General features: G+C 36.1%; 2 long non-coding RNA genes across 2 annotated transcripts; both read left to right on the forward strand.

Annotated features, from left to right (window-relative positions):
- The first annotated feature begins 1993 nt into the window (after positions 1–1993).
- LOC116183450 (uncharacterized) lies at positions 1994–232097 on the forward strand. The gene is made up of 3 exons (XR_014953551.1): positions 1994–14184; positions 28239–28331; positions 231931–232097. It is a non-coding gene; the product is annotated as an uncharacterized LOC116183450 (long non-coding RNA).
- LOC146767786 (uncharacterized) lies at positions 144414–163820 on the forward strand. Its single transcript, XR_014953550.1, has 3 exons — positions 144414–157407; positions 157932–158010; positions 158712–163820. It is a non-coding gene; the product is annotated as an uncharacterized LOC146767786 (long non-coding RNA).
- Positions 232098–288358: the final 56261 nt, after the last annotated feature.

The following is a 288358-nucleotide window of genomic DNA, read 5'->3' on the forward strand; positions in this document are numbered from 1 at the left end:
ACAATTTTCCAATTTTCCTATCTCTTTCTAAACTAGGGTTCAGTTTTGCCAATTTTACCCATACAAAGAAGATCTAACTATAGCAGGAACACCACTGACATCACTGGACTTGTTGGATAGAGAGAGAAATCTTCACTTGATTTTTGATTCTACATTTGAATGCATAAAATATTTAGGTTTATATAGAAAACAGGTTGTCTTCACTTTGACACAAAACAGTGCATACCTATTTTAATATTTTTAATCTTAAACATGAGAAGAACTAATGCTGTTAAGAATAATCATGTTCTTGAAGGGTCTTAGTAGATTATGTATTCATGTATATCTGTTAAAATTTTCAAGCAAAATTTTGATTTGGGGCTTATGCTACTAGATAAAATGATAATTTCCCACTTTTTTTCTCTTTTTTTTCCTTCACCCAGTAAGGCTAGATTCACCCAATAAAGCAAACTGGATGCATTTATTCCAAGATTCTAAAAGAAATATCTAATTTAATTCTGGTTTGCCATTCATGACATCTTCATATTTTTTGCATAGAAACACATCTTTCTGTGCTTGCAGTATATGGTCCCAGAGATGACTGATCTAGGTGGGGGGCTGAGAACTATGTAGTCTCTACGAAGCAGAACTAATTAGCACAGATGTAAAATTGTACTGAGGCTTTCAGGACCCAAAAGGGCAGCTTTGTTAAGCTGCTGCCTGGTGCCATGAAGTCATTCATGTTCAAGAAGTCTTTACCATGGTGCAACATCACACTAGATAAACATGTGTTCTGCTGATTTTCAGTTTTCAAAAGATATTTTATGTTTTTATGCTCATCTCAATGTTAGCATGGTACAGAAAAATAATGTTCAGGCTGCAGGTAAATGATTGTGTTTCTGACTTTGTTGTGGCTATACGGAAGAAGTAAAATTATTTGGGAGTGATGTGAGTGGAGAAAAGCAGATGTGGGAAGTGAAAAAATTGCTCAAGGAATGGAAAAAGTAAAAATCAGGTTTGAGATGAAAGTGTTTAATACTTCCTGAAGGTGGTGCTGGGCAGCCCTGCCCCTAAACACTGTGGGACAATAAAGCAAACTTGTACTGCACAAGTCAAATATACTTTACTGGCCACAAATGGGAAAGGGGATGGCTTTTCCTGGATGGCTGGAAAATGCTGATGGAAATATCCAATCACCAAATTATCTGCGTGTATAAAATATCTACATAAGGCCCAATAGTCCCAATGTAGGTTGTGGTACAGCAGTAAGATTCTTGACAGCAAATGTGGTTGTCAAGTTTACAAAATTTAGGGATGAAATAAGCTTAACATAGGTATGTCTGAAGTTTCAACCCCACCTCCATCTTCTTCCTCTCTCTCATGTATCTGACATCGTATTCTCAGTATGTCTTATTTTCCCTGTGTAGATCAGTTCTGTAGACCTTTTTCATGCTCTCTTGCATCCCAGCCTGGTTTCTGCTGTGGAATTAACTAATCATATTTCCCTTTTGCTAAGGGTGAGGGTTTGTCCTCTATGACTGCAATCTTGTAATTAAAGGAAGCTTACAATGCCAGTGTCAATCACACTGCTCTGAAAGTGGATAGCAATAACCTCAGATATGTTCCATTATACAGCACCTTTCAGACTACGATCAGGAAAGTAATGCTTTGGGGACATGGATTCGACTCAGCCTGTAACTGAAGGTTTAAATGGTGCTCAGACTTCTGCTCCTGACCCATTCTTTTCTGTGCTTTACAAGAGAATATCCACGTATGAAGAATGTATGAAAGACTACGCTTTTCTATTTTTGCTCAAAATATGCTGTGCTAAAAATGCCCCTGTAGGACCTAAATGGAAAGGAATCATAGAATTGTTTGGGCTGGAAATGATCTTTAAAGGTCATCTAGTTCAAACCACTTGCAATGAGCAGGAACACCTTCAACAACATCAGGCTGCTCAGAGCTCCATCCAGACTGACCTTGAATATTTCAAGGGATGGGACATCCACCACATCTCTGAGCAATCTGTTCCACCATAATAATAAGAAAAAAATTCTTATATATATAGTTTTATATCTACTTTAAATCTATCCCCTTTCAGTTTATAAACATTACCCCTTTTCCTATTGCATCAAGGTCTACTAAAAAGTTTGTCCCTATCTTTCTTATAAGTATTGAAGGGTTGCAAAAAGGCTCCCCAGAGCCTTTTCTTCTCCAGCCCCAGCTCCCTCAGCCTGATTCCATAGGAGAGGTGCTCCAGCCCTGTGACCATTTTCATGACCCTTCTCTGGAGTCTTTCTAGCAGGTCCACATTATTCTTGTGTGGGGATACCAGGAGTGGATACAGTTCTGCACCTGGGGTCTCATGAATGCAGAGAAGGGGAGAACTGCATGCCTCAATCTGCCGGCCACACTTCTTTTGATGCAGCCCAGGACAAATTTGGCTTTCTGGAGTGTGATTGCACATGATCAGGTCATGTCTAGCTTTTCCTCCACCAGCACTCCTAAGTCCTTCTCTGCAGGGCTGGTCTCAATCTGCTCATCTCCACAGTGCAACGAATGAAAAAAATCATGCTATATGTTGCAGTTATGGTCTTCATCCCTGTGATTTAGATTACTAAGGTCAAAATAGTAATTCTACAGAGTCTCCTGGAAAAACTAAAACAAAAATACAAATCAAATAATATTAGAAAGTATTTTAACCTACCCTTTCTCCTTTCCCATTATTGATTAAAAAAAGTGCAAGAAGACATAATTTTCTTGTGGCATCTTTCAATATAACAGGTATTTCTCACTCACCTCAAGCGAATATTATCCTCAGAAATGTTCATTTTGACTCCCAAATGATAAAAGTTATGGTTAAGAAAATACTATTTATTAATACATCCTTCCACTACTATACTTCTAGCACACATATACAGTGTGATTTAAGCATGGTGTCAAGACAACTAAGGTAGTTGGATTCCAAGTTGGAAAATCTGCATTAAAGGGTGGGAATTTGTTAGGTTGGGAATGAGAACCATCTAGATGCATTAGTGTGATGCATATGTAAAGCCTTTATTTGTGTTTTTTGTGTTCTGTTTCTGGGCTCTCTCTGGTGATACAGGCTCCAGCATTGATGTGATATAGAGTCTCCCTGAGAGTCTTAAATCCTTTCTCCATAACATACACTACTTGAAAAGATTGCTTGTAAACACTTTTTTTTTTCTGAAATGTATCAATTTCTTACAAGCTACCTTCATTGTGTAGTTTGATCTATCACTTCAGTTCTCTCCAAACACAATACAAGTGTAAGTGGAGACATGATTTTCTAAAGGAAGAGACATGAAATTAGTTTCCTTTTTTGAAAATCATATAAAGATAGGATCCAAATGCTTAACATCGGTCTAACCTCTTTTAGAGGCCTTTAGAGCTACTTATCGTCCCCATTTACTACATTGGAAGCCAGAGTATTTGTTTTAGTAATAAAAGGTATATTACTCTCCTATTACCCATAGAGAATACAATCCATGAACCTTTGGACTTTTCTATTTGGGTATAAAACATTACCTGGGTCACACGTTAGATTTTTGACCGTATTGTAAATATGATATCCAAGTTTTCTCTTAGTATATGCTGCATCTTTAGATTTTCAGATGATTACAATAGCTTCTAGGTTAAATCAATAAAATATGCTTTAATCTTCTTAAAATCATTGAATTCCAAACAATCCAGGGGACCATTTGGCAGAAGTAGAAATTTCAATACTATGGCATAAGATATCAACACAAGAAAATCAAAGTCTAACTGAAATACTTCTATATATAACCACTGCTTGAAGCAATATGCTAAATTTTTTTGGTAAATATCAACTAATTATGTAATGAAATCATTATATTTATGATTTTTTTTAATGTTAAAGTAGGAATGGTTTAAGCTAGGTGGAGCAGAGGATTCAAATTTAAAATGATGTCAATATACTGGAAGATGGATAGATTCAAAGTTGTCAAAATATTATTCAACAAAAAGCTTATGTTCAATACCTTATGAAATCAATTACACACATAGAAAATAAAGACTAGCCAATTAGGCAACACCACTGCAAAAATCAGTGGAGCTAAAGTGTACAGAAAACTGGACACAACATCAACAAGTTGTTGATAAAATGGCAAATCACCTTTGGAAATATAGGAAAAGTAATGCTCAAGAAAGACAACCAGGTAATTATTGCTCACTGTTCCCTGTGAAGGGAATAAGCATCTAGGGTATTATCCCCATTTCAAGAAGATGAAGTTCAATTGGACAGAATCCAAAAGAGGCATACATGGATGATTAGAGGCTGGAAAACATCACCTCTGAGGAAATGTTCTAAATAATTAGAATTGCTTATTCTAGAAGAGAGAGAATGGGGTTAAGAGAAAGGGAAGAAGTCTCCAAGAGGGGCATGTGGGAGCTGTGGTAAAATATGCAAAAGGTTGAAGTGATCTGTTGTTCTCAGAGTCTACAGTGATGTGAAAACTAATTTCCTTAATTCTTGAGGGAGTGAGATAGAAACCCCCATCTTTTTGTTGGTTATTAGGAATTTATTTTTATCAATTTTAATACTTTTAATTTTTAAAATTACTCATGTAAATATTTCTTCATTTTTTATAATTTTAATAATTTTTGTTGTCTTTTCTTTTATTTTCTTATTTTCTTTTGCCCAGTCTTTGGAAAGCAACAGCAAATAATTACTCCTTCAGTAAAGAGGAAAGAGAAAACCTTTTTTTTTTTTTGGTGAAGTTCTGTTTGCCCTTTCCCACTTTGAAACTGTGTTGAAAGTTTCAAAAACTTGAAAAGTATAGAGGTGACCTACATGAGGTATTGATGGCAATACTGAAACACAGAACCAGAGCAGGTGTGGCAGGGACATCTGGAGGTCAGGAGGTCCAACCTCTCTGCTCAAGAAGGGCCACCTGGAGACAGAAGCCCAGGACCATGTCTACATGGCTTTTGGATACCTCCAAGGACCAAAAGCTCCAAAAGCTCTTCAGGTACCCTATGCTACTTCTTCATAACCCCCACAGGATGAAAATATTTCCTGCTGTTCAGAGGGAATCTTCTGTGTTTAAATTTGTGCTCATTGTCCTCCTGTCAATTAGCACCACTGAAAAGAGCAGGGCTCAACCTCTTAACACCTGCCTTTCAGGGATTTACATGCTTTGGTAAAGTACTTTTAAGCCTTCTTCCTTCAAAGTTCAACAATCCCAGTTCTCTTAATCTGTCGTCATAGAAATGATAATCTAATTCCCAGCCATTTTCAATCCACATCTGTTTTCAATCCTCATGGAATAGAAAATAGAGTAGAATGGAGTAGATATAATATATATATATAAATATATTTATATATAGATATATATATAAATACATAAAAACTATAGTTAGCCACCTTCCTATTTGGAAGTTATTTGAGTAAATGCATTAGAATTTCCAATTAAACTTGCTGATGGAAATATGTCTATGATTCAGCTTGATTATTAGACTGATAAAACCCGTGACCTTCCTCATCTGCTTTGAATGGAAATCTTTCTTTTTTTCCATGAAAGTGGGCTTTTCTTCTAAGAATCCAGCAGCAAAGGTGGGAGATGGGGAGTTATGGACTCTAAAGCCAAAGTCAGGTCATTTTTGAATACAAGGACTTTCAGATTTTATTATTTCCTGCCAAGGCTTAAAGCAAAGAGAGATCTGTATCTGAACTGAGAGCTTCATAATTTGGGCTCTTAGATACAATTCATTTTTAGTTTTTTAGTTAGTTTAAATAATGTATTTGAAACATTTAGAAATATTTGCATAGTTTCTCTATAAAGAGAACAGGTAGTGAAGGGGGGAGGCAAAATCAGCACATGAATAGCCTGGGTACATCAAATATTATTACTTTTATGCTCATAAATTAGTCTATACAGAAATGTTCTGACTACTTGGGCTAGAACATTCTTCTGCATCACTGGGAATGTTAAATACTTCTAGTTTTAGAAAGCATTAATGTGCATATTTAATTTCATCCATTCAGCATTTGCTTAGAAAATGGACTACTCATTAGCAGGTATTCCTGTTTGGCTCATGGAGCATGCTGAAATCTTGCCTGTGCACTCAGATGTCTACCACATCAGAGAGAGGTCTCAGAGAGGTCAAAGCCAATGTTCCTCTAGCTCTAAGCACTCAGACATTCCTACCTTGCTTTGTTTGACTTATTGTCTCATCATGGAGAAATATCTTCCATTTTAAGTCTGACTAATCCTGCTACAACAAAGATCAAGAGCACCCTGTGGAAAAAGCCAAATGTTGTAAGAGGTTGATATTTCCAAAATATAGGAAAAGTGAAATTATAAAAATGTTTAGATCAGTACCAAATCAAATGATCTATCAATTATCAGCTCTTACTACATTGTAATGAAAAGTATGTTTTTAATTGTTGATCAGATGCATAAGTGGCCTTTCTGGTCCCCAGTCAGCCTCACCTGGGGCTTTCCCAGGCCCTCCTGGGAAATGGTCCAAAGGCTCCATTTCAGCTCAGCCCTGGTTTCCTTATACTCCAGCCTTGGCTTCCTGGATGGATTCACTGGGATGGATACCCCACTTATGATATCTTGCCAAAGTTTTATCACATGCACATTTTTTTGTGATAGATACTGGCATAGGATGTAAAACAGAAATATTAAATTTTAGCTTTTTACTTCATAAATTCTATGCCAGAATTTTTTCCCTGAAAAGATAATGCAAAAGAAAGACATACAAATTTTAAAAAAGGAAAAAATATATAGTTTTTCTGAGTGGTTATTAGACTTCTCTGTGTAGAAAATTACCTCCTCCCAGGATCGTCAATTATCTTTTCCCTGGTCTTTAGCCAGGCTAGCTTCATTTGTGAGCAAAATTTTCCTGGTGAGCCTCACAGAGCAACAGCCCTACTAGCAAACAATTTTTTTTGTGTGTACAATGAAATGTGCAGCTTATTCAAGAAGTCTTCCAGACATGCACAATTTCAGAGCACCCTTCACTTCTACATAATAATTGCAAATCACTTGGGCTGCTACCAATATTCAACTGCAAAATGCCAGTTTTACCATCAGCCATTGTCAGAAGTCACCCTCACTGTTCAACTGAAATAATGATAATTGCCAGAATCAACTAAAAACCTTTGAGATTAGGAATATAAATCCCACAACACAGCTGAAGAATATCCTTGACTGGTGTTTTTGCAAGTCAATTATTTGCAGGAAAGGCACCAACTAGGGAGTTAAGGGTACTGGAGAAGGCCTTTTACAATAGTTATGTCTATTTAAACTCTCTTCCATACATCCTCTTAAACATAATGATTTATTCAGGATAGCAAATAAATTATTTTCCAATGGCCTGAAGAGAATGTCGGTGGAGCAAGGCTATAAGGGCACCTGTTTATTCCTTTGTGAATAGTTTTGAACCATTAATAATATAGTCATGATAAAAAAAGCATAAAAACCCCATAGACATTTTTGCTGACTATGTGCTGCATGGTTCAGATAAGAAATAAATTGTGTTACTTAATTCATTCAAGCTGCTATTATCATGTATGTCTTGCATCATACAATCCTGATCCGCATATTCTCACTAAAAATACTCTTTTGGTGCCTCAGGTGAACAGGCTCCTGCTTCATAAGAAGCTCAATTTTTGAGTTATTTTGAACTGTATATATCTGAAGTGTAGTATCTGTAGTTTATTGATACAGAGCAAAAGAAATTTAGAACTTGATCGGAAAACAAAAAAGCAAAACCAAAGAAATATAAAATAATTTTAATGGACTACTAATTTTGAACATTCTCTTTGAGAAATAAGTAGCTGTAATAATGAGTCAGAGTTATTTAGCAACATGCTTTGATTCCTGTATTTGCCCTGAAAGAAAGTAATTCAGTCCATTTTACCCAATCTAATGACTTCTGCTGTGTGTGAAGACCAATCCAAAAATTAATGCCTGAATTTCGATTTGTTGCAGCTGCTTTTATATAGCTAAGATATAAAATAGATGTCTATGTCTATGCAAGTTTGTTTGTGTCTCCTGTGATCAATAGAGCAACATAAATATTTTTAGGGCACAATTCATTTGACCAAATGGAGACATCTCCTTTAGGATGAAATTAATTTTACCTTGGTAATTCTTAATCGTCTGTATTGATTATTAGAAGAAGGTAGTATGACTAATTTAGAGAGAGTTATCTACACTTGGTCAGGCAAGTCACACTTAGCATTATAGAGGGACAGAAAAACTTTATATAATCCTAGAAAAACTGAGATTTCAATACTTTTGTCTTTGCTGAATGGGTTAAAATTTTTCAGGGTTTCAGAAAATGTGCACACTTAAGGGAAAATAAACCAATTTTCCCGTTAATGACTTGGGTATTGCCCTTCTGGTTTTCCCCCTTTTTAATACTACACAGTAATATGAATTTTATATTAAAGATATTATGACCTTGCTCTATAAATAAAATAGTAAAACACTAGAAAACATGAGAAGTTAAACATTCTGGATATTAGTAATTTCTAATATTAAAGTAATTTTTCTTTTGGTGGCAACTTCATAGGTTGTGCTTCTAGAGTTGAGGTTAATATTAAATTCAGTTTCAATCTGAACAAGCTCAGTTTATTCAAAAGCACTGTGCTAGAATTACTCTGAGAAGTATATTGACATGAAAACCCAATAAATATTTTCTGTAATAACAAAATTTCCAGTCATATTTTCACATTGAAACCACAGCCCTACCAGCTTGACAAATAAAAATTCAAATATCCAGAAACAATATGCAGAGTTATAGATGCATAATCTTTAGAGGTAAGCTATTACCACACAGTGCCGCCTCAAATTTGGGCAATGATGAAGCATGACTTCCATTCAGTCACTGAGCAGAAAACCTGGAGTTTGCTTTTCAGAGGTACTTACCTCTGGAAACTACCCCACTGTGGAGAAAATCCCAGCTGATGTGGCCTCGCTCCTGCCCTCCCTGAGCAGTCCTAGCACTCTCCAGAGGACACCAGTCCTATCTGTATGTCACACGACCATCAGTATTGGTGCCCTTCAGAGCATTTTGGTTTTCTTGTGTCTCTGACACATACTCATTATTTTCTGGGGTCTGCTTATCTTTTTATTTCAGTTCAAAGGAACAAAAAGAATGAAAAGGTTATGTCAGAGCTCATCAGAGCAGTGCTTTTCCAGCATTATATTTTGTGTCTTGTGCTCTTACAAGGGTGAAGAGAACAAGGCTGGCTTAGAGGCTGTTAGAACAATATCACTGCCAGAGAAAAACAATGATGTGGTACCCATGTACCTGATTTGGAGTGAGTGTCATAGTGATCTTGTCATTGTGTCTTGGTTTCCTCTTGGAGTTATCTGTTTAAGAAGGAAACTGAAATCTGAACAGCACACAAACTGGGAATTTAAGAGAAAAGAGCTTTGAAGTGAAAGCAGGGGCAAGCCAAAGTGACTAAGTTGTTTGTTAGCACCAAGTGATGTTGCAGAGATGTTGGAAGCTCTTCTGGTCTGGGGTAGTTCCACTGCGCTTGGAGCCTTGCCTGGTTGCTCTCTCTAGCCACACCTCACCTGTCTCCCTGCAAGCCCACAAGAGGACAGAGATGAAGACAGCAGAGTGTGATGTAGTTGGAGTGGTCACACAGAATGATTCAGACAGCTACATGAATCAACAAGAGCAAGGAAAACAGAGCAACCACAAGAGAAAGTCTCAAAACAGAAGCCTTTTGGGGCTGTTCTAGTGGATGTATCACTACAGTCTGCTCAGCCTTTCTGGCAGCTCTAGAGGCTGTTGGAACTGGAACACAGGATAATCGAGAATATTTCCACTTGGGTGCTCCTTTTGCACAGTATTTCCTTTACCTTTCTCTATTCAGCACCACCTCGAGAAAAAACAGAGATGAGAAAATTAAGGAATGATATAGCTAAACCTCTCAGGACCAAAACACTAGAAATGGGGAAGTCAGAAAGCAAATTACAGAAAAATAGTTTTTACTACAGAAGAACTCCAATATTCATATCAGAGGAGTTGTGGATGCCCCATCCCTGAAAGTTTTAAATGGCAGGTCTGGTGTAGCTCTGAGATACCTGATCTAGTGAAAGGTGTCTCTGGCCACAGCAGGGGGCTTGGAACTAGATGGTCTTTAAGGTCCCTTCCAACTCAGGACATTGTATAATTCTATGATTAAAAAAATCAAGTGAATGTACAAAAAATATGACAACAAATATGCACCATAAAAACAAATAAAATAACATCCATATGGTAACTTTATTTCTGAAAATAGCCTAGTGTGGAGTAGTCCCATTTTTGAGTAATTTTCAGTTTAGTCATGCATAGGTGACTAGCTGTGGAACTAATTATATAAGTTTTAAAAATATTTATACTTTTCTGAAAATGAAATATGAGTGATGATGGCAGAGTGGACAAAAAGGCTGAGGTGATCTTTTGACTTTTCTGAGTCTGGAAAAAGCAGCCTCATCATTTTATCAGGGATACATTTAATAGGCTTGAAAAAAGGTCAGAGATAAGACATTTTAGACAAAGTATACACAAAGATGAGCCTGTTCTAGAACAGGCTCTTGACACAGCAATTGATATTTGCCCAGAAAAATGTGCTACCACTGACTCCATGTTGGACAGACAAGACTCTAGCAGTGCTAACGTTCTGCCAGGGAAACCAAAATATTGCAGAAAAAAGAAAATTAAATCAGAGAGAGAAAATAGTGAAAAATCATGCAGAGTTTGAAGTCAGAATCCTCACTAAATCATACAGAGATGCAAGACACCTAAGATTTTGAAAAGATGCAAGACCTGCAAAAGATTAGGCTGCTTTATAAAAGTTTGCAAGTGGAAGGCAGAGTTTGTACAGCATGGACAAGGTCAATGCCAGCAGCATTATTAGTTTGGATGTTTTTTTTCTTCAAAACAAGAGTGGATAAAACTGCAAAAAAAGTAAATATTTAGTAATTCTAAGTTGAACAAGGAGCACAGATTTTCACCCTGTGCACGGTGAGGCTGAGGGCAGCTGTGTTCTTTGCAGACTTTCTCCTATCCTATGTTTACAAAGATATGTGTTACACTGGGCAGTGATATTGGAAAGCAATCATTTTTCCTTCCCCCAAAGCAGTAGACCTCTGGATACACAAGCAGAGCCAAAATGTTATTAGAAACAGTGCTTTTGGCACTGAGCAAAAAGCCATGAGTCTTATGATTAAAACTTAGTACTTTAGGGAACTTACTCCCCAAAGGGAAGATGAAAACTAAATATATGGGTAAATAATGAACTGGAAAAGTTACAAGTTACACTTTCACTCTATGTGCATATGTGTGTATATATACTCATTTTCAAGTGGAAACAAGTTAAGCCTCTGGTCTCATCAGGGAATGAACTGACTGGGAATTCAGGGGATCAAAGCAATTGAAGATGAGTTAATTTATAAAAAATAAAAAACTCTCAGTAGGATCAGGAAGAAAACTGGAAGAACTTAAATGTCCTGGAGTTAATGAGTTTAAGAACTGACAGCATGTGTGTACTTAATAGCAGGAAAAAAAGCGATCCTGCCTTTCATGTTCTGTGTGTACACTCAATATAACAACATGAATTTGCACAGCTCACAGTTAAACTTCCCTTCGGGAGACATTGACTCTGCCTGTTCTATTACATCAGCTGTAGCTCTTCCTCAAACTTGATTTCACCTACTACATGAGCAGTTCAAAAGTAAATTTGCCATCAGGGAGGATTAAGCTCTTAGGGAGCTACTGATTCCTCTCCTTAGCTGGCACACGGGCAGGTTTTCCTCCACCAGATAAGTTTGAATCGGGCACAGGGATGGCAGGACCAAGAGCATCCTAGCTCCTAAGCAGCCATTTAAAACCTCTGCTTTTCCAAGAGGTGAGGTTTACAGTTTTTGAATTCAAGGTTTATGGAGCTTGATGTGTTTAGGCATTCTCTATAGCTTTCTCTTCAGCTCATGGCATAGGCTTGTTCACTTCTTCTTCACACAGAAATTTGGGTTGTATTAAGAACCTGAAATGTTTCACAGGAAGAGGAAATTAGTTTTGACGGTAAGTTGTGGCTGTGTAGATGATGTTTCAAAGAAAACATGACTAATGGCTTTGAGGTCTCTATGACTGAGGTGGTGCTGTTCTGGTGTAAAGCAACCAAGATTGTAAATCCTTGAGGGACAGGACTAATGTGGCTGAGAGCAAAATGAAAAAATGGTATAGAGGTGTAACAAGACAGTATCTGGGCATTAATATGGCAGACACAATCCAATAAATATAAGTTTTAAAAGTCATGCACATCAGAAAAATAATTCAATCTTTACATGTGGAATGAGAGACTCTCAGCTCATTGTTACCACTCAGGAATGAAATCTTCATATTATAACTTTCATATTATAGGGTTTCTTTTGGAAATATCATCTCTACTCTTCTTAATGATCAAAATTCAGCACTAGTAATTATTAAGAATAGAATAAAGATCAAAAAAAGAACATGTGATGATAATGAATACTGACTCTAAATAATGCTGTGTCCTTGTATAAATCTGGCTTGTGATTTTATACTCTAGAATCATACAGCAAGACTCTACACAGTTCATAGAATTGTAACAGAGATGTTAAAAAGCATTGAACAGCTGACTAATGAAAATGGAAGATAATTAATTTGATCTTCAGCCCAGAAAAAGTGGTAGTTAAGGGAGTTAAGAGAAATCTGGGATTTAGGTCAGCAAAGTTGCAAACAGCACAGAGTAGATCAGTTAGTCACTGTCTGCTCCAGGACAATGCTGGAGAGAGTTGGACATTAGTGGGAGACTCAAGGTGGTCTTCAAGTGAAGGCAGAGATGTAGTGGAAATTCCTATAAAAGGATACTAAACATTTATGTACATTGAAGGCACAGCTGGATAAATTCATTGCAGAGAAATTCCTCGGGATACTTCAATTCAAATAAATCACCCACGGTTTAGAAGGTCTTTGAGTTGAAAATTTCTGAACTCCAGCAGAATGCTTTGGGGGTATATCATATGCACTTACTTTTATAATTTTTTTCTTGGACATATGATTCTGATCCCTACTGAAAACAAGTTCTGGGCTGGCTGGACCTTTGGTTTGATACCAAATGGATGATCTGTGCTTTTAAATATCTGTAGATGGGTGCAAGTAAGACTGAGGCCATAACAACTTGATTTCATTACCATGCAATGAAAGAACACCAGGCCGAGGAAGGAAGGGGAGTGGAAAACACCCACTGAATTTTATTCTTCCTATATCCAGTGAAGAGCTAGTCAATAGAGTCTATGGAGCTTGAGCTGTGATTCATCTGGTCAAAAATCATTGGCTGTTTTTAGAGAAAATGTGTTCCAAGTTTGACGGATTGACTGGCTCTAAGCTGATGTAGGATGAGAGTGATATGTTCAGACAGAGGAACTTATATTGTAGATGACTCAGTCAGTCAATTGAACTTTGAGACCTCCTAGACTGGCAAATTGAAAAGAACTGCGTGCCTAACATAACTGAGATAACTTGGTAGCATGACTATGTAACAACGTTCAAAAAAATAGTGAATGCAATTTTGCTCAAGAGAACAAAAAGTATAATTGCACAGATGTCTGTCTTCTCTCCCAGACACCCAAAGCTCTGACAGTAAGAATAGAATCTAGTTAAACTTAACACTTCGAAAGCACAGAATTTTAGCTTATACTTGGTACTATGATATGAGGTAGCTTGAGTTTTAATAGTTAGAACACTTGGAGAGGATGGAAGGAGGGGTAATAATAAAAGAAATCAAGGCCACTTGAACAAAGAAGGGAACTTTGGCTTTGTTGTGCCTGTAACTTTAGGAAGATAATGTTAGTGTTGATGAAAAGCACTTACTGTGTTTGAAACAGGGGCCTGGTAATTGTTTCCCTTCCTGATGTTCAGGGATACAAAGACTAAGTGGCAGCTGTCTGAAAAATGTGTGAAATTCCACTGTTAAGGATTTTTCTCCCAGCAGACAGATGGATTTGACTACACAGTTTGGCAGAGCCTTACTTTATATATAGTCGATCAGACTGGATGGAGACGCTGAATGCAGCATTTTCTTTTCATCATCTGCAGCAAAACGGAGCAGCACCTTCAAGTCTGTGGAGCAACACATTCCCCAAGGCCCTTTTCCTTAGGAAACATGCAAATTTCACCTACATATGGGTAGGTAGATATAGTTAATATTACCTATTTTATGCAAATTCAAGTTTAAATCAAAGTAGAAAATTTTTCTAGGTAATAGCAGGCATCTTTTGGGAAAATAAAAGTGGACTGATGTTAGCTTTGATGATAGGAAACTTAGTCTAAAAAGAGGAGTGTCCAAACCAAAATAATGCATTTTTTTTAAACTGGATTTAAACTTCATGACTCAAAATGATTTGAGCATTGTGTAAAATGAGGAGTACTAGATTTGCACAGGTTTATTTGCAAAGGAAAATTAAAGCTGTGTTGCAAATTACTTTTTTTAAAAAGGATAATATTATTCAACACTGTTTTTCTTTAAAAATACATTGCAACAGAGATGAAAATATTTTTTCAATATTTTCTTTGTAGGTATTCTGTGTGTGTTCAGATTAAGAGCTTTTGATTAGAACAGTCTCCAAACTAGAGCTGAAAACCCAGGAGAGAGCTGTTCTATTTGCTTGCCTATGTGATAATGTGTCTAAATCTAGATGGCCTTATTATCATAAGGGACTGTATTAGGTCACCAGGTACCCTGTGTAATTAGTGAATCAAGTAAATGATTACAAAACAATTTGCATAATTTCCACAATAATAAAATTTAGCCCATTGTTTTAGCAATCGAATAGAGGTTGAAAACAAGATGATGCATGAAATTTTCTGTCTTCTCCATAATAAAGATCATTTAAACTGCTGTTGATCTCCCATAATTTTCTTCTAGTCTTTTTCTCCTAAAGACAACATTCTAAATTCCAGCTAAACTCTGTTCTTTGTTTTAGTTTCTTGTCCCTTAGAGTCACTGCTGGTTTTCTGAATCCAGAACTTTTCACTCTATAGCTTTTGCTAACCTTGCAGCAGCTTTCAACGCTGTATTTGCTCACAAATCTGTGATTTGGAGCTCTTATCTTGTTGGATATGTGACACCCCCATTTGTTTTGTGCTTTAATCTATATATGTGAGGATACTTAATGCAACAAGAGTACCATGTTGTCTCCAGGAGCATTGCATTGGTTGCACTCATAGTAAAGGTATGCAATATCTGTTGTATTTAGTTAAAAACTCCTTGATGTAACTTTCCATGAGAATATAGTCCTACTGGGTATTGATGCTGCTGTGAAGCACTCAAAATATTTTTAATATTATGCACAAGCATAACCTCCCACCACCACTGCCTCCATTGCCCTTACATAACTCTGTAAAGGGACCATTAAAAATCCATTAAGCTTGTTCTTTTGCAGAGCTTTCGGGGAATCTTGCTGCAAGTTTTGCTATTTCAACACTTACAGGCTTCTATTAAACATAACAATCTTTAAGCTGTAAGGGTTTACTGGAATGGCCCATTAAGTGAGAGTTTTCTAGGGGGGATTATGTCTGGGAGAAGGAGAGGAGATCAGAGTAGTAATTATACAAATGTATTTTACTTTCTGCATTTTGTTTTTAAAGGAAAAGTGATTTCTGTTATCTCAAGAAGCCCAAAAGCAAAACGTTAAAGAGTAAATGGATGGTGTCATGATTAAAGTATTTATAAGGGATTCAGGAAACAAGTTTCAAGTATTTGACTTCAGATATCAGAGAAAAAAATCACTTAAGAACTGGTCTGGAAGTGCTGAATATCTAAAAAGTTATGTCTATTAAAACTGGAGCTGTAGCTGTCAGGATCTCTTAGAATCAGGCATTTTTTACTTCTGTAGTACAGAGTTAATAATACTTTCTTTTTATCCTCCTGTCTATTTGGGTATTAATCTTTTTAGGGTAAGGTCACTCTCATTTATGACCTCTAATTTCTCATATGGTTCTAAAAAAGTATTAATAAGTTAAAATATGCCTCTCTTGAGGATCTTTTCACTTACTTAATTGGTATTCACATAGGAGGCTGTCCTAAAGAATCTCTGGATTCTCATTTCAAGAGTGTATGCAGCTATGCTTGCTCCCTCTGACCAGTTAGTCTTGCATTTTTACATGAGCTCTCTCACTGGCAATCACAGCCCTTGCACTGCGAAGGGAGAGTCATAAAGACTCATTGTAAACTATTGTGAGGATAGATTGGTCCCCCACATGAGGTCTAACTTTTGAATTGTTTGTTATTTCTGGGAAGGCATCAAGTTCTTGAAATACCATTGAGCTGCTTATGGAAATATGTGTTACTTGACAAGAAAAGTAAGGTTTCACATACTTTTTGGTTGGAAAGTCATATCTATCTCTGACTTTAGTATGCATAAAAATTTGGATGATGTTTTCCAACTTTTAAAATAAACACAATTGTTTGTATTTGATGTTTTCAGACAGCTGAATGCTTTTCCCTTTTGTAAAAGAAATTTGAATTTTGGTGTGAATATAGTCTTGGGGTCAGGGAGATGCCTTTTTCTCACTTCATATCTCCAATCCATTCAGGTTTGGCTCAATTGTTAGCTGCCAAAAATCACTATTCTCCATCTGTGCTTTCCTCACTAGTGCTTGCTAGAGGCTGTCTGCAAAAATCCATCAACATCCTATCAGTCCTGCCCCTGCACCAACCTAGCATCTTGTTTAAGTATGCCACAAGGATGAAGCTCCAGATGGGATCATGAAAAACTGGTTCCTTTCCAGCTGCTCTTTCCTCATTTAAACAATACTGTGGGTTCATATGGAAGGGAGACTGGGCTGATAATGACAAGAGCATAAGTTCAAGTTTTGCTTTTTTTCATTAAGTTGCTTCAGTTAACTGTGTGCCTCTCTCAGTTCTTAATATGCCTCTTCTAAAAGCTGCACAATCTGGAAAGTGATCTCTAATGTGGAGCAACCAGGATGAAGCAATGCTGTTCTGTCAAAAGGATTCATCAAGTCTTAACATAATTCTAGAACTCTTTACTGTGTTGTCTACGTGGTGAGACAGCTCGTGCTTATATAACCTCAAGTGCAAATTTCAAACCTTCAGGTTTGATCATCTTATTAAAGGGTACTTTTATTTTTCCTAAGGCACCAAAGACAGACAGTGATTTATTATCTTTTCACATGCAATTTCTTGTAGGCAATTCAGAGGCCTGAAGAACACTTAAGGGAGAACAGATTTGTGCATGCAACTTTAATTTTCACATGTACTGACTGTAGAATGCTTGATGTTGAAAATGTGGTGGCACTGATTTGAAGTCTAAATTAAAATGTAATATATTCCAGGTTTGCCTATGCTTGCCACTGGTTTTGAATAATGTACTCCTGGATGGTGTCCTCTACAAGGCAAGTGTGCATAGGTTGTCAACTGACAATAATGTTATAGCAGCACAGCTAACCATCAGACCAGGTTTGTTTAGCTGTAGTGAAGCTGAATAACCTTGAGGCAGGAAGGAGCAGAGGAAAATATTTATAAGTTCAAAAGAATGCACACAATGACTCAGGAGTCAGGTCCATCCTTCTGCCTTTACAATTCCGTGAGTATAATTCCTGCTTGTGTGTGACCTTGCATGTTGTTTTACACATTATTCAGTAAAAAAAGAGGAAGATACATTTTTTGTGGGAATGCTTACATTTCCCATAGCATTCTGTACTGCACTGCACTGTGCTGGGAAATGATGGAGCTCGGAAACTGCAGTAATGGGAGCTGACAGCGATGGATAGTGGGAGAACTAAGAACCTCAGGACTGATCAGAAGAGGGTGCTGTTATTCTGGGATGGTCTTGTATCACCCGTGCCAGAACACAGACAATGCCTCTGTGAGATTCTGGAGAATGCTGCTTTTCATCACAGATGTAATATTAAGGACTTGGCTATCATTGGTAGTAATTAAGAGACAATAGCACTTTTCACAGTGAGACAAAGATTTCCTGAAAAAAACTACATTTGGCCACTTCTGGGGATAGAAGCTCCCCTACCAAATCAAATTATGGAATTCCTCTCCTTCCTATCCTGCAGCAAACTATTGTGTATTGCTGCTCAACACTATTGAACAGCTGTTCTTGTTCATCCTACAGGCAATTGCATGTGAAAAGATAATAAATCACTGCTTTCCTAATCTTGAAAATACATATACATGTTTTAGCTGTAGAAACCATGTTGGGTGAATCCATGCTGCTAAATAAAAGACCACAAGGGAGCAAAGACAGTCTTTTCCCCTTGGAGATTTATATCACTTGTTCTAAGTCTCACCAAGTAGCAAAGATGTTTTTGACTGCAGACTCCAGAGACTGCTCCTCCCAGGCAATGAGGATGAAATTGCATTGGGTTTGGTGTGCCCAACAGCTTCCTCCAATACTATCCCCACAACCTTGGCACCTTCAAATAGTCACTGTCATGCAGTTTCCTAGAGGTCATCTGCTCTGCAATAAAAATATTATGCTGCTGTGCTGAAACAGACATTGTGCTGCTTCTGACATTCTGAACTGAAAAGCACATTAAATAATAATTATGTGTTAGGGTTCTGCACGGGCCCAGTGTTTGCCCAGTGACAAGGAGTGTGTAGTTTAGTGCCAGTCTGCTCCATAGGAAGGCAGTGAGTCAGTTTGGCACTGCCCTGTGGAAGTGGAGCTGCACCTACCCATCAGCTACTCCCACAACAGCCAGCAAAAAACCCAATGATCATTCTGACTGAAAGAGTAAAGCGTAACTCTCATCCATGTGGATACTTATCCTCACCCAACAATTGCCCAACAGATTTAGGAAGCAAAGACTGTGTTAGAGTCCCCTTACAACAGTACTGGCAATCTGACTATGCAGATAATTGTGGGGTAATCCCTGGAACTGGGCACTTTCTGTGATTTTGTTAAATAGATGTAGGCACAAGACCCAGTGTTGTGTCAAGACAGGGACTGTTCATATTCATAGAATTATGTCAGCAATGGATTTTTCAATTCTGGGAGTAATATATTTAAGAAAAATTAAGGCTGAGATTTGCTAAAGAAAAAAAGGACTCAGTGTAATTCATACACGTATAATCTTTAATCAATAAAATGTGCAAGGCAATATTTTCTGGCACTGAAGCTTAGTGACACAGCCCAAATTGACCTGCACAATAAAATACCCTTATCCTCCCAACAAACACTGCTGGAATAGTCCCACCTGTGCCAGACCTGTATCTTGGCCCAATGTTTAATGTGAGTCTGGTTGTTCATCCTGTGCAAAGTTGGGCCAGGGTGATTATCTGTTTAGCAGGGTGAACAGTCAGGTCCTGTTGTATGGGCCATGGGCCCTGGCCCTGTTTATTTTGCTAGTATAGGTATAATTTCACAAGTTTAATGATCTCAACACAGGTCTTTAATTCTAATTATTAAAAAAAATCTTTAGAAATGTTAACAAAAACTTTATTTTTTAATGTTAATATTACATTAATATTTGAAGAGAAATACAAAATTATTTCATTAATGTGAATGTGGTATAATGCGTGGACTCATGCTTATCCTCTTTCCTGTAGCATAATCAGCAGAGGCTGGCACCTCAGGTATTTCAGAATAAACAGTGAAAAGCCTTCCAGTAAAATGCTACCAGATCTTGGATGGGGTGAATTTGTCTGAAGTCTAGTTTTACAAGTATTTTGTCAGTTCTGAAAATATTATACTATTTTTCGTTGCTGCTCATTGATGGAACCAATATTTGCTATTACACTGCTACTTCTGTTACTTGTACATATTTATAATTTATCTTTTAATTTAGCAAGATTCTTAGCCTGGCAGCCAGTTGTACTTAATCCAGATCAAAACCTGGTTAGTTTGCTTTGGGTTTTGGGGTTTTTTTGTTTGTTTGTTTGGTTGGTTTTTGTTTTGTTTTGTTTTGTTTTGTTTTTATTTTTCTTTAATGTGAAGCATGGTCACCTGCTAAAATTATCTCTAAAAACTTCCACAGGAACATGTGGAAAAGTTCACATGAGCACACTAGAAGTTTAGTTTCAAATTATATTAAGTACCTATATGAATAATTGAAATCAGCTCTGAGTCACTTTGTTTACATTATTTTTCTGACTGCCCCTCATTAAAAAAATCTCTGTATTAAAAATTTTCCATGCCACACTCCACTGAATGACTGTTGTTTGTGTTTTGCCCACTATCACTGGATTTAAGGTGAAAACGCTTTGATTAGTTAATACCTACTTATTATCTCTATAAGGGGATCCATGCTGGAGCAATGATGTCAAATGGCTTAGGTTTGAATTTGCTTCACAGTAACTTCTTGAGGAAGGCCAAATCTTCACTGGCACCTGGCAAAGTTTTGGATAATTCTAAAGGTAACTACTTAGCACAGTACTGAACAGCAGCCAAGCTGGAGGATACAAAGGATATCCCCAGACAGTGAGACCAGAAGTCATAATTTAAACTTTTCTAGATGGAATATCTACCCTACCATTTTAATTTGGATCAGGAGTGCTGGTTCTCAGAAAGGAAGTCTGAAATAAGATTACACTTGGGCTAAATGAGACAGAAGAATACCTGTCCACAAGCAAACTACAGTGAGGCCAAATCAGCTCCCTGAATATCCCATCCCATATGGTGTGGACAGAGGTCCTCAGCACCAGCTGCCTCATTTGACAAAACAATTCTGGTTTGTGCTGCATTGATATTGTAGGCAATAGCCAATAATGGAGTGATTAATGCTGATTGGAAAATATCTGGGGAAAAAGAAAAAAAAAAGGGTTTACTTGGGATGTAATGAAAAAGTCTACAGAAAGTTAAATTTAATAGCAGTTATTTTAGACACCAAGTATTAGGAACTTGCCTGACAGGCATCTTCCAAAGATCCTTGCTTTATTGAGAACTCATATATGTAGCTATTGGTTGTTTTACTGAAGAGACCAGACTATGAAACTTCATGTCACTGAGGCAGCCAAGCAGGGAGATTGCCTCTAATCCAGAAATCCCGGGGCTTTCAGAAACTGCAGCCGAGGTTCAGTCTCTCAGAGTGGATTTTCTTTGTATTAAGAACCCTTGAACTATTCCTGTCACTGAGAATTTTTGGGATTTGTTCTGAATTAAAACTAAACTAAGTTTTGAATATCCGAACCTGATGATATAATTAAATCCTCTGTGAAGCAGAACTGCCTTTCCCCTAGTAATTCTGATTTAAAAAGTGTTAATAGGAATAGTGATTTTAATTCAGGTCAGAGGCAGTTGTATTAGCAGGGCTGTGGAAAGAATAATATCCCATCTACAGCAAGTTTTGCTTGTGTTTCAGTTTGACAAGCATGATATTCACATACTGTATTTGAAAGATTCCCACTCCTCTAAAAGAATATAAAAATATCTGATAGTCACTTTAAGCTATTCTTTTCACATCTCCTCACAAACATGAGCTCTGCAAAGCCTTTTGTCTCAGCTGGAAGATGCTTCTGTTTGTTCTACCTCACGTTGAAGCTGATTACCTCTCCAAGGTGTCTGATCTCCGTAGATTAGAAAAAAGAATAGATTTGAAAGATGCTTACAATTCATTTAATTTCAATTCTCTTATTTTCTTTCATCCAATATTCTTGATAAACAAATAAATTAGGTAATCATTTCAGTGACTGTATCATTTTCATTTTCTATTTAGTATGCACAAAAGCCAAAGTAATTTTATTTCAACACCACCTTTTTTTTTTTTTAGTCACAAACTGTAAAGCAAGAAGATTTATTCATGTCTTTTTTATGATCTGCATTTATTCCAGAAAACCTGAGTGCCTTAAAAGACATCATGATAGTATATTACTTTCTAAATATAACTTAAAAAATTTAACGGACAAAATTAATTCCAGGCTTTGGAATATTCAGCTTTAGGGCCAGGGGCCAGGACAGTTTTCTGGTTTTTTTTCTGTACATTTTCTGTCAATGAAATATAGGATTTGATTCAACCATGTCCAATCAAATGTTGGATTTTGATCAACACAGATTTCTGGGAGAGCTTTAGGTTCCACCTAACATCCATAATGGTTCAGGGTCCTTTCCAACAACTTTTGTGAGGCCAGAAAAAACAACCAAAGAAAAATGAGAAGGCTGACTGGATGACTCTAATACCATGTTACAATATTGATGCTGTCTGTGTCACAAAATGTTTCAGGCACTCCAATCATTAGCACAGATCCATTATGGGAGGGATTTAAGCAAGCAGAAGGAAAGAAACAATACCTGCTTCAGAGAGCTGATAAATCTTCCTGTCTTCTTCCCACACAGGCACTCTGATGTGGATTAAAATATGTGTTTATCTGACTCTTAATGATAGTAATGATCAATGACTGTAAATAACAGGTGCATTGTTTGTCACACACTTTAGATTTCTAAAATCTGAATTAAGTCTCCTCTTTTTTCCCCCAGAATTATCAATCAGAGAACAGAAAACACCCTCAAGCAATCCTTCTCCATTTTCTCTTATTTAGAATTTAGTTAGATTTAGGGAGTTAAATCTATTCAGCTTTAAAAGAAGGAGAAAACAGAAGATTTGATTGTTCATGACATTTTGTTCAGAATCAATCATTGTCAGCTCAGGTTAGACTGATTTACTATGAGCCTGCCATAGAAAAGATTTGCCACAAATGGCAAGGCTCTGAGCTGTTTCCACCGCACTGAACATAATGATGGATTTATCATTGCAATCAAGATGGTAAAACAGCATGGTCCCCAGAGTGGTGCACCAGGCAAATTGATCACAACAGCCCTAAGTTATATAAGGGCTTTGTTTATCTGGTCTCAGTCTGCAAGAGTAGTAATCCAACTTAAGATGAGACACTCTGATCCTTACACAAGCTTGGACAGGTTTTATCTCCTAAACTAGTATGTAGTAGAATTGTCTCTGCTGAGGAGTAAAAGAACTATCCATTAAATACACATATGTCTTTGTTTTGAAAAACAAAAAGTAGCTCAACATAAGCAGAAATAATGAATACTACTATTATTAATATCATAATTTAACAGTAGTTTCTTATCTGTAAGTGAATGAATTTGCCATCATATTTTAGTGAGAAAATGAAAAATATGGGAAGACGAACATTGCTTCTAATGTGTTACCTTTTCATTGCAGGCATTCTTTCTTAATTTTCTGAAGAAGTGGCAATACCAAGCTTTCAGATCCAAATAAATTAAGGCTAAAGGGAAATATTAACCTCTCTACAATAGCACACTGGCAGACCAGGCTTTTGTCTATGCAGAAAAATTAAGTCAGTTTGTAGCTTGCACTTCTGAACCCATGTTTGAAAGGAAAGAAAATATTATTACTTGTCTTTGCTGGAAAGTGAACTTTGGTGAGAGGAAAGCAGGAAAAGAGATGAACCTCTGGAGTCTCTTGATGGGATATCATTTAGGAAGGCTCTAGCCTGTGGCCCAGCTCTTCAGACTACTGCTCATTTCCCTGAAATTCATACATGTATATCTATAGATAGATAGATAGATAGATAGATATACATCCTGAATAAGAACCCGAGAAAAGGATCTGCCCAATGGGATGATGATATGTTTTTTCCTAAAGACCAGATAATTTGGTGGAGTCCCACAGGAATATCAAGTCTTCCAGAGATTTTTTTGTTTTTCCAAGTGGTGACAGACACTTAAAAGTTTTCTTCAGAGAGGTGTCAGAGATGTGGAAAAACCTGCAATTTCATCCTTCATTTGGACAAGGAACACAAGTGGATTTTTATTTCCACATGAAACATGGCTGGGTGTCCTTTGGCACTGGCCTGGACACAAAAATTGAATGAAATCATAATTTAGCATTTTTGTAAAATAATAAAGAATTTGGGGACATTCTATGGATTTAAAAGGCAGAATAAGGCTAGACTCAGTTTTTGGAAACAGCTATGGAGGGCTGTGATATTCTCCCACACTGAAAATTCCTTAAATCATATTCCAAATTCTCAGGAGAAGGAATCTATTTTTCTATTTATTTTACAGTATGTATATTGATAGAAGTGAATGAACACAGATTAGTATCTCTATCTTAATTTGGAATTTAATTTAAGTTGATTAAATAGTTTTATATTTTGAGGCAAGAATATATTTTTATAATATTTGATTGCATAACTGGCAAAAATATCTGTTGCAAATTATTGATTCACTTTGGATACAAATATAATATAAGCCATAAATCATGGGAAATAATGGTTATAAAATTGTTATTTGGATTTACAAATGCAGCAGCACATCACCTATAAAATAAAAAGCTTAATTCAGAGACCTATTTTGTTCTTCAGGGCTTCATGAGCACTGAGAGAAGCTTCTCTCTCTTTTCACCTAAATATTCTCTTCAGAGCACTCTCACACAGGCATTGGCAGCACTGTTTGACACAAAATGCATTAAGGCAAATTTACTGTCAACTTAGCCTTCAGGGTGTGCAGATAGATCTATAGTAAGAATATATAAAGTGGAAATAAAGTAGACTTGTTTTTCTACTATTTTGATAAACTTTTTCTTGCTCAAAAACAATGACTTAAAAAAGAAAAACAAAAATGTAAAAAAAAAAAAAAATTTACCCCAAATTACCATTAGTAGGATAAAATAGAATATAACAAGTAAATTTCTACATTAGATTATTTTCACTTGTAAATTATTCTCTTGCTTTAGCAAAATTATAAAAACATGTGTGTTCAACTTAAAATCTTGAAACTTTTCAGATAGCTGAATTTTACCACTTTCCCAGGAACCTAACAAAGAAAATATGCTCCTTTTTTGATTTACAGAAAGTATAATAGATAAAGTCTTTCATAATTTTATTTATTGGACATATATTTGTGGAATCAATAATGTGTGGTCCTTGTAACTCTAAAAGTTTGCCACAGATTATTTCAGAATTTATATAGAATCATGGAAACATAGAATGGTTTGAGCTGAAAGGAATCTCAAAAATAATCCAGCTTTAACTCCCTTTCACTATCCCAGGTTGCTCCAAGCCCCATCCAACCCAGCCTTGAACACTTCCAGGAATGGGGCATCCTCATCTTCTCTGGCCAACCTCTGCCAGTGCCTCACCACTCTCACAGAACCTCAGTTTTCCTGTGACAAACTTGGCTGGCACAGTGTTATTAACTGTGCATGTTAAGAAAGAAAAGGAATAAAAAGTGAAAAACAAACAAACAAAAGCATTCTGGATGAATGCCATGTCCTTCATCTGCCACCAGACTTGACTCAAATAATCTAGTAATTTTTTTTCCTCCTCCTGCAAAATCACATGATATTTGATATTTTGAATTAAGATATAAGTATCTGGGGAAAAAATAAAAAAAACCCATCATGTTCCTGAGATCCCTCATACAAATCAGTTTCTTTTCCAAACTATCTTGCTCTTTTTTAATGTAGTGAAATTACTGCTACGGATCCTCTTCTGGATCATTTGTCTCAGTGGTTTTGGCAAGCCTTGTTTTGTGCAAAGGGGAGAACAAAGCTGACTCCTGGCATGGAAAAGAATGTGGTCACTAGGAGGGTAATTCCTAAAGTTTGCTGGGACTGCTAAATATGAATGGTTTTACAACCCTTTGTCCCCACATTGCTGTCATGGATGAGCAGATCAAGTATATAGCCATTATACCATATTTCTGGTATTTTCTTTATCAAACACAGCAGTTACTTTGAAGCTTCTTTTGTCCTCAATTTCTCTTTCCTTTTCTTGTCTCTCCTTTTTTGGAGGTTAATAGGATGTAGCTCATCCGTGATCTTGGGTCAAACTGTTTGGTCATCCCTATCCAGAAGGCATCAAATGAGTGAACTAGCTCTTGATATGGGCAAACATAGGTCAATATGATTTTGTATTAACTTGAAGAAGGTCAAGTGATCTCTAAATTTGATAAATATCTCATTTATTGAACTTCTGATGGAGAACATAGACAAGGTAAAAACCAGTACAATTTTGGACTTGTACTGCCACACGAATAGGTACTACAGCTTAATTTGCACAGGACATAACTTAAACTCAGCTTGTTCTCCAGCAACTAATTCCTGTATATCCCAATGAAGTTAAAACAAATAACATTAAAGAGCATATTTGATATACTTAGCCTCTCTTAGTACAAAAACTATCCCTGAACAGCTTGATACTTGTAAGCTGCATTTCCATTTTACTTTTTCTCAGAGATTATTATCTCAAATTTTGAATTATTCTTTTTTTCCTTCTTTTTCCTTGATGGATTAATCATTAAAAAAAAAAAAAAAAAGGAAATCAGAGAAAAGTTGTTTGAATCTAACAAGGTAGAAAAATTTCATTACAGGTTTATCTCTGTGAGACTGGTTGAGCACACAAACATTTCTGGCATGAATATACAAATATGAAGTTTTTCTGCTTGTGTTTGTCTGACCTGTTTTATATATCTATAGATTAGAGAAAGGACTAAGATATGCTATAGGTGTAGCAGAATCAAAAATAACAAAATCACTGAGAAGTCTAGAGAAAAACTAAGTCTGTGAATTGTCAAGCACTTAGGAGAACACTGACAGAGGAAAAGGAAACCCAAAACAAGAAAGGATAAAGAATAAAGACTGTGACAGTAGAGCATCCTGAGGTTGGGATCCTCAACTGAAAAGTGGGAAGTTGTGAGTTCTTGTGTTTTATGGTTAGATTCATCCCACTAAAGGTGTGATAGCTCCCTAAGTGTCAACTGAATCTCTTAAAGTCTTCTTGTGAAGTTTTCTACAGCACTTTTTTTTTTTCTGCAAATGTGCTGCTAGTACAATGATGCACCATAGAGGCTGGGCTAAAGCAACCAGAAAGCTTTGAATTCAGCAACATGAAATATGTTTAGCATCTGGAGGGATGTTTTAAAATAACTCTGTTTTAATTCACATACACGCGCACACACACACACACACACACACACACACACACACACACACACACACACACATATATATACACACCTTTGGGTTGTAAAAATAACCCTTATAATATGTTAGGTAATCCTAGTTTATTGGGGCTTTTTTCCACAGCTGATGAATATGAGAGAAATAATTCTGGTTTTTCTCAAAGTTTTATAACTCAGAGATAATGTCAGTGAAGTGCCTGAAGGTTGCTGTCAGGACAGAACCTTTCATATAAACATTAAAGCTCCTTGGGAAATGAAAATACCAGGTTGTGAGACATGAAGTTTCATCTGCCAAAGATAAGAGAATGTCAGAAATATTTTGAGGGTATATTGGTAACATGTAAGATTATTTATTATGAATATTGATAATATTCACTACTAATCTCTCTTTCATTAGTTCATTCTTAATTTGGATATTTTCAATGATCTGCATTTAAAATGAATGATAACATTTTCTTTTTAATGTAATATTCATGCATATACAAAGGCCACTTATAGTGAGATTTAATCTCTGTGGGGTAATTCCAAACCCTCAGCTGCAGAATTTCAGCTACTGATAACAGTAGGCTTTGAAAAGTATGAAACTGGATGAAATCAAAAACATGATCATTGTTACTGATTATTACTATCATCTATGTATGCCCTGTGGCATACGAATACATATTACTATCACAGGAGTTGTAGAAAACAGAAATGTTGTGATTATGTCAAAGTTTTGATGAGAAAGGGACTTACTGATTCATGTCTGTATTTTGTGTGTTTTATTTTTTAATTGAAAGGTGAATTTACATGAAGTGGTGAAGTATGTGATTTCCATCAAAACACCATTTCATATGCCGATGCTTCTATTTCATAGAGAAGGTATCTCCTGGCAGTAGTTCTGGATTTCAATATCCCACATTACATGCTTCCACCAGCAGGATGGGGAGACTTATGAGAAATTCTGAGGGGGACATAGGTCATAATGGATGAGATACCTTACAAGGAAGTCTAAAGGACTCTGGTAGAAAATGAGAACAGAACAGATACATCAGTAGATCATCTCCCATGAAAAAAACACAGTAGTGCCAAAATAGTTCATAATGTGTGTGGAATAGAACTTTTTTCCAGTCGTTCATATGAAAACCAATATATTTGATCAAATGATCTTGCTATAAAAAAAAAAAAAATAAGTATCTTTCTGTATATATATTTAAAACACCAAAACCAAAACATTTTGCATCTGATTATATTCCTCACATTGACTCACATGATTTTGGGTGAAAGTGAACACATGAACACTCCAGTTCTCTGTTTATCTGAGCTTTTCCTTTTTTTTTTTTGCAGTGGAACTGAATTCTCATGAGTCTCTCAGTGGTGTCTCTAGGTGGTTGCTTGAAGGATTTAACTGAAAAATTCCAGCTGAACAATACATTTCAGGTAACAAGAAAGCTGAATATTTTCAGGAACACAGACATTTTGACAGTTTTTGAACAGATTGTCTAGTCCATAGAACTTATTTTTTTTGTATGGGTATTAAATACAGCAGGAAAAAAGAATTGTCTATCACTCTGGAAAGGCTAAAACATTACTTGCATGATTTTGAAATTCTCCGTTCATTTCATAGCAAGCAAATCTGGGTAAGTTTGAGCTGACTTGAGACTCACCTTGGAACTCACAAGCTAGAACCCTATTTTGAGCACAGTTAAACCTAGTGTAACAGGTTTACATGGACAGCAAAAGCTCAAAAGTGACTCAGAGAGAAAGATAAACACAGGAGAGCACTGCTTCATGGGCAGTTCTTTCACTTTTGAGGGTTTCTCTATGACCTGTTTTAAAAAACAAAAGAAAAACTCAGGCAGACTGGATGAGAAAAGATAAAAAACCCCAGACTTGTTCAACAGCAACTGTAAGAACACTCAGCAATAAATAATACTCAGCTTTTTTGATATTGAGTTTTTTCCAGTTGACCAAATGTATCATACATTTTCAGAATCACAGAATTACAGAATGGGTAAGTTTAAAAGAGCTTGTGATCCTTCTGCTTCCAGCCCCAGGTTCCTCCTGCTGAAACTACACTTCCCTCATGACACAAGTGGCATGGAATCAAAAAGTGCTAGAAGCTCCACCTTTTTTCTCTGTAATCATGACGTCATCATAGAGTGCATTGTACAGGAGTTTGACCAGACAGTTCTTGAATATCTCCAGTGAGGGAGTCTCAACACCCTCCTGGGCAATCTGCTCGAGTGTGTGGTCGTGCGAACAATAAAGTTATTCTTCATATTCAGGTGGAACTTCCTGTTTATCAGGTTTTGCCCATTGCTTCTCTTCCTACTGCTAGGCACCACCAAGAAGAGCCTGGATCAATCCTCTTGACACTCTCCCTTCAGGGACTTTCACATTATACTGAGGTGCCTCTAAGCCATCTCTTCTTCAGTTCACAGGCCCAACTCTCTTTGCCTTTCCTTGTAAGAGAAAGCTCCAGACCTTTCATCACTTTCTTAGCCCTCCACTGGACCCACTCCAAGAGCTCCATGGCTCTCTTGTGCTGAGGAGCCCAGAATTGAACACAGCACTCCTGGTGTGCCCCACCAGGGCTGAGTAGAGGGGCAGGATCAGCTCCCCAAAGCTTCTGGCAAGGCTTTTCCGAATGCATGCCAGGATAACTTTGGCTTTCCTGATCCTGGCTGGGTCACAGACAACTTGCTGTTCACCAGGACACCCATATTCTTCACCACAGAGAAGAATTCACCCATATTCTTCTCCTCAGAGCTGTTTTCCAGCAGGTTGAGCCCCAGCCTTTGCTGCTGCATTTTGGGTTATTCTATTCCAGGTGCAGGATCCTGCATTTGCCCTTGCTGGACTGCAGACAAAAATTCTTCTCTGCACATCCCTCCAACAAATCAAAGTCTTTCTGATGGGCTGCACAGCTCTCTGGGCTATGGGCCACTTCTCCCAGTTTTGCGTCATCCGTGAACGTGCTGAGCAGGTGAATCACATCATGTCATGGTAACCATTGTGACCTTGCCCTATGATACCTGCATGTGCAGTGCACACTTGTACATGCTACCTGATATTGTGCACTAAGTACAAAAGTTAATTTTTGTAAGTGTTTTAATGAATTGCTGTTGTGGGAATTAGCAACATGATATAAGTACATGTTTAAATCTACTCGTGTTAATCAAAGCACTTAACTCTACATACACCTGTACCTCAAGAAAATTTTAAGCAAATTAAGCAGGATTTATGCAAATTAATATCACCAGGGTCCAGAACTACCAATCAAGCCCCTGTGGTGAAGCAGTGTAATACCCCAGATGGGACCTAGACCTAACATGACTATGTATCTCCTGACACCTGAGATACCTTGTTTAGTGGTAACTCTGATATATTTCCATAAACCATCTTTGTATCAAGAAAATGTATACTATATCCTTCACTTGTTCTGTTTCTTAAATACAACTGGAATCACATTAAGACTTTCTGAAACTATTCATTCCCAGGTCAAACCTAGTACCTAGTTTCTTTATATTTACTCACCTGAATTTGGTAAATCAAGGTATAGGGTGCAATTATTGTATCAGATTCAGTTATTTTGCAGAGGCTAAAAACAGTGTATAGCTAAATTAAAGTCTTATATATTATTAATTTAGACTCCTAGAAGGTAATAGGAGGGGAGCATGTTTGCTTTTGGTTGCAAGTGTTTTACGTTGTGCTGCAATGTAGACAACACATTGTCTACATTGCAAAACAAAGCAGGCAGCTTTGTGAATGCTTTTTTGTTGGGACTACCAGTGGTATGTTGAGTTAGTCTGCTAATTATTACTCTGCAGTGTATCTCTAAGATAAATTATTTTAATCATTAAAATAACACATCTCACCACTAGTCTGAGCTTTGCTGAATTCCACCTTCTGTTCTTGCTTTGTCTGCTCTATTAAAGGCCTTGCAATACTGATGCTTTACCCATTTCTCAAATTTTTATGAGCTAAGACTCAAAAGAAGACATCTGGACCAATAATAGTTTTACAAAGTCATACAGCTAGACCTTGGTAATGTATGCAAAGTCAGGAACCTCATCAACAATCACACTATAGATGGTAATAACCTTTTTAGGCATTGACTTAACAATCTAATAGTATGAATCAACATGTTGAGTTTTTGTCAATCAACAACATGTGCACTGAATAGGAGATGCCAGGTAAGTCTAGTGATGCTGGCTTTATATATGTCACAGTTTGCTCAGGACCTTACTCTCCCTGTTGTGGTTCTATTTCCCACTCTTTGTTTATAAAGAGCAACATGCTCCCTCCTGGAAGGGAATAAAGCAGTAGTTTCACCAAATTCTCATGACCTCATCAGCTCACAGAATGGATACAAAGACTTCAATGGATTTTTGATTACAGCTTATTTGGAGTAGGTGCGAATGCCTGTGCTGAATGGTTGATACAGAGTCTAAGACACGTTTTGTTCTTTTCTGTTATGGTTTAAACCATTGCAGGGTAAGGTGAGATGTGTTTTATGAAATGATTAGGGTTTGGCTTTGCAGCAGTGTTTACAACTCTTTTATCTGGGCCTATGAGAGACCAAAGCACCAAATTTCCCTTGTCAAGGGGGCAACATTTACAAGGCAACATTTATATTACAGCACACCAACATTTTAACATTTTAAGAATTTTTTCAGTAGAGTCGTCCATTACTCTGCTACAATATAAAAATTATGTTCATTCCCTGAAGTGAACAAAACAAAACAAAATGGACAATAAATTAAAATCATCCAGTTATAACTGTGTTCTCTCTTTCAGTCTAGTTTTACAGACAGTCTTGTAAAATGTTCTGCTACATGACTTAGCAAATAAATCTAAACAGTAGTTTGTAATTTTCGGAACCCTTAATGTGAAGCCACACTTAAATTACCTGTCACTTGAAATTTCAAGCAGCAGTAATGGGTTTATTCAAGATGCAGAGGGAGAGGAGAAAGTAGCTAGAGTTGCAGTGATATAGACATCTGATTAATATTACTTTTTAATGCCTGCTGCAATCACTCACCTCCATGGAGAGAGTGATGTGAGGGACTATATTCTGAAACAACTTGTTAGATATTACAGAACTTATTTAGTAGCAGATCTGCTCTTGAAAATCTATGAAGGACAAATTTTAATTCATATACGTAAGGTTTTTAATACTCTGTTTTATCCTATTTATATCTGATGACATGGAAGTTATTTAGGTAATATTCATAGAAATTACACAAACTTTTAGAATTGTATAAAATACATGTTGAGTAGTTCTGAGGAGATCTCATAGAAAAATAAAAAATTCTCATTTTAAGTCATTCATTAATTTGCTACACTTAAAAAAATTGAATTACTACATATAACTTGAGAACAAAACTGAAAACATGCTGGGTTTTTTAAGACTAACTTATTTTCACATTTTCTTTTCAAATAGATGTTTTTACCTACTAGAATTCAGAATGGGACATATTTTAGCCTTAAAATGAGCTTTAGAGAAAACAGTCATAAAGATTTGGTTTAAAATAACAGTAACAAGGACCTAACATCCAGACTACTTAAGAGCCTTCCCAGTAAAGCCAGCCTATGCAAACCTGTTGGGACCACCCACACATTGTGAATGAACCAACGTCCGGGCAAACTGCAGCTCCTCTCAGACAGAGAAGCTGGATTTGGATTCCGGCTATTGATAAAGGACACCAGTTTAATTTCTATGCATCCTTTTATTGTAATTCCTTAATGCTAACAGGAATTTCTTGGAGTCCCGTAAAGGAGAAATGGCAAGTCCTGCAGCTCAGAATCACAGAATCATCCAGGTTGGAAAAGACCTCCAAGGTCATCAAGTCCAACCCTTGACTGATCACCAACTTGTTAACTAGACCATGGCACTCAGTGCAGTATCCAGTCATTCTGGATCTCCTCCAGGGATGGTGACTCTATCAACTCCCTGGGGTGCCCATTCCAATGTTTGATAACATTTGCTGTAAAAAATTTTCTCCTCATGTCCAACCTGAACCTTCCCAAAAGCATCTTGTGACCATGTCCTCTCATCTTGTCACTAGTCACCAGGGAGGAGACACCAACTCCATCTAGCTACAAGCTCCTTTTAGGGAATTGTAGGGAGTAATAGAGACACCTCAGAGCCTCCTTTCTTCCAGGCTGAGCAGCCCCAGCTCCCTCAGCTGCTCCACATATGACATGATCTCTAGATCCTCCTCTGTTGTCCTCCTTCAAACACCCTCCAGCACCTCAATTTCTTTCTTGTGATGAGGGGCCCAGAACTGGACTCAGGACTGGAGGTGTGGCTGCACCTGAGCTGAATACAGAGGCATCTGTGGATGAACATTTGTATACACCAAGAAAGACTGGAAAAGTGTCTTTGTAGGTAGATAGCTTTGCAGGAAAGACCTGGGAGATTACAGGGTCCTGGGAGATAACAAACTGACTCAGAGCCAGAAGTGTGCTCCTGTGGCCAACGTGGCCAGCAGTGTAATGGTCTGTTTTAGGGGAGCATCACTAGCATGTCAGAGGAGGTGATTCTTATTCTGTGCTGAGCACTGGGGAGGCAGCATCTTGTACTCCCTGATGGACCTATTGGAACAAGTGCAGAGCAGGACCATGAAAATGATTTAGGGAGTGGAACACCTCAGGTGCAAGGAGAGCTGAGAGGCATGAGGCTGTAGACCTGGAACAGAAAAATCCAAGGGGTCTTATCAATGATCTTATTAATGTGCATAAATACCTGATGAACAGAGTAAAGAAGGTGGAGCCAGACTTTTCTTAGTGGTGCCTAAATAAAAGATAAGAGACAATGGGGCACAAAATTCAATACAGAATACTTGTTTAAGCATAAGAAAAGAAATAATTTCTATTGTGCAGGTGGTTGAGCATGCAAAAGTTTTCTCAGAGATGCTGTGGAGTCTTCATCCTTGAAGACCTTAGAAATGACCACTGACCACATCTTCAGTATGTGTATCTGCCTACTAAGAGAGCAAACTCTTCTACTCAGCATGGGAGCTGGGAAGAATAGCAGTCACATCTGCCAGAAAAGGAAAGGAAGAACCTGTTATGTCCCATTATAAAAGATCTGGCTGTTCTTAAAAGAAGATTCAGTCATAGTGAAAAGTGAATCTGTTGGACTGAATGAGACCATGCTTGAAGGAAGAGGAGGAAAACAGAAGAGTCTGAGTTTAGTATTCATCTAGTGAAGGAATAGCATATGACACCAGAGTTAAGAGATAAATAGTGTTTTGGAGAAATGAGAATGACTCATACCTAGAAAGCAATGGCACAGAAAATATTTTGCAATCAGAGTGTAGGCTAGAAGACCCTTGCTTAAAAGATTTACTTGGAGCAACAATGGCATTTTTAAAAATCAAAGCCTTCTTATAAGTAATTCAAAAACAGAAAGAGAAGCTAAATTTTTCAAATAAATTGTTTGCTGCAAATAGTTCTCCCAGTTCTTTCATCTGTACTTAATTGGCTATCAATAATGCATGGAAATGCTGAGACACTAAAGAATCATGTAACAGGCATTCCATTATGTAATTAAGGATCATTAACTATATTAATGAATTTTCTAATTCTTATATTGTTAACCAATGAGTAATGCTTTATGTCACGAATATACTTTCAAACTTCTCTGCACCAGTGAAAAAGATACATCTTGCTTATCAAACTTCTGCAGGTAATTCACACAAGAGATTTAGTTTGAATAAATCTTGAGGAAGCTCAAACAAAAAGCAGATGACTAGATCACACTGCACTAGAGGATTAAGAAAAATAAAGTTTGGCAAACCTAATATTTCTAGATAGTGACTAGAAAGCTTTTAGTGGCTCAAGGGGAAAAAATGTAGCTATATATGTGTATGTGTAGAATACATATGAGATGATAAACCTGCTGCAGAAGAGCTGTAGAACTGCCAATATGAAAATTGCAGATTTTAGCATCTGCCATGTGAAAGTGCTGGTCACATGAGTTAAATCTGTCAAAGACTCACAAAACTTGTGTTGTTTGCTATACATATTCCATAAAGAACATCTAGGGAACTTATGATGCCTGATCCCTGTAAATGCTTGGGGCCTGGTTGGATGGGGCTTTGAGCAACCTGGTCTTGTGTGAGACGTCCCTGGCCATGGCAGGGGGGTTGGAACAAAGTGACCTGTAAGGTCTCTCTCAACCTGTTAACTTTAGAATTTTTTCTGAGGAGGACTTGGCCTTGAGAAGCACAGACACCTGAATTCTTGGGAATCCAAAGGTTCAATCATTTGGCTCTGCTAAGAAGAAATTCCTTAACACAGAAATGGGTAACCATAATGAATATTTGCTTAATAAGAAGAATTTTTAATCTATTCATGCTCAACTTATTTACAAAGGATGATAAATATTTCTTTTTTCTAGCTGGAAATGCAGATACCAGTGAGCTGAAATGTTTTGTCAATGGTCAGTAGGGTGGACATAAAAAAAAAAATCACAAAAAAACCACATAACCCAGTACCAAATTTGCAGCTTTGAAATTAATTTTGCTTAATATACTTTTCATGTACACTTAAACAAATAAATAACTAGGTAATATTACAACAACACTTTTGCAATGTGCTTATCAAGCATATTTTTAGTATTTTTTCCTTAATGATTACCTTATAGAAAGAATGGTGAGCTTAGTATTTTATATTTTTTTAAATAAAAAAAGATAATTTTATCATCTCCTTCAGCCATTGTCCTGTGTTATTTGTTTTTCAGGTCTTATATTTTCTTAGTGACTGAACTTACAAGCCTTTTGTCTGAGACAAGAGGTTTCACTAAACATGAGTTCTGCTAGTATAGAAGTTTTTTGGATCTGGGTTGGTTTTTTCAGCTTTCAAACAGTGTCCCAAAGAAATATCACTGTTACAGAATTACTTTTCATTGTTTACAGCTCATGTATAATTCATTTCTAACAAATGAATCACCCAGAGTTAGATGTTAGTTCTGTGAGTTTCTTCTTTATTTTTTGAAGAAATTGCTCAGATACTACAAATTTTAATTAAACTTAAGATTGTGGCAGTGAGCAAATCACGCAAAGATGAGGTCATATTTCAGAAAAGTGCTTAAATATGTGCTTAGTATTATGAACATGCATTGATTCCCTTGGCTGTATCTGTACATGTGTCTGTGTTAACACATATTTCATTATCTTTCTTTAACAGTGGCATTTTCATGGGAGACCTTGCTGCTTATTTTTAAATGTGAATCAAATATCTAACTCCTATGGTCCATCTGAAAAGAAACTCTCCAGTCTATACATTGCCAATACAATGTTTTTTGAGTTTTATTGAAAAATATTCATCATAAAGTGAGTTAAATAGTCCTGTTAAAAAAATATTTCTGAATTTACAGTCGTGGACCTTTCAAATCAAGCCCAAGGAGTATTTTGAATATCAAATACTGCTGTGACTCTCTGAACTCTTGTTGGTGTTGTTGTTGGTGGTGTTTTCTAGATGTGGAGAGCAGTGATGTGTGAATTTCCTACCATCAGGAACCTGCTTATACTTCTCTTCAACATTAAAAATATTTTCTCCCCTGATTGAAGTAAATAGTTGTGATCACAAAAATAGATGCTTTCTATGTATTACAATCGAAAACCATATTACAGAGGTGCTTCTCTGATTTTCACTAATCATTTACTGTAGGTTTCTCTGACCCATGGAAAAGTGAATCTGTCTTAAAACATGTTTGTACTGGAACAATCTGCATTGTGGCTTTCAGATTGTTTTCTTTAACATTCTTTTTAGCTGAACAACATTTTTAAGACCTCTGACAGCAATTTCATCTTGTGTGTATCACCCAGATAAACTGTGTCTGAATAAGTTAATAATATTCTAACATCAGTATGAGTATCCACCTGAGGGGTGTGAGAAAAGGTGGGGTTCATTTGGACAACATTATTCTGGATAAGGAATTCAAAGATACTGCCAGTAAAGGAGTAACTTTAATTCTGCATTATAATGAAACAATATAGAGGTAGGACACAAAAAAAAAAAAAAAAAAAAAGGTAGCTGTTTTGTTTACCATTTCCTTGAAAACAAGACTCAAAACACAGCTTTTGTTGCCACTAACACTTTGAACATGAAAAGCTTGAACAATGAGACAACTTTTAACATCGCTCTTTTCAAATAGACTTGACTGAGTTTATTTCCAATATAGCTGGAGTGGATCATTCTTTCACTGGCTACTTTAATAAAAGACAAGACATTTTATACTGGCATGATCTGATTTTTCCTGAGTTTCATTACCACCAAATCTTTGATACCAGAAAGCAAGTAACCCTTCAGAAAGAGGTGGAAAGATATAGAGTTGTAGATATAGGGTCCTCTTAAAGCAGAGGCCAAAGATCAGAAATATCTTGCGGGCTTGGGAAGTAAGTTCTCGTAAAGAGCCACAGCTGCTTTTGATGAAATTACTAAAAGTTGGTGCACAGATGAACAAGAAAACAGATTTTCCATTAATGATGTCCCTAGATTCTTAAGTTAAGTCGAGCAGGTAGCAAGATTCTTTCTTAGTTTCAAAAGATATCTCACATCCAAGTGCTGAAACACATTTTTTAAAGCCCTGGAAACAGGAGTTTAAAAATTCAGTATGAAAAAAGCACCTGTAAATCCTCCATAGACATCTCATTCTCAAATATAGCACAAGAGCATTCGCCTAATGCAGAACCTAGCTTTTCATGTGTAGCTCAGAGTGCTTGTAAGTGTGTTACAACCTGGAAGCAGTCATATAAGATCTCAAAGGTCTAACATCTACATCAGCTGGATACTTTTTGACTTGGAAAGTAGGTAAGATGGCAAGGATTCCTAAAGAAAACAGCTATGCTTGAAGAGGTACATAGAAAAATGCATACTGATTTCTTTCAAAAATGGCAGCTGGTTGACTTGCTGAGAAAGACCCTGAGGACTAACTATATTTTATTTATATTTTAGTAGTCCTTATTGACAGAATTTTTTCTAATGTAATTCTTCAATTGCAGTTTAAGGAAAGCAGAAAAAAATTGTTGTAATATTCTTGCTACAGGAATGTAAAGCGGACAGAGCTGAGCCTGTCCATTTCCTTTGGCTTAAAATCTAAGTAAAAAAGAATAGGATTCCTTTACCTAAACTGCTTAAATTATATCTAGGGTAATTTTAGAGTCTCTCAAGTACTCAGTTTGACCTTCAAAAGGATGTAGGTTTATCTACAGTGGTGTGTCATATCTGCCATTACAGGGTACATATATAGGACAACTTAAGGTACCTCAAATGTATTTGGGAAAATTGCTCCATCCTTCTCCTGAAAGATAGTCAGCTAACTTTGTCAAAGTTTGTTTAATATTTTGATATGCTGAACAAATTTTTTTTGCACAGCCATATGCAACAAATGTTTTTCTGAAGCACTGACCTTATCAGGTCTGTGTTGGTGCAATTCCTTCACAGCCATGCTATAAATCTGGTGGATTGCACAATATTCAAAGCATTGTGTGTAAACTGCCCAGCTGGCACATTCATGCCCAGTTGGTTTTGCATTCCTTGAAGGGATTTACCTCAGTGTTCAAAAGTTATATACTACATATGCTTGTATGTCTGTCCGGAGATTTTGGGCCTGGGAGACCAAAAGATGGATCTTTCTGGTAATAGCTGAAGCAAGAAAGACTCTCAATGTCTTGGCTTTATCCAAGACCTTGGCCAATCAGTATGTCCTTTACTTCACTGAGTAGCAGGGATCCTTGTACTCACATTCTCCTTAGTTTTATTTTGCTGATGACATAATTGTAGAAACTCTTTTTCATGCTCCTGAAATCCCTATCTGGATTAATTTCCAGCTGAACTTTAGCTCTTCTAACTCCATCCATGCATGCTTGAGAAATGCCTCTGTACTTCTGGGCAGCCTGTTCCTGCTTCTGTACAACACCACCACAGGTGTTTACTTCAGGTCAGAGTTGCCTGTTCATCTAAACAGCCTTCTCTTTTGACCTGGCCTTTCTAACATGCAAACCTTATCTCACAGAGTCTCAGAATGGGTCAGGATGGAAGGGAACACAGTAGGTCATCTGGTCCAACCTCTCTGCTCAAGCAGGGTCAACCCAGAGCACAGGGCAGAGGTTTGTGTTCTGTGAGGGAGACTCCACAACCTCATCATGATCTGTTCCAGGGCCTGGTCGCCCACACAGAAAGGAAGTGAAAAATGTAACCTATTCTGCCTAATCATTAACTAGATTTATCAAAAATATAACACATGAAGCCAGTACAGACTGGTTGCGTATATTTATAGTCAAATAATCAAGAATCAACATATTTATTTAATACTTATAATTCTTCTATTCACATAGTAATATTAATGCTATAAAATTTCTGTCAAAATAGAGCCACTTTTAGAATTTTTAGTCTAAAACAATCTTTTTCTACAACAAGAAAGGGTATTTTTGTTAAAGGGACTGCAATGGAATAATTAGTGCCTCCTTACCTCATGTATTGCTCTCTCTATGCAGGAGTTGCACACAATTTAAAACATCAATAAGAAGTAAATTGTTGCAAATTACTATTCTTTCCTCAGTATCCAATAATTTGCTAGAACCAATAACAATGGTGTCAGAATGTAACCTTGGATCAGTCCTGTTCTGTAGTGAACCATTAATTGTTCTCACAATACTAATCCTTTAAGAATACTCAACAAGCCCATGCTAACTCCTTGAGCTTTTTTCTTACCTCTGTTTATAGACCTGAGTGTTCTATTTCTCTTGGTGTAAATGCTTCTGAACATCCAGCAAAAGAAAAAGAAAAGAAAAGCAAATGTAGCCAACTAGTAGCTTGAGCTAAGTGGGCTATTAACACTGACTTGATATAAAATTGACTATTCTGCATACCAAACTTGGATGGCTCTCTGTGAAAGAGCATTCTGGAGTCTGAACTTCATGAAAAAGTTCAAGTGCTCTTAATAGGCAAATCAGTCCTGTTGACTACCTCTATGACAAACAATTTCTTGCACATCTGGTTTCCGCAAGATTTTCAATAAGCTGTCTTCCTTCCACTTGCTATTCTGGAAGTGCAAGACAACAGTATGATATTACCTACAAGGCAGAGGGATTTCAGGGCAAAACAGATTGGTTTTCAGAAATAAATGCTCCAGAAGCACCATGTTTACTAGGTTTCTGCTTTTCGTTACAGTCTCAGGGATTCTCAGGGATCAGGGTCCCCACCTTCAGAGATGCCATCAGGGAAGATGTTGCTATCTATTTAATTGCACTGAAAAGGAAGTTTGGGTTTGGTTTTGTTTGTTTCGTTGCCTTTTTTTTTAAATATATGGAATGCTTATGAAGTTGGACATGAAATCTGTTCTTTTCCAAAGCTGTGCCTTCATTTAATTTGTAAGTCAACCTCCTCAATAACTGTAGTCTTCCAATGTCTTATCTTAGCAGTGAGGTCTGGATGAGTTTGAGGAAAGAGTTTATTGAAATATGTACTAAATTACTACTACTTTCATTACTTCTTATCTCACCACGCCCCAAGCAAAACTGACTCTTTAGCAATGAAATTGAAGCACAGGAATTGGTTTGTAAGTGTCAATGTTTTACCATTATGCCTTAGAGCTGTCAAGAGAGGCAGGCACAAGACTCTCAAAAATAAGCTAGGCATGGCTGCATATTTCCCTCATTTTTAATAGGAATAGCATATTCACCATCTAAAAGTGTTCCTTTTTTGACACAATTTATTTATTTTTAAATGATTATGGCTTTTTCTCTGTGGAAGCTTACAATTATCACATTACTAATGAGACAGTGCTAACAGTTTTCAAAAGTGAAGGTTGGTAACAGAAACAGAGACTCTGTAGAATACCACTAAAATTTCATCAAAACTATTGATTCTGCTCAGAGCAGGGCTGAGCTGTCTTAGTTTCACAATTCCAACATAGAGTCCCAACTATGAGTTCCTGACACCACTTCCCTTTATGTCACATATTGTTTCATACCAGGCAGCCTTGAACCTTTGTCAGAGATGATACTTTCATGACTGTGAAGTCCAGAAAACTAAGATCTTATTCAGGATTTTGAAACTGGAGTTTTTCAACCATTGAAATTTTGTGAACATTGGCTTCTTTCAGAAAATATCTGTCAGGAAGAATGAGTAAAACTAAAAGCAAAATCAAAAAAAAAAAACCAGCAACTTTTCTGAACAAAAGTTTTGATTGTATCAACCCAAACAGCTATTTTCTAATTCAGTTCTCTACATTTCCACTCTGCAAATACTGGAGAGTTTGCATAGAGAATGAGTAAATTTGGTTGGAGACTTGCAAGACCTGAATGGACAAAGTCCTAGACAGCATAACCTTTTTCTGTTGTCAACCCTTATTGAAGTGTAGTTTGGACCAAACACAATGTCCTTGGACTACAGACACAGTGATTTCCCAAGGAACTGATTCTGTAAACCCTCTTTGGATTATCAGGATCTACAGTAATATTATGAGTAATACTCTTTTGCAGGATGATGTCAAAAGTGAAATCAACTTCTTGGCATTGTTACCACTTACTTAGGAACAAAAACACTTCTGAGACTGCCTTAAACCAATTATTAATGTTTACCATTAAAAAAAAGTATTAAAAACATGATCTGAGTTTTCAATTCAGGCTTGTAATATATTTTTTAAAGAAAAAAGGAAAACAACAACAACAAAAAAGGAATAATTTACACTAATGCATTGTGAAACATCCCATGTTGGCCCTTTTGTAGTATCCCTTAAACCAGTTATTAATGTTTACCATTTAAAAAAGTATTAAAAACATGATCTGAGTTTTCAATTTAGGCTTGTAATATATTTTTTAAAGAAAAAAGGAAAACAACAACAACAACAAAAGGAATAATTTACCCTAATGCATTGTGAAACATCCCATGTTGGCCCTTTTGTAGAATTACTTCATAAAGGATTCCATCATTTACTGAAAGGGGTAACAATATGCTGAAGGGGTGACATGTTTGCTGTAAATTGACTTGGAAATACAGTGACAGCAAAGGTTATGTAATCAAAGAGCCTCTATCCTCATCTACCTGTGAATCAAATCCTTGTATATTAACTATGTGGTTTAATAAAAGCAATTTACATTGTTAGGTTAGTTTATTTTCTTCATATTTATTTTCAGTAATATACTTGACTTCTATGTTAATCCTTCCAAGTGAAGGTAATTTTTGCCATAAAAGCTATCTATGCCTTTTCTTTAATATATATTTTCTCTTTTAATTAAAGTAAAACAGAAATACCTAGCTAAACACTCTATTTATTTCTATCCAGTAGACCAAGACAGAAAACAGCTTTTCTTTTTTCCCCTATTTTTTTCAACAAAGTTAATGCTAGATAACCCATTTTACACAATTTTTACATTTAGCCTCAATAACTGTCATATTTTTCCAAAAACTATCCTATGAATAAGCCTTTCCCAAAATCTTGTTTGTCAAGAAGTGCAGTGAGACTTCTTTAAATGTGGAATGGGTGAACCTAAACAAACATGAATTTTTCCAGCAGGAGAGCTGAAAAAAACAAAACTTGGTAAAGTATATATATATATATATATATATATATGCGTGACTGTGTGTGTATGTATGACAGAATTTTTTATATTTCATCACCTCAGATACTGGGAATTTGACATTGTGCTTCATGCTCCAGAACTGAGACTATCATACTTTACATATTAAGAGTAAATATTGTATATAGAGCACCTATGAAAAAGGCAGTTCATAGTGTTTGCTTGTGCTTTCTTTATAAAGCTACAGAAATTGCTTCACAGTAAAATTAGAAGAGCAATACTAATGTTAATAGCAAAGAAATAAATGATATGGTTTTTCACCTTTAAAATCACTCTTCAAAAAGAGACAGACTATTGCTCAGTTAGGTTTTCTGTGCACTAAGAATTTTGTGCTGTCCAAATTTTGCCTAGATATTTTGTTCCGCATTAACTTTTGGATTATTTTTCATTTGCTAGATTCCCACTTTCCTGGATTAAGATAAAACTGCATAGCAGGCATAAGAGATTTTCCTCACAGCTTGACTTGAAGTACTGAGGATAAAAAAAGAGACAAAACAGAAAAACCCTCACTCTTAAATAGAAGAGAGCATTTCATATTTAACATCTTAGCACGTGCTATGTGTTCTAAAATGATAAGGAGGCATTACTATTATGAAAAAAATAAATTATTTTGCCTGTTGTATGCTTAGGTGTACTTTACCAGGAGTACGACTGCAGGAATTGCTTGTAAATTCACAAAAGGCTTTCCTCTGGAGTTGTAAAAAAAGTTATGGAACTCAGATGTCAGGGCTCAGGTGTGTATAATTGTATTATATGGAACATAAAGTTGTGAACCAGAATTACTGTGAGCTCAATAAAATAATGAACTAAACAGTGGGTATTTTTACATGGTCATGCTTTAGAACTGAAATTTGTTTTCATTCCTGAAATAATATTACTCTCATGATTTTATTTCACTCTAACAAAAATACTTTGGAATGATTTCTGCTACCTTTAGCTACTATACATTTCCAGTTATAATTATCTATTTTTTTGGATGGGAATTTTAGTATTGTTTTAGAAACAATGATTAATTGCAAAAGGAGAACAAATCTATTCCAAACATTCCCTTCAAACTTGAAATTTAATATGGGTGTAGATCTACCCAACTGGAGCTCTGCTGGAGTCAATGGAGCTGGTATAATTGTAACTCATTTAGAAATATTAGCATTGACAATGATGATGGTATACAAGGGATAAAATTACATCACATTAACTCACGCATGGATAGAATTACATCATATTAACTCATGGCAGGGCTCTACCCTGTCTGTACAGTAATTTCCTTGATTTCTCTTGTCTATCATCCATTCAATTCAAAAACTTGAATAGTTTGAATAAATATGCTGATTCAAATATAGCTTTTCCAAATACAAGTTTAATTACTTTGGAGCAAAATCACATTTTAAAAAGAGACTCAAGACATTTAAACATACCTAAAAGGCACATATATATATATATATATATATATATATATATATATATATATATGGGATTCTAGGAGAAGAAAATGTAAAAAATTAGGCAATTTTTTAAGCAATAAGGAATCATGTTTCCTAATAACTTGAAAAATCTACTGTAAAGACACATGTGAAAGTCCTATTATAGCAATGCTTATGATTTCCACATGTCTGAATAAATACATGTGTATATACCTACATACACCTAAATCAATACAGATAGATTTACAAACATATGTTATGTACACATAAGCTCATATGATGTGTACATGTGTAGGGCTTAATTATTTAAAGTGTGGTTGATAATGACACAAATAAGAAAATCCTTAAGTCAGCACAACCTTCAAGAAGAAGCAGGAACTCGGTTTTAAAATTTCGTATTCAGATTTCTGGAACAATTATCACCTCACCTGGGTATTCTAACAAGTTAATCAGTAGCTGAATTGAAATACTCATCAACACACTATGTAATTTCATTGAGAGTATCTGCTAACTCAGATCAACTCAATTAATCTCTAGTGGAATGAAACAAAGAAGCAGATGGTAATGTGTTTTAGTCAACACCAACTTTTATTCTGCATACATTTTTAAGTACACTATTCCTAGGCATTACTCCTAAGGCATAGAGAAATTGCCTTACTTTTAGTCTCAGGTTTTAAATAGACATCAATAAAATACTCTTATATTCCATTTTGCCAGTAATGATTACAGTTTTCTCAAATAAAACATTCCCTTAATCTCACTTCTGCATGATACTTATCCTGACACACCCACTGATTTCCTGGAAGAACAGGACAGACTTGGAGATGTTGGCAGACAGTTTTAAATGTGGTCACATTGGGGAATTAATTAATTCCAGGCTTCCACCTCCATGTTATAGGTTTTGCCTAACAGAATTTATAAAAACATACAAATCAAACAGATCCAAAAGCTGGACAAAACCCTCCTCCCATTGGAAAAAAAAATGTCTTTTGGAGTAAATTACTGTAGCTTTGTTCTTTGAGATAAATTTCCATGTATACTGGGTTTGATTTCAAAATGGCTGGCTAGCAGTTTGGATCCATCATGTGAGATAAACAGATTAAAGATTTTTTGAATCCTGTCTTCTGTAAAGTCTTGAATAATTTTTTGTCCTGGACAAGGCGAGAAACAAAATCCATGTATATAAAGAAACAAGGCATATAATTGAAATAGCAAATGCTTTGCAAATTAAACCATCTTCAAAGTGAGGTGGCAGCTTAGAATGGGCTATCTTATGCCAAAATGTTGGTTCCATAGTTTATCTATTTATGTCGACCTTTACAGGCCTTATGGTCTTACTGGCATCCTTACTATGTTTTAGCCACTCTTCATCACTTGCAGAGATCCAAAGAAATCAATAATATTTTTAGTTCTAGAAAGCAGAAGAGCCATTTCTTGTTTTAAATTTATGTATCTCTTGTTCTGTATCCATATTTTGTCTATTGCTCTAACTTTACCAACTCTCTTTTTTCTCTATCCTTTTCCCTGATAGCCCATCCTTTCTTCTATCAGCATTCTATGCACTCTTTGCTTGTCTGCCATCCCCTTTCCATTTCTTTTGTTTTGCATCTATTCATTTTTCTTTACTGTCAGTTGGCTTGTGAAGAAATATATTATGGGAAGTAGCTACATACAGGATATTTCTCTGAAAACACAACTACATTTACAGTAACAGAAGACAACACATCGACCTGCAATATCAAATTGTGGATGAATTTAATTTGATGCAAGCTAAACCATGCTTTTAGGGTACCATATGTATGCCAGATCTTTAAAAACATGAAAGACAGAGTATATGCACTAAAAATATTACAACTGAGCATTCTCCGTTTTATAGAATCTATTTCAGTTTGTGCTAGATAACATATTTTACAAGTATAGATAAAGTTGGTGAACAGATCAGAGAAGTCTCATAAAGAAAGTACTTTTAATCAAGGACTTGAAGGAGAAAAGAGATCGGTTCATCTAGGTCATGATTTTGAAGTATCAACTCCATGTTATAATAGTGGCACATCTGCACAGTCCAATACTGTTTCATGTTCCTCTGCTTACATTATATATGCATTTAATTCACACATCCATATAATATACATAGACTTACAATATTTTTGTAAATTTTTGCCCAAAGACCTATCCACAGAGGATGATCTCATCAAATTTGCAGTTACTGGATCTTCTTTCATGGTTATTCACATCTCATCTTTATGCCAAATAGAATTTATTTTGTCTTTCATATACTCACATAATGCCATGAAATAACATTATACCTACAGTGCCTTTAAAACATAGACTATTTAAAAAATATTTCTGGATTTTTTTTATTTTTTTATTCTGACTCAGTACTAGAAAGACATCTGAGTTTTATTGTGAAGGCAAGAATGGAAGATATTTATAATAGTTAATAGCCTGAACATTGGAACAGTCTTCTAAGATGGAAAAGGCAAATCTTCAAGTCCCTTATTTGTCTTATGTGAATTTCGGTCTTCCAAAGACTGTGTTAGTTGGCTAGGAAAAATAAAAACACTTTTTTTAAAAAAAATTTTTTTTAATTAACAGACATTTATTGCCTTTTCTGAAAACAAAATGAGTTCCAATTAGAAAGTTGTAATGAATTGAAAATTCCTAATGTTTCTAGAGATTATTGTTATTTTGGGAGCTAAAACTCATAAGCCTTGTTGTCTGCTCACATATTCTGCCAGGGTTATTAACATTGTAGGTCTTCTCAGAGTTTTCTTCTAATTAAAAATTTTGATATTTCAACAGGTTCCTTTTTCAAATAAATAAGAAAACAATAAAATACTAAAGCACATTGCCTCACAAAAACCTGAAAGTGTGGAAATGAAAAAGAAAAAGAGCATGTCTAACTAAACAAATTTAGTGCATAATTTATTTGTTTTTCATCAATGCTCACTTTTTTCTGAAAAATGGACTTGAAAAAATATTTTTCTTTACTCCACATCTTAATTATGGAATTTATTTTTCAATCAATAATTTGATTCATTTATGAGAGCTCTCGAATGCAGGAAAATAAAAGAAGGAATTATTGTGAAAGATTCCTACCTATATTTCTGTTTCTTTTCCCAGCATGGTTTCCTTAAATTTTCTCTCCCTCTTGTTGGATTCATTCATGTCACCCATTCTCTTTGCCATGTCATTGGTTCACTCTGCACTTGAAATTGTCAGTCCATGGATGAAGCCCCAAAGGGCACAAATACCTATCAGTGTAGACACTGACACTCCTTTTCCTACTTCATAGAGTGAAAGAGGTTAATGGAAAAATATGTTGTGAGTTACTCTTTATTGACAGAGACAATAAAAAATAAAATTTTGATAGAGAAACCAATGATGACTGTGTTTAAAATTAATGAAATAGAACTGTGAGAGTCAAGATTGGCCTGTTCATAAAACCAGAATATTATTCAGCTTAAAAGGAATTCTTTATTTTATGACCAGAGCAAACTCAGATGAGCTGTCTCCTGCACAGGTGAAGTTTTTCTTTTCTCAATTAGATTGCTCTTGACAATCTTCCATTTCATATCTATTAAGGTATTTTTCCTTTAATCAGTGTAAGTGACCTGACAGGCTGGCTGGTTCAATTAGATATATACCATATTTTTATGCATTAATTTAGTTTACATTTTAAAAAATGTTAAATCAAAAGCTTTGGAAGCATTAGGACACAAAATCACAGCACAACTCAAAGCTTTCTGGAATGGAGCAATATCAGAGTTCAGTGACCAAATATCAATATTCTATATTTATTTAGTTTAATTGTAGGAATTTCCACATTGAATCAGATTGGATAAAAATCCATCCATCCATTTTATCATCTTATTCTTAACATTGGTCAGGACCAAATGCTTCAAAGAAACATAAAAAACCACCTGGAATAAGTTTTCCTAAAGAAAGGAAGTCTCTTAAACCCCATCATTTAGAAATTGGCTTAACCACTAAGTAACAATGCTTCTATTTCCTCTGAAAGTTTTATTTAGTGTATATGAACAACTATAGAGCAAATTATATAAGAAAATATAGTTCTTTATATTAGTTATTTTTATTATACAAATTGCCTCTTTTTGCTGCCTGAAAAATACAATTTTCTTCTTTTTGCTGCTGACAGTAGTTTTTAGTACAAAGTCCTGTGTCTAGGTCTGGTAATGTCAGTATCTGTTGGGTATCTTTGACAATTGAAGGCTGGATTCAGACCATTATTTAATCAAACATCTCTCCAGGTGAACATAAACCGCTTCTGATTTTTGCTCAGTGATTGTATAACTATCCTGTTTATCTGGACCAGTGACTAAGATTTGTTAGCCCATGGGGGATTACTCTTGAATGTTGCTGGAAAAAAACAATCAAAGTACTTTGATTAAATTCTGTCTCATTCTGGAATCTTCCTGTGCAGCTTTGTATCATTCTTGTAATGAAGAACAAGTGCTGTTTTGTAGGGGAGGGAGAAATAATGCTGCCCATCCCCTTAAAGAAATATTTTCCCCATGTGTAACAACCGTGGAATGATATACAGCTTTTTAATAGACTTTTAAAAGCTATCTGGAGACTTAGTAAAAAGCTTCCATGCCCAGTAGATAACAAAATGTTATAGTAATTTTAGTGCCAGACCTTAATTAAAAAGAAAACCATAAAATGTATAAATGGGTACTATAGAGAATGACACAGCTTTGCAGAACTATTTAAGTCTCTTCATCACAAAGATTGCAGAAATTAATAAGAGGACATAATTTGTGTAACAGTGTACTGGACACAGGGTAGTCAATATATTTTTACCCTTTGAACAAGTAGTTGTTGCTTGGAGTGCACAGTTTCATCTTCCCAGGTAAACTCTTCCATAAGGGATAGTCCCCAACAAGCAAACCTGTTAAGGCTGTGTCTGCAAATGAATTGTCTATAAACAAACTCAGCATCTGGCAGACATTCCAAGGTGAAAGCCAAACAGATGGCTAATTTAATATAATCTAAGTGACTTTGGATCAGATAAAGCAATTGAATTAACAGCACTTTAAATGAACATATACCACACATTCTCACTATGCCATTATAATGGGCACCTTTTTATATCTTGAAAATCATTGCTAATTGAAGTTTCATATGGTGAATGCTTATATCTGTAAGACGTACTGCTAAACAGTCTAAAAAAATTTGCCATTTTACATAAAAGCAATCAGTATTATAACCTTTATGATAACTCAAATACAATTATTTTCTTCAGAACTCCTCCATGCAATTTTTGAATCAAGATATATAGACTAAATACCATATGAACTTGTAGTGCTTGTGTACAGGACTAATTTGTTATGCCTATGTACAGGTATATACATTCCATACATACCTTAACTCTGCATATAAATGCATATAGATTTTTATATATATATATATACATATACACACATGTACATATAAAACATATATATGCTGTAAGTTTGGAAGTTTTAAAGTATTTATTTATTAAATACAATACCCCTCAAACAACAAAATAAAACAACTTTTGAATTATAAAGGGGGCTTAATTATTATTAGCAGTTGTTATTTGTGACATGTTCTGAAGTGATATACTCTTTGATCTATAGTAAAGAAAACAAGAAAAACATTTTCTCTTTGTTACTTTGTATACCTCAGCTGTTTTAAGAGGGTGAAACACTTCCTGAATACTGAGCTGTATTGTTTGTACACAGCCAAAGTCAAATGATTAAAATTCCTTTTTATTTGTTTTTATATATACATGCAAGTTAGTTCTTTGTGCATTTTCTGATCCCCCTTCCAACAAAACTCTTTGTTACATTTGTGCGTAATAGGTAAAAAGGAGATGTAAAGGAGTTTGTGCTGTACAAAAGAGGATGCTTGAGAAAGATCTTCAGCTTCTTTCCATTTCTTTCTCACTTGCACAGAACTCTGAAATCCCTGCCAAGCCCACAATTACATTAAGCTCCAGAGTTAGACATATGATCTATTGGAGATGGATTAAATACTGGCCTGCTGTGCTGCATGATGTAAGGAAATCTCCTTCCTGGTACTCAGGAGCTCTGAGAGAGCGACCTCAGGTCCCTGGGCAAAGGGCCATCCAGCAGTGTCTGCCAACCAATGGGAAGTTAAAATAATGGGAAAATTCATGAACACAGTTAAAAAACCCGGGTGCTGGCAATTGCAAAGGACTGATTTGATTACCCCGTTAATCTTTCCTTTTTCTGGTTTTGTTTTCCTATACACTGAAACATCAAAAAAAACCTAAAAAACTTTTCTGGCATTCTGGCATAGGATATGCCTTGCTGCTATTTATATTCTAACAAAAGAAATCGGATAAACTCATGAACTTTTTCAAGTGCCTAACTTTCTCTTTTTTTTTTTTTTTCTCATGTATGTCACAACATCATTGTAAGAAGCATGGAGTAAGAAGTAGAGGAGTTGAAGGCAGGTGGAATTTTAATAATCAGTGAAGGAAGTCAAGAAGATTTGGCTCTTCTCTGTTACAATTGCTATCATGTCCCTCTCATCTGATATTGTTGAATATTCTTGGATTTTTCCAATTATTGTATTACATGTCTTATCTTGTAGGCAAATTTTCCTTCAAATTATACTATAATAATTATACAAACTAAATACTTACATAATGGGCATATCATGAATATATAAACACAAATACTTCTGTTTTTTGAGATATAAACAAATACATGAATAAGCGCCTGGGTCTGCTGTTAATCCATACTATATAATGCCATTTCCTCTTCAACAAAATCAACTCTTGCCAAAATCTGAGACTTCAAGCTGCCTGTGGGAGAATATCAGCTCCTAGCTATGAATCTAGTCAAAAAAACCAAAACAGATAACTTAAAAGAAAAAAAATTAGAAAAATAAGCCATTTTTCTCACTCCAGACATGCCCAAATCAGGAAATTTAGATATGATACTAGATCAAGATTTCCAACCATGCTTTAATGGAACGTAAGACACTATCTTGACCCAGCCATTTTAAATGCAATTCATAATTCTACAACTGTGAGGAAAATGTTCTATTTAATGTACAGCAAACTGAACTACAGGTTAGGATTTTCCTTTTCTTTTTTTCTTTAGTAAAGGTAATTGCTGCAGTCTAAATCTCATTATGGGCAAAAGAGAACACCCTTTTACACAAAGCAAAACATTTTCTGTAGATTAGCAGTCTACTAAAGCCACAACAAATAGTTTTTATTAGTCCAGCTGTGATGATAGAAGCACTGCTAGTCAAATTGAAATTGTTACAGAAAAACCTCACTATTAATACACATATACGTGTATCTCTCTATATGCATATATGTATACATGTATATATGTATATGTCTATATATATAAAGTATATAGATATATAAAGAATATATCTTTTTAAAAATGTGTGTACATACACATATTTATATTTATGTGGGTGTGGGTGTGGCCTTCCCATATATCTGAGCTCCCTCTTCCCTGATGCTCTTTGCCCTTTTCCTCCACCTGTAGTTAATGAGACATAAATTGTGTGAGCTTCAGGAGCAAAGGAATAAAAACTGGGTCACAGTGAACTGGCAGGGTCCTCATTGGGCAGAAGATGATGGTTGTGGTAGTTTCCTCCTCTTCAGTCTGGGGTTCCCTCAGCATTGTTTTTATAAATTTTCTGACAGTTACTTGCTTGCTTTTATCCTGCTATTTCCCATTTCCATGTGTCCTCTTTCTTACCCTAAAAGTTGGGTTTGCTTGACTCACCAGGTGATGTTTTTTCCATGTGAAAAATGCTCTGGGATTTCTGATGTCATCTGATAGCCCTACTCTTTTATAATATATTATAATCCTACAATCAAAGACAGTTCATTTAATCTATAATAACTGCTTGGTTTTACTCTCTATTAATTAGCAATAGGTGTTATGCCACACAGTGGTACAGAGATAAATTCAAACTAAAAGAAATTTGGCAATAGTCACCTCATAAGTAAAAACTGCAACCTCAGCTAAAATAAGTTAATTTAACCTCCAGCCAGTACAAGGCCAGACAATTCTGAAGTCCCTGTTCTCTCAAAGTCTGTCACCTTTTACTAGAAACGTTATAATTTAAAAGTCATATTTGTTGAGCTGTGCAGTATTTGGTCTTCTTTATACATGTAAATCATTGCAGCTAATAGGATGGTTTAATGAAAATTAGTTGTAGAAGAAATATGTACATTGGTTGAACTACCTCTGAAGTAAAAATTGCTTTATAAAGGAGTTTAAAGGTTATTAATAGATGACTGCCATTAAAACTTTTTAATTTTATATATTTATTAATATTATGGCTTGATTACTACCTAGTCATCTTAAACGCAACATATCCATATTACACAGGTTAGGAATATATAAATTTGGAGAATACGAGACTATAGTACACATCACAGGATTTTGCAACACATGGAAGGAGCAAGATAAATGTTAAATTATTAACGAAGAGCATTTATAATTACTTATCCTAATATATTCCCAACATATAAGCTCATATTTCTGTATATGGGCAGTATGGAAAAAAAGGAGGAATTTATTTGCTCTAACAAGAACTTTTTGGAAGTCAATTTTTCATTTAAAAGGAGAAGTTTCCTGCTCTACTGAATGAAAAGAAAGATATAATTTTCAGGAGACAATTAGCAATTAAAGGCAGATGAGATGAACAACCACCTTATGGTTTCTGCTTCTGTGTGGCAACAGCCATCCATAAACAGAATTTATTCACCTCTCTTGACAGCACTGGAAAATAATCCTTAAACTAACATAATTGTATATAAGGTGACAAAACATGTTTTACTGTTTCCCAAAGCCATGCAGGAACTGAACTCTTTGAAATATCTCCCACAACACTGATCTAGGAAAGAGGGCACTTTAGGTTAGCTGGCAAAGACATCCTTTTGGAAGCTTTACCTGCATCTTTGCAGGTAAACTCAATGCAACCACCCCAACTGACTCAGCATGACCCACAAGACTGGTTCTAATATTTATGCCAGAAATTATAACTTGTGTTTGACTGCTGTAGGCCAAACTGGGAATTTTACATATGAATATCTGGGCTCCATGGTTTTTTTTCACCACCTTTTCACGTCTTTTCCTCATGACTAAAATTTGCAGATTAATCTAGTTATTGGTTGCTTTTAATGAGCATAAGAATTAAAGATTGATCTTCAAAACAATATTCCAGGGGGAAGGAAGAGAAAGGCTCATAAATCTTGTACTACCTTCATCACATATATGATCTCTCTTCCTTTTATCCAACAGTGGGACCTCTGTGTGGAAAGAGATATAGTATTAACAAATATTTTAGTTTATTTAAACAAGTGCAAGTTGAGTAGTCTGAAAAAGCTTTCAAAATTGTGGCTGAAGTTGGAAGAAACTTCCCAGTGGAGAAAAAACCCCAAAGAACAACAATACACTGAAGTTTTTACTCATCACATATGATATTTCAATAAAGCTGAATGGCTCTTGTTATCCCATTTTTCTGGCTGGGTCAAATTTGCCAGCTGACACTTATCTGCACTTCCTTCATCTTCATCTGTAGTCCTGTGTTAAAGCCAGTGAGCACAGCTGTCAGGAACTCTTCCCCTGAGCACATGGATTGCTTCCTCTGCAATGTGCCAGTGCTGCCTTTGGATCTAAAAGACTTCAATTTGTATTCACTCAACTCCAGTGAATTTTGTTAAGAAAATAAGTTTTAAGTGACCTTTTCTTCTTGTTTAGGAGGTAGACAGAAATAAAGAGCTGTTAAATCAGCTCCCATTTAGCTTGTGAGCTCTGCCAAGCTTTGTCTAAAGCACAGAAGGAAGGAGAAGCAAAGAGGAGCATTTTTTTTCCCTGCTGGGCTGATTTTCTCAAGGTCTAAACACTTCAGTTTAAAAGCAATAAAAATTCAATTATATGTTCAAAATTATAGAATTTTTTTCCGGTAGCTCCTTCTGTGATTAATTACTATAATGGTGTAGAAATAGCTGTTATTGCAAAACCATGTTATGTTCCAAAGCTTATAGATCCCTGCTCACTGTGAGAATGAACTCACAAAAATACAACCATTTTCTAAAAAGTGAGGAAGGAAGGAAAATCAAGGTGGTTATTTTTATCTGCTACAGGGAGGTGCGATTATGTGAGTCGACTCATTGCTACCTGAAGGGAGTCACATCAAAATTAAGACTTTCTACTAAAGCACACAATTGAAGTTCATTGCAAGTGTGGAAGGCAAGCTGGTATTTGCTGAACAAAGGATGTGCTACAAACAGATGCACCACTGGAAACAGAGACACAAAATTTCTTCCCTAGGATGATTCTGCTTTATTAAATCTGACAACTTCCACTTGAGTTCAGTGTCCTGATCTAAAAAAGAGTTTCTCATTTGCTTTCAGCAATTGCTATATAACATGCCAATTGGAAGAAAGGTGGCTTGTAATTTTACTCACTGTCCAAGGGGAAAAAAAAAAAAAGGCATTTCTTAAAAATTCCACACTATTCTTGATGCTGACCAAAAAAAAACCAAAACCAAAATCAAAAACGAAAACAAAAACCTTTTCATTGCTTTCTGCCTTTGTGGAGAGAATAGTATTAAAAACTGCGTTACAAATCTCTTTATTAGTAGAAGTAAAATCTCCCACAGTGGGAGAAAATATTCAAGCTCAAATTCTGCTAATCAATATGCTAGCTCTGAAGTCTTAAAGGATATACAGTAAGTTATATGAGTTAGCATGAAATTAATTTTTCATTAAATATCTAGTTGTATTGTACAACATCAATCAGAAACATAATCCATTCTAAAACATACTCTATGTCTTTGCTTTCATGACATGACTAACTTTACATGTAATTTACCTAAAGTAAAGTTATATCTGTGCTCTCAATTCACACACAAGCGCTTACTCCTGCTGCCTGAAGCCATGCATAAGAACAGAAAAAGCACCATCCCCCCATTGTTAATGTTGTTAATGTCATTCACACAGAAAAGGAAGACTAGGAAACCTGAAAGTGGGTACAGAAAGAAATGCATATCCAAATTTGTTGGTTTTAAGTTCATAAGACTCATTTAAAGGACAGTTTAGGGGGAAGTAAGTAGTAGACACACCTGCTTCACCTATAGGTTTAGGTGAGGATGCAAAACAAACTTTTTCTGAACATATAGTAGTGGAACAAGTTAATTAATTATTTTGGTTACTATAGCACCTGGAGACCTATTGTGCATGACACTGCACAAATGCATGGTGAAAGTCAGTCCCTGTCTGGAAGGGTGTATAATCCAAACAGACAGGAGAGGTGATTCGAATTTCAGGAACACAGTAGTGGAAAAACAAGAAATTATTCAGAATTGGGACTGTAAACCCAAAAACCTATCCATTTCAACACATTATATTTCCAGTGAATTTTCAGTCTCTTCTACATCTATTCAGGTGTCACATATATGATAAGAGAGCAAGCAGTGCTCATAACATTGTAGCCAAACTCCTTTCCCCCTCAAAGCTACAAAAATAGTATGATATATAATTATTCCTTCCAAACTAAGAATGATTAGCATCTTGGCTTCTTCCAAAATACAAGTCCTTCTACACAAGAAACTCATTGAAGGAAGAATAACCAAATCTTAATATTTCAGTTTCATATTGATTGCTGGAATTAAAAATAACACCTCATCTTTAGGTTTTCAATTGTGTACTGATTTGATTTGGCTGTTAAATTTCTAATTACAAGAAAAACTGTTCTTCTCTTCCTTTCACTGCTTTTGGGCAAGGATTTATTCCATTCCCACTCATCACTGAGGTCAGTGATCAGTTCATGTGGGTTGAGTCCTGTCTTTTATTCAGTACCTGCTAGCCCATAGTCAGAAATGTTCTTCCTCTGGACAATCTTCAAGCCTGTTTTCACATTTCATTAGGATCTTCCTCTTCTGGGAGCCTGTCTGGCCAAGTTCAACACAATGAGTGAAAAAATCATGGAAAGAGGCAGAGGAAATTCAGATTTCAGTGAACTGAGTGACTCTGGGCTTTTGGGTTTTTGTTATATTTTTTATTCCATTTGGGAAAAGTGGGGCTGTGCCCCTTCCTTATCCTCCCTAGGAGTACACATAGTAAAGTAAGATAATCTCGACCTTTTTCTGCCTCTGAGCTGGCACAGTGAGACTTTTAATTGCACATGAATCTTAAATAGCCAGCAAATTATTGTCTTTCCTTTGTTACTTTATCACATTTGCACCAGAGTGCAAATGAGTGTTTCCTATGACAATTGTATCTGAATTACACCATCTCTTTTTCTATTGAGCTATGGAGGCCATTTCTAGATAGCAAGTAGGGAGGAATTCCTGGACTGGAGTAGGGAGAAGTTGGCAAAGGAAACACCTGAGTAAGGCATAAAGGCAAAAAAAAGCAAGTAGTGAATCATAATAAACCCCCTATTTTTCTGTCTTTTTGGCCTTTATGTTTTATTCTGTGCTTCATTGCACCCTTATTGCTGATTAATGCAATTCCTCAGACCTGATGTTGCAGTTTTTTTCTTTGAAAGCATATCTGTCCTAGTTTAAAGATATCAGCTCTTAGCTACCACAATACTGAGCAGTTACTCAGATATATTTCAGGGGGAAACTTTCTTACCTCTTGATGTTTGTTCTTTGCATGACAGTAATATGCCACTTTTTTACATATCCCACCTCAATGCTGCAATAATTTGTCACTTTCCCCCATCCTTTTATTTTGTCTTCAGTTTTTCTCGGCCAGCTGCCAAACATTCCTATAATCAAGAGCCCCTATAATGGTATAAACCTGAAAACATTAAATTTTACCTTCCTGTGAGTAAAAAAAAGTTGTTTCTGATTGATTGCAAGTTCAGGACAAGACAGGTAAAATTCCAGAGAGAGGACTTGAGCTCCTGTATCGACTCTGACTCGCTTTTAGTAGACCTTGTGCAATCTTTGACAGATCAAACAAACATCAATACCTCAGGTGCACTGGATGTTTTTCTAACTTAGTTCTATCTTCTAGGTCTGATGGCAACTTTTGAACACTCTACTTTCGTTAAGTTTAATAGGAATATCATTGAGGTTGGAGGAGTAGCTAAAAATGCTTTTTATAAGAAGGAAGTAGAAGAGAATAGGAAAAGGAAGAGACTCTTTAATGAGCTTTGGTGATCTCAAAATTTAGTTTATTTCTTGGAAACTTAGAAATATCATTAGTATTTTGCAAAATATTTAGGGAATGTATTGTCTATCAAAATACTACATTCTAATATTTGAAGTAATGATGAAAAGGGACCTTTATTGAAACAAAATAAGATACTAAGCATGACCACTTCAGAAAAATAAATTGTATATAATTTTTTTTTATCCTCAGTATATTTTTTTCTCTTGCTTTCATTCCAAACAAATGTCAGAGTAAGTAAGTATATTCCTCCTCATTCACTTGGCAGAGAATGGAGAAGGCAACTTCATTAACATTTCCTATTTTAACTTTGGCCTACACTCAATACTACTACTACTACTACTTCTAGTAACTGCTTCTACTTCTACTGCTACTACTATTACTATTAAGTGTACGTATTTTTCTGACCTTTTCTTGCATATTTAGAGAGAACTTTTAATCTGTTTAATAATTCTTGAAAGTTAATGTGAAAGTTGTAGAGCATACTAAAAAATCTGTCTTGAAAAGCAGACAAAAGGGCTTGAGACATGCAGACCACTCTACTTCAGTTTAGCCCTAGGATAAAACAAACAAAATAAAAAATCCAACCATGAGTGCCTAGACAATAATAACGTGACACTGAATTTAAAAAAAATGAAATTTTTTAAAAAGAGTCATTAAGTTAAATTAATTTCCTCTTATACCATGACAATTAGCTTAGTGTGTTGCTGAAGAGTAGACTGCAAAAGCTTTAACTTAGAGAAACTTCTCATATTGTGTGTAATGACTTTTCCATATACAGGCCAGAGAGAGCTCAAATACCATGACAACAGTACTAAACTGGTAGAACCACTGCCCTCAAATTTACACAATTATTTCTAATCTTTCATTTGAAAAACTGCTTTGATAAAGAGAATAAAGAGAGCCTGGCACAGGTCCAGGGATGTTATTTAATATTTTCATTAATGATTTAAATGATAGAATAGAAACAACACTTGGTTACATTTGTAGACAGTAAAATTGAATAGATTGTACACATATTGGAATGTGGAAGGACCTTCAGCCCAGCATGATGCTGCAGAGAAGGTAATGGAGAGAAATATTTGCACAGGAAAGTGCACTGACTTTGGGTGAATGGGAAAAGAGAAGACAGTTGTTTGGATCAGAATCTAAATCCAGCTGCATATTTTGTTTCCTCAAACATTTAATGAACTTTTCCAAGTGTGAATGAAACCTGAAGTGTTTTGAAACCTAGGTTTGAATCTGAATTTTTCAGTTTAGTCTTTTACCTGCTCTGAAGGGATGCGCTCTGATATACTGAAGTGGGAGCTAGCTCCTTGACATGCTGTAATGAAAAACACAAATGTTTAGAAATCAGATTTAAAACATATGGTTAAAAATACACCTTTGTCACTAGAAAACTGAAGTGATCTTAAATCACAGACTATGCAGGATATTATGTTCACTTAATCACTGTAGTACTAAAGAGTTTAACATGATGATGTCTCCCTGTGGGAAGAAACATTATCTCTGTAATATTTAGAAATTGTCTGTCATTGTTGAGGATCTTCAGAACTGAAATAGTGACTGTTAAGGTAAGATTGGAATAGTCTGTTCAGAAACTATTCATTTTACAGGAAAGGGGACAGACTGGCATAGCCTTGACCTAGTGAAGATTTAATTTGAAGTGTCTGTTCTTGAAAACATTTGTAAAACGAGCTACATCCAGGTCACCTCATGCTATCTCAGTGTGTCACATTGTCACATATCACGTGTCTTCTTTTAACAATGTTGCAATATATTAATTTTTTATGACTATCTGAGTTTATATATACAATATTTATTTTTCATAAAATTCTGTACCACATGACAGAAATCATGTATAACTCCATGGAACAGCATGAAGCTTGCAATATAGCAAAAGGCTGGAGAAATATGATTGTATCAGTGTCTGTCATTGCAACTTTTAGACTATTTCTTCAACATCCATCTGCAAGTTCAAAGCATTTAAAACCTCAGAGGGAAAATCTGTTTGAAGTAGCAGACATTTCCTTGTGTTTTTTGGTTACAATTCTTAGAAGCTAGATAATATTTCAATCTTTCACATAAACCCATAAAGGTTCATACACAAAATTAATTTCAAAGGCATAATATAGTCATGTCCCTTATGCAGTACAGCATATGCTGTTCTCTTAGAAATACAACAAATGAAAAAACTGCACAACACAGAGCAAAGTTTTATATGCCTTTGCAGATAGATAATTATCTAACTCTCCAACTAATTAATTGAAATGACATTAAAATGTTTAAAGTTACAATAAAAGTGGGAGGAGTTTTGGAATATCCTTCATATCCTTCATATCCTTCATATCCTTCATATAACATGACACTGTGAAAATTATAATTTTTATCTACATTATGCATTTAAGAACTTTGTTTTGGACACATAAAACCCCAGTAAGAGGCAGAGATAGGGAAAAGAATATGAGTAAGATAGATGTTCCTCTGTACCTTTAATACAAGAAAAGGGAACAGGCAGTAATTTTGAAGGTTATTTCCAAAAAGGTCCCAAGGATTCTTGCTGTATAGAAAAGACTAAAGAAATTTGGTTAATATGAGACCTGATGTTTTGAGTTTGAAGACACAGATTATCAACTCATAAAGTACAATCACCAGGGTGTGATTATTCCCTTAAATGGATGCATTGCATTTTCTTTTTGCAGTATTTGATACTGGTATGTAACAGATGATCTCACAATGTTTACTTCTAAAGAGTTATGTTACTTAGGCATTCACTTCACAGCTCTTCAACCAAAGGGGTACAAACAAAAGCAACAAGGTTTACAAAAGAAAGTTTACCAGACATGCATGACTTTATACAAAAAAATTCATGTAGGCTTTGTTAACATCCTTGTGATTTATCCTGAACTGCACTAGGAATATTGTAGTACCAGAACAGGTTTTAAGATCTGAGTATATTTAACACTTCAAAGAGGAAATATAAAGATGTGATTTTCGCACTACAGCCTCCTAATTCTAGACCACTTGTATTTAAACTTCCTTCCACGTAAATCAAAGAAATCCCCAGGGGCTCCAACTTGTAACAATCAGTCTAAGGAAAAGGATGGTATTATTCCTCCCTGGAGAAGTATCTAGCATGGATGAACCCTAAAAATATCACAGTCAATCATTGCTGTTCAAATGTGACAAAGAATATTGTTCTGCAATGTCTCCTGAGAGATGCAAATAAAAGATTTTGGCAGAAAATAGTGTTTCCAAATGTGTGGGTGTTCCTCAGAGTGCAAAGTTGATATAATTGATTATCACAGCAACAGAGTAACTTACTTTGCCTATTCACCTACTCCCAGCTCTTAAGCATCTTTATTATCTGAGATGCCAAACACTACCATCCTGCAGGAGCCAAATTTGCCCCCAAGTGCATAGGGATAATTAAGTGTAAGAAAGGCTATGTGGATGAATGGGTCAATGTTAATTTGGGCAGCTTTAAGACAAACACAATATGTATGTTCACACTGAAAGTGTGATGCACTTCACAACAGCATATTGCAGTGTGACATGTGTATCCAGATGTGAACAATAAAAATAGACTGAACCCTTTCTTATTTTTTAGTTGATGTTCTGAAAGCTATGATTAAAGAAATACAGTTGTCAGAAGCAAGAAGCTCTAATAATAATAATGCCAAGGAGAAAGAGTAGTTTAGAAAATTTACCAGGAAAAGCCAGCTCTGCAAAATAGCTTTTCTGTGTGTAGCAAAACAGAGTGGTTTTGGGGGTTTTTTTGTTTTTTTTTTTTTTTTTTTTTTTTTTTTTTTTTTGTGGTGCACAAATTTTGAGCCAGTAAAGTTTTATTTGCACTGTAATTGCAACAGAAAGAGTACTAAAATGCTGGGCACCCCGGCATTTTAGACTGATGCACATAAACCTGTTACTCCACCATCATTTTTGTATACTAGTTTTAGTACTACTTTGTTGTTTTAAGATCCTGTTTTGTTTATTCTTATCATAGAGGCTGGGCTGTACTTACATAACTTTTAGCATCACTTATGGTTAGCCATCTTTATTAGTCGGATGTACTGACTGAAAGGTATCTAGACAAAAAATAGGTCTGGAAAAATGAAGTTTAATGAAATTAGCTGACTATTTTTAAATGGCCAAGTGCCACTCACATTCCATTAGTTTTATCTAGAGTAGTTGACCAGGCTCGGGTGGGAGTGGTGCAGATGCTCAGGGCAGGTGTGTACATGGGAGCACGCGCAAGCACACCCGTGCTTGTGTTGACAGTCCTGGACATCTGCCTCTCTTTATCAATCATCCAATTCCTGCCATTAGATGCTTTAATAAATCCTCATTCTCTGTCTGGTCTCTATTACTACTTCTCATAAACAGATTTTTAATTTTTACTTTTGAACCATGACTATAACAGAGAATGAATGCAAAACATTTCTCAGTCATGGATAGCAAAAAAAATCTCAATAAGATGTTTAATTGTCTGTAACAAACTTAAGATATAACTGGTAACATAAGAGCTCATTTGCATGGTGGCATTTTCCTCCCAATAAGCATTGATGTCAAGGGAGTCTGATTCTACTCTGAGCCTCCAGGGTAGAGCATAAGCAAGACCAACAATATCTTCAGTTTTAGTCCTTTAGGCTGGAGTATATTGGAAGTGATGCTGCATTATGAATGTTAATCAAAAATTAGGCTTTTCTGAGTTCCTTGCCAGGCTCATCAATTTTTCACCTTACATTTATGCCACCAGCAGTCTGGATTGGGATTTTTTTTTTCACTAAAATGTCTGCTGTCTAAGTTATGGAAATAAATTTATACACTCTTATCTGTCTATGATAAAATATGATTACATTAGGAATATAATTTAAATATTATCTGAATATATGGGAACTAAGAACTATTGAAAGATAAGGCGAGATGATTTACTAGATGCTGCTTGGGATATGTTCTAGCTAAGGTGATGGAGAGCTGAAACCTTTGTTGGTATTTGAGGTGAATAGAGAGACTATCTGAGGGAATTTACAAAAACCTAAATTGGGATTATGATGTTCTGGGAAGCTTGAAAATATTGCTTTTTGCACTGCAATAAAATATCGATATTTTCTTACAGTGAGAAAAAGATTTCTGTGTGGTTGCTTCACTAGATAATCTTAAAAATTGTATGAATGTAAAATAATATTTCATTTTATGAAACAATGAGTAATGATCTTAAGTTAGCTGCTTAATATTCTAAGTACAATGTGAATGTTGACTATTTCTGATTAATTTTGCATTCTCTCTGAAACTACCAAATTAGTTTTAATATAAATTGCACCACAAATGTTTGTGCCCTGACAGACCTGTAAAAACTCTGCTGGAGTTACGCAAAGTAAGGCCACTTTGGGTATCAGCAGGGACTGTTTATATTTGGTCATCTGTAGACTCACATATATGACTTTTAACAGTTTTCAAGAGCTAACAGTCTAAGTTAGTTTTTGTCATTTGGATCACAAAAGATATAGACAGATATATTAACACTCTCAGATGTGGAGATGGCTGACTCCTTCAACTTAAGTTTAATAATTAAGTTTTTTTGAAGTAGTAATTAGAATTTCATCTTATTGAAGTCTATACACCTGGAATAAAGTTCAAAGGATTTCTCAGAAGCATTCTTTCTTAAACAATGGGCAGGTGAACGTTTTTAGCCTGAAAAATCCAGGAGCTCAGATAAACTCTCCTAAATGTTACCTTCCTACTGAAAAAATCTATGGACTAATAATGGGACTGAAAGTGTACTAAACTTCTGCCAACAGATCTGAGCTCTACATTGGTAGTGGAAAACATTTACAGCTTCCACATGTAGCTACCAAATGTAGCTCACTTATGGTTACATGTGAATATCTTACAATATTCATATTTGGAATTTCCTTCATCCAAAGATCTAAAGTAATTTCATAGATATACAACATTGTGAGACAAAACTAAATAACTAGTATTAACATCCTTCTTATATAGATTAACTTTGTGGGGGGTTTTCTTCAAGGTTTCTCTTGAGATCTTTCCAAAATTTGTTAAATAGAATTCAGTCTTTATCTTTCTTATTAACTCTGTGTACCATGATAACCATCGTGTTATAGTTAAAACTCTTTAAGCTTAAATTTCTGGACTTAATTTTAAAATAAAATACTTTGCAACAGCAAAATAGAATTTACTTTCCTTAGAAAAAAAATAATTGCAGCTAGAAGATAGCAATGTCATGTCTTCAAGGAAGACAAGTCAAACTTTAGAATATGACCTAATTTTAAACATAGAAAATGGCTTGTTGCATTCATCCCACAGAGAATATCAGCTGAAGTCAATTGCACACCAGACAGATAAGATGGCATAACTAAACCTTTTTACTGCTTTCCATAAAATTCTAGGCCAACTCACATTATTAACCATTCATTGATAAAGGCAACCAGTTTTAAGCTGATAACATCTTCTAATGATGGGCCTAAATGCTGGAATTTAACACAAGTAATGACATTTTGTTGTATCCTGTAAAGCATCCAATTCAACTAAAGCTGAGGAGCAATTTAAAAAAATGGTATTAATAAACACATCTTAATTTAAAAAATTATAAACCTAAAGATGTCTCCAGAGACAGAGCATAGCACATATACATCAGAAATTTAAAAAAAAAAAAAAAAAAAAAGTGAGAACAAAACCCAGTACTGGTATCTTCAATAAAGGTGGAGTCATAGTATAGTTGGACAAGGTCACCATATTTGTCAAGTATGATTTTCCCTTCATGTAGCCAGGTTGGATGTCACCAATCCACCTCATTTTCCATGTTCCTTAGCGTAGTTTCCAGGATGATTGAGGTTAATTGCCATATCATTAAGTGAATTGTTGATGTCAACTTATATTTATATTTTACTCATGAATTTTCTAGAATAACAAGACATTGTCATGCTTTTAGCATTAACTATACAAACATGGAAGTCAAATGTGATCCCTGTGATACCAGAGTTCTGTTATAATCCCAAGGGATCATAACGTGAGGCCTCCAAGTGTACTTAAGATTCAGCCTAAGAGCACTTTCCTTTCATTAAGTAGGCCTACTTGGGTAACTAAGCAAAAACTTATTCTTTCCTACTTCAGGAGCCAAGGCAGTGCTCAATATTCATAAAGCTGACACAGCCTGGCTTAGTGACAAGCATTTACTCCTAGCTTGGTCTTTTGGGAATTAACTACATTAAAATAATTTTTTCAGGCATCACTTATACTCTATTGATTTGTAATGAAATGTCCATCTGTTTTCATAAACAGAACATGATCCATACCCTGTGCACCTTTCTTCAGGAATCTCCAATATCTCCTATGTATGGGTATTTCAGTGACAGTTAAATCTAATTGAATGATAATTTGCCATAGCATTACAAATTGTGGTTTAACTAGAATTATGTGGAACTTTATATAAAACCCAATCAGACAGTAAAACAGATTTTTAGCCTTAAACCAGAGGTCATATTTCCACTGAATTTTAATGAGATGTTCTGAATCCCTCAGAGGATTGAAATGCCTTTAACCCTTGCATTGGAAACAGGGACTTGCATATGGCAGCACTTCAAAATTCCCTAATAAAATTATATCATGGTGACATCACAAACCAATGCGATCTGATACCAATTAACCCAATTTATCATAATGAACAAGAAAACAACAACTTTCCAATGACCTTTCATAGAAAGAAAATAAGAGGATCTTTTCATTCTGCCATCAGGACAGAAAAAGCATGTAATATTGATTAAGAAAATCCCAAATCTGGGTGTCACTGCCTCTAGAGGGTTGTGGCAAGGAAGTTATATGAACACTCAGCTGTGTCACTGAGCAACAACCCTGGACTTTAGGCTTTATTCTTAGGGCTTTATTTTTCCTGTAAACTTGATGAAAGGTGTGCATCTGAGTTAACAGTTATGGAATGCATCTGAGATGAAACTAAATCACCTGCATGTAAATTATGTTTATTTACAAGGATAAGCTTATTTGTGGATTTGTAGTTAGTTCTGTAAGACTTTAAGGGCCAACATTTCTGTGTGAGGACCAACTTACCCTGAAGGCCAGAGTATGTTCCAATCTGTGTTCATTGCACTTGGTCTTGTCACAAGCACAACAGAAGAGAGTCTGGATGTATATCTGCCCACTCCCTTCATGGGTTTATATACATTGATGTGATTCCCCCAAGCCTCCTCTTCTCCAGGTTAAGTCCAAGCCCTCTCAGCCTTTCCTCACACTGGAAGATATTTCTGATCTTTGATCATCTCAGTGGGCCTTCACCAGATGCTCTCCAGTATATCTGTGTTTTTCCCATACTGAGGAGCCCAGAACTGGACACAGTTCTCCAGGTGTGGCCTCATCAGTGCTGAGTTCAGGGGAAGGATCACCCTGCCCCTGCTGGCAGCAGCTCCAATGCAGCACATGTTACCATCAGCCTCCTCTGCCACAAGGACACACCTAAGGCTGTGTGGCATGAGGCAACAGGGGGATTGCAATTGTTGCTCTGTTTAGCATAAATAACCTCCTCAAATGTTAAACTCACGACAAAAATATCTAGTTTGAATCTTAGGCCTACTGAAAATGGAGCATAGAGAGGCAAAGCATTGCCTAGTAGAGCTATGAATAATAACAAGCATCCACACCATGCCTGCTTTAAATTTATTCAAATCAGCTTTTAAGGTCCTGGGCTGGGTTGTATTTGGTTTTGTCAGAATCATTAGTAGACAAATGCAGACCATTACAGGAAAAGGACTCTATTCTGTCTGTGTGCTCTGCATGTCAGGGCCGTGGAATGCTTTTCTCTTTTTTAGCCTGCAGACCTTTCTTGTGTTTGAGTAGATAAATGTAAATTGGAGATTGAGCAAATAGTGTTAGATATTTTAATGCAGGCAGATACGGTTGCTGCCGGATAAGAACTTCTGCTTCTATTATGTTCTAAATTTGAATAACTTGGTACAGCAAAATTCCTTTAGAGTTCTTAGCAAAAATAAAATCAGAAGGAAGGTTGAGCAGCTCGGAGCTTATGACCAACAATTTATCATGAAATTCAGATTAAGCCCACAGAGAATTTCTTTTATTTTATATCATTTTTTGAAACATGAAAATTTATTAATATGCCCTTTTGGTCTCCTGACTAGTGGAACAAAGACCCGTCCAGTGGCAGCCCACGCACTGCAAAGATTTATGTACCTTCTGAACTTTAAGTGTATAAAAACACCCTCCTACATGCTTGAAGATAAACAAACAAATGATAGATCATACTCAGGTAGATGAGCTAGACCTCTGCAATGCATCTCAGGTGCATACACTGGTGCCAAGCACACTGGGAAGCTCATAATGAGCTAATTTATCTGATTTCCTATCCCAGCTAAGCTCAGCACTCCTTAAACTAAATTACTTTTGTTGCTTAAAGCCAGCTCAAGTATGGTTGGCTCAGGTATCTTTTTGACACACTAGTGTATGGTATAGATATGGTATTTTAGCAGCTTTTGGAGATATTTAATTGAAAATTCATCCTTAGATGAGGTTTTGATTAGGTAGCTGTTTCATGAACCCTCCTGTAAGATGTTTGCAGTGGCAGCAGTGCTTCCCAGGGTTGATCAGCTGGCAGTGGGATACTGCACAGAACAGTATTATACTGACTCCCTGATCCCCAGGAAGTGCCTGATTCCTGGGGCTGGAATGTTCCTGCTCCATGTGCTCCCATCCCCTGCCCCTCACTGGGGTGATAGCACCAGCCCTGGCCATGGGGTCCAGCTCTGACCTCTTGGTGGGAAGCCCCATTGTCCCCAGCTTCTGCTCCACAAGGATGTCACTGTGCCACGGCAGTTTTAAAAATTGTGACTTTAAATTACACTTGGCAAGGTTTGCAGAACTGGTAGGTTTAGCAAAAGACCCAGCCTCTCAAGTTTCAATGTTTCAAAATGGTTCTCGCCAGAGTATAAATATTGTCTTTACATAACACTGCTTTTTGGGGTATAAATTTAATGTCCCTTATGAATTTTTTTCAGGAATTTTTAGTCCTCTTTATTTGTATTTATTTATAAGAATTCATTTTATCTGTGCTGCCCAGAGAAAATCTGAAATATAATAAACTGATTGACAAAATGAATTGAAGATTATGTATATGCTCCCATGAGCAAAAATGTTACTTTTCTGAGCACAGAGTCAAAATCTATTTTGAAGATTCAAAGAAATGTTCTGGAAAAGTACAAGAGCAGCAGAATGATTTATATAATGTAGAAAACTCTGGACAGACCCTAAAAATAACAGAAAAAGGAATATAGACACCTTGCTCTTAATCACTGACTGCTCAAAGCAAATTGTCTAAAAATTAGTTTACAGTTAACAGTCTGTATAAAGATATTTTAATGAGGTAAGGCAAAAAAAATCTCAGGTTATGTTTCTTTGTTGATAAGAACAAAAGCCGGATTGCCATAGTACACAGGCTTTTTGTGTTTTTTTAATTATAAATTCTGGCCTACAGCCTAATTTGTTTTATTCCATAGCTATATGTAGAGACACTGATTCTATGTATGGATATTTCTATTACTTTTATTCTTTTAAAATCTATTTAATTGCAGAAAATACATGCATATACTGAGAAAGATATTCTTTTTAGAGACAGGGGTTCAAAAGTATGTAAATCCCTCAACCTGCACTTACTTAATCAAACACTTGGTTTACTGTAGTGAAAATAAGAGGGGAATCGACTCAATTTATCCAATGAATTACAGTGCTATAATAACATAATACTACTTAGTGTATGTGCTGAAGAACACCATTTATTTACAACCTGCTATCAGAGATATTTTTGGTCCCTTTTACTGTACATATGAGAGACAGTCCTTAGACTCTTCTTGCTTTGTATTTATTGTAATGCATATAAAACTTTACTAAATTTTTATGAGCACACTTTACCAAGTTTTTTATGGGTATTTTAATGAATACCAAACAAGTAGAAACAAGCCAGAATTACGGACTTTGTGGGAATTAAGACACTAAACCTACCTTTCACAAATATCCTGTGGGTAGAATTTCTAAAAGCAGTTCTTAGAATAAGGTACCCAGCTGCTATTGATTTTTCATTAGACACGTAATGGATGCAGTGCTATAGAATGTTGTTTCTGTCTTTTATTAAAAAATAAATCTGAGTACAACCTGAGTACAATGCACTGACTTTCCCAACTTAGGTCCATGCAAAAGTAATGGTTAAAAAGAAGTCACAGCAAATGTTTATCCAAAAAAATAAAAAAAGTGCACCATTTGCATCCCTACATTTCACATAGTGTTTTTAGTTAATGGCTTAAATACACATTATGTTCTTCAGTGGTCAAAACTAAGAAATATTTAGGAACTTTTGTCATGGTGAAAAGTATATTTAGGAACCCTTGGCAGGGTGACAAGTGCATGAAGAATTTACAAATTTCCAGGTTGATTTCAGTTTTTCGAGAAAAAATACTGTCATAGAGTTAAGTTTGTTCTTAGTGTCACTTTTCAACTTCTATATTTCACAGGATTCTTTAATTTAAGCAGCACATATATGTCTGCTCAGAAAAAAAAGCACAAAAACTCAAAAAACCCCATGCAAAAAAACACTCAAAACAAAGCAAAACCCTCTAACAGTGTATCATGGGACTAATCTAAAATATGACATCTTGCAAACTCTCCAGGACTGCAGCTAAGACAGAAAATCACTTGTGAAGATATATTAGAACCAGTTTGCATTTTTGAGCATACCTTCTGTAACATGGACATTCAAGTTGATACAGACGATCGGTACAAGTGCGTTGGAAGCTCTCTGTGCACTCTCTGGTGACAGATGTCCTGCCAGCATCTCTCAAGCAAGAGGACTGAGAGCGAGCTCAGGAACATTCTGCATGCAGGAGCTGTGCCAGCCCCTCTAAGATGCTCTCCCTGGCTTTTCTTACCCACAGACTCAGTGACCTACGAGCCCAAGTTTTTATGTAGACCCAAATCATTAACTATCATGTTGTGTAGCTGTTTTGCACTACAGAAAGATCGAAAGGCTCAGACAAAGAAGAGGCATTTAATCCACATAATAACCTTTGTAATTCTCCCAGTGTGGTTTCTGCACAACATTATAAATTATTTCTGAGGACAAATTTGCCCTGAATGTTTATACAAGGGTAAACCTTATGTGTTTGCCATTTCCACATCTCCTCATTCCTAAACCAGTTTTTAATTTAAACCATAGAAGAAGAAATTGCATGTCATATTATGATCAGGCTTACCTATACCAACCACCTGTGTCCAAATAAGTCAGAAGCTATCACAGGCAAAGGCATGATAAGGGTTAAAATCAACAACCAAGCAAATATCAGCTCCTCTGCTTAGCTAGAGCTCCTGTCCTGATCATGGCAGCACAAGGAGCATGGCAGGTTTAATTGCTGTACTTTAAATTTTCACTTTAGCATGCTGTGCACAAATAAACATGTCAAGGTTCCTGAGGTGTGTGACGTTCTAGTGTTCTTTATGTTTTCCATGTAGAAACATGGAGATGGAGAGGTCACAGTGCTGTGTGCTGCTTCTGCCAGGAAGAGGATCCCCCTCCTCCAAGTGACTCAGCTCCTCAGATGCAACTTGAGCAGAGGTTCCTCCCATTTCACACCCCCACTGTGCCCTTGTTGTGCTACAGTGTGCTCCTACTGAGACAAAAACAGATATTTGAAAGATTTTCCCAATTTCTGAAGTTACATAAGCCATAAATTTCAAATAAACCTAGGAGCCTGGTAGCATTCATTTGGAGAATGCTTTCCACACTCAGGCCAAGGGTGAATCCCTGTTCTGCTTGTCTTTTCAGACTGGAAGCAAAGAACACTGCTGCCTTTCTGCAGATTTGAAGTCAATTTGTCAGTTCTCACTGCTGTTTTCCAGCTCCACATGAGGAATGGAGACACTGAGAGAAATCAAGCCAGATTTATGAGTAAAACTTACAGATATCATTTAGGGGTGAAATTTTGAATAACATCTCTATGCTAGCAAAAAGCCTTCCCAAGGAAAAAAAAAACGGAATGAAAACCTTTTACTTTTCTTTTCCACAATAGAACTGCATCCATAATAGAGTGGTTGCCAGTATTAGCTGTACTGAGAGATATATCTGTTCCAGTAAACCTTTTACCAGTGTAGGCTAGACATCAATTTAACTCTGCTGAAGCTCAGGAAATCAATGACCACCTGCAAAGACAGGCACTGGAAATAATCACTGAGAATTATGTTAAATCCTCCTGGAGTTATGAGATTATGGAAGAAGCTCAGTCTACATTAAAATATGCATATACTCCAGCTCTTGTGGTTGCAGAAAGATGGCAAAAATTACGTGGTTAGCAAAAGGAAAAGAGCAGAACTTAAAATGTTATGAAAAAGCAAGACTGAAGAGTTCCGTGTTCAATTCTTTCTGCTACCCTAGGGAGAGACTGATATAATGTTTCAAACAAGAGGTTATGAGGCTGGGATATAACCATGACCCTGACTCTGTTCCTAAACCTCATCTGGTGTGCAAATATCACTGAACTCAACCATTGCCAGCTCCCTCTTTTGCCTCTTCAAAACTGACATTCTTGCAGAGAGAAAAAGTATCATTACATACAAATGATACATATATGTCTGTATAAGTGTGCCTGTGAGTCTGTCTGAGACAGGTGAGCGTGCTGCCGCTCCAGGTGAGTTGCTGCTGCAACTGGGAGTTAGACTCAAGATCCATTCCCAGCCCATACATGCACACAAAGCAAGCCATACATTCCATACATAAATATATACAAATATCTTCATGCAGATAGATAGATGTAATAAAACCATCTGCATGTCTTCATGCAGATAAATAGATGTAATCATAAAATCATAGAATTGTTTAGACTGGGAAAGACCTTTAAGATCATTGAGTCCAAATGTTAATCCATCACTGCAAAGTCTACTATTAAACCCTATCCTGAAATGCCACATCCACATGTCTTTTAAATCCCTCCAGATATGGAGACTTCTCCAATGCCCTGTGTAGCCTGTTCCAATGTTTGACAAAACTTTTGGTGAAAAAAAACAATATTCCCAATATCCAATGTAATCCTCTGTCCAGTTTCCACAGCTGCTGGCACAGAAGGACCCAAGGCTGTGCCCCCTCTCCAGTTGCTGACATAGACAGAACCACCCAGGACTTCTCAGCTCCCTCAGCTGACACTGGTGTGCTCTCACCCCCGGAGATACACAGGCACTCTCACACCCTGCACAGTCCCATTCAGGCTCACTCAAGCCCCCAGGCTACTCTGGGACTGGTGAACCTTGATCTTCACTAGATGCTTCCATTTCCTGGCACTACAGGCATACAGGATGTCCATCTCATGGTCTGGCTCTAGCTGCTGCAGCTGAGACCCTCAAGCACACAGAGCAGGGAGCTGTCACTTGTGGAGGAGGTTGAAGGGAATGCAACAAGGCAGCTCCTTTCCCTGACAGAACACTGCCAGACATGCACACTGACCAGGAAATTAATTTACATATGTCTGATCTTTTTTATCCCCTTACTCCTCTTTTTCAACTTTCAAACCTCCCAAAATCACCAAAAACCCTTTCTTTTTCCTAAATCTCACATAATAGAAATGACCCAGAACCTGATTTTTCCTACATCCTACAGAAAGTTCCACCCCTAGGCAGTAAGCCACATAATCCAAAAGTGACTTGTGGTGATGGTTTTTGTGCTTTGGCACAGGAGTGGATACCTCTGCTGGGACGACCCTGGGTAGAGTCTAGACAGGATGGTTGTTCCTTGGGAGTTTCTAATTTGGGTTCCTGACTACCATTGTGCCTTTTGTGCTCCTCTGGGCTTGTGCAGATGGGTATTTGAGGGGCTAATGGTCCCTAGGATAGGTCTGGAAGTATCCTGGCAGAGCACTGTTGAGATCCCTCTCCTGCCATTATCTCTCTGAAGTCATTTGTGGGTGTGTATATGGGCTTTTTCACATAACAGGAGGAGGCATATAGCACATAAGAATACATTGTATTTAGATCGGAAGAGCAATGGTCAAAAGAGACCTTGATTGCAATTGTATTATTTCTTGTCACACATGGCCTCCCATGCTGCTGTTCAAAACCCCATGATTTTAATACTTTGTGATACTTTTGTGCACTTCGATTTGGCATATTTTGAAAGAAAGATTATTTAGAGATAATTTAAAGTATCTAGAGAGTGCAAAAATAGCCAGTAATGACAGTAATGAGTACAACAGAAGGTAATGAGGAGTTCTGAGACACTGGTGCAGGGCACAGGGCCTGATCTTTGCCCTTCTTATAAGTGTGAGAGAAAGTTGGGGCACCTGAGCCTCAGAGACAGCTTCAATACTGAGCCAGTTTGGAGGATTTTAGCATGAATTTCATTACAAGATTGCAACACTAATGAGTCACCAAAATAGTACCATCACCCTCTGCCCAGTGAATATTTAAGAAATTTTCTGACAAATTACAAATTCTAGTCATGGTATGAACAAACAAAATTGTGACATATTTGAAGGTTCTTCCAGACTGTGCATGCAGTCTGTTTACAGCATATTATCTTTTTCTCATGAACTTGATACAATAGCAAAGATTGAGCTTCGTGACATGTTAAATTACCCTTACTGGACAATAATTATACTACTGGGACTTTTGAAGAAAAAGGGAACCAATTCTCTTTTAACTTTTTGTAGGTGACTAGTATTGGTAGAATGGAAAATTACTAGGCACAAAAGAAGGATGCTAAGGGTTTGAAGATGGAGACAGGGTATAAACTAGGGAAATTTCACAAAGACATACAAGTGTTGTGTAGGAGTGAAAAAAAATTATGAACAGACTTTATATGCAAGAAGACATCCACAGAAGTTTTGATTCCTGCCCCAAAAGGTGGATGAATCTCTAGAAGGAAATTATATGCAGGGTTTATCATTGTTTGTGTTTATATGCTTCTTGAAATAATGGCAGTGATCTCAAAATCTGAGGAGAATTGTTGGTTAAGAAAGGGTAATTTTTGTTACCACATCCTAAATATGCTGATTTTTTTTTTTTTTTCATGGTAAGGTGAATAATCACCCCCTAAAGGAAAACTGATCCCAGCTTTCAGTGCAAATAGAACATGCATGCTTTGGCAAGAATAATAGGTAATTTAAAGCACACCAAGTCTGGTTGGTAAGGATGTAGGGCAAATATAAAAATAAATATGTTCACAGTGCAATAGCATCCCCCACCTTGTGGTTTTTATGTTTCTATTGCTTTCCTTCTCTGGGCAAGAGATAAAAGGTGTGAATTTCCTGAAGCATCCTTACCTTTTTGCTGAGGAAACTCTGAGCTGGTGTGCCTGCAGGTCTCCCATGTCCCTGCTCCCCTGGTCTGGCATGGGCCCTGGTAATGTCATTGACACCAACCCAGCCCTGCTCAGGCACTGACTGGTCAGGGACCAAGCTGCCTCTGCTGTGGTGCTCTCAGCTCTCAGCTCTGACTCCTTCCTGAGGCACACCTGCTTTTTTGCTTCCCAAGAACAAGCTCTTTCCTGCCACATGTACATAAGAGAGCTAAATAGGACCAGGAAACACAATGAACACTGTCACTGAGCTGTCCATGGTGTTCAATTCTTAGCCTTGTCCACCTCACAGTTTCACTGACTCCAGTTGCTGTGTGATTACAGACACCATTTGGTCATGTGCATGAACCATGGATCGTTTCCATCAGCCTATTTGGAGGGGTTTATTTTGGGAAGTAAGAGGGTGCTAGCCATGCATGTAATCCATGCAGCACCTATTGTCCCTGGGGACAGAGAGGGCTTCCTAGCTTGGCTTTTTTCAAATATATTTACCTAGTTTCTATTGCCCATTAAGATCTTAGGAAGAGATGGGTTTCAGTGGCAACAATGAGATCCTTAAAGGAAAACTTAGATATGGCATTAAGAAAATTTCTTTTAGGGCAACACCTATCAGGCAGCAGGTGACCTAAGAGGTTTGGGGAAGCTGTGTTAGTGGTGGATTTAGGAAGCAAGTTTGTGAGAAGTTGTCATGATTTGACACTGGCACTATGCCAGGGAGCCATGAAAGTCACTTTCTCACCCTTCCCTGCCACAGATGGGTAGAGGAGAGGAAAAAAAAAAAAACAAATGAAGGCTTCATGAGTGACATAAAGACTGGGAGAAAACAGCAAAGAGCAAAACTGGTTCAACTTAAGATTGCAAAATGAATTTATTGCTAATAGAGTCAGAGAAGGATAACAAGAAGTAAAATAAGCCCTTAAAACCTCTTTTCCCCCCAACCCCTCCCTCCTTCCCACCAACAGTGCAGAGAGGCAGGGCATGGGGGTTTTCATCAGTTCATCACTGAGATGTTCTTCTGCTTCTCCAGGAGAAGAGTCCTTCCCCTGTGAGGCCATGGGGTCCCTCCCACGGGAGTCAGTTCTCTGTGAACTTGTTCAGCATCCACTCTCTTGAGCAGCAGCCCTATAGCGCCTGCTACAGTGTGAGCCCCTCCCACGGGCAGACAGACCTCCCAAAACTGCTGTGGCTTGGGTCTCTCCTTCCATGGGGTGCAGTCCTCCAAGGAAAGGCTTCTCCAGCCCAGAAGCAGGGCCCTCTCTCTCCACTGGGTCTCCCACTGGATCACAGCCTCCTCCAGGCCTCTACCTGCCCTGGCGTGGGCACCTCCCTCATGGGCCATGAGTGGGTCTCTGTATCCCCTGTGGGTCCCCACAGGCTGCGGGTGGATCTCTGCATTCCTCATAAACCCACGGGCTGCAGGGCACAGCTGCTTCACCATGATCTCACCATGGCCTGCAGAGGAATCTCACCTCTGGCACCTGGAGCCCCTCCTGCCCCTCCTTCTCCACTGACCTTGGTGTCTCCATGTTGTTTCCTTCACATATTCTCACCTCCTCCTCTTCTCTGACTAGAAGCAAAACTGTGTGACTTTGTTTTGATTTCCTTTTTAAATATGTCATCATGGCAGCATTACCAGCCTCTCTTATCGGCCCAGTTTTGGCCAGCAGCATGTCCATCTTCAGAGCCATCAAGAATTGGCTCTGCTGGACATGGTGGAAAATTCCAGGAGATTCTCACAGCAGCCACCTCTGTGGCCCCCCTGCTGACAAAAACCAGGCTGTCCAATACAGAAGTACTGGAGTATCTATCCTACCTCAGCAAGATTCAGTATACTGGTAGAAGCTGTCCAGAGAAGTTGTGGCTGCCCCATCCCTGGAGATGCTCAAGGCAAGAATGGAAGATGTCCCTGCCCATAGCAGAGGGGTCAGAACTACATGATCTTTAAGGCCTCTTCCAAACGAAACCATTCTATGTTTTGGGTTTTTTTTTCATTATATAAGAGTTTAAAAACTTATCTTTTAAAGGGTTATAGCTTTTGTTTTGATACCCCTGTGAATAGGTAGATGACATAGAGTACAGAAAGAAAAATGAGGGAAGAAAGAGGAGGAAACATATAGAAAACAAAAAATACACTTGTGAGTGAAGGGAAGAAGAAAGGCATCTTTGAGAAATTAAGCAGTCGGAGCTCAAGATATAAATCACCATAGTCTTATTAAGAGAGGGAAACCCAGAATGTGGGATGACAGGGATATTTGTGTGGAGAGATCTAGGGATGGAAAACTGCTAACTTTAATGTATAAATTCATGCCAATAGCTGAGCATGGTCTGTTTACTAAGGGTTAATGAAGAGCATTTTGCAAGCAGTATTGCAGTAATTCTATTTAAAGCACTCACTTTTTCTTCTGTCTGTTCTGTCGCCTACTGAAAATTGCACAACTCTGTTCTCCAACACAATTATGAAAAAAGCAATCAACTCAATTGTCTGGAGTGTAATGATGCTGACTACCTCCTTCCAGCATTCACAGAGAGTGAGCGAGAGAGAGAGAGAGGGAGAGAGAGAGAGAGAATAAGATAAATAACCTGAGACAAAAACACAAATCATTAGAATTTTTAATAAGCCTTCACCAACAGAAGGCTGAATATTGTTAGTTATATCTGCCAACTACTGCTCATGGTCCAGTGGACAACACATTGAACAGAGATCCAAGAGATTTCTGCTCTTCTTCCAACTCTGTGGTCTTCCTTCATGAGAGCTTAAACAGGCCACGTGAGTTTCAGCTTCGAGTTGTACAATGGAGATCATTAAGTAACATATAAATAGTGCTGGAGGTGCAGTATTCTGGGAAAAAAATTACTCCAAAACTGAGAGCAAACTTTCTCTGTTCTTGTTCAGATAGGAATGGTGACCTTCCCAAATGAAGTGTTGTGACCTCATGTAAGACATGGGGTCATGAGCCTGAGGGAAATTCAATTGCAGATGTGGGGTTGTAAGTCTAGAAATAGAAGCAGACAAGTATTTCTGGCAAGAGATTGCAGGAAACTGCACTAGAAGTTATTACCATCACAACTGCAACTAGAACTTTCAATGTACACAAAGGCACTGAGAAAAATCTCCAGGCAACCATAGTTTAAAAGTCTTTTAATGACTCTTTTTCTGGTCCATTCTTAGTTTCAGTTCTCTGGTCTCTCCAATTAGATTTTTTCTAGTTTTGTTTTTTTTTTTTCTTTTTCTCTAGGCAAACCAGAGCCAGTACTCTTTATGCTGTGCTGGAAATATATATATAAAAAAAGACTTCAATCTGCCACAGACAAACTATGAAAGATTTCTTGGATACTAGGAAAAATATCAAATGGAAAAGGTAGAAAAATTGCCACAACCTAAATCAAAGGCATGAGCAGACCTGGAGTAATGTATAAACATAAGCCTTGCACTACACAAAGAATTTAAACCCATGCTACTGTAACTATACTATTTTTAAAGACATCCTTTTAATGTTTGACTAGATGATACACACACTTCAATACATGTCATCCTACTTTCTACTTATGGGCTTTACAGCATAAAACACATGCTGAATTCATGATCAGTCTGTCTTGTAGGTGTAGACAACAGAAAAGTCTAAATGGCCTTCCTCTTATTTTCTTATTTCTCCTTTCACAGAATAATTCTCAGTAGTCAGTTTTTTGATATTATAGCTGGTTTTAGGTCTATTGGGAAGAAAAAAATCTTGATAATTTGCTGCATCAAGAGAACATGGGAACAGAGAAACCTGTCTGGGTCAGGTCAGTGCTGTGCCTCTGTCTCCAGCAGTGGCAAAAGGAGGAAGAACACATGTACTTGGCTTCTGTTTGCATCCATTCCCTTTGTACTCACTGACTGAACTCACATTCATTTGTTTTTCACTTGTTCCTGTTTGGAAAACACACAGTGTTTTTCACAGTGTCCTGTTTGGACATTGATATTGTCCACTACCACTATTTCCCTCTGGCAGTGAGTTCTAAAAGTTTACAGCCCTGCAGTGTGTAGGGTTTCACTTTTTGACCTTGAAATATTGAACTGCAGATTTCTGTATATGGATTAAAGTCATGACCTGTTTTATTACTATCCAATGCCTCTGTGGCCTCTTATCCATGGTCAGACTTAAAAATGTTTTTCTGTACAGACATATTGTCTGTCTTTGTTTTTTGGATGAGGTTATGGCATGCAGCTCCAACTCTTTGTGGGAGCACTAATTAAAGGGTAAAGGACAGTGTTAAAGAAAACTATAAGCTCTATCTTTCCCATAAGAAAACAGAGCACAGAAACAGCACATCTACTTAACTGGGACAATTTCACATGACTGATTCAGAGCAATTCATTTCAATTACTCTGATCATCAGATAAATAGCACATCTGGTAGTGTCTGCAAACTAATCATTAACAGGTGTGAATTGGTGTCTGCAAGCATATATTTCCTACTGTGTGGCCCTTTGTTCACTTTAGGACACTTCTTAATTAGAGACAAGCCTGAACCACAAGCCTTTAGATGTAGATCTGTTCTTTGAACACCCCCAAAATCAGCACTTTCTACATCAGGTTGTTATTTAGAGAAAAGATCTTTGGGGAAAAAAAAAGTCAGTTGTATGCTTCTTAGCAAGTATTCATTGCACAGGTCTGGTTCATTGGCATTTGTCTTGGATTTTAACTTCTGTTTACAACAATAATGGCACATATGATTTATATGATATTATTTGTTATTGTTATTATTATTGTTATTGTCATTATTGTTATTAATTATTGTTATTATTGTTATGTAATGGGTTTCAAGTCTTTCTTATTGGAATGTTCTGGACATAGACCAGAACATAGCCAACCCATGACACTTATAATCTAAATAACATCCATTTTTATTGTCAAGGGCATGTAAGTAAAAGTTTCCACTACAAATGTAGAAACTTCTACTTTTATTGTTGCTGGATGGTGGTTATCATCGTAGGTGTTTAGAAAATCCCAATAGGCTTAAGAGAAGTCTATCTAAAATGGGGGAAAAAAGAGAAAACAGAATTGGGATGTAATAACATGTGACCTGATAAAAGGAGCTACCATGCCAGGAAATTTAAATATAGGACAAAGAGTCATAGAATTTTTCCAGTTGAAAAAGATCTTTAAGATCATAAAGTCCAACCTTTAAGCTAAAGATGGAGGATATTTTTCCATGTCTGTCCCAAACTTTATCTGACCTACAGTTAAATTCTACATCTTTTTAGATTTTAGAGTTGCGTCTCAAGAACATATAGTCATGCACCTGAGTGTAGCCATATACCAAAGCTGTGTGGCTAACTTGGCTAATCTGCTTGGAACATGATTATATACTTTCTTTTTAATTAGACCACTTAAATAAATCTTAAAGTAAATGCAAACCACTTGAATATGCAGGCTTCTGAGCTTCTCTTTATGAAGATTCAAGTTTTAATAGGACCTGAAAATATAGTTTGCATTAGAACATGTGAACTAAGAGGGTCAAGAGGCCAAAAAGATTTATATAAATATTATACTTATATCCCTGATTACAAGGCTTACATTGCAAAGTACCACCTCTGCCTGAAGTGCAAGATGATGGTACCACTCACCCCTGTCCTTCTGGCAAGAGACAGATGGTTGAGAATCAATTTATGTTACAAATAATTTCAGCACAACCAGCAAGGATTTCACCTTATTCTATTATTTATTTTGTAATTCCTTTCAGACAAAGTGAAGCAAGCTTGGAATTTGAAATTTAGTAAATGTTAATTGATTATTGCTGTTTCTAGTGGTGGGTGGTTTTTTTTTTTTTTTTTTTTTTTTTTACTAGAAAAATGCACACAGAAAACCTAAAATGTGCAAGAAAATATAATGGGTCAATATTTAGGGATGGGACTAAACTGTACAAATAAAATCAAGCATGGAAGGAAACAATTTTGCTTGTGGAGCAGGTTAAGTAACAGACTTTTAAAGCCTGAGAGGAATATCCTAAGATCACCCAGTAGCTAAACATGTAGCATGTGTAACCCTTTGTAGGATTTTTCTGATCAATTAGTCATACATTAAGTCAAGAAACTATAAGGTAAAAATACAAACAAGAAATCAAGAGATCACACAACTCTAAATATTAAAGCAGTGAAATTAATGTATGAAACCAAAGACTGAAAAGCAACTGAAACTTAGTAGAGGTCATTTTTTATCCAATAGAAACAATATTATCTTATTAACAGGGGTAGCTGTTCTCTAGTCAAACTACTTAAAAACTCAGTTTACTTATAAAAAATACCAGAAAACATGCCAGACCTTTGGATCTGGTTCTCCCTACTGTTAAGTTTTTAGTATAATGTCTGGCCAACTAGAATCTTCTCCAAAATTTTCAGGCATGGTTCAGGAGTTAGCACAGACAAAGGATATTTCTCAGGAAGTGGTTTGAATAGGTCAACTCTGTTTTAGAAAGTTTGAATGTATACAGAGCTGTCTGAACACAGGGCCAGAAAATAAGTGCTTGCATGTTTTTTTCATGACATAGATGTTGCCACAAGCTACTTAAACTTCATGCTGATAATAAGGCAGAGAGTGCTGCTGATGCAAGCCGGAATGCTGGCAGAGTTGTGGGCCATCAAACAATCATGATCATATTTGCTCAACCAGGCAAAATGAGTACAAAACTGCTATTTTTATTTGGGGCATTTTACACTCACTTTACACTGCTGTAAGCGTCTGTTCAATTTCCAGGAAAATTGGAATGGTGTCTTATGATCCAACGATGTTCAGCAAAGACAAAATGAGAATAGAAGAATGCTAAATAAAATATTTATTATTATTATTACTATTATTATTGTTGTTATTATTATTATAATTATTATTATGATTGTTGTTGTTATTATTGTTGTTATTGTTATTATTGTTATTATTGTTATGTAATGGGTTTCAAGTCTTTCTTATTGGAATGTTCTGGACATAGACCCAAGTGCACTTGTTGAACTAAAGGAGCTGAAAGCTATTGTGCTACAATAGAAGATCACAGAAGCTTCATTATTGCACATATGTGAAGCCCCAGGAAGTCAGTAGCAGTACAAAAAATTATAAATTTGTATGAAATTCAGAGCAAGGAAGACCAAAACTTGGTTTTCAGTGAAGTTAAAAGAGGTTAGAAGTTATTAATACTAATAAATAGACGTGTATCAATTTAATGATAGAACACACACACATACACAAAAAAAATATTTTTCCTTCTGATTTTAAGCATAGCCAGCTTGTGTTTTGCAGAGTTAACAGAGTGATGAATTCACAGCACAGTGATAGAAATTTCTTCTTCCCAAGGAGAAAACCTACTTAAAGAATACCAGAATAACACAGAAAACAGAGCTCTGTGCAATAAATTGAAGAATACTCTGGCATGCAAAGACTAAAGATGCAATTTCTGTGCAGTGAAAAAGTCTTTTCCTGAGGTTCTAAATTCTGCCCTTGATTATCTGCAGAATGAAATAGAATGTGTGTATGAGGCAGAGCACATCATGCACTAGAAGGAGAAGAGTTAGTAATGGGTGGGAAACTACATGATCTAATCTGCAGACTGCACATTTTCAAATGCCACAGTCTCAATTATGTTGAATTCAAAGCAAAATTGAAATTGTCCCTGGTCCTGCAAATCCCATCCTATCAGCCTCTATCTGGATTTGCTTGAGGGACCTTCTAAATAAATAATAATAATAAATAAAAGAGTTGGGTTAAGTTATATATATATTTTTAAAACAGCTATCGTTATTTTGAAGTGAAATGGGGGCTTATGGCACAGACACTCTTTTGTTAAAGTTAATGTACCTTGAAATCTTTCGACTCAGCACAGCAGACTGTCAAGGGTGCTTAAAAAAATAGTCCAATATTCTGCAAAGCTCTTTCTGCAAGAGGGGTCTTGTGTGAAATGATAACAGTCACAACCCAAATATTGTTTACTGAAATACAGCTTTTCACTGCAGACGCATCACAATGAAACTTGAGAGGAAAAGGAATATAAAATGAGACACAGAATTTAGTTTGTGATTTTTGGAAGGTAATAAACCTTCAAAATTTAGTCTGCATATTACACTATTTCCCGAGTTCATTCAAATAGAGGTCATAGCATTATGAGTTCATTTTAAAGGCACCTTCTTCCTGTATGAAAAGAATGGGACTTTCACAATACGGACATAGATCCTGTCCCTGCGATTTTGTGCTCCCAGATGTAGGGCTGCCCACCTTCAAATCTCTTGTCCTTTTTTGTTTCCTTGAGCTACCCTCAGTAGCTCAGGAGTGTACTTCTGGAAAGCAGGGTATTCATATTTGGGCACCCTTATGTAGATCCTGGATTGTTATGCAGTGCTGCAGGTCTTGCCCATTACAACTCCTTGGTCAATGTTGTGGTGTGGGAACAACAAATACACTTGTGCTGTTTGCTTTTCAAGCATTAAAATAGAAGTATAGCAAACTGCTTGGGGAACCCTGGAGGTGGAAGTAAACTTAATGTACATGAGTTTCTTAATGTGTCTCTCAATGAATTCCACATTGTGTCTGTGGTTAGTGCCTGGTTCTTTAGTCCAGGGAGTGAGTGTGTAAACATCTATAGATTTCTGTGGTCCAAAATAAAGATACTGACAGAACATTAAGTACTGTAAAATTGGTTTATAACTTTGCTTTCCATAAACATTTGCTTACATTCTACCTATGTGTTGTCCAAAGCTGGAAAACAGATGCTCTGAATATTATCCTTCATCTCTTTATGCTTCAATTTGCTCTACAGTAGTTTTGATAAAAACAGTATTGGGAAGAAAAGCATATAAAACCTTCTAGCTACTGAACTGCTGTGAAAATGAAGCTCACAGTACAGATCTGTGCATGTATTAAAAAAAAAAAAATTAAATATGAGGAACCTTAGGTTTTTAATCTTACTGCAATTATGTTCATATTAAAGTATGATCCAGAAACAAAAAGACTGAATTCAATTTATGAAGTGGTCTGCAAACACCATTGGAAAGTATGCTACGTAATATACTACATAGTATGCTACACATGTACTGTTTGCAGGAGACAACCACACAAAGATAAACAAAAGCTCAGGAAGAAAAGGAAACAAAGAAATACGAATAGACAACAATCTTAGTATTATTTTCAGCTTATTTACACCAAGTATTTTTATAAGCATAATGTCAAAAGACAGATTTGGAGATGGGACTTGAAGGAAAGCAAGGATGTTACTTTGGAGTGTTTCTTCCAAGCATGAACAACATGAAAGTAACTGCTTGAGAATGAATCAAGTGGGTGATGAAGGGTATTATCAGTAGCTGATTAGAAGCAGGAGACAATCTCTTGTTTCTGAAGGAGAGATAAAGTGGGATTAGGTTATGAACATAAAACAAATAGCATAAATTTGATAGTGAAGAGAAGTCACAAGCAAACTGTAAAGAGAGCAGCACATGATCAAAGGATAGGGAAATGCACATACATAGCAACATTTCATAGAAGAGCAGGGATTTTTTGTTGTTTACTCAGTAAGCTGGATGCTCTGCAAGCAGGACCAGGGCTTTTTCTGTATAGATAGGCAGGTAAAGATTAATATTGCAGGCAGAATGAATGGGAGAAAATTAGACTATCTTGGATTTAGGAAACCAAACAGGAAAAAATTGTAAATTCAAGTGATTGTGAGAATGGCAGTTCTGTCCACAGATTTGAAAATTAATATTAGTGACATGTCTTCAGCTAAGGAATTATTTTAATCACACTTAGCTTGAACTAAGTGTGTGGTATCATGGGTTTGGCATCAAGAGAGACTAGATAATAGTACTGAGATAGGTGTGCCACCCAGACAGACTGTTTCTTAGGAATATATTGCAGATGTTGAAGTTTGGAGGGTGAAGGGAGGGTGGAATAAGCAGGAACAATTCTTGAAGGTTATAAAAGTTCTCAGAGGAAGTTAAGCAGAAGATAAGGGATTTTCCTAAAGAGCAAGCTGAAAGAACTGCTGGAGACATAAAAAAACTGGAAGACTGGGTGATCATATAAGGCAGAGAAAGGCAACACCTCAGCATAAGGAGCATGAACAACAGGGTTGAAACAGGCAGCCACATAGGTTTTCTCATGAGGCAGCACACTGATCTGAAGTCTTGTCTAGAGGAGAAACTGGTGACTGGTGCTGGTGCATCTACCACCAATATTGATATTGTATGAATACAATATGGTCAGCATACACAAATTCTATCCAGGATGAATATAGTGTGGTTGCTTTCTAACAGCTCCATAGAAATTCTGTCAGTAAGAATGTACTATGATATACCAAATAGAATTGAAACTTTGCTTCACTTGCTGTAATTATAAATACCACACATGTTCTATGTTGACTTAAACATACGTAATTATAATATCAATTAGTTTAACAAGTTACTGACCTGGATTTCTGCCCTGTGTCCATGGAAAGACTGGTTGGTCAGAAGGTGAAACAATATCTGAACAATGGCGATTTATATACTTACAGCCTGACAACTTAATTAAATCTACAGTGATTTAATTTTACATTTTACAGTGCAGAAGTTGTTTTATTATCAGTTTTTCTATAGCTGCTCTAGGGATGGCAACTTTTTGGAAGACAGGTTGGGTGGATGAAACAAAACAGAGCAATTGGTAGGACTTCACTCCGGACCTGAAGTGCAGCAGACCCAGGTCTGACTTTAAGGTAACATTTGTTGAATGTCCTGAAATTATAGATCCAGTTACAGTGAACTGCAGAAAAGGGAATACAAGTAAGCATGTAAGAACTGAGTTAATGCTTTGCCAAGTCCAGTCACTCAACTTCAGCAGTGTCTGTAATAGATGTCCAGGGAAACATAGGCTGTGTGTAATACTTGTGAGCACTCGCTCACTCTGACTGTTTTCTGCTTAGTGGATGACCTGAGCCCACTGTAGTTCATACATTTGGCAACGACAGTAGATCTTTTTGCCTGGGTGTTTATTACTTCTGCCCTGGATTACCTATGAATTTTTACAAGCACAGCATCCTGCGATGAGGAATTCCACAGGTCTGTCATCTGTGTGGAGAACAAACTCCTGCTTGCTGTAAAACTGCCTCATTCTGGGCCTATATGACTGCACCTCATTAGACAGTGGAAATCAACATTTTCACTCACTCCAACCCACTCATGTTTTTATAGTCCACTATAATAGTCCTCTGTAGTCAACATGACATCAGCCACTATGGGCCTCTGGCATTTTATAACCAGTTGCTAACTTTAATATGACATCTCTGAAATGGTAGACTTAGAGTAATTAGAATGACGGTTTCTTCTTTTTTTTTTTTCCTGATACAGATTTAAACCATCAAAAAGATAATTAAAAACCCACCTATATTTCTTCTAATATCTTGAACTCTATTTTTATTGGACATGAAACAAAAACTGGAAATTTTTTTCATTATGAGTCCCAGCCTCTGTTTTGGTCCATGGATTAGCTTCAGATAGCAGCCATCAGAGACTACACTAATGTTTCAGTACAAGTAGAGTGAATTTTTAATATTAAGGGGAAAATATCTTTTCCCTAACAGTTACATAGCAGTTCACTGGAAAATCATGAGTTTAATAACACTAAATTTTAATTTTTATTTTGCTCAAAGGCTTTTCTATACTACCTTTGTTCAAGTACAGTTGTCCAATTGTCTCTTAACTCAGCTATTGAACTAGTTTTTGTGCCACAAGAAAATCTCTACTGAAGGCTTCAAACCCTAGGAGAAGAGTATTCCAAACAAATACTAATTAGTTAAACATCCAATATTGTTCTTACCCAATAGTAGGATATATTGCAACACACACAGTGGATGTTTGAGCTGATGAACTCTTTCTCCCACCCAGGAACTGGTAACGATTTCACATTAGCAAGGCTAATTGACATCATGTTTACTTGCTGCAAACACTGACAGATGAACAAACACATTTCAATTCCTAAAAAAGCCTCCCGTACTTAAAATAGTATTAAGAGTTCAGAAGCATTTTTTTTTTTTTTTTCAGGTAGCAGAAATGAGATTTTTAATTTTACAGGTATTATTCACAGTTGAACCCAAAGGAAATTTGAATCTGCAAGAAATTCCAGACAGGGATTCTCATCCTTGGAGCTTTCCTGAGACCTTGTTATGTTCTGGTTCTTAGAACTTTATCTCAAGCTTGAGCTTTACTGTTATTTACTCTTCCTCTGTAGCTGAGGATTGTTTCATTTATATCCCTTAACAGAAAATGAACTGAGTTCTTGATTCTCTGTATTACATATTCAATATTTTGCACACATGATTCACTGTGAAAAGAGTTTAGTATTGTTCAGAATTTTCAGCCTTGCTGTCTGGGTTTTAGGACAGAAATTATTACAGACATAATGAAAACTCGGAATCATCTCTTTTTGCTTCTATCCACTTACAGAGTTTATGTAGATACATTTTGGCATTTTAATTAAGACAACAGCTTTCTCAGTCTATTGTCATCCCTTTAGATATTCTTCCTTGTTATTGTTTCTAATATTGTGTCCAGCTCATACAGACAATTCACTGTACTTTGTCCTTCTCATCTGATATTAGATTTTTAGATTTATGAGAACCATTCCAAACTTACAGATTTTCTGTTTTCCTTCCAAGGGCATTGTTCAGTTTGTAGTGTTTTCTTTCACCCTTCGTTACTTACACAATTGATGCTTTTTCTTACCTCGTTTAAATGTCTCTTAGTTCTTTTTATATGTGATGAATTTCTCTATATTTGTGTCTGGTTTCCTGTCTGTTCCATCACATATTTCTTCTAGTGTTCTTGCTTAGCCTTTTTGCACTTTTTCTGTTATATTTATATCTGTAATATATTTAAACTACCACACCCTTTTATTGCAATGTAATATAATAATACATAATGTGTTTCTCTTGCTGCAAGGAAACTTGACTACACAGGCTGAGCTTCATTCATCAGCACAGAGTTCCAGTAAAATGTCACTCCCTCTCTCCAGCACAAGAGAGACTTTGAAATGCACTAATGGTAAATGCTTGCCTCATGTTTCTTTTTTGGTTATTGCTTGCCTGTTTTCAAGTCACCTCATCCTCCATCCCTCACTGCTTTACACGAGCCTGTTTTCTCTTCCAGTATAACCAGTATAAACAAGACAAATTATTTGTATTGTGGTGGCATTCAGACTGGTTCATGACACCAGCCTCTTTTGTTCTAGATGTTGTTGCAGTGCCTAGCATAGGAAGATTTCTCTTTAGAAGCAGACTGCGGTGAATATTATGTGTATATATCCAACCTTATCACTGGTTGGATATATACACATAAACTTTTTCTTGCTTTCTGGAGCAAAATGAAATCAGTGATATCCCCTAAAAGTCAAATACATCTTGATACTTGACTGAACTGGGACATTAATTATTTACTTATTGTGAGATTTACATTAGTTACAGGTGGATGTCTAAAATCAGGGATAATTTTCTACATTTCTTTTAAGAGGAAAGGAGATATAGTCAACAGGATTAATGGAATACAGGGTGTAATTCATCTCAGCAGGTGTAAATAAATGTCTGTTTCAGCATGAGATGAATTGTTCCCAAGGCTTCATTGACACTATTTAGTAAATCCCTATGGATTATAATGAAAGTTTAGTCAAATAGACCAGGTGTAGTGACCTTTGTTTAGCCAGAATATCTGTGGAAGAGAAGGAATTGAATGTCTATCATGAGATTTTAGCCTATATCTCCTAAGTAAATACATTATGGTTTATTTTCTGCATACTGGCCTGATTCTTTGAAAACTGTATGTGAACTTTCAGGTTAATGCAATTGAAAAAATGGAGTAGAATCTCTTTGCCTGTATCTGCTCAACAGGATAACAATAAAATTCCCATCACTGATTTTAAATGATGCCATAGAACACTCCAGGCATCCACAGATCCAGTATAAGACAAAAGCTGTCAGACTTTTGCTTCCATTTTTTTATTGTTACTTTTATTATTTCCAAGGCTGTCATACACTCAAAAGTTACATTACAATCAGTTAATGATTTAATGGAAATAAGTAAAACAATTCCCTTAGAGCTGGTAAAGCCCCAGGATTAGACAGATTTCTGTCAGGTTATAATAAACCTTCCTAACACCTACTGGGCCCAGTTTCATATCTCTTCAAAGAATCAGTTAAAATACCACAAATAAAAGGGAAAATTGAAAGAGCTTTTTAATCACTTTGTTTGTCCTTAAAATCATACAAAATACTTTCACAATGACACCAGCTCAGGGAAAAACAACACAAAGGAAAATCTTTCTATCATCTTTATTTAAGGGCATTTTAAACAGTGCACAAAGAACCAGAATTACTGTACAGGTGTTTCTCATTTACTTCAAAGTGACAAATTTTTTCCACACATCCCAATTTACACCCATTAGGGTGTGAATAACTTGATGAAGTGCCACTGAAGCAAGTTATTTTCCCTTTCTGATGTGCTTGTCACTTGAGCAGTGAAGAAGGCCTGTGGCTGCACAGGTGACACAGTAAAGGTTTTCAAACCTGATGATGCCCAGCCTTTTGTTCCTGGCCCCTTTATAAGGGGCTCAGGGTCTGTTAGAGCTTCACTTTCTCTTTTTGAAGAGCAAGATTGCAGCAATGGCAAATGAAATTTATAGAAGAATGACATGAGAGGTTCCTCACACAAATGATTGCTTCTTTTTTCTGTTGCTTTCCTCTCCTTCTACTCCATGATATTTATTCTGTCAAAATACAGTAGATCAACTTCTGGAGGCTGAGTGCTGAACTGCAACCCAGTGCAGATCAATGTAAAATATGACTCTGATTGGTAATTAGTGGTTAGATCTGAGTACTCCACTTGGATTTTCATTGCAGCAGTAATAATAGGAAAGAGTGAAGATTTTTTTCTTTACATTCATTTAACATCTTGCAAAATGCAGCAGAATCCACAGTACAGTTACTGCTTTAAGATTTGCTAACTATGAAATCAACACATAATGTATTTCTTTGTAAAACTCCCTTAAGTATTGGCTTATTTTAGATGAAGTTTACCAAATCAGTCTCATGCTGTGATCTCTGAAACACTGAATAGATGTCTTGTGTATCCTCTCCACTGAACTTCTTTAAAACATGAATTTTAATTAATTTTGGAGCTACAAATGCCACCTGTGCTGAATGATGATGCTGAGGGAGTTCCATTAGTATTCTAGAATTTCTTTGAAAGCCATCTTCCATGTGACAGATGGCAAAAGATGGTGCATGAACCAAGTTAAATAAGTAATGCAAATAAGCATGGATATGTGCTTTGTGGATGTCCCTTTTTTTCTGACCATATTATTATAAGAAAAGATCTATGTGTCAATACCATTAAAAATCCCCCTTTAACTATTTTTACATGTTTCTAGTTATTCTGAAATAATGAACTTCAGGTACCCACTACAAATGAGGTTGATTTTATTCTTGTAAGAACAAGCATGAACTTTATGCCACTGTTTAGCAGTGAAATATTTCCCAGAGACTACCATGAACATGATAGCATTATTCTGCCAAGAAGGAGAAAGAAAATGCCTGTTAGTATTGCAAAGCCTAACCTGCTTTACTATGTCTCAATTCAGGAAGGAAGAAAATAAGAAATCAGACAAGGAAAGAATCATGTGGTAGATTGTTTGTTTCATGGCTCTAATGCTACACTGATCTTCTTCATATTGTCTATTATTCCGAAATAAAAGTTGGTACTGCAGTTATTGTAACAGTATGTTTCCAGTCATGCAGCACTATCCAGGTATTAGCAATTTATTGGGAAGGCAGTATCATTTACGCATCCGCTGTTCCATTTCTAATTGCCTGACACTTATTTAGTATTGAATGGAAGGACATAGCAGAGATCATTGGAGCAAAACTCCTTTTCTACTCTGCCCCATGAGCTTGCCTGGCTTTCTAAGATATCTGCAAGACAGTCACTCACTTTACTGCTGCTACTGTGAGAATTGAGAAACTCAGGATCCGGAAAGGCACCAATTACTGTATTTTATGGGAATATATGTTGTTCATTTTTAAGGTGATAGAGGGCAAAGAAAGTCTTTTCCTTTTCGTATACTTCAGTGCCTCTCTCTTATTAATCAGAAAACTTTTTGGCTCAGGCACAGCTTTGAATATATATTTTTAAGTTGCCTTATCCTTATTGATTCTTTGTGACTTGGAGCCTTTGAGTCCATTACCATAAGAGCCAGCACTGCACTCTCATGCACCTAAGCCTGTGCTTCATCATCTTTCTTGAATCTCATTCAGAATGTGGGACTGACATGGACTAAGATCCATGTGGTTAGTATTGTATAGACCTTCCATTATAGACTGGATTTCATGGCTAATGTCTGCCTTGAACATCAAGATCAATTTTAATATAATTATTTCTAGTATCTGCCAGGGAGAAGAAGGCTGAGCAGGGAAATCAATAAACCCTACAAAAATAAGAAAAATAAAATATATATAATTAATATATTCAAAAGCTTTGTGTATCTGGCAGATGCTTATTAAATCCTTTGAGTTCAGAACTGCTGGTATGAACCTTTTTTGGTGAAAATAATCAACAACTCTAACCAACTAATAGTGAATTGTTCCTTGTATATGATTGGCCCTGCCACGTGCTACTTGGTGTGTCCTGAGCAATCCAACTTAATCTGAGCCTTTTCTGCAGCTCTGCCATGACAATTTCCCCTAATTAACTGGAACAGTGCCTAACAATGAGGATGGAAAGGATGAGAGATGTTTGCAACTGTGTAAATAGAAAAGATTTTGCGTTGAAAGCATAGCAAGAATGAAAGGTAAAACTATATTTAAACTTGAAATATGCTTTTTACTGCATGGGTTTTCATTCTGATTCAGTCTTTTAGTCTATTTTGCTTTATCTGAATTCACTAATGTCTTTATAAATTGTGTATTTTAGAATTTCAAACTACTTTTTTCTTGGCCCTGCCTCATTCACAAGCTCAAGCCTTGAAAAGCCTATGAGTCAGATGTCTTGGATTTAGTTGTATTAAGAGAGGAAGACATAGGCTGCATCTTATTCACTAAAAATATGTATACAAAGGTACTGTATTCTGCTATATCAAAATTTAAATTCTTTTATCTCTCAAAATATCATGCATTAAATGGTACTCAGTGACAAATTATCAGTAAATTCAAGCAGTGGAAATGCATTCACTTAGTCTTCTAGCATCCCAGAACATTACATGCCATTTGTTTAGATTGCAAAATAAACTTTATCTTTTTTGTGATAAGTGAAAGAATTTGGGCTTTTAGGGCAGACTTTTAGACTCCAGACCACTGCCTAAAAATGTAAACTCAAAGCTGTGCACACTGTCTTTCCTTCAATGGACAGGAGGGACAGTGTCTGGGAACATGCTCTTGGTTCTACCCAAATTGTGACCTTGTATTTGCAACAGCGTCAGTCCTGCTTTGTCCTCTGTTACTGAGCTGTCTTACAATGTGACTAAACACTGGTGTGATTTTCTGCTGACCAGTCACTTCCTGTGATTGCTGCCACATCCACTGCTTTGCTTCTACACGGCTGGGTGTGGGAGAAGACATAAGGTGCCCTTTTAGCTCTGAATTATTTGTCCACATTAAACCAATATAACAGAGAAGTTGCTGAGAGACCAAGACAAAGAATTGTTTCATTTTATAGATTATTAATCTATTAAAGATCTTCAGAACAGATTTCCTCTTTGTCACTTTCAGTCTATTTGGCCTTCCAGAAGAAAGAAAGAAAGAAAGAAAGAAAGAAAGAAAGAAAGAAAGAAAGAAAGGCCACCAAAAATATATGATAATTTGTCCTTCTGACTGGTTTAATTTTACTTTCTCTGCAAAAGGTACTTTCACCTTGAAGTGAACCTTTGATCCTCCTCAGCACAGTTTTCTTTTATAAAGGGATGCGTAGTGTGAGTGAGACATGACAAATCACAATGAGTAGCATTTTATAAATTGGTAACTGTGTAAATGTCAATCTGTAAATGTTTGTTTTTATCGCTGAAACAGTCTCACTTGATTTCGCCCCATCAAATACAAGTACTTGAAAATTCCACAGAGAAAGCAAAGACATTGCTTATAGCTCATTTCTTCCTTTAAATGTGCTCTACATATTCAAGCTTTGAAAGTGTCTTTGTTCTTGCATTTTTGTAGAAACAGTTTTCCTGAGGGATATGCCAATAGTAATCACTGGTGTATCCACACCATAAATTGAAAATGCACATTATTGATTCTGTCAGAGTTGTTGATGATAATGCAAAATATTAAGTAAAAAAAATTGTTTCAGTCTTTTTCTAAAATTAGTTAATCTCCAATTGCATCAGGAGATGGATTAGGATCTGAATCTAACAATCAGAGGAGGCTGTATCAAACAGCATATAAGGATGGAGTGCTGGTCCTGTGATTGTAGCCTTGGAACGAAGGGGAATGGATCTGGTTTGTGTCTGTATCACATGTCACCTGTGTGATCCTAGTCAGGTGTGTCTCTGCTTCATTCTCCCATCCCTTTGTAGGTAAACACAATAACAGAAAGATGCACAATTGATGTTAACTACATCCTAACTCAAAAATAAAAGACATCTTGATTAATAAAACTATCAGCTTCCAAATTTAAGATGAAAAGAAAAATGATTTTTGGCTTCTGATAGTACCTAAAACTGTCAAAGAATACAGCTTGGAGAGAATGACTAAATGTTTGAGCTCTCTAAGGCATGTCTGACATGAAAAATGAGACAGACATGAAAAATATGGTTCTTGTTATACAGTAGTATGCTTGTTCTCTGTGTGTGTGTTTTGACTGTTTCTTCTGAGATTGTATTTAATTCTATTTTATTTGAAGCTTTATCTTTGCCTATATAATTTATAAACTAACTTTTTTTTATTTATTAAATATTTTCCTCTGACAAGCAAAATGGCTCCAAGTCTATTTTTAATTAAGTTTGTGTAGGGGACTCAAAAGTTATGTTTGATGAAAGAGAGCTGATACACAATAGAAGAAAGTTTAGATTTCCTGAAAGCTATGCTTAGTTAGAATTGACATTTTAAGAAAAGGTATTGAAATGCACTGATAAAAAACAATGCACTAAATTTGTTGGTTCAAGAGACATTTTGCTGTCGACAATTAACACAATGAATTGCAGCAATAGGATTTGCCTTAGGTTAAATAAAAGCCTAATAATTTAAATCTGTATTTAGAATTTTGTTGCCTTTCTCTGACATTGCTGGTGTGTGCTAGAGAATGATGTCACACTTTTCACCATGTATGTTCTTAACGGTGAGTGTTTGATACAAACATAGCAAAGTATGAATAAGAGAGAAGTTGCTGACCCTGAAATAATTCAAAATGTAATTCCTCTGAAAAGCAGATTATCCTATATCATGGTAAAAAACTAACATGCCTACAAACGTTATAGGGGAATGATACATTCCAGATCATCTGGAATAAATACATGACTGAAGATATGCTTCACACTGCTCTGCCACAGATATCTCTCTACCATCTCTTGGATACACTTGTCTGTTCCAATCAAGGAAAAAGAGTGATTTGTTTGTCTGGCCATCTACTATTTTTTTCCTATTGCTATTACTTGCAATTTTTCATTTATTGTGGGGATAACTTCCCTACCTATTAGAGTAGAAAGAAGAAAATGTATTATCAGGGAATAAGGGGATATCCAACAGACAAAAAATAAAAAGTAAATCCACTTGAACTCAAAATCAAGGATCCATTAAACAGGAATAGATTTAATGGAGGTGGAGTCAATGAAGTCAGTTTCAGGATTTTCACAGGACATCTGTTGGAAGTAGCAAGGAGAATTTAGGATTTTGGTGGTAGACCCTCTTAAAGATGACCAAATCAGAAGTGGACGATTTAGTTAATGAATTCAGAGAGTGACTCCCTCTTTTGTGATCCTTTAACCAGTTGATAAGTATACATTCAGTTCTGATGAATAAGTTTCAGCTACCTATTGCTTCTGAAAAAGCTTGTAAAAAAGTAATTATGCAAAAAGAATATAACCAAGACACTATATGAGTCATTTGCCTTAGAAGACGCATCACTTACCCTTACTTTAAACATGCAGCTCAGATTATGACACCTTACAATTTACAAAGAAGGAACTCGGCCAACAGTTCCTCTGTCAGTGCTTGAGCTTTAACTGTAGTGGATTTTTAGAAGATTACCTTGAGTAGATTTTTTTGCTACTTCCACAATGGAAAATCAGGGAAAGTGGGATCAGGGGCTTCTGTTCAAGGTCGACAACATAGCAAGATAAAGATGACAAATGTCAGAGGTCCTTTACCCATTTAATATTAAGAAATTCCAACTACACTGGATCAGATCACAGATATACCCAGGCCTGTTTCTGACCTCTAACAGCTCCAAGCGATAGTGGCAGCAATTTTGAGATTTGAGGGTATGCTCACTAGCAATGTTGTCTTCTCATCAACAGGGAAAATGACCCACCTCAAGATATGAACCTGCTCAATGGACTAGCTTCACTTCATCCGCTATAAACCACTGCTGAATCCCATATTTGCAAAATGTTCATAATATTAATTTAACTGCAAAAATGTTGATGGAAAATGTATTCTTTATGACAGTTTCTTATAGAAGAATAAATGCCTCATTAATCTTAGACATTTCATGCTAAGAATATTATTGAAGTTAGACAGAATGATGAGTAACATTGTAGGGGGCACAGATTGCTACATGCAGGAATGCTTTTGCCCATTAGGCTCCCTCCATACTGTACAAGTCACTTCTTTTGTTCCTCAGGCTGCAGGCTGCAGCATGCTGCTTTTCTCCTGCTCCAGAGCTCCTGATTTAATTAAAAGGAGACAGATGGAATGGAGTGCACTAATATATGTTTACCTGAGTTCCTTTGGTCATCTCAGGAAAAAAAAACTGAAGGAAGAAAGGGAGAGAGTCTTGAATCTGACTTCAACATATTATTGACAAAAGTCTAACCACAGTACCTGTGGGTATTCCCCAGCACACTCTGTGTTTCACCTTCTAATTCAATGCTAACGTGACAAAGCTGAGGAAGTAAAGGATGTATTTTGAAAGTTTACACTGCTTTGCTGTGAAGATAATTTGATCTAAAAGGGAAGAAAATATCAGAATACCCTATTGTGCCAAGATGTTTAAAGCTGTGTGAATGCTATGAGTGTAACTGATATTTTTGGCATTAAGAATGAGAAGGAAAACTTGGCCACAAGTTCTCCATGGGTGAACTAAGGAAGGCTGCTGTGACAGTCCGTTCTTCTATTGTACATTGAATGTTTTCTACATTTTTGGAGATTTGTCTAAAACAAGCCTTTATGTATTTGATCAGCAGTTTTACTGTGAGGAAAGAGAATCAGAGACTTTCACAGTGGGGTTTATACTCTCACTGTTTCAATAATGTTGTGCCTGGTAGTGTGACTATGAATGGCAGATCCTTGTCTAGCTCAGAAAAAATAGAAGGTTTCTTTAAGCTTCATTCTCAAATAGTGATTTTAATCATGTGGTTATAAGACTCAGGGAATTATCTGTTAATCAGGTTCAAAATGTAACTTCTCAAAAATCTTTCTACTGCACTTTGGAAGTTCACTAAACTTCTTGGCCTGCCAAATGAACAGACATAAACATGATGTGAGACTGCTGAAACATTTGAAGGAAGAAGGAAATTGGGGGTTCAAGAACAAATTAACAAGAGCTGTCTGCCACACTCGAGCCTGTCGCCTTTTGATATTCCAGAAGCTTGGATCCATCCTATCCAATGGACATTGAGACTGTACCTGGACTTGACTTTTCAATCACAAATTTAGAAGCCAGAGTGTTTGGAATGTAAAACTCTTGTTTAGAAAAGTGCTTGTGACATTAAAAAGGAAGGACTATTCAGAGGTGAAAACACTTTATTGGTAGCATTTCAGAATAGGCAAGTCTTAAAGTGTCCATTTCTACAGATCTCATAAGGAAAATGAGATCAACTTGATGAAAGATACATTTTTCCCTTTTTTCAGTATCTACTGCATCCCAAAACAGATCTTTTCTTTATGAATATTGAAACAATGTGTTTGTAAACTAATTAGAGTTTAAAAATTATTTTTTCTCAGCTAGACGCATATAAGTCCATCCAGTTAAAATTTTCTCCTGTAAACAATACAAATTGATATCTTTTTACTTAATTGGGAAGTTTGTCCAGAGATTTATATAGAGCTGCTAAGAATATCAGAAAAACAAAAAAATAATGGAGTGAATGTAGAAGTGGTACACTTGATATTTGTAGTGTGAGAATAATTAGCTCAATCTTTCCACAATATCTCGATAGCAAACTTTCATAAGGTATTCTATCTGCAACTTTAAACTATCAGACTAAATCCTTTTCTCACTGTATATTGCAATGGAATAATATTATCATTTCCATTAATTTTTATCACTGCCCCAAATTAATTTCTGGATTGGTAAAAAAATACTGACTTTTATGAGTAAACATTCTCAGTTCACATAGGGTTTGATTGTTGACTAAGGGTTTATTTGTAATTGCAAACAGCTGTATACAGATAGGTCCTGAACCAGCAATATCTAATATCAAAAAGTAAATAAAATATACACTGTAAGAAGAGACAAAACCAAGGTGATACACTCATCATTCCTATTACTCATAAACTCTTTTGAGATTATACTATTTTTCATGACTTTTTATTTTCAAGTGTTATTTAATAGACTTGACCACAGAGTTCTAGTTCTGGATGGGAAGACACTGAGCACAAAAGCAACAAAAATAGGTTATAAAACCATACATTCTGTCATGCTGCCACATTTCTGGTTTTCTTGAGAAAAATTCTGGTTTCCTAAATTTGCATCCCATAGATACACATCCATTAAGGATTCATGCTTCAGATCAAGCACTTTAATTAAGATATTTATGGATAGGCATGTTTAAAGTTCCATAAGCATGAATAAATAGAAATTAATCTGTATAACCTGGTGTAGTTTCTATCAATCTGTTTCTAAAATTCAAGACTATCCTAAAAAATACTGCTCAAAAAAGAAAAATACTGTGCTTTAGGCTCCATGAGAAAACATACAGTTTTAAAATATTTATTTGCAGAGAGTATTATTTCAGGTTAGGCTCATTTGTAGAGAAATAGTCTCTTTGCCTCTTTTAGTTGGTGTTATAAAATGTTTTTACCCAAAATGTCTGCTCTGTGACTTGTGATATACACATTAAGTGCTGAAGCTATAACTCATGGAGCACTTTATCTTTCCCTGCCCTGCTCCTGGCACCATTTTCTTAAGTATTTCACATACTGACCAAAGTTAATCATGTTCAATGTCAAATTGTTAAACACCTTGTGATAGTTTCTTTTCTTTCTTCCTATATAAATTATGAGACTTTAATGATGAGATATGAAGATCATATGACTTCTATTCAAATCAAGAAATTAATAAAAAAGAATATGTCTTATTAGGTGGTCATTAAAACATTTTCCTGCAATTCACAGCTAGACTAATCCGACTTTTACCTGTGGTAAAACAATGAAGGGATCCAAACTAGACAAAACTAAGAAACAAGAAAAAGTCTAATTATTGTTTTCAGAAGTACAATTGCCCTCTTTAATTGCCTATTTTCAATGATTTACACAAACTCTAGGAATCCTCAGGGAGATAAACATTAGGTATTTGTGAAACTAAGTGAATATAAGAAGAGACTAAATACAAACATTCAATGGATATTTTTCCTAAAATGTATACAAAGCAAACAATTATCACCTTCTTCAAATCAATAAAAAGTAAATCCATAAATTCACAGGTGTGTTTAGTCAGAGTTTTGTAGTGAAATCTGTCCATCAGAGTATGTATCTCTCATCTTAATCTTCTCATTTTCACTTTCTCCTCATACTCTTTCAGAACAAAACTTCTCAGCAGATAGATGCTTCCTGGTGTCTTTGTCTACCACTCCTTGAGGTTCAGTGCAGAACTTTGTCAGTCCTAGATGGTGAGAAATATCATAATCTCTTGCTATTTTACCAGAAACTAATGTTTCAGACCTATTCGTATATGATATATCTAAAGGGTATTGTAAATAGGATGTACAGATTCCTTGCTGGACATATGTGACACATTCATAAAGTGGGTTTGCTGATCTTTCTTTGGCAGGTGCATCTTCCCATATTTCCCTGATATGTTCCATCATCTACAGTCTTGCAACCAACAGATATTTTCTGCTATTGTAGCTTCATGAGGGGAGTTCTTCATGAGGCTAATTCCCTCACTAGCTCATTTTCAGGCACAAGTATAACAAGTACCCTTTTCTATGTACCAAGTCTAACATTTTGAATCAAATTCAGTTCTATTCTTTATTGGCTTTTCATGAACTTTGAAAGTACTGGATATAATTTGTCCTGTATCCCAAATCATTTCATCATTCTTTGACAGCCAGTTTAATTAACCCACAGGCATTTGGGTCTTGCACCGTAATGTGTGTCAACTTTGGGTTAGGTTTTGGGTTGGGATATTCATCAAACTTATTGTAATATAGTAATTTTCCCCCCTTCATTTCAGATAATACATAATTTAATGGATTGCAGGGCCAGAAAGAACCATTGTTATCACCTCATGTAACCTCTCACACAAATCAGGACAATGGATGTCAACCAGACTTTTACCCACCTATCCATTTATTTTAAGTGTACCTTGGTATAAGTGCTCTGAAATAAATGGCTCACATTTTTTCTCCTATCACCTCTATGCTTTCAGGATAATACTCTGCCAGATTTTAACTTTTTGTCTCCTCTTCAGGAATGATTTTCTCTTTTTGTCCAACCCAATTGTTCTCCCGTTTTAGGTTAAGAGTAGTCAATCTGTAACCATTGCACAGTCATATAGCTAAACAATATAGTTTTTATATTTCATTTTAATAGTTGTGTTTATTTTCTTACAAAAGCACTGAAAAGCAAGTATTCTTTTTAGTTTGTGTTGTCTCAGTTGAGCTCACACTGAAATCTGTAGATGTGAATAAGTTTAAGTGTATAAAATTTTCAAGTAATAGATTCATATGGCAATGAAAGTGTTAAAGCTAAAAGGTTTTTAAAATATGTGTACTCTGATGAGTAGGGAACATGCTGAATCACTTACAATGATGAATATTTAAAAATAGGGCACAGATGTCTAATTTAAATAGAGAAATTTTCTTGGCATCTTACTAGTTGTTACTACATTTTTTTAACATGTATTTTATTCACACATTCAAATTTACTTGCTCTGATTTGCTTTGTCAACTGCAGGAGGCTGACTGATAATCCACACTTCGAAAGCTGCCAATGCCTCTCAAACAAATGTGAAATATAAGTTTGCAGTGGGGACTTCAAAATTGTTCAAAACTTTTAGTTGCTTTGTCATTAACTTTGGTGGGTGAAAGTGCTTTTCTGATGGATGAAAAAGAAGAGTTAGAGGGTGAAATCCTGGCGCCTTTGATATTATGACAGACCTCCCATTGACTGTAATGGGGCCAGAAGTTCACCTGCTGTTATCTGCTTAGCTATCTGTCTGTACATTTTTAATGTACTCAGGGAAGTGGAATCTGAACACTGGTTTAAAGCTGGGATATGGAAATACCTCTTCTTCCTAAGTGACTCAATTGATTCTGCAGTCTGTAAGATGTTAGGAGCTGCTAATCCTTTTCAAAGCAGCTTCAAATAATGCAATATGAAGAGCAATTTAGTATTCAAGTAGCCTGTTTGTAGTGTGCTTAATTTTTCTCTTCAGCTTGATTTTAAATGATTTATATCCTTTAAGAAATAAGGTAAAATTATTTTTAAAGGATTTAATTTTTGAGAAAACAAATGTTTTCTTGTACAAGATTTTTATTCTAGCTAACATTTTTCATGAAAGAAAAGCAAATTATCTTCATCTGTGTTTGGCTAATTTTGTTCAGCATTTTTTTTTTTTTATATTTTTAACAAAACAGCTTACACCTTATCTGCTTAAACAAGAACTGAGAATCAGCTTTTAGATTAGCTCTTCTCTCAAAACCTCATATTCCTACATGGAATTCAAATTTCTCAGCAGATAAAAATGCAACAAAACAAAACACAAACAGTAAAAAAAAAAGTCTGGGGCTTTTTACCTAGCACTACAATTTGGTTTACTTATTATCTAGTCATTCATACGCATTTAAAAAACAAAACAGTGAGACTGTTCTTTTAATGAGATGCTATGATCAAAATGACAAAATTTATTTTAAAGAGTCTATCAATTCCTTTTTTCATCATCATCCAAATATTAAATACAGCATTTAGCGGGTTCATTAAGGTAATGCATGTGAAGCCTCTTTCTATTCCTGGTGTACTCCACTATTATTATATTAATTTCTTTAGCAGATTAAACGACATTGTATTTAGCTCATGCACACAATGCAGGAATCATAATGGGAAATTCTGTGCCATGGATGATACAAGTAAGAACAGATGGCTATCACATTTGGGTTTAGAAACAAAATCTATGAATCTTCATTTATTCAGTGCCTTCTGACCAATGGAAATACATAGGTTTGTTTGCTCTAAAATATGCATGTATCCTTTCATTAAACATCACTGGCAGATATACAAGTATTATAAAATAGTTTTGTGAATGCCTTAGAGAATTGCTTGAGGGGGAAAAAACCAAAAAAATTACAGTGGAAGGTATTTGAAACAACATCAAATATGTTCCTGACCCATCAGCAGCAGCAGGCTCAGTTAAATGCATGGGTGTTCTAAGCCTCCTGCATGAAGGTTAATTTGACTCTAATGGCTTCTGGTTTTTTGTTACATAATATGGACCACAAGTAAAGACATTTGCTTTTTTGTTGTCCATATTTCACCATCTTCTTAATCTTTAATATAGTCTCAAAAATATGATGACTCAGCTTGGCTGAGCACATGATGCACACAAATACATTTTGGCCTTGCTGACAGTTGCTTTCTTTCTATGATATTCACAACTTCCCTCCTAGCTTTTTGGAAGCTGTATTACTAGAGAAACTTTTTTGGATAGTTCCAGCTCTAGTGTTTATTATTTCTCTGTTTTCACTCCTGAATCAACTGCATTATCTTAATGCACATGCTATGAAGGCTACAAAGATAAGTCTTTATTTATTTAACTGATAATTCCTGTAAAATTACTCCCCTGGTTGCCTATCCAGTGATAGTCATTAATATGAGTAATGCATGTAGAACATATAATGTGCACTCAAAGCTATACACTATTTAATTAAATATCAGCATATAAAACAGAGAGTGAACTATTAATTTTTTTTGCCATTATGAGCTTTGCAGTGGATATTGCAAACAAAATGCTACAACACATCTTCCAACAGGGAAACAAGGAACATTACTTCTGTTTATGAATTTTATCTACTTAATTTGTGCAACAGAATTACTTAAAAAAAAAAAGTGATTGCAAAAATTAATAAAGTAGACATATTTTTTATTGAAAAGTATATGACCATAGACATCTGGTAACATATTGTGTAATATTTAATATCTGATAGCTAATAAGATGTAGAGAGGGAAAGAGAGAGAAAAATGATATCCATTCAATTTTAATAGTAATAAAATATCAGAGGTATAAAACTATGTCTTTGAATAGGAACTTTAAGAAATTGGGCTAAAACCTGTGCTATGTAACATAATTTTGACCTGTTGATGAGGTAAGAGGTTGCCACTTAAAATTCTTATGGAGATACTTGTGATTTAAAAGTCCTTCAATGCATATATAAAGTATATGTTTGTCTTGTCTACCAGCAACCTGTTTCCTTAGGGTATTAGTATAATACATAGGGATATTTATATAGCATATAGGTAAATATATTTTTCTTTATTACAGATTTTTATAGAATACTATTAATTGACTGAGACAAAATCCATTAACAAAACTCATTATTTTTTAAGTTTTAATTTATTTACACTTAGAATACCTCCCCCTCAGATGATTAGCTGCACTATTAGTAATAAAAATTCTTCTTTGCTTTTCCTTTATTAAGACAGCTAATTCAATTTTGTATGGGGCTGAACACTATCATAGTGTCTGAAAAAATAGATGAAGTATGTGATAATGAAACAATACTGGGGGATACATCTGGAATCAATTCTACTGTGTTTCATATTAGATGTGATATAAAATGTGCATTATTATTCATATGTTATTAAGTAAGGTGTTGACTTTACAAAGTGGAGATAAAAAGTAGACAGAAAATACATTTGAATTCTGTTGCCAAATTCTGTAAAGTCCAGCATTTAATTAATGTGTACAGATTTCTGTCTTTTCCATACTTCTCAAAATAAGAGAATTATAATATTGAAATGTAATGAAGGAAACAATTTAAATTTCTTTTGCTCTGAGTCTTTGAATTGTTTAATACTGTGCTGTTCAGTTAATGCTGTCACAGGATACCCAAGAGCAACTGCAGTAAACACCAGTTATGTTATGTGTTTTTACATAGAAATTGCATGTTACTCATTGCAAAATAATTTTTCCATTCACATTTGAAGTGATTTACTTATACTTGATTTCTTTAAGAAATCTGCTTTGGGTTGAGTATGACATAGGCTTTCTACATGGGATAACAGACACACAGGAAATGTGAAGCTTTCTTGACTCAAAAAATCTGTCACAGTCATCTATCTGTAATGTTATTCTGTATGGATTTCTTCATGAATTATATATAGGTTAAAAGAGTTTGCCATAAATAGCGAGTTCACAGAAAGGACAGGATGAACATTTGAACTCATAGGTAAAAGGGGGAAGCCATTCTTACTCCTCTCAACTTGCAGTCACCCATCTAATGCAGCCAGCTACAAATGTAACATTAGTTCGACATTAAAATTCAATAAATCTCTTTCGTAGTTTCCCCAACAGGTCTCAGATATTGCACAAACAGGCACTACAAGGCTGCCACCACAGCTCTTTCCAGGCACTGTGAGGAAGTGGAAAACACCATGGCTTTGCTTGACTTACATAAGTCAGGTAAAAATTGTAGAATCGATGTTTAACCCTGTGAGAATCATTTAACCCTGTGAGGGCTTTTTCCTTCCTTTTCCTTGACTGTTTGGGTTTTTTATTTATTAGTTTGATGGGGTTTTTTCTTGTGCTTTTTTTTTTCTTTCTTTCTTTTTTTTTTTTTTTGTTTGAGGTCTTTTTTATCCTTTATGCATTTTTGTTTTGTTTGAGAAACAAAGTGCTTTTGAGAATGTTGAAAAGAGAAATACAATAATATCAATTGTTCCCAGTGCTATGAAGAATGTCCACAGATACAAGTGTGAAACAGTAATTAATCATTCAGTTAGTGGATAAGCACTCTGTGTGAAAGTAAAAAAAGGGAGTTAATTCTGGGTTTATTTCCAGTTCCTTCCAATATCAAGAAAGGCATCATTATAGTTTGAGTCATATGAGTAAAAAGGAGTGTTAGGTTTATATATATTTGCTTATAAAACTTTTTCTATGAGGACATTGTACTGGCATAGTTATTAAATGTGCATGTATTATGTAAGAGAGGACTGAGAAAAAAAAAACACTTTAACCTATCAGACAAATTAAACAAAACTACTCTACCCCAAACCTGCCAGAAATGATGATGCAATATACAGTACCCAGGCAAATAGAGCTAGTTTTACTGCTGATCAATGCCATTATAGTGAGAAAAAAATAGAAACAATAGGTTTCTATTGTGGATGCCAATAAAAGTAAATTCAAGCTTCTTAGTCAATCAGTTATTTAAAGAATCCAAAGTGGGTTAAAAATATAAAATAAAATTAATGTGCTGAAAAGAAAATATTTCTTAGATCCCCTGGCTTAAGCTCTCAGAAGAAAAAGGAGTTTTCAGGGATGATTAGTTGCATTTTTGAAGGGAATAGACATCATTTTCTTACAATATTTTGTTAGTAATGGACACTAAAGTATCTGAAATGAAATGTGACAAGACAAAGAGTGATTGCATTCTTCTCCCATAGTTTTGTAAATATCACCTTTGAGGACTCTGCTTTTGCACTATCTCTCTAAATTATGTTTCTTTCTGTCAATCTAAAATGCCAAGCTTATTTTGTTAATTCCAGAAATCCTAAATTCATTGTTTATTCAGAGCCATTCACAACACTTCTGCATACCATGATGTCTCAGTCATGGCAATTTTAAGTAGCTAGTTGCTTGTCTCAGGTTTCAGAAAACAGTGAAATACTGTTTTGCTTCAGAATATCATTAAGGCTTGACTCTGTAAGCACTTTTTTGTGTACTTGACTGCTCAATTGGATAGCAGACTTCAGAGAAGTTGTCCTTATGACTTATTGTACTGATGTGATTCTGTTTTGTCTTTGTCTGTCTGCACAGAACACTTATTAGTCAAAAAACCCTACATATTTCAGAATATGTGGAATTAGACTTGGTTCAAGTATATAGAAAAAGAAAATATTTTTGTTTCCAGAATGGTTTACTAAACTGCAAATAACGAATAAATAACTGAAACATTGTCATTTTTGGAATGTTCATCTGAAAGCTTTAAGATGTTCTGAAGTGGCTTTTTTTTTTTGGTGAAAATATTAAACTCATTATAGCATTTAGCTGAAATAGTTTTTTATTACTTTACTGGCCTATAAGGCCAATGATTAATCTGTTCAGTGAAAGCAAAGCATTTTGACCAACTCTGTATATAATTTCCCAAAAAAAATGAAAAAGAACAAACATGTAGCCAAATATTCTTCCTATTTTTAATTTTTTTTCTTGTTGCTATAAGAATTTTAGATCTCTGATAATATAGTTAGTTTTATAATGTACTGATGAGGTATTAATTTCATATTAACAGGATACTGAATAATTAATATATAGCACTAGGGAATAAGTAAATATTGTTACATTTACAAGAAAATTTGCACAGAAGAAATATTTTGTATATTATTGAATATAATAAGTTAATTCAATTTTTTAGAATTTTTGTAGAGTTAAAGACATGTCAAAATGACTTGTATAGATATTTAATTAATTTAACCTAATTATTGGTGTTTCAATCAATTTCTGCAACACTTTTGCAAATCTAAATTTAATTTAATAAGATGTAGCTTAGCCCTTAGTTTTTAGAGCCATTTAATGTGCAAACTGTGATGAAAATGCCAACATACATTGATTTATTATCAAATATAGCTCCTAGCAAAATTTTGAGTTTCATATTAAATTTTTTTCATTTATTTTGCATTTTTTCTGGGGAAATTATCTTGTCATATTCTATCTGGCACTAGCTGAAAGCACAGAGGACTCTAGAGCTGCAGGAAAAATACAACTGTGTACTTTTTTTCCCCGTCTTTCTGCCTTTTCCCCCCTAATTCTAATGCACCAAGTTTATTTTTCATTAATTTGAGACCATTTATGAAGCATGAAGAAAGTTTTTTGTATGCAAAAAATATTAAAAGCTTTGTAGTAAGTCAGTAGGTTTATGCTCTTATGTTTAAATGACAACATATAATTCACAGGAAAATAGCATGGTGTGTCAAGCAACTCTTGGCAAAAGAGTTTTGCAACACTTTTTTCTCTGCAAGAAACTTGTCAAAGCCCTGAGACTCCTAAATTATATTTTCTCTAATCTACAGGACTAGCTGCTGTTGTTCTTGTTTTTTTTAAATAGAGTTTACTTGCCACGTAGGTTTATAAATATCCCATGTCTCAATCAGCTGTAGGCGAAAATGATGGCAAGAAAGAGCTCAGTGATCCAGCAGGCCAAGAATCCTTCCTGCTTGCTGATCTCACTACAGCTGCATCCTGACCCCCTCATGCCACACTGAATATACCAGCAGTGAACTGAATATATTGACCCAACCCATACTGATTGTGTTGACAACAGACATTTCAGGAACAGAATAGCTCATTATTTATTGCTTTACAGAAACTATGGCAATAAAAGAGGAATAGAAGTAACAAAAAGAAAATTTCAAAAAAGCAGTTTAATATTCAAAGAGAACCCCTGCTAAGGTGTGTGTTCTACAGACTGACTCTGTGGAAGCATTCCTTTGCTCCTAATTCCAACACAGAGGGCACAGATCACTGGCTTATCCTCTTTTCCAAACCTACAGAGCAATGATACCTTCTAAACACTAACTGATTGTCCTGCAAGTAATGACCAGGAATTTGGATTCTAAAACTGTTGCTGGGGCCCTAATGAATACCATGAGGAACATGAGAAAGGATCCTTTTAGCAGATTAGGAAGCCACGAGTTTTAATGCACTCTTAGGAGTTCTTAACAGCTATTATAAGCAGTAATTCATCTCACTAAATTTTCACCATAGAGAAGAATAAATAGAAGTAATCTACTTAAACTAATAATCTAAGTCTTTTTAGGATATGGTGAGACTGTCTCCTTAAAAGGCTAAATCCTAGTTTTGGTCCCACACATTAAGATGGCAATGGTTTCCTAAGGGTTCACATAAGAAACCCAGACACTTAATTTAAATACAGTAATCTAGGAAGTATTCCTCTCCAAGCACACCAGAAATCCCGGTTCTCTCTTAGTTTTATTTAGCCAAGCATTGGTAGGAATATTATTCTACTTTTGGTTTTTTTTCATTGCTTTTGTAAAAATTTTTTGCCTTGAAGCATAAAGTCTGACATGGAGTTTATTAGAAATTTGCTCATGCTTAAGATTTGAAACTTTTATTTCCCTTTTGTGATAGTCTTATATGGTTTAATTCTATATTCAAAATACTGGTGACATTGCAATTTATAATAAAACATCCTACATTTTTGCTTTCTGTTTCAGAGCAGTAGTCTGTAAAGTTTTTTGGAAATATCAGTCTAACAGTTATGACCTCATGGTGCAGAAAAAGGGTCAAATGAGATTCTCTATGACTTGACTGAAAAAGCCTATAGAATTCCAAAGAGATAGGATAGTTTGTGAGGGCAGAAGACAAAATGCAGATAGCGTGGAGAGGTAAGGGTTAAAAAAAGGAGGTGTATCTCTGCACCTCAAAAAAATGTGAGAAGTTAAAAAGAAATTTCAGAAACTATTTGAAAGGATATAATACCAGGGGATTTGGAAAAGCTTTGCTTGACCAAAGACAACTAGTATTGGAAAGGACTGCTGTGCTTCACTGCCTTATAATTCTCTGTGACTGCTGTGGGTGAAGAGGGCCATGGGATGGTTTATAAAGTGTTCAGATTATCAGGAAATACCTGACAATGCCATTAACCTTTATGCCTGTACTGCTGAACCATGACACAAATGACTGACTCATCTGATTACAAAACTGGTTAAAATAAGGAACAGGAAACACAAAACAGGCAACAAATAGAGACATTAGGAATAAGGAAATTACACATTCTGGCTTCTGTCTTTGCTTTATGTGAGAGACACAGGGGATGATGATACCTGGTGGGAGCAATCTCTTCAAGCCACCGAGTTTCTTAATGCTCAGAAAGAGAACAATGTGAGACAGGACCACCAGCTTCAACAACAATAAAAATTCACTGCAGATGAATAAAGAACCATATGCCACAGTGCAGTGGGTGTGAAAGAGGCCAATTTCCAGGGCTGAGCATTACATAGTGGGTCTGATTTCCATACATATGATCCCACTGTAAGATGGATAAATGGTAATCCTGAGAAGGAATTTCCATGTTCTCCTATTCAAATCTCTTTTTGATGTCCATGGTCTTTCCCACAATGAATTTTGTTACATGATTTTTTTTTTCTTCTATTGTGGTCAGAATATGTAACCTAAAGGATTTTTAACCCAAATAGCAAAATTCTAAATATAGTAAAGAACTAGTTATGCATTTCATGAAACATATTTAAAAATAAGTATTTTCATTCTAATAAATAAATAAAAGCAAACAAATACATTAAAAAATCTTAATAGAAGTTCAAGTTGATGGACTATAGATAAAACAGATATAAATATTTTTTAAATATTTGCACAGATTTTTATCTTTTCTCTATATAAGTAGTTGCATGCTGATTGATGACCTTCAAAATAGAGCTTTAAAAGTACCAAAACATGAATGACTTATAAAGCAAATAAGAATCTTTAAAAGAGCAATTGCCTGTGCTATTCTTGATAATTTTTTCTAGCTCTTCTTTCTGGTGTGTTTTTCTCCCCTCTAAAACTGACTGGACAAGACTGGCATTTCACAGCCATGCCTAGGTTTCAAAGATGTCTATTTGTTTGAAATGCTATCATAAGAAAAAGAATAATCAGAGTGATAAACACTCTGCTTTTGTTGCCATTGCTGTTGACTTTGTGTTTTGTTGGGGATTTTTTACCACATAGAACATTGAGATTCTGGCTTTGCAATGAGTATATTTGGTCATTCAACATCACACAGAAATAGCATGACTACACAGCAGAAAACTGCTCTCTGGAAATGTAATGTCTGAATGTTACATTTGCTCTTTAACTCTATTCACTTTTTTTAGACTCTGTTAATTTAGAGAGACACAATATTCATGAAAATTATACAGATATTTTTAAATTACTGTGGAGTTTTTATGAAGTACAAAGCTTTTCTCCAACTCGAGTGCTGTAATGAAAAAACAGCAACCAAAACAGCTAACCAAAGGAAAAAATGGTATTACTGTTATGTTAAATGTTCACAGCAATGTAAAACAATCTCTCTGAAAAATTATTTGGTACCAGCTCCTATAAGCTATTAACTGTGCAGCTTTAACAAAACAATATTAAACTTGACAAGAACTCATCTGAGAGTGCTGGCAAAAGAGAGCAGTCTGTCTGAACTGTCCTCCCATTGAACTTAGAGAGCTTAAGCAAACAAAAAATATAATTATCTTGCAGCTATGAGTGTGCCAATTTATTGTCAGAGGAAATACTTTGAGATTCCTGACACTTTCTTAGAGTATTAAAAAACTTGATAATCCCAAATTATGTTCTCACATGCATTTTTATATCTGTTTTCTGGAAAAAGGTGTAATTCTAAGTATTCCCTATTCTGATAGTCAGAAGGATCTGTTTGAGTTAAATCTTATTTCTTTTATTTCACTGCTCCCTGATTTCTCTGGAAAAGAGTTGGATGTATCTTAAAACTAACTGCTGTGGTTTTAGTATAAACATTTTTATGTACATGGGATTATTTGGATTGATAATGAAACTGATATGTTGGCATCTGTGAGATACTTAGCTGAAAGTTTCCCCTGAATAAGAGTTTATAGAACTTTTCAGCACTTTCGGCAGAGAATTGAATGCTGACCAGCATGACAGCAATGATGAAAACTGAACCTGAGGCTTGAAAATGATTGCTCTTCTCCAACTCTTTTAAGATCATCAGAGGTGTGTTGCTGAAGTTTCTTGCCACCCCATTCAGATAAACTGAGTTCGTCTTCGCTGAGCAAGGTGTGGGTTAGGTGCTGAAATTCCCTGGGATGAATCCTGATAAAGGATACCTAAGCTGAAGGATACTGAACCTGCACACCAGCTTGGTCCAACCCTTAAATGAGCTGATAAGACACAGTGAATTCCACCCCATCCAGTGGGAAGCTTTATGTGTTAGCAACACCACTTCAGCTTGGTGGAGGTGGATTGTCTTTCCTCACCGGGTTTTGGCAGTGATTCTAAACCATGTCCATGTCCTTTCCAGCCCTGAGCCAATAATGAATGTCCCAGTGCCAGACTGCATTCCAAACTGGGGTTTCATATTTGCCTTTAGCTCTTGTACTTACCACCAGACCTGCTCACAAAATATGTTATAAAGGAAGCAAAAAAAACCAAAAACCAAATGATAATTAGACTATTTGATTCTGGAATAGAAATGTAGTAATTTTTGAAGATGCAAATACAGTCCAGACATTATTTTAATGAACTAGTCCATTAGTGAGCCTCCTAATTAGCAAAAATAGCCTTGCTTATGTGAATAGTCAGTGTGCTCTAAATGCATGTTTTGGCTTTCTGGGCCACTTGAGGCACTTGGCATATAACACTTTAAGTATGTTATTTTGGACCAGTGACAATTCCTTCTACAGACCAAAAGAAAGATGCACTTAGATGAACTGTTGGCAAAGGACCAAGTCCCACAAAGAAATGGCAATTTCTTGTCAAAGACACAGCACAGCTCTATTCTCATTTCCTGGTAAATGAAAGTGTTGCTGTGACCTGTAAACATATCACACACTCTTCCTCAATTTTGTTAGTTGCAAGACTGACCCTTGCTTGATAAAACTGCTTGATTATGGCAGTGTGACAGGAGCATGGCAGTGGTCCTCACGTTCCCATTGCCCCCAAACATGTGCAGATGCCAAAAAGAGTAACTAGTCTGGGATTTATTCTATAGCAACAGATATTTTCCCCTTTCTGTTTTTCCAAAGGCTTTCTTTTTCTTGTCTTACTTTTTAATAAAATTTCTGTGTTTTCTCACTGTGTCATGCAATGTGTTTTGCCTCTAGACAAGAATAAAGTGTGAAGGGAAGCAGAAAAAGTAGATGAAGTAGATGCTTCATGGTATTGCATGGTCTGTGTACACTGGTCTTGTTTACAAACCTCTGTCAAGTGATCCTCCTGTGCCCCAGAGGTAGAGAGGGAAACACTTCCCATGTATCTTTGTGAATGCCAGCCATAAAGTTTCATTATTTTTGACTCTCTACCTCTGAGTGTTGTTATAAGTGTCTTCAAAGGAATTCTTTTGACCGTTACCTTTCCCATTCATCTTTGGATAATTTCTGGTTGGTCTGGATTAGGCTATTTTTTGGGTGCAGTACTGATCCACCATCTCACCCCAGTGAAGAATAAGCCCATCACTATGAGGACACTTGCTTTAATTTAAATACATTTTGCTCTATAGTATTTCCTGGTTTATCTTACATATTCAAAATGAATATAATTCTCACACACAAAAACCTTTCATGTAATATAGGTGGTGTCAGATTAATTTATGCTTTCCTGAAAGCTTTATTTCCACTGTGACAATGAAGCAAAAAAGGTGAAAACAAACATCAGAGTAATTGTAGTGCAGCACAACCCTGATGAATAAATGTGTTTTCTTAGTGAACTGGTCACAGATACACCATCAAGAACACCTTTTTCTGAGGTGACATTCAGAAGCCTACTGAATATAGAGAAGGATCATACATTAATATGCTGATTCCACTCAAATTTAGGTGCCTAAATTTATCTCATATCTGAGTTGCATGGAAATAGGAAGAAGAATATGAGAAGTCATCCCAAAGGAAATAAATATAGCCTATAAAACAGCCAGGGGGTTTTCAGAGCAATGCAAGAAAAGGTCTGTTGGTGAAGGTCCAGCATAAGACAAGGCCTGTAGGTGAAGGTCTGTGCTTTGTTGAAGAAGTTGTTTATTTTATATTATTTTTTAACAAACAAATTTATGAAGCAATGAGGAGTTCTATGACCATTTAAATGTGTATATGCTGGCAACCTTCTGTAAAGAGAAATTAAGTAATTAAATTAGAGCGCATCTTAACAAGATGCAAAATATAAGAGCCAATCTTATTAAATAAAAGAGAATGTTCTCTTGCTTCTCTAAATCATTACATTTTTGTAAATCCTTAAAGGTTTTGCAAACTGGGACAGTGTAAGTTGTCCTGGTTTTATAGGCCTTTGTTTTTTGTTTGTAGGGTATTTTTCTGTTTTTTTGTCTTTTCTTTTTTTGGCAGCATATCACAGCAAGTCAAAATAAGGGCTGGAAATCAAACACAGATTTTTTAACTAGAGCCAGATGTTATAGCTACAGCACTATGCAATTTATAAGAAAACATTAAACTGTTCTAAACTTTAATGTTCTTAGTTCCTGAAACAGGAAATATTATCTAAACCCATGATCTTTTATGGAAATATAATTTGATAGGAATACCTGTATCATAATCCAAAATAGCAGTAGCTTGTTTCTGAGCTTGTGTTTCATTGGAAATGTTCTTTTAAGCATTCAGCTATTTAGACCTGGACTTGTGTTATGCCTTAAACAGACTTCACTCTCAAGAGCAGTCTTTGCTCTCGAGAGGAGTAGCCAGTGCATCTCCAGAAAAGGATTTGTAGCGTCTCCACATTATCTGCAATCCAGGGTTTGTCTGTGATGGGAAACTTTGTTGGTCCTCAGCTTTTGCATAAGAACTAGAAGAATGTCAATGACTAAAAATGCACCAGCAATAGCGTGTTCCAAACTCAATAAAGTCTTATCTAAAAAATTACAGAATGTGCTGGAAAGGAAAATACACATAATTGGAAAAGGCATCTGATTCAAGAGGTAGTACTTTAATTTTCTGCTTTCCAAGCATATCTTGTGAGAATATAAATTTCTTCCAACCACATGAGTAAAATTTTGGGAAAGCATTGAGGATTCCCAGCACATCTACAGATTCAATGATTCTCTGATTCTTTTTAAATTTTTTATTCATGTATGGAGAAGTAAACTTAGAGGCCATAATGATGTGAGCCTTTTATTTAAAAAAAAAAAAATAAAAAAAGTGTTAAGTGTCGATATAAGGAGTGTCATTCTTCCTATTTTTTTCTGAATTTTAAGGCACTTATTAAAAATATTCAATATTAAAAATATTCAAAAATATTCAAAGATATTTTAAAAAATCCTATGCCTTGGCATTTTCATACAGACTCCCACAGAATTCAGCAGCAAGCATTTTGTAAGGAGGAATACTTTCAAATTAACTGTTTGTGTGCTATATACCCCAGTAGGTGTGAACAGAAATTGTCTCTTCCTAAAGGGCTGTATTATGAAGTATTGCTGGCTGGTGAGTCCAAGGAAGAGCCTAAAGACCTAAGCTTAGTTATACCTAAACTGAAACCTTTTTCAGAGTTGTTCTGAGTTGTCAGCCTGGTATCTCACACTGCTGTAGAGGCTGATAGTGATAAAAGCACCATGCCTAAATTTTGACCCAAAAACTCTGGTGATATGTATTTTATGTGCCATATTATTTATTGCTTTTTCTCTCTTTGGTGTGAAAAAGCAAATAAATTAGATTTTCAGGAGTCTGCTTAATCAATCTAATTTGGAACAAAACCAGATTCTGTTTCCTGCAGATACTGTGGACCCAGAAAAGCCTTCAAAATTTTCAGGACAACTCAACTCAGGTTTGATTTTTTCATTTGCTTGTTCTTCCTTTAAATTCTATTTGTGAGAGAAAACAGCAAAATACAGCTTTAATGCAAACTCCACTTCCCCAGTGGTGGAGCAACTGTCTGTGCTTCTTAGCATTAGAACAATGAGATGGCATTCAGGATGACAATCTTAAGACATATGTGCAGGCATTTTGTTTTTCTGCCTGTAGCCCAGCTCTGAAAATCTATAGCATGTGCTGTCAGGCCTGGTGATTAAACATGTCTGACATCCCTGCTCTTAACCAAATTCATCACAATAGCAGTACTTAATGAAGTCAATTGGCTGAACATATTTCAATGTTTAATGTTTTTTCATTTAAGAAAACTGTGTCTAAAATGAAAGCTTTTACGTGTGCACATGCATGTCCATGTATGTATGAGAAAAAGAGCAAGAAGGTAAGATACAGTGCAACTATTTTGTATGGAGTAAATCCATTGTTAATGCATATCACATACCCTCCCTTTAAATTGCAAATCCTAGAATCAGAAATCTGGGTGGGATTAAGCTGAAAAAAAGAACAGATGGGACTGTTGATGTGACTGCCAGAGGCTTGGGCAGAAGGCAATGAAAAATAATTCTATTTTTCCCCTAAATTGAGAAAGCTAAACTGGTGATCAGTAGTAGATTTTGGGCAGATGGGATGACTTGGAGAAAATGGTTGGCAGACTTAGTCACAAGATAATGAGAGTAAGATAAGGAGTTTTAGGATGCATCAGGGGGTCTTGAACTTCAGACCATGCACATAGGAGAACCCTTACCTACAATATGTGATAATCATTCCAGTTCTGTTTATCACACAACACATGTAATGCCCTGGGTACACTGCAGTAAATAATTATGTTGGCATCCAGAATTGGAAATGTTTTTGTATATATGTCAGTCTGAATAGTTCTGCTACTATTATCAGTATAATAATCTAATTTTTTTTTCATTTTCTTAACTCCATGCTGCCCTTAAACCTTTTTCCAGCCCTGTGCTGAAAAAGCATTTTCATTTTACCCGGGTGCTAACTCTCTCAATTTCTTTGCTATGAAATATCTTCTGTTGATTTGTAAATATTCAGATAGGACTAATATCTCATTGTGTTGGGAAAGAATCACAAAGGCGGAGTCAAAATGCTTCTTCTCAAAATGACAAACAAAAAGTACTAACATTTAGTACAATAATGATAGCAAATGTTATCATATATCTTGAAAAATATATCAATAACTTGTGTGGTGTGCTAAAATGAATCCTAAAAAATTCTACTGATTATTTTTCCAGAACTTTCCATCCTTTCTATGTCAGATGCTCAGATTAAAGATCACTGAGGAGTAATTTATTTTGCTTTATTTTAGTATCCCTTATTGGATGGAATATATATTTTATAAACAAGGAAAAGGGGCTCAATTTATAGCACATATGGAAGGATTATTTAAATATGAAAGACTGAAAGGATGATTAAATCTCAGCTATTCAAATTTCATTATTTGTTTTGCAGGGAATCTGTTTCATGTTGAAAAATGATAGCAACAAAAGCGTTGGAGTTGTAATATAACTCATGGTACAATCAGTACAGTTTGTCGTGTTTTAATGTCACCATACCTTTAAATATTGGCAAAAGACCTCAGTAGATAGACTACAGTGCCAATGAAAAGTGATTTTTTTCCCCACTGGTTTCTCCACAGTCTGTAGCAATTCTACCAGTCAAATCTAATCAACTTTTACACAGAATTCTTAGTATTCCTGAAAGAATACCTTTCAGACTTGCTCTGCAGCATTTGAAGGACAAGCTGACTTCTTTTAACCAATGACTGGAATAGCCTTTCATATAAGTAATGCTAAAATTTTAGAGTATTGGTTGAAAAAGGTAATTGGGTTTCCAGATTGTTTCACCTATAAATTTGAGCTCATTAAGAATATCTGTAGGATCAGAGCAGGTTTGAATCTCACTCTCTGAATGTTCCAAGGTATGTAGGGCAAGAGGAGACTCAGAAGCTTCTGGAGTGGGACCTGGGCAATCTTTTGTTGAGAAATGGTGCTGCTCAGGTAATTTGGTATATGCTGCTGCATGTGCTGGTACATACACACTTCTGCAGAGACAATTTCTTTTATCCATTAGGCCATTCTGCTGGTCTTTTAATTTCAGGTTTCCTTCCAAAGTCAGTCCACGAATTTGGGTCTGCTCATCAACCCAGAAACAGTCACAGACTGAGCTGTAACCTCATGGTCCTGCATTTACTACTCAAGCCCAAAAAGACTTAAATAAGTGCAAGGCTGCACAAGCTGGACATGATGTGGATTTCAGCATGCATCTTCTGTTTTAACTCTAGGAATGCAAGGAAATGACCAGCATGGAAACCCAGTCTTCATCAAAATAGCATCTGATTTCCCTGTCAGTTTAAGATTGTGAAAATTATACGTAGCTGGCTACCAGCAGACATACTTGAGTAGCCAGCTGAGACAGCATCTACTATGTTTCAGGTACTGTACAAATGTTTACACCAGAGAAGGTCACAGGGGCTCATTTAATACTAGCTCTGCTGGAGTTCAATGACAAAACTTGGTCAGCTGGTGTGACAGTTTAATGAAGATAAAGAGGACTTTAAAAGCTTATGCTACAAAAGAACCTCCTATTTGGGGAAAATAATGAATGGATACCTTGCTTGGCTAGGAAACAGAGAAAAGATTAATCACTTCTCACTGTTGCAGCATGTCATAATGGCATTTTGGCCAAACTCTCTTTGAAGGATGTCCTCATGAAACAAACTCTTTAGTCTGATATTCAGAGCAACAGGAAACATCTGGAACAGCAATAAGAAGCTTGAAATTTGTATTCTTCAGATAGGATATTTAAATACAAGAGAAAGCATCTAAGTAGTAAGCAACTTGATTATTTTGATTTTTCAGAATAATTAATTACCAAAGATTCTTATTTAGCAAACTTTTTGGGGAAGAGGGCAAAAGGTAACCAAGCAAACAAACTATATACTTATACTTAGCCAATGAGAAAAGAGTAAAGGTAAAAACTGATATTCTTTTCCAGAAGTGATGCAGGTACTTATCATTCAGTTTCACACAGCCTGAGCCATCTAAGCTGTTCATTCATGTCATACCATATGTGAGGTGCAGACTTTCTCTCTGAAACTTCATTTCTTGTGTTTTTTTTTTTTTCTTCACTTTCTTACAGAAGTAACCTGGAAAACATTCTATACCTTTTTAATCAACCAACACTTCTCATCAGTTCACTCTCTGACAGAGTCCTGGGTGTTATCTTCACACTGGGCTTTTGCACAGTTCTCACTTTTGTCTCATGTTATTGACAGATATTGTGTTTCACCACTGAGCTCAGGCACTTCTTACATGGATCTGCACTGCACCAGCCACTCATGTTTGAGCTGGCATCCTGCAAGTGAGTTTGTAAGAGTTCTGTAAGAGCTGAAAGAAGTATGTATGGTTTGGATTAGCTGATTGCCTATGATGCTAACATTCATTCATCATTCTGGGTGATTAATGCTGGTTTTTTGGAAGTCTTGAGAACTCTATACATGTCAATGAGAAATAGTGAAACCTTGGATTCCAAATCTTTTTCCCACTATAACTCTGGGTAAAATAATAATTTCCTTCCTTGAACCATAAGAACCATTTTTGGAAGCCACACAGATGAGCTAAGCTTATTACAAGACCTCATGAACAAGTAAAATTTGTCTTCACATTATTTTTCAGATAAATATTTATGTGCTTTACAGAGGTATGTCCTCAAATTCCTGTTACATTCCCTATGAAAAACTCACCTGGAAAACAATGACAGAATCACCTATGGTGGGGTTTCCTGAAAATCGTACTTCTGTTTGGAAAGGCACATTGCTGCTGGGCCTTGGAGGCTTTTAACAATGCTGTTCTTTGGTCAAATGGAATTGAGTTCTTTGCATTTCACTTGCTATGAAAGTATTCATAGAACATGCAAGAATTTTCTTCTGCAGTAATAAAGTGCTTATATTAATGTGTATATTTTTTATTAAACATTATGTTTATTTAGACTTTCTGAAAGAGTTATAAGTAGTACCCAATAACAGAAATTAATGAGAGAGTTCCCAAACCAAATCTATGTCTTCAGCATCTTCAATGCTGTCAATATTGCACCATTTATATATATATATATCATAGAATTCTTGAATGTCCTGATTTGGAAGAGACCCACAAGGAACATTGAGTCCAACTCTTGGTCCTTCACAGGACCATCCCCAAGAACTCCATGTACCTGAGAGAGTTGCCCAAACACTCCTTGAACTCTGTCATTCTTGGAGATGTGACCACTTCCCCAGACAGCATGTTCCAGTAACCAATAACCTTCTGGTGAAGAACCTTTTCCCTGATATCTAACCTAAACTGTCCCTGACACAACTTCAGACTGTTCCCCTGGGTCCTGTCACTGTCACCACAGAGCAGAGATCAGTGCCTGCCCCTCTTTGTCCCTCACAAGGAGCTGTACCTGCAGTCAGGTCTGCCCTCAGGGTTCTCCAGGCTGAACAGACCAAGTGACCTCAGTCACTCCTCACACGGGTTCCCCTCAAGGCCCTTCACTCTCCTTGTAGCCTCCTTTGAAGGCTCTCTAATGGCTGAAAGCCTTTTTTTATCTTGTGGCACCCAAAACTGCCCCAGCACTGGAGGTGAGGTTGCCCCAGTGCAGAGCAGAGCAGGACAATCCCTCCCTTGCCCGGCTGGTGATGCTGTCCCTGATGTCCCCAGGACAGGGATGGCCCTTCTGGCTGCCCGGGCACTGCTGGCCCATGTTCAGCTTGCAACAAAAGGATCCCCAGGTGCTTTTCCATGTTGCTGATCTCCAGCCTCACATTCCCCAAAAAGTTTGGAGAATGAAGGCATGTATCCTGCTAAGTGAGCACTCTACCATTTGAGATAATTCCCCTTCCTATGTGGAGCAATTTCACATGAAAATATAAATCATATTATTGCTATAACTGAGTCTTCATCTATTATGCAAGTCTCAGAGAAATTAATAGCACAAGTTTCCCATTCATCAGAAACAGATTAATATTTTGTTCACAAAATAATGATACATAGTAAAAAGATATGTAATGGTAGCTACTGCAAAACCAGTTTACTGAACAAAGCTATTATCACATCTGTAGCTACATTACTTTTCAGCTATATTCTTCATAAAAACTCTTGATTCTCAACCCAAAATTTACTTATTATAATGGAGCATCGTCAGCTTATGGATAGAATTTCACATTCAATATTTTAGCTGCACTAAGCTACCTAGCTCTCAGTAAACATCACCTTCTTTATGCTTTCATTATGATGCTATGATGCTGCAAAGAAGAGTTTCAGAAATATTGTACATTTTGCCTCTTGTTCTTATCAGCTTTTCATTAGAAAAATGATGCTAATATGTTGCTAATGATCATTTCTAATTTCAGCTTTTCAATCCCTCCTTTGGGGGATTCACACGGCTCTGGTGGAATGTCTTCTCAGCTTTGTTTCTATGAGCTACAGTGAAGAAAAGTACAGTTTGCATTACACTTGTACTTTGTGAATGGGATTAGCATTTTCCCTTATAATATTGCTAAACTAGAATTGACATGAGCTTTAAGAGAGATCACAGAGATCTTGTCGCACTTCATGCAAAAAAAAAGGAAAACTAGATTTTTTTTCTGTTCCTTTATATGTTTTTTACTCTTCATATCAGTTTGGATTGTGCCACATTGTCCCAGTCACATGTAAATACAGTTTTATGTTCAGCTTTCTATAAAAGCACAGCAGAGACTTGCAGTCCAGTCTGTTTCCAGTCTAATCTTGATACATTGATACCTTCATTGATACATTCTCTGACATGTCTATGCTCATGTAGCCCTTAGTCCATTAGCTGGAGCCATTAAACTATTTTAGGAAGGAAATTTCTGATTTTCCTGCAATGCTTATTTTTATTTTTAATACACGTGACTCTCAGAGGGACTGAGGAGTGAAAAGGGAGAGTGGCAGATCTGCTACTTTCATTTAATTCCACTTGGAATTTATGCTCAGTCCTCTGATAATTGCTTCCACGGTCCCATCTTTCCAGGTAAATTGACAAACTCTCTGCAAGGTTTCATGCTTGTTTTTTGGTTATTTTCTTTTTTTAGCTGTACAAATATTACCATTAAAAGAACTCACAAGCTGGATTCACATCACCTAACTTTTGCCAGATTCAAGTCTTGCACATATTAGTACTTTACCTGGCTCCCTCACTAACCAGTTAATGAAAATAGGTAACTTTGGGACATGAATCCTTGTATTCTAAACTGGATTTCTGAAGTTACTTTTCTCTTTATTGCATGACTATTTTTGATTAACATTTATACTGGACACTATTTTTTACCTGTCTGAGTGGGAGTAGAATAAATACCACCTTGTGAGCTAATTTGAAGTTTAAGGAGATGAAATCTCTGAAGTATATCTTAAATAGCATTGCTTATGTATTGTTTATCTGTATTATGCAACCCTGACCTCAAGCAATGACAGAATGCTGACTTGTCCTCTTGATACTAAAATGAGTTACAGATTAATATGTTAGCTTGTATTTCTGAGAAACTGCTTCATAGAGTACTTGTACCAATATTACTAAGTTTTGAAGACAAAATCTGGGCTGAGCCTTACAGTTCTGTTTCACAAATTCAAACTTCTCTGTCTTAAAACATCAATTTAAAAATCACTGAGTTCTCAATACTGCTAAATTAATCAGAACATAAAATTGAATAAATATTGGCTAATGGAGAAACAGATGTTAGTTTGCCAGATAATGTCCTTCATGAAGAGATGAATTAATGCATGTTTCTTCCTTCCAAAATTATACTGATGCTCTTTATCTTTTGTACAGGTACCATTAATTTTAATTAAGGGAATTGTAAGAGCAAAAAGTAAGATGAAGGCCACAATGCTAATATGCTGTCATTGTCATAAAAGCCAATATATAGACCCAGCTATGACTGTTGGCCAAAAGAAATATCAATTCTGGTCAGATATATTTTTTATTTGCAGAGAAAAATAATTTAGAATATACTGACAGGTAATGGAATGTGGCTGGTCTAAAGCCAGCCCTCACATTTTAGCAGGAACTACCATTCAGAAGCTTGAAACAGAACAGATTTATCAAAGTCCACACCCAATGACAAGGCAGAATTTGGATTCATAATCTCTGTCTCAATCTGCTCAGTGATTGTCAAAGATATGCCAGACAGTGGAGAATGACTGGGAATCATTAACTGGTTTTCTGTTCCAAAAGTATAAAATAGATTATTCTGTAGTTATTACTGATTTTGAAAATCTTGCTGGAATTGAACAGCATGCTTAAAAAAGACCAAACACAGCACATTCTGAGGAAGAACCTCTTAGCATAAAATGAGAAACTCAACCAAAAAAAAAAAAGTTTGCAAAGAAATGGATGTATTTTACAGCCTAGCTCAGATCCTCAGCTCCAAAGCACTCTGAAGTCAGCAGAACTGTATCTATTTGTCCCAGTTTGTACATCTGATCCAATCTTCCCTTGGAGAGCATGGGGGTAGCACAGACACTGTTGTTGAGATCAGCAGCACTTTTGTACATCTAAGCAGCAGGTCGGCAGAGCCTCCCGGAAAGTTGCATGAGCACAATTAACAGATTAGGCTGGAAAATCACACTGTTTGTGTGATAAGTGCCCCTTCGCAGGGTGCAAGCTGTTCCACATCTCCAAACTGTTTTGCTGCTTTTTCCTTTGCACAGGGAGAATCCTCCACAGTGTGTGGCTTAGTGGCAAACTGCCACTGCCAAATGCACGCAGCTATTTAATGTCTTGCTGCTGAGATTTGGGATTTCTTGATGTTCATCTCAAATGTAAAATATATCTGAATCATAATCTCTGTAAGGTTAAAGATTCCAGCAGGGGAAAAAAAAAGATATTTTGTCATCCTGTCATCTGAAATTGTTTTATATTTCACACTACAAAGTAAAAATATAAAGGGATCATCACCTAGGTGATAAACTGCCAGTTTCCAGACAAACATTTTAACTGATTTACACCTGTTTTCCTCTAGGAAAGACTACATTTTATGTGATGCATTTCTTTCTCAACTGATAAATGACAATGGTGCAAGTATCTTCATCTTGGTGTGAATTGACCCAGATTGTAGTAGAACAAGTTTTTACATTGTGACCAATCAACTTCTAGAAACATAAAAACTGCTGAGAGTCTAGTTTTGAAACTTTTACAACATTCAGATGGTGGCAAAGTAATGTCCTTAATTATATATTTTATAGAGATGAAACTTGAGGACAAGATAAAAACCATTTTCATTGGAGCATATGAATATTTGATTTAATGTCAAATAAGAGTCAGAAAACATAACTCAGTCTTCTTTTTTGCTTTTCATAGTCTTATCATTCCTGTGAATATCTCCAGGAGTGTTCCGAAATATGAAACTAAAATAAAAGGATTTAAAACCAGTCTGCACATGGAATTTCAATAAATTCCTTTAATTTATACAGCTTTAAAAATACATATAATGATGAATTATATACTTAATGAAGTGTGATGCTTCTGGAAATTACTAAATTATTATTTTTACACAGTGTCAGGACACTTACAGGGAAATGAAGAATCAAAAGTAAAACATTCAGAGACACACAGCACTGTACTCCCTGTAACTCTCTTAAAGCTCTCTTTTCCATGATGAGTATCAAACCCATTGGGAATGCTTAAATTGCCAATGTATTCTTCTTTATTGCATCATGGTTTGTGTGTGCTCTCCCTTTTCATGCATTTTTTTTTTAATTTTGGTGGAAATATCTTATTAAACAGATGGTCCAGAACAAGACTACTGAGTGTTATGATAATCCATATAAATAACCACGATGATGACCCATTTTATGATCACATATATGTTTTAAGACATTTTATGTAAATTATAAAAAAAGGTCTTCATCTACTAAGCATTTAGCATCACTAAGTATACAAATGCAGAATAATTAAGATAGTGTACTGCAGGTTGAGATGTCCAGGGAATCCACCTAATATGTTACGGTACATGAAATCCACACAATGTGTTTTTCTTTTCCCTTTCCTTTTCCCTCTCCTCTCCTCTCCTCTCCTCTCCTCTCCTCTCCTCTCCTCTCCTCTCCTCTCCTCTCCTCTCCTCTCCTCTCCTCTCCTCTCCTCTCCTCTCCTCTCCTCTCCTCTCCTCTCCTCTCCTCTCCTCTCCTCTCCTCTCCTCTCCTCTCCTCTCCTCTCCTCTCCTCTCCTCTCCTCTCCTCTCCTCTCCTCTCCTCTCCTCTCCTCTCCTCTCCTCTCCTCTCCTCTCCTCTCCTCTCCTCTCCTCTCCTCTCCTCTCCTCTCCTCTCCTCTCCTCTCCTCTCCTCTCCTCTCCTCTCCTCTCCTCTCCTCTCCTCTCCTCTCCTCTCCTCTCCTCTCCTCTCCTCTCCTCTCCTCTCCTCTCCTCTCCTCTCCTCTCCTCCAGGAGGATACATTACTCATTCACAACATAGTTTAACTAGAATTACTTCAATGATTATCAGTGTTGGGAATATCCCATTAGTGTAACTGGGGAAATTCACAGGGAAATCTTAGTAGAACTGCATTGCATAGTCAGAGAAAAATCAGGTCAGGATTCAGAGTGGGAGAAAAAAAAATTACTAGCTCAGTTCCAGGGATAAAGAACCAGAGATCTGTTGCTTGCTTATGGGGTATCCTCAGGTTGCTGACTCTCAGGGATGTGTTTTCATAATGAAATTCAGCAAAGAAATGTCTCAATGCTTGCTACTATTCAGTATTCTTCAGGGTCCAGAATTTGGCAGCTGAGGGTGGTTAATGAAACTCTACATATATTTAGGTTTTGTTTTTAGTAGCATATGACTTGTCCCACTATGCAGTTAAGCATAGTGGAAAATGCAGGTCCTCTGAAATAAAAGCTTACAAAGTTAGGACCAGCTTCTTAATGGCAAACATATTTGCCTTTTTCTCTTTAGCCTGTAGATAATAATATTAATATTATAATTATCAATAATATCAATTACTATTACTTTAGGATCTAGCTCAAAATGACATGACTTTTATGATATTACTAAAGAAATATGCTTTTTATAGTCTCTTACTGCTGGAAGGGGAGTAAAATTTAGAAGATAAGAGTTTTCAATGACTTTTTCCTTTCTGAACAACAAAATAAATCCTTATTTCATCTTTACATTGTATGACAAAATGAATTTATAACTGTAAAATTAATATATAAAAATTACGAGAACCATAAGAAAGGCTTTGAAAACGACAGAAAAATTTTGCAGATTAAAGGTCTTCTTTTGAGGCACAGCTCCACAAAACATTTACTTTTTGTCTCAGAGAAATGAAAGCATAAAGCATTTGGACATTATTCTCAGGCACATGGTGTGATTATTGGGACTGTCCTGTGGAGGGCCAAGAGATGGAATAGACAATACTTGTGGGTCACTTCTAAGGAGATTCTGTGATTATATGAAACGTTTTGGCTATGTGGTCCTTGCTAGAAGGTCCTTAAGGTTGCATGTCTCAAGGGCATCTGTTTTATGAGATGACATGTAAAGGCCTCCTCCTGAAACAGCCCCTCAGTTGCTGTCACCTTTCACCCTGGTCACAACACTGGGAATCTGCTTCCTGATTCACTCCTATATGGGGACAGTATGGAAATGCACATTTTATAGCACATGGTCATGATGCCTTTGTCAAGGAATTTCCCCATTTGAGCACTCAGGAGCCACTGTGGCAGTCACACTGCCAACACCAGAGACATCAGCTGCTGGGACCAAAGCCCTTTTGCAGTGGGTGTCTCCAGTGATCCAATGGTGCCCTGTTTGATCCCCTGTACACCCCACTCTCACGTAGTCAGACCATCTGTTCTTACCAGCTCAACTCTAAGTTTCCCATAGCAGGGTCTCAATTGTCTCCTTCCATAAAGTCATTTATTCATGGCCTAGCAACATGGAAGAAGATCCAGCTGCTTCCCAGGAGGGAGTCCAAACAAAAGAATTCCTAGGCTTTTAAACAAAGGTCTTGATCTTCCTCCTTAGTCCTTGGCCTCTTGTTGAATAAAATATGGTAGGGTGGTCTCTGATAGACTAAGGACCAGGGCGGGCAAGGAGATATTGGTTAGTAATTTCAACTGGTCATTTGTGGGTTTTGTGGATTGTTTCTTCATGATCAATGCTTGATGTTGGAACTCAAAATGTCCCTCAGACATTTTTGGAGGTTCCAGGCCTTGGTCAGAAGCATTTTAGACCCTGGCAGGCAACTGGAAACAGCTGTGATTTTGAGTTTGAGCCATGGAATGAGTTACCAACTTTAAAGGTGGAACAAGCAGTCACAAAGGGTTAGATAGTATAGTAGAAGTAGTTACAAAATATAGGGGAAAATTGTTTAGTGTTGTACGGGGGAGTTTTAGCACCTGTACAGGGGTGTTTTTACTTTGTTCACGGGGGTCAAAAGTTCTAAGATGGAGGAAAGTGGGCTGATCCTGTTCTTCCTCCTTCTTCTTCCTTACCTCCATGTTCTTGGTGATGCTGGCACATATGGATTCATTTAGAGTAGAAAAGCATCTTGTAACATAGGTAGTAGGTATTGGGGAAAAACTGTAAACATGGAACACGTAATTTATCATATAAAAAATAGCAGCAGCCCTGGGCAGGGTGGAGAAGAAGAAGAAGACAGCAGATAGAGAGGATGTGTGTGTGTGTGCCTCTACCCAGGCCGCTGACCAAGCAGCATCAGCCTGAGAAGACAATCTTATGGATAACTAACAATAAACTGCCTTGAGAGTGAACAGCAAGAGCCTGAGGAGTTTTTCTTTGGAAGCACGGGTTGGAGGAGAGACTTTACCACCACACGGGACCCCTCAACCAGGCCAGGCGTTCCCACAGCTTTCCTCATCAGAGGCTTCTGTCAAATATAGAGAAGATTTATTATACCAATAATTATTATACCAGTAATCAATGCCCCTTAATGTTAAGGAGGGAATACATCTTTAAACTCTTTGAAGTTGCAAAGAATAAAACTCTAAATTTGTCTCCTCAAATGTAGATCTCTTGTTCAACAACAGTATTACAAGTAGCTGCTGATCAGGAATGTGAAGAAACTACCCAGTTACACATCAATGTACAAATATAAATAAAATTATTGTGTTATAAGATTAAAATAAGAATGCTTCATCCTTGAAGGAGATGCATAATTCCTTTGTTTGTACAGTTTCATGCAAAGTGCAGAGTAGGAAGCTATATTGTCTGTAGAGTGTATCTGTGTTAATCTTATGAATCTTCAAACCTCATTTCTTTTTATGCACTTGGAAAAGCTGACTATGAGTGATCTCACATAGAACTTAAAAACATGTTAACAAAGAGGAAAATCTTGGTTCATTCATGTCTGTATTCTTTAAAAAATATTTTAAATGCTCTTTTATTCCTAACTTCATCCAGGAAAACAGAAGGAAAATATATGTAACTTATATTTTAATCTTCATTATTTCCTTAACTCTTGGTGTTTTTTTTTTCTCAAACAATTGCTTTCACACAATCCAGAAGTTCTCCAGAAAGATGAAACTTATTAACATATACTCTTTAAACTAAAAATGGGCTGATCTCTTAAGGTTTTTCTACATGTATTGTACTCTTAGATGAACAAGAAAGTTTCCTATTCATGCGTTCTTCTGAAAGCGATCCCTCTCTTTCATTGTGATCTAGATTTTGGGATTTGAGATGCCTCTTGTGGGTTTTGCCATAATAATAGAGAAATGTTATTTTACATCTTGTGAATACAGTTGGGCAGTGATCAACTGCATCTGATCAGTACTACAGTTCCATTTGCTTCTTCACAAAGACACTAAATATGCAATCTGTATAAAAAAATTCTACAGAATGTCAAATTGTTTTAATCATACTGTGAACCCTATTCAAGTTGTCTCAAAGATCAAATCTTAGTTAAAAGGCAAAGACAGTACAAAAGTACTATATCTATCTTCAACTGCTCAAAGCATGTATCACTCTTTTGACTCTGATGATTTTTAATACATTTCACTGTCAAGAAACTGAGAAAAAAATCAGTTTTATGTATAAACTGGTTCATCTAATTATACTGAATTTTTTTGAGAAAGTACAAATTAGTTACAAGTAAATATAAGAGCTTGGCTAAACTGTTTTATGATGTGATTTTCTTTCCTAAGTTTATGTTCAACTAAGCTGGTTTTCAGACTTTTACATCATCTTCTGACTAATTTTACCCTGACTATTCATGGCCTTGGCTTTGGCCAGTGATGGGTTTCTATTGGAGCTGCCTGGCATTGGCTGTGTGAGATGAGGGAAAGCTTCCAGCAGCTTCTCACCAAGGTCACCCCTGTAGTCAAAACCTTGCCACACAAACCCAGCATAACTCATAACTCAGAGTGAAATTCACAATTGTGCTTTAAGACAACTACAAACCAAATCATGGTAAACAACTCCTGATGTTTCTATATAGATCCAATATGGTTGTCTCACATAAGCATTAACATGAAAATAATGAAATGTCTTCATGTATCCCTGAACTACAGATAAAATCAAGGTAAAATATGGATATTTTATGCAGCTCTCAATTTTTTCAAGAAATGTTGATAAAAGTGTTTAGGTATTTTGGTTTCAAGTAGGAATTTTTAAGAAAATTATAAACATTCTAGATTGATGCTGTTTTTCATCAAAAGTTTTACTTTAAAAAACAAAGGAAAGAAGAACAAACAGGAGCTTCACACAGAAAAATACATTTTTCTTCCCTGAGTTCTTCAGCCAACATTTTTCCCATCCAGGAGAAAAAGGAAAAGGTAAGGAAAGAGCTCAGAAGAATTCTTTTCCCCCCTTGTTTTGCAGTTAATTTCAGGATAGGTGATTTTTTTAAACTGGGTCATATTCACCTGTAGCTATCTGAAAACTTGGGTGCCTGACCTAGGGACAGGTTATGACCTATGCTGAAGCAGAAAACTGTGAGGAGTTCTCCCCCTGAGGAGGAAGGAGCAGCAGAGACAACATGAGATGAACCAACCACAGACCCCATTTCCCACCCCCTCTCCCTGCTGGGTGGAGGAGAGAGAGAAATTCGGGAATGAAATTGAGCCCAGGAAGGGAGGCAGAAGGTATTTTTAAGATTTGTTTTGATTTCTCCATTATACTACTCTTGTTTGAATGGCTATACATTAAGCTAGCTTCTCTAAGATGAGTCTGTTTTGCTCATGGTGGTCACTGGTGAGTGATCTCTCCCTGCTTTTACCTCAATCCACAAGATTTTCTTATTATTCTCTCTCTATCTGGTTTATGGAAAGGGATAAATAGAGTATGTTTGATAGGTACCTGGCATCCAGCCAGGGTCAACCCACTGCACAAGCTAAGACAATATTGATTGTTGATCTACAGATCGACATGGATATATACAGTAAATCAATATTTAAAAATTAGAAATATTATTTCTCTTATTTTTAGCAAAGAATTATTTTCATCTAATAATACATACATTAAAAAGATGAATTAATAGAATTTTTTGTTCTTTAGCTTTCTCCAAAAAATATGTGGACCAGTAACTTTCATTAGAATTATTTTGATTTATAAAACATATCAAACATTTACCAATAAAAATAGAAGGTCTACTATTGCCAATTTTATGACTAACAGTTTCTTCTTTACACTTATTAATCTTACTATATATGTCTCTACCACATGTAGTCATGCATTGCTCTTGCATTTTTAAAGGAACTTCAGAATATGTTAAACTTTATAATTGCTTGGGATTTTAATTTTATGTTACAGAAAAATGTGTATAAATGGCAAAGCACTGACACTCCAATACTTTAAACCAGGAAAGTGCTGAAACATTTTGTAACAGCAGATTGAAGTTAAATCAGCTATTGAAGTGGAGATAAAATGCTGTCAAAAGGCAGCAAATATTTTTTGCTGACATCCACTGCACTTATTTAAGAACTGATTATTTTCTAGTATCTCAAACTTTGAAATTAAGTGTCTGACTTTTCCAAAGAATCAATTTCTTGGTTCATGCATTAATATGACACTAGATTAAGCATTTGCAACACAATTTTAGAAGAAGAAATGAATTTCATGTGGGGACATGTGTATTCAAGTATTTCCCACCTTTGCCTATTGTTCCTGTTAAAGGTCTCATTGCAGAGTTGGAGCTACTTGGAAGAATTTTGTCAGTACTTATTTTGTATTATATTGGGTCTCTTGCCCAGAGATGGAAAACTCATGTTTCAAGTCCACATCTTGTACTGACGCTGTGTCTGCTAACTTGCATGAAGCGTTGCTGTTCCAGCCGGAGGGCTGGAAGGCAGAATAAATCTTGTGATAAGAGCCAATATGTTTCACTAGAGGTTGTTGAGATCAACTGATGGATTGTTTCAGGATCTGACTGAATAATTCTCCCAGGGCCAGTCTGCAGCAGACTGAGCTGTGTTGCTGTGCTCACGATGAACTCCTCCCAGGGTAGGATGAGGAAGGGAAGGCACCTCTGTCTTAGCACGAACTCTGCTCAGCACGAGGTTGCTAATCATTTCACCAAAATTTAAGGGAGGGCTTTCTTCTCCTCCTAAGACAGACACTTTCATTTGTTCGGCTGGATTAATCTCTATTGCTTATAATGTGAGTGCGGCACAAGAACTTTAAATGTCCAAAGTAAGATAAAATCAATCACACTCTAGATATCTCTGCTGTAGACATCTACAGCAGGGCTAGTTTCTAAGTGTTCCTTTATAGCCATTGAAAAGGATAGACACTTTTATGTGCAATTCATTTGATCTATTTTAGACATGTACTTTAGGATGAGATGAATTGTACACTAGAAACTCTCATTTCTCTCTATTGAATTTAGAGGGAATCTAGGGTGACTAGTTCAGGTGCAGACATCTGCATTTGCTTTTAATTAATTGAAACCCTCCACAGTATCTCTGATGCTTCTAAGAAATATTGGGTGGACTTAAACATATGCTTGTAGGATTTTTGTAACCAGGAACATTAGAATTACTCTGTATTGTATGCAGACAATCTGTTTATCCATCAGCCAAGAGCTTCTTGCAACTGCTATTTTTACTCTATTTGTTTAATGGAGAATTCACACATATTTCTGTGCAGTAACCCAGAAAGTAGAAATATGGCACTTTGAAGCTTAAAGTTAATTACATATTTATTCCCTATACATCTTGAGTTATTCTCCAACTGATACTAAATTGCTGTGGACTTCATCAGCAACATGAACTTCCTTCCAGGGCTGCATGGGGTGAACATTGCTGGTCAGCTGTTGGTGGAAAAGAAAGGAAAATTGTTAGAAAGTATAATTTTGCTTGTTCCTCCTCTTTCCTCTGCTCTTTGAGTGCAGTAATATTCCCATCTAGCTACTATAAATTAAATAATATAATTTGCACTATGTTGCAACCAGAGAAATCTGATTTCAAAATTGTCCAACACATCTCAGTGGCCATTGACTTACTTCCTTGGCTTACTGGAAGCAGTGAATCTGTAGTTGCGTGGTTTTCTCTCTTGGCCTTTTCTGCCAATGCAAAGCTAAAAGTACCTGCTGTACATGCTGCAGGGAAGCTCACACTGGGAAAAGTGAATTGCTCGTGTGTGCTTACTATACACCTACATTCAGCATATTCAGATATTTAAATGGAAGCTATTTTGTTTTATTTTTGGAGCTCAAAGCTTTCAAATGGTGCAAATATCTGTAAGTTTGGCTGACAATTAAGACTGAAGTACCAAAGTAAAAGTCAGAAAGGGGAACATGAATCACCTCAGGAACATCTTCCATAGACTCAGATCTTTGAAATAAGTGCTTGTTCAGAAAGAAAAAAGAAGATACTTGTGGAAAAGAAAGAAGGAAACTGTCCTGGAAAGTAAAGAAAACATAAGGATTTTCTCACTATAAAACTGACAATTCAGAAAAGAAATAAGTGTTATTCCTGAAAAATCTTAATATTTCATGAGTTTTGTTGGTTTTCTTTTTTGCTTCTGTGGCTACTGTGTCCCCAGACCCAAAATGTAGACTGGTAGAACTGAATAATACATTTTCTCGTAACTAATGAATATTTGTTAGCAGTATTTTTTTTTTCAACAGCTGCTAGACCTTTGATTAGAGATCTGTTTTTAACTAGTTTTATGGTTTCAGCTAACATTTGACAAGTGTATCTTTTACAAAGATTTTTCTTTAAAACTTATATCAATATAAAAACATTATGTTTGAGGCATTTCAGACCAACCAGCTTTGACAATGCAATTGCTTTAGGCTTTCATGGCTATGATAATAGCATTCCTTTGGACTATAGCAGATTGAGTCCCCTGAGCTGGATCAACACCATCTCAGCCTAATAATGAGCGTAACTTTTATGTCTCTAGTCCTTGATCAGTATTTTCATTCACTTTCCTGAGTTCATTGTTCTTTTCACAATTAGTCCATATAGTCTTAAATTTTCTTTATATTTTATATACTATCTATATTCTTAATTCTATTTTAATCGTACTGTATATATTTGTTCTTGCATTTCTGTCTCAGAAATATTGTATTACTTGATTCCCTGGAAATAATCCTCAACAAAGAGCATCTCAGTGTTTCTCTTTGTGTTAAAACCAGCAAACAAAAAACTCCAAACTTTTTTTTTTTTTTTAAAAAAAAGAGCTCCCACCCACCAAAAAACCCATTAGAAACAACAGAAATGGACAAAAAAAAAAAAAAAAAAAAAAAAAAACTAAAAATGGGCACTGATTACTAATTTCCCTTTCTGATCCATTACTCTTCTGGCTTGTTTCACTATCATCTTTGCATGTCTTGCTGATTTTAGTTCCCAATGAACCCAAGGGGGAATTTAGCACACCTCTTTAATCATCACTTTCTGAACCTGGGGCAATGATTCTGAGAAGCTGTTTGCACTGCAATATAAAAAGGAAAGGAATTATAGAAAATGTGTCCCTCTAATCAGCACTTGTGGTAAAATATATGTTAATAAAAAAAGTATTCCCATTCCATTCATAATTTATAGAGCAGATAGATCAGAACTCACACACTATCTAGTGTGTGGGAAGCAGACATGTGGCTCTAACATTTTGATTGCAACAGCACAGCTTTATTGAGACCACTGGAGCTCCTGCTGATTTACAGCAGTCCAAACTGGATGCAAATCAAGTCACTCATAATTTAAAGAAAGCCATGATGTGTTTCAAAGAGTGTTTTAAAAGAGCCATCCTCCTTTCTTAGCTTTAGTATTTTGCAACATGAATCTCTTCTTTGTTAACAAGGGTTCTATACTGCTTCTACCTGAACAGAGCCAATAGTCACAACAAGGTGAAAGTGTCATAGGAGACCAGGATATCACTGAAATAAGATGATCTGTTTGTAATGAAGAAGGTGGGGACACCTGTAGCTGGAAAGATTTACTTGTGTTTCCAAAGATCTGTCTCTAATATTTTTCTTAAAATTTGATCTTGACAAGACACAAGAAAGTTTTGGTCAAGACACATCACAAAACAGGATGAAATTGTACTGAGATTAAAAAGAAAGCATATTTGTTGCCACTTTTCCTCACTCTATCACTTTGATGTCACCAAATGCAACAGAAGCATCGTGGTTAAGCACAAGCAGCAGTAAGAGATCAGCTTGTATCAGTAGCATTAAGGGAGCACCATGTAAATGTTTTGGGAGGAGATAGTCTTGTACAAGCATGCAATGTTATTGTCAAAAACAAATAGAAGAGATATTTTATTTATGAATAGGAGACCATCTCCTTGAGGCTGGATTCTCATCTTAATAATTCTGTTATTGGAGAAATGGTGCTGCCTCACACTCAGCAATAACTCACCTCCCACGTTGTCTCTAGACTTCATAGTCTTATTTATCCTACAGCATTAGTATTTTTACTGATAGGGAAGCAGACAGCTGTATTCAGGCCACCTACTGCAGGGGAAATGAGTGATTCAGATGGTACTTTATGAGCTGACAGTCTCTGGCTCCATATTCAGCTAATGAGAAGGAGTCATGATTTCTAAGTCAGACAGAGTGCTTGCCATTGCTGCTTCACCCAAACATTGTGATTAGTTCTCTTCAGTTTCAAACAAATTCAGAGCACACATGTCTTCAGTCATTCAATCCCCCTTTGGATTTATATGCCACAGGAGTTGTATAAGTGCATCTTTGGCTCTCTACTAGGCAATCTGACTATGGGCCAGTGAGACTAACAACATCCTGGTGTTTAGAACAGTTTCTGTGGCTGTTGGAATCCACTGCACAGACTAATATACTGATAGCTCATTCATCCTCCTTAGTGTTTGTGAGCCAGATGTACAAAAATGTGGCACTGATGTGAGGTTGAAATTAGGACTTTACCTAAAAAAGAAAAGCTTTTAGCTGTACAAAGTCTCTGCAGATGTCTGCTTTTAATATACTATTGAATATTCTGCCAGAATAAGCTTCATGAAACTGATAAAAATAGATTATTATATATAGATTATGCTGTGATTCAAACCTGTGATTCGGGATAATGTAGCTGGGGAAGCCATTGTGACAGCTGGGAAACCATCCTCATCGTGAAAGTGTCACCTCCTTGAAATAAGGCAGAAATAATCACTGCTTTGTACCAGATCTCATTAAATATATTTAAATGTTTTAACATTTTTCATACCTTTGGCTTTAAATGGTTACAAACTACAGTAGTAATGCAAGCATTATTAGATGGGGATAGAACTTAAAAATGAAATTGCAAAAAAAAAAAAAAAAAAAAAAACGAACAGCAGGGCAAGGTGTCATTACAATGAGCTGTAGGAATATATGATTCTTAATCTCATTCTTCTGTACAGACAAATGCACCGTCTGTCTATATGGCATTAATGAATGACAGTTTCTCACCATTTGGTGTATGCATGTGTCATCATTTGTCTAGATGACATCTTGATTTATAGACATCATTGAAAAACATTAGAAAACCTTTCTACAAGTTTGATGGGAATTCTGAATATGTGAAAGTAGGGAATTTTTTTTCTAAACAGTTCATTGGGGTGTACTATTTCAGGCAATCAGAAAGACCATATGGTCCAGTGGTTAGGTTTCACTTGGAAGATGGGTGCCTTGGACCCAGTTTCCTGCTGGACGTGAAGCTCCTTTCTGATCTTGGGCAAATCATCTACTTTCTCACACTCACTTATCTCAGCTGTAAACAAAAAAAAAGTGATATTTCTTCCTTTTGGAGGGGTAAATTCTCATGGAACATGTTGGGAGGTTTAGAGACTGCACTAATTAAATTACACACTCAGGATTTATGTATTAAACTAGATTTCAAAAGCAAATTTCTCTTACAATTATATGAGGAAAACATGAGGGGATTTATAAGAAATAACTTGCATAAAATACTTTAAATCTTTCCATCATGTGCATTGAATATATGGAAGAGAAAGAAAATTTCATTCCACTCCAGAAATGTAGTTCTAGCATAGGAAAAATAATTGAAATTGTTGGAGTGTCATCACTAAGGATCGACACATGGTGTATATGTGTCTATATGTGTACAATAACATACACAGCTTCTCCCAGGCTGCCTGTACACAGAAATTTGTGCAGTTCAAATTAACAATGTAGCACATTTTCCAAAGACTGAGCATTCATTTGCAAAACTGAGAAAGACTGAGAAAATACCAAACAGATATTTATTATTCTCCTTTAACAGAGAATAAGTATTTTCTCATGGAGATTTTTATTAATTATTCTGGCTCTACTTGTCATTTTAACATGTTTTTTGTCATTTTCCCAACACACACCAGCCCTCTGTTGTCTTTATATCACAGCAGCCTGCAGCAGACAGAATTCACAGCACACCACTGGGTGAGCGGGGCTGGATGTCAGCCAGCTTCCATACAGCCACATAGGCACACTGAGGAGCATTTCCTGGCATCATGTGAACCACCTGAGAGGTGTAATACTGTTAAAATATTAGCTTTGGAGTGTAGCAAGGCAGAAAATGTTTCAGAATGCATTACTCTTATCTCCTGTAGGGTCCGCTGACCTGTTAAAAAAAGAAATAGGCCACAGAGAAAAGACATTTCAGCTGGGCCAGGATAATTCCAAAAAACAATGCTTTTCCTTGATTTCTAAATTAAAAAAAAAAAACAAAAACAAAAACAAAAAACCTCCAGAAGTTTTTTTTTCATTACAAATTCTGATTTTCATTTTTTCTGACTCTCTATCAAGACACAATCCTGAAAATTTACTTTGTCCTGAACTAGAAATGTAGAACTGAAAACAAATCTCCTTCCCAGCTTCAGCTCCAGCATCAACTTCTCTGACCACTCAGGATGAACTGTTTTTACATCATCCAGTCGTTCTCATGTGACCCTCCCCTGAAATAAAACCAAATTTGATTAAACTGCTGGAGGAATTTTTAGGAAGGCCAGGACTGATACCTTTCTGTTCCTTTCCAAGTAGTTTGGGATGAATAGGTACATCCTAGCCCAGAGTGACTACCTCTGGGATAAGGCTATTCAGAACAAAGCATCTCATCAAGAACTGCCTCCAGGCTGTTTGGGTTGTCTGAACTGTGCTTTGGAGGAGAGATGCAAAGCTTCGACTTGCTGTAAGAATTTCTACATTCCCAGGACTGGCCAGGCTTGACCCCATTTAGCTACAGAGATCAATTTAGGTCAGGAAGGGAGGTCAGCTTCAGTATGCTGCTCTTGGAGAGTTTAAAAATGACTACATGGAGGCAGTCAGCCATTACACTTGTCTCAGATCAGCTCTCACCCCTTTCTGCCAGGGTAAGAGAAGTCATATGTAAGAGTGCTTTGAAGTGATGGATGATACTGTTGAACTTTTAGTGGACAGTCTGTTAGATGGGATGAAAAACACAACAATAACGTATAATAAAGGGCACAAGGTTACACACAGTAACTTCAGCAATGGTCCCTGAATCAGATGCTCTTGTCTCTGTGCTTCTGAGGTGAAGCTGACCTAGAATATTGGAAAGGACTCATGAATATGAATACAAATTACATGTCACAGCTGATTAGTGAATGATGATAAAGCACTGTAGCACTCTTTTTCTGGAATTAAAGGCTAACACTGAGAAAAGTACAGGCTGCAAAACTTTTTCCAGCATCTAGAAAGGCTCTTCACAGAATCACAGGATGGTTTAGGTTGGAAGGGACCTTAAAGATGATCTTGTTCAACCCCTTTGCCATGGGCAGGGACACCTTCCACTAGACCAGATTGCTCATCCTGGCCTTGAACACCTCTAGGGATGGGGCACCCACAGCTTCTCTGGGCAATCTGTGCCAGTTCCTCACCACCCTCACAATCAATATTTTCTTTCTTGTATTTCATCTAAACCTGTTCTCTTTCACATTAAATACATTACCCATTGTCCTGTCACTACAGGCCCTTGTAAAATGTCCCTTTTTACCTCTCTTGTAGCTCCTTTAGGTACTGGGAGGTGCTGAGATCTCCCTGGATCTCTACTCAAGGCTTAACAGCTCCAACACTCTCAGCCTGTCTTAATAGAAGACTCTTCTTATATTTCTTTAGATCTTTATTTTACATAGGATACATTTCTTTGTCCACACACACTTATTTCTTCTTACAATTTTGTTGTGGTTTGGTTTGGTTTTTTTCAGATTCTTTTTTACATGTGGTCTTTTTTCTTCCTACTTTTTTTTTTTTTAATTTGCCCTTATAAATTAAAGTAATTGAGGAAAAAAATCCCTCTTAGAACACTATTAAAATTATTTCAACAGACGTCATTGAGGGAGATAATATATAGGTTGTAGGAATGATGGGGGAGGAAGACAGAAGAAAGAGATTGTTTATGCTGCACCTCTACAGTTTCTAACACCTACAGATACAGCTGCAAATAAATAATCAGCAACAGGCATAGAAAATATTGAATTAAATTACTCAAAGAGCCAGAAAAATAGAAACAGTGAAGATCCATAACTGGAGTTAGTTTATTTGGCATCTGTTTGTTGCCTTCAAAAGTAGATCCATTTGAAGATCATGCATCAGACTACAGGTGTTTGAAATGTACAAACTTCTCTACATTAGGAAATGCAAGGGGTGACTTTGCATCTTCATAAATGACAGCGAGGAATTCCTGATTTCTAGTTGAGGTGATGCTTGGGCAAACAAATGGATATTTGCAGGTAAACACAGCATGTTAACTTGACAGCTGCAAGCAATGCCTTTGGCTTCAAACATTTGTGCCTAAATATCGAACTGAACTATGGTTATATTAGGATTTTAAAATTAAAACCAAAAGTGTCTCATTAGTTCCTATTTTCTTTTATCTGCAATAATCTGACAAATTAAATATGAAGATTTGCAGAAATCTAAAATCAAGGCTAGAAATGCTGATCTAATAGCCAGCTGGTTGACACAGGACTATGATTAGTTGTTGGCTGCTTTGCCAAAAGTGCAGCTTGTTTAATAAGTACAATTTTTCCTCTTATTCATTTAAGAGGGAAAAAAAAAAAAAGAATGAAAGTCCTGTCAGATGAGGATTAACTTTTATGAAGGAGAGGATTCAGCAATACTTTTTAACCATCTCCCTACACCCTCACTCCTTCTTTCCACTTCCCAAAACTCCATCTCCATGCTTAATAAGTGATAATGAAAGGATTTTTTAAATTATATATTTCCTGAAAGTTATTCTTCTGTTAAAACCAGTTGCAGAATTTCAAATAGTACAGTGTATGATGCTCTTACTCTGCAAACTGAAGAGATTCAATTATGGCTATACACGTGATTTTAGAATAAATCACAAACATGGACAACTCTCTAGGATTCAGGGTAAAGAGTAATTTTCTACAGTTTATGCTAGTGACCAGCAAACCTTTGGAAGTCTTGTGTACAAGAAATTTATACAGCTTATCCCCAGTGTTATCAGAGTTCCAGAAATGGGAAACTTAGCCTCTGTGGTATCATACACTCTACTTTGAAGAAGCTAGTTGGGTAGCAACTAATATTTACACTTGGTAACAACGTGTGCTAAAAACCTTAGGACAAATTTGCTTTTGGCATAAATTGCCATTTTCAGTTGAAGCCAATGATCTGTTACTGTTTGCACCAAATATGTATTTGACCCTTCTCAGATCATGAGCTGTAACAAAGCTGGAGATGCAAACAGGTTACAGGTAAAGATAGTTTATGTTTTGGGTAGATACCATATAAGGAAAAGGTACATGTGCAAAAATTTAAAGTTGCATATAATAACATGACCTCAGGAATTTTTCATACATATTTCAATCTTTTGAATAGGAAATTTTTAAGTGTTTAAAATTCACCAGTATGCCAAGGAGTTTTATTTTTCAGTTATCTTGGTCCTATAATAGTTTTGAACATGTGCTGAAATATCTACATGTTCAAATATTACTGTTTCTTGCTGACTGATAAGCTTTGTACATAGGACTAACTAAAGCAAAGATTATTTTCTTTCAAAATTTTTGTATTTGATTTTGTGGCAAATATATTAAAGAAAAAGTTCTGCATAGTTCTGTATCTAAAATAGAATATGACATTGCAAACAGATTGCTCTAAATATTTGTGGTATCATCAAAAGAAATGGTAGCATCTTTAAAAAATAACTACAATGTAAACTACCTGTTTATATTTGTCTATTTAACTTCAATACAATCACAAATTTTCACACATAATTTTTTAAAAAACTTCTTGCATATTAAGATTTTACTATTAAACAAAATTGATTCGCTTTTCAGCAGTATAGATGTATACGTGGTATGCATTTTATCTTTGATTTAGAAATCTTTTTCTGCATGTAATTAAAATAGAAAATACTAACATCAAATAAGTTAATCATGTTGCAATTAAACCAATATGTTCTCCTTCTTTCCTTACTCCAGCCCACACCCCATATTTGAGTGCATTATAAAGGTCTCATACTCCCATACAGATATCTGCATTATCAAATAATCTTTACAGATACAAATGTAATTCTCATGTGTTGCTGTCTGCAGTTTGTGGATCTATTTCCAATCAATTCAAGGCCAACTCTCATTAGTGCAATGAGAGCTTTCATGAATAAATCCCTCATATTTTGATGATAGAATTGATTCTTCGTTATTGGATTGCATGCACTCAAGTGGGATCTATCTGCATCTAAAGAAAGAAATTCATGATTTTTTAAATAATAATGAATGCCCCAGTATACTTATTATAATTTTGTTTCTTTATAACTGCACCTAATTTCCTGAGTATCTTTGATAAACATTGGCTTTTTGTGCCTTCTTGGTTAATGAAAACCCAGGAATTATTTCTAAAACTTATTAGTTAGGGGTGTCTGTGTATTTTCTAAGCTACCATAAAGAGTAAATTATATTCACTGATATGAAATACCCCATCAGTCCAAGAAAAGATATAGGGGTCATCATTAACAAAATGGCAAAAAAAACTCTGTGAGGGTTGTTGGCAGGTTATCTACCTAGTGCGTGGTAGACACAGTACAAATATATGTGGGTTATATTGAAACTTCTTTTTCTTACTTCCAAATAATGTGGGAGCTGTTCATAATTTACTAAAGCATTGATATAGAAAGAAAAATTATAAAATTGCTATGATTTGTACAGTATATGGAGTTTCAATTCTTCAATTCTAAATTAAATAATGCAATCTTATCTCAAATATTGGATATATATATATATATATATATATATATATATATATATATATAGCATATTCCTACTCTGTTTATTTAGGAGATAAAGTATACTTTTGTTGATGATACTGTGATTCTTCAATTTTTAAAAAAAAATTTAGCATTTAGTGCCTTTTAAACACTAAAAAAATTAAGGAGAATTTTAAATGCTGTTTATTATTTTTTATTGTTAGAGGGATTTAAAAGGTAAAAAAATTGATTTGTGTCCCACTTAGGACAGATGAAAGACTTCTTATGAATGAGATTCAGAAGTGTTGTGGTCACTGAGAGGTCACTGAAGCCTTCTAGGTCTTTTTTCTGTTTCAGTCTTCAGTTCTTCTAAGGCTGCCCTTCAAAGGGTGATAATGCAACATGAAGTATTGAGCCATTTTCACACAATAGGAAGAGGACTGTGAAATATCTTTCCTAAATAAAGAGGCTGAATAAATACTTGCCAGGTATTAAGTGTTTTGGATCCTGCCTTAAAACACATCAGTGGGCGGATTGGCTCTGAAATGTCTTGCAGCACTGTTCCTAGGCTTTTCACTGGTGTTTGATAATTAGTCTCAAGATGAAAAGGTATTCCCATCTGGAATGATCTCCTATTTAATTGCATCTAAACCAAAAGCATTTCTGTTTGCAGCCATACCTGGCTCCTTTAAAAGGCAAGGAAGGCTGGGCTGAATCACCTCTTGATACCCTAACATGGGAAAAGGACCTGGCTCTTCTCTAAAGCATTAATAAACTAGTGACTATATCATTAACAGAAATTTCACACTTGAATCCACAGCCTTTTGAGTTAAGAATTCAGCTTCTTGTATTCAGCAAAATTTTCATTGCATGTAATGATAGATAATATCTCCTTAGATACTTAAAATCCAGTTTTATTTCACCTTAGACTTTTGGAAAAAGGTGGTCTAGACAGCTCAGTTGCAACCCAAAGTTAAATCCCCTCTTTTCTTAGATATCAGTTATGTTTAAATAAAAATGGCATCCCTGACAAATGAACTATACTGTAATCAGTGCAGTTTGTACTGCTTTAGCAATGCAAATGATCAAAATTTAGTTATAAAGTCTTTATTATATTTTTAATAATACTTCAAGTCTATGTGAGTTGCACATGTCCCAGAAGAGAAAAAGTCAATAAATTGTATTTTTGGCAGAAAATATGAAATGATCAAACAGAACTGACTCACATCCAGAAAGAGCACCAATGCATTGTGATCACAGTGACTCATGGTCATAGACTGCTTTCTTGTTGGACCAGGCTCACAGCTTGAAGAAAGTGGCTCCTAAAGAAGACAAATTGGATTTTTTTCTAAGCTATTAGCAGAAGAGTGCAGGAATCCCTTTTCCGTGATGTAGAAAAAAATCATTACTTATGAATTAGTGGACAAATGTGTTTCCTTTGATCCACAGAAAATACCTTAGTGCTTTTAGCTGCAACATTACACTACTTCCTAAGTCCCTGAACTTTTTCAGCTGTAGAGGTTTCTGTGATAATTCCCTTTCATATGTAAAAATATATAAGGTCAAATCAAATAAAAAGGATATTTGGAACAACCTAAGCAGACCAAAGAATTCAGACGTTGCAGTGGCATTGGGGGATGGTGAGGGCCTGATTCTGCAGGCAATAATAGAATATGCAGATAAACTGCAACGCTGAGCATTATAAATTTAAATTACTTTATACATCTGCAATAGTTTGCACCTTTTCTATTGAAGACCATTTCTCTACACCATGGCTTGCATTATAAAAGATGTAGTATTAGCCTAGAGTGTTCTGATTTTAGTAGTTGCTCCAGTAGATTACACGGCTCAATATTTTGTGACATGCCTTTTTCTTGAGTGTAGTAGACTTCTCATTTAGGTCAACTCTATCCATTTATTTATCTGCTATGCTTTAAAATTGATTGCTAGATTTATTTATGAATTTCTGTTGTAGTTTAATCCCAAACATCAACCAAGCCCCACACAGATTCTTGATCACTCCCCCACCAGTGGGATCAGGGAGAAGAATGGAAGGGTAAAAGCTAGGAAACTTTTGGGTTGAGATAAACACAGTTTAATATTGAAGGGAAAAAATCTTGCAGGAAGGTGTTCATCTGTCTCCAGGAGAGCAGGGCTCCATCACATTTGATGGTTACTTGGGAATACAAATGCCATCAATCCAAAAGTCCAACTGTTTTGAAAGCAGTAGATATTCAACAATTTTTAATTTTACTATTGGATTTGTCAATTTATTAAGAATATCCTCACATTGAAATAAACTTTGCCCTTAATTTTTAACACTATTTCCCAGTGTTTTCTGTTTTTAAAAAATGCATGGAATGTGTAGCCACAGAGAAGATTTAAAAAATGGAGTAAGTGATTAGGGATCTGTACTTAGAAGCAAAAGGGAATGATAATTTCTGTTGCTATGTGTCTGAATATGTTACCTGCACTGGATTTAAAATAAATATGGTATTTCCATGATGCAAATACTCTTTGTTAATAATAGCAATAAATAAAAATGTCTGTAACATCAATTTTCAGACAAAGTGATGTCTTATCTTATGGAGATAACTATTGGTTTTATTTTGTTGGCTTCAGCGTTCTGTTTTTTTTTTTTTTTAATTTAGCTTTCTGTAGGGATTTCTTTATCTGTGATAAATATATGCCTTGGAAACTACATATCAGCAGAGTAAGGAAATTTTGTAGCAAGATATTGCAGATTTAGGGATTTTTTTTCTTCATTTGGAAGAGCAAAGTCAAGGACAACTCTATGTGTTCTGCAAAGTTCAGCAGTAATATTATTATTCACACAAGTTGTCTCAGCTGTGAAGTCAGTACATTTGTTCTGGATGTCTCTTTATTATTAATGGCCCTTTCACCTGACTTTCTACATTTGTTTGAGCCAGCACAGCTCCTGCCTGCTGGCCAGTTCACTTAGATTGTTTTCATCCTCTGGTTGCCTTAAAGGTGAAGCTTTGTTCCAAATGTCTTCTGAAAGGTTAGTCTAACTACTCTAAGGATATAGGATTGAAACAGAAAATACTCTGGAAACAGCAAATGGGATTGCGAAGCCTCTCCTCTTATTTCTGAGACATCTGTCATTTTATCCAAAATGTTCCCCCCAGCATAGAATAAAATTCATCATGGACCCAGAGTGCATATAGCACAAAGATCCACCCGAGTCTGACAACACACCGTATCTGCCTTATGCAGATGTTTAAATGGAAATTAAGTGGTGTGTTGCCTGTTAATGGCTCTTTAGAAGCAGGTGATTTCCACCCAAAGAGATTAAGCAAAAGATATAATCAATTTATTAAAAGTTCTGAGTGGGGAAAAAAATATAAAAGAGATAATTAGTTAGGAAAATATTACTTCCTTCTTGGAAAAATTCTATTTAGGAAAATTATAATCATTTTTTTGTGTGTGTGTGTGTGTTTGGTTTTTTTTGTTTTTGTTTTTGTTTTTTTGGGTTTTTTTTGTGTGGTTTTTATTTTTTTTTTCTAATGGGAATATTAAACTTGGTAATACCATTCCTAAACCACAACAAGAAGTCTGGTTTTCCATTGGCCACTTCCAAGGGTTTCATAATCTGAGACTTATTTGTAGTTTCATTTTCACTGAAATCTTAAAATACTTAACAGTATTGTTGATGGAGAACTACTTATACTATCAAAGATGTTTATATAAAGCAGAAGTAACACTGCTAAAGATTTAATTAGCACGAGCAGTGGAGGTCACTGGAATGCGAAGTACAGGGCTCTTACTGCACAATCAAGAGCTGAGGAGAATGAGATATTGGCTTAGCTTCAGTAGATAATATTAAAAAACTCTGTATCAAATGGCTACAATTTCAGCTGCTTGTCTTTCCTCATTTATAGAGCACCTTTAGGAAGTCATTCCAGTCTTTCAAGAGGATTTGTAGGGTGACTCAGTACCCAAAAAACCATACATCAAAATCTCGGTAAAATACTAAGTTACAGAAAGACATTTTAAGCTCAATACAAAGTAACATTAATATAATTTTGGTGTACAGGAATATATGTGTGCATACTAGGGTAATATGAAATACAGAGCACCAAGGTGATAATATGTCACATTAGGACAATTCATTTTAAACATCTTAAAATAGAAATGTCTAAGGAATGAGAGATGGAGGTCAGAAAAAATTCATGAATTCTTCCACCTTATTTTCATAAATCAATGCCTTAGGCCCCACTGAGGCAGCTAAAAATACATTTCTCTTTCAGATGAAGGAGATTAGGAAGTGGGAGGGAGGGCTTGTTGCCTTGCAAACGTAGAAGATGTCAGAATTGTCATGAAATTTATGAACATTTTGTGTATAGGTGTTACTGCATGAGGGATGCACTTTCCCTTTTAGTGACATAGATAATAGCATTCTTTTATAATTCACTATATAGAAATTGAAATTTCACCTTTTCAACCTATTATGTTTGTGGCACAGCCCATAAAGAGCTCATGGGACAGAAAGGGTGAGGTTGAACATATTGAACGTGTTCTCTTAACAGCTGTGCAGAAATTGTGGATTTCAGGCAAGAAACTGATGATGAGCTGGTACATGGCAAATGCATCACATTTTGTTTCTAGGAACTATTGACTTTCCTTGGTATTCTATTTAGAGAAGAAAAAATAACCAAGGTGAGGGCATTTCACTCCTGATGTCAAAGTACAAGTCAGAATGATTGCATTTATTTAGGAACCATCCTTTTCCCAGTGAGGGAAGCAAATCCCTGAGACTGCAGCCATTTTAAAGGTAGAAAATTTAAGCTGAAGTCAGGTAAATCCAGTTCAAACTTCTTCAAAACACAGCTATTAATCTGTTGCTTAAGTTAACTGAAATGTGAATATAGACTGTGCTGGAGAGGTGAGAGCACCTCCTGACATATTCATCATGGAGAAGCAGAGTCTGAACTCTAACGAGTGGACCTTCACAGCACAAAAATTAAGAAGACAAATAATGATATGGGTGTCTGTTAATTGGAACAGCTCAGTGGGTAGCCAGTTAAATGGCTGTCTTGATGAGGAGGAAAAAACCTACAAAAATAGCTTTCAAAATAACTAAATTGATATAAAACTGCACAGAAACTAAAAATTGTAAAGACAAACTTTTATATGCTCCTTGTTTATGGAATCTGCCTCCTCTAACATATCCTTTGCAAGAGAGAGGTCAGCATCTGTTGCATCCTGAAGACACTGTATCTCTGATACAGATTATACTGTGAATATAGGGGCAGAAAAGGTAAAGATGGTTGCATTCATTAGACAGATCTTCATTTTTCTTCAGCAGATGAAAAGAAACTTTGGAGCTCCTAAGAGCAAATGTTTCTTTTTCTCTCTTGTTTGTTTCATATAACTCTTCAAGAGTTGCCTGACAACTCCTGCATCAAAACATCAATTTCTGTAATGAGATACAAATGTTTTCTGTGCACAGATCATGCAAATACTTCCACACCCACCAAACTTGACCTACCCATGTTCTAGTGAATAGCACTACCAACCATTTCAATGAAAGATTCCTGTTTTCATATATTGCTGAATATCCTGTTTATGTCTTTCACATAGCAGCTCGAGGTGGGTAGTATCATTTAAGGGCTGTATATTTCTCCCATCCTTTAACAGACACACACAGTTGCCCACTTGAGGTGACCACTAGAAGAACAGCTCTGCTCAAACCTGCTCCATACTCTGTGACTAAATGAATTTTGTAAAACTGTCTGGTGTTTTACTCTGATTCTTTCCTAATGCTGCTGTGGTGAGGGAGCATTTTCTCTGCTGTGATGGAACTGCAGAGTTCCACACATCCATGAGTCTCAAGAAATGATTGTCATGATTTCTTATTCTCACAGTGTTTCATCATTGTTTTTTACAATTTCTCACTTGCTTTTTCACTCCCTGTGATGAATCTCCTGTCACCAAAAGTTTTTCAGTACAGTTGTGTGCTTTGCCCTAGACATTTTCACACAGAGCTTCTGCAGCTTACCCTGTAGTCATGCACTTGAACACAGGAGACAAGTCTCTAGTGGACTGGATTTTTGTGTTTGTATAGGGCTTACGTGGCACGGTTTTGGTAGGGGGTTGTTGTGGGGGAGATTGGTGCAGGAATGGCTCCTGTGAAAAGAAAACAGAAAATTCTCCCATGTCAGAGAGCTCCTAGTCCTGCCAGATCCAAGATGGACCATAGTTCAGGCTGTCCCCTTTCACCTGAACTCTGATCTATTTCTTGGAGAAAAAAGAGATTTTGGCATCTCATTATGGCATGTAGAATGGAACAACCAAGTAAATACATTCAAGTGCTTTGGGCTGAGCAAGAAGAATCCTGCACAGTCTTTCTAATTTTCCTATAGGACTTCAAACCCGTATCCTAGGACTGCCTGTTTGGAAGGGTATAAATATATCTTTGAAGAAACTAAATGCTATGGTGTTTTTGGATTGTTTCACAGATTGTTGTGCAGATCCATGTCACTGAACTTGAGACATCTAAATTGTAAATATCAGAGGTAGTACTTCTTGTACCTCTTATAGTCAATAAATAGAAGTAGACTAATTGCTCCAAAAAGAGCATGGCTTTTTGGGATGATGTAAAGTGCATTGTAAATTGTGTATATCTTACCAGAAAAAAGCAGGAATGGGCTTTAATGCATCTAACTTTGGATGGCTACAGTGTAGTGACTTCATATACACCCCCTACTTTTCATCAGTACAAAAAAACAGTGGGCTGTGACTCATCAGATTTAAAAGTGGGATGAGTTATTGAAATGCAGGTGACATTTTTGATGCTGTGGTTACCCTGCCTTGTACTGCTTTGAAAAATCTCTTTCAAACCCAGTGTCTTATTCACCTATTTCAGGTTCCTTAGGTCATCTCAAATTCTTCCAGATGTCAACGCTTATGCAATTTAGTACTGCTTAGTACCTCCTTTATAGTGAATTTAGTTGTTCTTCAGGTTTCACTGACAGAGTACTTTTCAACTGCCTGATCAGAAGCCTCTGAAGTTCTTTGAGCTGACCTAGGGTATTTCAGACATGCATGGGACTCGCAGATGTGACACGGGATAATTGAAATATCCCTAATCCTTAGGAAAGGTAAACTGAGATCAGTGGAGGTAGTTCTGGGCATTTGAGATGGCACTAGAACTCCTATATTTTGGTAGCTTAATTAAATCTTAAATTTCCATTGACAATACAGAGGCTGGAATGGTTATTATTTGAGGCCTAAATGTAGAATTTGCTATTGTAAAAAGATGACAAATTACTGGGAGGTAAATGTAAAATTAATTCTTTGCTAAGCAATCCTGGGACAAATTCCATCTTTTGTATATAATCCAGTGATCTCTCTTCCTAGTGATATCCTACAAAATTACCTACATATCATTACATCTCTTTATAGATAAAATGGAGATAGTATACCTCCATTTACATGAAGATTTCACTACATACTATGGCAGAAATGTAAAAATAAGTGTTCTTTTTCTAGTCAAGATTTTTTTTTTTGTGTGTCCCCAAAAAATAGTGAATAATATACCATCATTCCTAGTCAATATCTTCATGGTAATAGGAAACATTTTTGCATATCCCAGTATGGTCAAAGGAAAGTCACCACATGGGAAGACTTTATTTTGTTTTGTGTCATAAGACAACAGTGATGCTATGTGAACCTCACAGTATTTTACTGGGAATTACAATTTTTTTTTTAAATATGCTCTATTCACAGTAAAGAATTTTTTTCTAAATATATAATTTAAACCTATTCAGTGTCAGTTTGAATCCCCTCCCATTCTCTTCCTACACACCCTTGTAAATATTCCCTCGGCATCTTTCTTTTTGTCTCACTTCAGATACTGTAAGGCCACAATTAGGTCACCTCAAAGCCTTCTCTTTTTCAGGCTGAACAATCCCAGTAATCCCAGCTTTTCCTCATAGGAGAGGTGCTCCATCTTTCCAAACAACTCAGTGACCTCCTCTGGACACTCCAACAGGTCCGTGTCCTTCTGTGCTGGGACCCCAGAGCTGGATGCAGCACTGCAGTGTGGAGCTCTAGGGTGAAACTCGCTCAGGTCTGAAGAAAATTAGCTTGTGCTGGCATGGTGCTGCAATGGGTTTAAATCACTTCTGAATCTCAAAACTAATTCAGCCTGGTGTCTCTATACTGTGCTGCATAGCTAGAAAATGTTCCAGAGGATGAAAATGCAAGGATTTGAGCATTCGATAAAACAACAATGTACAGAAGTAGTGTGTGAAGCTATTCAGATTTACAATGCCTAGAAGCTGGAACAGAATGGACATCTGACAGTCCTGACCCACAGATGTGAAACAGAGAGTTGTCTTAATTTATCCTGGTCTTTTTTAGATGGGAATCTTTCTAAAATATTTTATTTATCAAATTGCTGTATGGGTGTATTTTTATAATGCAGTTTCTGAAAACTCATGTATCCTGATAGGTTGGGATTATTATTAATTATACAAAGTGCTGTGAATTATTTTATATGCACCAAGATTTTCATCATCAGAGACTCACTTTACAAATTTAATGTCTCATTCTCAAATAAATGTCTCTTTTCTGATTTGCTGCTGCTGTCAGCATTCTTCATCTCTATGTCATTACCAGTCCTGGGAACTTGTTTATCTTCTGACCCTGCTTCTCATCCCAAATCCAAAGATTTTATCTGCCTCAGGCAGAAATAAACACATCTTAACAGCCGTGAATCCCCATGGGAAGTGCAGATCAAAGGATGATAAATCCTATAAAATTTAATTTAGGTGATTATTGGTAGGCAGTGAAGAGGAGTAAATGCACTCTTGTTTTTGACAAAGAGAATTTCAGAGCAGTTTATGTCTGCAATTATGCCTGGTGAGAATTTTTGCTTAGCTATCTCACTTTTTCCTCCTTGTTGCTCATCACCTCCCCTTTACCAAAGGCTGTTTGTTCCCCATCTTCCCCCACCTAAGCTGTTGAAGTTCCCTTTACTACCTTTCAATCAAAATATCTGAAATTAAAACAACTTCCACTTAAGCAGTTGTGCTAGCTTGTCTCTTTTCTATGGAGAATTTATGAAGAATTCCCTTGTGGGCAGCAAATGCCTCAGTTCTAATGAAGAGCCATAGGAAGCAGCAACCTCAGCTTCCCACTTTTCAGATTTTGCACCTGAAGATGATGGAAAAAGGAGTACAAGTCCTGGAAATCTGGAAGTATGATGTTGGGAAGGGCATGTATAAACATGGAACAGACAGTTTCACTTTTATATGTTCAAGGAACTGGAGCCAATCAGACCAGAGTATAGACATGGAGAGAGCTGCTGTGTCTGGGTATGCTCTATAACACCTACCAGTAATAACAAGTGTCTCATTTAGCATTACAAAGTTCAGTTCAGAGCTGCCCTAATAAAGAGCTCTGCAGTTCATCTATGTTACTCTTCCTTTTATTTTTTTCTTTCTTTAGGGATTCTTGAAGACATTCCATAGGAGTGGATATGCAAAAGTGTGAGGTCAGCAGTAAAACAGCAAACAGGCTGGCCTAGGTAGCTATAGTGTGGTTAGTTTGAAACTGGGACTAGGCAAAAAAAATAGAAAGATTGATGAAAGAAACAATCAGCTGATAATTGTAGAATAGAAATATGCTCAGTGATAATGGTTTCCTGCAAGAAAAAAAATAGTGCAAAAAAGCTGTGATCACTCTGAAAAAGACTGTCAGTGTATTTTCTATGGCCAGCTATAATAGCAACACAATCTAAAACTGGCAATGAATTTGGTAGTAACACAGTGCTGGGAGCCAGAAGTACCCATCTATTTCAGGTGATCATAGTGTTGTGGTAAAATATGGGACTACTGAATATTATTTTTCTGAGATTTCCTGCAGGAGAAAATACTTACTTTGGTATGAATGATACTAGATCCTGAGCTGTTATTTTTTTTAGCGCAAGAAGTTGCAGCTACCTTTGGTTTAAAGTCAGGTTTAAAGTCAGGTGCTCAATGAAGTTCATACACAGTAACAAATAGAGTTATCAGGCTCCTAATGATCTATTCTCCCATTGATACTCCTGGGACGTTGCATAAAGCTCTCATTAATGCAAACGGAAAAGTGGAAAGTACATGCCGAAATCAACAACTCCCCCTATTGTTGTAACGGGTGAATGGTTCCCTTAGGCAAAAAACATTACTGACTTTATTTTTTCCTTGACTACCTCCTTCTCCTTATGAAACAAATCATGTCAAAAAGTGTGGGGTTTTTTATTTGTTTGTTTTTTAAGTGAATGTCAACGGAGAAAGTCAGTGAGGAGGATTTATCAAAAACAACATTCTTGTTACAACCCAGTTCTGACCCAGTGTAGCCAAATCATCAATCACAGTGACAATGGGCCATATTTATCCCTGGTGCAGCTGCACTGTAATTGACAGAATTACATTTAGAAGAGATTTGCCTTATTGCTGTTTAGTTAGAAGTCTGGGGTGATGATTAGTCGAAGGTTTGACTTTCTCTGCAGCTTGGATTAATGCATACATTATGTGTATTCAGTTTGCTGCAGATGTTGTAGTCAAGAATTCAAGGATGTTTGCACTTTGTTGCTCCAAATTCCATTATAACAGAATGTAAAGATAACAGGGCCACAATCTAGTTATGCACTTCAAAGGTTGACAGAATTATTTGATTATATTCTGCTTTTTTATCATAATCTGCAGGTATACTTTGTGGCTGGTAATAAATGCTAGGCATGGGACAGCTAAAATGTGTAGCACTAATGATGTCCTTCAGCAAAGAAATATTGTTTCAAGATTTTTGTATTACTACATATCCCAAAAAATCACACATAAAGTGAGTGCTTATTTATATAGTTGCAATGAAAGAACAAAAATATTTGTCAGTTTCTAAGTTGTCTGGTCATTTTTTGTATTCTATTTGTGCCGTTTAGTCCATTGGAGTAAGCAGAACCATACATTTCATTCTATGAAAGGAAATACTTCAAATCCTTTGATACTGTTAACAAACTGGATCTGTTAAAGCTAGATGGTGCTACCCCATGTTAAATAAGTGGTGTATTTCAATTTTTTATTTCCTAAGCAAGTAATTATCCTTATATAGTAGCCATATTCATCTGCTTACTGCATGAAATTGTTTTTAACTTAAATAAAGGGAAGGACTAACACTGACTTCACTGGAGCTATGATTTTTTGGTTTTTGCATTAATGAAATATAATGTGCCTCAGTAACATAGCTCAAAATATTTATTGATCAATTAACGAAAAGCAAAGATTGATGATAAATGCAAGTGTTGTCTGAAACATGGAAAGTAAGAATAGAAAAAGCCCTGGTTTATTGCAGTGCCCGGTGATACATATTTCAGAGCTCTGTTAGATCTGTATATGAATGTGGTTAGTATCACTTTCTAGAATTGAAAGTAGTTATGATTCTGCTATTTAATAAATGGGCCGCATATGTGAGGAAGTGATTTCCTAGAAGTAATGCTACAGTCTCGTAAATAACTGTTGTCTTACTCAGTAGTAGGTAGTTGGGTATTTCATACACCTCTATAATTCTACCACATATTGATTAAAATTAATTTGATCTACAAGTAATCCTAAAACACTGTTTAGGCACAAAAAGTTCCTGGATCTTTTTTGAAGGACATATTTAGAACAAGACTGGATTGACCAATATTTTTTGCAATTTTACTGGAAATCTTTCTGAGAAATACAGTTAGTGTGATATGAAGAAATATGATGAGTTTGTACTGAAATTCCATGTGGGGTTGTGTTATCAATCAATGCATCCTAGGGATTTACAGAGAAATCTGCTAATGGAATACAGTTAACATAAAACTATGCAATCAGTAAGTGTCACTTGTACTATTGGGAGACATTAGCTACCACAGCAGTGGCTGGGAAAATGCAGAGTACAGTACATGTAGTTCATAAACGGTTGTGAATTACATGGCAGCTCTTCCTGACTTTCTTTTGTCTACACAGTCCTAAGGATTTTAATAGCACTCTTCACTGTTACTCTAGAACAAAAGACAGATCAATTAGGAAAAGAAATCAATATAAACTCTCTTTTCAATAAAATAAGTGCTGAAGGTCTTGAAAACTTCCAACTACACGTACAGCTTAGGCTCTGTGTCAGTATTTCTCATTCAGTGGGTTATAATCCGAAAGTCATCCAAAAATTTCACCAGAGGGCTAAAAGAGAGTGAAAATTTTATGACAATTTAAGGTAAAGTATATCTAAGTTTCCTGTACTTCACAAATGCTTATCTTTTAAGGCTCAGCAACTCTTGAAACACACATTGTGGCAATTACTTTTCTCACGGTTAGATTTGTAGCATATGAAAGGAGTTCATAATTTTTTCTAATATCTATTAAATATCACCTGTGAAAATGCTTATAAATCATACTTTCATTAAAATTTACTGAGCTTGTGATACATGATACTAGCTAGAATTTTATAGCTAATGTACATTACTATCCTTGTGAGGTCTATGTAAATTTTAACACATTAACTGACAGGATTTACTGCAACTGGCATTGACCACATAGTTTATAGTAAAAGTAGAGCAGGGCGTCAGAACAGTAATTAGTATGTGCTAGCCATAGGAGTTTAAATTAACTTTTTTATCTAATCAAAACTGTGTCAAACACTAATTTTCTTTGGATGCAGAAGTTGACAAAATGTGTCAAAATCTTACTATATTTTTTTTCAGAGCTACTTAAACTAGAAGCACTTGGATATTATGGCCATATATGGAATTTACACTGTGTTTACCCCAACATTTAACACAGATGCAATAGCTTTCTGTGTTACCAGCATTTGTATTTTCTTAGAAAGATTGAGGTGATGTGAGCTTTACAGAACTGAAGCAATGACAGCTAAGAAAATGAGCTCTGAGATGCCATCCACCATTGTCCCTTTGGGAAGTTCCTCTTTCATTCTTCTCCAGCTACCCCTTACCTGCTGTTTCACTGGTTGCTGCAGCCACTCATTTACCCAGTCAAAGGAGATGCCTAACTTTAGTGAGCTTGATAGTAAATCTTTGCTCACCTGGGTTGTGGGCTCATGAGTGATCATCTCTGTGATGGCCAATCGGAAAATCTCTACTTTAAAGATGATGGCAAAGAATAAAAACAAATTTGACAGAAAGTAATCTAGTTTCCTCCATCATGCATATGCATACCTATGTATTTAGGGTGTGTCCCATCCCTGGAAGTGTTCAAGGCCAGGTTGGAAGGGGGTTTGAGCAATCAGGTTTAATGGAAACTGTTTCTGTGCAGGGCAGGGGGATTGCAACTACATTATCTTCAAGGTCCCATCCAAAGAAAATCATCCAACAGGACAAGAGGAAATGGCCTCAAGCTGAGCCAGAGGAGGTTCTGGTTGGGGATTAGGAAGAATTTCTTCATTAAAAGTGTGGTCAGGCACTAGAGTGGAGTGCCCAGGAGATGCTGGAGTCATTGTTCCTGGGAGTGTCTAAGAAATTACTGAATGTGGTGCTTGTTGCTAATTGGTCTCATTGACAAGGTGGTGTTTGATCAAAAGCTGAACTTGATGATCTCAGACGTTTTTTCCAACCTCAATGAATCTATGATTCTATTATTATGACTTAATTTATTTTGCATGTGTGCCTGCATGTAAGTTATGTGTACCTGTATGTAAGTTATACTTTATTTAATGGAAAAAAAAAAAGGTTAAAAGAAAAAAATATTAAAGATAAAACAATAGAATGTATTATATAGAGTATATACCTCACCCAGGAAGTAATCACATTGCAGAAAAGACCACTGGCAGGCAAAGAAACTTGCAGTAACAAGAAACTGTAATTTTATGGTTATTTGGGTCAAAATTTATTCAGACTAAAACCAGAAAAGTTTTCTTTCCTTTCTCTGTCATTGTGCTTTTCTCTGCTGGTAAAGCATCTTGTATTGTAATCTAGTTTGGGGAACTGATCTTGCTGAAAAATAACCACCAAAGGACAAAATAAAGATCCTTTTTGTTTAGACTTATCAGTTCTAGTTCATGACTGAGAGATTTTTTGTCAGGTCTGTGGAAGTCATGGCAGTGTGCAGAAGGAATTACCAAGTCTTCAGTGCAGCTCAAACAATGCCTGAGACTTGATATAGGAAGATAGGGAGGATCCATATGAATATTGAAGAAACAGCTGTGTCCAGTTAAAGAGGAAAATAAAGCAGTGATGCACTCTACTAAAAAAAAAAAAAAAAAAAAAAAAAAAAAGTGAGAAATGAGAAAGAAGAGAAAACTGCACAGTTGTCCTGGGCATTGAGCAGACTTTATAATGTTTCTGATGGAATATATTTTCCCTGTTTACAGATAACCTGAGTCTTGTTCTGCTGTTACCCATCTCTTTCTATTGCCATGAATGTACATGATGGGACAATAGAGGATCCTGGCAACATACTGGAGAAAGTCTAAAAACAGCCAATAAGAAGAGCATAGCCTCTAGATTCCTCACGGGGAGAGGGAACTAGCCAGAATTTTTGCTGTCCTGTGGGATGCAATTATGTTGTCCAGAACCAAAGTGTGACCTGTCTTGCCTGTCCTGTTTATTGAATGCAAACTTGATGTCTGGTTTCATTGCAAGTTCCCTGCCTAAGATGGATATCCTAAGGCCAAATTCAATCGGCAGTCAACCTCTATACCTGTCCAGAGCCAGTATTTTCAAAAGAATGCATTTCAGTAAATTATGATGTCTGTTTCAGTTAAAATCAACATTTCTTTCCTAGCTCACTTAAAATCAAATACAATGCAGTCCAAGAGATGTATTTCTTATTTCCTACACAATTTATAGCACTATGGTTCTGGTATGTGATTTTGACACTCAGAAGAATTTGGGTTAAATTTTCAGATTTTTTTGTGATGTTGGATATTTAACTTTGAATACCAAAAGAGGAAGCTTCAGGATTAATACCTGGCTATGTCTTCTCAGGGAATAAAAGCAGCAACCCTAAACTGCCAACTGAAATATCTGAAATAGAGCAAGTATTAGAGCTATGGCTCTTTCAAGGAGGCCCTTAGACTAATTTGGAGAAGAATCTTTCAAATCTTTATGTGACTTTTTCCTGTGAAGATTTAAAGGATGTGATTCCAGCAAAGGAAAGCCACAATGATTTCCCTGTTTTTTTGTAACCTCTTTGTGATGAAATTTCATTAAATATACACGAGTGAAGTGCAGAGAAATTTTAGTTTTGAATTTTGAGGAGTTTAGTGTATATACAAAGACAATGGGTTTATCACACTGCTCATCTTTGTCAGACTAACAAGGTCTCCTAGACACCATGTCCCAGATTCATACGATTCTCTCTGTTTTTGTTGGGAGGCTATCTGCATATATTTCTTTAGTGGAGAGCTATAGGTTTCCCCAGAGAACAATTCAGAACACCTCATATCATCATTGCCTTCTTACCAGAATTTAATGTTGCAGTATGCTACAATAAAGTAATAGCATCAGGTAAACTAGCTCAGACAGCTAAAGTAGTAATTTAGGTGTTTTGTTTAGCTACCTAAGATCAGATGAAACAATCCAGGCTGATGGCATTGCAGAAATGCTCATAATGATATGAAAATCTGTAATAACAATAGAGCAATATTGTTGAATATTATAGAAAACCGGCATATTTCATTATTCATATAATACAATATGGGTCACTTTCTATCAAGTCACTAAGAAACTTAGTGAAGCGATGAAAGACAAAATAATGCCATACAGAATCAATCTGCTTTGTTATTGTGTTGTTTTTTTTGGACAGACCCTAATGAATAGTCTGTAGGATCCTGATAATTTGAGTGAATAAGCACAGACTATTATATGTGAGTAGGCAGTTGGAAGATAAGGGAACCTGTATCTATTCCAGAGGAGACAAGTGTCAAAAAAATACAGGAAAAACCAAAAATCCTTATGAATTTGAATCCATATATATATTATAGGAGTATTGAAAAAGAATATTACATATTAACTTAAAACAATATTGTGTCATCATTGAAAGATGTGCATGCTGTTGTTGGAATATGACCTCTTTGGGATCCAAAAGATTGATAGTTGACAAAATTGGAACATAGTGCAGAAAGATGAAGAGGGGTAAATGCTCTTTATATGAGACTGCAGTGAGAATGCATGGATCTGTACATTGGGATGAATGATGAGGCAACTGAAAATTTAAGCATTGGCTTTAGACAGCAAACCAACATTGACAACATCATATATGAATGTCTATTTCTTATCACTCAGCCAGGAAAAAAAATATAAAAAGACCTTCTCTAGAAAATAGGAAGAACCTCACCTTAACAGAACCCTGTCCTCCAGATTTTAGCCTCTTCAAGAGCTATAGCAAGGACAGCAGAACAAAGCACATGGATCCAGGAGTTTTCTGAAGACCACTGATGATTACTGTTTACACAAGGAACCAGTGAGCCAATGGCAGCAGGTGCTCTGCTGGCAGGGATGTGAAGGCATGAGCAACCTCTGCTGTATGAGATGGAGTTCAGGATCCTGAGCAGAGGGAGAAATGCAAAATACAACATCACAACCCTTGGCTTTAGGAAAGCAAATGAAAGCTAGTTCAGGCACCTTCCTGAAAGGAATATTGGTAGTAAAGTGGAGAATATGTAAAATATGATCTTGTCCTGAATGGCACAGGAAAACCAGTAACGTGATATAGAGAACGCCAAACTTGTCAATGACTTCAGTCATTGCTGTTAACATTTTCCTTTAGGAACCTGAGGCCCTTGAAGACCCTGAAAGCAATTGTACTACTGGAGCATCTTTCATATAAACAGACTGAGAGAGCAGAGAACTCAGGGCAATTAATGTGTACAAAGACCTGATAGTATGAGGTTAAAAGATGGCTCATTTCAGAGATTTCTATGAACAGGATAGGGTGCAATGGGCACAAATCCAAATAAAAAAAATTCTACTTAAAATAAGGGAAAAAAAATCTATTTTAAGGAGGGTCAGACACTAGAAGAACCTGCCCAGGGACATTGTGCACTGTCTATCCTTAGAGACATTAAAAATCAATCTGGATGATGCCCTGAGCTGTGGCTGACCCTGATTTGAACTGGAGGTTTGAACTAGATGATCTCCAGAGGTATCTTCCAGCCTCAGCTGTTCTCTGACTCTTTGCAACTCTGTGATATATGTTTCATTGTGTTAAATTGGAAGCAAGCAGTGGTAGCAGAAATTAATTAAGCTGTAGTACATACACAAATTCATGAAATCATGGAGTTATAGCCATTAATATTTCCTCCTTTATTTATAAGTGATTGAAGTCTGTATCACGCCATTGCCCATCTTTTTCTATGTCTGCACTGAATGATAGGAGTAGAAGGCTTGAGGCAAGATTTTTAGAGAAAAGAGAAAAGCTAAGTCAATTGAAAGCAATTTCTGAAGGGAATAACATCAAAAACAAGGAGGAGAAATATTTGAAAAAGAGGAAAAGGATTGAAGGATATTGAAGATATTATGTTTGTATGGCATTCTGGCACTTCTGAATGTCCTAAAAAGAATTACACCAACAGTAAGTTAGTGGATAAAGCAAAAATTTTGAGACAAGGCACAAAGGAAAACCAATAGAATATCAAGAGCATTTGAACTGCTAGAAGGCATTTTCCTTGTGGAAAATGTCTGAAAATCTTTAAGAGAGCTCATGAAGATTCATTTAAATAGCTGAGCAGCTCATTTAAACAGTCAGACAAAAGCCTCAGTTCAGCTTTACAAAATCAGGCTGCTGCTATGAGCTGGTGGCACAAAAGACAAAAGCAAAAATGTGTCATGTGTCCTGACACTGCACTTCATCAGAAGTTGCTCACAATTGGCTTAAACTATGCACTGAAGTAAACTCCACAAAAAACCTCATGTGCACTACGTGCTAGAGGTTAAAGAACAGATAAAGCCTAGGCACAGTATTTAAAAATAATAAAATAAACATTCCTTGGGAATATACTTTTGTTCTCAAACAACAAAGCAAGACAGAAAACTAGAACTTCTGTTGATTCTAAAAACTGCAGAAGCCAAGTGTACCAGGCACTGATTGCTCACAGAACATCTGACAGCAACAGAGGAAGAAAAAATATATTGATGCGATATGCAATATATTGCAATAACATAAAAGCATTTTACATTCTTTTCAAGATTTGGCAGGCATATCAGGATAACTGGAGATTTCCATTAAGAAGTCAAATTCTCTACTTGATATTTTGAAGATAATTTCCATGTTTCAGTGATAATTTGAAATCCTAGAATCTGATTAATCCCCCTTTCTGGACATATGGAATGGTTTAAAAACTCAAGAATAGTAGAAGCAGTGAGGATACTGGTGAATAGAAAAGCACCAAGGTTCCTATTCTAGCAGCTGTGACTGGAGGAAGACCTGAGAGAAAAGCTTGAGTCGAAGGCCTATTGCCTGTGTAGCATTGATCTGGGAGCTACCACAGGCAGCAGTGGTTCTAGGATAAAATCTTGGGAATAAATGAGTGCTTCCAGTTTTCCTTAAACATGTTCAAATAAGGAAGATAAAAGACAGAGACTTAAGTGGAAGAAAATGAAAGGTTTCAATGCAAAGTCATGGTAGCAAGTGATAAAATCAAAGTTTCTGAAAATTTGTGTTTTAGGGAAGAGATACTGTAACTAAAAAGTGCACAACCAGCAAAACTGACATAATAAATAGTTCACATAACCCTTTCTTATGGAACTTTCACCAGAATACAAGCTCAAAATGAACCTTTGTTTTTCTTCTTTGTCTTTCTTTTGTTTTTCTAGTCTTCAAAATGAAATTACATGCGCCATGACCTTCATAGGTGTTGATTATCACACAGTACATACTGTGAGAGGATGGACTGTAAGAGAACAGAGATTGTGCTGAAGGCATCTTGCCCCTGAGGAGTTTCAGCTGTGCTAATTACCAAAGAGGAGCAACATCCCTGCCTTTAATAGGTCACAGCTGTGTCCAGTAAGGATGGGTGCTATAAAAGAGTGGGTTAGTTAATTAAGAGGGAAGTTAAGTCAGTTGGCTGGGCTGTGAGGAGCAGGGCTCAGGTAGTTGTGGTGTCAGGGACAGTAAAGGTTCCTATGTGCTGTGAGGGGCAGGAAGGAGTCAGGTGGCCGTGTGGAAGGAAAAAGATTCTGTGCTGTGAGGAGCTTCCCGTGAGAAGTCACAGAGAGAAGGTATGAAAGTTTTACAGTAGGATGATAAACTGATGGTGGCAGTCATTTCCCATCCACCATTGACTGGTGCCAGGTACTGATGCTGACAACATACAGTAAAAATCACAGTATGAGAATTGAAAGTAGATATTGGTCTCAATGGCCTAAATATCCTTTATGCCTCCTGCTTACTGCCTCTAAACAAATAATACTGGCTTATAGATATGAATGTGTAATATTGTCTTTGCCATTACATAAAATAATGAAATGGAGCGCAGCAGCACTGTAAGCATGTGTACCAAGTAAAATATGTAATATAATAATAATATTATATAATAGAAACAATTACTTTAGGGAAAGTTTTTGTATTATTTTCATTCACTTTTTGAATTATAGTTTGTTATTCTTTCACATTATGTTGAATTTTTCCCACACATTTTGAGATAGGAGGTGAGTGAGGGATCTGTCAAAAAGAGAAGCTTGTGTCTGACCCTTGTAATTCCACCAAGAATTGATAGTACTTAAGTGAAAAATATCTGTTACAGGGTTTGGAAACTTCAATTTTCTTTCTTCCTAAACCAAGTCATGACAGGCAATAAAACATACTCTATGTGGATGCTTGATGTAAGTAATGAACCACTGAAGAAACTTCTTATGCTTGGTCAGCAGTAGAAATGGACAATACTCAAGAAGAATGAGAAATATTTGGTTCATAAAAAGCCTCAAACAGTACCTGTCTGTATTAAATGATTAAAACTTTAGTATAAATATTCAATAGATGCTTCTTTATATCTGTTGTTCTTATAGAAGTGAAAAATGTGTGAATGAGTTTTAGGAATTAGAAGTATGAAATAAATTTTATTTTTTCTAAAATAAGATTTTAAACTACTAAAATATTATTCTGATGAGCAAAATAGAAGAAGGAGGGTCTGCAGGGATGGGTACTATAAGAAGACCATGATATAGACATGGAGAGAACTGCAGTGGGTGTCGGGGACATTAAATAACCCTTACCCCAATGACATCATAGCTTTGCAAAGTTCAGAGCAGTTCTAAGGAAGAGGTTCTGAAGTGCAATTAGGCAATTATGTTACTTTTTTTTTTTGTTTCCTTCCCTAGCCAAAATAGTAGTGTGTCATTTTGGGATTGATCCAAATTCAGTTTAGTTACTTTAGCAAAAGTATACTGTGTTTGTGTTCTGTCTTACCTTGAATTTTGCTGGATATAATCAACTTTACTAGATACTAACAGCCTTTTTATTCTGTGTAACAGGAGTTGACTGTGCTGTTTGCATGGGCAAAATTGTTATTTGTTTTTTATACTAGGGATTTAATAGAAAAATATTCACAGGAGAAAAATATTGAACATCTTGGGGCACAGAACTCAGCAAAGTAAAAGGAAGATCAGCTGCCTCCAAAGGTTTTGTAGATATCTAGGTCCAAAGGAGCAAAAATTAATAAAAAAAAAAAAAAAAGAAACAAAATACTATAAAGAAAAGTGTCAAACTGCAGAACCAAGGAAAGAAGAAAAGTAAGGCTGATATACACCTGACCTGACTCTTGACTTCAGCTATCTACAAAGGAAGCATGTATATCTTAGCTGGTCTCCACAGGTTTACTTTCAAGTTGGAGGCTTACAAAGGTCCACATGTAGGCACTTGGTTTAGTATTAAATTAATTCCCCCACTGATTATATTGCCTAGAGATATGCTAAATACAAAGGGAATCCTAGATAGCTACCCTACATTTCTACTTTGTCAGAATCTGTGGGTAATGGAATGAATTCTATTTTAACTTTACAGAGAGAAAAAAGATCATCTGAAGAAATGTTCTGGATGCCTTAGAGAATTCTAACCAAAGAAAGGTTTACTGTGCTTAGGAGGCTGAAAAATCAGTATTTGCAGTTAGGGTTCATAGCTTGTTAAAGCTGCATAGTTTGGGGTTTTCTGAAGATGCCCGTGAAGGTTTTCAGCAATGCTTAAAGGACTTGTAGTATCTTTTGTCCTTGAAGGAAGCTGCAAGTGCGAAGCACTGCATGGGCAAAGCTCTGCAAAAGGATCTGGGCTCTGGGCAGGCTGTGACATGAAAACAGAGAAAACTTTCTGTGAAATGGACCAGATGTGTCCAGTGAAAGTCTGTGCTGCAGAATATAAAGTCAAAAAAAGTGTAGCAGAACACTTCTCACTGGGAAACAGGTAGAGCAGCCCAGTGAGCTTCCAAGGAGAATTATTAGAAGGAAAAGCATTTCAGAGGCATATTAAAATTGAGAGTTCCCATTAAAAGCATAACGCTGGCTCCTCTATACACTCAGTGTTGCTCACAAAAGTTTTGACTGTGGCACCACATGTAGTTCATCTGAACAAAGAAAAATCCCTGTTCATCATCCAAAGTGAAACCCAGATCATCCTACACTAGCCACTTGCTGTATAAGCAGCTATCCATTTGTTTCCTGATGAAATTTTATGTTCCAAGATGAAACAAACCTCTTGGTTGGTGTAATTCACTTTATTGAATGCAATATCTGAAAAAGCCAGAGCTGACATGGATGCCTAGTTTCTGTTCAACTGCCAAGGAGCAATGGGATAACTAAAGGCAATCTGCATCCTTTAGCAGAGAGACAGTAAAATTAAGGCCATGCATTTGACTTTTCAGATAGGAAATGTATATTAATTCAGGCACATGAGAAGTCTTAACTTTTGCTAGGATCTATAGTTAGAGGTAAAAAGAGTGCATTCTTCTATCTACATTTCTTACAGATTAGGTTTGCCAGGATGCAGTATAAAAAAAGACAGGTATTAAAGGAAAGTGACTTGGTCTCACTAATTTTTTTTCCTCCATTAAGCAGTTAACTAAGAAGTTTCTGTTTGCCTCAAAGTGATCATTGTTCAGAAGATTGCTAAGATGATTCTTTAATAGGCAGCTGGATGGCTGTAGGTCTTTTGAATGGGCTGTGCTCACTGAAAGATGACCAACCAACTTTATTATTCTTGCTAATTGAGTTGCTGCCTGCCTCCAAGAACATTTTAGGTGGTAAAGTCAGTTATTTCATTTAGGAAACAGGAAATGAATATAAATTAACTGAGAAAGTATCACCTTTCATACACTGGCAACAGAAACCTGACTGCAATAAAATGTATATTGGAAAATATTTTGAGTGCTTAGGAAAATAAGTTTCTGTACTTGCAGATGGCAGTCTATTTCAAAACTTCAAGCCTTCCAATATTGCAATTAATATTTCATGAAAATATTATATTGCTTAATAGCCAAAATAATCTAATATTTTTGATTAAAAATAAGAGCAATTAAAATATACAAATTTTAGAGCTTTTATTAGACTCACTTTTATTTTTATAATCCTCTTTTTCTGAGTTTATTCTTCATAAATTTGTAAGTGATCTTATTTTGTTGATGATAAGTACACACTGGAGGAGGATTCCAAAGTCATATCTGTGAATATATGTGCTGGAAATACTATCATCTATACTTCACTATCACCAGAAAAGAGCAATAAAATAGTGTGAATTATATCATTACTCACTACCAAGAAATGCATCTGAAGCACCAGAAGTTAAGAAAATTCTTGATTCTCACAGAATTTTAAAAATAAAGAAACTATAAAAAAAAATTTAGCGTGGGGACCTGATTGAAAGAGGGTAGGATTTATTCATTAAAATATTACATATAAGGTAATCAGGTGATTTAAATGGCTATTTCTGTGGGATTTTTTTGTTTGTTTTTCTTATCAATAAGTGGTTGCAACAGTCATAATTATTTCCATTTTATAAAGCCTCAGCCCTTTCATACTAGTGGTGATAATGAAATCTCATTGGTTGACAATATAATTTCTAAATGTGTTGTTTTCCTTATTCATCAAAGCAGGAGATAAAAGCAAATGTGTGACTGGAGAGCCCAGTCTGCCATAACACCCATCCCTACACATGGCACCCTGAGAAAAGCACAAACATCCCTTGACCTGAATAAAACACATCAATTTAAAAATCTGCCTTCTACCATCCTTCCTTCATTTTCAGGTTGTCTTGTGGATAGACAGCTAAAGGGGCCAGCTGAAAGGATTCTCACCTCAGTTTCTGACAGGTTTCAGAACAAAAGTGATTAACAGGCTTGATCTGCACAACAGATGCTCAGAGCCATCACAGAGCAGTGCACCAAGAGACACACAGAAACTGCTTTTATGAGAGATTATACCATAACACCGCTTTGCATGGAGTTTTTTCATTTGGACTGATCACTCTCCTTTGCAATGGAGGCTCCTGGCTCCACACAACTAAAACTGCTCTGAAATGGCCCTGTCCCTCTACCACAGCCCCTTAAAAGTCCATCTGTCAGGAACCATTCCCTCAGAAGATGGTGATATTTTTCTTCACATTTCCAACACTGAACCTCTGCAGAATGCAGATAAAAAGATGTCTAAAAGTCCTAGGAATATCCAGATTTCTTATGGACATCCACATGCTATGACAGAGAAAGGGAGAATTTCCTGAGCTACAGCTTCAACTTCCCTTATTTCACAGAGTCAAGCTCCTACAACTTAATATATGAAGACAAGTACTGAGTCATAAGTTAATTTCTGAAGATTAGAAATTAAATTACTCATCATTACAGGGCTCTATGAATCCTCTTATTTTTCCTTTCCACTATTTAAATATTTAAAATAAGCATTTTAAGCTTAAAAGTATTTTAAACTGTCTTCATTCAGGTTAGACTTGATACTTTGCAGATAATTTTGCACATCTCTGAATAACAGGAAAGTTAAATTTCACTATTGCTTATATGGACTAATCAAAAAAGGGTGAATCCACTAAGTAGTAATTTCCCATCTTACCTGATAGAGATTTCTTGCTCTAGCAGCCCTTGTAGAATTGATGTATTTGGAGAAATTGTCTTCCAGAAAATATAATCTCAGTGTAAGTATAATATGGAAGACAAAGGACACATTTTTTTACCTCTACATTTAGGGCAAGGGATTTCCTTCCCCTTAAAAATATTTTATTATCAGACTTACTACGTTCCATCTTCAACTATTATTGAAGTGACTGGAAATAAGTAGTCACAATAAAATTTTAAACTGTCTATTTTGCCTATTTAGATTTAGGTGTTTGGGGGTTTTTTGATTCAAAATAAATTGAGCTATGAAGCTTAAAAAAAATTATTTTTTAAATTACCTTAGTCATAATATTTTCCCATCTACTTGAGGCCTCATTTTTCATTTTCAATGAATATGATTTTCAATTTTCATTTTATTAAAATAATGCATTGAATAACCTCCAGTTTTTATCCAACAACTCTTTTTCTCCTTCCTTCCCTTTTTATTTTTATTTCTGCTTAGCCAAACTTCTGCAGAGATAACATTTCAGAAAAGTAAAGTTGCAGCATATCATACTTCTTTTTGCTATGTTGGATTTTTTTCTGATATATAAGGCATTTTAAAACTTCTGTAACTGATCAAGAGAAATTAACTAGTACAGAAATATGATAACCGGTATCAAAAAACATAACATAAAAAACTCAGCTTAAAACTAAAAAATGTGAAAACAGAATGTGGATATGGTACTTAAAAATTAATCTTTAATTTAAAACATAACAGGAAGAACATAATTTTCCTACTTAAATTATTTGATATTTGACTGGTGGGATCTTGTTTTTTCTGATTTTCTCAGTTTTGGGGGTTTTTTGGGGTTTTTTTTGGGTTTTGTTTGGGTTTTTTTTCCTCGGTGTTTTGTTGGTTGGTTGGTTTATAAAAAATTTTGGACATCTTATTTGTTCTAAAATACTTAAATTTTTACCAGCACAATTTTCACCCGGATTTTGAAAATAGTCAATGAATTACTGAGAATGTAGAAATTAAAAGAGTATTCCAGTTGTTAGTACTCCTCTCAGTGACTCAAAAGCAATCCCAAGTGACACACAGTGACTTTGAGTGCACCTTGGCAAAGCTGGGTGGTGCAGGTGCAGCTGATTTGCTTGAGGGACAGGATCTCACCCACAGGGACCTTGCTGGGCTCCAGGAATGTGCCCACCTGGAACTTGTGAAGTTCAGGAATGTCAAGGACAAGGTCTGATGCAACTGGATCAGGGCAATCCCCTGTATCAGTGAAGACTGTGGGACTGAGAGCAGCCCTAAAGGGAAGGAGGACTTGGGGACACTGGTAAATGAAAAATTCAACATGAATCTGGAGTCTTAAACAGGCTTGTGTTGTACCAGATGTTGTTCTGTGTGTATACACTTATGAATTCCCATTTACAGTCTTTCACATCTGTTTTTAGATGTCTCAAACAGCTACTAGAAAACCAGCAAAGGGCTGAAATTTGTTATAAATACTACCAGTATCTGTGATGCCGTGCAGAATTAGTTTTTGGAGATTTTCCTTCAGCAGAACTGGAAATTGATGTTCAGCTTTCAGTATTTTAGTTTAAATCATTCTTCCTTTTCAAAAAAAGTATTTCCAGGACTTGGTAATTCCTCCAGACAATGTAAGCAAAGTATCATGAAGGCTCTATAATTAGGAGGTGGACTAAGGGAGAAGTAACACAGCACAATCTCTCCTTCATGTACAATATATTGCTAATCACAATTAGTGTACAAGTTTGATATAAAAGATTTGTATCTTATTCTCTCTTTCTGTTCTTAAGTGCCTTTGCCTCTTTTCTTGTCTTTCACCTGCACTGTCATTTCTTGCTGTAGATGTTTGATTTGCAGCAGCAAACACCGGTCTTTGCTGTTAAGGAGTATTAGAAAGAGGCTAAGTGTGAAAAGTTTACTATTTTGAAAATACGCCTGTGGTAAGTACTTGTAAGATGCATGTGATAGGAGTGAAAATGCAGTGAAGACATGCCCTGAGCCATGTGTCAAAAGGACAAGTTTATCTAGGCCTGCCAGGATTTTTTAAAAAGAGAAAATAGTAATGAAAACATGCTTTTTCATCACATCTGTTTGATAAAAAAGCCTGCTGGGAAAGAAAAAAAAATGAGGGTTGAAAGTGAATGTTCCTGCCTATTTCCAAAGAAAAATAATGTAGTTTAAATAAATGAAATTGTAGAATTTAAAACCATTATGTATGATTCCAAAAGGCAAATGCATTAAATAAGCATTGAATAAACCCTGTCGCTGATGAGACACAGCCCCACAGTCTGCCAGAAAAGTGGAGAGACCAGGTCTGGTCACCAGGGTTAGAGCAGCCCAGGGATCAGCAGACAAATCTGCTCTCGTGAGGGAGGGTCCTGGTGAGACCAGGAGCCCACGTCAGCAGCACAGGCTGGACAAATGAGGCACCTGGGGAGCAGCAGAGCTGCCCTGGCCTGGAGCTGTGCCTGCCTGAGCCCGAGTGCGAAGCCAGGCTGGCTGCACTGTGGAAATGCCAACAAACCAGCAGCTCTGTGAAACCCTCTACCTGCAGTGGACAAAATGGAAATGGAGCCCAAAGACCGCATCAGTCAGAAGCCTGTTTCAAAGCCAGCTACACAGCAATGATTTCAGTCTCTTCCTAATGACTCTTAGCTCTGGTGATCTTTGCTGTACATCCAAACAGCACCAAAAACCTTAGCGTATTTCAGTTCTTAATGCCTTTGTGACATTTTGAGATTGTTGTAAATATTAAGAAGAGCAGTTATGGATTGTTAGACTTTCTCCATTGTAGAAGGAATCAAAGGTTCTGAAAAACATGCTGGCTGTGTCTGAACTGATAAATAAAAGGGGCCAGCCACTACTGTCACAACAGTGCCGCTATTGTCAAATGACAAATAATGCTACTATTTGTCTTATCAAGTGACATGCCTTTGAGTTGTGTTCATATGAGTACATTACTTAAACACAGCCAACAAACATTCCTCAGACTGCACACAGGAACTTATTCCTAAGACACTTTGTCCTAAGAGCTGTGGCAAAACTATTCAGGTTTGTTCCAAAATAGTCCAAAACCGTGCTCTGTTCAAAACTGAGCTAACAATTACACTGTAAAATGGAATGTCTAGTAGTGCATAATCTCAAATACTGGCCCTTGTTTTTGCTGATATAAACATATCAGCATTACACATTCCCAAATGAAGAATTGGAAAATTAAACTAAAGTTTTAAACATAGTGGGATGTGCTTGGGTAACAGATATTGAGATTATTAACTCACAATAGGGCCATGAAATCCTCCCACAACTACAAATTTTCTCTAAATTTAGGTGTACAAAACAAAGAGGCGCAATTACTAATCCAGGCCAACACCCCATATTTTAATGCAGATGTCTTCTTAAGACTCTCTGGAAATGAATTTTTCCACTTCTTTTTTTCAGAAAGGAGAATAAAGCACAGATCATTAAAGAAGTAAAAAATGCCATATTCATATTGTTTCAATCTAAATGAAATAAGAAATAATCACTTAAATACCCTGGGGGTCAGGATCTAGGTCTTTTACCTGCTGTCACATAAAAAGTCTCTCAGAATACACTTGAGTTGAATTTTCTTTAGCTCTTAATGAACTGTCTTGATTAGAATAAAGGATCGCCTTTCAGAAAGTAGGGAATGTCAAGCAAAGTCATTTTGGTATTTTTATTGAGCATACGAACACCTAGATGTTCTTTACATTTTAATTGTTTATATGATTTTTGTGAGCACAGTATCAGTAGTTTTTAAGGTATTAAGGGAATAGTTAGAGTTACAATAAATGGGCACTTCAAAAGCCAATTACATTTTGAATAATTGCTCCAATCCATCTCAGCAAGATTAATTTATTACATGCTCTGGAAAATGTCTAGCTGTTCAGTTACTGTTTCACACTTCTAAGTTTGAAAATACTGGCCCAAGGATGTAGCCCTGAGTTTTCCAGGAGAAAAATTGGCCCTTATTCACAGGCCCAACTACTTAATATCATATGTAAGCGTATTTTAATAGGTGCCTGAAATTATGGGAAATGCTTATCCAGAAGCTATGGAATCCATTATTGATCTTCCTTCCATTTGCTGTTAAAAACACAATTTCTTTGAACCCTTGTAGTCCTTCTGGTTTAGGATTTTTTGTTTCATTTTGGTTTTAATTATCTTCATATTTTTAGCTCAGCTTTGTTCTACCCATGCAGCCAGATGGGGCTTCCCAATTAAATTATATTGATATTCTTCCACTCCTGCAAAAAACGTCTATTTACCTTGGCAGAGAAAAATAAGTTCTTTTGCTTTAAAAATTATTTTACTATACATTTTTTTGTATGTATATATATTTATATATAAATGTATATAAATAAAAGATATATTTTTATATGCATATTTTTGTGTTATACTCACATGTATAAAATGTAGATACATACTACAGTACTTTTATATGTAATGCTTATACATATACAACTATACAGTTATCCAATGCATGTGCATATATACCTTTCTTTTCATGTGTATTAGGAATGAAAATTACAAGGATTAGCATCCTTGCAAACTTTCAGTATTACATTTATACATTTGTCCTTTGATATTTATGCCATGCTGTTACTGAGTATCTAAAAAAAGCGAAAATGTTTGTTCAAAGTCCTTTGTTTTCATTTTAGAAAGAGAAAAGTCCTGGAGCTAGACCATTACAAGTGCTTAGGTGCTCACTACATGCACTGAGGGATGTTTTAACCTTTACCCTAATGCCATGAATTGTATCTTATTCTGGCCTGGAATATTTCTATGGTTTCTTGAGGTTGTTAGCTGGAAGACATATTCAAACATTAGACAGGCACTTATATCTTGTCAGTGATATGTTATAGCAAAACAAAGAGATGAAGTCTGCCAGCAGGTCCCACTCTTATCAGGTGATAAAACATTTAGGTACGTGTGCAATGAGGTGTTGCTGGCATTTCAAGTATCATGTGATGTTTCAAGTCCAGTTGGGCAAAAATCACTGGGCCAACTTAATCTGTTCCTCCCCTCTCACACAGGTCAGATAGCTGTGCTTTGTGGTTTACTATGTCGGAGTGTAATATAAACATAAATTAATCATATCTGTTACCTCTCATCTGTACTGGAGAGTCATAAAGTGCCTGAGGGGAGTGGCATTGCCCTGACTTCATTCTATATCCAATGGTCAAGGGCAGTGGTTTCTGGGCAGTGACACAGAATATTTGTGTCCTGGATCAGTGAAATGAGGTCTGTCCAGACCTGACTATGACTGTGCTAAATCTGTGAGAGTAATGTGAATTTCCATGTACTTGAGGAGAAAGAACTACAACTTGTAAGTCAGTGCCTGAGGCTAATAGTCACTTCTTGTGACTTCATTCCTTCCGTCAAAATTCTAGCTCACACACAGGCACTTTGTTTTCTTTTCATTTTGTGAGAAATTATGGTGGAAGTGCTATTTTACAGCAGATTATCGGTGTTAGTATTTTGGCTGTAATTGGACAAATCTACAATTTCTCCTGGGTATTTTAAAATAATTACCAAAGGTAGGAACTGGAAATTTGTAGAGCACAGTAAGCAGTAGTGGATTCACTTTTAAGGTCTCTTGTGACTTCATGTCTTTAAAAAGCATATTACAGATGCTAAGTTTTTATTAATGATTCCAGGCTTGGAACATTTGAAATAAGTGTAGAAAACCAAAATGTTTTATAAGAAATATTCTGTGACCTACTTTCTCAGTCCTCTCTGGTTATGAGCTAGTGAAAATAGGAAATGAAAAAAAATTACAAAAAAAGACTTGGTGATTTAGATTACCCAGCTAAACAAAGTTAAATATTGTTCCTTTTGTTCTACCCGAATGAATGCTGCATATTGTGTTTGAAATAGTGTCTGAACATTTATCACTCCTTAGTAGGCTGAGTTACACTTAAGGAGAGTCTTTTGTGTCTGGTTCATTGAAGAGGACTCTTGGCACGTGCAAACTTTTCTCAGAGAGGTGCTCTACCCCTGTGGCTTGGACACTGGAATTCAGCTTGTGCCGCTTGCCTGCATCCTTGCCTGTGCCAGAGCTCTTCTGCATGTTCATGCTGAGTTGATATTTGAGAAATCCATTCGACAAGGCTTTTAGAAGGCCAAGACCTTCCTTGCATCCTAAGATAGCCAGCACAAATACTTTCATAATTTATGTTTTACTTATAGAAGAATGGTTATCAGCAGAATATATTTATGAAATAGCGACGAAAGCAGATTTTGGTTCAAGAAAGGGTTCACTGTAAGAGCAAATACTCAAATGAAATATGACAAAATTAGGTCTCATAAAATCAGTGGCATTGTACCACAGTGTATTTGAAAACAGTGGTGTAAATAAATATATGTGTTTGAACTCCACAAGTGTAAATATATATATTTGCATTTAGAAAGATATTTTTATGGCACAATATTAACAGGAGTGATCAGTGTACAAGAGAGAGGAGTAAGTCAATGATTTCTTTGATTGAAAACATATATACATATAAATGGCACATATATATTTTTAATAGAAATGCATTAGCTCAAAATTCCTCATTAAATTTCAGTATTTCTGAGTGGTTCATGCACTACTGGATTAGTTTTGGCTGAAGGTCTGTTTAAACTGACGAATGAAAGAAGTGTCACAATGGTGAAGCAGGAGTCATCAGGCAGAAGTCCCTCATTCCCAAGTCAAGAAAATTTATATTTCTATTTAGTGCACTTTCTGCCATGCAAGGTCTCTGGGGAATTTCTAGATCCCACAGATACAACTGTTTTTCATTATCTTTTTTTACTACATTGACATATTATTTAGATAACCCCCATCACCACCTCCTGGTATAGCTCTTACAAAATAGTTTGGAACAGAAATATTGCTCAGACATTTGGTGTCAGATGCACTCAAAACTGTGTTTTTAGAAGTTGTCTTCATACTACTTCTTCCCTTTTGGTCTGTGCAGAAGGAAAATAATAAGATGAAACCTGGAAAATTCAATGACTCTTTTCTTTTTCCTGTCCACTGCTGTGCAGGAAAAACCAATATAATTCTTCCTTTCTTAATCTCTTGATGGTTTTATTACAAATCCATTTTAACTGAGTTTTGGTTTTTTGGTTGGGTTTTTTTTTTTGTTGTTCTTTTTTTTTTTTAATTATGAAATTATATTGGTGAAATTTAAGAAATTGAAGGGATCAAGAAGTCAATCAGAGCTGTGAGCCAGGGAACAAAATCCTGGATTCCATTTCTGTGTCTTTGCCTTCCTAACAGATCTCAGAGGTGGTTCTGCATCTAACTAATCCCACTGAACATGAATAGTAAATACACGAACCTTAGGAAAACAATCAAATTAAGTGGCAAATTAGGAGCCTAAATGTGGTTAGTATAATAATATGACATCCTTTGCTGAAAGCTGAAGAGGATGAAAGTATTGTTATAAGATGTACTTGTGGGCTGGAAAAAGCATTTTTCAGAAGCTCAATTTCTAAATAAACATCTGTTTCTCAATTAACTCAGACTCTTGAGTTCCTGATATACAAAATGGGGATATCCAAAAGTGTTTGGACTATGAAAACCTTCTCTGGGTTAAAGTGCTAGCAGAAGTGTGTGGTAACCTGATGCCAGGGAAAGTCTGCTAGGCAAAAAAGTAGAAACTTGTAAATGATTAACCACTGAAGCCATGTCCTGAGAGAGAAACTGAATTAGCCATGGTATTCATAAAGAGTACAAGATGTTTTCCAGGTAGATGAATCTTAACAGAGACAAGTTAATGGATCCAAAGGTAATGAGAAGAAATATAATTACTTTTTATAAGCAGGAGATAACACAAAGTCATCTAATTAGTTTATTTATTCATATTTCACCTACTCCTAATTCTGCAACAAGGGATGTAGATGATACAAGGGAGACGAGCAAAAATGAAAGTTTGAAAATGTTAGACTACATTGCAGATTGTTTTTCTTGAAGAGAAAGAAAATTCTTAACATTTACCAATAAACTTCCAAGAAGGATCAAAATAGGCATGAAAATTTTCAAAGGCAGTCTATATCTGTCATTGGAACAACAATTAATAAATACAACATATTCAATATTTTTCTTTAAATCCATTATGATAAATACAATCACTGAGGCATTTTTTATTTAAAAAAATTACCCTTTTCTAAAAATACTCATTGAGGCATTGCTCTCAGTTTATTTAGATCTGACTAATCCAAACTTCTCCTACAACCCCATTAATAATAAGGCTATTTTTTTTTCTTTCTTTAGAGGTTTATAAAGATATATATATATATATATAGCTATATAAAGAAAACAACCAAGAGCTATCTTTGACTCAGCTGTGCTGTGCTGTGCTGTTCATACATCTTTTCTTCTGCTTGTTTTAGAGTAGTCATAGGAAATCAATAGGAATTTAGGGTTTTAAATAGAAGCTAAAAGCCCAGATAATTTCTTGAATCTTGGCCAAAAAGGTTAAATGGCTTGTCAAAGATTGGCAGGAGATTCAGGTTCTAGATCCAGAATTTCTGATACCTTTCACTTTACTGCACATATAAAGCCATCAGTTTCCAGATGTTTTTTACTGTGATGCTTGTCACGCCTAACAAAACAAAGCTGTGTTTCAGTCCTTTACTGCACTTCACACAGAGGTGAGCTGTGTGCATTTTAGAGTAGCATTTGCTCTGGCACTAGTAGCAGCCTCACTTATTTATGATTGCTGTCAAAACAACTTACTCCTATTAATTGCTTGATCATCCTTAGGAAAAGGCTAACATAACCTCTCAACTGCACATCTCTCAGAAGTGTATGAAAGTAATTTAAATAAATCAAAAGCCCTCTGATAGGGTAAACTTAGGAAAAGGTTACAGAGTGAGAGGCAGCTCAGTCCCCAGAGATGTTTTTTTCAGATAATTTCATGACAGTGGACAACAGTGAGATGCCTGCCAAGGTGAATCAGCTGCAATATTTGAACAATGTCATATTAAAAAAAAAAAGTGACTTTCACTAAGGCCACATCACAGCTGGATGCCAAAGGTACTGAATTTGGCAGGATGTTTTCCATGCGATAGCACATAATTCTGTCACAATTTATTAATTTTAATTTCTGTAGCAGGTGGGTCTTTAGATACCCATGTAATGACAGTCCTTGACTGAAAAGCTTAAAATACAGGTAGGGAAAAGAGTCAAGGTTGAAGGAAAAGTGTCAAGTTTTAGGCTCTGTCTCTGCTTCCTCTCACGCCTCTTGCAATGTTCCTGGTCCACATCTCTGAGTTCACCTCTGCAAGGCTTCACTAGCTCTGTCAGGAAGCCCATAGCCCAGCTGGGGTCTGAAATGTACTTCACAATTTTTGTCCTGTTTTATTGTTTGCCTAAAGCACTTGTGACCAACAGAACACCAAATGTAGGGAATTATAGCCCCAAGCAGTTAAAAGATATGTGTGACATTAAAGGAAGTGAAACCAGGCCTATCTGGACACTTAACTCCCAAGACTCTGGGTATTCAAAATGCCCCTCCACACACACAGCCACTGGTTTTGAGTTGACAGGAAAGAAGGGACAAGCTGGTGCATTTTTGATTGCTCACAGTAATTCACAGGTCTATAGATTTTTTGCCAAAAGAATTGAAGGCATGTTTTTTTAGCCAAGGCAGTATCTATGAAAGATTTGTTTTGATTGTTGTCATTTAGTTATTTATGCACTGCAGAGTCATACTCTCAAGTCTCAGAATTTTAGTTTTAAGCTCTGATTAGACTACTGAAACTTGTAATAAAGAGGGATAATGTATAAATAATGCATATAATCCTACCTGGTATGAGATCACAGATAAATACTGTTTTGTCCTGAAATAAAAGAAAGTTTTGGTCTTCAGACACTTCTTCACAAATGTTTATCATTAGTCAAATACTCTTGTACAACCCTGGCTCCCAAGTTTCAGGTATATGCTCATAAAGCAGCTCATTTTATTCTAATAGATTCCTCTTTTGCCTAACCTCTAATATTCCTACTACTAGGGACAAGAAGCGATTGAGGAAATCTCAAGATGTGAATTGAAACTAACAGTAGGAGATTGGATTATGTTTAAATTTGAAGCTGGAATTCTCAAGATATTCATTATCAGCTAGTCTCAGGGATTTATTTTCAGCATGTTTACATTCATCACATGTACAGCTTTAAAGTGTTCATGTTCGTGTTTGTACTGTCTGACAAAGGACATATTACATGGATGTGGAGGAACATGTGTTATCTGTCTCATATCAGATAGTTTTTTTTTTTGTTCTTACTCCTAACTTTATCCTTAATAAATGCTTGTAGTTTAAAAAAATAAAAATATTGAGAAGCGAGACATGCTGGTGTTGTCTATATATAAATGAGTTTCTGATTTGACCATGAAAAACAGCATAATTTCACATTTTTTGTTATAAACTATTTAAGGATTTTTCTCCGGATGTAAAAATTTTTACTCTGTGCAGAAACTAAAACAAGCTGCTCAGTAATGCTGACAGCTTAATCATAGTTGTTAACCCACCTGTCTGGTTTAAGAAATGGGAGTAGAATTTATTTATTCAGCCTTCACTAGAGTAAGTACAGTGAAATAGGTGATCAAACCAAAGGGAAAAAAATTGTAATAATAATAATAATAAAACTAACTTTTTAAATTATATGATTACTCTCCATTGAAAAGGCAACATTTGAAGTAGAGTCTTTTTCTGAAAACACTTCTAGTATGTAGTTTCTTAGGTGCACTGCTTTAAAAACAAATGAGCTGATATTCAGAGTTGTCTTTGTGTCAGTGTGAAATGTTCTTTCATCCTCTGAAGTGCTGTAATTGTCAACTGTGTTACTTAGTAGATCCCACATGTTGAATTTCCATTTATCTTAGTATATTAGAAATACATTTTCCTTTTCACTTGCTTATTGTCCATTTTGGCCTCTGTTCAGTGAAATATTCAAGCTCATGGCATTCCACTGGGACCCACACCTGAACTTAAGTACTTCACTGCATCATGGTTCTTTCCAGAATTAGTGTCTTTCTGCTCTGCCAATAAAATACCTTAAGGTAATGCACAGTGGATTGGAGAAAGAACAGGCAGAAGGGAAGGGAAAGTGATCTCTCTGCCTGTACAAGCATGTCCAACATGGGAATGGTCATGGGGAGAAAGGCAATACAAAAGTGTTGTGCTGTGAGTCAATGGGAAGCCTAAGTGAAAAACCTGGACAACAGCAGACCAAGATTTCTGGTTACTTGTGTGTCTGAAAAGACTATGATTAGGATAGATAAAAAGAAAATATTTGGTTTTAATTATAGGAAAAGGAAAAAGCAAAATCTGTGTTTTCATCCTCTGTGAGCAGCTTCTTATTTGACAGACCCAGAAATCAATTTTTCTAAGTCATCGCAGTCCATCAGAAAACTCAGAGCTCATTTTATGTAAAAATGGTAATTGAAACAAAATTATTGTAAGACAGATGTCTGCAGAAAAGGTTTTCATCAGAAATAGCTATGTGGAGAAAATACCATTAAATTTTTTTTCACATGTACAGAAAGAAGTGTTTTTCTTTCAAATGTTCCCTGAGTTTTTTGACCTTTTCTGACTGAAGGTTTTCGCCAATAAAAGGAAAAAAAGGAAGAAAAAGGGTCCTCCAGGTTCAAATTGATCTATATAGAAAGATCCTATTTTTTTCCATAAAATGGCTCAGAAATATCCTAACATTTATTTCAAACTAATGAGAAAAATAGCTAGGATTTAAATCCTGCAGAATTTCCAAAAATTAAAAAAAAGTTTTAATCCACCTAAAATCTGCAATAAATAAAAATAGAATATTTCAAGGTAACATGAAAATTTCATTAAAATTGCATAGAATATGAGGAAATATATAATTTTTACAATATCAAAATTGCTTGTTATTTTTTCTTGGATGTATGAAAATTGACATGTATTGTGGTATTTTAATGTGTTTCATACAGTAAATTTATTATCTTAATAGAAAAAAAGATAAAGAACAGCAAATCTTACATTCCTTGAATCTTTTTCTTAATTTTACTTTTTAATTTGACAAGAAATTTTAAATTTTAAATTTTAAAACCACAATAAATAAGTGGTTTAGATTTTGCCAAAATCAATAATTTTCTCTTATAAATAAGTTCTTTAGAGGATTAAGCAGAGGCTGTGATAATATACCAGTTTTAATCTCTCATATTTTTATTACTCTTTCAGAGTGTACCAGAAGTACCTTCCAGTGCATGGAACAGGCTGCTGCAAAATTTGCATTTAGTAAGTTTTGTGAGCCAAGATTTGCATAAATCTTAGAGAAGTCACATTTGTTTCCAAATGACACAGTGCCCCTGGACTTTCAAAAACTCATCTGCATTTTTTGAACTGAGGAACAAAGATGAATCTAAAACTGAAAGGAAAGCTGAAGAGTTAATTAATTGTAAAAAAAAAATTGTTTAACAGGTTTTATGAAGCTTATGTGAATGGAAATTGCTAAAATTTAGTTCCTGGTTCCATGTGCTTATCTGCAGAGCTCATTGCCCCCAGAATGTTCAAGGAAGTGTAACTCCATGACTAAATAGTTGTTTAGTAAAGGAGTTTAATAAGAAGCAACAGCAGATCCATTTCTTGAGGAAGAAATACATGGTAATTTATGGGACGGTTTAATAACTTTTCAAGTTCACTTTCAATGTTATTTTCAGTGCTGTTATTTCCTTCTGCTTTGGTTTCAGATCTGTTTTTACAAGTGTACTGGACTCTGAAGCCAGCCCTATTTGAAGCTTTCAACTTTGTTTACTGATTAACAGTGCCAGAAGCTGCAGCTGAAATTTTACTCATTTTAATTAGCTTTCTTCACCCACTGCACAAATGAAGTATGAGTTTATTTAATGCGACAGTGTGTGTACAGAGCCAGAGATTTGACTTGTGCTCTTTAATACATTCCTTGAAGTTGCTGCATTGGTGATTAATTTACATCAGTAAGTGAAAAGTCATCAATCTCATCTTCATTAGAAAGTCTTGCCATACTTGCTAATGATATGCATGATTGGTCATCACAATAGAAATGTACCATAATTAAAGATAAATAAATAAATTACATTCTGTGAATTAATCAATATAAGGTGCAATGATAGCATTTTAAAACAAGCCCATTTAATCTATTGCAATTTGTTCCCACTGGTGGTAAGATGGGAAGTTTTTCCTAAATTCTAAGAATAAGAAGGCTTGCTGTTATTTGTTTTAATACCATTACATAGGATGATAGTGAAACACTTTATTAGTCTTTAATTAACCTTGAACCTTATTCTCTCTACTAAGGGTCACCATTTGACAGTAGTAGTTTTAGGTTCCTTCCATATATGGTATTCCAGTACACTAAAAATATTCAAAATATAATAAATAATAATAAAAATAAAAAATCAAGATTGGTTAAACATTTAGTACTTTATTTGTTTTATAAGTGAGTAAACTGAAGGTCATAGGAGTTAAAAGATGTAGCCAGTTATAGGAACATAACCACCTAGCCTTGGTTCCAGTTGCTTAAAAATACCAATGCTGCATCGTATACCTAAAGAAAAGTCATGATAGTGACTCAAGTTGCAAACTACCTAATTATTACCTACCTCAAAGTTCAGTACAGGCAATAGTTTGTTACAAATATGACATTAACAAAAGAAAGGAAGGATACTCGGCTTCATTGGTTGATTTTGCATGAGCAACAGAGACATGAAGAACTGTGCATGGAAACTGCAAAGATAGATCCAGCAGAGTGAAATGGCTTGCTGCCTTTAACAAAATTGACCAAGAAATTCAATGTTGAATATTTTATGTATCAGTTTTACTCCTATGCCACAGGAAGAAGTAAGGCAAGGAGAAAGGCCAATTCTCATTTACCCTGGGACAAAATTTACTTCTGATGAGCCAAAATTTGCACCCAGTGAGCCTGAGTGCTCATGCCTTTGTTCATGTCAAAAGCAGAGATTCTCCATTTGGTTTGGAACAAAAGACTGCCCAAGCAGTGACTTTGTATCATAGAACAGTTTGGGTTGAGAGGAACCTTTAAAGATTATTTAGTTGCAACTCCCTTGCTATGGGCAGGAACACCTTCCAGTAGAGTAGGTTGCTCAAAGCCTAATTCAACATGTGTGTCACACACAGCTCTTCTGGGAAACAAGTTCCAGTGCTTCACCATCCTCACTGTAAAAAATGTATTCATTATATCCAGTTTAAGTCTACCCTTTTTAAGTTTTAGGCTCTTGTCACTTGCCTTGCCACTACAGTCCCTGGCAAATGGTCTTTACCTTTCTTATAAATTCTATTTAAATACTGAAAGCCTGAAATAATGTGTTCCAGGAGCCTCCTGTTCTTCAGGCTGAACAGTCCCAGCTCTCTCAACCTTTCTTCACAGGAGAGGTGTTCCAGCCCTCTGATACCATTCACGATCCTGCTCCTGGACTGCCTCCTACAGGTCCATGCCTTTCTTGTACTGAGGACCTTGGAGCTGGAGGCAGAATTCCAGGTGGGATCTCAAAAGAACAGAGCAGTGTGAAAGAACTCCTTCCCTCAGCCTGCTGGCCATGTTTCTATTCATGTTTGCATCCATGCAGACGCATAGCTAAGGTAGACATTTGCTTTGTGCACCAGATGCTTTGCAAAATTTTTTGCAAATGACAGATGCAGCAAAAATTTTTGAACTGGAAAAAGAGATTGGAGGGGAAACCACACTTTAAATCAGTGTAGACTGCGCACTTTTTTTTCTCCCCCAAATGAATCTGAGATTTCACTCTTTCAAAAATTGTTGTATTGCAGCTTTTGGAGATGAAAACCTCCAAAACCCAGGGTTTTAGAGGGTTTATTTAGGGAAAAGGTACAGGCAGATTCACTTAAAACTCTTGACAATTGTGGGTCTGTCACATGATACTTGAGAGAGAGTGTATTCACTGATGAATGACCTTGTGGCTGTCCTCAGCCAGCTGGAACCATGCTTTCCCATCCGTGGCATGTATTAGTGTGCACCACAGCTGTTCTCCATCAGAAGCTAAGTGCAATCCTTTCAGAAAGCTGTTGGCAATTAATTGTGTCCCTTTCTGAATTTGTCTCTATTTATGGGTTTTATAGAGAAAAGGCTGCAGCAGAGAGCTAGAAGTAGAGAATCTGGGGAATTTTGTGGATGTTCATAGGCTGCAGCTGGATAAACACCTCTAAAAGCAGAGAGAAATAAAGAAATGCAGGACCAAGGTCAAGTCATACCCTAGCATTTAATAGAATTTCTAGGCCAGGCTGGCATATTTTCTAAAACAATAATTCAGCTGGGTGTTGTCAATTGTCAAAGTGAGTCCTCAGTGTAAATATAGTGAGGTGTAGAGATATATACAGGAGTTTTTCTTACCATTCAGTACACTTTGCAGACTCAGAAAGCACTTAGCAGAGTCAGAAAAGTTGCCTTCAGTTTTTAGGTATTGTCTGTATTCTGCTACTTGTACCTATTCTTCCTTAAAGTCATGCCATTATCACAAATCTGTAATTCCTATCGCTGTTTTGTTTATGGAATGTAAGAATTTATACTTCATTTCCTTTATAATGTAATAAAGAGGCAATGGTGTTTGCCCAGTGATTAGGGCATGCATAGAATCTATGGGAAATTGTCCTTCAGGTTCAGAAATTTCTTCTCAGCTGGACTGAGTTATTTCCTCCCCTAGGAATATTACTGGACCATTCACTCTGGCAAGCTCTGTCTGTTTAAACTTCTCTGCTCAGGCTGGTTTATGTTATGAAAGTAATGAGGTATGTACCAAACAGAAGTTGGAAACTTACTTTTCCCATATTAACCAATGCCTTAAATACTGAGAAATTAAATTTTTGCTGTTTATTTCTCTCCATTCAGAGAGTGTCCAACTACTCAGTACAGAGTGGGACAGGTTCATTACAAGTGTTGAGTCCAAGCAGCCCATGGGTAGTTTGCATAAAAGTTGTTTAAGCCAAAGTTAAAACCTCTAAACTGAGGATGAACAGGCATCTGAACTCAGCTTACACAGCCCCAGATAAGCCATTTATAAGATCTAAACCTTGTGTGTTCTTCACATCTGCTACTTTTCAGAGACAGCATGATTAGTTTAGGTGGCATGACAAGTTCAATGACTGTAAATACAAGTGGAGAGAGGTTCCTGAAGATTTCCTCTCACTCAGAGAGGATTTAGATACTTTATTTGAAGCTCCATATCTGGAAATGGCAGAGTGCTTAAATACAACTCATTACAATTCTGATCCTGGGTTCTCTTGTTCATCAAGAACTAAGAACTCCTGCTGAAACTAATTTTAATACAACTCTTTTTTTTGTGGTCCAAAGAGGACATCCAAAGAGGGCTCACTTACTCTTTCATACTCTGAGAAACAGAACAAAAGCTCTCACAGACTCCAGCTACAGCTCTTTCAGCCCTTGGATAGAACTCTACCTTGGATAGAACTAAAGTTGACCAATTACAAAGCTTGCACAACACAGATATATTTTAATATGAAATATTTTTTAAATATTGTTACTAATAAACTTAAGATATATAACTAAAATATAGCCATGACAGCATTAAAATTATTATATGAATAAAGGTTTGTCCTTACATGTTAGAGTAGTTCTGGATTCATTATCTCAGAGCTGCATGCTTTACCTGGAAAAGATACAGATGGTAATTAACAAAAATAATTAGCTTAGATGGGGTTCTTAACAGTGAAAAAAAAAAAAAAGAAAATTCCTTTTATTCTTTCCAAGGTAAGGACCCCATCTAAATTTATTATTTTCAAATTATTTTTTAAATATTTTATTATTTTAATTATTTTTTATTTTTTTATTTTATAAATTATTTTATTAATTTTACTAATTATTTATTTTATTTATTATTACTAATTATTTTAAAAACTGATGCTTTTTTCATTTGAATAAGAGATAAATTTTGATTTTACAGTGCCATAAGAGACACAGAAAAGTTAAATTCAGTGCATCTGTTTACTCTGACCTTGTTTTCCAAGACCACAGGGATGTATAAGGAGCCTGAATGATAAAATTTTAGAATTTAAAGAGAGTTCTTTTCACCAGAAAAAAAAAACAACCCTAGGGCAATTCATAGCTGCATAATACCAGAAAGACTAAAAATAAAACAAATAATCAATAAAAGATTATAAAAAAATTATATATCATATCAAAGTTATGACAAATATGCAAAAATGGAAAGTAAAGCAAATGAACAGTGGTGGTCTTTTGTAATGGTGATTTTAAAAAATGAAGGATACTAGTAACTTCTATCCACAGTATGGGAATTTCTTTTTGCTTTTCTGAAGATTGTTTGGCCATGCAGTCTACCTGACCATTTCAGCTATGTTAACATAAACTACCTCACTGAGCATTTAACTGGTACCTGCTTAGGAAAGAAACAGGAAATCATTATGCTGCTGTGGATTTCCTGCTATATTCCTCTAATCCCCCATAACTGTAGCTATTGTATACAGCAATGGACAAATACAGATCAACATCCTGCAATGCTTCAATATGGAACTATCATGTCATTCCAGCTTGCAATATCAAGGAGGGAGGAAGGTCTCCCCAAAAGCCCTAAAGCCTTCTTTCCAAATCCTCCTTGGGTGAATTTAGTCTATGCAATGTTCCACAGCTACTGATGAACAAAGGTTTCTTTTCCATTGAAATGCAGAGCTAGAAAGAGCCTAAAGACACATTTAATCTTTTCATCCCCTTCTTCTAACCCTGGCAATGAGACAATGTCCTCTATACGTACACCACCATGCTTATCTGTTCTTAAAAACCTCCAGTGGCACATTCAAAAAGGATCACTGGCTTACTAGTTCCAATATTTAACTGTCTTTACAGTAAAAAGGATTTTCTTAATATTTGATCTGTATCTTAGCTACAAATTAAGCTGATTACTCCATCAATACCAACAGCAAGCAACAACTATCCTGTTTTACTGTAGTCTTTTACATATAGGCTGACCTGAGCAGGAATTAATTGAGAGAAGTCCCTTGGCCTGGTTTATAAAGAAAACTGATCAGATTATCACAACAGTCCCTACTGGATTTATAAGTGTGTAAATCAAATATCTCTCCTGAGCAAAAATATAAAGTACTTTTTCTTTCTTTTTGGAGTCAAATACTGCAGTGTTTCATTTAACAGAAATATCCCATTCTTTTCTTCACTCATGCATTCTTGGAACATTCCCATTATATTTGCAGAAAATTGCAAATTTGTTTTCAGTATGAATGACAAGTAATAAAATTAAACTATATTGTACTGTACTAGGTCACACATGGAAGCTGGAGTTTGTTTATTACCAGTTCCTCTGTTTTTCTCTTTCTTAGCAGATAGCTCATTATTTCCTACAAGATCGGTTATTTGAAATCTATAGAGTTGGCTGTAAGTGTGTGCTGTTTACCATTCCACACACCAGTCCCTTTCCTCCCTTCCCAAATATATAATTACATTTTTTATAGATGCTTTGGTACATTTTAAAAGGCACGTCGGTTTCTTTTTTAGGGACTCTTAGAAGCAAAGTGGGACACGTTGATGTTCATTTGCACGCCATACCCAGAATTACTAAAAAGTTTTGTTGTAGAGGGGTTTTGATTTGTTTTTTTTCTCCTCTTTTCTCAGCTCTGGAAACAAATGGGAAGATTGGAGACTGTACATTTCTGCAATTAAATATTTTCTGGGGGACTCATGAAAATTGAAAAATCCAGGGGAGCATAGAGGGACCTTATCCCCTTGTCTATTTTTGTTCTCTGGATAATCTAGATATTGTCTTAAATCAGGAATAATGCAACCACCAGGACAGCTTGGAGTATCTGTAAGCGTGAGAGAAACACACAGCTTCCTCTCTGAGACACACAGACTTATCAGAGTCCCACAAGGACTGATGCAGAGGTTGTGCTCAGAATAATCTGCTGCTTTTTCTTGGATGTCAGCAGGTTGGTGGTGAAATACTTACATTTTCCAGGTGAACACCACAAATAGTCCTGGTCAGGACTCAGATCATTCACTGGTTTGCAATGGGTCATCCGGCACAAACTGGGAGTTATCCTAATACAGCACTCTCAATTTAAGCTTTTTATCCTCCATATTCTCTCCTAAAACAAAATTTAAGATTTTCTTACATTATACATTTGTAATGACAATAGGTAGTTACTATTAAATTTATATTTTTTGTTTTCTATGCAAATACAGACATTATTTTAAATATTCTAAAAGTATCACTGTGACTTCTCTAACTATGAGATAAACCTGTCCTTATTTATATGTCAAAATAGAAAATATTTCCCTTCAAATTTCTTTTTTTGCTCTTCAGAGAGTTTTTATTTTTTTAAATTTATTTCCTCACTCTGCTTTTCTTTATGCCCAAGGACTTTCCTGTGATAGGGATAGCTTTAGGGAAATGCTGAAAAGGAAATAGGATAAAACTATCTTGGATTGATTCTGTAGTTTTGGACTCCCTTTAGAGAAAATAAGATACACATTTCAGTTGCTGGTGTTAAACAGCAGTGTTATAAACTCTAATGAAGTTGAAGTGAATTATGTTCTCAATGGTCTAAGAGGGAAACTTGAATTCCCATATCTATAGAAACAATAAAATGTCAGGAAAATAGACCAACAAAGTATCTGTTCCATCTTTATTGTTTTTGTATTACATGTTTCATAAAGCATAGCTATGGAGAAAATTAAGAAAATCAAATAAACCAGTAATTTACAGTACATGATGAGCTACTGTCCTTTTCTCCTTCCAAAATGCAATTTAAAATCCTTGTCTGAATGAAAGAAAAATATGGCAAGGATTACTTATATTTTCATGGATACTGCTGAATATTTGATTTTTTTCTTGCCATCCTTCACTATTTCCTATTGTTGCTGAATGTTTCAAATGGTAAGGAGGTAAATTATTATTGCAGGAGTTGCAAGTGCCTCCAATTTGATTGAAAACACATGTACTTCAAAAACAGACAGAGTACGTTGTTCCTCTAGAGTTATTGTAGAAACCAGAACATTTTTCCCCTTCAAGGAAAAATAATTATGAGCTACAAAAAATGGTTAATTATATTTTATCATAACTTTACCTTGAGGTGAATTTTTAGGCTTCTACAGCAATACAGCTTTCAATAAATAAATTTGGCTGGCAGCCATAGAAATGAGGTTATTTGGGCTACCAGTAAACAGTATTGTTTCTAAGCTCAATGAGTTTCCTATTACTTATTAAGAGCCATTGATGCAAACTCCTTGTGGGGGAAATGCATAATACAGTATATTAAAGATAAAACCTTTTATAAGGTAACAGAGTCTTTAGTTTTTTGGGTTTATTTTGTTCATATTCCAGGTAATTTTTATTTTTACATACAATATAGAGCCAGAGAAATTACTGAAGGATTTTCTGTGCATGAGTCTAAAAAAACAGTCTTGATTTTGTCTAACAAAATTTAAATCCATTCACTTTATGCTCTGTTTCAGTCTCTTTTCAAGATTTTACTGATTATTAACCGTTCCATTATTTCTAACTTTTATAGAGTAGTCCTCTAATAACAATGTCATGTAGTGTCTCAATCCCCATGGACAGTCTAGATCTAGGTATTTTTTAAACATGGATCTCCAAGAATAGACAGGATGGTATTGTGTTGGAAGAAGTCCATACTTCTTTTCAAGCCTTAGTTCTCTATTTTGAATATTGCTTTCTAGGAATTCCTAAATTTCTCCTGCAGAATCTGAGAAATATTCCTTGTTTTGAACTCCCAAAATATGAATAAAGTAATTTTTGATGCTAAAAAGGTGCACAAAGAGGTATGTACAGTACATTAAAAGGTGACATGATACTTTCCTACAAAATAATTCCAAGCAAAAATTATTTTTTAGCTATGAGTGAATATTTCAGTGTCAGCTCCCTGAAAAACTGGATCATGGGATCTTTATCATCAGAAATCCTATGAAACAAAGTTATTTAAATTTTTAAAGAGAAAATATGGTGGGCGGGAGCGCGGCAATATGGTATGACAGCTAGGTCTATAGATCACTGGCCTTCCTGTGTGTGGATAATATTTCAATATAACCTCTAATTTCTCACGAGATTTGATGCTTTAGAACAATTTGAAGGACTTTGATGATATGTTAGGAGCAAGTGAAAAGACTACAACTGTACTCCAACAGTTCTTACATCTCAACTAAAAGAAAATCTGGTACCTTCCAGTTTGGAGCAGCTGAGACCCATCAAAAAACTGAAAATAATTTGTTCAGAGCTGCAGCTGTCATTGTCTATTAAAGTAAAAAACAAATGAAGTGCTGCTTCTGATTTCACCTCACCACTTCATATGAGCTCTCTCCCATTCCACTAGGCAGTTGTGGACACTGAAATAATACAAAACATAACCCAATCAGCAGACTGTGAAGAATATAAAAGCTAAAGACAGATGTTCAAGAGCTATCATCACTTTTCAGCTTTAATTATATTGACATGGAACACACAAGTGATAAATCAACTATTTTATAGCATAATAAGCCTTATTCTACCTGTTAACCTAATGCCTCTTTGGGTGGCACCTCCCAGGTACACAGAAGACCATGGAGTGTTTTGCGTATAAGCAGTCACAGAAACTTATTGTGTACTGAAATAATACTGAGATTCTCCTGGTTTTCACAATCATCACATTCCAAAGGGCTTTTTTGAGTTTTCTTCCTACACAGCTATCTCTCATAACTTTGAAGCCCTTCTTATGTCATTCATTCAAAGTCCTGCAGAAAAAAAAAAAAAAAAATTCTGTATTATTTCTTTTAGGTTTTTAGGTTTCAGTTTTATTGGCAATGATTGCCAGTTATTCAACATGTTTTATGACAATCCATTATTCTCTGTGCCAGCTCATAAAGATGAAAGATAAGGTGCCGTATTACTATACAGTGTAGGACTTGGATGCCAGAATTTTTTTAAAGAAACTTGTTGATATATCTTGAAATCAAGAATCTATTGTATCTGTAATGTTGAAAAAGGCTCTTCGACACTCATGAAATCCAGTTCCATAATTTCACTGTGATTTATAAAGGCAATTTTTTTCCATGATATCCAGTTCATAACTGAAGGATTCACAGCAGAAATACAGAAGTATTTTTCTTTGAAAATTGCTTTTCAGCTACATCTGATGATCTGATTTAAAGTCCAATGAAAAGAGGAGTGGCATTTCAAGGGCGTTGTTGATTTCCAAGTTCCTCCAAATGAAACTTCCAGGGAATCATAAGAAAATAAGCATGCTAAGTGCTGAAGAATAATTTTAATGGTCCTCATTAGCTCAGTGAAAAAAATTCTCTGCTGATCCAACCTGCCCGTTGAATTAAACTTCACTGTGAAAAGCAGGCTCCAAATCAAGGTTTGTCCCTGTGTTCATTGCTGCCCATTCTGTACTTGGTGCTTATAGGCTTTGTTCTCCACTGCCTCAGAGAGTGAAGATGGGTAACAAATAACATTTTTTTTCCTCTGTCCCCAAAAAGCCAACCTAGAAAGCCACAGTATAAATGAACTAAAACTGTTTCAGACTGACAGATTACTTTGATTTCACAAAATTTCTGTTTGCAGTTTCTGTTCCTAGTATCCCATTACTCAAGTAGAGGGGATGTCCCAGTGTGGGAGATAAAGGTCAGAAAGTTGGATCTGATGATCTTGGAAGTCTTTTCCAACTTTAATGATTATATGAATGGTCACAGCAATCCCTTCCATGTTTATTCCATTTGTTCACAGCCTTTGGCATGCACTGTGGTCAGACCAAGACAGACTAATTTCAGAGTTTTATGTTTGCTCTATTAGTAGCTTACTATGAAATGTAAGCAATGGAGAGATGAACATAGATGGCAGATTTACACTAACTTTTAATGTTTGTAGACTTAGATGACTTTTATGATAATGCTTCTCTGTTTGGTTTGGGGGCTTTTGTGTATTGAATATTTAATGATGTTTTAATTGTTGTTGATTGTTCTGATTAGAGTTAATCCATGTGGCACCTATAGTGTGCTGGCAGGGGGCGCTTCATAAATGAAAATGGTCATTATTTCTTACTGTAAAATACCGAATCACTTACATTTAGGGAAATGGACTGAAATTTTACAAATTAGTTGCTTGATGAGTTCAGAAGAAAGAAATAACACATTTAGCTTGTTCGGCAATACTGCAAAATAAGTCTCCTTAATCACATGTCTTTTTTCCCAATTGAATAGACTCCATCTGGAGAAATTACAGTTTATGGAGACAGAAGACAGTTATAAAGGTACTATTTGTCCTCCTCTAAGTGAAGTCAGAGGTAATTTTCTGCCATATCTTTATAACTCCCTGATCATGGGGACAGAATAATGTTGTTCTTACTTTGTGATCTTTGGCTGCCACACAAAACCCATAGGAATTGCTGCTAACTTTCAGACCACCTTCAGCATCTTCAAACCTGTGTATGAAGAGCATGGCATAGATGGTATAGATGTGTTGAATCTACTGTGTCATGTCTAGGTCTCTCTGACTTCACAGATTTTCCCATCTGTCTCTCAACTTAAATATATTCCCTAAGATCAGATTTTTTATTGCTTTGGTTTACAAAGGTTTGGCCTCCTATAGAGATAATTGTATTTCAGAGTGATTATATGACAGTGCACATATCTGCTTATCTGGTTTCATTGTTTAGTAATATGACAAGAGCACTCAAGACTCAGGCAAATGCCTCTCCCTAACTTCAATTTCTGATCCAATGTTAAATTTCATGTTCCTAATAAACATTTTCCTCTACAAGAAGAAAATCTGTGCTGAAAACCATCTTCTCAGAGTGCACTTACTGCAACTTTGAAATGCTAGACTTAAAAAATTGTAAATCAACAGGTTGTCCTTAGCTGTTAGAGGAATTAGTCAACACACAGTATTTTAATTTGTCCTACTCTTGTGCCTTGAGACTGACCTTCAGCAAGCGCAGCCTATAAGGAGCAGGATTTGATAAATTCCTAGTGATCTGAAATTCTATGCCTCGGAACTAAATGGGCTGAGAATGTCACTATCTGGCCAGCATACAGCCACCCCTGATGTGAAAGGAAGACATATGCGTGAAAATCTTAGAGATTAAGAGATCATCATCTTTTGGATTATAAAAGATTGTCTGAAGTTGAACTTTCTGATTTACCTCATCAATTGACAGTTTAATCAAGAAGACACAGGAAAATTTGTTAAAATACTCAGTGTCCTCAGAGCTGGGTCACTCTTTCAGAATGTTTTGGGGATTCATTCTGAAGCCCTTGCTACAAATAAACCACATTGATGAGATTCTTAATTCATTTAGACTTGGTCTTGCAATAAATGTCTTACATTTTAGGTTAACCAGCCTCCATTTGCAAGGAGTTATTGCCAAATTTGTGTCTGAAATGGTCTAAAATCTTGAAAGTTGCTATAAATATGAGATTTCCCATCCACTGTCTGGAAGACTCAAATCCATACTTAGTATAAAATGTCATGGTGACATTGAATTCTACTCTATCTTCAAAAGCTCAGTCATAATTTAAAAAAACTATTCCTAATATACAACAACAACTTTCTTTTTTTTCCTTTCTCCTTCTACCCTCTCTTTTTCTCCTTTAATATGAGTTATTAGATCCACACACTAATCCAAGTCTGCTCTCTTTATATGTAGCAAAACAAAGAATACGGCAGATTTTTGCATTTCTACATTTGTAACCAGAAGTGTGTGAAATAGGCAGATCATAAAGCTGGCTTTACATTGTTCTGGTATGGTAATTTGCATTGAACTAAAATAATTTTTGTTTCATTAGTCTCTATGGTCAAAATGAAAACAATAATTTAGCTAGGTAGATTTTTAGTTTGTTTTTATTTTGGATAAAACTTAAATATATTCCCCAAGATATTTTTAAAAGGTAGGAGAAGAGAAATCATAAAAAATAAAAATGCTATTAAATAAGTTGTAAAATTCAATGTGATACATAAATGCCATAACTCAACTGGAGAGCTGGAGAAAAAAATAGTTTTATAGTACTGACAATGCAAAGGCTAAAAAATTCAACCAAGAGAGTTTAAGAATCTCAAAAACTGTAACATATCTGCTGAAGTACAGTTGAATTTTTGAGATGAAGGTATAGAAGGCTAACAATCATCAGGAGTTGAAGGAAATCAAAACTTCTTCAATTGTTTAATTGTTCTGTTTTTTTATGTCTTCCAAAGGAGTTTTTTCTTTAATTATATGGAGCATTTATTTTTGTATCAAAAATTCCTTTGAACAGGAATTTGTCAACCTTGTCTTTATAAACTGAAGCTGTTAATGTCTGGCTCTTGCTATTTACTTCAGAGATAAATGCAGCAGATGTAAATGTAATGGTACAAAACCTTTGAAAGTAATTAAATCACATAGCAAGATTAGTTCAGCCCTTAAGATAAAAGGGTTGAGGCTGCTTTCATGACCAAGAGCTATGCATTTATAAAACCATAAAATCACTTGTTTAAATCATTAGTGTATTTAGCTGTTTTAGTGATAGATATTGGAATACACACATTAGGCACCTCTTAGGACAGCATATACAACATCTGCTCTGTTCTCCTATTCCAACAATTTCAGTTTCAAAGCAAAAATCCTAAAGATCTGTGAACAAAGAATAATTTTCTTTCTGTGCTATTTTTGCTCCTTTATGGTAGTGCTTGATAAGGTTGTAGGGTTTAGTATTTTTGTCAGTCAATCTCTTTTATTATTCATTTTTCATACAAAAAGATTCAAAACTTAAATATACTTCAGTCTAATATTTGTGACTATTCATCATCTGATAGTTGGGAGCAGTTTGGAAGAGTCATGAGAAAAATAGATCTATGTTTCTAGTCCCTCAAGTAATACAGAATTGTGATTATGATTGCTATTAAAATAAAGAAGACTGGTTGTTCACAAGCTTTGGCATTGTTAGAATGAAGGATGACAAAGAAAGCACGTGAGAAAAAATTGTCTAAAGATTCCTAGAACATGTGAATAGTATAATCTCATTTGCAGAGAAAGAACATTATATTAAAATTGACTGTGTATATTTAAATTTCAAACAGTTGGGCTCTTTCTCAGAGAGAGGGAGAGAAAAAAAGACTGTGTAAGTGAATTGAGGAGAGAGAATCTGGATTTATTTCCCTTTTATCTTTTATAGGAAGTAGTTAAATACAAGTGCATTGCCCATTTGCACCATCTAGGATTTGATAGGCAAGCTGACATGGGAGAAGGAGAAAAAGAAGAAAGAAAAAAAAAAAAGATATATGAAGTTTCCTTTGAAGTAAGGGAGCCCAAGACAGAGGACTAGATTCTAATTTAGTCCAATGTCTATAAAATTCAGGTCTGGAAACTAGCATACTTAGTCTTAATGTAGACAAAACATCTGGATGCCTTTGTAACCCTTAGTCACTGCTGGGAAAACAATAGCCTCAGACTTTCCCAAATAGGCCAGTCCTCAGATGTGTCAAGGCATCAATAGATACAATATATTTTAAAGAAGCCAAGATATGGCCATCAAATCACTCTATATAAACAATGTGATTTTCTTTCTTTCTTTACAATAGGTCTCCACTGGACACTAAATAACTTTGAGTTCAATATTTGTCCTACTATAAAGGTTTATCTGAAATTTGTGACAGGAGTAGGGGGAACTATTAAGTTATTTTCTTAAATTCCATCTCATTGAGTGGTAGAAAAAACCTGACTCCATCAAAAAGAAAAATATTCCCCAGAACAACTCCAGCCTGAGTGTGTCCCAAATACTGCATTTAAAATTGTTTCTTTCATGCAAAGGTACAAAACCAACACTTTAAATATTTATTAAAACATAAACACTTAGCATCATAGCCTCACAGAATGTTTTGGATTGGAAAAGACCTTAAAGATCATCCAGTTCCAGCCCCCCAGTCATGGGCAGAGAAATCTCCCACAAGAACCAGTTGCTCCCAGCTCTGTCCAACTTGAATACAGACAGGCATGGGATCCTCTGAGCAACCTGTTCCAGTGTCTCACCACCTTCACTGTAAAAACTTCTTCCATATATCCAATCTGATTTTCCCTTCTTTCAGTCTGAACCCATACTTCTTGTCCTATCACTACAGTTCCTGACGACGTGTTCTACTCCATCTTCCCTGTAGCCCCTTTCAGATTTTGGAAGGCTGCTATGAGGCCTGAACACAACCTTCTCTTCTCTGGGCTGACCAAACCAAACTCTCTCACCCTGTCTTCACAGGGGAGGTGCTCTACCACATTGCTCCATCCATGCCTGTGAGGACAGGCAGTGATTGTGAGGGGCTGGCAGGGAAAAATGGTGGGTGATGGGACTTAGGTGGAAAATCCAAGGGTCCTTTATTTTTCTTGCCACAGTAATAGGAATGCTCCCAAATACAGTCAGATGCTACGAGGTCTAACAAAGGGTGATCCCAACTTATATAGGATAACAGGGAACATTCTAGAAACATTCCAGAAGCATTCTAACCAATCACAATGGGGAATGTAAGATACATTAACATAGTAACTCCCAAGATCCCCTTTGAACAAACTTTAACTCTCCCTAACTCAAAACAGTGTCCCTGCACCTAAAGTGTAATTTTCCATGGCCTTGTGTTGGTCTTGGCTATGGCTGGCTTGCTGGCCAGGCCACTGGACCTCCACAATATTCCAGTCCCCTCACCAACTTCATGGCATCCTCTGGACTTGCTCCAACAGTTCTGTGTCTTTCTAGTGGGACCCAGATCTGAATCCACCTCTCCAGGTGAGGTCTTATGAGAGAAGAGGGGGAGAATCACTGTAAAAATTTGAGTGGGAAAGGAGGGACAAGGAGCTAACAGTGAGACTCAAGACATTGGGGCTGAGATGCCTTTAAGCCACCCTTTCACCTTTCAGGTCCTTGCTTAGTTGTAGTAGCTTGTCGTCAGGAAGGAACAATTCTGCAGAGCACAATTTCCTTTGAACTTAGCCCCTGTCGAAATGACACGCTGAACATTTGCACATTATCCTGTGAAATTATAACAGCCTGATGTCCAAGCAGCACCTTGTTCTGGCATAGCCTGACTCCAGACAACATCCTAAGCTCTGGTCAGTGTTCTGGCTTGGGCGTAGAACACAAGTTCAGTCCCACATCTGTCTGTGGTTTACTGTGTGACTTTGGGTATATCTCCCCTAGGTCTGTTTCCTCACACCTGAAATATATTTGGAGACACCACGAGTTCCCTGGGGAAAACTGTTCTGCCACAACGAGCTGAGATCACTTGTGCCAATGTTCAGACTGTAAGTACACTGCTGACCTTGCTAAGGGAATTTCTTTCCTTCAGAAAAAACCAAGCCTGTATCTAATCCGTACCAGGCAGAAGTAGTAGGGCTCTTATAGACCAAGAAGGCAGCAGGGATAGAATAAAGCAGTTGGCCACATTAGAAAGGTGGCAGTATAGAACTTTCTGCAATGCAGTTGCAGCAGTTTCTGCTAGTGTTAGCACCTGTCTCAGCAAGAGATTTTTCTGTGAATGCTTTTCATGGGGTTTTTATGCATTCAGGCAGTAAGGATCAAGACTTCCACCACTCTGTTAGTCTGAGCTAGTCTTGGACTTCTTATATTCTTATTCCAGTAAGGAATTATAAACTGAAATTGTTCATAATGAAGAAAAGAACTTTTAAAAAAGGACACAACATTAATAAATTCATTTTTCCTCCAAATTCCTTCTCTATTTTGAGAGAATTTGGGGTTTGAAATCCCAGAGGTATTTAAAATACTAGGAGACGTTGACAAAATTGAATAAAAGAAAAGTAGACTCAGGCTTGAATAAGACTTCCTCTCATCTCAGCATACTATTGATATTCCCTGAATCTTATCACCCACCTGCCTTTGAAGATTGCCCCTTGCTATATTAATATAAAATAAGAACACTGAGATCTCCTGCTAGTATTTCTCACAAAACCCAGGCTCTTCTTGGGGGCTGGATAAATAATAGAGCCTGATTATTCTAATAAGAATCAAATGAGGTATTTAGGATAAAGACTTAGAATTAATTCACCTTTTAAGACAAATGCAGAACTTCTGTTAAAGCCAGCCAGGGTTGCATTTATTAGCAAGAAGTATACATTCAACTGTATTCACTGATATTGGTCATTCCCAAACTTGAGAGGTACAGGAATTATAGAATATATTTTCTATTTACATTCGTCATGTCCAAAGAGATAAGTGCAAAAAAGTAGAGGCAGCACAGTTGTTACTACACAATGCCAGCCTTTCTGAAATCATCTCTTGAAGAGACTGAGAAAACTTGCCAGAGTGCTACAGAAGTTTTGATGAAGGGAGGCACTTGGATAAGGACATTAAATCCGTGCTGATACCAGCATATGGAAGTTGAAGTCTTTTCTCATTATCTTGGCTGATTTTCTGCCAGGAGACACATCTGCTGGACTTGTGCAGGCGCCCTGTGGGAATATAAACCTAGGCAGTCAGACCAGCCTGCTAAGTCATATTCATGTAACATTGTTAGGTAATTTCTCACATCAAGGGGTGCACTGGTGCAGAAACACACTTGGGGCTCATGGAGGGTGGGGAAAAATCATGTGGGAGGCATCTTTGCCATCTGATGGGAAACTACATGGACACCAGTGGAGAATTCTCCTTGAAAAAATGATAAGTGAATATTCCTCAGGATTACTTAGCAAGTTGCTCACATTACATATTTAGAATAATAATTTCCCTGAACTGTCAAAATCCCAGATTTAAGACATATGATTGAACTGCTGTTAGCAGCAATAATGGTTATGGTAAACTAATGGCAGTTTCATGCAAATTCTTTAAACTTTAAATATTGTAAAGTTTTAAAAGCTTAGGGCTTTTGTCATTTCAAACCAACATTTTCACATTATTATCATCTTTTTGGACTTAAAATTCTTTTTCTTCAGAGTTTGAATACCCCTAGAGGGTTTTCTCTTTATACAGAACATAGTATGAAGACACAATGAATTATAGCCTCGTGTCTTACCTATTCACCCAGTTTCAGATATTTGGCTTGTTAAATTCCTGCTTTCCACTCACATGTGCAGAACTCTCCAGGGCAACACCTCTAATATGTCTTGATGCATTGCATACGTCAAGGTGGGCTTTGTGTGTTTTTCTAAAGATTGATCCTGATTTTAATGAAAAATGAAGAAGAAGATTGTGCTGCAAAAAGTTTGCCTTATGTTAGCATTTCAGTTATCTTCATCATAGTTGAGAAAGAGAAATATGACTTCAGCTAAGTCCATTTTATCACAGGGACAAAATTCTCTTGGGGGAGTATGCATTTCACGAAGAGCTGCATTCTGATGACTTCTCCAATTTTCTACTGAAAATTTAAAACAGAATAAAATATAACCACCACACCCCAAGAAATGCCATTTTAAAGAGCTCAGGATTTGTCCAGTTGCTGTAATGACCAAACAAACAAAGGAACAAACAATCTGACAAAACCCCAAAACTTCCATGTAATTGTCATCTGTAATAGTTTAGTTATGTTATGAAGTTATGAAGTTTCTGTAAATTATTAATTAGCAGTTTACTCTCATCTGAAACTAGGGGCTGAATAACAATATCTCCTGGAGGAATATTCAACTGTTCTCACGGAGTTTTATATCTGGAGTTTCCCTCTAAAGTCCACATCTAATAAATGACCATTAACCACTGCTACTGAATCCCAGATAGATTTTTATGTCATGTCAATAAAACCCAGGCACAGTTTGGTGTGTATCAAAATGTTTTGATGGATCAAATGAGAGAAATAATTAATCTTCTTTTCTGATAAAAATCCAAATACTGAATGATTAGCAGCTTCCTACCAATAATGCATAGCAAAATGTAAGAACAGGAATTGTCATGCAGTAATTTGACATTTCTGAAACAAATGAATGCTTTGAATATACAGTTACTCCTTCAAGTTTCTCTTAAGGAACCACCTCATACATCTTGAAAATTTATATGCCTGTGTCCATTTTGTGAACAGTTAATTGCTACATCCTTCACAGTATAGAGTTTTTTTTTTCTCTACTCTTTTTTCCTTTGCATATATATACACATGATATCTCATTACTAAGTATGTTGGGAGCACTTATCTGCATGGAGGAAAAAGGTAGTGAATTTTTCCAAGTTGTAATGATAAGCTAAAAGTAAGCCTTACAAGGTAAAATCTATTTAAAATGTGGCAATTGGGGAAAATATGTCCCCCAAGCATAGCAAACACACTATCAAAGTGAGTTAGCTACCAATTAACTCCTACATTTTGTACAAAGGGCATTAAATTCTAGGATAAAATAAAGCCAAATGATGTATGCCTGTTCTCTGTGAACAATAGATCATGCAAAATGAGCTCCAGATGAGGTGGTTTTTGTTGTGTTTTCAGCATTCAATTGCCTTTCTGGAAAATATTTGCTTTTCTTTTAAAAACACAATATTTTTCTATGTAAACTCCTATCACTAGGCATATGGCAAAAGATAAACTATAGGTCTAGTGCAGTAAATTAAAATGTGAGCTCTTAAGCAGTTTCAGACACTATGATCCAGGAGCCAGTTTTGACCAAACTAATCAATGGATAATTTCCCCATAAATTTAGATGTGCCTAAAGTCTTCCTTCTGGAAACAGTTAGAGAAGCAAAGCATCCTACCAGGGAGAAGAAACTTAATTCTCAATTCCTGTGGCCTGCATAATGTCATCTCCACATGGGAAGATATTTTAGCTAGTCTCTGTATTTCACCTCACAGACACCAAGAGCATGTATTTCAGAAAAAACCCAAAAAAACAAAAAGCCAAACCAAACCAAACAAAACAAAAAAACCAAAAGAAAAACAAAAACAAAAAGCAAAAAGAACCAATCAACCAAAACCAAAATATAAAAAGCCACATATGAAAAAAATAACAAAGCAAAATGACAAAGAAACACACCAACACATATGGAGTTCACAAAAGAACACTTTGGCAGAATTATGTCCTTGGAGAATGTTATATCTTAAATCCAAAAATGAAGTTGCTGACTTCTCACAATATCTAATGTGTTACCTTATATAAACTGCTTTATTTTGCATAGCATAAATTTCTCTGGGTTGATAAGCATCTAAACTTGTTTCAACTCTATAGAATTATTTTCTTTGAAATGAGTGACTGCACAGAAACACAACATGAGGTAATAAATGAGGCTGGAAGGGACCACTGAAGGTCCTCGAGTCCCTCCTCAAGCATGGTCTGCTCAAGAGCACATTGCTCAGGATTGTGTCCAGACAACTTTTGAATATCTCCAGGGAAGGAGATGCCACAACCTCTCTCGAGTTCCCGAACTATCTGCATTACTTCAAACACCTGCTTTATCAATTGCAAATGTGTTTGACTTCACTAGCATTTTGTTCCTGCTTTTCTGAGATTATCAGAAGATATTGTGAGGACCCTCCATTAGAGCATCACTGCATGGTTCTCAGCCCTTCAAGAGGTAGGTCTTGTACCCTGCTCTTTAAAACTGAATACTTCTAACTTTTTTTGGGTATTTTCTCATTTCATTCTCTTTTCCAATGTTTGTGTCAACTTCATACCTTAGCTTTCAAAGTTATATTTGAGAAAGGCTTCCAAGTATTGCGTTTTGCCTCCTGAAGATATCGAAGTATCCAATGGTGTAGAATTAGACTTTAATTATCAATAAAAATTAGTTTTATACCTATATAAGATACCTGCATAGTGACACTTGTATTCAAAATTTTTGGGATTACACCCAATTTCTGCTTCATATGTCATCACCACTAACACACTGTTCTGCACATGTATTATTATATATATACACACACACAGAGCAAAGCAGCAGAAAATCAGGAAGAAAAAAGGATTGAAAATATAGTTGCAAATATGTTGGGGAAGGTCAATACTGCCTCTTCACCTTGGTATTTTTATGACTTTTAGGAACCACAATAATAATCTCATCCCATGGCTTCAGTGACAGTCTTTTCTCACCCTGGGTTACTCCCACCAGGTGACACATCATAAGACTATATCCTATTTCAGAAGAAATATGAACAGTCTGTGTGAGTGTTCCAAGGAGGAAGAATCTTGAGGAAAAATCTAAGGATTAAATCAATGTAGACCAATTCCTGGAATGCAACTACATAAATATTCCAAGGTGCACTTAAACATGCATGTAACCCTGAGGTATACAGCTAATTTCACCCATAAAGAAAGGAGTATTTGGAAGAATATTTATCTAAGTGCTTCACCTGAAGGCTATGTTTCAGTTCTGCTGACTTCCACAGGGATGAGATTACTGCAGACTTGAATGTGCTTTTGTTTTGAAAACCTGCATAAAAGCAAGTTTTGAAAACATGCTTTTGAGACTGCAGCAAGGACCCAGCTGAAGAGTCCAATGAGCTTAAAAAGACCTCCAGACTTCATGGTATGATCAGACATTATGAAATAGAAGATTTAGACACATTTCAATGCATTTTCTAAATCCATCCAACATACATTTTATCTGTTAGAGTCTAATTTTGGATATTTTTGCTATGGTAATTTATATAATACACTTGAAGGAATTGACTGTCGCTCCTCAGGGGCCAGTACAGAGGCCCACATTGTTTAAAACACAGCATTTTCAGCAGCACAGGCACCCTCAGCAAGTCTACTAGTGGCGCCCAGCTGTGTGGTGTGGCCAACATGCTAGAGAGAAAGAATTCCATCCAGAGGGAACTTGAAAGAATCAAATATGTTGCATAAAATGTTAAAACCTTGACAGAAATACAGAAGAGAAAGATTAGTTGTGAAAGAGGGAAGAGAGATGAGGAATTTATGAGCATAAGCCATATGAATTTATACATCTAAATCCTGACCAATGAATCTTAAGTCTAAACAGACACATTTGTGCTTAGGCAAAAGCAGAATGTGTGTTTCAAAGCTGCACTTAGTAGTAATTTCTCTAAAGGATTGTGGAGTTCTTGATTTTTATGCAGTTCATTGTGGCCATACAAAATCCTCATTACTGTGATTGTACACAGAGGTCACAGTGTTTGTTTCTGTTGCTTGAAATTAAATGTAGCTTTTGTCAGTCTATTTCTAGAGAAAATATTTTCACTTATCAGTTCAGTCATTTCCATGACTGTTTAAAAATGTAAGTTAGCATTTACAGTTTATGTTCTACTTAATATACTTGTTCAAGTAAATAATTGTTTGAAGCAAACATGAAGGGACATGGTAAAATAACCATTTTTTATTTTGACATTGGAAAAAACATTAAAAAAAAATGCAATGTCCCTGCTTTGGCCTATTTAAAAAACATTAGCTTGACATTTATTTAAAAGCAGCAACTCAGGATCTGTCACATTGAGTCAGAAAAACAAACTCTGCTAATTCCTACTCATTCATGTTTCAGAAAAATGTAGAAATTTGTGGATGACTGAGTAAAAGTGTTCATGTACATTTTCTTATTGATTCTTAGTTAGTTATTGTATCTGTTTTCTGACTCTGAGACCTAATATATTCTCCACATTTTTCCTTTTCATGATCTGTTCTTTCTAAACTGGTAAATACATGCAGAAATTGGACAAAAGTAATGTTTAACTAGCTTCTTTTGGAGGCAAGAAGATATAAGGTTGTAATGGAATATAATGATGTAAGGTTTTTTTCTGTTTTGCTGAGACATTCAGTAGGAGTGATGGCATGACAGTATTGCTTCTTGATTGCACTGAAGTGTAAACATAGAAGTACTTTTCCTCAATTGAGTTATTTTGGATTTTTACAGGAGTGCTCATGTAATTATATTCTCATCAGGGAGACACTTACTATTTTGGGCTATTTTGTTGGATACTATAATGTATCTATCATTAATTTCATAGCAAAATAAAAACATGAAGGTTAACAAAGGCAGTGATTACAATAAATTCATCTTTACAAGTCTCCTGATCAAGGAGCTCACGACTTTGCTACATCATGCCTATAATTTGCCAAGTCCCAGTTCTTTATGTTTAAACTTCTTCTGAGGAGCCACATTTGCATGATAAATCATGTGTATCTGCTTGAGAGATGGATTTAGATCAAACTCAATTACCCTTGTATTTTAAGGTGGAATGGTCACACCAATGACTTTTAAGCTGCAGTCATTGAGGTGAGGAGTAATCGAGGTGTGCTTGGGTAACTGGATTCAGGAGGATGAAGCAGGAATGCCAAATACATCTGAAAAGTAAAAGAATCAGATAATTTTTTTTAAGTCTGGAAAAGACCTCTAAGAGCATCAAATATAACCACCATTTTCACCATTAATCCATTTCTCTAAGTATAAAATTTTCAAGTAATTTGAATGCTTCCAAAGAAGGTGATTCCACTACTTCCCTGGGCAGTCTGTTCCAATGCCTGACCACCCTTTCACTCACATTTTTCCTAATATCAAACCTAAACCTCCTCTGATGTGACTTGAAGCTGTGTCCTCTACTTCTATCACATGTTACCTTGTAAAACACCTGACCCCCAGCTGGCTAAATTCTCCTTTCAGGGAGTGGGTAGAGGGTCTGTCCTGAGCCTCCTGTCCAGACTAAACAATTCTATTTCCCTCAGCTTCTCTCATAGTACATGTGCTCTATATAGAGCATATGCTTAGGAGAACTTACCTCAGAGAAGGATGGTAAGAGTTTTTTACGTTATTTTTTGAGGTCAAATTCAGATTGAAAGGAAGCACTCTAACAGCACTGGTAAAAAAGAAATAATTTTATTAATAGATGCAGATGGACAGAAAGCCATCTGCCCACAATCCCAGACTTGTTACAGATATGGTGTATAAAGTCTTTTCCCTGAGTTCACATGTTTTGCCTCTAAGTGGTATTTCAGTAAAACCAGTATTTTAAATATGCACAAGTGTGTTATTTTATGATACTTGTGTTTGCAGAAATGAACTAGAAATCAAATGCTGCTATTACTCAATGTGAAAATTAGCATATTATCTGCCTCCTTATAGCTCTTAATATTTTTTAACTATGATCTAGAAGAAAAGCACTGTATACAATTCTGACAGAAGATACAAGTGATTAATCTCAGCAAATTAATTTCATTTGCATTCAATATAAACATAGGTAAAAGTAGGTCCATCTAAACATCCTGATATTAAAAAAAAAATTGAGGAAACTAATATAACTAGTTGAATTGAAGAGATTAGAAACTAAAACACAATAGAGACTTGGAATTTTAGAAATTCAGTGACAAAAACATCCCACATTAAAGTAGGAAATACATGAGTCTATAGCTTAAGGAATTAACTGTGTAAAGAGCCCCAAGAAAATATAAATTTTCAGATAATAAAGATGTGATAAAATTGGTGTTCCAAAAGACATGACACTTAGAGGGTAGGCAAACCAAAGGCAAGTTCAGATAGACTTGGAAAACTATTAAAAGAAAGAGCATAGGTCTTGTTCCTCAAAAAAGAAAAAAGGGTGAGAAAATGTGGAAATAAGTAAAGTTAAGAGAGAAGCAAAACCAATGAGGCTGAATGTGTTCAAGTGGGGGGGACTGGGTAATTTCTAACCCCATTTCTGAAAGAGCTAGGACATGAAATTACAGGTCTGGGAGCAAGCATTTAGACTAAATCTCACAAGATAATTGTGACACCTTATTTAAGAATAGGAAATTAACACCTATACTTAAGAACAGAGGAAGGGAAAGTGATCTAACCCACTACAGGCTTGTTAATCTTATATCAACTGTATCAAAGGATTTAGAATTCGTTCCTTAAAAAAACACAGAAATGATGGCAAGTATAATATAAAATCATGCACAAATCTAGGTTGGCAAAAATAGACCATGCCACAGACTTTGAAAGACATTTCATAGTTAAATGAAAAGATGGTCACTCTAATACATAGGGATTTCAGCAAAGTATTTGACATGGTGTTTAAAAGAAAAAGAAGTTAGACTGGAAAGTGAGAGATTGTAAAATGGAGGATATATGTTTAAATCACAGTAAATAGGAAAAATATTGAGTAAAAAGGAGGTATCAGTGGCATTTAAGGATTTTATTAGTTCCCTCAGTAAAGAAGTGGGGGAGATACTGATAAAATGTACTAACATTGTGATTTTCGGAGTCATCATAAATACAGAAGAATATTGTTCAATAGTATTGAAAGAACTAGATGAGAGATGGCCCTGAGTACTAGAAAAACAAGGGTGAGATGAAATTCAGAAGTACAAAATACAAAGCCATGCACTTTTGAAATATAACAACAATTTTCCTCTAAACTGGGATTTCTTCAGGTAATGACAGAGGGACAGACCTTGTAAAACTGTCTGAGCACAGGCCAATATGACAGGCTAACAGAGAAAGGCAAAGAACATCCTTGAACATTCCAAGTAAGATAATCTCTGTATCCCACAGAAGTAAAACTCAGCCTAGATTAAATTCAGAGTACAGTACAGAGAAATGACTGTGAAAATAAGAACTTCTATTATGAAAGGAGACTGAAACAACTTGGCTTGTTAACCTTGCAAAATGAAGGCTAAGTAAGGATTGTTCTTGCTTTCTGTAAATACATCAGTGATAATAAAAATCCAAGAGCCAAAAGTCTACTTGGTGCAAGAATAAATGTAATTAAAATGGAATTTAAAAAAAAAATATTATGTTGGAAATTAGAAAGAAGGTTTCTGAGAACAAGAGTCTGGAAAAGTGTCCAATACAAGAGGGGCAAAAAACTTAATTAATTCTAAACTTTGATTAGTTTATGAAATTGGATGTGTAACAAAATTGCTCATAAAAGCAGAAACTTAACTCATTAATCTATTGAAGTTCTTTCCAGTTTCAAGTTTGTATTTGTGCTGAAGATGATGTGAGGTTTATGACATATGATAATAATCCATCTACATATTTAATGGGAACAATCACAGCTGTATGGCCATATATCTGATGTCCTTTCTTGCAGTACATTGAAATAATTGGCAAAAAAAAAAATTAAAAGCATCTTGGTTTGCTGAGTGCACACAATTTGTCATTTAGTCAGTGGTTTGTGCTTATTCATTATCATCATCTGACATTCTCTATCACAGAGAAATTTTTATGGACAAATGAGCTAAAGCAAGAATGACAATATGCAAAAGAGATCATAAAATAGAAGGCCCTTTTCTTCCTCTCTTTTATTGTTTGGTTAAGGAGCATGTCACTGTGATCAGCACCCTTGATAAAGTATGTAAATGTTTAGAGCCTGTTATTCCTGGGCTATTGCTTGCATAGTCTTATCATAACAGCAGTCTGATAGAAAATGATGGGGATCTGTTCCCAAGAGGAGAATGCTTAGAATGACTTTTTGGTTCAAATAGCACCATGACATTGTTAGTTCTGGTTTAATAACTCTGATGTGGACTTTGCCTTCAATTCATTGAGGTATCTTCAACCTTGTATTCTGTTTTTTAATATCTGTAAAGACTCCAAATTGTGCTTGTATCCATTTTAGCATTTAAACAATTTATCTAATGTGGTCTAAAGATTATTATATTTCTATGCAATATTCCTATGTTTCCAAGTTGCCATTTATAAAGTAAACCAGGTTTGTATTCAAAAGGAAACTTTTCCAGTTCAAGTGGTTTCAACCAAACAGGGATCAAAGCAGTTTATTTATTTATTAATAGCACAAAACCAACAAACCTTCAGTGAACTCTACATTCAAGACATATTGACAACACAACATATAAACTGCAATACTAGACACTGTCAAAGCTGTTAAATATCCAGCTACAAATTTCCAAACACTTTTAATCTCAAAGCGATTTATATAAATTATACTCAAATACACACAGGATAATATTTACATGCACACACTCACATCCCTCACAAATTGTGTTGCTTTTGGGCACGCAATTCTGGATTCACAGCCCTTACTTGTAGCCCCCTTCTGTGGGAGCTGCAGATGCTCCAGCTGTGCATGTGTCCGTGCTGCTCACTGCAACCCCCAGTGTAGATGAGGGGAAGAAATCCCCACAAGGCCACAGGTGCACACCCAAAGGGTCCCTGCTCCCTCTCCCAGCTGTTCTCATCCAGGGGCAATTCCTCAGAGCACCCAGAGAAGGATGCTCACCCTGGTTTGGGCAGGGTGGTGATGCCATGCAAACAATTCTGGCAGGACTAAAAAAGATTTTGACAGTTTTTCTGTCTCTTACTCCCTGTTGTTCCCTATAAATTATATTTTTAATATTATTTTCCCAAGCTGATTGTTATTTCCAGAAGTACTTTTGCAATTCAACAGGATAATGGTAATTTTCCTGATTAGCTTTGCTGTTATGGAACAAATGGCACTCTGACACTTTGGGGTATTTCAGCTACAGATACTGCTGCACTCACATTCCTGCCTAACCATGAGGTTATATTTCCTGGGAAGCTCCCTCACACATTGTAACTGCAATGCTAAATCCTAAACCCCTCCTTAATGAGTGTCTGTCATAAGCAGACAGCCTGAATTTTATAATAGAGTACAAACCAAGAATATTAGGTGTATCATGCTATTCTGAATTCTAGAAATGAATGTCACAAACAATCAGGCAAAATATTATGGCTGAAACAGAGGTGCTTCTATAAAAGCCTGAATAACAAATGATCAGTTAGACAAGTATTGGAGTTCAGAATGTAGAAAGGCAGAGCACTATTTTCTTCAATACATTTCACTTGAAATTCTGTGACAGGAGAATTTACCAGTCACTCAGCCAATAAGTCAAAAATGACTTATGTTTTCTGGTGAAATGTCTGACACAAGTAAGGTCTTTAAATTAGATCCTTTTTATGAGTCAGGTTAAGCATCCTGAATCTAATCTGCACTTTTCAAATCTTCAGAATACTGTCTATAAAGAGGAAAACAAAACAAAACCAAACCTAATGGAGAATCATAGAAATGTTTACTAGAGTTTTTTGGTGGTTTTTTATTTGTTTGTTTGGGGGATTCTGTTGGTTTTGTTTGTTTTGGGTTGGGGTTTTTTTGTTTGTTTTGTTTTGATTTGTTTTTTGTTGAGGTGTTTTGTTTTTTTTTTAATTGAAAACTCTTCTTGGACTTTCAAGACCAAAAGAGTCATCCTGAAGGATCATGTGAGAGAGTAAGAGAGCATTTAATATTATAGAGTCATCACCCCTTATTTTACCATATTTATACTTCTATAAGAAGTTCATGTTAGAGTACAGAATGTACCTAAACTGTATGTGGAATGGCACTTGGGAACAGATTAAATACCTAAATACTCAGCACAGTAATCTCTAGCAAGGAACATATTCACCCTTTGGAAGATTAATCTACTCCCACACACTAGTTTATTAAGACCAACTAATTTCTTCCCCTAGAAATATTCTTCACTACTACTACTACTGAGAAGAAAAGATATTGAGCTAGTGTTTTTTAAGGATTTACTTGTTTTCCTTAGACTTTGTGAGTCATTCCTGTATTTGTACACTCTTGCCCGCAACAAAATTGGTAATAGCCATCCAATTTAGCCCCTGGGATGAGCCAGACAAATAAGCTTTCTGTTCTGCAAAGACTTCTAGAAACTAGTGTCCAGATTCTTTCTTGTTCCTGCTCTGTTTAACAGATCATCCCTTTTCTGTGCCACATAAATACTTATCAGGATCATAATATTTTTCTTCTCTTATGTCCAGTTGTGTAGTGCTCAGGTAAGTCCTGTTGTCCTTTTATATGTGTAACTCCCACCAACATCAGGTGAAAATTAAGAGTCAATATTTACTCCTCCTCATGACTTGCATATAAAGTCAGATTAAAAGTGTAGCATGGCATCTCTCTACCTGTCAAATTATGTCCTTCCTGAAATGATATAATAATTTGTGATTAACTTTTAAGACCTCAGAGACTTAACAATTGAATAGAGACAAGAAGCAAGTCAGTAGTGATTTGGGGCATGTAGCTCAAGGCTTTTATTTCCTGGAGGACAGAGTTTTCTGTCCATTGAAATCCATTTTGCAGGAGTTGTAGTTTTTCACACATTTTTTCTTTATCAGTTGGAGAAAGTGCTGTGCAGTAGTTGCAAGCAAGTGATGTTGGGGGTCAAAGCTGGGTCTGTAGTAACAACCTGTTTTATGGAGAAATTCACACTTAAGATTGGAGGCCCAGTTCTCTCTCAATCTGTTCCCACTTTTGATACTTGGTATTCTACTGGAATTAAGGATTGACTCAAGACTGAAGATTTGAATTAAAATTCAAGATTGAAAATCAACTTAATTAAATTCTCTGAGAATAAATTTACATTCAAAGTGTGCACTGGCCCTGTTGAGCTTATCAGGGCTGTTACACTGCACCTTAGATATCATGCATACTTACATATAAATTAATATATATTACTGGTTTCATTGGTATTAGTAGGCATATAATTTTTTTTTCTTTTATAGTTATTTCACCATCTTTCTATTTTACCTGCTTCTTACTGCAGCCTGAGAGGCTGGATTCTGACAATGAGGGACTAAACATTGTTGATGTAGTGCTGCCCTTCTAGCAGGGCCACTAGCTATTACTGTGATACAAACTAAAAATAAACAGTCAGGGGTTATTATTGCCTTATTAACCTTAAAATACAAGCATATTGCCTGAAAATGAGCACTAAGTTGCTGTGTTAGGACAAGGTGGCCTGATGTGAAATACAAAGCAAAAAAAATTCAAGTTATATAGTCTTCCTTCTCTTTTAATAGAAAATTTTAGGTTTTTTTGTTCTCTCGAGACACGACTAATGCATTACCTTTTTCAGAAGCTGAGACTTCCTGTCACACTCTCATCAATGTAGATCAGAGGAGCATTGCAGCAAAACAGACTTTTTGTGTAGGTCTCCATTTGTAGCAATAACATAACCTTATCTAGCTAAATCTTGATTAAAGTGAGATGAAGAAAATGCATACATATTTCATTCCTAATATGCTAAATCATGATCTCTTCTCTGTGGTGAGAGTGACAAGAGAGAAGGGCCTGCAGTTGTCTCAGGGGAGGTTTAGTTTGGATATTAGAAAAAGGTTCTTCCCCCAGAGGGTGTTTGGGCACTGGAAAAAGGTCCCCAGGGATGTGTTCACAGCACCAAGCCTGGCAGGGTTCAAGAAGTGTTTGGACAATGCTCTCAGGCACATGGTGTGCTAAGTCTATGACATTTCTCTTTTTTTTTTTTTTTTTCTCTGATAGAGTAATAATGAAATATAGTTAGATGGAAACAACATAACAAAATGAAGAACTATTGTTTCTATGTCACTTGTTTTAATTCTCTTCAGTTGCTTTTCATATGTGCTAAAGAAAAAAAATGTGTACATTGGTTAAAAAATACCTTTGGGGTCCCCAGATAAAACCAGTAATGTGGAAATAGAATAATTAATCTAAAAATAAATGTAAAATTAATGGTTCAAGTAGACAATAGGTACATTTTCTGGTGACGAAAAATCTCCTGTGACATTTGCATAGAAATGGCCTGAATATATATACTTGGGAATATAACCCACACTGTTCAGCATGGAATGTTTTATTAATCACAGTTTTTAAAGACAGTGAGCATGGGAGGGGATAGATCAGGAAATAAATAATACATACTACAGAAATGGCACTGAGATGAGTAGCTCTTCTCTTTATAAATATTACAAGCAATCCACAATCCCCCAGGTAAGAACACAGTATTCAACATGTTTAATGATGAACAACAACAAAAGAAGAGCATTTTAATTTAACATGGGAGTCAGTTCCAAGTCTATCTGTTGGCTACCCTGAAAAGTGTATTACAGCCCTAATAATGCTGATAGTGAATTCCAGTATATTTTTATCCTTCATTACTGGAAACTGACTCTTGCAGTAACAGCTTTGCATCATATTATTGGGAATGTAATTACTTGACATTTTATGAATCATCAATATCAGATTAAAGTGTCAGTAGTGAATTTTGTACCATGGTGCCACTTGATACAATAATGGTACTATTAATATCTGAAATTATGCCTTCTTTTCCCCATACAAAAAAACTATAATTTCAGAAGGGTAGGAGGGACATAATTTTTTCCTGTATTCCCTTTTGCAAGTAAATATTCTTTTGACAATAAGAACATTAGCCTAAATTAAAAAATTTAAAAAAATGTCTGCAAAGGTGCTGGTATCTGATGTCCAAACATCCTCACACTGACGTATTGGATGAGTCAGTAACTAATTGAGGTGTTCTGATCTAGCTGGCAGGGCTTGAATGTACATTTTTAGTGTTGCAATAGCATCTAGAGTAGCTGGCCTAAATCTCTTCCCCAGAGGCTGGCATTAATTGTGTGAACATAAGAGCACAGTTAAAGGGTCAGGGCAAAAATCCACCTCGCTCCATCTCCAGCACTGACCAGCAGCAGGGGCACAGGAGGTGTGTAAGAGCAGGGCAGCATATGGTGCCAGTTCCCTGGTATGTTCCTTTGCCAGCAGTGATTTGTGCCTCTGGGACTGCCTGAATGGAAGGTGATGCTTTTGTGCTTAATTGAATCCTGTCAATTTTATGTCATTAATTTATCTCATCCATTTTTAATCCAGAAAGGCTTTAGGCATCCACAGTGTCTTGTAGCCATTCAAAAAAGTACCTCTATGTCTTGCTTATAATCTGTTACTTGTTAATTTTATTTGATGGCCTTAGCATAGACAAGATAGTTTCTACTCATTTGATCCACTCTGTATTACGGTTAGTTTACAGAGATATATCATATCCTTTCTTCTGTGACTTCTTCAAAATAAAGGTGTTATTATGTTTAGATTTTCACTATTATTGGTACTCCTTACTGTGCCTCTGTATCTTTTCCAGTACTGCTGTATTCTTTTGGACACAAGGGAACAACAAACTATATTAAAGATACCTTAGGGGACTTAAATAGTGGCATTATAATATTTTGTCTTTTGTTTTCTACTAATTTCCAAGTAATTGTTAATTCTGCCTGCTTTTGGCAGCCATTTAACACAGAGCTAATAGTTTGGCAAAGCCACCTTCTATAACTTCAATGCCTATTTCCAGTACAGGAACAGCTACTTCAGAAGCTGTCACAGTGAAAGCAAGATCACTCTGAACACAGACTGATTTCTTTCCCACAACTCTGCTTCCTTGTCACATCATTGTTTCTAGTGAAGCAGAACATGGACAGAACACCCCTTTGCAGCAGACACAGCCCCACAGATTATAAAATAAATATCTTCAAGGTCTGTTCCTTTGTAGTCTAAGGAGACAGAGAGGAAGATCCAAAATGAGACTTTTGCATCTGAAACAAAGTATGGCAAATGATTGAGTGCACCTTTGTGCCAGAGGAGTGGGAAAAGAAAATGAGCTGCTGAATCACTGAGATAAATGTAGAGAAGTCTTTCTATAGCTGTTTTGTCAAAGAGGAGGAGTCACTAGAGCAAAAGAGACTGAGGTAATGCAGTTAGACTTCCTAAAGAGGTAGAGCGCTGAAAAGTGGGTTCTTACAGCTCCTCTACCTTCTCACAAGGAGAAGATGCACATATTGCTAGTTTGATCCTGGAGACCCTATGAAGTGGGACAGGAATTGCAAGTAGAGGGCCAAATGTGGCATGACGGAGTCCCCCTTCTCCTGCCAGCAGCAGCATTCAGTGTCATATTCAATGACTTCCTTTAGATGTGTTGACCAAATATGAAATACGAGAATCTTAACCCAAAGAAAGGTCGAGGAGGCCTTTTCTGGCACATAACAAAAGAGCATTTGATGATGGTACAGACTGTTACCAGCATGATTTATCCATGATGAGGACAGAGGCTGATCGCATTATGATATTGCTGGGAAGATTTACAATTTATTCACCCATGGAGTATTGAAAACTGTCACTGATAGTGGTCTCTCCTCAAAATCAGGGTTTTAATTTAAAGTTCCACAACTGAAGAATGTTAGTACCAAGAAATTAAGCAGCTCGTGTTTCTTTTAATGGTACAGTATAAAATTGAGACATCTGAACAGAAATGTAGACACACGTGTGTAGCTCACTCTCTGGATGGATGGCCACTCAGTGGAGCTTCATGAAAAAGCCCTGACAGAGAGCCAGGAGGCATCTGGTGCTAGATGACACCATCCCTGGGCTGAGAGATACATCAATGCCTTCTGGGAAGTAGCTGGAGGCCAAATAAGATACTCCATAGTGCCTAAAATAAATTCACCCCCTATACTTAGGATGTTGAATACCAGTCTTAGCCCATATGGTCTGAGGATATTGGATAATGATTCAACTTTCTAGATGCATAGTGTATGATTTAAATACATTAAGAGATGAATTTATTCATGGCTAAGGTATGTTTGTTTTCCTGTTTGGCCGTAAGTCACCACTCCAAAGATAATGGATTTAATATAGGTCCTGTGTATTTTAGCTACAGCCTTGGGCAGAAGTTTTACCTGTACTAGTCTTTCTCAAATGGTATTTCTGTCTGTTTGTAGCAAACTAAATTGTACTCCTAGCCACCTGTCAGAGGAATGTTTCCCTAAAACACAAGGACTCTGTTCGCTATGTCTCTATTGATTATGTGGCAATTTAGACACATAGCACACCTGCATGCACATTTCTTTAGACATCTGATTTTGGTGTCTTCATTTTGAATTGAGTCCACTCCTCTGATCTGCTTCCTGGCAGCTATTTCTTTTTCCTGTTTTTTTCAGGTGATTTCCTTTTGCACCAGTGACTCAATTGCAATACATGCTTTACTTCTCTTCAGAAAAAGGCATACAGAGGACTGTAGTTCTAAATCATCAATATTGTGATGTTAGCCTCAAATTCAGTTGGAGACTCCAGGAGTAACTCAGCTGTAGCTGAAGTTCAACAGCTAATTCTACATTTAAAAATACTGCAGAAAAGCCTCTACCAGCTTGTGAAGGGTGGCAAACAGACACATACACACAGAGCAAAACCACATGCTGATGATATTCAAGCAATTCAGTTTGAGATCAGGTCTTCATGTATTCTCCTTAAATGATAACATGCTGCTCAGTGAGCTAGCTGCAGCTTCAGACCATTGGGGTGACCCTGTATGGCCAGATCAGGGCCTTTATGGCCTGTCCTACATCAGGGTATGGTCTCAGCAGCCTTTCTGTGATGTTATTTCCAAGGACACTTGCTCAGACTTGACAGCTGGAATCCTTCCAGGAGATTTTCCCTTGCAAATCCAGGACTGGGTAGGAGAAAGGAGGTAGAATTTGCTTTTCCCTGTGTCCTGTTAGCACTGGGTTATTTTACTGTATCTTTATCTGTCCTTTCAGGATCCCTTTCTCTAACCTCTCTGTCTTTCCAAATTCTATTAACACATTGAACAACAGAATATTAAATGGGCAGCTTGGGTCTGACCTGGTTTCTTTTGCCTCTTGTTCTTTGTTTATCTCTCTAAAAAGATACCCAATCTAGTCAAAGGGTTGGCCTAATTTACAAGCACACAAAATTATCAGATTCTGAATTAGGTAGAAGAGTAGGGTTATTGCTCAGTAAATTACTTCTGTTTCAAAATTTCTGTTGACTTCCACATTTGCTGTGGATTAAAATTCATGCTGTGTGGGAAAGCCATTTTCTTTTCCAGTCTTGACACTTTTCCTGCTAATAACAAAGATATTCAGATTTATGCCAAAAAGCAAGGCAAACATTCTACTTTCTCCAGCTTGCTTGTCTGGAAAAAGTGCCTTCACAAAATATGTTGTGGAAAAAAAAGTTTCTTCTTCTCAAATTTGAAGCAACTTTTCTACTTTACAAGGTTTCTGCTGTTCAATATTTTCTTGTAGGTATATTCTTATGAAGATTTTATTTAGTCTATGTTCCAAAAAGAAGGAAAAGCAAACAAAAACATTTCCTTAGCTCTCTGCTTAGACAAACTGAACAGTTTTTTCACAACACCTGCATCATAACAATAAACCAAGGAAAACACAAGGATTAATAAATATGAGCATCCCATCACTGGTTCTGTGAGCTGTACAGCTGAAAGCTGAAGATTTGTGGAAGGAGAAGAACACAGAGCAGGACATGAAGAAATAGCAGGGCAGAAGCACCTCACAAAAGGAGAAGCAGGGAAGCTGCTTGCTGGAATCATCCTTCCATTTGATTTTTTCTTGGATTTGTACTGGAAACACCCCTTTTCTCAGAAGAAAAGTCATGAGCTTTGAAAGTTACATTGGTAAATATTTCACCTCTCATTCTCATGTTTTTGTGTACTCCTCAAAAAAAAACCCAAGAGGAAATGTTGCAAAAAGCATTGTTTATGAGGGTTCTCATGGTGTCTGATGCTCCCCAAAATGGAGATGCATGATTAATTTTTGTTGCTAAGAAAAGTTGTCCTTTCAACTCGCTTTTATCTTCTGGATAGTCAGCTAAAGGATAATAAAAGTGGAGTTGGTGGGATAAAGCCTCAGTACAGTAAAATCCATTATATCTGAAAGGAGACACAGAAAGATCAAAGAGGGAGCTAAATGTGTCCTGAAGTACTTCAAAAGGTGGCTCACTTAGGAAATATTGATCATCTCAAGATAGAAGTGGAAAACTGGCCAGCTTTGACTGAGAGAATTAAAGAAGCTGTTGTACAGGTGGAAGAGCAGCAAGTCTTTCACTCTGTATGTAAGTTTACATGCTCAAAGTTGTTATGGTTATTTGCAGCTATGTGAATTAGTGTATGAATTAGACACCACCCTGCCACTGGTGTTTTGAGGTGCAATCCATTTTATTAATGATATTTATTTTTAGTTCTGCTGATGTTCCTAAATACAGAGGTCTCCTTTGTTTTCTAATCATGTAAAGTACACTTTGCTATCTTTCATTTATACCTCCTTTTGTAACAAATTTAGGGAACAGCTTTCTGATTTGGAACACGGAAACCACAAGGACTGGAAGAGATAACAGGTGCAACATTGCTTGCAAAAAATGTCAGAGCTTTGACATATATGTAGATATGGAGATATACACAGAAATACATAAAATAGCTAGGTGTATGTTACATATTTTATATTAATATTGTATATAATATCTGATGTAATGTCACAGAATCATAGAATAGTTTGAGTTGGAAGGGATCTTGTAGGTTGTAGACCATCTAGTTCCAACCTTCCTTCCATGAACAAGAAGACCTTCCAGTAGAGACCAAGCTATTCCAACCTGGCCTTGAGCACTTCTAGGGATGGGGAAATAAATGTAATTATATATAATGCAAAAATAGGTGTAATAATACATAATGTAATGCAAAAACTTGTCCCCTGAATAAAGGGGCAAAAAAAAATATATAGTAAAAAAGGAGATAAATATACATAGCATAACCTAAATATACATAACATAACCTACAACAGAATGACAACTTGTCTCCTCCCACCCTGGCTCTCCTCAGGATTGCTCCCTGCTTGCAGTGAGGGTGGATTGGTGACAGCCCTGCAGGAGGAAGCAGCAGCAGCAGCAGCAGCAGCAGCAGCAGCAGCAGCAGCAGCAGCAGGCAGGGTTTCTGTGCTCTCAGCCCTCAGCAGCAGGTGAGGGTGAATGGCTCAGCCTGGAGGAGCAGAGAGCTCTGAGAGCCTGCCCGGCCAACGCCTGCCAAATTTGCTTTCTGCCTGCTGAGACTGAGGCTGGCAAAAACCTTCCAGGTGAGGAACCTGGAGACCTGTCAGTTTGATTTTTCCCAGTGGAGCAATAGAATATTTGTTCACAAAATATTTTTTTTTCTAAAAATTAATTTTTCAAGAAGGGAATGTTCTCTCAGAAAATCCTCCTGACTGAACGTTTCCAAATACCTTCAATGAGAATTTGCATCTGCTGCGGAGCAGCATACAAGGACTGCAAAATATGGCCTCTCTGATGGTTTAATGAGAGTCTGTGGCTGGAATTTCCCACACCCCACACAATTTATGAACACACCCCTCTACCTCCCACTTAAAGGTGTGCATGGCTGTGAAAACAGTATGATTTGGATGAACAAAATCCAATTTGGGCAGGATCAGGCAGCCAGAAGAGGACTCATTACCAATGAGATGTTATGCAAAGATGCCTGCTGAATGCTTAAAATAAATAAAATATAAAATAAAAGAAATAATATATTTATAATATAAAATAAAATAGATAATATATCCTGTTTGAAATTTCTTTGACTTTAGTGAGTGGAATATTATTGCTGACCTGAGCAAGAATTTAGGGATATTCTTTAGAAAAAACATTTTTTTACTTTGTAAGTCTGATTTTTGAAGTGATGCATTTGGATTATTTGTCTAAGCAAATGTGGGTATTTTTGTGTTAAGCATTCAAAAATATTCTCTTTTTATTTTAATAAACTTATTGTTTGGATTTAAAAAATACAAAATAAATTCACAAATGTTAAAAAATGTACTTTTTTATGTCTTAGATTAATACATGGAACACTCCTGATTTTTAAGGTGAATTTCCTTGACAGCAAAATCAACTAAGAAGCATAAATGAAAAGAAGACATTAACATAGTGCCAATACAAAAAACAGAGCAAATTTGAGTATCCAGTGTAAGAAAGTAAGAGTATAATCCTGCTTCCACTGCAGCCATAGGATGAGATTCTTAAATCCAATGGATCTGCATGGGCAAGAAGGATGTGATGTGCTCTGCGCTGTCTTGATGGCATCAGTAGTCATCTCAATGGAGAAAGTATTTATATATATATATATGCACAGATATACAGAGATACAACGATATGTGTATGTGCTTATACAAAGAATTCTTGTTCCTGTGCTGGAAAAAAAAAGGGGAAATTTATTCATATTTCCTCAAATATTTTCTAAGCTACAAATATAACCTAAGAACTCTCAGGCAGGCATCTCCTCATTTTAGTTATCTTAAACTATATCCTATGTTTATAGTTTGGACAGTTGAAATGAGAAATTGTGTTATAATATGGCATTTAAAAAAGATTAAAGCTTTCCAAAACAGTTTTATTAAGAAAATATCCAGTGGCAAGGGTTGAGCTACTTTTTTAATTTTTCCCAGAATAATATCATTGAAGCAATATGTAATAAAATCTAGTTAGTGTATGATCTAAAATATTATTTTCAATGCTGAATTTAGATTATTTTTCTAATTTATTTTTAGCATGAAGGCAGTTATAGTCAGCATGTTCCTTTACTGTGTCTTTAGTGCTAAAAACCATTTTCTTTTTAACTTTACAAGACTGATTTTTAAAAGTGATGCATTTGGATTATCTCCTTAAGAAAATATGGCATTTATGTGTTAAATATTCAAAAATATTTTCTTTTGCTTTAAATAGTCTTTAAATCTCAAACTAGAATAAGGCACCAAAGACCCAAAGGTTTGCAGCTGTGGAAAGAAACTTCTTGTATTCAGGACAATGTGTTTAGCATCTTGCAGCTCCATAAAATGGCAATTCTGTGGGCCATTGTTGTTATTTATTATGTTTTATTGCATTTCACACAGCCTCACGAGCCCATTCTGACAGAGTTATGTACTGCTGGAAGACAGTCTACCTTTAAAAAGGCTCTTATTCTAAATAGGACTATAAATGAAATCAAAATAGAGAGAACATGAGCAGAGGAATTATATGTAGAAAACTAAATGTGTGGGCTCATTGCTAATCATTTAAGAGAAAATTAGTGTAGGGGTCTATTTTCCAGAATTTTTCTGGATTTTGTACACAAAATAGCACTTATCTAAAATCTGTAAACCTCCCAGGAAAGAAATAAGGGTTTCTTTTCAAAATTGCAGATGAATGTCCTGCCAAACAAGGTACAGCATTGTTCTTACTCTGTCCTTTTCTCTCAGGACAAAGGTGTCACCTTCTGTTCTTCACTTTTCTGTATTAACACAGCCTACAGGGTTTATTTTTCCTTTTTCCAGCTCAGACATAGAGGTACATTCCAATACAAGGAATAACCACAGCAGGGGAGGGGAGGGTCAACACCTGGCAACCAGCTCATACCTGGATGAACATTGGAGCCTGTTGGCTTCTTCCCCTCCACCTGTGCCATAAAAGGTGCATTGTAAATTAATTCAAATGTAGACATCTATCAATATGCTTTCCTTAAAAAGTCCTCATGGAATCATAGACAATACCCTTCTCTAAATTATACATTCCTACCCCACAAATCCTGTCAGTCTTTTCTGGAGAAAGGCAGTTCAGCAGATTTGCATTTAGTTATACTTCCTTCATTCCCCTTCTCTTTAGGACAACAGGGAAAAATGCTTTTAATGACTCACAGTTTTTTAATGATCTGTGTGAACTATAGAACTGTATTTAAATATTGGTAGTTTTTTCATCCTTGATTGACCAGTGTGAACTATAAAACATCAAATCTCATTTGTAATCTCATTTGTCAGTCGCTCAGTCTTGTGCTGGACAATCAGAAATTGTGTGGCCAGTAGGACCAGGGCAGTGGCTCCCTCCTGTACTGGGAACTAGTGAGGCCACACCTCAAATCCTGTGTCCAGTTCTGGGCCTATCACAACAGGAAGGAAATTCTGGTGTAAGCACATATCCAGAGAAGGACAATGGAGCTGGTGAAGGGTCTGGACCACACGTTTGATGAGAAGCAGCTGAGGGTACTGAGGGTGTTCAACCTGGAAGAAAAGTCTCAGGGAAGTTCTTATCATTCTGTACAACTCCCTGAAAGGAGATTGTGGCAAGGTGGGGGTCAGTCTCTTGTTCCAAGTAACAAATGACAGGACAGGAGGAAGTTTTACCCAGGGAAGTTTAGATATTCAAGAACAATTTTTTGCTGAAAGGTTTGTCAAGCATTGGAACAGGCTGCATAAGGAAATTATGGAATCACCCCTGGTAGAAGAGCATCATCCCTGGAGAGGGTCACTTGGGGATGTGATTTAGTGGTGAACATGGCATTGCATTGTTGGACTTATTGATCTTAAACATATTTTTTCTATGTAAATGATTCTATGATTCAACAGTGAGTTTCTGCAGCCCCAGAAACCACTCACAGCCCTGAGTTTGCTGGTGCAGCTAAAGGAGCTGTGATCTGTCAAGGGCAAACACTCTCTTCTCATATGGCTGTCACATCTCAAAAACTTTAGCTGCAACTTTTCTCTGCATTAAATCACTGACAGATGACAATATGAGGTCTGGAAGCTCTTCTGGACATAATTCTTTTGCTTAGCATTATTTATTAGATTATAGGTTATTGCTGTTGCTTTCTCTGTCCTGTTTTCCCTTCTGATTAAAACTTGAGGAAAGAACCTCCGTAGGAAACTGCTTGTTTAATTTTAAAGAGTTACCTGGAAACAGTGCAACATAAGTAAAATGACTGACCACCATGGAATGACAGTGGCTGAGGATAACTACTCTCTTTTCAGATCTTGATGCAGGGATTTTTCTTTCTGCTTTGCATACCATTTAATAATTTTGGTACTGTTACTAGTTGCCATTATTTGTACTTCTGGAAAATTAGTTGGGCCGCTAGAATGCAAGTAAGAAGAAAGGACAGATGCCTCATCCTCCTCTCATCAGTACAGTACAACTGATTTCTGTAAGTTCAGTCCTGAGGAGCTGCAGTTAAATAAGAGGAGAAAGAAATGCATAATTTCTGTAAAGTGCAGTAGTCTGATATAAACTGCTTGATACCTGGAAAACAGGCAGCAAAAAGCTGAAATCTGTAAACTCATTTAAAAAAAGCATTATAACTTCCTTTAGTTTGTCTAGAATTTCATAGTCCCCTGATGGGAGGTTAGGCTATGTAAGGAATGCAGAAGTAGGCTCTAAATCACCTTTCAAAAAAAATCTATTGACTGTTATCCTTAGAGCAGTTAGTAATTTACTTCCTTTCCTTCAGGTGACTTGGTAGCCTGGTGCTGCAGCTCTTGATTTGCTCTTCTTTCCAAGAGTGCAAAGAAGGAGTCTCTGGCAGGCAGTTCACTGCTGCTTGAGTCCTTTGTGTCTTATTGTTAGCAAAAGTAGCATGACCCTACATAATGTGACACATGATAGAGGAAGTAATGTGACAAGACATATCAGACAGGACATGCTGCACACGAAATATATGACACATCTCATCTGAAACAAATATTGCACCTAGCAAAAATAGTACTTTAAAAAGCACTTTATTTTTTTCCCCACCACTCAGATTGTTGGCAGATATGAGGGTCATTACAAAGACTTTAAACCTCTGTCCTGATTAATACCAGAAGCTCAACAAATTCCCTAAGCTAATGTTTAAAATTAGAAGATTAAAATCAGAGAAAAAACAAAACACAACTATGTTAAGCTATGTGGCCAGAAGGAGAATTGTAGAATTTTTTTCTGTGTTGGCTGTCAGATCAGTTGTACAACTAATAGCACAGAGCAACCATTGCAGTCAATTGGAAATAACACAAGTGAGATTTCATTAGTTTGGGTCACTGTGATTGGAAAACCATGGAAAACTACTGGCAAAGCCAGGACTTCTGTGAATTAGTAAAGAAACACACTGAAAATTATACCATTTTCATTTACTGCAGTATGCACTGGTCAACCACAGCTCAAGTTTTTTTAAAATTTCTTATTGTGTATTTCAAAACATGCTGCATTTGAAGTTCTAAGAGTAAGAAAAATAGGTAAATTAGGTGCAATAAACAGATTAACTGATATTACATGAAACTAAGCTCCAGTGACTAGCCCTTGCTCTACTGCAATGAAACCTCCATGCTTGAGATAAATTCTAAAACAGAGGAATTATTTAGATTCTTTTTTATCAGTTTACATATACATGACCATGACCACCTTCCTCTAAAGAGTGGCAAGAACATTCTAAGAATGAATAAATTAAAGTTCCAAACATCTTGGCTAACAAAATAATATATTTATTCCTACTTGACAAAAAAAAGATCTGGGACTTTTCAATAAATAGCAGAAGGTGGCATACAGAATTACAGATGCATCATCCACACTGGCATCTGCTTTGATCAGAACACAGATTAAACCATGGGCCAATATTTTGGGCTGACAAGAGGGCTGCGTGTACTGCCCAACCCACGTTACTGCATTTTGGGCATCTTCTTTGGACCTGTTAAGACTAAGAGCAAACGAGTTGGCTGCAGAATAATAGGCCTGAGGTTAAGTTAACTGAACGGGACATGGAAAACTATTGGATATGACATAAGGAATTGCTGAATGTGACAGACAACAACAAAAGTATCTGACAAAAGTTAAAGATGAATCTGCGAGGAATAAATGGAGCTCCCATGTAGTTATGGCAGAGTTACATAAGAAGCAGCCAGACCTCACATATAATTTTAGGAGACTTTTGGGGACCTTTTACTGAGAAAATATTTCAAGGGGAACCCTTGGAAGCACCTTGGTTAACATATCAATAATATCATACTAGGCTGTGATTACCTAGTTAAAGGTAACAGAAACACCTAAATTAAGTACAGCTATAAGAAACCCAGTGAGTAAGAAAATTAATTCACTGATCTGGGAGGTGGTAGGGAGGTTCAAGGATGGTGAAAAAGGGGATCAAGAAATAAGAACGTGGTCAATACAATACTCAAATCCTGTGACTGATGATGTCTGGGGGAATCTGCAGGGCAGCACTACACTTGATCACTGCAGCCTAAATTATGACAATAAATCATATCTGTCTTCTTACCAGTGCCATACAAATCAAACCTTATTCTGACATCAGGAAGACTTGCATGATCCTTACCAAGCTGGGTGGTTTTCCCAGCTTCAGACAAACACCCAGATGGATGGAACCAATACCCTGGTGTCAGGGCTTTATTGCCTGCTCCAGGCTGGCAGAAGCAGCATCTGCCCAGTGCTTCCTACCACTACCACTGGCAGTATCCAGGGCTGTGTTTGCATCCCACATTGACTGCAGGCATAGTTCATGTCATGGGTGATCAACAATGAGTGAAAAGATAATTGAAGGCTGTGAAATTCAATATTTTTTTCCCAGATTCCTACTAGTTTTCTACCAAAACACAGCTCTAGTCATAAATTCATCTTTTCTTCTATCATCAATTCCAGTATGCTTTTCCATGGCCTTGCTGTATGATACCTACCAGAACCTGTAAAGTGAGGTTGGCAGTTTCCCATTGCTTTGCTGCAAATGGTGATTTATTTTTCTGGATGAGACACTGGTCCAGATTTGGGGTGCATGAATATGAATTCTGGTCATAAACAAAAGTTATGGCAGTAATGCTTTTTCCAGGGGCTCATTTCTGTCTTGCTGCTACTTTGAGTGACACCTGACATTTCATCTTGTTTCCTAACCTCTATATCCTGGAGACAAGGAATGTTTTGTGATTTAACAGGTAAGAATATGGTGAGAACAACTCAAGTAGTATTATGAGTTGCTATATTTTTTGCTACTTAATTTTCTTCTTGTGAGCATGAACAAGCATTGGGCAAAAATGGGGGAGAGCTTTTTATGAGTTAATATTTGACAATTCTTTATCAAGTAAGACCTCATCACCAGTGAGACTTCTATTGGACTGCTAGCACTGTGTAGATAATGGATCAAAATGCAAACATTTTAGAACAGGGATTTTACAGAAAAATCATCCTAGTTGGATTAAAATATTTACAAACAACAAAAATTGGACAGGGAGAAACACAAGACTATTATTTTATTTCATGTGTGCTGCTGCTGTTTTGCAAACTCCTGTGGGTCACATCCTGTGTACTGTGAGAGAGAACAGGATTTAGTCTTCTGCATAACATATCCTCATGTGTTTTTTTGTTATTTCTCCCCCTGGTTTTAAAAGGTGAAATTTCACTAATTCGAGGGAAGATGCTTCCAGTTTACACCAAAAAATGAGCAGAAAATCAGAATTTTGACTTACAACCCCAGTACTAGGGACCTACTTTTACTCAAGAAGATAAATACTACATGAGAGCTCATAACATTTTTGTCTCTAGATCAGAAAAGAATATTTTGGTGTATGCTGTCCACATTGTAATTTCTTTATTGGTATTAATAATTTGAGCCAGTTGTTCAATATTAATATTATTCGAGAAAGGGATCTTTTGTGTGTTCTTTCTCTCCTTTTTTTAGTTTTTAAATACTGTCTTGAAGATTATTTTGCTTATTTTTAATATGTTTGCTACTAGAATAAAAAAAATTGAAGGCAAGAACATAGTTTTCAACAGGTATAGAAAATTATTAACTAAACCTCACTGCCTTAAACCACAGCTGTATGTAATTTCTCTAAGTTAGACTCTCAATAAACAAGAGAGGAGAGAGCCATGCATGCTTCACTTTTGCATACCCAAGGTGTAAGGGTTGTCACAGGATAGTTCTTACCAGAAGACAATATTGATTATAGCACCTGTTTTCACACAAGTTCTGCTCTTCAGTGAAGGACTTATTTCCCTGAACATTAATTCAGATGCAGTGACCTCCAAGAACACCCTAACAAGAGATATATTTCCAACATGAATGCACAGCAGTGTGGGTTGCTGTGGACTTGGCTTCATTCTCACTTGGCATAAATGTCAAACTGAAGGCCCATCTCTCTTCTTGAATCTTGGGGACCAGAGGTTACCCAGCCTGACAGCTGGCAGCCTGATTCACTGTCTCCGAGTCATCGTGGAGTGGTGGCTTTTATTCTTCTTTCTTTTTATACTGCTTCCCTCTTGCATCTTTTTTTTTTTTTTTTTTTTCCCTTAGCTGTATGGTATTTTGTCATTTGAAAACTGAATGACACATTAATTTCAAGCACTAATGGGAAACTTTCAACTTGAAATCTAGTCAATTTAAAGGAAGTTAAATGCAGTTGCTGCCAATGCACTTACCTTGAGACATCCTGCCAGTGTAACAGTTTTGTGTTCACATTTTCCTATCTTTAAACTGTATTTCTTTTTTCTCTATTACTGTGAGAAAGACAAAGTCGCTGGAGGATGATAGTGACAGAATGACTGACTATACAAAAGGTGCCCACAGAATTGTCTCTATGCCATAAAGAGCAAGTTGAAAATTTTTCATTTCTTTTCTTTTCCAGAGGAACTTAGCATGCAAATTTTCTAAGAACACCCAGTGTTCTTTCAGAGATTTCTTATAAAATTTAAATCAAACTCTGCTTTTTTAACAACAGAAAAAAATCTGTGAAAACAGAGTTGCAACAGAAAATATATGATCAGCTTTGGTACAAAGAGTCCTTGCCAAGTAAATGTATGAAAGAAAGGGAGGAAGAATTCCTAATCTCTTCCAGTGTCTGCCAATAAAGCATACTACTTCTATATCAGTATTTTAAAAAAATTTGGGGTGAACTATGATTTTTATATTAAAAATGTTCCTTTAATTTATAAGCATAAAATACTACCTCTGTCTGGATAGTGCTGTCCCTAAGAGCAAATGAGTCTCAGCAATCTGAGATATATTCATACTGCTTACATGAATTTGAAGACATGATACCTCCTGCTCTTTCAATGCAGAGAATTCAGGAGGTATCACCCAAGCTCTTCAGAGGTCAACACTTTTCTATTTAACCCACACATCCCACGCTACTCACAGACGTGTTGTTTTTCTTTCTTCTGTTCTGATTTGATTTCCAATGTGGCCATAAATTTTCTCCTTTGCAAACTGCACACAGACATTGACTTTACCACAGGTAATGGAAGGCAAGTTAAGTGTCATAGAACAAATACAATTATCTTAATTTATTTTAATTTTTATTATTTTTGTGCCTTTGGACTCCAAGCTGAGATTTCACTGTATTGGGCACTATTTAGCAAGCTGAACTCCCCCTCTAGAGCTCTCTGTTCTTTTAGGCCTCACCCATGCAAATTAAGAGCAGCGTAATTCTTTAAATGCAACCAAGACTATTTTTCTCACATTCTCTTGAATTAAATCTGGCATAAACTATCCTGCAATAAAGCAGAGTTCCTAGACTTCTAGGGTTTGTCTACCCATAGAATATGGATACAGAGGTAGGATCATGGATCACTTACCAGTTTAAGCCCCAAAGCACCAGATGATTAAATTTACACAGAGAAAATAAGACAACAGAAAGAAGTGTATTTGCATAAGCTAGTAGTAGCATCAGTTATGAAGCTAGTGACCTCAAGATATGCTGCAATAAAGTAATAAATGTACATTTTTGTATATGTCAAGGAATCCTTTTAGCTTATACACTCTTGTTTCTATTCCAGGCACATAAGAAATTCTCTGTCCTACTAAATTTTTCCTCTGAGAATGAAGAGAGCACGCTGACTTTAACCACAAAACTCTGACTGTATGCAATTTGCTTGTCAACAAAAATGCCCTCCAAATAACAAGTGCTCTAACATATTTCAGTGATTCATCCTTCACATCATGATAAACATTTTATTCAGAGAGATGTGGGGATTTTAGGTAGCTTTATTTTCACTATTTATTTCACTGTTTTCACCCACAGACATTTTGTTGCTTTGTCTTTCTTACTTTTTAAATTTATCCAGTCAGTATTTACCATATATCAGCAGCTCTCTCATTATTAAAGTTTTATGAGCTCAGGGCAATGCTATTGTGCTTTTGCTTTATTTTCTTGAATCCTCTGACAATGAGCATAGGAAAGAACAGCTGATTCTCCCTTTCTATATATTTGTTTTCAGTTGGACTGAGGAGAATTTAGAAGGGTCTCTAACATGGAAAACTTTGTCAGGTCAAAATTTGTACTGATTCATGTAACATTCCTTAAAGGCAACTAAAATAGAGTGGATTTTGGCAGAAGAACCTGGAGTAGGTGACTAAATAAAGAGCTTGACATTAAGAGAAGGCACAAATCTGTCCTGCTGGATCACATCAATAAACATCATGCTCGGTGTCAGGAGGCAGTGGGAAAATGGGAGAAACATTACAGAATTTAGACAGCAATTCTCTCTTTGAATCCAGGCACAATCAAAACCACAAACTATAAAAGTTTTATACATTGTCAGCATTTGTCACTTGAGAACTTTGTTATGACTTATAGTCCACAATTATCAATTGTCTTTTGAAATGCTTGCTAATAAGACAAGTTATTCCAGACACAGAGAAGGAAAAGTCCACAAAATTAAACATTTGAATGACTGATACAGTCTGCTTTCTGAACAACTGCATTCTTCAGGACTTTGGATTTTAATCCAAATTTTGATTTCATTTTTCAAAAATTCTAATGAAATAAAAATAATGGTTTCAACAAACAAACCCTAAGAAGACCCAAAATCTTTTCTTCCATCCTAGATTAGGAATGTAGGAGAAGAACTTCTGTTTTGGTCTGGGTAACAGAAAAACTGGAGATCTGAAATATAGGAGAATTCTCAGCAAAATATTAGGATATTGAATACTAATTGCATCTGCTTGGAGCACAGGTATTATTTGCACTATCCAACTATAACTTCCTACAAAAAGCAGTTTTGGTCTGCTTTTGCTCTTCTGGGAGCTCCAGTGGTCAAAGCTGTGGTGGACACTGCACAGCAGCAATCTTCCCTCTGCCTGGGAATGCCATCAGGACCACTAGACTTGTACAGTTGTTCTGAAAGGGACAGAAGGTCTATATCCAACAAACAGAAGGTCACTTCTGTTTGTCTAACATCCATCTGCTTTTAACTATGCTTTGACTTTTCTAACAATACTGTTTTTTTCCAAATGTGAGCTTTTTAAAACTCACATACATGTCTACCTTCACATACCATTGGGCATTTTTTCCCTTCACCATATTGACCTGCCCCCTGACCATTTAATATTTTTATTATTTTGTTTTCACAGGACCTTTCACAAAACATTGCTGACATTCTACATCTGAGTTTCTGTGTTTAGCAAAAGCTTTTCTTCTATTACTCATTCCTAAAGGAATCCAATCCACATTTTTTTACAGCAGAAAAGGAGGTTGCAGGAGTAGTGAGACAGGAGAAAAGGCAGACGTTTTGTCAATACCGTTTAACATTTTCCTTTTCGATGAAGTAGGATCACCATGTACTCTGATTTTCTGCAAAGGACAAGACCATCCCAATTTCCCTTTGAATGATTTTCAAGTGTTAAGCTTGATTAGCTACAAGTCATAGGTTTTTAAATACAATTTCTTGTTTCCTTTTGTGTACAATGTTGGTTTTATACCTTACTGTCTTTTATATTACTATTTTTATCATTTATTATTGTGAACTGAACAAAATTAGAGACGTAATCTTCTTTCTGAAATTCTGTCTCCTTTATCCCAGCAAACCAAGGTTGGTATCTGGACAATTCTTAGCCTTAACCATGGTGTATTAGACTCACATCATCCACAAGACATTGTGTCCTCTACTATGTGTCAGTCTTCTGCAAAATGACAAAAAAAGCCACATGAGAGAGACACAGCAGAGACTGCAGAGCTGCAGAGGAGAGGAGAGGCAATTCAAAAGCAGGAGCAACCATAAAGCTCCTACTGTTTCCATGAAAGTGGTATGTAGGTATGGAATACTGTACTGTATTTCTTCATTTAAAGTCTCTTTTATGCTAAGAGTGACCTGGTTGTAATTCTACAGACACAGAAGCTCAGCAGTACATATTTCAATACTGGTACAGAGTCTGTGTTTGTGATGCTGTGTGTGGAACCAGACAGAACAGTCAAATCAATGCAAAGGTTCCTGCTGACTTGTCTCATACTACTTCCAAAAGAGAAATCAAGAAAATCTTGCCTACTTTATCCTATTTCTAATGTTATTCATTATTTTTATGTTATTAATGTTTTTTTTTATGATCTGTCAATTCTGTAGCCTCTGGAACAGTCTTTTATTTATGCTCTATATTCAGTGCTGTGGAGACTCAAGAGCAGTTACAACAGTGAAAATTATAGATTAATGAATTATATAATTTTAAGATTAATGAATTATATAATTTTAATGTTATTTTATTTTATTCCAAATTATGGAGTATTTCTCAGTTCCAAGTCTCCTTGAAAAATATGATTAATGTAGAAAGTGCCTGTCCAGCTTCAGTCTCCCTGGGATTTCTAATTAAAAAGCTGACTCATGGACTACACTAAAGCATTTACAGTAAGACAAATCAAGAGTAATTCAATTGGCACTGATTTACATACTTCAAGTTTAGAATGGTATATGTGAGAGCAAAACTTCCCCAAATCCCTAATGCACTTTGATTTATGTAAGCCATGTCACACACTTATAGATCTCTCTTTCTAAGTAATTTCAGCAATAGGATATTGTAACAGCATGATTTCCCTACGCAAGCCATAAATGTTCTTAAATTGACTTTGTGGAGTATTTCTGAGCCAAACAGGAAAGAATACACCATTCTGAATCCAGGTGTGATGCAGCTAATAGTTAGAAGTGCACCATGAGTGACCAGACTGAGGGAATGCTGCATGAGGCTACTTTGGCCTTTTTTTACATTTGAGGGCTTTTACCTAGCACCTCTGCACCCCTTCACCATGCCATGTGTTTGCTGTCCCACACTCTGGAAGTATTTCTCCTTTGTGGTTCTTCTGCTGTAGTTCTCCTGCCATTTCCCATATGTTGTTATTCTTATGACTTTGTTCCTGCATCTGCTGATAAAGAAATACTTGCCACAGCAAGACAATCATCCCTTCTTTACTCCCTTTTCCTCTGTTTTGGTTGTAGTTTTTGAGCTACTTTAGCAAAAGCACTAAGCTTAGCAGTCATACAGAACTTAGCCTCTGTGACAAATCAAAATGAGCTTCAGCATCTTAAACAGGAGCAAACAAATGGGTCCTGATGAAAAAAAATACTGTTAATGTCACAAAATATTACAGGGACAGACACTGCACTGAATAGGAACCCAGGGGAGGATACTGATCTGGGAACTCTTAACTGTTTCTCCTCCTCTTTCTTTCTCTCTTTCTCTAGTCTTGATTTTTTATTTTCTCTATAAGCAAATTTCAGCCTTAGAACTGATGAATTACACCAGATCTAGAGCCTTCTAAGAAATCTTCATGGGCATGAACTTGTATCAGCCTTGTTTAAGTGACACTATAAAAGAGAGGCCCTACAAATCAAAAAGACTGAAAATAACAGCCTACCCAGTAACACCATGCCTGTGCTAAGCAATACAGAAGTTTCTGGGACTGTTTCCTGGCCTTGAGGCTGACTGCCAGGCTGATGGGGTCCATGCAGCTCTTCCACACCATCAGTGTGACCACATCTGGCCTTCCTGCTGGGAGCAGCCCTGGTGTGAGCTCAGTGGCTCAGACACCCTTGAGTCCGTCGGGCAGTGCTTCAGCTCCCCACACAGTGACATCAAGGTGTCACTGCAGTCACACAGATGCACCTGGTGCCAGGTGAGCTGCTGACATAGTGAAAACAACCCCATGGGGCAGGCAGAGGTCACAGAACACCGTGCAAGGAAGAGACCATCCTGGACCAGGAAGGGCCCCTCCCAGCTTCCCAGATTACACCAGATGCTGATGTGTGCAATAGAACTGGACAGTTTCTGATGGTCAAGACTCATTCTTTAGTTTTCACTCAATGCTCTCCTGATCTGCCTGCACCTGTGCTGGAACTCTGTTGCCCACACCAACAGCCAGTGGGAGACTTGTTTTGTTGCACGATATCCAGGAGAATTTCTCCTCAGGTTACTAGATGTACAAGTGCATGGGCAAACATTTAAACTGAAGTGCCTTAATATTGATTTGAATCCTGACTTTGGGCACTATGATGATGAGTGATTGCAAAAGCCTTTAAATATAGTGAGTGTTTTCTGGACATTTTGAGTGGTAAGATGTCACCCTGCATGAGCAATACTGGTATAAGTGACCCCTTCATTCAAACACAACAAAACAAAACAAAGAATTTGTACTATATTCAACAAACTGAAGTTAGATAAAATCTGGCTGTGATAGACTTCCATCTTCTTTGATACTTCATCCCATGTACTAACTTCACACTATGAGAACATAAATAAAGGTATTGCAGACTAAATAAATAAAGCACGAAAAGATTTTTTTAAAAAATCTTTATCTGGATTATTTGTTCCATTAAGATTTGCTGCTAAATTCTAATAACCTTTCTCATATTACAACCCATACCTAGGGATATTATCACACACATTAAAAACCCAACCATATAGCTGATAGAAGATCAATAATTTCATAATTACTTTTTTTCCCCAGAATGTTTTAATAGCTCAGTATTAGGAGTAAACTGCACACATGCATACTCTGCTTTTACCATGTTTTTCATTTACCAAGATGGATGTCAGAGCATTTTTATTGTGCTCGCATATGCAAGGTTGTTGAAAGAGATTGAAAGATGAAGGAAGAGGAGATCATGAGAAATGAGAAGGATTATAAAAGACTTAGAAATAAGCCTCAATTTCATTGAAACAGGTACCTATGCTGTTTGGCTTTAAGGAAGTTTTAAACCCTTATCTTAAGGATCCTTGTCACTGCAAAATGAACCGATGCTACAATGATTCAATCCTGTGCACAATATTCCTGAGCTCAAGTGTTCTGTGCTCACCGTCTGTGTCATGCAGGGTTGAGAGATAATAGGCAGCTCCTGACAGACCAGCATCCTCTCTCAGTGTCCTACTGAAAGTTTTCTGAAACCTCTCTTTGAGCTCTGAGCAAAAGAGAACATGAAAGAGTAAAGAAGAGAAGGAATTGGAGAAGTTGAAAATACAAAGCATTAGAAGCAATGAATGTGAAACAGAGGAAACAGAAGCTTGAAGAAGTTAGTGGTAATTAAATGAATTATAATATGCAGGTTCTGGAAACCATTGTTTACCCCAAGAAACAGAGGGTAATTTCACACTAAGGAGTCTGCTGTACTGTTAATTTTTTGAAGGGTATGCCTAGCTATGCTTGATGCATCTCCAGAGCTCTACTCAGAACTATGATCTTTACAGTTCTGCTTTAGCAGAATAGATTACTACTTGAGCTCTCTATTCTCAAACCAGACACATTTTGAAAACACATATGTGTTTCATTCCCATTTCCCATTTCATTTCCCCTGGTGCCCTTTGGTGAACTCTAGTGATTATGAGGATAGGGATTATTTGCACACTCTAAATCCAGGTAGAGATTAGGCACTGCGAATGTTTATTTTATAGTCTGCAAATTCGTTGCCTTTTGTGACTTGCATTAACTGAAATAGTGATTAGCAGTCATTTATTAATCTATTATATAACCTATTATATAGGTAATATCTGCCTGAATAGTACCTAAAAGCTTCAGGATCATTTAGTATGTCTTTTTGTTTTTCTCTCTAGTGAAGTATTTAATGTGCTTACAGGACTTCAAGAATCTCAGTAAATTAGTAATTCAAAAAAAGTTTGCTGATTCCACCAAAGGTTCAGTGATTGTTTACTGAAATTAAGGAAATAATTTCCATTTATAATTTCTTTCTGTTTTGTAAAAATGACCATTTTCTACTGAAAGCTTGATTAGATAGAGAGCTACTTTTAATTAAGTGGATAGTTTAGAAAGGAGGTAAATAGGGAAATCTAGAAAGAAACAAAATTTATTTTACTTACAATATATATTAGAAGATTCTGTCTTGGCACTAATGAATTATGGTCTTATTTACTTATTTCTGACAGATAGGAAAGTTTGCTGGGGAATCAGATTATTACAAGTCAGACTTTTATGTGGGAAATAAAATTTCAAGTCAGAATCAGAGTATTTTGTCATGTCCATAACATATTCTGGAGCACAGCAAATAAATTATGATCCATCTATAACCTGTTCCTAATAACAAAGGTTACCAGCTGCTCATTTTGACAGAGTATGGGAAATATGAACAAGAAGTACAAAACTGGACAGAAATTGAAAAGAACTTTATACCTCTCTGGTTGTTTCTCTCTTTTCACTTGAATTTCATTTTTTAAACTTTTTTAGAGCAGCTTTGTTGGCTTTAGAAAATAGAGAAGGAGCTATGGAGGAAGGATTCCTGAAATGTCATCCATGTTTTGAAAAGGGGAAATTTTGCATTTTCATTTTCAAAATCTCAGCTTTAAAAGGAACATAGCCTGCTGGGTAAGGAAGAAAATGTTAAAAGCAGGCAAAAGAAATAACCTTAAACATTACCTAGTTCCAGTTTGTATTTGAACTTGTGCCTTGGGCTTTGATTTTATATTTAATACTGCTTTCTGGGTCTAATTGCTCCAAAGAAAGCGTAATAAAAGCTAAAGAAAGAGATTACATAACAGAAAAAAAAAAAAAAGTCTAATTGTGGTTATATCTATTGGTTAAATAAATCATTCTCTGAAGTTCATTTGTGGTGAACTCCAGAAGAAATGAGATGTTTCACATACAGAACATTTTTAGAGGTTACTTCTGGGTACCATCAATGGGAGTTCAGTGCTCCTGAGCTCCTTGTCCTTCAGGGGTCTTACCTTTCTCTCCAGCTCTCCATACACATGCACAGAGTGATCTCAGGAGATTGGAGCAAGTGGCAGAAGGTGGATGCTCTGTCTCCTTTCAGAAAAAATTCATGTTTCTACCCTGTCTCTGAAGGCAAAGAAACCACATGTGGTCTGTGAAGTGGTTCTCCTGCTGTTACTTGAAACACATTTTAAGTGCTACTTAAAACACATTTTATTCCCAAATTGTTGAGGACATCTAGGCTTTCACATTGTGTATTTGGGGCAATGAACCCTTGTGGTTTTACGTTAAAGCAGAAATCCTGATTTATATTCCTCATCATGCAGCTACTTTTCCACTTTTGAGCAAGTTCTAAGTTTTCTTATCTCTCTATAAAAAGTATTATGACAGGAAGTTCTTGTCATCAAGACACGTTATATGGCTAATTAACTTATATTTGCAATGTCTTTTTTATGGCACTTGTATGAAAAGCCTTACATTGCTGTTGTAATGAGTTTGCTCTCTTCCTATCAACTGCAAATGAAGCAGTGGCTGTTTAATACTGAAGCATATTTCTACTCTTAATTACGGGCTAGATTATTATCACTCTCAGCCCAGCTTGGAGGTACTCTCTTCTTTGCAATATCCATTTCTCAGGTTTGTGCTGTTAGGTTCAGCTAATTTATTTTTGTAATTGGAAAGGAAGTAAGTTTGAGGAGGCATCACTGTGCTTCATCTTGCCCATCAGGGCTGAATAGCTTGTGGTCATTTGAATGTGTTAAGTATCCCGGAGTGCAGTCAGGAAAAGCACTGTAAAATGTAAATTGCCTTGCACTGAAAATGTAGCAGCTGTTAGGAAGAATGAAGAGCAGGACTGAAACAGAAAGTGAGCCTCAGCTCAAAGGCTGTGCTCAGTGAGTGCCATGGGCCTCTCAAACCAGGCACTAATCCATTTCTGACTCCTAGTATTTGCAACACCCTATTTCTTTCATATTATTTGGAAGTTAATTACAGGGCCCATCAGCTTTTTTGGCTCAATAATATTTCAGTGAAAAGTATTTAGGCATTACGTGACTGGTTGCAAGGGAGATTATCAAGAAGTCAGAGAAGTGTAATAATCAAGGGATTTTTTGTTAATAAAGAACTTGATGAAAAACAAATTAGTTGACAGTACACCAAGTTGAAATATTGCTGATGGCAAATTTTGAACTTAATTAAAAAAAAACAAGCTTGAAGAAATGTTAAAGTTTTCCATAACACAAAAATTCAGCAGAAAATTTGTAAAAATGTAGTCTCCAACTCACCCTTTTAGGTGTGCAGATGAACCTCACTGGTATATAGCATCTGAATGCTTCAGTCACACTATTTTAAAATCTGAATCCAGAAACCATTGTGTTTGAAGTTAAAACTCGATGAATTCATTGCAATGAAATCCACATCTATCCATAGCTGCATTTCAGCTTTCTATGCCTGTTCAGGAATCATATTAAGGTGAAACCACAGCCTGTGCTTTGTTTGCTGAGACGGTGCCTGGCTGTGCTCCTGGTGTGCCAGGACAGAGGCTGCTGTGCAAGGCACACGAGGTGCTCAGTGTGTGGCACCCCGAGGTAGGGCAGGCACAGCTGGGCTGGCACTGCCAGGACCAGCCCTGCAGCACCCAACTTTCCAGAGAGGACTGCAATCTAGATCCTGCCAGATCCTTTCACCAAGCAGCAGCTGGGAATCCATGCATCATCCTGCAACTTGCAGACTGAAATTCATGGCTCAGGGGGCAGGCTTTCCCTCCAAAGCACACAGGGCTCTTGTTCCCATACTGATTTTTCCCAGAATAAAGTTTTCCTCTTGCCGAGTAATGTATATTTCAGCTGACATGGTGCTTGTGGGCAGAATAGAGAAGAGCTCGTTTTGTATTCATGTTTGCGTTCCCAAATGGAACATTCACACAATAATGTTAATGCAGCATAGGAAAATAGTTTCACATTTGCTTTCCTTCGTGTGCTGTGCTCATGGATTGTCTGAAGGTTCCCATTGTATGCATTCAGCATGAAGACATGCATCAGTGCCACAGCATTTCCTTGATTCTGCCTAGTACGTTTTTTAAATGAATATGATGCACATGTATTTTGCCTCAGGAAAACAAATGCATCCTCACAAACAACAACCAAGAAGAGAAGTGTATCTTCATCTTGATAATCCCAACCCAAAGTGCAAAAACATCATAGATTGGGTCTGCAAAAAACATATCTTTAAAAATCATGAGAATAGGAAAATATATAATACGTTGATTTTTTTCTCCTATTATTTCTTTTTTTGCTTTGATTATTGGGACACACTACAGGTGTGTTTCATTTTTTTTTAACCATGAATTCTAGAAATGTTTTTTGAAAGAAAAGTTTTCCAGTACTTCTGCCTGTTTTTCAGTCAAAAAGTCAGATTTGAATAAATGCATCATTACTTATTTTGACCTTCATAATAAGGCCATGAAGGCAAGGGTTTGTCATATTTTTTCAGGCAAAGAAACATGGCACATAATAAGCAAATCAGGGTTTTGTAATGAAAACTCTTTTCAGCAAGATGTGCAATTCCCTTACAGTCTACTGAAAATGCCAAGCAGAGATGAGTTCCTAATCCAAGTTTGTTGTTTGGGATCTGTAATTGAAGAGATTCATATCACCAAATTCTTTCTGTCTTGTAGGTGTCTAACCTAAATAATCTGCTAAGGCTGCTCTTGGGGTTAACAGAGTGACAGGAACCTTCAGACTGCAATTCATTCCATCTGTCATAGACACTTATCCTGGGGAAGAGTGAGTTTCCCCAACATTCCCTGCTTTTACAGGAAGCTTGGGACAAATCATTCCCACCTGTATTTTTCAGACAGCTGAGGTCAGTTGTGAGGGATCTCACTACAAATCCCTTTCTGAGCACCACTGCCCCCATATGTGAGCTGGGCTCACAGTCAGAATACAAACAAAACCCTGAGGGCCATGTACCAACCTGGTTCCTGAAAAAAGAGTTAAAAACGGATGCAAACTTGTGCTTCTGTGCATTTGACAGCTTATGAAACAATTTAGTTTGTAATACATTTGCTTAAATGAAAACCTGATTAATTCTACTGTACTGACTTATTAGAACTAATAGGTTTTGTTACATGTGTTGCAATTTAAGCATTGTTAATTATTCAGAGCTGAATATCACAAAACATTTGTCATGAATATTTGCACACATTTTAAACAAAATTGTCCTTGGCAGTGTTTGTAACAGTTAAATATTTGATTTTCATGTATATTTGGGTGAGACAATTTTCTTTTCACGAATATCAGCAGAAAGTGAATCTCACATGGTAATCCATACAAATATTTATTTAAGAGAATAGTTGTACCTGAAATATACTTTCCAGAATTTTCAAGAATCACCGAGGTGAATGGTCACACAACCAGCAAAGCAATTTGAAGTGTATTAGTCACTTCTACAGATGCCACCAGGGGGAAGATGGGAATGACAGTCATTGGATAGCACCACATTCCATTGAAAAATGCCTCAATTGCCACTTGGTAATATGTAAAGCAATATAATGTAAACATAATAATAGCATAAAAATATTAACTTAATATACATTCCAGAATATCCACATTCAGGGAAACAATTCTGGATCTCCTAGGTTGGCCTGCCATTGGGACATCACACTGTGCATTACACAGTACTTTGTCCCTGCACTGTGTTGGCTCCAGCTATGCAAACTTGCCTGGAGTGAGGCTTCCAGTGTCCCCATTTGACACAGGGGAAGCAATGTTAAACTTGTCAGAGAATGAAAGCCTTTGACAATAGTCTTTCATGTCACACAATGTTTGATACTCATCCTGCCATACTTTGGATTCCCACGGCATAGGTATAGGCACTTAACTTTACCTTAACTCTATAATTACATGGTCAAAAATCTCATGTTTCCTCATTGCTTTGAGAACCTGTTGCTTCCTACACATAAATCAGTTGAATATCCTTTCAGCTGAACCTGTTACTTTCCAAGAGGACCCAATTTCAATCTGGGGATGGGAAGCCCCAGAGACAATTTCATATAAGCAATAAGTGGTTGTGGGGAACACAGCTCCCAAGTACAGAAAGAAAGGGTCACAGTTCCAAATCACTTTTCAGAGTGCAGAGCATATGCCATTATCCTCCTGATACCAATACACCATTCTTTGTGACCCAGCCACTGTCGCATTTCAGTCATTTTGAATTAGGAAAAAAAATCACAAAGATAATCATGATGTTCTAGGGCCAAGTGCTCAAATGTGTGAAATCAGACTGTTTGTGCTAAAGTGGGCAGTCCTGAGCAGTGTGGACATGATACACCCTGGCACCAAACTACAACTTCTTCAGATGCGTGAATGGGGCTATTACTCCCCATTTTCAATAAAGGGATTTCAGACACCTGGATCATTACTAGCTAAGGATAGGTGAGATAACTCCCTATTGCCTTGGATGACATATCTCTGTTTTTGCCTTTTCAGGAGAGGTAAAACCATTAGGAAGAAGATCAAGCCAGTGGGATGAACCAGCAGCTGTTGAGCGAGGAATGCACTGGCAGTTTCTCAGGACTAAAGTGAGCTGGTGTGTGAATCCAATGCCTGCTGCTCTTTGAGCTACTGCCTGGACCAATAAACCTCCTGTTAAAATGAGCCTGCTGTGACTGTTTTGTTGGTATTTTTAATTTAAACAATAGCTAATTAAATATGAAAGCAATTAGTATTTCTGTTCAAACAGCTGTCATGTAATGTCTGGTGCTGCAGTTATGGTTCCTTAGCATCACTGCAAATGGTTTAGAAGCAAAGACTTTTGGGGAGTAGAAGGAGAAATAGAGCAATATTTACTATGGGCATTGAAAACCACTGGCAGGTGCATTTAGCTTTTGCTGCATCAACATACAAGCATGTGGGATGCTTATAAACATAAATATACATTGGATTATGGTGGAACTTTAAGTAACATTAAAATATACAAGAGAAAAAGAAACACAGTGGCTTATGTTGGTTTTCAGCTTTACCCATAGATTTTCCTGCACAGGGTCTCAAAATGTCAGTGGAAAACAAAAGTATCATGGTCTTCTTCCATGCTTGATGTCCTTCATACAGCCCAGTTTGATGACAGCAAAAAAAAAAAAAAAGACTGTAAGGAACTAGTGAGGTGTGAAATCAGGAATTCCTGTTCTACTCTTGGCAGCAAACTGCAGTTTACACAGGGAAAAGATAAAGCACTCAGCTTACCTACACTTCCTATCCTACCCTGAAGGTAGTGAAGCATCAGGGCTCTCCAGGGATCTGGTTTTACAGAAGCCATCCTGGCACAGGCAGGAGCTGCAGCAGCCCGGGTGCAGGCAATGAATGCAGCTCCTCATTGGTACCCTGGCAATCTGCATCTCCTCTTTCACCCCTCACAGCCCTGCATGCTCCTGCAGCCCAGGGCCTGTGCTGCAGCTGCAGGCAGGTGTGTCAAACAGCAGTCTGTGGGATCCACACACCTTCTCTCTGCTGTCTTTGTCCAGTCTTCCTGCTTTAGAGCATGGCCTTGTAGGTTTTTAAAAGCACAAAGTTGTACAACTGCTGCATTTGCTATTAGGGTTTGTATCCTGGACAACTGGAGCTACACACTTGTCTCTCATTTTACATGTAGTTCAACCTGGATTTTTGTATTCTGAACTGTGAAGTGCACTTATCAGAATCATTTTTTTCAAAAACTAATAGCAAGTGTTCCAAAATATTTTAGGCTCTTATTGATATTATCAGGACTTTCTGTGTTGAACCATGTGTTGAACTAATTTAATTATACAGTTAAACAGAACTGCCATTATTACAAATTCCATTCTTGTATAAGAATATGGAGGAAAAAATACTCTTAAAGCAGACCTCTAGCTGGTCTAAATAAGCAGAGTTTCCTACAAATTAAAAGCTCAATTTCATTTACCGTGACTGAGAACCAAGCGTACTTCTCCTTTGGTTGGCAAGCATACAAAAGAACCTCATTACTTCCAAGTTTTTTATTGTGAATAAATAATTGGCATTGATCTATGTTCAGTCACCTTCTATACATTATTAAACACTTGTTTACTAAACAACCTTTACAGTTTAAAAACAAGTAAAAACTTCACTGAAAAATGAATCAAATCTCTGTATAAAATCAACCTAAGGAGTATAGAGGTAAGGTGAATGAAGTTCATTTAATTAAAAGATTGCTTGAGGGGAGACATTGGCAGATCAATTTTTTAAGTTTGTGGAATTACACACTGATATGCAAGTTTAAAGCTGCAGCCTCTGATTGCAAAATATAACAAATGGGAAACATTATATATTTATGAATCATTCAATATCTTCCCTCCCTTTTTTCAGCTGGTTTACTGGGGGAAAAAAAAATCCATTCCAAGTTGTGACAGCCTGAGTTAAACAGACATTACCAATATATATATAAGAAGGTGTTAACGTACTTTTCAACATGAAATTCTAATTGAAACTTCCACACAGTGGAAGCCAGGGAGCAATTTGATGGCCTGGGGACATGCAGAAACTACTTTATAAGAAATTGCCTTTCTGATAGTGAATATTAACTGATTATTTTTTAGGTTCATAATTTATTGAATAGTTTCTTTCATTTATTTGTACTTGGGGAATTTTCAGAACTTCCTGAAACTTTGAACCTTTTAATTTCTTATTAAGGGGTACATGTAAAAAAAATATGCACAGTGGAAATGTTAAAAAAGTTTTAGTAAAAAGTCCTTTTAACTAATCAATAGTCTGAGGACTAGAGGTCTTCCAGTGCATATCCTTAAGCCACAACATATTAAGAAACAAAGGCTTTGGAAAATTCTATAAAGCCTATAACAATAATAATTGTAAAAAATGCAGTACCTTGGAATTTTAAGTATTAGTACAGTGATCATATAAATGGCCTTTTATGGGTACATATAAAATGGTATTATTTTTATTAATATTACTATTATTGTTTATTATTATTGCAGCATAACACAATATGTGCTCTAGTTAAAGGTCCCTTTGCATTTTCATTACATATCCCATTTTTGTTGGGGTTTATGACTCAGTCATTAAAATTCTCCACAGGCTAGAAATTGGCAAAGGAACTCACATTTTAAAGTAATCAGTTTAATGAAAAAAATAGAATGAAATTAATCTGGTTGGTTAGAAAAATGGTTGGGGAACTCACTACTCCATTAAGTAGTACCTTGAATTTGTTTATTACAATTCTATTTTTAAATATCACATATTTCTTGGAAGCAAAGCCACGAGCCTATTATTTGGTCCTGTTTCAGTTTTTGCCTGGGGACTAGGAAGTGATTTACATCCACTCAAACTTGTGCAAATCACTTGTTTTAATTTGTGGTATCTTATATGAGTTCACGTATCTGAATTTTGAACATTCAGCACAATGAGAAATTTGGCTTCTTGAGTTATGGTGCTAAAGCTCTACTTGTCAAGTTTGTCTGCCACACAATGTTGGAACACAGGGCAGTAATCCCAGAACCAGCACTGCTGCAAATCAATATGCACAAAAACAGACCTTCTATTTTTGATCATTCTTTACTACAATTCTCCCACATCTTTTGTCTGACTCCTAACAATATTAATTTCTTCTTCATATATAACTACCTTGATGTGGATTGATGAAACATTTAATTGCTTTAGTTTTCAGTCCTACAGAGTCACAGAATCATTCACGTTGGACTTCAGGGTGTCTGTAGCCCAATCTTGCTAGAAGCAGGGTCAGGTGTGGTGCTCTGAAAGGCTGCTCAGATCCTTAACCAGTCAGTCTTGAAATCCTCCAAGAACAGAGGCTGCAGAGCCTCCATAGGCAGCCTGTTCCAATGCTGACCCCTCTAAGAAACATCTTATTTTGAGGATGAGCAAGCCCAGCTCCCTCAGCCTCAGTACTACAGCAAGGGCTCCAGCCCCTGACTGTCTTGGTGGCCCTCCATTGGAGTAACTGCAATTTATCAACATCTTTCTTTTATTATAATGCCCCAAAGTGGATGCAGATGCAGTCTGAGAGATGAGAAGAAAATGGCAATCACTTTCTCTCATTTCCTGGCTGTGTCCATGCTCATGCAGCCCTGGGTGCTGCTGTGCTGCCCTGCTGGCACCACCTCCCTTTCCATCCGTCTCCACGGGATCTTTTCCGTGCAGCCGGTCCCCAGGTCCTGTGACTGCCAGGAGTTATTCTTTTCCAGGCACAGGGGAGAAAGTCGTTTGCCATCTGTGGGTTAATGACTGGTTTGTTATTGAACCTCTTGAGAATTTTTGTTGTTTCTTTCACTCACTGCCCAGAGTTAACCAAATTATCTTCAACTAAACCCAGTAAGGGGGTAACAGATACAGAGGTTTCAAAGTCTAGCCATAAATCAGGCATGGTTGAAATTATTTCATGCTTTTATGTTATATTTCTATGGAAAATAATAAAAAGTACTATATACCTTCTTTCCATTGCAATCCAATTTTTCTAAAATAAACCCTATACATTATTTCATATATATATTTTTATATATACATACATATATATATATATATATATATATATATATTTACAAAATATTATAATTTTGTGTTATTTCACTCTAATCTGTCCTAAGGGATCTCTTGACAAGAAACTGAGTTACACTTACCTTCAGAGGCAAGTTGTAACACCAGGTAATTGATAAAAACTTGCTAAAGTCAAGATAAATAATACTTTTCTCATTTTACCCACAAAATCAGTATTTTATTTTATCATAGAAAATACTTATGCTGTTCAAACTTTTTTAACACTTGAGAAATCAGTTCTGACTGTTTCCAGTAACCTTCTTCTCCTCTATCTGCCCAGAAATGTGTTAAAAGGCCATTTATTGAATTAACTTTTTAGGGACAAATGTGATGTTGACTGATCGTTCCCAATTACTCCTTTGGGTTTTCCTAATGTTGGCAATGTACAAATTTTCCTATTTATAAAAATGACTACGTAACAACAAAAAAAAAAATAGTAAAAAAGAGTCCTTTTAACTAACCAATAGTCTGAGAACCAGAGGTCTTAACTAATTTGAAATGGAATTTATATTTGTTTTTATGTAAGTGATTATAAGGAAACAAACATTCTTTTGCTCTATTGTGCAGAGAAGAACAAGACCATAGTATGTGACTAGGAGACCTCAGATTATTGGGACATATATCACAAGCATTGAGTATTACTGACAGCAATGAGATTCATGTTCCTGGGCACAAACTGGAAATAAATTTATGTTTGTGCACTAGAAAATCTGTTTGTGTATATGTGTGCATGCTTGAAATATTTTGCTTTCTGTCATTTAAAGACCTTATTACACCAGTAGGAGGAGAAGCCATTTATTCTGGTTTTGGATCTAAGAACATTGGAATGAAGGAGGTTTTTGGCTCAAGGGGTCCCTTGGTGTCACAGGCTTAGCATCATATCATCAATTTCATATTGCAATGCAACTCTTCCCTTATTTTATACATACCCAGTGGATGTGATTTATTTTCCTTTTTTTTTACATTCTTCTTTGTGTGTAAAGACTGTTATATCATCTGCAGTATGAATATCTTTGGTTTAGTTATATCTTTGGTAACTGTTCTGTTCCAGTGTCACTGTCTCTTGCTTCAAGGCAAATGCCTAATAATCTGAAAAATGTTTTAGATGGCCACAAACTAGAGGCTCAAACACTGATGTAAATTTTTTCATTACTTTCCTAGATAAACCTGTCCTGTTATATTATATGGAATAATTTTATATTCACATAATTTTCCTGTGATTGATCAGAATTCCAAGGTATTTTACTTCCTCTAGGCTTCCTAATGGATGTCTCCCCACCTTACAAAATAAATTCTTTCTGTTAAAGTAAGTGCAGTCTCTGGAACTTTATACAAATTTGCAATAAATAAGTTCCTTTTATCAACAATCACTTCTAACATTGTGCATTAGCAACAGACTTGTGCCAAGATCAGTAATAAAGATATTATTATCAATTTATTAAGCATTAGTTCTGAGAAAACCTCAAGAACAATACTTGATTCAATTTTTAAGTTATTCCTAATCTGTAAAAGTCAATAATACTTTTTCAACACCCTCTTACGTTGTTTCATTTGTTTGCATCTAATTCTTATAATAATCTGTGTCTTCTGCATTTTAACCACCGATTTCCCATATGGAAACATGTCAAATGATTTACTGAAGTCCAGTTAGACTAAACCTATTGCCTTTCCTTTATCTAGAAAATCAATTAACTCATCAAAAAAAAAAAAAAATGCTGAGGCTAATGCGATCTATCTTTAGTGAATCCATGTGACATTTTACCCTACTTTCCATTTACTTCTATATATTTAATTATTCTTCCTCTTAAAATATCTTCCTACTCCTAGATAATGTGATAGTTAAATTAATGGGCATAAAGTTGTTCAGATTTCTTTCTTTCCTATTCTTAAGTCTAATAGTAGTACAAATAGCACTAGTTTTACTACTAGTAATAGTATCTCTAAACATCATTATTACTCCATAATTATTGTAATATTCAGAGAAAAGCAGGTGTAATAAAAGTCCTTACCAGTGGTTTCCTGAGATGTTTGCTGATTAAGAGAAAGAATAGAATCATAGAATATTTCAAGTTTCAAGGGACCTATAACCTACCAAATATAGACATCATAACTAAAAGCATTGTCCAGTTTCTCCTTTAGTTCTGACAGTTTTGGTGCCATGAAAATTTCCTTGGGGGGCCTTTTTTGTGGAATCTTGGAATGGTTTAGTCTTGATGGGACCTTAAAGACCATCTAGATCCAACCTTCCTGCCATGGGCAGGGACACCTTCTACTAGACCTCATCCAATCTGGCCTTTAACGCTTCCAGGGATGGGACATCTACAACTTTTTTGGGCAACCTCTCTAGTGCCTTGCCACCCCACAGTAAAGTAAATTTCCTAATACCCAATCTAAACCTACTCTCTGTCAGCTTGAAGCCATTCCCCCTTGTCCTTTCTCTCCATGCCATTGCAAATAGAGTCTCTCCATCACTCTTGTAGGATATTTTCAGGTACTGGAAGGTTGTTTTTAGGTCACCCTCAAGCCTTCTCTTCTCCAGGCTGAACAATTCCAATTCTCCCAACCTTTCCTCACAGGAGAGCTGCTTCATCCCTTAAATCATCTTGGTAACCCTTCTTTAGACTCTATTGTTTTCAAGGAATATTTCTTATATTAGACAGTATAATTTTAACAGCCTGTCCTAGCCCTTGGACTTACAGTGCAATTCACTGTCTAGTAAATTTTAATCATCCTCATTAAGAAATATACTGATAGGTATATACTTGTAGGTCCTTTTGTACACCGATTATTATGTTTGAATGAGTGGGAGACCACCATGATGTGAGGGGTGTTCTATGGCATTCAGCTTTGGCTGCATCCCATCTGTGTGTCCAGAACAAGTGTGAGTGTAAACTCTTTCTCTTCCTCCTTCATACTCTTGCTGTTGTGAAAAATAAACCCTGATGCATTGGTCAAAAAGGATATTTATAGAACCACCTGTTATAAATGGCATTATATGGGTCAGTGAGGAGGAAAAGGGAGAAAAATATGTCCCAAGTATTCCTGTCAACTGCTCCAGGCCTACTAGGAGAGTTGAGCCATGTTCATTCGGTGCCAGGGTGATTTAGGGGCGGGAGGTAAGAGGATGACAAGAGAGCAGGGATGCAGTGGGAGGAGCAACCTCCATATAAACACCTTGCTGCAGATCTGGCCTTAACAACCTGTGGTAGTTCCTGTGTCTTCAATCCTGATATGTGGAAGTGGCATAAAAACATTCTTATCCCAATGGGTGTTCTGAGGGGAATTGCAGCGAAGTTTGAAAAGAACAATATCCTGTCACAGTACAGGCTGTACAAGCAGTTAAGACACTGGGAAAATTGCACAGTGTGATAAATATTGACCTTTTAAGTAGAATTAGGAGTACAATCATTCCAGTGTGTATACAAAATAATGTAATTCAACACACTGGAGAGTGTTTTTCTGAATACCAGCAGATACATTTCACCATTACTGTGTTCTGCATGGTGGTGAATTTTGTTTACCACAAGTCTGAAAATAATTTCTCCCCATGAAAATGACTTGTCCTCAATGTATATGAAAAATTATGTGCTAATTTTGGCAAAGGAAAATATTTTACCGCCTACTTTGCTAAGGTGTCAAATTTTAAAAATATAAATATTCTTTATGAATGTAGGCCTGATGAGTCAGTTTGAGGGTAGAACTGGGAAACATGGTTCCAATCATTTTGGATGGAAAACACAGGCACAGTAGACATACCTGCAAATGAGAGATAGAAGACAAGAATGAAGTCATATGCAATGTTTGTGGTTAATCACTGACAGGAAACATACTGTACCAGCAACATTGCTGTAGCACACACTTGTCAGCAGGCTTTACTTCCCAAACACAGCTGAAATCTGTGGTCCAATCTCTTGGCCCACTGTACATATTTTCTGTTTTATTTAGGGTATAAAATAAAGTATTTAAAACCCAGTTATAATTTCTTCTTGCATTTAGTGTGAAGTTAAATATAATTCCAGTATTGAGCAGTTTGAAATTGAATAATAAACATAGTTATAAGCAGAAAAGATGTTTTCCCTTGCACAACTATGGCAATATTTTAGAATATTTCACAGTACTTTTCATTCAGTCATGATGCCTGAATTACACGGAACAGTGAGTGTGCCCTTTCCTTTCATTCCTTCCATTACTACATCCCCCCATAACACTAACCCATAGGAAATAAAAATACTGTCAAAAAGCAGATAGTAAGGAGACACAGCCTGACTCTAAAGATGACAAGAGATGACTCATTCTGACCTACTCCGGTAAAGCAATGCAATAGAATTTGCCAATAATATTTGCCACTATACAGTGGATATTTTTGGGGATTTTTCCTCATGGGAAATTCAAAGGGAGTCTTCATACTCTATCTGTCAGAACTATGATGTTTAATTTAATCTAAAGCCAGATATACAGCTAGCAAAATTTGCAATGATTTAATACTTTCAGTGTATCCTTTAAAGGCATTCTGCTATGTACACATCTACTCCACCTGAAGGAGCTGTAAGCAGTGTAGCAAGAGAAAGAAATATAACGAAGGATTTTTTTTGTCTCACCTCAAGAAATATCTTAGACACATTTCTGAGGTTGGATTCCCTATGGCTACCTCTACACTAATAAATTAAAATGTCCTTGGGAATATTTCTGGCCAATTGGCAGGGAGGAGCTAACATCTACCTCAGACTCTGAAAACAGTGGCTACATGCAAACTGCCTCTTGGAAGTGGTGTTTAAAAATCTACTGTTTCCAAAAACTATTTAGGAAATTTCAAACTGGGGCAAACCCAAAACAAGTCAGACAGTGTTCTAAGTATTTAACAGTGGGACATATTGATAATATAGATGCTTATATTGGAAAGTCCAGAAATGTACTGGGTGTTAATTTGATGCTACAGGCATAGTCCCAAAATGCATGTAGCAAAATGTCACAATTTAATTCATGCTGCATCTTCATTGAAAGAACTGAGATGTTTGTCAATCCAGCAAGAGGGTCATTATCTGAACTAAGGAACTGCTGGGTCACTAATGCCTTGTATTTTCAGTATTGGCTGACTTGACCTACAAATAGCAGTAAGGCTTTATCAGGAGTTGACAGGATCTTACTTTACTTCCAAAAGAGTAATAATATAACAAAGTTCCTAACTGTAGCATCCACTAGAATGGAAAGATTTAAAATGAGGCTAAAATGAAAATAACTTTTTATTATACCTGTACAAATTTCTCCTAAAACTATACCAACACAACAACAAACACAAAAATAAACCAAAAAAGCCAACCAGCTGACCAACTGACCAACCAAAATGACCCCAAAAACCCACCAAAATTAAAATTAAACAATTAAAATTGTTTAAATTAAATGAAACATCATCTGTGTTTGGCTGCAAGCAGCAGCCTGAGGAGGGTGGGAGTTTTTTTTGTCTTTTATTTATTGGAACAACAGATAGATGATATTACTTCTTGGAAATTCACATATTTGGAAGAGAAATTATCTGCATGTTACAAGCATTAAAAAAATAGGTAAAAGAAATAAAACCAAACAAACTAAACATGCAGCAAAGGTAAGTAGTATCACAAGGCCAATGTTCATGGAGTTCAGAACAATTCAGCAGTGACTGAAGAGTATTTATCCAGACCTAAACAAAACAATCATCACCACAGAGGCAAAATGCAGAAGATAATACCACATGAAATACTTAACTTGATGCACTGATAGATAACCTTTGTTAGCCAAAAGAATTAAGCAAAGACCTTTTGTTCATGTGAATCTCATTTCTAGTAAATGTCACAGGTGTGCTGAAGAACCTCCACTTGACAGTTTTGTGAGGACCACAACAGTCACTGCCTGGTTCTGTTAATAATTCATGATCAAATACCTACAGTGCCACCCACAGGCACTTCAGTTTTCTCCTGGTTACTGAACAGGTTCCCACTTTGCACTTCTAATCAAAATGGAATTGCTAAAGTTGTGGTTTTTCTTCCACTGGACTAAATCATCCTATGACAAACTTGAAACTTTGTCCAACCATTAAAAGATAAAAACAAAATCAAAACCAAAACAAACAGAAGAACAAAAACAACAACAAAAAAGGAAATTAAACAGAAGAATTACTTTTAAGGTCGATCACTGTTTTCAAGTTTAGTGCTGACATGCCTGTGTAAAACTTCCTGCTAAACTAGGATGAGTAGTCAACATCTGTTCTGAATTATTTATTTATTTTCAATTGCAAAAAATTGGCAGTTCCAATGTTCCTCAGAGAAGGATAATTGTAATTATCTATGATGTTGTGAAAACTGAGGGCCTGGGTTTTTTCCTCTCCTTCCAGCATATATATTTCAGTGTGTGTATGGGTGTGGAAAAAACCCCAAACTTTCAGGTTCTTTTTGTAAGCTTTATGTGATGTTTTTCCCCTCTATACCACTCTGAATGCATTATAAGGGAGTCCAGAACATGCATTTTAAATACATTGCTTATCATTAAACCTGATGAAACAATTATGTGTAAAGTCTCCATCTTTCATTATGTTGTGCTTGAAAGGGCTGTTGTACCTGTGTGCACCTGGAATGACTGATATAAAGTATCTGAAAAATATGCAGAGTTAAATATTGCATAAAACTCTAATAATCAGTTATACATATTTACCAAAAGTGAAAAAATGCTGATCTCAAATTTCTGTCATTTTGCAGGAAGAAGAATCGAATATCAAATCCAATAAGTGAGTCATTTTCTCAGAAACCCATTTTTATTGCTATTTTAAATAAAACCAAATAAAATTTATGCTGAATCTTTTACTGAAGCTTGTGTCCCCAGCTCATCATCCAGACCACTGGAATTCTTATTTCCTTGCTTTATGTAAATGTAGAAAGATAGAGAAAAGACTGCTTATCCTGGAATGAAAGGAAAGAAAAATGGAGAAGAAATTGCCTTATATTTAGGAAAAAAATACGTCCAATATGAACACAAAGGAAAGTGAAACATGAAATTATCAAATACCTATGGATTGAGATAAAAGTCATATGTGACCCCTATAGACTGCCAAGTCCAGAGAATGTATTGATGAGGAATTATTAAGCTCATAATGGTGACATGTAAACATGAAGAGTGGTGGGATGGAGGGATTTGAACTAACTTAACATCTGATGGATAAGAAAAATATCAGGAGATAAAAGCTGGGTCTGTACTAACAAACCAAACAGTGCCAGGGACCAGCTTCTGACATTGAGGCCAACTGGCACAGTCTGTCACATCCACGCTGCTGAACTCTCTTAGCCTCCAGCACAACATGGTCAGATCTGTGGTGCCATTTGGGAATGGTCCCCAACATGTACTAACACTTGAACTACATCCAGAACTTTTTTGGCTGGTTGGCTGTGGCCAGAAGCATGGGCATCATAACAATTCACCAGCAGAGATGACTGAATCCCAGGGCTGGTTCTAGCTCCAGTTCATCAGCTTATTATCTGAGTACAGCTATGTTTTCCAAAAATCCTTAAATTTTATCTGGGAAAAAAATGTGCAGAAAGTACTTAGAGGTACATGATACTAGAAAAGATCAAATTTAAACGAACTTTCTTTCAAATAAATTTGTTATGAAAACAAATTTGTGTGATCAAGTTTACAACAAAATAGGAAAATAGGTTAAAGTAAGAAGAGATCAGAATTAATTGGATGTATTATCTTTCTCTAGATGAAAGACACTCTCAAGTAGCTCAAAATGTTAGCTAAGGCACAAAAGCATTATTTCCAGAAAAGTATGAAGATGAGATGATTTGGAGGACAAAAGAAACATCAGTGGAAAAATACTGATATTTAGAAAGGCGGAAAGGAGATCTCAAGGACTTCAAAAACATTTGACCACATTTTAATACCCCAAAAGACATAGAAAAAAAAATCATTAATCTGGTTTTGTGCAGCTGGTAGATAATAAGGTGCTAAGGAAAGGGCAACATGGATTTGTCAGGATTTGACAAAATATGCCAAGCCATCTGAATTTCCTTCTTGACATGTAACTGGCCAAGAGGATATGCAGGAAGCACTAGATATATTTGATAGTCTGACTCACGTAATTCTTTTGATATTGATTGCATTTTTACAAATGAATTTAGGAAATGCAGCCTTGATCAAATCCAGCTGATGCAGATGAAGAACTAGTTAGGAAAAATAAAACCTTCATACTCAGAGAAGAGTTCTCAGTAGTTTTCTGCCAGACTATAAAACTGTTTCAAATTGGCCCCACATACAGCAATTCTGGGATGTGTATTATTTAATATTCTCATTAGAGACATAGATGACAGAATAGTGAATATACTTACGAGAAGTGGAAGGACTTCAGGCTGGGAGTGGTTATATCAATTTAGACGACAGAAGAGTAACTCAGACATTATGGTATATTAGAGAATGAGGCTAAAATCAATACGAAGAAATTTCTGAAAGGCAACTACAAAGTATATGCAGGAAGGAAAAACAAAAAGTCCCTTAAAAATAGGAAAAAAAATGAGAGAAATATAAAAAATGGAAGTTAACTATTAAATGTATATGGGTTAAATGTACAATGTTATAAGAAACACAATATTATTCTAATGTGTATTAATTTCAGAGTTGTGTGAGGACTTACAAATGTAGTTATTTAATTATTTTCAAACTACTGAGGTCTTTGATCCAGTTAGAGTGTGTAGAATTTTCACTACTCATTAACAAGCAGGCTAGAAAACACTGTAGAATCTAAAAGAGATCAACAAAGACAACAAATGATAACAAAAAAGATAAATTGTCAAGAAAGGATGAAAAAAAACCCCATTTAGTCCAGAAAATCAGGAGATGTAAACTGTATTCAAATCTGAAACAGGCTCACACAAGCATAAAAAGGGTTTCTGAGTCTCAAAAAAATTGAATTTCATCCATTTATTTTTTTAATATGTATGTAAATCCAAGGTTTTTTACAAGTTTGTGATGAATCAAAAGTTTTCCAGACTGCGAATTTGATTATATTTGTGAGCTTTACTCACAAATATAATCAAATTCAGGGTCTTTGGCTTCAGGGCACATCTTCCAATATTGTCTGCTCTGGGGCTTGGGGTCCATGACTTTGAGCATCCCTAGGACAGCCCCATTACTCCTGCATTCCCTAGGGCTATAGCTGCCTTGGGTCCCATATCCAAATCCTTCTCAGCAGTGGGAAGCCTTGATAACAGGAAAATTAATATAAAAACTGTTTTTCTACGCTGAAATTAGGTTTATATAACAGTTAATTACTACTTCTTGTATTAATTTACAAATAACATTTTCCCCTCCTGCAGGAAGAACAGGAAAAGGAGCAAGCCCAAACAGGATCAGCAGCTCTCAGTATGTGCTGGATAGAATATAACAATGGTGTTATGCTGCCAAAGCTAACCCAGGTGCAGGTTTTATAAAGGGGAGATTGGGAGGGGAAGGGGGACTGACAATCTCATTTTTTCCATGACTTCTTGAGTGCAGTGTGGGTGTTTGGGGTGCTGTGTAACTTCATGGTCAGTTGTGCCCCTTCTAACTCACAAGTCAAATTAAATCTGTTGTGAAAACGGAATGGGAAGATATCTTTAAGGAAAACAAAGATGTTATATCCTACACCTGCAGGAAATATATCCTCCAGGGATATAATTCCCCAGCTTCAAGGATTTAAGAGCAAGCCCTGTGTATCAGCAATGTGTGGTTTAGATGGAGCCCTGCTCATTTAATAACATTTTCCTAGCCTTAGGGAAAAGTGTTTAAAAATCTTTGAGTATATGGATGTTTGCAAAGAGGCAAGATGCATGCACACGGCATATTTTAAACACAGCTGAGGGCTGTACTCCTGTGATCTGTGACTGCATCTGCAGCTGTGGTACTTCCCTCCATGCCACACTGGTGAGAAGAGAATGCAGGCCACGTCAGGTAAATTTTTGTAGCCTCAGACCCCTCATCCTATGTTACACTGCTGGAATTTATGGCTGAATCAAGCCCCTATAGTGTGAAATGCTAATGTAACCCAAATACATGAGCTATAATCCATAGCCTGGAGGAAGGTCTCTTATCCTTACGTCTGGGAGTGTGCTACTTTTGTGGTGCAGAGTTGATTTTGCTAGTAAAATAAGGCAGCTTCTGCCTCCACTCATAGGTGTATATTGTATGCATGCTATTCTGCTGAATGTTATATACCCTGGGGTTTCTCTGGGTTTTAAAAAAATAAGGGGATGAGGACAATGCTACAAGGTGATACTCGATATAATGAAAATCTAGCAGACTTTGGTGATGTTAAAAGAAACTGAATGAGAAATTGTTTTGACTGAAATAGACATGAACAGTCTTATAAGTCTAAAAGATTAGAGGATTTATTACAGTCTCAGGAAAATGATAGATGTGGCTTCTGTTCTGGCCACCTGCTGTTTCCTTACTGAAGTGAAATCCAGTTTAGTTTTATTTCAAATTATAATTATGGCAGAACTGGTTTAGCTTTTAAAGTCCAAACTTTGAGAGTCATAATGCTGAGCTTCTTGCGTAAGCCCAGTCACAATTCTGCACAAAGGAGCACATAAGCAAATACATATCAGGTAACTAGCATGTTTTCTCCTGTAATTTGTATTTATTGAGAAGCAGTGGTTAATCCCAGATAGTTTTTACCTTCTTAAATAAGGTCAGGGGGAAGGCAGAGGCGAGAGGAATAAAGAAATACATCTATAGATAATTCCATGTTGAGCTGAGCTTGTTAAACCAGATAATCTGAAGCTAAAGAGTTTCACAGAAGAAAAGAGGAAAGAGCCTTTTCAACTTCCCAAGAGAAGGTAGAAATAAACTGGCTTGATGATCACTGTTGTTAAATTGAGCCCCTTGGGATGCTAGGTAATTTGCTGTTAACGTGAAAGAGTTGGTCTTTAGCAAGGCTGTTTGAATGACTGTCTGGAGGTTCCATCTTTATAGTCCCAAATTCTCTAGCACCTTTCTTGCAGGGGGATCTATTATGCTGCAACAGTCAGTTGATGAACTGCAGAAAGTTGGAGAAGGCAAAAGGCCATTTTCACTGCGTGGGCTGGATTCAAAAGCACTAAGAGTAGCAGGCTGCAGGGAGAAGAGATGCTTTATTGTTCATCCCTAGAGTGACAGTGGAGTCACAAAAGGGATCTTCAGGGAGAGAACATGTATTTAGAGTGCCAGGTAGTTTCTGGAGATATACTCTATTTTTAATAAAATTGCTAATTTATCAAAATTACAGGAAGTTTCTAGAATACCTTTATATTGTGAGAAGTATCTCAACTAGTCTCTTAACTCTCCACCTACCAGTAAAACCTATTTTTCCCCCAAAAGCCTTTCAGAGTGACTTAGTTTTAGAGTTCCTTGGTTTAAAATGTTCATACAGAGTTTTATTTTACAATACTTTACTGCTCTCACCTTATACTTTGCAAATGCTGAAACAACCCATGAATCACACTGGGTTATTGATAATTTTAGGGGACATTTTTCTCCAGAAGAGAAAACTATGTTTTTCCAATAATAGTGGTTTCCTCTTGTTGAGGTCACTTAGTTTTCTTCTCGGTAATTTGGGAATCTCAAGACTTGCCATACCTAAACCCTCTTTCTCAGACAGGAAAAGAAGGCACATGCACTCTGATCTAACCAAAACTATCATTTTTCATTCCTGCTGTCAGAGAATATTAGAGTGGCTTGGGTTGGAAGAGACCTTGACGACCACCGGGTTCCAACCCCTCCTGCCAGAGGCAGGGACATCTCCAGCTGGATCAGGTTGCTCCAAGCCCCAATCCAACGTGGCCTGGGACAATTCCAGGGCTGCAGTAAGAGGAGGACAATTCTGTCTTACATGCCATGATTTCTGATCTCTGTATTGAGAATATCTATTCAACAGTTTTACATTTTTATTAAGAATGACCCAATAAAGAGTTTTTTACCTCCTGATTGACAATTAATCACTGACCCAAGCAATTGAAGAGAACTACAATTACAATTTAGCAAAGAAAAGTGGTGATGTTTTAATGGTTCTTCTTAAAGAACATTTGATTTACTGATATAGCAATTGGTGCCAATATTGAATGAACACTTATGAAATATTTCTGTGAGTATGAAATCAAGTAAAATAATTGAATTCTCCATTATCATTTTTTGCTTCCTTTGTGTTTGCCTTCTGTGAATATTCTATAAAGTGAATTTAATGGCAGCATGCATGTGGTAATAGTCAGTTTAAGCAAATATTGGAGAATATTCTGATCCCATAAATACTGAAATTGCAGATGCAAATATTAACATTGTATTATGAATATTTTATATTAATTTGGCATGGGTACTCATCCAAATATTTTTTTTTACCAAAACTTTATAATTTGTATTACAATCTGGATGAGTAAAAGCTATTTCTCTCAGTCTTTTATAACATAGGAGTTGTATGTTTGTGGAAGACAAAAAAAAACCCCAAACTTTTCTGCAGAAACAGATGCTGTTGCATCAAAATAGTACCTAAATAGGTACATGGTCTAGAAACTGTGGCAGTAATATCCTGCACTTTGCTGTGTGTCAGAATCCTGGGTCATTCTTTATGCAATCAGCCAACTCCACTCTGACCTGAAAAGTCACAAAAATCTACAGAGTGATCAGACACTGTTGCACTGTTCAGGTCTACTATGGAACAGCAGTGCCAGGCATTTTTAAGTCTGGTTTTGGTTTGGTTGTCTGTTTATTTTCTTCAACAAGATATGCATGAGTATCTGGAATCTGTGAACTTTGAAGGATGATAGAAGGCCGTGGGAATTACTATGCTATTGCAAATATTGTCCAGGTAGTCAGAAATTATAATTCTGACAAAAAGCCAATATCAAACACTTCAGGTAAATAGAATGAGAAATCCTCTTATGGACAATTGTGTTATAACCTGGCCAGTCTAAAACTCTTTAATTCAGTGATTGTCTTATATTATGAAATGCCTTCAATAATCAGAAGCAACCATTCCAAAATGGTCAGTTAAAAAATCCTATTTTCTCTTCTGATATCAGACATTATGAGTCTCAATAAAGATTTATAGATTGTATTGGGAAAAAAAGTATGTTGAAAGTGCAAGTCCCTTTCTTTATTATTTTTCACTAGGGTGCAGGGATGCAGAGTGCAAGGATGTTTCTTTAAAAAAAAATTATATTTCAAGCTATTAAAAACATAAAATAAATTTCTATTTGCTGTTGATTTTTAATTGAATCTTCTCTTTAAAAAATGCCTTTCAGATTATAAGCTTTAATTTTTCTTTATCCTTCATCTCCTATTTAGTTTAAAGTGTGATGGTTTCTTCAACCTTCCCATAGAAATTTTTTGCTATTTTTCTCATCAAATCGTTCTCACCACAGAATTATATTAGCATTTTTTTTCATATCATGAAGTAATTTAATGCATAGGTGAATCAAGGCTCTTTTTTCACTTTGCTGAGTTTAGGTTAAAGGTTTCCAGAGGATGGGTAAAATACATTTGCAAAGCATAGATTGTTTGTGGAGTCTCCAGAAATATTCATATTTCATAAGCTGTTTGAAGCATAACATTGCAAGAGAATAATGGGATGTGTGGTTAGCAATTGAAAGCTTGAATCAAGTTGGGTCCTGTAATTCTCTTGTTTCTTTCCTTTAGGTTTTGGGAGGTGTGTTTTTCACTCTGAAGGATCTAGTATCTGGTCTTTAACATCTTTGTTTTGTTTTGTTTTGTTTCAAGATCTACTGCTCCATCATCTCCTTCTGCATTTTATGTATCCAGTTGTCGATACATGTTTTTCAAGTGTCCTTTATAATGTATAAAAACAGCAAGTATTGATCATATCCCAAGCAGCTTCCATTATGCGCAGATTATGGAGAAGAAAAGAGAGAACATAAAGGCACTCACAATATTATATTAATTGCTAGAACAGCAAGAAGCCCATATGCTTAAAAATTTTTACATATGTTCCTTGGCTATTTGCTCTCCCCTGTGCAAATTTTCTATTAAAGCTGTATTTCTCATTTTTTCAATTTGTTACTGACTGTTGGCAAGAGTTGTTCCTCTTGTCTGAGGACTGCCAACATGGCTGCTCAGGAAGAAGGACCCCTCTCAGTGCTTTTGAAAGAATGGGGCTGAATACCCTTTACCTTATATATCTATCTATATCTATATATCTATAGATATATAGAGAAATATATTATTTATTTCCCAAATTAATAAATTCCATCCCTTTCTTCCTGGTATACTGTCTCTATGCAGTAAAAAGAAATTATATCTATTGAATAGCAGCAACTTTGGAAGATGTTCTTGCACTCTATAAGCATACACTCTATAAAAACCTTTCTCTCCACCACCTTCTCCTGTAAAAGCCTGGTTACAGGGACAAATCTTACACAAAATCCTGAAGAATGATCAGCAAACTCACGTCTGCATCTAGTGATTTAAATATCTCTGCTCCCACTTAGAGTCAATTCTTGGAAGAGTTATTTAATAATTTTTATTAATTCTTCTGCTCCAGAGACAAAACAGAGAATGGTGATCTGGCTGCCAGAGTCTCAGGCAAATGGGAAATATCAGTAAGAGTAGCCTTTGAATGAACATGGATGAAAACATGAGAACTATATTATTTCTACCAGTGTCTCATCTAGCCAAGAATCTACTTGCTCACGATTAGTACAGCGATCCTCAAGAGTAAAGGTGTAGTAGGGATAGCTATTGTTTAGTAATTTTGGGTGATGGTGACCATCCACCTGTCACTGATTGTATCATACAAATATAATAGCATTGGTATTTGTTCAGCTACCCCTAGACAAATTGTCATATCCTAACTGTGTCTATTCCCTGCTAGCTTCAAAAACTGGGCATTTTAGAGAATGCATGTATACACGCTGCCCATTTGCTGCAGTTCTTGAGCCACATTAATTCCTGTACACAGCTGAGAGATTGTACCAGACCTTAGAACAAAGCTTAGCCAGGAGACTTTTCAGTAATTTACCAGAATGGACAACTGAATTAATGGCCTATGCCTGGCCCTGTTTTAATCTCCTTCTGTTCTACTCTATACTTACTATAAATATATATGTATGGATTTATATGTGTGTATATATATGTATATGCACAAATGCATGTTTATGCACACCCAGTATAAGAACTGTGAAACAATGGTCTCTAACAGAGTTGTAAACCTCATCCTCATCCTCCATGCCATGGTATCTTCCCTGGCTGAATGAAAGGCAGTGAAAATATGCTGATACATGCTGCAATCACACATCTTCTTACAGCGTAGCCATACCGTAATAATGAGTGTCAGTTAAGGTCTCGGTTCAGCTCTAATCATTTTGCACTGCTCTGCAGTACAGCGAATGCATTTCATCTGCAAGTGGAGAGTGCTCCCAGCAGAGGGAAAGTCTCTACTTGTATAGAGTCAGCACAGCTGATTCCCACAAATACCTTGTCAGCCCTGTGGGATGGACATATACAGGATGAATAACAGAGAAGAAAGAGAGCCTTTCACCGGTCTCATAAAAATGCTGTAAGTTAGAGAAGCCCTCAAGCTATTTTAAATGAGGTCATACTACTACTATCTTTTTTATCATCCTTTCTGAGTACAGGCCTTCTTTAATTGTACTGCCTTTGAAAATGAAGCCAAACAAACTCTTGTGTATTAATTCTGTCAGTGGTGTGCTGGGCAGAAATTGAAATTGGATCTGTGGATTATCTCTTTTGTTGAGGAGAAAAAGGGAGGACAAAATAATTATCCATGCATAAAAATGTCAGGGCCACCATGGGTCTCTGTTTTTGATGCAGAATTAAAAGCAATAATAGGAAAAGACGCTGAGGTAGCTGAGGGTGCACTGTTTCATTGAAAACAACCCTATGTGATCTCTATTATTCAGACATATTTTTTCCTGGAACATTCAAATGAGTTGTCCTATGAACAAAAAGGGGAATTAGCTCAGATCTTCTGTAAATTACTGTCTTACATCCACTCATCTATTCACCACAGAGATTATTACTTTGTCTCTATTTCCCAGGTGCCTATTAATCTTTCAGGTATTTCTTTTGTGCACATCTGCATGTTTAAGCTCCACCTCTTCCATCTGCACTCTCCTTTTCGTAGTGTTCCCTCTAACTCCTGTCAGTGATGGAGGTGACATGAACAAGCTTCTTCTGAGTAGCCCAAGAGCCAGCCAGCCAGCCAGGATTAAGGGGATGGCTGATTAGCAGCAGGTCAACCAATGGATGAGCTCTTCCTGATTATTTCCTGGCACTGTGTCACTAACTGGTGCTTTTCTCCATGGCCAAGCCTCTGATTTTACTGCATGTTATTATCCTTCAGGGTTCAATTCCTTTGGCAAATGTTGAATCTGGCTAATGGGTTCAGAAAATATTAGATGGGTATGGCAGATAGAAGACAAGGTGAATGTGTAAAATTCTTTTCTTTAGGAAACCAGGGTAAATGTGGATTTGCATTTTGTACATTGCAGTCACAAGACAGCAAGACAGACATTATTATATAACATCAGACTAATTGTCTGTTTTGTCTAGTATCCAGTGGCAGTACTATTTGCTTCAGATGATGTTGCAAGAAATACTGTAGTAGGCAATTAGGGATTAACCTCTCCATAACAGAAGTTTTTTAATTCCCATCAGTTAGTGATTAGCTTATGCTCTGAAGCATGAAGGTTTATATCCCTTATGAATTTTTGTTTAATCTAATATAATTGCAGATGTTCTTGTTATCCATATAGCTGCTTATCCTGTTTTGTTCTTTTTTTTTTCTTTTGATCCTACTTTGTTCTTGGCCTCAGTGATATCCCATGGTAATAAATATTATGGAAGTAAAATCTCTATTCCCAGTATTGTCCCTTATTTTAGAATATAATTACAGGGAACTATATAGAAAATAGAGAAGATGTGCAGATGGGAATATACACTTTGCATATAGACATTGTTTTCTAAGCAGTGCGATGTGAACTCATTCAGTATGCAAATACTGAAATACTAGATTGTTCTCCTTACTACAGAGGGTAGGATTTATCCTGCCTAGCATCAGTATCTGAGTATGTCACCTCAGACTCTGTTTTGTAGTGAAAAATATAATTTGGGGAAGAATATATCGGAGTTTGGTAGATGTCCATTGTAAGAAATGATGGAACACACCATGAAAGTATTACTTTCCCTCTGTTCAGTATGATACTAATTTTGAAAATGATCTCAGATATAGATGTTTATAATATAGACATCTATTTCTAGTCAAATTAATAATTATGAATGGTTAAATTCCAAAGTGAAATGTAGGAGCTCGGATATTTCCAGAGGTTCATTTTGCCTAATAAATTCTGGCTCTGTAGAAACCTGTCTCTGCTGACTACATGCAGAGCATAGCACAAATTAATTCCTGACTTCATGAAAGTCATCACAGAGACTTTTGCCTTGTCCAATCATGTCCATTTTCCCTATTCTGTATTTCTCAATTTATATTTTAAATATGCACGTGTGCATTCCTTGTCATAAATGTAAAGTGAATATTTCCTCAATCACCAACTTAGGCAGGGCTGTTCACAGAGTCAAGGTGGCTCAGAGATGTTGTGCCCTCCATTCTGGGAACAGAAGCAGCATATCCCAGGCAATAACTTAAACTTCATTCTGTGGGAGAAACTGAAGGAAAAGCAAGTCAGATAAATAAAGGTAGGAGTAAGACACCATCACTCCTGACCTCAATAGGCAGTATGATGGAAGACTGGTCACAGTATCAGTAAATTTCTGACCATTCTTCCTTCCCCTGAATATAGTGAGTGAGGATGACCCTACAGTAGCATCTCCAGCTTTGAAATTCTGCTAAAAAAGAATTTGAGAACTAAGACTTGTGAACCTCTGTCATCACAAGTGTCCATTTCTATTTTACCACCTCACCTTTTGCTTTTTTTTATGATCTGAGACACATACTCCACTTTTAATCCTTAATTACAGAGTGTGAAAATGTAACCTTATGCAAATCAACATGTTTGAGCAGCTTTCAAGTTCACAAGGAAAAGATGCCAAGGAAGAAAACTTTCCCACTTTGAACAACAGGAAAATACTCCCTAAACTCATTCATTAAGGGTAGTGATTTGGTAAAAGATACTAAAGAAAAACCCAAAAAACAACACAAAAAATATACACAAAAAATACACCAAAGAAATTGAGGACAAACACTTTAATATTTTTCTATATTCTTACTGACCCCAGTCACATCATTAAGGGCTTTGATGATGACCAGAAATCAGAAAGGAAGGTGTGGGAGATAATCTTCCAGTGCTGGGATCCACTAGACCAACTCAGCTGCCCCCCCTGAGAGCTCCCAGGGATCCAGAGAGGCCCACATTTGGGTCCTTAACACCCAGGGATGTCAACAGCAAATTAGAAACCCAGCTGGGGATTAGATGAGCAAATACCATTGTAGACTTGGGCTGTAAACATTAAAGTGACCCCTGTGCTTTCAATCCAAGGCAGCCTGAGGCCATCTGCCGTGACTTGCTGTCAGCCTGCTCCCCTCACACCTGTCCTACCACATCTTAGAATATATAAATACACAGAAATTACAGGATGTAATATAATTTGATTGTATTGGTCCTGACAAATTTTTCTGTCCCTGAGCAACAAGGAACCAGGATGATTAGAAATCCAGGACATTATCTGGTGAACCTGGTAGCCCGACTGACTGTTCTTCATTTCTACTGGGTCTCAAAACACATAGGCAAGATAGGTGAGAACTGGGACATGATTTTGTGTTGTGTCTCTCAAAATGAGACCTAAACTGACTGATGACTGTTAAAAATACCAAATGTCTCAAGGTATTTTTTTTTTCTTTTTTCATATCATGATCCTGTGGATGGATTCAGTAGGAGTGGCTCACACATGGTAGATTTTTGTTTAAAAGGATTTGCTGAAAGATTGCTTGGATTAAGTATGATTTGTTCTACTTTCAGTCAAAGAAAATAGCTGTTATTTTGCAGTAACATTTCATAAAGGCTTTCTGCAAAATAGTCAATGCTGTTATATATCTGTTACAATATTACTAATGGAAAATGGCAACCTGAAAAATAAGGTAAAACCAAATTGGTTTTGTTTAGAGGAATAATTTTGATTTCCCAGAAAATAATGAGCCCATCACTATATGTTACTTTGCATTTACTTTTGAATATGCAAAATAGCAATTTTGTCTGTGTCTGCTTAATTCTGTTTGACAATAACAATATAAATTTGCTATTGTTTATTAGAGATTTTCAGAGAAGCCAGCTAACTTGTCTTAGATTTGAATTTCAAATACAACCTTTTTAAAAAACATAGGCAGAGATATTAATCTAAAATATTGATAAGAAATTTACATCACAGAATATCTAATTGTAGTCACAGTTCTCACATTAACAGTCACTTGCTGTTTGCTTTTGGAATTAAAATCACAATGAGCTGGCACTCTCAGGTGTATTTCAGCATATGTCACTTTTGCATATGAAAGAATAAATGCATAGAGGTATCTGAAAGCAAAACAAAACCAAGCAAAACAGCATCTTTATTTTAGAAATACCTTTCATTGTTCACAGGAGTAAGAGCTTCTTGATCACAGAGCCTTTAGACACTTGAATTTGAGCAATTATAGCTAACTTTTATATTATACCTAATTCAAGCAACATATCACAGTTTCATACATCTTGAAGTTTTAATGCAAAAACATATAAAATGGTTCTTTTACAATCACTCACTTAAATACCATTTTGGTGGTGGAAGTGGTGGAGGTAAAATAAGAAATACAGACTATTATTTTACCATATATAGAGAAGATAATACTTTTTACTTAAATGAATAGTGGGAAGTTGCAGACAAGAAAAAGACCTTTTTAAGAAGTGCATTTTGATAGGATAAAAAGCAACAGACAATTTTCTATGAGGAAATTTCTGCTTTGAACATAGGAAGAAGTCTTTTTTTTTTCCACAATTCAGTCAAAAGAGAAAAATATTCCCTGGGAAATTGTGGAATATCCATCCATAGCTAAGCAAGACTTGGAGGAACCTAATTTAGCTCTAAATTTGATTTACTTGCTTTGAACAGGAAGTTGGATCACATGACCCCTGAAATCTCTTTCCATCTAAATTATTCTGAGTTTCTGATTTCAAGTAAATGTAGCCCGAAAATCAAAATAACAAATTGGAAGAGAACTAAATATTAATAGGAGTTCAAACAAGTGGCATGGGATGTGCAACATAAATTAACACCATGTAAAAAGGGTCAGTGTTCTCTTCAGTGTCAGCCTCATGCTCGATTTACTGTGGTATTGCATTTTCAAGTGCAGTCTTATGGGAAAATTCCTGAAGTGTAAAATAGATACGTTTGGTTAAAATATAAGAATAAATTTGCTCTACAGCTCCCTCCTCCCTCTGCATTGCTAAACCCCATAACCCCTCAAGGTTTCTCTCTCTAAACCACAGAGACAATTACAAAGATTTGTGAAAAAAGGGACCATATTTTAAATATTTCTACAGCAAAAAAGTTTCAAATGCAACACAAGGTCTTGCAGGCAACTTCAAAGTGTATTTTATCCAACATTTCAGATATTGTGATGAATCTTTCCAGAGCCTCCATAGGAGTTTCTTTTATCATGCAAGCTAATGATGATTTTGACAAATTACTTGACATAATTTCCTTTCTCTTTTGAATTATCAGGTTCTGGGGTTTCTTAGAAGGAAAAAGATTTTGATTGTCCTCTTGTCAGTGCATGACAATGGGAGATGGATGACTAAATATTTATTGAATATACATTATTGTGTACATATATCATGAGTTGTGTTGAGAAGCCTGTTTAATGAACCATATTTCCTAGACAACTTTTGAAGCATTTTAAGAAATATGATGGCTTCTATTTATTTTGAGATACTAATAAATCATGGTTTCCTCATATATTTTGTAGGATAATATTCTAACTACTGTAACTGAAATATATTTAGTGAATAATCTATTATTCCTTTAGGTTTCTTAGGTGATATAAATTCTAGATTTTTATTGATTAGTTTTGAGTTTGTCAGGTTATCATCTTCCTGGTTATTTTTAAGTACAAGGGAATGGTCAAAAGACCAAACATGCAGCTTTTTAGAGAGGTAAGCCAGAAAAAACTCTTCAATAATATTTTAATGCCTCAACACAGAGGTGGTTATATATTGATGGCTTTCCAGATCTTTGTTGAACTTTACATTTGGCAGCTGTGTGCCTTCTACAAAACCTCCCTATCTCATCATCATGTCTGCTTTTTCTCATAACATGAATTGATCAACATATGTAGGAAGTGCTTCTCAGAGCAATTTGATAATGAAGTAAACCCCCATAGCAAAGAAAAAAAGAATCTTGGCAATATGATTTTACAAGAATAGTATATGAAAAATATTGATTTTGCCCCTTCAAGTGATAAGAAAATTGCTGGATGAAGTGGTAATCAGCACTGCCACCCTTAAGTGCTCAGCTCAAGGAGTGGAACTCATCAGGCTGATGCACTTTCTTTAAGGTCTCTCTGTAAATGGACAAGGGTTATTTGAGACTAGCAACACCCACCTTGCTGAACAGTAGGAAATGCATGGCATTAAAAAACATAACTGATAAAGGATCAAAGAATACCAGAAACCCTCTCTCTTGGCATTAGGAGTTCTCAACTAGATGCTCCCATAAAACCAAAAAAATGTAAGTGATGTGATCAGCATGTAAGAGGATGTGGCAGTTGTGATTTTTGTTTTTGAGCCACAGTTTACATTGAGTTTTCATCCTGGAAGGTTTTGAATCTACATGGTGGATAAAAGCCATTTGGCTGTGGGGTATTAAAAGAGAATGTATTTTCATTCCTCTCATTAACTGGTCCCACTGTGCAGACAGGAACACAAATGATGGGATCATGGAGAGAGAAAGAATTGTATCTCCCATATGTTGATAATTCATTGACCTGAGGATGAAGGGTCCTAGGTTGTTTATACATTTAATGCCAAAACACTCTTGAAAAATAGGACATTTTCCTCTTTTCTGGCAATTTTTTTTTTTTTCAGAAATGGCTGAAAAACAGATAAAAGACTTATTGTATACTGTGCCTACTGGATCAGAATAAGCAAATCTTCTTCTGGTTAGCTATCACACTACAAGAAGATCAATGCAGGACTATAGCTCAGTAATTATTTCTTCTCTTTGAATCCACATTCCTCTAGCTGATCAATGCATGAAGCTAAAGTCACAGCTCTGCAAAGAATGACAGATGCATATCAAGAATTTGTAATGTAATCTCTGAAATTCACTCACAGCAGGATATGATTTACCAGGAGCATATTGATTGAGGAATAAATGTTATTTTACATTTAAAAGAATACATTTCAATAATGCTGGAGCTTCATCTCCTGGGTTTTGAAGGATCCTATTTTTATTCAATATAAAAAAAAATTGTGTGATTTTATTACATCATGCATACTACCCAGAAAACCTATCAAAGTTTCTTTAGACGTCCAACATTCCCCATTTTACTTGTAGTTTGAGGCAAATACAGTTACTGGCAGGGACTTTTTAATTCTTTGAAAACTGCTGTTTTGGGAACAGAACCTTCACTGCTTTTAACCACCACAGATCTCTAGATCAAAGGCAAAGAAGCCAATTTGCCAATTAACACTACGTAAGGTCTTAGATGAGAGTGGTGCGTTTTTCACAGAGCTCATCCCACAGGAGCACAGGACACACCATGCCCTGCTGAAATTAGAGAGCCATGTCAGAAAGGTGTTGTGTTAAAAGGCAATGAGAATTTGTCTTGGAGCTCATTAATGAATTCTTCCTTCAGTACACTGACCCATTTCATATGTTTCTTGCAATTCTTTTTTTTTTTTCTCTTTTAAAGTAACACAATATGCTTCTCCTTAGACAGTCCAAGGTTAACAGTATTCCTTATAGTCTCATAATATTTTGCTGATTGGTTATATACCAATCATTTTTTCCACGAAAAAGCTTTCAATTAACCCCCCAGTGACTGGGAGGTGGAATTTCCAGATTAGTGTTGGAGAATTCCACCTCCTATCACCAGGGGTTTAATTGAAAACTTTACTCAGAAAAAATAATTGGTGCAAATACATCAGTAAAATAACCTAAAATTCAAGGGACTCTGTTAATTTCTGTCAATTTAAAGGAAAGACAAAAAAAAAAAGTAGGAATATTGAACAAGTAATAAACAATATTCATACAGCAAAGCCAAGATTAAAAGGAAACTTGTAAATGGCCCTGCAAAGTCACAAAATGCAGGAAAACTTAACTTTAATTTAAGTTACCACATACTAAAAGCAAGCAAGAGAAATTAGCCTGTGTTAGAAACTGTTTCAGAATCAGGTGATTTGCTTCAGATTCAGAGACATAAATTACATTTTAATAATCTTTCTCCCAGTATGAAGCCTCTATACAATCTGATATGTAGGGGTTTTAAGTAGGTGCTTTCTTTGCATAACAAGAAGCTGCAATAAATTAAGTGGAGCTTAGGAAATCTTATAATGAAACTGTGTAAGGAAAGAAAAGGTGCAACCTAAATATACTATTGCAAATATATCTATATATTTGCTAATAATGAGAAATATCCAATGTGAATGAATGCATCTGTGTGCTATAAACCTGTCTGAAAATTATATCTTTGGTATTGCTCAAATACATATTTTTCTTGCATTAAGTATAACAGACTTTGACCTGCAAATTATTAAAAAGATTAAGATATGCATCAGCAGAGAGATTTATGTCTAGTGTTGACAAATTATTCATTAAAGTTTTATGCTACAGGCCCAGAGAGAGTATTAAATAAGAATATTATGGCAGTTCTTATAAGTGTATTCATCTTGACTAAGAAGAGGTCGTGATAAAGTTTAGGACTGTTTACTTACAAAGCTTCTTTAATTAGGAAAAATAGAAATAAATGTTCTCCATTTGGCTTCTTTCACTGATTTCATCTTTATTACTTCTCTCTCCCAATATTGTGAAAGATCAACATCAATAAAAGTAAATCTATTACATGCAATTTGACAAATCATTTGCTTAATGATTTCTAAATATAGAGAAAATATAAAATTTCCTTCTGAAATTAACAGCACTCTTTTCCTTGTGAAAATAAGCAGACATAGCTTTGTATCTGAAGTGATCATTAGTGAATAAACAAGGTAATTATCTCTGAAAGGAGCTACTTTCAGTGAAAAACAACCATATATTTCTACTGTAAAACACAGCACTTTGTGTTCTATTTTGCCATACATTATACTTTTCTGCTGTCAGGTGAAAATTCAACGAATGGCTATTTGATTACTTTGGAAACATTTGAATTGATTTTTATTACCTGATTTTGTACATCTGTAAGGAAGATATATGACCCCTTGTCTTGGAAGAACTGAACAACTTCTCTCTCTGTTTGATGGAACATGTAACAGGCAGGTAGAAGAGAGAGAAAACCACATTACCAGTGGGAAAAATGCTGCTGAATTTGGTGGAAAGAACAATATAATTTTTAAAAAAACATTTATTCTCTACTAATGTGGCACCTTGCAAGGGTCCAGAGGAACAGAAGTTCCTTTAATAATCACTGAATACCTCAAAATCTCTGCAAATAATAATATTTGCAGTACATTAATAATTTATAGCAATTCTTTTCACAATCCTTAGTGTGAAAATGAACTGTAAAAATCAATACTTGATTATTTTTTAACTGAATGTTGATCATCTTAACTGAGACCTTCATCCAGTGTCACTCTTTGTGTTGATTAAAGCTCACAAACAACCTGTTTGAACATAAAGTGGGGAAGGCAAGACTTTATAAGCACACCCAAAGAATAAACACCTCTGAGTTGCACTCTGCTTTCTGCCCTGGCTTTCACCCACCAAGACATATACTTTATTACCTGTACAATTTAGTGTGAAACCAGAAATGGAATATTAGAATTTCTTCTGAAATGTTACAGTGGGAAGGAAGAATGTCCTCTGCATAGAGAACTTCTTTTTTCCCAGTAGCATCATGGATTTCACTCTACTACATAACCAGTCTGTACAGGCACTTTAACAACTGCTCACAGGTGATTGCCTACAGAAATTAGTACAATGTAATTTGCAATATGCTGTTGTGAGTGGCCCCACAATTTGTTGAATGATTTAGGGAAAAAAAAAAAAGTGGCTGCAGTTTTTATCACTTTTTCATTTAAGGGTAGGTTCTTTGTGCTTTGTGGTTATTTTGTTGGTTTTTTGGGGGTTAATTTTGCTTTGTTTTGTTCCTGAGCCTTTGTATTGCCTTTATATTCTATATTTTAGATTTTATCACTGACTGCCCTATGCTTCAGTGTAACATGTTGCACAAGAGAAGACTAAATGTGCACCACATGCATTAAAAAGATGGCATCTCCTTTTTATTTTTCTTTCTACATTAACACTGAACAAAGAAAAAACCAAGGAATAAAAAAGGCTTTTGTCATATGTCTGTAGGAAAAATTACAAACTTTTTCTTCTAACTACATAGGAATATGTGCTTTCTTGATACATTCTGTTTTAGAAGGAATAAAACCCCTTTGTCCAAGTATTTTCTCCTCTTGAAAACACTTGAAACAGTTGCAAAAGAAACTCTGAACTGATCAAAACCAGGTATCTAAGACCTCATTCTACAGCTATCTGAAAGCATGAGTGGATATATTGGTAAAACTGATCAAGTGAGCCCACCTATTTTCTCCAGCTTTACTGTAATGGAGAAGTTGAACAATCAGAGATACCCAGTATGGGGATGCAAAACTCATATTCTGGTCTAAAACTAAGCTTCAGCAAAGGAAATTTATGCACTTCTATGTGTTCAGGATATATATGGCATGCAAGTCCCATACATGTCACATAGTTCAAACCCCAGTATTCTTCCCACACTAACATTTGAAATTGTTCCTGTTGTGCCAAAGATGTTCTAGCACTGAGCATATTCATTATGCATTTTGCATTATCTGTCATACAGTTTAATTCTAGCTATCAGAATTGCTATCTATATTTGTATGTACATTCTTATTTCTGCTTTTTTATTCCATCATTTCTTACATTCTAATCTACTCTTTTGACCTTCCTTCCTCCATTTGCATATATAATCTTTCTCATATTTTTTATTTTAAATCAATTCCTATAATCCGTTACTGTGTAATAGCACTTGTCATCAATAGAAATGAAATCCCCAACACATTGAAAGAAAGAGAATTTTCAGGTGCTGGTTTCTAGTAGCAAGTTGTAATAGAAGCAGTGGGGAATCCTATTTGCATAAAAAAATCCATATTTGATGCAAACTGATGCAACTTTCACAATGGGTATAAAATTTTCCTCTACCCTTGCACCATGGGCACAAAGCAGATAATACTGTATGACAGTGCTACAGAATTATTTTTCATGAGCTTTAGTTTGAGTTCCATAATAAAAGTAGAAGTGTCTCGATAATTAACAAGACTGGATCCAAGCCTCTTACTCTCACAGTGTAATATTAGAAATTAAGTATAATGCTGCAAATCCTAATCACAGAAAAAAGTCCAACATTTGGTGAGAAGAGCGGAATGCTTCATTGTGGAAGAAAAATACTTTCAATAAAGTTTGACTAAAACACCTAAGAGTAAACAAAAATGTATATTTAAAATAAATGCTGTTAGACCTGACAAATCAAGTCCTCATGTCATTAATCGATCCAGGTATTTTTTTAGCTTCTGTATGACTGACAAGTGGCAGAATCTGATAGTCCAGGTATAACTGAGTAACGAATATATGAACGTATAAATAGGGTGTGTGACTGAGTCTGAAATCACTAGATTTATCAGCACACACTTCAGCACTCCTCAACCAGACTAAAAATGGTGATCTAAAAAATTCAAATTTCTCAACTCCATGTCAGCAAAGCACTAAGATTTTCTGGCAGTACTCATGGTGTGATTCCTGTATCTTTGCATATGGTAAAGGAAGTCAGGTTTCCCCACTGAATGCATCAGCAGAAAAACAAGTGATTTCATTAAGCTCTGGCTGAATTTCACTGGGTGTTTTTCAAAAGCAATATATTCCTTATAAGCATTTTGGTCTTGCTGAATCAGCTCCTTCTGGGAAGAAAAAACTCCTAAACAACTTTAATCTGTACCCAATAGATATTTCACCTTGAGGATTTGTCAAGTTAATAGAGCCTACCCACTTAGAGAGAGGAAGCCTTTCTAATTGGTGCCTAACAGCTTACACTTAAGGGTCATTAAGACGAAATACTGGAGATAACAGTCTTAATGGCTCCAGTCCACTCTCATGGGGGAGCACTCAAGGTAGTCTGAACAAAAGGGAACAAAACTGAAAGACCCAAAGACACAGCAGGATCTGGGCTGGCTGTGAGGCTAAGAGGATGAAGATTGATTTAGTTCTGCCCCAGTAACTTAAGAGAAGAATTTATCTCATTTGACTTGTAGTGAAACATAAGATTGGGTGTGAATAACTTCTAGATAGATGGAGATGTGGAATATAAAAGTTATGCAGCATTGTTTTAAAATATGTGTTTTCTGATGTATGTCAAAAAATACTAAATAGAATTGTTCGGTTTTAGGCAAGAAGTTGCCAAACCCATCAGCTGAAGTTTCTGAATGTAATAAAGGACAGCTGCTTAAAACTCATTCAGTCCAACCCACAAAGTGAAAAGCATTTAAAAAGAAAAATATGATCCCATCCAAGAGCTGCACTTTCCAAGCTGCAAAAAGAAAAGCCAAAGATGGTTCCCCCTGCTGAACTCCCAGACCCCACTTGCACATCAGACATTGACGTTCAGCCCCAGAGCTGTCTCATGGCTGTAATATGAAATACAAGAACCCCAGTAACTAAGGCACATCAGCTGTGCAGACATCATGCCCACTGGAGACCACAGTTGTGCTCATCACCCGAGCAGTGCAGAGGTTCAGCTCACCCTGTCTTGAGATGGGTTGTTTCTCATAACTCTTCTCTGTAAATACCCAAGACAACTATAAAAAAAGGTGAGGCTGAAAGGTCAAACAATTAGCTTTCCTATTTGTGAAGAAATAGCTTTTCTAAGCTTATTAATGGAAAAATACAGTATGAGATCGTCAGTTACTATAAATCAGTATAACTCGGCTGATTTCAGAAGGGCTGTGCTGTCTTATACAGAGATTACATTGTCTCTAATCTTAAGTAATAATAAAAATCTTACACTGAAATAGTCTTGTTACATTTGGTGAAATACATGTTGAAATGCCATATGCATGTTTTCCTAAGGAAATTTAATTCAACTTTCATACATCTTCCTGCTTTCTTAAAAGATATTTGTCTTCTGTAAAATGCATGCCTATTTCAGTTCACCTGATAGATGGTCCTCACTGAACAGTTTTCAAATATTGCTGAGCTCAGAAAAGTTGAGCTTATCTGTTTTCCTCTCTGATACAAGACTTTCATTTAGTAGATCCCTTAATGAGTCTAAAACCTTGTGCTTGCTAAAGCCTGCCAACTACAAAGACATGCTGCAAAAGACATTGAGGTTCAAAAACTGTGATTAATTTTCCCTGTTACCTTCTTCTGGTGTATGACCTACTTTGGTAAATAGTTTATCTGGTAAATAGTTTAGTCAGTCAAGTATGTTAAGTTATGAGGACATTCTCCCCCTCTCTGCTCTTGGGAGGCCCTACCTGGAGCACTGCCTTCATCTTGGGGACCCTTAGCACAAGGAAGGAATGGATCTTTTAAAGCAGGTCCAGAGGATGGTCACTAGGTGTTCAAAGGGATGGAACATGTTTCTGATGAAGAGTAAAGGGATTTGGAATTCAGTCAGCAGAAGAGAATGCTCAGGGAGATCTTATTGCAAACTTTTATCATATGAAATTAGTTTATAAGATGGAAAGACTTTTTACCAGGGTCTGTAGTGGCAGGACAAGCCGTAAAACTCTTAAAGTGAATGAGGGTAGGTTTAGATTCGATATAAGGGAAATATATTTTACAATAAGGGTGGTGATGCACTAGAACAGTTTGCACAGAGAAGCTGTGGATGCCCCATCCCTGGAAGTGTTCCAGGTCAAGTTGGATGGGGCTCAGAGCAACCTGGTCTAGTTAAAGCTGCCCATACCCAGGGGAATTTGGGTCAGACTAGATGTTTTTTGAAAGTTCCCTTTCAACACAAGCCATTCTGATTCTAAAATTCTATGATCTTTCTTTGCAAAACAGTTATAGCAAAAATATTGTCATGACAAAAAAACTCTAAAAACAACAACAAAAAACCCCAACACATTTCACAATCAGTCCTGACATTTTGTAGAGTGCAGCTACTACTAACACTGCAGCACTGAGGGGTTACGGCTCACAGCTGGGAGCACTATAAAACTTTCATCCCTTAGGAATGTGCAAATTAAAAGTGATATATAACATTTACCATGGTTACTATGGACTTAACCAGAGATGTTAGTACATTAACCATACTCCCAACAGATCCATGTAATACTTCAGCCAGCATTCTGCAACTCTGATAAGAAGAGCATTTCCTAATGGCAAAGGATAATATTTAGTTTTAATTACATATCCTCTCTTAAGTATGTGGCTTTTTGGAGATTAATCATGTGTAGAGTGTGATTATGGCTACATTTCATAATCAAGACTTGTTTAAAAAAAATCATCTAAACAGAATTTTGTGCTAAGGTTATTCTTGACATCAGAACAAGGAAATCTAAGCAAAGATGTTATAGCAAATTGAAGCATAAACTTAAGGAAGGCTATTTTGCTTTCACCTTCATAACAGTTAAACAAAATAATTTCTCAGGGTAACTGAAATGCCAAAGTCCTTTGTAGTATTCAACTTCATATATTTCAAGTCTGAGGCTTCACTTTTCACAGCAGGCTTACAATTTCCATCACATAAATCATAGAATATGAAAATGGATAATATGCACAAGCAGTTCCTTATGACATTTCCAGCACACAGTCTTCATTATGTTTCTTCATTTTAAATAAAAATTAACTATGCTTAGAGCTGACCAATGAATTCATATACATTATGTATATAAAACCAGGTCTAATCTTTGGACTGCACTAACTATCTGCAAAGAGACAGGATGATGACATTACTACAAAACTGGTTCTTTCTTTTTTGCTGCTATATACCAGGGAAAATACCTAAGCATATAATGATGTTAGAGGAATGACTTTCAAAACATGCATGCTCTTTACTTTTTATTTTGCAGATTATGAACAGTGTTTTAATTTTCTTCTATTCCACTTGTTTTTCTGTTTAGAACTAGAAAAGTCACAAAATAAATGTTTTGCTTAAAAATAGTCAAATAGTCTAGCCTAAAAAATGAGAGAGATTTTAAAGGAAAGCATTTGAATGAAATATTTTATTATCACTCTCATCGTTAGGAGGCTCAAAAGCCCCTAATGCTCTTTGTTTTTTTCTCTGAAAACAAACCCAGACATTCTGTTTGGGGAATGTTGACATTATTTGTACACCCTTCTTTTTTAAAAAAAATAAACTCACTTCAATTTCTCTTTACCTGTGTTCTTCTCTTGCAATTTGTATTGTTTAGCTCACTTTCTCTAATTTTGACTAAAAACCTTAATAGGGATATTTCACAGAAATAGGCACATTCCTTTGAAAAGATGCTGATATGAAGAATTAATTATCATTTTAGTAGAATGATACCAACAGTTTTTTGACTGAATTTACTTTGAAGTCCCTCACTGTTGCCAAAGTGGCTTTGATCCTGAAAGATCTTAATCTATGGATTTCACAAAAGAACTGGAAAACAGACATATTAACGTCCAGAAAAGGATCTTGTCCTACTCACAGAATAGACATCTTTTTCTCAAATCATTGTGTAGACTTTCTAAAACCAAAAGGAGACTAGTCCAAGGAAGCAGGCAGATTTCGTGCAAGATTCATTTCAAGGATTCAGCTATATAAGGTGGAAGATTTTTTCCCCTCAAAATTACTGATTTATCTTCATTGACTATCAACAGAGTATAAAAGGGTAACTTAGATTTTCTGTTGATATTTCCTGTCCCAAGTCAAAGTTTCTTGATTAATGACCATGCAAATGTATGTGACTACTGTTATGGGATGCAGAGTTCCAAACTCTTACTTAAGACAAAATTACTAAGACTGTAAAATAGATAATAAATGTATATATGTGAGCATAGTTACTTTATAAGAATATACATATTTACACATATATTAATCTCATTTACATACGGTGTTACTTCATCTGTGAAATTACTTTAGTATCATGCTAATTCTGCCCCTCTAAGAATTAGAAGTGATTTTTAATGTCGCAAATAAGCATTCAAGGATAATAATACAAGTATGTTAAATGAAATGTCAAATAACTTACAAAAAGCTCTTAAAATTAATAAATATGTATGAGATAAATGAGTCTGGTTGTCAAGTACTCCACGTAGTGATACAAAAGATTTACTTTTTTTTCAGCTGGATTCTCTTGCCACCTAAATTCAAACAAAATTCACTGGTTCAGTCACTGGTTCAAACTGGTTCAATTCAAACAAAATTCATTGGTTTTGCAGCATGATTCCTAGGAAAGGTATATGTTCCTCAAAAGGAGATTGTAATGTCACAAATATGAATATCACCTACTGCAGCCTATTGCACATTTAATTCTTCCTCAGCTCTGCCACTCATGTGGCCTATGGTCAGCAGCTAAAGAGAGACACCAGTAAGAGATTCAGATTACTTATTACAGGTTCCTGGAACAGGTGTTACTTCACTTAAGCAGTAGAAAAAACTCCTTTCTAGCTTAGGAAACCTGGGAACTATATGTAGTTAGATAATAGTGTTAGTCACCACTTGGACATTATGAGAAAACTGCTTGCACAGGAAGTTTTTCAAGTAGGAACTTGAGTGTACTCCAGTTGGTTTCAATTTAAAACTCCATAAAAATGGAAACAATGGTATTTAAAACATTTACTTCTAGGGTATTGAAATTTTAATATATCAAGTGTTCTGTGATCTTTGGTTAACTGCAAGATTCAAAGTGTTATATAGCTCATTATTTTAATGAAAAATTTCATGTAGGTATGAGAGGTGTTACTCTTAATAAAGAGAAAATATGTAGGAAACAGACTACTGCACTATGAGAACATATGCTGAGGTGTGGAGTTGGATTAGACTGTAAGAAACCTTCAGTGGGAAAAATATGTATTCTATAAGGTAAATCAGAAGCATTGATAGTGTCCTTGAAGATTATAACCATATGTTCACTTCAAGGTTAAAATGCTGATGACAGTATTTCTGTATACAAAATATCAGAAAAAAATTAATGGCGTAGATCTTTGCTTAACTAATTTGAATGCTTAATGTCTCCACCATTAATATAGCACAAAAATTTAGCAGAGAATTTCCCCACTAATTTTTTCTTTCATAGAATCATAGAGTGGCTTGGCTTGGAAGGGGAACTTGTATAGGTCTTACCCTTCCTCCCATGGGCACCTCTCCCTAGACCATGCTGCTCCCAGCCCCATCCAGATCAGCCTTGGACACTGCCAGGGATGGGGCACTCACCATCTCTCCAAGCAACCTGCACCAGAGCTTCACAACCTCACAGTAAAGAATTACTTTCTAGCATCTAATATTAACCTGACCACCTTCCATTTGAAGCCATTGCCCTTGGTTTATCACTCCAGGACCTGGTAAAAAATCTGTCACCATCTTTCATGTAAGCAGCATTTATGTATCTTTAGCATGCAATAAAGTGTCTGAGTTTTCTCGTGTACAAGCCAGATAATTTCAGCTCTCTCAGCCTTTCTTCACAGGGGGCATATTCCATTGCTTTGAACATTTTCATAGCCCTCCCCTGGACCTGCATTAAAAGTTTTGTATCTTTCTTGTACTTAGAATCCCAGAGCTGAATTAGATACTCCAACTGAGACCTCACGAGAGCAGAGTAGAGGGTAATCATCTCCCTTGACCTACTGGCTGCATTTCTTTTCATGCAGCCCAGCATACAGTTGGCTTTCTGGACTGTGAACACATGTATCTAGATCACGCTTCCTTTTTCATTCGCCACTATTCCCAAACTTTTCTTGTTGGGGCTGTGTGGAATCCATTCATCACCCACTGATGGGGATGTTTGCCCTAACTCATGTGCAGGACCTTGCACCTGGCCTTGCTGCATTTCAAGAGGTTCATATGATCCCACTTCTCAAGCCTTATAAGTTCTCTGGAGATTACTTACTACACAGCTTTTTCTTCTCCTCATATATAGGGTCTTCTTCTCCTCCTCATATATGAAGTGTCCTGTGCTGCTAACAACTCTGCTAGCCCTACACTGCATCATTCCTAGTCTTGAAGTGTCTTTGCTGTGGGTGGGAGGACAAGATGAGTTTTGGTGGCCTCCAAAGTGAACTCACAGGTGGCAGACACAAAAGAATTATCACTTCCTTCAGTCTTCTGGTTAATACAGTTTAGTGTGGGGCTGTCAACCATAGGGGTATTCTGCACACTTCTTGTCCATCATGACCTACTCCAGGTTCTTTTCCAGAGCTGCTTTCCAACCTGGGAACGAGGTTATTCCATCCCAGGTGAAGGAGTCTCTGTCCATGCTGGGCTTCATGATATTTCTATAAAGCCAATTATCCAATCTGTTGAGAGGCTTTGCATCTTCCATCCACAGCTTCACTCCAACATATTGTCACACTTGAAATTTCTGAGGGTGGATTCCATCCCTTCATCCTGCTGATTAATAATTATATTACTATCTGTCTTGGTATTGACACCTCAGTGCTAAAAAACCCTTGCTGGTTGAAATTGAAATTGCTGATCACTGCTCTGGTGCATTTTATTCACTTTTGTTTTTCATTTCTTATTCATGTAACCACAGACTCCTGTGGGTTTATATTTTTTCAAAAAGAAGGACATTTATATTAAATATAGGTGAAATTACAAGTTTTTGGAGACAATTAATCCAAATACTATATAATTTTGTCTCTGGATTTTGACATGCAAGTACCCAAATTATGGATAAAATCCTTTGTGTACAACATTGTGTCTAAGCTGATAATAAAAAAAAGCCAATTCAATGGCATAAAGAAATACTATTCTCAGTTTCCTGGAAAAATGTGGTTAATTTATCATTTAAAAAGTAGAAAAATATCATAATAGTATTCCAAAATATATCAGAATTATTTCAAATTTCTTTGCTTTTTGTTCTATCTACAGCAATGCAAAAATTGCATGAAACATTTTTGCCATTATATAATCACATATAAACCAGTTGTTAATGATTATTGCTAGTTTAGCATGCCACAGCTCTGATCTTATATTTAAAGTGTGCTCGATGAATTACGGACTTTTTAATGATCGAAAAGTAGGATGGACTAGAATTGCCAAATTATGCCAGCTGAGACAATAGGAATTTTCCTCTCTCTTTTTGCTGTTATATGGATCTTTTCAACATGGGATTTAAATAACCCTCAAAAATCCAGTTTTCTGGATCAACAAAAGTTTGTGATAGTACCTCAGAAAATTTTCTGTGAACTGAGATATAGTAACAGAAAAAAATCAAATAAGGTAGGTATTGATTCTTGATGATGGATTGCAAATGTCTGGTCAGAGTGAAAGGGAGGGAAGGAGTTGTATATACTTTTGTCCCATGATATGCGAGTCACAAGAAAAGTCTCTTCAGTACTTAATCCTAAAAAGTCACTTCAGTACTTAATCTTTCTCCTAACTGAGAAAATTCTCCATGCTCTCACAACACAGAAAAAGAAAGGGGGAAAAGAATCATTTGCCCTATCAAGTGCAGAAGAGAAATCCCATTTCTTTAAAGAGTGACATGTTTTAGTATATATGTAAATTAGTGTTAAATTTGAAAGTATGTGAAGAGATAATTATCAGAGAGAAAAAAAGATGCATCTCTGCAGACCCTTAAACAGTGACATTTTTGCCCAGGATTTTGTCTTGGGTGTTCATTTGCATCCTAAATCTTTGTGGATATAATCTTGTAGCTCTTTTTAGATTGCAATGTTTATGCACAAAACTTATCTCATTTAAACTAAGACTTCCCTTCCAAGCAAGTTCATCTCAACATGCATGAGAATTACAGAATAAGCTCATAGAGACTCCAAAGCATTCAAGATTGTGTGAAGAGATAACTGGATGAAATTTTGTATTAAACAGGATCACAGGCTGGATGATCTAACGGTCCCTTCTGGCCATAAAAGCAATGAATCTATGAGAAAAGCACTCTGAGATCATATGATGCAAAGCACAGTGAAATTGGCAAGTGTTTTCTTGATGTTCCCATTACAAATCCCCTGAGCAATCTATCTCCCTGTCTTCCTCTCACCACCTCCTCTATCAGGTTCCAGAAGAACGCACGCTCCATTCGAGTCATCGCTGCTAAAACCATTTTGATAGCTGGCTCCACTCAGTCTCAATCTAAATCCAGTGTTTAAGGCTATGGGAGTGTTGACTTCTTAAATGCAGACACATTTCTCCAAGGCATTTTACACTCTCTTGTTCCTTCAGGTTGCTCAGCTAAAGATTTTTTCAGGACTTTATCAGTTATTAATAATTGTGATGATTCATGATTTATTCATAACCATTTATACATTTGCCATATGCTGCCTGCACACGCAAACTGTTTGCATGAAGCACACAAATGTGCTTCTTACACATTCTACCCAGTAAATAGATGAGAGAAGATTAGTGAAATGCAAAATGACAATAAAATATCCTGCAATGTCTTCAGTTTGGAGCTTTGGAATTAAACTGTGCAGAGTAATCATTTTTAGCAGTATCAAAACTAAAATAAACAGGAGGGAGAATAGTGTGAAAAGTCAAGTTTAACACCTTATTCTGTTTCTATTCTGTCTCCCATAATGATAATTATGGGACTAAAAGTAAATCCACTCATCTGGTAAGGTACAACTCAGGACAAATAAATAAGAGAGTATCTGCAGTATTATCTTTGATGTTCTTTTCTTGCTTTCTTATTAATCTAAGTATTTTTTTTTCAGTGAAACACTGTAATAGGTGCATGGACTGAGGGAGAGAAGGGAAGATCTGACATGCAAATCATTCAAAATGCTTAATACCAAACCCTGAAAAGATAATATTACTCATTGATTAAAAATAAGAGGCTTTTTATGGTTATGTCACTAACCAAAAAGTAATTTCTCATAGGTCCACTATGACACCTTCTTCAGTGTGCTGCTCTCCAGATGAAGTGCCTGGCTTTTATGAGAGGGTAATTATTTCGCATACATAATGTATTGCTGGTTTTGAGTGAACAAGTTCATTAATGGTGAAGTGTGCCCTGCGGAGTAAATGATCAGTGTTCCAGTGCAGAGTCCCAAAGCAGAAAGGGCAGCTTGGGTCTGACTCACGTCTCATCCCACTTTCTGTTGCATTTAGTTGAAGCTTTTGGAACAGAATGTTAATTTCAACAACAATGTTGCCTTGAAAATGAACATCTGAATTTTTACAAACTGGCTACTATTTTACCTACCATTAGCACTCTGTAGGATGGCCTAAAATGCATTCAGGCCCTTGTCATGCTACAGAATGCTATGGTGTGCATCCAAGACTCTAAGAAATGTTGTTCCCCCATGGCAGGATCAGTGTTACCTATTCCTGTATTTTGACTGCCCATCTGTTTCTTGAGGACCTCCACTAATTTTACAAAAATCTGAAACAATCTCTTCCTTTGTTTCACTTTCTTCACCATTAGAATTTTTTTTGCTGGTGTGTAAAATAAATACAACTTGTTAAAATGTTATTTCTTTTTCTTCCCACCATGAAGTCACATAAGTGATACAGCATTCAAGTACTCTTTCTACACAGTGCTTGAGAACCCTGAGTGTCAGTGGAGGCACCTACCAAATGAAGAAGCCTTTCATTATGAAACTCATAGAAAGAACACCTGTAAGACCCTGAATTTCCACTGCACCTTTTACATGAAGGGAAGTTAGACTTTGAAATTTGGAAACTTGGGTCTTCAGTATGATAGAACTCTGGACAGAAGTCTGGAAACCATCTGCAACTCTGTATTGTTTCCTTAAAGAGCAGGCCCAGTCTTACTCTCAATCTGGAAACTTCCTGGTTTTCCTATAGTTTTATGGAGAACAAATCTATTACAATTTTGCACTTCATATCTGAGAAACAAGCAGACCCAAAGAGCTCCAGACTGGGCAAAACAACTATGCAGTTACCCTATTTGTTTCTTCCTGGAATCCTTAAAAAAAAAAAAAAAAAAAAAAAACCACCAAGCACAAGGCAATAGTTATTAGGTGTCATGGTTTAACCCCAGTCAAAAAGACCTAAACTATGGTCTCAAACTATGGTTTTATAGAAGTGCAATGACATTACACTTTACATGTCTTCACTGAAATGCCTGTACAATCATGTTTCAGTGAACGTCAGAGACAAAGGTTTACTTTAATATTTTCTGTCAATGACCAAAGTTATTAAAAGGCCTAGCTTCTTTTTTGTTTCCTATAGTATATAAAAGAAACATTTATGACTACTAAAATACATTAAAATAGCAAGAATAATCTGTTAAGGAGAAAATTAAAAAGAATAATTGAAATGTGTAATTTCAACTCACCAGAAATAGATCATATGCATGTGGGTGGAAAAATGCTATTTCATTATTCATTTGCAGTACATATATAATCATTTCACAAATTCAAGCTGATCATCATTTATCATCCATATGATAGTGTATTTCCACATCTTGGGTTGCGTATACAGGATGGAGAACAGTTCATTTAGAATATTTATTTTGTAATACCATTTTGCACTCTGGGAGTTATACATTAGTTTTAATCTGTTTTAACAACAGTAATGCCAAGCTAGAGAAAATAGACAGGATATTTGAGCACTAATTGGGCTTGTTGTTAAGTTATGACTTGGTAGTTTTTAAGAACTTGGCTGCAATGAATTTTCAGGCATTACTGTCTGTTCCTGTCCATGCTAATCAGTACCCTGTAGCACAGTGGGTCTTACATTTAATGGAGCAGCACGGAGCTCTTGCCAGCATTCAAGCAATTGATTCCATAGAAGGGGCACAATATAAATCAAGCACAGAGCAAAACTGCTGTGTTCTACAAGCTTGGAATAAGAGCACCCTTTGTCATATTCAAGGCACTCAAAGACTCTCCTGCTGTGCTTATGTTGATTGTACTTCCTTTATCTTCTCCTTGGGTTTGTTTTTGTCTCCTTTTTTTTTCAATGTCTTTAGTGTTGTTTTAATGTGGGCTCTGACCAACCGAAGTTCACTTCCAATTTTTTCCTTCAAAAGTTTGAGAAGGTGAGGAATAGGGATTTTTTCCATCTAATTGCTTCTTGTAATTGTTCCTTCCTCATAAATACACAAAAATAATCTTGTTATCAGCAAAAGACTTAATTTATTTGACCTGATTCAAATTGCAAAACTCCTTAAATTCTTCTTGTCTCAGTGTGTACATCAGATTTGTACACAATCCATTATTCAAAACCTGGCTAGCAATCCAGCTATATAATTAAGTATAAAATGTTATTCAGCTGAGGATAGATATATAGATAGATTGATAGATAGATAGATAGATCGATCAAGTGTCCCGAAAGAGTGTCCACCTGAGTTTTTGTATTTAATATATTCTATCAATAGCCTGCAAGCAAAGTATAAAATTGTAACTGATGAAGTATAAGGGCAACACAAAGAAATTAAGACTAATAAAGAATAACTCAGCAATAAAATTTTATGCTACTCAGAATCACATTCTTCTGAGGGGATTCAAATGGATCATACACCTGGGAAACAAAGGGGGTTTAGAAAATTCCTACAGAAAATATTCTAGAAAGCAATAGCTTTGAGAACAACAGATGCTGTCACATGGACAAAAAAATATAATGAATTTTAACACTAGCAAACCACTGCAGGTAAAAGTAAAATTGTATGGAGATAAACAGTATTATCTTTTGGTCATAGCACATGAGGGAAAAAAAAGTATTTATTTCTCGTGTTCATATTTCACTGCCAATACTGGAAAGTTTTGGTGGTTCAGAAGAAAACTGCAGGAATAGAGTAGGGCCTGAAATAAAAAGCCTAAAAAGCTTAAAAGGCTACACCAGCAGTGTATCTCAAAAGAGTTTACGAGGTGACACAATCACAATCCATAATAACCACATGGGACAAAGAGAACAAAGTCATAACAGGAGGCAATGGCCAAGGAAGGACATTTATTAACAAATAGAGAAATAGTAAAAGCATTTTCTGTAGGAATTATTGCTTTTTTTTTTTTTTTTTGGTGGGTTTTTGAGGGTTTTTTGGGTTCTTTTTGTTGGCTTTATTTTTTGTTTCCCACAGGCTTCCTGCCAGATCTGGGAGAAAGTCGAAGCCAGAGAAAAAATTATATCAGAACTCAGATGCATATTTTAACAGTGAAACGAATATTTGAGCTATTTAATGGGGTAAATCCTGGATTTTCCTGGGGAAAAATTTTTGCTGGGGAGAGCACTAGTGCAATTAAATCTATGTAATGTATGCATTGACATCTACATCTGAGCTCTCTTTTTAATCTAGAAATTCTTTGTATTCATAATTTACCTTCCATAGTTAAGAAATCTGTCCCATTAATTAGACCCAGTGTAATGCAGTGCCTACACCTTAGATATCCAGAGCATGAATGTGTTTGATTCATGGACATCAACTGTAAGACAAATGACTCATCACTTATTTAAATTAAGTCAGTTGATCAGAAGATCTGGTGTTGATAAAAACAATAATTGGAGAAAATGACAGGATTTGTGATATTCACCAAATCAGAATTGTCTTGTGAGAGCTTAACAGATATGACTGTAAGAACTCCCTATGGATCTTACTTTCTTGTCATTCTCTAGATGAAGATAGATCCATCTATTATGTTTGTTTGATGCTTCTTTTTTCTTTACCATCAATATCAAAGCTACATCTCTTTTCTAAATCTGACTATATATGATTATAGTAATTCAATACAGGATTTCTTTTTGTAATTGAGATGAACAGAGAGGGGGAAAAGTGTCCTTTCCTGTTGGTGTTTCTGAGAAAACAAGAAAAAATGTAATTCAATATTTGCAACATTTTTACCTGAGCCTGTATCACTGGAAATAGATAAAAAAATTCATAGTATAATTTTTTTCTCCATGCTGTTACTGGAAAAGAAAATTGCCAGTTTGTGAGTTACGAGTCTGTAGATGGGGCCAAATTTGTCTTGTATTCACACCAATGGAACTTAATTGAAATCAGTGAATTTGCACTAATGCAACTGTGAGCAGAAATTGACCTCTTGTGCTGGCTGGAACACAGCCCAAAAGCCACTTGACTTACTTGTGCTTAAGCTTTGCTCTGCATGAATGTCTACTGTTTTATTAGCAGTAAGTTATGTAATATTCATGGTTTAATGGTGCATATTCTCCTAATAGACTGGGTAGATGCCAGCAGACTACATCCAAGCAGTACTACACATTTGCTTTGTTGACCTCTGTACTCATTCAATCACATGAAGCAGTTACAGCTGGGACTCCAATAAGGAATTCCAACTTCCAAAATGTTCCCAGTGCCACTATGCAAATGCTAGCAAAGAGCCTCTGTTGTAATTAGCCTAGATTTCCTTACAATATCTAGTTACAATGGAGTACCATGAATATTCATGGCCAATTCATTTGAATTAGGAACATTCATGAATAAATCATTTGGCTGAGAACAGGGTACCGTATGTTGCATTTCATGGCTCCTGTGATTTATTCCATAGTGTTACAATTTGTAATATTAGCAGCTATCATAAAGTTTATTTTTCAAGCCTTCATTTCCAGCTGTGACCGTGGCACTCTGGGGATCAGCTAAGCCTTTTCTTATACCCCGTAAGGTCAGATCTCAGCCTAAACACATAATGCAGATTTACTGCTCTTCTACTACATATTCTCATTAGTGCTTCTGCAAGATGCCTTTGTTCTCTGGGTGTATGACACCACCCTCAGACACGGGGGGAATGCAGCACAGTTTCTGTGCTGACATTGGAAGGGAGACACAATGCTGGAGGAAGCAGTGGAGAAGAGTGCCCAGACTTTGTGCAGTGTCCATCCTTAGGGGTTTTCCAAGGTGGGATTGGTAAAAGCCTTGAGCAACACAAGATATGATGTTAACGCTGAAAGCTGTGAGCTAAGTGGTTTTTATATGGCCAGCAGTAAGAAAGCAGAAAGTTACTTATATTAACAAAATGTATCATATCTTTATTTTTGCTTCGTCATAAGAGAAGTCAAACAGTATCCAGGTTATTGTAGTAATGCCATCCTTTAGAGTGAGGACCGGTCACTTTTTCTTATATCTTAGCTATTAACCTCAAATACAGAAATTCTTCATTTTGGCATTCTTAGAAATGACAGAATTAGTAATGATTTATTCATATATTTTGGCTGGACATTAGTTGAGTTTGAAAGGGAGAGACAACATCACATGATCAAACGCTGCTCAAATGGTGGAGAGCAAAATTAGGAGACTGAGAAATTCACAGGCAATAACCACTTATTAGTAACTGAGTTCCTCCCATGCGGTTGAATAATAAACAGACGTAAGGCAACCAAGACCTCATTATCAATAATATTTGAGCCAGAAAAGAGAATATGTGTTTCTGAATAAACTAGCAAATATGTGAGGCTTAAGCATTCCCTGTTAACTGTGTAACTGCAGAAGCATGGAGTTAGTCCATGTTCTATAAATACTTCATTTGAGTATGATATCATGGCTTGAGGACAACTTGCTTGCTGCTGACAGGTATTGCCATCTATATTCTACCTACAAGAGATAGAGATGCTTCCATTAAAATCAAGTGTACTCTACAAAAAAAAAAACCCAAAAAAATTAAAAACAAACAAACAAACAAAACCACAATAAAACTAAAACCAAGAAAATACAACAAATAAAATAAACTCTAGCTCACCAAAAACCTAACAAAAAACAACATATCACAAAGAAGATACAAAATGAAGGAAAAAAAGAATAGTGATTTACAGACTTAAAAGGTGTATGCATGGGAAGTGGGAAACAAGAACTTGAACTCCTGATTAACACTGGCAATTACTGTCTACTCTAAGACCTGCTTGGAATAACTCCCATAACAAATTCCTTTCTAATCAAAGTCACAGTTGGTAGATTGCTGATGTTATGGCCTTTTAATGCTTCTGTGCTATGAAATGAAGATTCTGATATGGCATTTCTGGTCATAATTTCACAAGTCTCAGACATATAATAGCTGGAAAAAAGATAACTTGTAATTGATTTGAGTTTGAAAAACTGTATTAGAAGTAGAAAAAAAACCTGAAGAGCTGGTTTTGTATTTTATATAATCATCTTCCATGGCCACTTAGCAGACATATGGAAGAGAACAGTGGTTTAATTATTTGAATTAGAAGGAAGACAATAATAGAGAATGAAGTCACATGTATGATAGGAAATCACCAATATATCTGAAAGAAATCTGAGAATTATGTGGCCTTCTATCCGAGTTCACTGAACTTATATTTACAGAGGTTAACTCTTTTAGCATCTGTTTTGATTGAAGAAAAAAAAACCAAAAATGGTAACATTGATTTTCAAATTATAAAAAGACTGTTCAGATGTAAAAGAGGGATGATATAAACTGAGGGAATTCTGCCTATATTGGCTTTCTGTGACAGCCGAACTGATTCTGAATGTGAGAATAACAGGTCACCTTGCAAGCAGACTGAATTCAACATAAAAATAAAGTGTTTCACATACTGAAATACAGAAGAAGCCCCTGCCTTCAGAAAATAAAATTTTAAAGAACTGAGAAATCCATGCTTTGAATATGCAGAGGTCTATTATTGCTGGTCCTTAGTCTCCTTCACATGTTGGAAGAGAATGTACCAGAGACTTGTCGATTATCTAAACAGTTGACCTGAAATATACTCAGGTCTTTGAGAAGACCTTATTTCTAAATTTTGCATAATCAGAGTTCAACAGCAGGGTATGACAAGGTACCAGAATAAGGCAAATTAGACTAGAGAAAAGACCAAGGGTAAATATAACAGACCAGTGTGTAACAGCACTAGAAAAAGAAAAATAAGAAAATGTTTCCAATATGTTCTGGAAATAAATAGGAGATTTAGTAAAGGCAAGGCTATACATTAGGGAAATATTTTAAACTAGAGAGCTTTTAAACTCACTCAAAATGGGAAAAGGATAATATTATACTGAAATGAGAAAAAAAGGAACCAACAGAAATATGGGGGTCATCTAAATGATAAAAATTATAAACAAACTTTTTTTTTGCAAAAGTTTGTGTAGGAATAAAACCACTTTTAAAAATATTAAAAAATATATTCCTTGTATTTTTTTAAGGTAGTTGTTACCACATGTTTTTTACATTTTTTTTTTTAAATTATTTTATTTTCATAAATTGTATATGCTGTAATGGAGTAGATCTGTCTGCCCCAGTCTGTCTGACATTATTTCTTGGGGACTCCTCAGTAGATCCCCCTTATCTTGTGCTGAACCTTCCCAACTTTCCTCTCAAATATATCTGAAAAAAAATTATTGTACCTGGTAGTTGACTCATAGTTGAAGGTAATCAGCATTCATATTTAAATTGAGAAAAGCCTTAAACAATTGCAGGGTACTGCCAACGAAATTTCTCTTACTGGAATCAGGCATCAGTATGGCTGATGAATCTTAGGAGAACAAAAGACTTACAATTAAAAAGCAATGCTAAATATTTTAGTAAGATACTAAATCCAAACAGAAGGCACACTGGTTTGTTACAAGGGGATGTATTGCCCCCAGGTAAAAAAAAAAAACAACAAACTACAAAAAACAATATATAAACATACAAGCCAAAACAACAAAAACCCAAATCAAACTGTGGGAACCCAGGGCACTGGGAATATTTCTCTGTCTGCTCTGGGGTGTTCTGACCCTCAGGGGAGCACTGACTTTGACCCTCGTTCATGGAAAAAACTTCCAAAGCCTCAATGTAAATTAGAAATCACAAAAGTGTGAAATAGTTTGTAGAGATTGTAGAGAGTAGTGTGGTATGTCACATGGGTGAGAAATTTAGGTTTTAGGATTTTTAGTGTATTATAGTTGGGTTCAAGATGGAGGATATAGGGTGTTGTCTTGAGTTCTTTTCTTCTGCTTCGTCTTTCTTCTTGGGTTTAGGTGGTATCTTGTAATTGGGTAGAAAAATCCATATTGCAGGCCTTGAGGGGTCAGTTATTGGGTTAGAAAGGAAAATAATTTAGGTGTCGCTTCTTAACTGAGCAGCTTAATTTTTAATTAGACTTAAAAAGACCTTGCAACATGAGGTCATCAGCCATTTTTGTGCTGTTTTTCATGCACGCATATTCTGGTGCAGCCAGTGCACTGAAGTTTTGATAAGATAACAATAAACAGAAGCTGAAGACCAAAAACGTCCAATGTGTCTCTCGTTCCTGACACAGAACTGCTCCAGGAGAGTCTCCCCTGCCAGGGGAGCCCCCAGAGAGTTGCCCAACTTGGGGCCCACAAACTCACACAAACAAAACAAACAAACAAACAAACAAAAAACAACAAAAAAAAAGGCAAAACAAAATAAAAGGCACAGAAAAAGATTTAATAAGAGAACTCTTCCCAATTTAATTTTTAAGAGTTTTTTTTTAAATTTATTTCTCTTTAAAGGTTATTTATTCTTTTATGAAGCTAAATGGCAAGCCAAAAGATATCCACATGTCTCATGAAGAAAGCAATTTCTGGGAAGGAAGGAAGGAAGGAAGGTGGGTAAATATTTAAGGAACTAGCCACAAGGCTTAGAAAGTGTGGACTGCAGAATCTTACAGAAGAGTAAAGCCTGGAAATTAGCTCCAGAAATCCAGTTAGAGTAGTTAAATGGGAAAAAAATCTGAGTTGAGATCCATTTATGGTGAGCTGGCATTACAGGACAATATTAATTTTTGATGTGTGTCCAATAAACCATGGAGAAAGATCCCCTATCCCATTGTCAGGTGAATCTAACCTTTTTTTCAGCTAGATTAACAAGCCTGTTAATAACAAAAGACTAAAGCGTTGGTTGTAGTCTCCAAGTCATACCGTAAAACACCATCTTATTGCTTTGGCTGCTTTTGTTGTAAAAGGCAGATGGATGGTAAGAAACAAATGGCTGGACACTAAGAAATGCCTTCCTTCTCTCATCCCAAATATTTTCCTCTTTTAACATAATTCTGAAATTTCATTGAAGTAGATGTTTTGGGATTTTTGAATGGAAAATTATTATGATGCAGAAAATTGTTTTAATTTAAGGATGAGGAAAAGTTATGTTTAGGAGGTAACATATTTCCTTAATAATAGGGTGCAAATGATTCCATGTATTAGTGATCAGAACATAAACTGGTATGAGTCTCCTGCCAGAGAAAAAAAGACTGTTACTTGATTCTAAACTTTCTTGCTCCCACTCTGCATAGTGCATTAAATGAGCCCTGATTTATATTGGCTCTGATTTACATTTGGCACTACTCTGGCACCAAGCATTACAAAGAGCTTTAAACTGTGAGTGAATATACAGCTCACTGTAATTTAAGAACATTTTGAGGTCATTTCATGCTGGCAGAGTGTAAGAAGATATTTGGGCTTCTGGTGTCTAGACTAACAGGGCAAAAAGGCCTCCTACATTTCTGACAGAGTGAAGATTGATGAAAAAAAGAGACAAGCTGCCACCTCACCCTCACCCCAACACTTAGCATCAGGAGAAGCATCTGAGCCAGGCAGCCTGGGCGTGTGACCCCATGGACAGGAACAAAAACTACTGCAGCTCAAAGCGGTGTCGGACAGACCCAGCATTAAATCCACCCTGGGCACAATTTAGATGACCCTGAAGGTGCTGACAGCTGCTGAGGACAAGACTGGATTCTGAGTTGTAAAACTATTCCTAAGGCCTGGAATAGTGAATAGTTTCCCACCGAACTGACAATATTAGTATGGCTATTAAGCCAAGACTACAAACTTAATAATAATAAAAATAATAACAACAGTAATAATAATTAATAATAATAGTGGTGCAATTTTGCTTCATTCTTGTTACTTTTATTTCCCGATTCTGAAATAATATTTGACTATGTTGTAGGAGCAATTAGATTTAAGATATATCAGATATACTGAAGATATTGCTTATATATCCCCCAAGACAGGGGCTCCCTGCCCCTGAAAAAGGGCTTGGAACTAGATTATCTTTTAAGTCTCATCCAATCCAAGATATTCTACGAGTCTACAGTATAAATAATACAGCTTTGAGTCATTCTTAACCACATGGATCTTAATTTTATTCTTTTTATATTATGAAATTCTCAGTCGTAACTCTGCTTGAAAATATTTAATGCTTGTTTTTAAATAAATATAGGTTGCATACTCAAAAACTGTACAATTTTATTTCATTGCAATTTAAATTGTTTCCTTTTATGTCTGAGAGTTGTAAAAATAAATCAAAAGAAAAATGTCAAAACATTAATGGATGTAATCTTGCTGTTCTGAGGCTATTGTTCTCTACTGGATAGCACAGAATTATTCAATCATAGCTCATATTAGGTCACTTCAGATGATGAGAGTTCCTTTCAAATGAGACCTGCCTTTCGTTCCCACAAGAAAATAGTCAGTACAGCTCTTTCCATCCTTCCATGTAGAAAGAACTAATACTCAATTAGATCTATACTTTTCTTCATCCCAGGTTCAAGAGTATCCTTTTGAGTCTTTAAATCCTTTAAAAATTTACTACAAATGTTCCAGCACATCAGGGTTAGTTGAGAACAGAAAAAAATACACATCTGGATCACAGTTTTGTAAGCATTTCTTCATTTTACCATATGATCAAATGGCTTTTCTGAGTACCAATAAATAAGCATAATGCTAGTCAAATTACTGTCCATACACTAATAAATCATCTGACAGAAAACCCATTCAAATTCCACAACAGCAGCAACACTCATAGCTATACAATAAAATATTACATATAACTCACAACTTGGAACTCCCAGCTGTATTTCTCCACTATTCACAGTCTCATAATATCCAATTACTTTTATAAATGCAATTGCAAAAAGTTATGCCAAGCAACTTTGCATGTTTGTATCCACTGAGGATTTGTTATAAAATTGCCAATCTCAAACACGTCCTTAATCTCATTAAAGAGTTATCTATTCACCCAAGGAACTTTGGCAAAATTAAAGGTTTATTTTCCTTTATGATATGACTGCTATTACTTTGTTTCTTGCACATGAACCTTTATTGGAGGACCTCAAAGCAGTTTACAAACTTTAATAAATTAAGCTGCTTATCTCATTTGTCATATAGATAAGTATTTTTATCCCACCTTTGTAGATACAGACAAGTGAGGTATAGCAGTCCATAAATTTCTTCATAAGGTTAAGCATTCTGTGTAGTAATGCTTACAGATTGTGACAAAAAAGTAAATTTCCCAAAAAGCTGTGGTATTTAATATCAAATATATTTTTATCATGAATGAACATGAAACAAAATATCAAGTTCAATTCATAATTTTGCATGTGACTCTGAAATCAAAGTGTATCACCTTGAGAAACACATCTTTTTCTTCTTCCAAAAATATTGTAAGAAAGAAGCAATTATTACTTTATATTTTATGAATAAAAGAGTGAACAACTAAGCCAAAGAACAAAACATTCTATCTATCCAAGATGCCAGGTCATAATAAATTACAGTTTACCTTCCAGGCCCTTAGCCAAAATTATCCACACACTATAGAGGTAAAATGAGAAGCATAATTTTTTCACCATTTATTTATAAAAAAATCTTTTACCGTTTCGGAGCACTGAGAATGGAACATTATGTGTTAATTTGCATTTTACAGCTCTTCACATCAGATTTTTTTCCTTTTTCAATGAAAAGCTTTCTATAAACTTTATCAGTGTTTCTGGTTCTTCTCTGGAAAAACAATTTAAACTGTGCAGTGTTCTGTTCTGTCACTTCAGGTTCTTCTAGTGGTCTTGCTGCCTTCTCATTTAAGTCTTCTGGTCAGTCACCTTCAGAGAGAGTTGAAAATCATGGGTAGCCAGAAGAAATGAGACTTCTTGTGGTCTTGGTTAATCTACTTCCTTAATTTAAGAATAAAATAGTAGTGATAAAAAATCAGATCATCCTTGGTTTTTATTCCAACAGTAACCAAAATCATCAGGGTTTAAGGACAGAGCAGTTACAGACAACACTTCACCATCCATGCTCCAGTTGTTTCTCAGGAATGTCTGGTGATAGAAATAGTCTCTGTTTATTTAGTAAACAACACTTAATTTGTATTCTGTGCACTGAATCTTTCATTGCTTGAGCCTAGTGAAACCCCAGTTCCAGGTAATACTTTCAGGGGTCATTTAATACAAAGAGAAATTATACTCAGAAAACTGGTCCTGGGGCCAAAAGAAAAAAAAAAGGGAAAAAAAGGAAAAAAGGGGGAAATTTATGGAGGTTCTTTACTTGGAAATGAACTGTAATATTAAGTAAGGCAGAGTAGCTGATCTTAGCTCATTGACCAGTGAATTCACCTGAAATGTAGAAACCAGATCCACAGACTTAATGTATTAATTGTTCAGTTGTCATTACAAACTGTGTCAACCTTAACATAAAAAAAAAGAGAAAATAACCACTAGGGTGACCAAAATACATAAGCTACATTCCCGTAAAATCAAAGCTTCAGAATGGGGATTTAACAACTTGTAAGCTGAAAGTTCCTCAGACACAAGGCTCCAGACCATGCCTTTGCTACCTGTCTTTTGGGTGGACTGTGCCTCCTGACACTGTGAGTTATCTACTTGGAAGTTCCTGGTTCAGACTTTCATAATTCACAGTTTAGCCTAAGATACAACTAGGAAATTAATTCAATTTCTTATCTGTGAGCCCATTATTATTATTTAGGTATCCTTGTGCATATCCACCATTTGACAACTTGTTGCCCACAAGTTTAGAAAGCAACTGTATTTTTTACAGAATGCTGTTATCACTCAGATCAAAAATCTAGACATTTTTACATATAAGCCTGCATTTCTGGACCTTGGACTACTGCAGTTTCTTTATATTGGCTTTTCAGAAAACCTATTTGGTTCATTTCTGTCAAGGGGACAGGTATAACTTCTCTTGGCAGAAGTCAATAGTTGTTTTTCATTTCCTTGCATCAGCTGGAAAAAGCCCTGGATCTGTTTTGCAATTCAATGGCTAATCCTGAGGGGTCCCAGAATTTCACAGCATGGACCACAAAGGACCAAAGTGTATTGGGTCTGTATCATCCAGAATACATATTTTCTGCTCATGAATTTGCTTAATCTTTGCAAAGACACAGAGTGAGATTTATTTAGAGAATTCTGTGCTCCAGTCCAGTGTCTGCTTATGCAATGCATATTGTTCAGCTGGCTCTCCGTATGAAATGGCCCTGCTGGCCAAGAAGCCTTGGACATCATGCTGGAAGACAAGAACACTCAGTGCAGGGTATGAGTGATTAAGCCTTTCTATCCACCCATTAGCACTCGGACCTCTTATTTTGTGCTTGAAGAGTCTGTCTTTTCCTGCACTTAAATCTTCTCCCAGATAAGCCTTGGCTGGTGGGACTCTTGATAAGATGGGAGATACATGGCTTCACCTTGATAGATTCAGGACAATGAGCATCTGTCTTTTCCTATTGTTTTTCATTAACTGGAAGGTGTCAGTGGGTCATGTGTATCTTTCTCTATGTGCCCATATATAAGTGGGCATTCCTTTGTTCTGACTTTAATATTTATATCTCAGCTGTACATGGAAAGTACAAATATGATGTCTTATGTTTTTATCAACACCATTAGCATTAGAAAAGTGCTTGAAAAACATATAAAAATTCACCTCGAGTCTCTTGTACTGTTGGGTCTTGACAGCAATGGCATTTATGTTTCTATCCTTTCTCAACCATAAGTTAAAGCTCTTAACTGTGAGATTATACTGCTTAGTTTGAAAGCTTTTGTGAGCCTCTGTAGTATAATAATTTTAATTTAGGGAGCATGTAATTTTAAGTTCTTGCATAACGCCACATATTTTTATGGTATTACTAAAGTTCGTAATTTTATTTCCCTGTGACAATTAAGTGCACACCAATATTATGGATTTTTTTCCCTCCATCACAGTTGAATGAAATTGCAATGGAGTATTATACGGTAGGTTGGAAGTTCTGATCTCTGGAAATGTTAAAGGTTTTCTAGTTCCTTTGTTACGTATCCATTTCACACATAACCAAATCCATCAATTTGTTCATTTTTCCCTTCAGCAACCTACAAGCTGTAACCATAAAAATGTTACAAAAACATATTCGCTGTGTACTTCTTATCCAGTCCCTTTTCTACAGGTACAGCTCACAGTGCTAAAGGAAATTACTTTTGATATTTCACAGATTATATTTGTCAAAATGCACCTAATTTTTAACACCTGACTGCTCTTAGAGGCCCCTACAGACCCATAGGGTAAATGTTGTCCTGCTGAGGTGAGATATACTTCATGACTTGACCTGCTGCTCCCAAAGTCAAATTCCAAGTCAAAACTTACCTGAAAGTCAATCTTGGTGTAAAGCAAAGAAGATCCCATGTGTCACTGCAGTGCTTTTAGGATAAGACAGAGGAAAAAATTTTGGGGCTATGACATAAGCCTAACTGCAAGTCACACCACATCTCATGTAACCCTCCAGAATTCAAGCAGAGAGCCTATCATAATTCCAACTTTTTTTAAAATGTTATTTTTCGTAAAAACAGTTTCAAGGAACCATAGAACAACTTGTGCTGGAAGTGACCTTAACGATCATCCATTTCCAACCCTCCTGCCATGGGCAAGGACATCTTTCACCACTCCAGGTTGCTCAAATCCCCATCCAACTTGACCTTGAACACTTTCAGGGAGCAATCTGTGCCAGTGCCTCACCACCCTCACATGCAATAATTTCTTCCTTATACCTAATCTAAACCTCTTCTCTTTCAGGTTAAAGGCATTCACCCTTGTCCTGCCACTACATGTTCTTTTAAATAATCCCTCTCCATTGTCCTTGTATGGTCCCTTCAGATCCTGGAAATCTTCAATTCAGTCAATTTTCTCTTCCTCAGTCAGGACAATTCCAATTTTCTCAGCATTTCTTCATATGAGAGATGCTCCATCCCTCCAATCCATGTCAAAAGCTTTACAAACTCCCTTGTTTCAGTTATTTGTGAGGTTTTTTTCCACAGAAATGTTTATTTTTCCCCTTCTGATAAACCCAACAAAAAAAAAGTTTTAGCAATTTTTTAATTCTGTACATAATTTTTATACTAGTGTCTCAGATAAAACAATATAAATGAAATTCTACATACTCATATTATTTTTTTGGGGAGGGGAAATTTTGCTGAATTGCTTTTACTTACAGAAAATAATGTAACAGTTATCTTGTCCTGTAAGGCCAACCTCATATGTTAGGCCATCAAATCACAGATACTGTAGAAAACAGTACCAAGTCATGTTTAGACATTGTTTTTCCACTCATTATCTAGCCATCACATACATTATTCAAAATAATCAATTATACTATGAAAAATGAATAAGATTTTCCCTCTGGGTGCATTCGCACCTCCAAGCTAGCTAATCATATACAATCTACCATCAGAAGAAACAAAAAGAACAAAACAACTAAACCCAGGGAATACAAATCTCTGGAGAAATACTCTGGTAAATCCATTTTAAATATATACTCTGCCTAAGGCTGAGATGTATACACACACACACATATATATACATATATATGTTAGGGACTCAATTGACTGTAGTGAGACAAAAACTCTGCTATTGGATTCTTTTATTGCAGTGAATACCCAGAAATATTGTAGGTGTTATGCCATTTTAATTAAAAACTGGAACAGATGAGAGGAAACTAGACTTTTAGGTAGCATTTTATCTCAGTTATGTCTGTTATCATGGCGCTGAGGATGACCTACTCTACCTGCCTCTGATCACAGTATATAGAAAATCTAATAGTAAATATAACTGTATATGAAATAAGAATGAATATTGTTTGCAAAAAAAAAGAAAAAAAAATAAGTAGGATTTCTGAATTAAATTAATAACATTAATTTACAGGAATACTGAATGACAGAATTGGAAGGCAATTCTGAGTTTTCAAGCCCAAGCTCTGCCTTTATTTTTTTGTCAGATATATCATGTATTTTTCCGATACTGGACATTTTGAAAGGTTGTTGAAGAATCTCAGTTTGTATATGATTAAAAACACCTTTCTGATTATTGATGCTGATGTGCTCATTTCAAATTTATGCTTATTTTCTCTGATA

The sequence above is a fragment of the Lonchura striata genome, chromosome 3 (genome assembly GCF_050655825.1).
Source record: "Lonchura striata isolate lonStrDom1 chromosome 3, ASM5065582v1, whole genome shotgun sequence".
In the NCBI taxonomy this organism is placed as follows: domain Eukaryota; kingdom Metazoa; phylum Chordata; class Aves; order Passeriformes; family Estrildidae; genus Lonchura; species Lonchura striata.